Here is a 243,091-nt window from a genome sequence, read left to right on the forward strand (position 1 = left end):
AATTAATTGATCATGCCTGCATAATGAAGCCTCCACAAAACTCCAAAAGTATGGGGTTCAAAGAGCTTCCAGGTGGGTGAGCACTTCTATATATCGGAAGAGTGACGCACTCCAACCCTTGGGACCCTCTCAGACATTGCCCTATATGTCTCTTCATCTGTCTGTTCATCTGTATCCTTTATCATATCCTTTAATAGACTGGTAAATGTGTTTTCCTGAGTTTTGTGAGCTGTTCTAGCAAATAATTGAACCTAAGACACAGGAAGTAATAGGAACCTCCAATTTATAGCCAATTCAGATACAAGTTGTGGTTAACCTGGGGACCTACAACTTGTGATTGGTGTCTAAAGTGAGGGGAGGCAGTCTTGTGGGACTGAACTTTTAAACTGGGGGTTCTGACTCTATTTCCAAGTAGATAGTGTCAGAATTGAGTTAAATTGTAGGACACTCAACTGGTGTTGAAGAATTGCTTGGTGTGAGGAAAAAAAACACCACACATTGGATAACTAGAAGTATCTAAAGTGTTCTATATGAGTAGTAAAGGAGACACACAGAAGAAATGTAGGGTTTTTTTTTTTTTGTTTTACTTTAATGTTTTTATTTATTTTTGAAGGAGAGACAGAGCGAATGTGAGGGGGCAGAGAGAGAGAGGGGGACACAGAATCTGAAGCAGGCTCCAGGTTCTCAGCTGTCAGCACAGAGCCTGACGTGGGGCTTGAATTCCCAAGCCGTGAGATCATGACCTGAGCTGAAGTCAGACACTCAACTGATTGAGCCACTCGGGCCCCCAGAAATGTAGGTTGTTTTTTTTTTTTTTTTTTTTTTCCCCAACGTTTATTTATTTTTGGGACAGAGAGAGACAGAGCATGAACGGGGGAGGGGCAGAGAGAGAGGGAGACACAGAACCGGAAACAGGCTCCAGGCTCTGAGCCATCAGCCCAGAGCCTGACGCGGGGCTCGGGGCTCGAACTCACGGACTGCGAGATCGTGACCTGGCTGAAGTCGGACGCTTAACCGACTGCGCCACCCAGGCGCCCCAGAAATGTAGGTTTTTAAAAAAATATATGGTAATTGGCTTTCAGTAGTATCTCTTCTGTACTTAACTAACTCTATATTTTTATTGGTTCTCTCTAGAAATTTTAATACATGTTTTGTTTCCTTAGTCACATTTTCATCTTTCATTTATCTTGTTTTTGTGTACTTGTTTTACTGTACATGTGTTCTGGGGATTACTTTCTAGGGATATGGATTTAATGTAAGAAAAGGCTTTCTGGGTTTTTTTTGAACTGTTTTATTCTAGGTTGGGCTTTATTTTTACTTTTTAGTCATTTGCATGCTATTGCTGCACCCTCACCCCTTTCTGGACTGTGGTATCTATTCTATATTTAGTGTGTCATTTTTTGGTTTTGCTCAATTAGTGACAAAACAGTCAAATTGCTCTGACATAGTATGTATGTGTTGAGTTGATTATTGCACACCACCACCCCCCGCCCCCACCCCCGCACTATATCTGAGATCTATGACCACTAACACAACCTCTGAGGTCACCATCTCATGTCAAGGAACTCTTTAAGGACTGTTATTTTGTATTCTATCCTGTTTCTTAGCCTGAGTTATTGGCCAGGGGTGGACATCGACCTTTGCAGTTTCTGATAGGTAACTGGGCTGAAGTCTTTTTTTGGAACCTGCTGAATATTCTAGTCATTACACCAGTTAGTTGGTGTGTGTGTGTGTGTGTGTGGTTTTCTAAAGGAGAATATGTCAGGAGGCTTTGAATGGTTTCTCCCATTCGAGGTACTGTTGTATAAGCTCTACTTTCACTGTAGAGTCCACTTTATTGTTTACATTCCCATTTCTTTCCTACTACTCCTCCAATTAAGAAAAAAAGGAGAAAAATGACTCCTCTTCAAATCTTGGTATTCATTTCCTAGGGCTTCCATAAAATGTACCACAAATATGGTGGCCTACAACAACAAGAATTTATTGTCTCAAAGTTCTTCAGGCTATGAGTCTGAAGTCAATGTGTCAACATTCCCTTTTAAGGTTCCAGGGGAGAATCCTTCCTTGCTTCTTCCAACTTCTGGTGACTGCTGGCATTCCTTGGTTTGTGGGTACATCACTCCAATCTATGCCTCCATTTTCACATGGCTGCCTTTTTTGTGTGTCTGTGTGTCCCCTCCTCTCTCTCACTGGACTTAGGGCACACCCTCATCCAGTGTGATTTTTGTTTTGATACTTAATTACATCTACAAAGACCCTATTTCCAAATAACGTCACATGCTGAGGTTCTAGGTAGACATGAATTTTTGGTGGATACTAAAGGTATAACTACAGGTTATAAAGGTATAACCTGTATAACTACAGGTATATTAGGAAAAACTTTACTTTCAAATTTTTGTCAACCACAAACACAAATCTACAGGATCACTGAAGGTTAGCTGTATTTTCTCTCCTGAAGACTGCAGTTCATATCCTACAGATGCCTGATGTCCCCAGATCTGGTAAATTGCTCCTTTAGCCCAAGGCAATGAAGATTCTCTTCCCTGTTGCTAGCCTTGGAGGTATAGCATAGTTCCTGTTAGTTTCCCTTAACTCTGCCCATCACTTTGTAAATAACCACATTAGTAAACTATTCTCAGCTACCCAATATATTATCACATTTGCTGCTCAGTCCCTGCCTGATTCTGCATCCTTGCTTTATAACTGATTTTGCAGGGAGTATTTCTATTTTCCCATTTAAGACTGTATTTGTTCCAGGTTTCTCAGACATACGCTTTATCATATTTTTAAAAGTCCTTTACTCATGTAATGAGTTTTTAAAATTATTTTGCATACCAATTTTTTCTTCATGTATTCAGGTGATTGGATTTTCCACTTTAATCTGTTTAATGTGTGTGGTAACCTGCGTTCTCTAGGAAGCAGAACCTGAAGCAAGGATTAAAATGCTGATGCCTTCTTAACTTGGGAGGTGCAAACCCAGGGTAGTGAGAGAGAAGAAAAATGGAAGTGAGGCAAGGAAATATGGGAAACTTTGTGAAGGGATGGCTTACCATGCTGGCTTCTGCTTCATGGGTAGCCAAAAAGAGAGCAGTGCTCTTGGTAGTTGTATTCATTCAACACCAGAGACTTTCCTGAATGTGCTGCAAAGGGAACTGTCTCCAAGCAGTAGTACTTGGGAGGAGTGTGTCTGCCCAGGTCCACTGGTTCCTATTGATAGAAGTTTACCTCACAGGAAGTAAATTGCCCTGTATATCCAGGTTTCATCATCTAGCCCCTTTGATAGAAGCTTAAGATACCTGGTCCCATGCCCTGCAGTATAGTGTTTCATTCCACCCCAGAAGTAGGAGGTGTCAGACATCCAGGTATGTGGCTGACTGGCTCAGCTCTGCAGTGGTGAGTAAACGGGAGGGCCTACTGCTAATTAGGGCCAATTAATAATCCAAAGCTAACAGTGATGGTAAGGTCTGTGAAGCATTTGAGCCAAAGGAATCTGAAGAGGCACATAGATCTGGGTCTAACACATGTGGTAAGTCACATTTACAGATCTTACTAATTAATACTAAACCTTTGGATTCCTGAAGAAAACCCAACTTGGTCACTGTGGCAGCCATGAAAATGTAAAGCTCAGGATCTCCTGGGCAGAGTATGGTTGATTAACAGCCCCAGTTGCCACCCTCAGTATTAATCACCACCTTTGTGTTATGGCCATGTTCACCACAGGCCTTGATTAATCTCCCCCAATGCTCAGTTATTTACTTAGCTGATGACTCAGCATGGTGGTGAAACTAATGCAGGCTCATTTCTGAGGGCCATAAAATCCTCTCATGGGTGACAGGCTTAAGGACTCACCAGTGGCCTTGCTACAACTTTCTTAGAACTGCACTGCATTTGAGGGTCTTTTTAATTCACTTCCTCCTTTCACATGAGTCTGAAAGTTTTCTGCTTCCTCACCTTTATCCTTCTCAGGAATTTCCGTCAGTAAATTCCTTGCACATATTATACCAACTTGGTGTCTGCTTCTTGGAGGACAGGATTAGCATAGGTACAGTATATTATCTGTATAAACATTGCTAGATTTGGTTTACTAATATTTGTCTAGATTTCTATGTTTATTTTCCAGAGTAAAATTGGTTGATTATCTTTTGTCCTTATGCTGTCTTTGCCTGGTTTTAATACTGTGGTGATACTGTCCTAGAAGTTTGGTGGAGTTCATCTAAAAAACCATCTGGGGAGTGCCTGGATGGCTCAGTTGAGCGTCTGACTCTTGACTTTAGTTCAGGTCATGATTTCACAGTTTCCTGAGTTCAAGCCCCATGTTGGACTCTGTTGACAACGTGGAGCCTGCTTGGGATTCTTTCTCTCTCCCTCTCTTTCTGCCCCTCTCCTGCCCGCATGCTAGTATGCTCTCTCTCTCAAAATTGAAAAAATAAGATAAAAAATAAACTATCTGGGCCTGCTGAGTGTGTGTGTGTGTGTGTGTGTGTGTGTGTGTGTGTGTGTGTGTAGGAAGGTTTTTAAACTATTATCCAATTACTTTAATGAGTGTAAGATTCTTTATGCTTTCTATTTATGTGTGTGTGGCAGTTTTGTAAGGGAAAGATGCCTGGAAAAGGGTTTTCAAACCCATTTGCAGAAAGTTGCTGATACTCATTTTTCAAATCTCTGCTGTATTTATAGTTATGCCAACTTTTTCATCATACTTTCGTATTGAATTTTGCCAGAAATTTATCTATTGTCAATTTCATTAGTCTTGTTGATCAATTTTTGACTTTAACTTCTTCTATTGTATGTTTTCTATCTTATCTCCACTGTTATATTTTCATGCTATTTTATTTTTCTAACTTCGTAGATTTAACACTTCATAAATTTTAACGTTTATTCATATTTAATATAAGTATGGCTATAAATTTCCCTTAAAGGACTAATTTTACTGCATTGCATGTGTTTTCGTGTACGCTATTTTTTTCATTTGGTTGTAATTAAATTTTTTTTTTGTTTTGGAATAATTTTAGTTATAGAAAAGTCGCAAGAATACTAGAGAGTTCCTGATTACTTTCATCTAGTTTTCTCTCTGTCAACATTTTATATAACTGTAGTTCGTTTATCCAAACTAAGAAATTAATAATGGAAAAGTACTGTGAACTAAACTACAAATTTTATGTGAATACCACCAGTTTTTCCACTAATTTGTTTTCTGTTCCATTGAACCCAAATACCACATTGCTTTTAGTCCTTACATCCCCTTAGTCTTTTCTAATCTATGAGAGCTTCTTTCTTTTCTTGTTTCTTTGTGACCTTGACAGTTTTGAGATGTAATCATCAGATGTGTTGTTGACTATCTCTCAATTCAGCTTTGTCTGTTGTTTCTCTCGTGATTGATGAGGGAGCCAAAGGCAAGCTGAAGGCAAAGCAGAAGCTAACATCCGTGACCTGCTCCCCTTCCCCACCCCTCCACGTGGGATATGTGTGACACTCCTCAGGCACTCCTGGCTGCCCAAGAACAAAGGAAAAGGAAAAACAAATGGTTAACTGATAGAAATCATAGTCCTGCAAGACAAGAGTCTCCATCAGTTTGCAACTGTCTTAATGATTTACAAGAAAAAAGGCATCTCCAGAAACCTATAGACTCAATTTCCTGGAGCCCTAACATCACCCTCCCCTCCACAGAGATGTGGGGAACAAAAGCTAGAAGAAAATGTAGATAAAAGTAAATTTCTTTATAACCTGCAGCCCACTGACAAATACTGAGATAGGTAGAGTGAAACATACCTCCAATAAACTCCCACATGTCTTGTCTTAATGTTAATGCCTTACTAGAGGGCAAAATAACTTTAGCTCAGCAATAGCAAGGCCTCCAGTATTGTAGGAGTCCTCTTTAGCATATGAAAGTCCTTTTGGAAACCCTTCTTTTTCCTTACCCTACCCTAACTCCATAGTATATAATTAGTCACTTCTCACAACCCCAGTGCAGCTCTTTCTGCCCACCCGGGTCCTGTCCCTGTGCTTTAATAAAATCACCTTTTTGCACCAAAGACACCTCAAGAATTCTTCCTTGGCCATCAGCTCCAAAACAGCATCACTGATTAGACTGGGGTTGTGGGTTTTGTGGCAGAACACTGGACAAGCGAAGTGCTCTTGTTATCATATCAGGGGCACATGATATAATACTAACTTTGACCACTTAGTTAAGCTGATGTCTTTCCACTGTAAAGTTACTATTTTCCCCCTTTTCATAGTGTATTGTTGGAAGTGAGTGACTAAGTCCAGCTCATACACAAAGGAAGGTGAGAGGGTGATATGTCCTATGTATTCTTAGGAATGTTTTGGTAAGGAAAAAGCTCTTTATTCAACCATTAATAGATGTATAGATTTTTAAAAAAATAGGTTTCAAAATAGAGTTACTCTACAATCCAGGAATCGCACTACTATTTACCCAAAGACTGCAAAAACCCTAATTCAAACATATACATTCACCCCTATGCTTATTGTAGCATTATTTATAATAGCCAGACCATGGAAGCAGCCCAAGTGTTCATTGATAGATGAATGGATAAAGAATATGTGGTAAATGTATACAATGGGATATTATTCAGCCATAAAAAGAATGAAATCTTGCCATTTGCAATGAACTACATGGAACTAGGGAGTATAATGTTGACTGAAATAAGTTAGAGAAAGACAAATACCATATGATTTCACTCATATGTGGAATTTAAGAAACAAAACAAATGAGCAAAGGAAAAAAAATGGGGGGGGGGTAGGCAAACCAGGAAACCAAGTCTTACCTACTGAGAACAAACAGATGGCTACCAGAGGGGAGGTGGTGGGAAATGGGGGACATAAGGGGACAAGGATTAAAGAGCATACTTTCCATGATAAAAGAAAGTGATAAAAACAATATTTTGGGTTTTAATCTAACATTTATTTTGCTGCTTAAAGTTGCCAGTGTTGGCCATTAGGGACTCTTTGAAGTTGATGCCTGTGTGTGTGTATATATATATAAGTGTGTGTGTGTCTGTGTGTATATATATATATATATATATATATATATATATATATATATAATTTTAATTAAATTTTTTTTTAATTTTTAGAGAGCGTGCACAAGAAGGGGAGAGGGGCAGATGGTGGGGGGGGGGAGAGAGAAAAAGAGAGAGAGAATCTTAAGCAGGTTCTGTGCACAGTGTGGAGCCTGACATGGGGCTCCATCCCATGACCCTGGGATCATGACCTGACCCAAAACCAAGAGTCAGACACTCAACCAACCCCAAAAGCAATTACATATTTTTAAAATTGCTTTTAGGGGAAAAATATCTAAAGAATGCAAAACTTGTCAAAAGTGTCAGTTAATACACTTTTGTTATTTTCATCAATCATATTCTATCGGAGTTAATGGATTATTGTTCCCCTCTTGTTGGAAAAAATCAGCTAGCTTAATCATTAATTTTTTTTTTGAAATTTTTTGGCAAGTCAGAGTAATTCATTTGGATTATCAAGAGAAAGTTTATAGTATAATGGGCTGAATTCTCAAAAGTTGTTAATCGTTGAAACTTAACTGCATTCCAGATCCATACTGGCAGTGAGAATGAACTTACTTATGTGTTATGATTATGGATTTGATTTCTCATCTCAGCAGATAAAAAACTGAATGCCTCCCTGGTGCATCTCAAAACTGATCTGAAAGCTTACAAGACTATTTAAAATTTGAATATGAGGAAGATGTGAGTATTTGGTATATTCTAAATATTTGACTCAATGTCATTTGCCTGTGGTATATAAGTTCCTTGAAGGCAGAAATTTTTGTTTTAATACAACATTTAGCAGATATATTTAGTCATTTTTTTTAACCAATAAAGTTTGGGCAACTTTGTGCTAATATGTCCACACCTAAATACCATTTCTTCCATAAGATTTTACCATTCACCAAAATGCACCATGGATGTGGCAGCGGGTTATAGCTTTTACATCTTCTAGGTTGTTTTAAAGAAACATAGAGTTGAGAACACTTACAGATTGCTATTTATTGTCTTCAGTTTACTAAATAGAAATGGATGTGTGTGTCTACATGTGGTATATATACTTGAAAATTGTTGCACTCATAGCCAACCTGTATGTTTGTTTGATTCCCACCCCCCAACTATTTGATTTGCAAGTGGTAGAGAACAACACCTGAGAGGCTGGTCTCTGTTTCCTAATAAGCCTGTAATCACTTGGCTAATCCCCTAGGGGCAGCCATTGTGTAAACTGTCTCTTGAGTAGTCCCAAGTACTGATGCAAATTGACAAATAATTAAAAACATATGTAAATGTTCCCACTAAATTTGGACTTATGGTTAATGCTTAATTATGTTATTTTAGTGCATGGTGAAACATTTCAGGTGATGATTAACATTTTGAAAATATCAAGTAATAGTAAATACTAAGTATTTACTCAGACATGTGAAAGAAAAATGGAAATTCAAGCAAAGGGAAGTCCTGCCAAGTCACCCTATGCCAAAATTATTAATAGAATGGAGCTCAATTCTTTGTTTTTAATGTTTGTTTATTTTTGAGAGAAAAAAACAGAGCACAAGTGGGGGAGGGGCAGAGACAGAGAAGGAGACACAGAATCTGAAGCAGGCTCCAGGCTTTGAGCTGTCAGCACAGAGACCTATGAGGGGCTCAACTCATGAAGCCTGAGATTATGACCTGAGCCAAATACAGACGCTTAACTGGTTGCACCACTCAGGGGCAATCGGAGAATGGAGCTCAATTCTTTTTTTATTTTTTATTTTTTTTTAATGTTTATTTATTTTTGAGAGAGAGAGACAGAGTGCGAGCCAGGGAGGGGCAGAGAGAGAGGGAGACACAGAATCTGAAGCAGGCTCCAGGCTCTGAGCTGCCAGCACAGAGCCTGATGCGGGGCTTGAACCCACGAACTGTGAGATCATGACCTGAGCCGAGGTCGGATGCTTAACCGACTGAGCCACCCAGGTGCCCGGAATGGAGCTCAATTCTTAATGTTACTTTCAAAATCCTCCAACTTTTTTCTTTATCCCTTTGCTTAGATTTTATTGGGTCTGGGAATGGGCATCAGGGGGAGCGTAGCTTTTGATTTTGGTCTCTTCCATAGTTTGAAAACTAGGAACCAAGCTAAAACAGCAAACTGTGGTGTACATTTGATTGCATACACTGAGACCTGGCATAAGTTTCATTACTTCTCTTTTATTCTAAGGGAATGTCTGTGTCCCCTAAACTAGTTTATTATATATAATAGCAAAGAAAATGGATGACACACAGCTGCTTTGGTCAACGTGTATCTCACTTGGTATAAACAGAAGTGCTTACGTGTACTGTACCAGGGTCAGTCACCTGCCCATTGGCTCCTGTTCTCTTTCTGCCCTTCCCCTATTCTGCATCACAGGAAGCTACATTTCCATGGCCTCTTTCCTTCTGGCATCTTTATAGGTTTGGCCAAGAGGGGAGCACAGAAAGAAAGCTGGAAGGCTGGAGGTGAGAGAACGCAGCTTATACCCCTATCCTTATTTCCTGAGGTGTCCCTTCTGCATCCCCTCAGGGGTTCTATATCCCCTAGACAGCCCTGACTGCACCACCTTTCATTGTCCCTCAAACCCTAGGGGGTGATAGCAGCTTCTCGTTACTGCTACTTAGTGGATTTTCTTACCTCTATTGCTTTCCATCTGTCCCATCACCCATGTGACCAATTTCCTGTAATTACTTCTTTATTAAAGATCTATGGTTGTTGCTGCTTCCTGGCTGGACCTTGTAGACTCCTAGTTATGTCAATGAACAGGAGTCAGGATGAGAAGTAGCCCGTGTTGGTGTCCTGTGCAGATCCCATTTGCTGGTGAGATGTGCCCAACCCCCAGCTGCTGTGAATGTTGGCTATTAATGGCTTAGGATGCACTCTTTTCCAGAGATGTCTGGGGAACAGTGCCATCCCACCTGACCAACAACTGACTGATTTGCGATTACAAACCATCCATTCTTTGCCTTAAGGATAAACAAGTCTATGGTGCCATTCATGTCCCAGTGCTCCCTGTGCCATTCATCAGGGACCAGACTTCAGCCAGCCCACCTTTGCTTGGCTTCCTTGCCCTTCTTGGTTCTATTCCCTCACTTCCTTAACTTCTCTTGGAAGTGCACCCTCAGAATAATCAATTGTAGGAGAACCCCCATCTCTGGCTGCGCTTCTAGGGCACCTGACCTAAGTATATTTCACGGCTCATTTTATCCATTTCTTCTGTCTTATGAGGTGGTTAAATGGAAGTTGTGAACAGAGCTTCAATTACAGTTCCTAACAGAGTAGTAATGGTGAGAATATTAAAAAAAAAAAAAAAAAAAAGAGAGAGAGAGAAAAGCAACAGCTGAACATCTTAGAGGATCTACTGTTGTTGAACTCAAAGCTTTACTATATAGAGGAAGAGTGCCTTACAAAATTAAGGGTTAGAACACTATGTATTATGGCAAAAAAGATGATATTATGCTTTTTACTAGGTGAGTGTGGAGCCCCAAGAGTTTGAGTGAAAACACCTGGGGGTGATTAGAAATGCAAGTCAGATTTAAGACTAGAAATAGAAACTGAGACAATTATATGAAAGCAATTTTTCTCAGACTTGAATAATACATAACTCTCCTTTGGGGTGATAATTCTCTTGTATTCCTAGTATTGGCTTAAGTGTTTTTTAGTACAGAATTACTTGTTTTTTAAGTTACTGGTGACACCTTCCGTGTAGTATGTCACTTGATCTTCAGTTCATAAAAATATGTCTGCCCTGTCCTTATTTAAAAAAAAAAAAATGTTTAATTTTGAGAGAGAGAGCATGCAAGTGAGCACTAACGGGGGAGGGGCAGACACAGAATCTGAAGCAGGCTCCAGGCTCTGAGCTGTCAGCACAAAGCCCCACGTGGGTCTCAAACTCTTAAACTGTGAGATCATGACCTGAGCCAAAGTCAGATGCTTAACTGACTGAGCCGCCCAGGTGCCCTGTGTAGCAACTTTTTGAAGTGGTCATCCATGAGACTCAGAATATGGGTCACTTTATCACAAAAATGAAAATAAAGTTCCCAGTAACTTTTAGATCATGAAGAATACATCCTTGAATCATCTGGGGAGGGGAGGTGGGGGAGGGTGAGCCCTTGGGAGTGATGGTCTTAGGCTCTGCTTTCAGGGAAAGCCAGGCTACAACAAAGACTTAGGAAGGTGGCAGGACTGCAGTTCAGGGATAGTCAAACCAGGAATGAAAGAAGAAAGGCCAACACAGCGATGCATCGTTGATTAGGTCACCACCTCCAGTGACTGTGTTCCACCTTTGGGGACTTCTCAGAAACATTAGGAAATGTGTTTCAGAACTGTTTACATTTAACCATCCCCTCCAGTCCTCTCATGGGCATTACCTCCTTCAGATTTCTGGATTGTGCATGGATGCATGCATGCATGCATGGGAAGCACCTTGAGAGAATTCCTGTGTCTCTCTCATTTCTGCTTCAGAACTTTCTAGGCAGTGGTATAGTCTCAGGTGCTTCAAGCTACATCTGCAGTCAGCTGGTTGAAGCTTTGGTAGAGCTGGTTGCCGCAACATGGTTGGAGTAAGAGGTTTACTAAGTGGATTGAAGTCATGCCCAACAGGTGTCCATACAGGCTACTATGTGTAGGGTAAGGGACAACCACATGCTAGTGAAGACTGGATTGGGACTAAGGTCTGGCTCTTTGCCACATAGAAACTGATCTCTGTGACCTTAGGCAAGTCAGTCCTAAGGCACTTGTGTAAAAATTGAAGTTGAGGGGGTTTGGTTTTCATCATACCTCTTTTCAGGGTTAAAATGACTTCATGAAAGCCCCCTCCTTTTCTTCCCTGCCTGCCACTAAATCTTCCTTAATTGCAAGGCACAATTCAAATATTATCTTTTCAGGACCATGAATGGCTTTACAAAGGGGGTCTCATGTTCTCCCCTGAATGCCCACTCTTTCTGGCAGAAGTCTAGCATGTATCACGTTTAGTGTAACTGCATATGCCTTTATTTCTGCTGGACTGCACTGTGTGGGACACAGATGGATTTTTGCCTTGTGCTCATAACACTAGCAAGTTAGCAAAGTGCTGTACTAATGAGTACTAAGCACATTCCCTGGGTAAGTATCTGAAAATACTTGACATAAAGAAGGAGATTAAAGGAGAAAGAAGTTGGGGGTGGGGGCAGCCATGGAACCACATTCTATATTCTTGTGAGCACCTATTCTTTTGTTACCATAAGCAAAGTAAGTCCAAAGCCCTGTTTTCTTTGAAAGAAGAAATTTTCTCCATTTCCACATTCTTCAGCTTGCATTTAGCCATTTTGCAGATTCCTTCCCCTTTTGCCTTGCCTTGCCTTGCCTTTCCTTCCTTCCTTTTTTTTTTTTTTTTTTTTTTTAAGGTTTATTTATTTGAGAGAGAGCACAAGCTGGGGAGGGGAAGAGAGAGGGAGAGAGAATCCCAAGCATGCCCTGTGGGGGACTCAAGGAGGTGGGGCTCAACTTCATGAACCATGAGGCCATGACCTGAGCCAAAATGGAGAGAGATGAACGCTTAACCGACTAAACCACCCAGGCACCCCCAGATTCCTTCCTCTTTTGAATCTATTCTTACAAGTCCTTCTCAATTTGTAAATAGGAAAAGAATAGTGTTGACAGTGAGAGAAGTTGGCAGGAGAAGGGGAAGAATTTTCCCTGGCCCCAGATGTGATGGATCCAGATCTGGAACACCCACAGCTCCTTTCTCCAGGTCTCCTGTTAGGAGAAAGGCTAGAAAGACAATAGAAGGTAAGGAGAGGATGGTAGAATGTGGAAAAAATACATGTACCTACCAGCATAGAGCCAGGCATTTTATTTCATAAAGGTGTCGTAAAGATTAAGAAATTATTTGTATCCACCACTGCCCCCAACCGCCATTTTACGGGTGAGGAAACTGCTCCTAAACTGGCATATCATCAAAGTCCTGTAACTAGTACATTTCGGAGCTGGAAGTAAAAACCTAGGCCTGACTACAGAGCCCAGGCTCTCCCCTGCCTCCTGCCAGAACACCTACTGGTACAAGACTCAGGTGCCCCACTATAAAAGCCTGCCACTCTTACGTGGGGCCTTCCCCCTACTCATCTGAATACAAAGGTTGCTGTGCCTGCCAAGAAGGATGCAGGCTCTGTGCCCAAACTTCTTTTCGGCTCTTCAGAAGGACAAATGCCCCTATTTTCCCACATGGGGTTGAAAATGGTACCTTTGTACTCACATTAAGCCTTTCATCAGAGGCTCTTACCCTGTGAGATTAAGTTCAAGGTGGCTCACTGAGTGCATTCTCTTGCCTCCCTGCTCTTAGAAGAACCTGGTGTTCAGACTGAGCCCTGGGTGCACACCAAGTGTATTCTGTGGCTCCAGAGACCAAAACGGCAAATGGAGAATCCTCAGATGTGACAGAGAGAGCATGGCTTCCTATTACATAGTATGAGAGTAATAGTCTCTTGGAGCCTAAGCATGTGCCCAGGGTAAACACATGTGCTTCCTTAGAGCTGTTAACCTCTCCTTTGACACTTGACTCTTCTTCAGTGGATCCTCCCAGGTGGTTAGTTTTCCCTGCAGAGGCTGCGGGTGCAGAGGAAGCACATGGTCCCAACTGTGCTCATCCTCTATGTGGTTTTAGGCAGGTCTGTTAACTCCTACTACAGTGTATCTATCTCATGTGCCAGGAGGAGGCAGCCTAGCATTCCAAGAGACTTTCTACTTCCAAGATTCTAATCTGCTTTGGTAGGTGAGCTATCAGATAAATTAAGATGGTGTATCTTATGTCAGGAACTTTCTCTTCTGGAAACCCCAGGGGTGGGGAGGGGGCTTTCCTCTGAAATAACAAAGTGCTGCCAGAGACCACAGGTGATATATTTTTAATATGAGTAATTAAGCCAATTAGGGATTATTAGCCTATGCATATTTTGTGTTAAATCCTTTTTATTAGAATCTAATGCAGAATTAGAAGTTTAATTGATATGTGACCTAGTGTTAAGCACTGTTTATGAATCTATAGATAGTAAGTCTGATCATTCTAAATGTTAAGAGCAGACCTACATAAGCTTATTTTCATGGGAGAAAAGAGTCTTGATGCTTGATGGTTTTCTTAATTTTTTTTTTAGTTTTATTTATTTTGAGACAAAGCGTGCACACAAGTCGGGGGGAGAGAGAGAGAACGCCAAGCAGGTTCCCCACTGTCGGCGTGGAGTCCAATATTGGGCTCGAACTCATGAGCCATGAGATCATGACTTGAGATGAGATTGGATGTTTAACCAACTGAGCCACCCAGGTGCCCTGGCTTTTCTTAATATTTTAAAAGGACATATAGTAAGCATGAGTAAAAGTATATGTGGTAATTTTCTTAAGGTTTCTTGTTTGTTTTTAAACTAGAATGCTATACATTCTAATGCTTGCATTAGATCTAATTGCATTAGAAAATGCTTGCATTTTCTTTTCTTTTGATTTTCAAATATGTATCTGTCCTTTAAAACTTACCTCCACTCAGAAGCTTGATTTATTTGTGTGGTTTGTATGCGGTTGATGTTTATTTGGGTAATCTGAGGTAGCAGAAGAGGAATATATTTAATCATCTAACCTTTACAATAAGGAACATTTGAAATGTCAGCATTTTATTTCAGGAACAGGTGAGCTATTGCACTATGAGGCTTTTATTTATTTATTTATACCATGTGTCTTTCTGAAAAGGAATTTGAAATAGCTTAGAACAGCTTATAATAAGGGTAAAATAGTAAGAAAAAAATATGAAAGATGAAACAGAGTAAATATTCCAACCAGAAGAGTCAATATAGCTGCTATGATGGAATATAAGCCTGTGTCTCAGATTCTTGGAAGCAGGAAAAGGCAAGAAACAAATTACATACTTCTTAATATTCAAAAGCAGGGATCAAGTTCTTCTGGTTCAAAACTCACATCTCTAATAGAGTACATTATATAAAGGACATTAGTTTAATCCATTCAACAAATACCTAAGTACTTACTATGTAGTCAGATCTGGGTCAGGTGTTGGAGGCAAAGCTATGTAGGTATGAGTGCTCTTCTCACGAAGCTGTGTCTATGGGTACGATACAGATCAAACCTATTTATAACCAATTACACTTTTCTTTTATGTAGTTTAATGAAAGTAGCAATTCCTAAGCTCCTAAATTAGCTTAATTTCTTCTCTGACTCCCCAACTGAGACCTGAAAGCTGAGTAGGCGCAAACCCAGTTGAGGGAACAGAAGAAGTGGCTGGATAGGTTGGAGAAATGGCAGAAAGTTGTGTGTCTGGAGGAGGCGGTACAGACAGGAGAGGCCAGGAGAGGCAGGTGATGACAAGGTAAGCTTTACTTTATCAAAGTAAAAAATGTGGGTCTAAGTATACAGCATTTATTTTTCATTTTTATTTGTTTTGAGAGAGAGCATGTACATGCAAACGCAGGTAAAGGGCAGAGAGAGAGAGAGGGAGAGCCAGAATCCCAAGCAGGCTCCACACTGTTAGTGCACAGCCTGACGTGGGGCACAAACCCAGCACCCACAAGATCATGACCTGAGCTGAAGCCTAGAGTTGGATGCTCAACCAACTGAGCCAGTCTGGAGCTCACAAGTGGGGGAGAAATATTTATTTCTTGAGAAATATTGGCCTTTATTTTAAAATTACTATGCTCAAGAAATTACATGCTTTGTCTTACTTTTTTCAAGTAAAACTTGACAATCCTTTGTCAGTTCCCAAGAAAACTTTAAAAAAAATTTTTTAACTGGTCCATGAAACCCCAAAACCTGGGAAACATTGGTCTACATAGGACCCTCAACAATTATGGCTGGAGAGACATGAGAAGAGTAAAAATTTGGAGTTGAAGCATAGTGTAGTGGCAGGATTTCCTCATGGGACTGAGGAAAACATAAACCATGGCTACCCTGGACAGTTACTCGGACTGAACAGTGTACTGAGCACCTAGCTCATGAAATAAGTGGAAAATGAAATCTGATCCTCATTCCTCTTACTGAATAATGTATCCTGGTACAGGGCAGTGTCTTCTTGGAAGAAAGGAGGCTTTTTTTAGGAAGACACTGGCCAGTGGTAACACATATTGTCTTCCAGTGATCTAGCTTGATCCAAAGATAGAATTTAAACCTGTAGGAGTAGATACATGGCATGAAGCTAGAATACCTGTTACACTTTTTCTGCCAGGTATATTTTTTAATGTGTACAACTGTTCTTCATGACCCTCTAGTAGGGGTCTAAAGTGCTAGCTGTTGATGATTAAAGATGGATCTATGTGTTTTAGAAATTAAGTTGGCAAGTGGAAGCATGAGTAGCAGTGAGGGAAGAAGAAAATATTGTGTCCTAGTCATTGAGTTAGATACTTTAGTAATTTTACATGATTGTACGTAAGTTTGCCCATAGAATCCTGACGAGTCCTGTCCTTGAGAGGTAGCATATGATCCAAGGAGACTGCTTCTTGAGAAAAGTGGTAGCTTTAACTATTCTCAACTTTTAATTTAGACTTCACTGGAGCAATCTTTTTCTCAAGACCTCACAATAAAAGTAGAGATGGTTCTAGTCAAAAACTTTGCAGAGAGGGTATAGCCAGTTATTATCAACAGCCCTGAAAAGAAAAAAAATCTTAACCAAAAGGTCTACTTTGGCTAACATGGACTACTAAATATGCCTTCTAGGATGAATTAGCTGCAAAATGCATCCAGGGGTTATAGGGGAAACTGACCTGCTCTATGGAGTGTTTTTTTTTAATATTTAATAATTGACCAATTATGTTGGAGACTGTGCAGAAAACATGGACTTAGTTAATGTTTAGTAATTCTTGGAAATAACCAATTGCCAAAATTATTTTTTTCCAACATCTTTTTCTTTATATTATATCAATTCATTTTCATTGTAGAAAAATTAGAAAATACAGATTAAAAAAATCATAACTTTATCCTGTAAAGAAACAGTGGTAACATCTTAATCATGCTCTCAAATATTTTCTACCCACATATAGTTTGTGTATGTATATTTTTACCTAAGGTGTCAGTTGTGGTGACCCTGCCTTTTACAGCCTACCTCAGATCATCTGGTACCCCTCCTACCACTCCCCAAGTTAAGTGGGAAGTTTAGTGCATGACTAAGATTTCTGAAATTGCTCAGGGACTTTGTCAACCTTGATTATCATTTCTTTATTTTGTAGATGCTTCCCTAGGTTTACTTGGCCTGCAGCTGTTTTTCCTCATTCTTTCCAAAACACACAGAATATTACAGGGCAGCATCAAGTCCCTTTGGCATCTGAACACCTTGTTACTTCACTCTTTCTCTGTTCCTTACCTAGTTTGTTCTTTATGTCTTCGCACACCCCAAATTGCTGTTTATTATTTCTTATTCACAGTGGCTTAGGAAAAGGCCTCGATAAGGTGGTTGCATAGGGGATTTAGAGCCTCAGGGCCTGGGTAGGAAAGTGGCAAAATCCCTAAAGGAATTTTAGTGGTGCATAGGAAAATACTAAAAAAAAAAAAAAAAAAAATCCACCATAGACTGTATTTGACTTTAAAACAAAGAATGGGGCCATGCTACTGAACACAGCCCCTCCCCTGCTTAACTATATTGTTAAGAATAGATTTCAGCAAATTTGGACACTTAACAACCATCAGATTCTTTTTCTGTTATCTGTTTATGATAATTAGATTATCAGTGAGAGTACTCAAACTCTCTTGTAGGTGATTTGCAGTCTGAATTCTGCCATGCATACTATAGCAGCCATGAAAATACTCAGGTCTCCTGCTGTGGGGAGCATAACTGACTGCTAGTGCCAGCTGCTGCACCTCTGGACGCACAGCCTCATTCACTCTGACATCCTGCTTCCTATGGCTACTTCCAGCCAGTCACTGAGCACGGCTAGGAGTATAAATGCAAGTCCTTGGTTGCAACATGAGTGACTCCTGGATGAGTGACTTTAGTATAGGAACTCCCTATCAAATTGGCTAAAAGTTTCTTGGAACCCCATTGTAAACCAAAACCCTTCCCACCTAATCTTTCTCTCTCCTTCCTTGGCTCCTTCATAAATGTCAGAACTTCCTCATGGCCTCGAGGTCCTTCCTGCCTTCATCAGCCCTCTTCTCCTTTCCTTCATGGGTATGTCCCCCAATAAATCCGCAATAATCCTGTCTTGGCATCTGCTTCTCCAAAGTACCCCAAATATTCTGTTTAGTAAGCGACCATTAAGAGTCCTAAAACCTGTTCATGCAAGTTTGGGGAAGTACCAGAGTACTTGTCTCATAGGTACTCAAAGTTCCTTGCATGACAGGTTTACTTAGAAGGAGACACTGAAGTATTCTTGTGTTAACTGCTCTTGTAGGTATAAGCTTCTATTATACCCCTGTTCGTGCAAGAGCAGACGTGTCTGTAGTTTTCACCACTGAAAATCTATTTTGAGCACCTCTTATGCTAGTTAGCAAATCCTCCAATGCTGCTGGAGCTAGTTGTTATCATTGAAGCCCTTGCCGGTGTTGCTTCTACAGCAGGTCACCTGAAGGACACACACTGCACAGGGTTCTTCAAATATTAACTAGCCGCCCCTGGAGGTAGATTAAATCAGTGCATACACACACATCCTATGGTCTATGCCTAAGTATTTTAAAGTAAATTACAGAGTAATGTGAACTTTACCCATGTCAGCAAATGCACCATATCAAATGACTGCATAATTGTCAATGGCATGAATATCCCAGTTATTTTAATCAATTCTACAAGAGTGGGCATTTTGGGCTCCTAATTTTTAACTGTTAGTGTCTGATTTAGCAAAGCCTTTCAGTGTACTTTGGGCATTGTTCAACTTTTCACAGACTAATTTTTAGAGGTGGAAAAAAACATGCCCAATTTTAAGATTTTTTGATATTCATTGCCAAAAAGTCACCCAGGAAGTCTGTTTTAATTTACAGTCCAACCATTACAATATGAGTAGGCTTCTTTTTCCCTTATTTTCTGCATGTGAAGTTATGTGAAAAGTATAAATTTTTAATTAAAAAACCAACAATTTAAAAAAACCTTTAAATCCTTCACTCTAGTTATAAAATAGAACTAAAACTCTCCTGTGTTTGTTGCTTCTCAACATTCCTCTCCATGCCTTTCCTCCCATAGGGTGGCAAATACAAAGCTAGTTGTGTGAGCGGTTCCAGGACAAGATAAACCCAATAGTTGCTGGGTCTTAGGCTTCTGCTTCCTGGGAGTTTACAAGAGGACCTTCTGGTGTATTCAGTGGGGGAGGCCATGCATGTGTTCTAAGAAATCTGAGCTCACTACACTCTGTGAATTTGGAAGGATTGTAGTGTAAAACAGATACCAAACACGAGCAGTGGGAGTGAAGTGGACTGCCCTGGGTTTCTTGCTTCGAAGCTCACCATGGCCTTGTTCCAGCTTTCAGAACTAAATTGAAGCAGAATACTTTGGTGGGGTGAAATAAATGTCCACATCCATTTTAGGCAGCAAAACCTGGAGGAAAGAACAGAACATTTATGAGCAAATTGTCAAGATCACCACATTCTGATATGGGCCGGGCTCTCCAGGGCATTCATCTAGGTATTTAAAAAAAAAAAAAAAAAAAAAAAAAAGACTAAACCAAAGCAGTGGGGCTCATGGTCCTATGTCCTGCAGCATGTCTGTCTAGACTTGCATTACTGCAGTCTGGTCAAGTTTCCAGCTAGCATCTCAGGATGCCTGTTTGCTATCCTCCTAGGAATCCCTTCATCCTATTTGGAACTCATGCTGCCTGTATCCTGCCTTCCTTTTTCTTGGTTTATACTTTTATTTTGGTGGAACACATTTCTAGCAGCTTCTTGAGAAAGAGGATGGGTATTACATTGTGTGTGTGTGCGTGTGGGTGTGTGTGTGTATGCCTGTGAATGTCTGAAAATGTCATTCTACCCCCACAAAGTTTGGTAGTTTAACAATAATTATAGGTTACAAGTCATTTTCCTTTACATTTCTGTGTATTAGTTCATTATCTTTTTGCTTACAGTAATGTTGCTGCAAAATCTGAAGCCATTGTGATTCCTGATCCTTTCTGATCTGCTTTTTCTTCCTGGAAGTTGATAGAATCTTCTTTTCTGCCGGTGATCTGAAATTTCAAATGACTTTATGTAGCTATTTCCATCTACTACTTCTATTCAGAAAACTTTTTTCCTAGTAATAGCAGTTCGAGTCCTATTTTTCTGGGAAATTTTCTTGAACAATTTTGTTTTATGCTCTGTTTCCTCTTTTCTTTTTTTCCTAGATTTTCTGGGGCTGACATCCATTTTTTTTTTTTTATTTCTTTTTCTCCTATTTTCTGCCTCTTTGTACTTTTGCTCTACTTTCTAGGAGACTTCCACGACTTTATCTTCTAATCCTCTAATGACTACACTTCTGTTATGTTCTCAATTCCAAGATCTTTTCTGTTTTCTTAAATTTTTATGGCATCCTGCTCTTCTTATATGGATGCAGCATTTTCTTATTTCTCTCAGGATGATGATGATTTCATTTCATTTGATTATGTTGATTTCCTTCTTCTCCAACTCCTACGTTCTTTAGCTACTCCAAGATGCCTTTCTGTGAAGGAAATTAGTTTTTTTTTTTTTAATTTTTAATTTCTGTCTTCCATCATAGGAGCTCTCCTCAGATATTTGATAATATCTGAGTATCTGCTTAATATTTAGTATGGGGGATCTAGAAAGCTCTTTAGAAGCTCTGAGAGCTTAAAGTATGGGCCATGCTAATCAACTGAATTCACTAGAGTGTGATCAAGATTGGTGGTGGGGGAAGATCTTTTACTCAGCTTTAGGTGTACATTTTTTAAAAAATTTTTACTGCTTGTTTATTTTTGAGAGATAGAGACAGAGACAGAGTGTGAGCATGGGAGGGGCAGAGAGAGAAGGAGACAGAGAATCTCAAGCAGGCTCCGAGCTGTCAGCACAGAGCCCAATGTGAGGCTCAAACTCATGAACCACGAGATCATGACCTGAACTGAAGCCAGATGCTTAGAAGACTGAGCCACCCAGGTGCCCCAACGTTAGGTGTACATTTAATCACTTACTCCTGACTTTTACCCTAACTCTAATGAATGCCAGGATCATCGGTCCAGACATCTTGCTTTTAGTTTCTCCAGAGAACAAGCTTCTAGATTTTCCTCAGAATTGGGAGGGGCAGTTGCTCAGCAAAATGGAGTAAGAGAAGAAATCTGCAAGGTTTAACTTCTTAAATAGTATAATAGAGTCTGAGTCCATTTTTAAGAATCTTTGACAGCTGAGAGCTGTCAAGCCCCAGTTTATTCCTTCCCCACTGCCTTCTATTTAGGCAAGCTGATAAGAAATCCATGGCACTGCTTCCTTTGGCACTGGAGAGGAGTTCAAACAATTCTGGGAATGAATTCTTCTGTAGCTCCACCCCCTAACCATGATAAAAAACCGGGGCCACTTGCCCTCACTCTCAAGACACTCAAGCCAGTTCTAGACCATTTTGGGTACTGTACTGTTCTGCCCAGAAAGTTTCATGATCTAATACAATTTTTTCTACCTCTTAATGTGTGCATGGTGTCATCATCTGGACATCATCTTTTCACTGGGTGTCTTAGACTGCTTGGGCTGCTGTAACAAATTGCCATAGACTGGGTGATCTAAACAAACACACAAACAAACCAACAAAAGCAGTTATTTCTCATAGTTCTGGAGGTTGGGAAATCTAAGATAAGGTCCTGGCAGATTCAGTGTCTGGTGAAGGCACTCTTTCTGGTTTGCAGAAGGCCATTTTCTTATTGTATCCTCATACGGCGGAAGGTAGAAAGGGAGAAGTATGCTTTTTCCTTATGAAGGCACTAATCCTATCCTGAGGGTCCCATCTCCCAATACCTTACATTGGGTATTAGGGTTTCAGCATATGAAATGGTGGCCATGCAGGTGGGTAGAAATATGCAATCTACAACAGAGAGGGCCCAGACCATCCATATTGCATAGCTATAAGAAATAGCTTTCAGAAGCTTTTCTTTTCTTATTCTTCCTTTCATTACCAGTTCCAAAGACAATTCTATGTTTTCTGAGCACTCTGTAGTATAAATTGATTGGCTCTCACATTTCCCCAGTACTAGCTAGAGATTAGTTTTCTTGGGTCTACCAAATCAGTTCATATTTACCCACATTTCTCTAGCTTCCAAAATTTTACTATATTCACCCCCCTCCTGGTTTTCTGATTTGTATCTTTCTCTTTTTAAGAAAATCCTTTTCTAAATTTTTATTGACTTGAGGTAAGAAACAAAATTAAAAAACATGTGTTGAAGTGGCTATCTTAACCCGGAAGTCCTGGGTGGCTCATTTATTCACACCTTGTCAACAATGGTTGTTACCTTTTTATTTATTACTGAATTCCCTAAATATATTCTGCATTTAGTTCTAATCATTCTGGCAACTCAGATTATCCACATTATTGAAATCTGATCTGGTTCACTCTTCATATGACAGTTTACAGTACAATTTCATGATTTATGGCAGATTCTTAAATTCAGCCATTCAGTTTACTCTAAGTTTGCTTCTTCCTATTTTTAGTAGCACTCCATTGTAATGCAAATAGAGGCTTCTACCAATATTCTAGAAACAAGTTGAAATGAAAATGAATTAACTATACCTGTCTCCGTTGCATTTGTGTGAGGGCAATGGAAAGACAATCAATTCATGGGTGTCTGTTTAAAATAAAAGCCACTTTTCTTCCCTTCTAAGTTATGAAAATTTGAGCCATCTTTTGAACAAATTTAGCAATGATTTAAAATTCTTGGTTTTACATGCCAGGTTTAAATTAAAATTTCAAAATGCCATTGTTAATTTTAAAATAATGATTTGATCAAATAGTAACCCTATTTTTTCAAAATTGATTTATAGGTTGGTAAGATTTCTTTTAATTTTAAAAAAATAATTCAAGAGTTAATTTCACAGTAAAAAGCATTTGGATGAAAATTAGTCCCTTCTTTCCATAAAGAGCAGAGTCTTAGTCTCCCCTCTAAGAGGCAGGGGGTCAGATTAAATTTATTATGTAGGTTTTGAAAAATGATCTGTGTGAATGCAAGCATGTATATAAGTATGTAAGCTTTTTTTTATTACTAACAAGAGCATACTATTTCTGCTGTTCTGAACTTTATTTAACCATATATTTCTGATGATTATACTATATCAGCACATTTAGATCTCCCTTATACTTTTATTATTTTTTGTGGAAATCAAATAAATACAGGGAAAGGTACAAAATACATATAGTTAAATGAATCAGCACAAAACAAAAGCCCATCAGGTTAGCCAAGCAATAGAACATTCCTAACCCTTCATGTCCACTCCAAATCACCCCCATCTCTCTTTCCCTCGAAGGAAATCTCTTCTGAACTTTTATGATCATCCTTTCCCTGCTTTTCTTTAGTTGTACTACTTAAGTGTGTATCCTTAAAACTTATAGTTTAGTTTTGCCCATTTAGAATTCTTTGCCTCTGTTAGAATTTCAGACAAGTGGAGTTGTGCAGTATGAATTGTTCTTGTCTGACTTACCCAGTACTTTCTATTTGTCCCATCTATTTTATGTTCTATTTTATGTATTTTCCTCCAAATGTCCTTCTTTCTGGCCTTTACTTCAAATTTATTGATCTATTTTTTTTTTGTTTGTTTACTATCCTGGAGGTTACACATTCTTTTGCAGTTCTCCTGGTTAACCACGGATTATGATACACATTGTTGGTTCTTAAAGCCTCATATTAATTGTATTTTACTTTACTTGAACCTTCATGGACAATTCAAGGACCTTAGACTCCTTTTAGTTACTTCAGTTCCTTTAGCCACCTCCATACGTTCAAGTCATTATTATTATATTCTTTAATTCTGTCTGTACTTTTTTAATTGTTTTATTGTTTGTTATTTTTGAGAGAGAGACAGAGACAGAGAGACAGAGAGCAAGCAGGGAAGGGGCAGAGAGAGAGGGAGACACAGAATCAGAAACAGGCTCCAGGATCTGAGCCCTCAGGCCAGAGACTGACACAGGGCTCGAACTCACAGACTGCGAGATCATGACCTGAGCTGTAGTTGGCCGCCCAACTGACTGAGCCACCCAGGTACCCCTAATTCTGTCTGTATTTTAAACGTTATCATCATAAGTTCACCTACTTAAGTTTGCCCCATATTCCCCTTTTCATTGCTCGTCATTCCTTCCTGAATCTTAGCTTCTACCTGGTATCATTTTCCTTCTGCCTGCGAAAACTGCCTTTAGTATTTCTTTTAGTGCCGATCTACTGGTTGCAAATTCTATTTGTGTATCTTAAAATTAATTCACTTTATTTTTTATTCTTCATTCTTGAAATATATTTTTGCTAGACTAGTGATTCTAGGTTGGAAGTTATTTTCTTTTAGCACTTTGAAGATATTAATCTCTTTGGACTTCTAGTAACTCTGTTTAAAAGTTAGCTGTCTATGGGGCGCTGGGGTGGCTCAGTCGGTTAAGCGTCCGACTTCAACTCAGGTCACGATCTCACGGTCCGTGAATTCGAGCCCCGCGTCGGGCTCTGGGCTGACGGCTCAGAGCCTGGAGCCTGCTTCGGATTCTGTGTCTCCCTCTCTCTCTGCCCCTCCCCCGTTCGTGCTCTGTCTCTCTCTGTCTCAAAAATAAATAAACGTTAAAAAAAATTAAAAAAAAAATAAAAGTTAGCTGTCTGCTTGTTATTTTGAAGACAATATGCTTTTGTTGTTGCTGCTTTTACTTCTGACTACTTTAAGATTTTCTTTGGTTTTTAACCTTTCACTTTGAGGTACATGGTTGTTTTCTGTTTAAGGTTTGTTGGGTTTCTTGAATCTGTAAATTAATGTCTTTCAGTTTTGGAAAACTTGCATCCATTATTCAAATAATTCTTCTTACCCATTCTCTTTTTTCCCCCTATTATATTGCTTCTTCTCACTGTTTCCTCTGTTTCTTACCTTTCTTTGTAATGTTTCCACTCTTTTGTTTCTGTTGACTTCGTTCTAGGTAGATCTTTCTGACCAATCAATATTCCAGGATCCTAATGCTTTGACTACCTAAACAGCTGTTAAATCAATCTATTGAGTTGTTGCTAACTTTAGTTGTTATTTCCCAGTTCTTGTAGTTTGTTCCTTTATCATGGTTTTCAGTTTTCTGCCAAAATTCTCCTATCTTGTCTCCTTGAACAAAATAAGTGTGGTTATTTTAAAGTCTATATCTAAAAACTCCAACATCTGAAGTGCTCGTGAGTTTTATTTTCAGTTATTTCTGTTTGATTGTTACTTTGTCTCTGAGTGCCTGGTTATTTTTTATTGTGTGCCAGAATGTATTTGCAAAAATGTTACAGAAATAATTTTCAGCTTAGGATATCTTCTTGCAAAGAGGATTGATTGTTTTATTCTTTTAGTCATATGGGGTACTAATACTCTGGAATCACTTTAATTTCACCCACACAGTATAAGACTACTAATGCTATGCAAGATGTGATAGTGATGCTTCTTGATGAATGATACTAAAGTACCTTCTATGCTAAGTGGGGAGATATACAATCAGATTTCAACGAGATCTGTGCTGGCTATTTAATACTTTGTACCAGGTAGTATGTTAAATGCTTTCCAAATATCATTAAGGTAATTCTTACAACAATGATTCTGAGATGGATATTACTATTATCCCTATGTTACAGATGTAAAATTAATACAGAAGAGTTGGACAATTTGGCCAATGGTAAGGGTTTTAAATGCAAAAGCCAGCTTTTCAATTTGGTTTCAGAGTCTCTGATCATTGTTTTGTTTTTTTTTTTAATGGTTATTTATTTTTGAGAGAAACAGAGTGTGAGCAGGGGAGGAGCAGAGAGAGAGAGGGAGACACAGAATCTGAAGCAGGCTCCAGGCTCTGAGCTGTCAGCACAGAGCCGGATGTGGGGCTCAAACCCACAAACTGTGAGATTGGACCTGAACTGAAGTCGGTCACTCAACCAACTGAGCCACCCAGGAACCCCTCAGAGTCTCTGATCTTAACTTATGTGACAGAGTTGAGAATACTCTCTAAGGGGGCAAAATGCAGATTATTGTTTATGCCAGTTCCTCTTAGCTCCCTTAGCTCGGTCCCTGAATGCTTAGTGCGTTAAACCAAAGGACAAACACTATTAATAGGATTATGTAACTGAAATTTTTTCCAGGGGCAATTTCTGTGAATGGTCACCAGCTTAACTTAAATTGTCTTGGTGAGAAAGAATGATGTTGAGGTGAATTTAGACTTTAAGTACTGTATTATTCTGGGAAATGGCAAAATTTGGAATTATGTGGGCAAAGGCAATTAGGAGAGGCACTTATGACTTTGTCTAATGATTATAAAGTTTAAAATGCATTATCTGTCATTTTGGCAGTGGTGTTGGGTGTTTAGGAGAGAATCACAATAAGATTATCACATGGGTTAGGAGACTCCCTGAGAAAGATCCCGGTTTGTATAAACTGACTGCTGTCATTCAAAATTGGGAGGAAGCAGAATTGTGGGTTAAGTGTGGGGTCTCTACAGACTCTCTCGTGCTGAGAGCAGCAAGTATGGAAAAATGGCATCTCTTAGAACTCAGAATTTTTGCTCGATTTGTGTGTGGGATTTGTTTATTGTGTTTCTTTTCACAATGACTGCTAGGGCTGTTTCAGCATGAATAGTCAGCTCGGTACCCAGAGAGTTTGACTAGCTAAGTTAGGAAGCAAAATGCTACACACTACAGAGGAAATTTACCCTGGCATAAATGTAGATCATTTAGTCAAATTGCTATATTCTCAGCATGCTAAGGCTTCCCTGGGGAAGAAAAAAAAAATGTCATAGGAACTTTCTTGTAAACACAAGTAAATAGAACTTATTTTCCAGCAAATCTAAAAAGCATGACCTAGCATGTGATTCAGGACCAGCCAACATGACCTTGGAGGGAAAGATATCATAAAAAAAGTAATAATAAGAGTGAGGCATGAAACCAATACTACAGAGGCTTTTATGAGTCAGAACTCCTGGTTGCAAGTGACAGAAACCAGATTCAAATCAACTTAATCACAGCCATCAAGAGAGGGGAAAGAGAGACAAATTACTGAATTTGGCTGATTTGCATATACTGATTGCATATCATTATAAATTTATACTTGTTGGAGATGGAGGGAGGGTCAAAATGTTTTCAGCAGACCTAAATGTACTTTGGAAAGCTCTGAATTTAAAGGCCAAAAAAAAAAAAAAAAAAAAGAAAAGGGAATGTGTTGGCTCATGATACTGGAAACATCGGGCATGGCACTAAATCACACTAGGCTGGATCAGAGGCTGAAAAACACCCCTTTTGTCCTTGCATCAGCCAACCTGCCTTTGATCTCTGTTCCTCTCTTTGTGGGGTCCTTAACTCCTACAGAACATGCTTATCCACGTTGTTAGAGAAGGGAGACACCAGCATCTTTCACTCTAGATTTGTCAGGCCTAGGACAGGTGTTATATGAGTTAGCTACTGCTCCATGACAAATCATCCCCCACATCAGCAGTCCTTTATCATCTCACAGAGTTTTTGAGGGTCAGAAATCTGGGAGAAGCTTAGCTGGGGGGCTCTGGTTCAAGGTCTCTCATGGCATTGTGGTTAAGGTGTTGACCAAGGCTGCAGTCATCTGAAGGGACTAGAGAAACTGCCTCCAAGCTCATTGACGTGGTTGTAGGTAGGAAGCTTCAGTTGCTTGTCATGTGGACCTCTCCACAAGGCTGCTCACATGGCATGGCAGCTGGCTTCCCCCAGAGTGAGTGATCCAAGTGAGAGAAACCACATGGAAGCCACTATACCTTTTAAAACCCAATCTCAGAAGTAATGCGTTGTTTCTGCTTGTTCTATTGGTTACACAGATCAACCCTAGTAGAGTGTGTGAGAGCACCAGACAAGAGTTTGAATACCAGGAATGGAGTGATGGCTGAGGGCCATCAGAGAGGCTCGCTTCCACAGATGCTGCAATAGATAGGACTGTGAGATGGCCCCAGATTCTTGCTTCTTTCTATACACCTGTTGTGTAATTTCCTCCCCTAGAGTGTGGGCCATGCCTCTGAATATGATTGGGTAGTCAAGGCCTTGATTCAATTCATTATATAACAAAGGTGAAGGTATTGTGCAGATGTCCTTAAGGTCCCATACCAGTTGATTCTGAGTTAACTATAAAGGGGATTATTCTAGGTTAGTCTGACCTAAGCAGTGAGTACTTTGACAGAGGGTCAGAGACTTGAAGTAGTGGAGATAGTCTCCTATTGGCTTGAAGAAGCAAACTGCCATATCATGGAGAGGGCTATGTGCCAGGGAATGGAGGGTGGCCTCTACTTGCTGTAGGCCTCAGTGCTATAGCTATAAGAAACGAGATTTTGCCAATGGTTAGTGAGCTTGGAAGAGGACTCCAGGCCTTAGATGAGACAGTGGCTCTGGCTGATACCTTGATCACAGCCTGGTGAAACCATGAGCACAAGATATATTTAAGCTGTGCCTGGATGGGTGTTGTTTTAAGCTGTTAAATTTGTTAGTAATTTGCTATGCAGCATAGAAAATGAATACAAATGCCCACCTTTGAAAGGTAAAGGATATGCAGGTGTTCTGTCAGTCTCTCTCCATATTCTCCCCAAGGCAAGAAAGGTGCCAAGAAAGGAGGGGGATGGCAAGGACTGTAGGCAAACTGAACTTAGCTCTTGGAGTTTATTATAATCTTCCAAACTTGGAGATCTTCACCATTTCAAGGATGTGAATCATTGAGCAACAATGCTCCCCACTAATGTCTTAGACATTGTTCTTAATGTGGTCGGTATACCACTCATAAGGGAACTTTCTGGAGTGTTTGTTAAAATATAAACTCCTGGGCCTCGCTCTAGATGAAATGACTCAATTTCTATGGGGTATAGCTTAGAGATATGTATTATTTTTACTAATAATTACATAGTTTTTTATTTTGAAAATTAGAAAAAAATGTGAAGTACAGTGAATGCTTATATGCCTTTCACCAAGAATCCTCAATTGTTATTTTATCCAATTTTATTTCTCATATACATATTTATGTATAATTTTGTTGGTGAACCATTTGAAAGATACAAACATCATAACATTTTACCCCTAAGCACTTTAGTACAGATCTCCTACAAATGAAGTTATATAATCATTTACTCTTATCACATTGACGAAATGAAACATTGATGTATTATCTAATACAGCCAATATCTTCCAGTAATTCTCAAAATGCCCTTTAGATGATTACTTCTTAAGGTTTGATCCATAAACCTGTAGCTTAGGCATCACTGTATTTTGACAAGAATGCAGTGATTCATATGCACATCAGTTTGAGAAGCCCCGTAGCAATTTTTTGATGGAATGCCTAATCAAGGATCACATTGCCTTTTGGTTACCAATGTTGTCTTTACTCTCCCCAGTCTTTAAACTAGAATAGTCCATGTTTTTCTATTTTCAATTCTCTTTTTCTGCTACCTTCCACCTTCCCTCCCTTCCCTCCATCTACCCTGAATTTAGAACCTCTTCTATGATTTTGAAAGTAGCCATGGATAAACTGTGTAAAGGTTTAATGACTGCCACAAATAAGATGTAGAAAAGCAAGGTGGCAAGTGATATCACTAGGATTTGACTGAAGTTTCATGAAAGATGTGGTACTTCTGTGGATCTTGAAATCACAGATGCTGACTGCAAGGAAAATCACTTGTGGGGATAAGCATGGGGCATTTGGGAAACTAAGTAAGTCTATCAAGTCACTAAGTCAGGAAACAAAGAACATCCTTTGAAAGGTAAGTTGTAGCTTGATTCATAAACAATCAGAAATCTTCAGTAAAAAAATAATTTCCAGACTCACAGAAAAACGTGAGTAGGCTACTTAACTGTGGAAATGAAAATTATCTCTGTTTGGTGTAACTAGTGAGTTTTAGTTTTTAAGTGTACTTCCTACCAGTCTTTATAAAAAGGGATCATTGTAAAAGCCTGACTAGCATTATAAATTTCATACAATAACTTCCCATAACATTAAATATCAATCCAGCCCTCAAAGTCACCTCAAATAATGTACATTTCCATATCCTATTTTATTTCCCCATATTATTTTAATCTTCCCCCTATTATTGGACATTTAAGCTGCTTCCAGTTCTTCACTGTAACAAAAAGCCTTGTTCATACATCTATTATATTTCTGATTATTTTCTTGTAGTAGTCCTAACAGGGTTGCTGGGGCAGAACTTAAAATAGACTCAAACTGGGGTGTGTGCCCAGCTCACATCAATTCCCTTCGAGGCTCTGGCTGTGCTATCATTCTGTCTCTGTCCCTAAATCATCTGATCCAGGAATAGAGGACCTAGATTGAAGCTGACCACCACCACCTCCCTAAAAAAGTGAAGATTTGGAATCCTGACAGAGGCAGAAAAGATAGGACCATCTCAGGTAGGGACTTGGTGCAATGCCCTCAGGTGTCTGCAGCTGGGCTTTGACATTGCACTATTCCTATTTCTTCCAGAAGCTAGTTTGTGCAACCCTTGCTTGAGTCATAAGCAATCTTAGACTTCTTTCCCCAAATCTATGTTTTGCTTGTTATTCTGAGTTCCTCTCTGTTGCTACCAACAAAACAAAACAAAACAAAACATCCCAGCTGATACTGATGGTGGATTGCATAGAGTTACATGTAATATACAATGATACCTAGAGAACCATAGTATTTGGAATCAGTCATTCAACCTTACCAGCTTGAGAGGCAGTGAGACACCCTGCTGTGTTCTGGGACAGAAATGTAAAAGCTCATGATAAGTGGTTGCCAAATATCTCATCAACCTCTTACCCTCATGCAACTGGACCTCTCCTTAGAGTGAATCTCCAGATGTTTGGATAACTGTTTCTGAAATAAAAAGAACAGAGGCTGATGAGGCACCCTGGTGCCACAAATTATGTAGCTGGTTCTGGTCCAAGGTCACAGTCATTAAGTGGAGGTGATATGACTCAAACCTAGGCAATCTCACTCCATAGCCTTGGTTCTTAACCACTTCTTTACACTCCCTTGCCAAATTCAGCTAAGTCTCCTTTATATGAAAGAAACTAATGCCAAATGTCCCCCAACTATAGAGATCCAGAGTTAGCAAATAAAAACACAAGATTTCCAGTTAAATCTGAATTCCAGATAACCAACGAATGATTTGCTTTAGTATAAGTATGTCCCAAATAATGCATAGGACATGTTTATAATAAAAAAAAAAAGTATTAGCTTATCTGAATTCAGATTTAGCTAGACATCTTGTATTTTTTCTGGCAACCTGTACACGGTCCGATATCATATCTTTTTTCATTATTGCTCTCTCAGTAACAAAAATGAATTTAAATTCAGCACATACATGCCACAAAGGGTACAGTGCAGAAAACATTTCAGAGGAACTATCAGAAGTTCAGATCTGCTGAAATCATTACTACATCAATACTCCCCAGGCAGTCTCTATTCAATGAGCTAGCCTAGGCGGCCAGCTTTCATTTCAAGTTTGATGGCTTGGTTAAGTGTGAACCATTGCTGAATGCTGTCCTACACTAAGTGACATTGAATTTCAGCCCTTCCATCATTCTGGAGGCTTTCTTGCTTTCAAAGTCTGCAAGAACTAGGAACATTAGTTTGGATATATGTATGTGTCTGGCCCAACTACCTCCCATTCTGTTCTGTTACTGGGGCTCAGAAGCATCTTCTTTCCCATGAGAAAGATTACTGAGCCAGGTTGCAGAATTCTTTAAAAATGCACATTGCTATCTGTTTTTGTAGGCCAGAGGAGACTGCAGAAGAGAGAGATACAGTGAAAATGGGATCCCTAAACTCAGCATAGTTAGGAGGAGTCATGCTGAAAGCAACTGATTGCAGACTCCAAGCGGGTGTGGTCAGAAATCCAAAGGCGGTGCAGTATTCAAGGCTCAGGAGAAAGTCAGACAAGCAGACATCTTTGGCTCAAATTAAACATGGAGTCTTCAGGAATTAAATTGATGAGCCAGCCTTTTTTGTTTGTTTTTTACTTTTTTTGACATAAAAAACAAATTCCATTCTTTAATTGCCATCAATGTTGCAATGGCTAAAGGCTAAACCAAGGAACTAGATGAGAACAAGGTGTGGATATTCACATATACATCTTTCAAGCCCTTGAAAATATCCCAGGATATGGTATTACTTTTGATCAACTATTTGGAAGGCATGGGGGAGACAAAATACTGCCATTTGGTTTTCCTACTCTTAAGTAGACTTTACAGAAGAGGTCAGGGAGCTAGTTAATTTGGGGATTCCAAAAGTTGCCAAGGATAGACATTCCTGTTATGTACTCAGAGAAAAAAAAATGTGTCAATTATAGTCCCACAGAGACTAGTGTGAGTAAACTTAGCTGACCTACACGTAGAGTCTTTCCAGGAAAATAGTATCAACTTCAATTATTCACAACAGAGGGAATTTACTGCAGGCAGCCAGTTAAAAGAGGAATTGGGAAATCAAGAAGATGATAGTGAGAAACTGGGGCGCCTGCATGGCTCAGTTGGTTAAGCATCCAACTCTTGATTTTGGCTCTGGTCATGATCTCATGGTTCATAGGATTGAGCCCCATTTTGGCCTTGTGCTGAGAGTGCAGAGCCTGCTTAAGATTCTCTCTCTCCCCCTCTCTCTCTGCCCCTCCCCCATTCACATGTTTTCTCTCTCTCAAAATAAATAAATAAACTTAAAGAAGATAGTGAAAAACTCATGGTACAGTAGGAAGTTGCTTCTGTGAGGGGAGGAGTCGATACTATGGGGTCCCAGGGATGAGGGTGCCTCATGGAAGCTGGAATCCTGGCAACTTTGCCTGTCAGGAGCTTGAGCCACAGAAAAGATGGAACTGGTGCCAGAAAAGTTGCCTAACATATTATTTAATCAGGTGCTGATCTCCTTGTAACTTCTGTCCATATATTGTGTCCTCATTGGAAGAAATTTATGCAGTGACTGAGGCAGATCTGGATACTGAATGTGTATATAGCAAACCCTAACAGAATTGCAATAAAAGCTCCTAGACTTTGAGAAAGGCTTTGCTTTCTTTAGCAAAGGATATTCATTTCAGAAATTGTGTCTAGGTAGATCAGATAGCATAGAGTTTATGAAGAACATACTTGAGTTTTAGAGTCTATGATCAGAGATCCAGTATCTACACCAAGTTGTGCCTTCCAGTGTTCTATTAAGCAAATAAATTACATGAGAAAACTGCTTGTATACCATCAGAAGCCCATCAAGCAAGCAGTGAGAAGGAGGCTAAGCTGAACTGACTCCATCAATGCCTAGTCACGTGATTGAGAGCCTCTTGTGCAGTGAAGGCTTTCTGGTGAGCATTCACATGGAACATGAAAAAGGCAGCCATAAGAGTAGAGATGGAGGCTCTGTATAGACTCCACCACACAGTCTTTCCCTCATCAAAGCAAACCAGGCTATGCCACAGCTGAGCACTCACTTTGTTAGCCTTAGAGATCGGCCCACATCTCTGATGTGGCATCACACTTAACAAAGAGAAGTTGGCTCCTTGCTGGATTATATGTAATTGCTTCTGCTATAGAAGGGAATTCTATTTCCCTCTTCCACTCCCTCCTGGGCATGCCTTTGCCAGAACTACCAACTGCAGTCTTACTGAATGCTTCATACGCAATCATTATCCCACCCAAATTGGCTGTGAAGGGAGTTCCTTGATCAAAAGCAAAGAAAGAAAGGGGTTCCTGGGTAGCTCAGTCGGTTGAGCATCAGACTTCAGCCAAGGTCATGATCTTGCGGTTCACGAGTTCGAATGAGTTCGAGCCCTGCGACTGGCTCTGTGCTGACAGCTCAGATCCTGGAACCTGCTTCAGATTCTGTGTCTCCTAATCTCTCTGTCCTTCCCCAGCTCAGGCTCTGTCTCTCTATCTCTCAAAAATAAATAAAAACATTTTTAAAAAATTATAAAAAACAAAACAAAACAAAGAAAGCCATGGACTAATTCAAATGTAATTCATTATTTTTTTCTATCAATGAAGCTGCAATCCTTCTAATATGGTAGAATGGTCTCTAAAAACTTAACACTGAAATCTTCCAGGGCATCTTCTACCTGATGATATAGCTACTTCACAGAAGATTGTTTAGGCTCCAAACCAATGTTCTAAATAAGGAACTATTGGGGTGCCTGGGTGGTTCTGTTGGTTAAGCTTCTGACTCTTGGTTTCAGCTCAGGTCATGATCTCATAGTTTGTGAGTTTGAGCCCTGCATCGGGCTGTCCGCTGTCAGCACAGAGCCCGCTTTGGATCCTCTGTTCCCCTCTCTCTCTGTTCTTACCCCACTTGTGCTCTCTCTGCCTCTCTCGAAATAAATAAATTAATTAAATTAAAAAAAATAAATAAGGAATTATCTCTCCATAGTTAGAAGATGTGATCTAGGAACCATGGACTGAGGAGAGAGTGAGGTGTCTAATAATTATAACAAAGCTACTCTCAGTTTTTACTCACTGTGGCTTTTAGTGTCCTTCATCTTTGTACTTGAGGGCTCGATGCAGTGGTACTTCTGAATTAGAAACTAAGACTGGTCATTGGGTTCTTCATGCCAGGGGAAAATGGCAGAAATGTGGGATACTACATAGCTAGGGTGACTAACCATGCCTAGTAAGAATACTATGATTACTGCTGTGCAGTTAGGGATCCACTAAGTTCCTATCATATTCCTCCTTTCTTTTATGTTCTTGGTGGAAAAGGTTAGTGGGAGACCATTGTCCCTATGTAGGTAAGACCACTAAGAATGGAAGCCATTCAAGAATCAAGGTTCAGGCTACCCATCAGGGACATAGCTAAGGGACTAGCAGAAGGCAAGGAGATCACAGAATAGGCATAAATACCAGTTCTGGCTTCAGGAGAAGTGGCAGATAGAAAGAATATGGCCTGTTTCCTTGATTGTTGTGACATGACTTAGAAAAAAGCATCTTCTATCCATATTGTGTGTAAAGTGTGTTGTTGATGGTTAAGTATTCCTTTTGGACTATAGACTGAAGCAGAATTTGAGGGGGAATAAATATTATCCAAAGTAGAACTCCTCAAAGTGGGGAACTGCAGGCTGGTGCCAGTGTTTGAACTGTTTATTATTGGTTCATGATGCAAGAAGTATAGAAATAGAGTTTTTAAAATTACTCTGTTACATTGCTCTCAAGGTTTCTGTGCCTACTGTATATAATAATAAAAAAATCAAGTGCTTCATTTTATGTTTAATTTCATTTATCTAGCAATTCATCTTTATTGCATTTTCCCAGTGAATTTGTCCATGACAGATTAGAAACAAAAATTTACTGTTCCTTTACTATAGATGGTTTGAGAAATGCTGATCTTGTTGAGCAGTGTCCTTGTGAAATCTATTATTACTCCTGGATGCAGCAGCTTGTGTAACTTGGACTGCTTCCCACAGAGAAGGAGGTAAGTAAGCTTGCCATTATTCAGACAGTATTTGGGTGTTGGTACGTGAAGGCAGCTTTGGCTGTATGGAGATGTGTATGTGTGTTGGGCAGCCAAAGGTACATGTATAGAAATATACCAATGAGCTGACTGTACATCTTATATTCTGTTGCTCTCTCTCCCTACCATAGCTGGCTTTTCCAAGAGTAGAAGTATGTAACCAATTCTTGGTCACTGCAGTTTGGAAAGTAGAACTATCATATAGTTAGGTGGAAGTTGATTGGAACTGAGTCACTGTGTAACAGAACCCAAGAACCCAAGAACCGAACCCAGGCTTCCTGCTGTCAACTTTCCCAGCATTGTCTGGGCCTTTGGTCTTTTGAAGTTTGGAGATTAGTCCTTCAGTTCTGGAGTTCCCCAATGTCCTTCTATCACATTTCCTTCTTGCTTAAGTCTTAAATCTATTGCTTGTCACTACAGAAGGTCTTGCAGTTTTAAAGGCATTTTGATAAATATTGCCAAATTGCTTTCCAGAAAGTTAAGTTGTATATCAGTGTGTACCATCGCCAATGATATGTCTCTAAGCATCTTTTCCAGGACTGAATATTAAATGTGTGTGTGTGTGTGTGTGTGTGTGTGTGTGTGTGTGTGTGTGTTGTGTAGATATTCGTCTCTCTATCTAATCTTTGTCATTCTGCTTGGTTAGAAATGAAACCTTATTTAACATTTTTTTCATATCTTTGAATATTATTGAAGGTAAATTTTGGGGAGATTAGGTGTCAGGACACTTTTATATGCAAGATATAGAAACCAGATTCAGATTAACTCAGGCAAAAAAAGAGATTTGGTTAGCACACATGAAATGGAAAGATACTGGGGTAGTCTATAGACTTGGATTAAAAAGTGGCCATGAGGACATGCTTATTGGCTAGCACTTCTCTCTGCTCTGGTGTACTCACCTGCTTGTTATTATACTCTCACCCTCAGCCTCTCTATGCACCCGCCACCCCCACCCTCCCAGTCCATACCCCATCCCCCACATTGACTGATTTCTTTCTGTCAAATGGTTCTTTTCATGTGGCAGGAGTTTATTGCTGTCAGTAGTTCCACATTCTCCCAGTATGGAAGCAATAGTGGAAAAAGATCTCATTTAAATTTCAGAAGTGCTTTGACCTTTCTTGGATCCCTTGTCCCCTCTTTGGATGGGTCGCCAGGATTTGCCATGCCTGGATTATTAGCCTATCCTTGGTTGGAATGGTAGAGTAGGACATTGTGGCCAACACAGATTAGCAGCGCCGCTCCCCTCCAGAACAAAATGAAGTGGTGAAGAAGCGTTCCTCTGAAGGCAGGGTATAGCTGGGCAGACAGAAATGTTCCCTACACATTTAGCAGAAGCTCTTGATTTTGAGGAGATTGATTACATGTTGATATGTAATGTTTAATAAAGACTAAGACAGCAATGGTATATAATTTATTATCCAACGTGGGGTACTATGAAAGAAGCTACTACTAATCATTAACAGAATGCACAGTTAATCCTATTTGGAGAGCTGAGCAAGTGGAAGCAGAGAGGGCACTTGGAATTACTACACTAACTTCTTTCCTAAACTACACATGGTTTTTACAATCACTGTTGACCACTTGCTAAGAGAAAACAACTTCCTGCAATCAGGGCCAAGATTCAAATGGTCAAGATTCAAAAAGGCTAAAGCTACACTGGAGGGAACCATTTGCTCCTTGATAGCTCATTCTCTGGGGAATAACCTAGGGGTCGTGAATCACTGATGTCACTTGTAAAGTTTCATAGTAGAGTAGTGGTTAATGGAAGGCCTCAAAGTCATGAGCCTGATGTCATTTAAAGTCCTGGCTTTGCCATTCACTAACTGATGTTGAACAAGTTATTTAACCTCTCTAAACCTCAGTGTCTTCATCTTGAGATGGAAATTACAATACCTCATATGATTGTGTTTAGATTTACAATGTGTATAACATTACTATATGCTTACTAGCACTGTGAAGTTAGCTGCTAATATTACCAAAAGAAGTAACAAATGCAGAAGAGAGAAAACTATAGTTTATTTTGTCTTAGCAGATAGGACCTCCTAGTAAACTTTGGTCATAAGGGTTCTTTTATCCATCTTTATTTATTTACATAATCTTCTCTTCTGACTTGCCAATTCTCCTCACCCAAGATCCCCACAAATGTAGACATCCTATTTTATGGCAGGAGAGGAGTAGCTGAATGTCCCCATGTGGTTTAAGAATGTCTTTGGCTTTGTCACTTGTGTCACGGGGGTTTTTCAAAAATGATTTCAGTATTGGTAAGGGGAATCTGGTTCGCAGGATTTTTATTTTTTTTAAGTTTTTAAAAATATTTTATTTTATATTTGTGTGTGAGAGAGAGACAGAGAGAGAGCACAAGCAGGGGAGGGGCAGAGAGATGGAGACAGAATATGAAGCAGGCTCCGGGCTCGCTGTCAGCACAGAGCCTGATGCCGGGCTCAAACTCATGAGCAGTGAGCTCATGACCTGCACTGATGTTGTACCAACTGAGCTACCCATGTACCTCACAGGACTTTTAAAGTCAGTATGCAGTGAGAAGGAATAGCAGTAGATATCGTCCCAGATACAGATCATGAGGTAAATGTGTTGGGAATTAGGGTCACAAGTAGCGGTAACAACAGGGCCAAGGAATGCTGTTCAGTTTGTAGGCATGGGGAAGGAAAGAAGCAGAGCTGGGCTGGGTCAGGAGAAGGGTTAAGGTCTAGAGAAAGATAAGAGGGGACAGAATTGAGACAGGAATTACCAGAAGATAGGCTGATAGAGGGGAGAGCAGATGAGAGAATGCATATTTCTCAAAGAAGGTAGTGGCTTCTCATCCTTACTCTCCGAAGATCAGCTAATGCAAGGAGAAGCAGTCTACATTGCACAGTAAATTGTGCTGGGCCTGGATCTCACTGCCTTAGATGAGATCATGAACAAAGATGCCTCCTATCGGCACTGGTCTGTCTGTCTCCTGCCCCCTCCCCTCCCTCTCACACTTTCCCTTTCTCCCTCCTGGAATGTTTCAGTGTTTTTATTGAGCCTAGAAAACCCCCAGGAGAACCTCTAGCTATAGAAACAAGTAGAACTGAGCAGAGGCTGCCTTGCCAGGTGCATCTGGGCAGCTTGATCTGTGAGTGGCCCATTATACCCTGTGTATGAATGAGCCACTCATTTACTCTGCTCTTTAAAGGTCTACAGACCAACTTAAAACTTTTACATTGTCTCTTCTCTAGTCTTAACTTTATAAATTCAACATTAACCTTATGATGTTGAAGTATACATCATTGCATTATGACTTGTCAAATTCATTCATTCTACCAATATGCAAATCCTAGTTATATACTATGACATTACTTTACTACTTGATAGCTGTATTTTCAAAGGCCTTTTGAAAACAAGTGTTTACTCTTTTTTATTTTTCTTTGAAAGAAATAAGGACAAACAAGGACCCTGGAGAGTAAAAGCTAGCCAAACCCTTTTCTAGGTGTATAATAGAAAACCCCCATATGTGCAAGCTACTACTTCAGCTGAGCATCAGTATTTTCCATTTAATGTTGACACTAAAAAGAAAGAACTTTTAAGGTTAATGTGGTTCTGCTGTTAGAAACTTCTTCCTACAGAAAACTTAAAGCACACTAAACTTCCTACAAACGTCTAATAGCTCATCACTGATGCTTGCTTTAGCTTCAAGATTAAAAGTGGTTTTGCCACCATTAGCAAGCAAATGAATCTCTCTAACTCGACCCTGTTAAAATAGGACACCACTTCTGTCAATATTTTGTTGTAGTAGGAAGAGAGACTATTTTTTTTTTCATTGATTTATTTATGTAGACAAAAATGGCACCTACTTCCTGTGTTAGTAGCTCTTCATCAGGGGAAAGAAGATATTTTTATTTTGTGTCACCTTGGGACATTTGGAAACACGTGAAGGCCCAAGTCACAGCAGTTTAAATATATTACTTAATTAGCAGGAAGTCTAAAGGTACAGGATCCAGAACAGGCTGGACTCAACCGTGTCATTACAAACTCTATTTTTTTTTTCTGTCTTTCTGTCATCTCTGTGATCCTTGTTATGTTGACTTTTTAATCTTCTCATTTGTTTCTTCATGTCTGGGAGGTGGCTTCTGCAGATGCAGCATGAAATCAGTGCTCAGAAAGTAGAAGGAAGGGGTTGCCCTGAAATTCTGTTCTTGTAACTATCCCTCTTACACAGACACAAAAGTTGCCACAGAAGTCCTCCCAATAGACTCCTGTTTATGGTCCATTGTCCAAAACAGTGTGGGAAAAAATTTTTTCTGCAGTTGGATTTCAGTAGTTCCTTTTAGAGACAGAGAAGTACAAGGGGCTTGGCCATACTTTCCTATTTCCATTAGGCTCAGAGTTAGAAGGAGGGAAAGGCAGATGTACAGGCATTATAATTGGGTTTCCAGACTCAAGAGGTGTGGAAACATGGTTAGTTGCTGGGCTCTCCATTTCCAGGAAAGTTGGGAAGTTCTGATTGGGTTCCAGCTCTTTGCAGTGGTCACTACCCCAGCTTCTCCTTCCCCAAATGTGGAGGACTCCCCCTCCTGCACGGAGCCAGTGTGGCCATCTCATTTACCCTTTCTGGAACTTCTGTGTTCCGTTAGCTAGAGGTGGTCACGTCTTGCCCAGGGCTGGCCAGAGAAAGAGTTCTGCTAGCAAAGAAAAAGGGAAATGGTGCCAGTGTCTGTCACGGTGTCCCTTTCACATTTTCTCTATTTCACACTATTTAGTTTGTTTTTAAATGGTTTCCTGCCACATTTACTTCATTGATGCTTACAGGCTGGCTCCATTTATTTATCTGCTACAATTCCACTGGTGGGATCTTTCTGAAAGACAAATCTGACTTCATCATTAGGTTTCTATTTCCTTACTGTGGCTTACAAGAGTGGTTATGATCTGGCCTTTGCACACACCTTTCCAGCATTTTTCCTTCCACACGGCCTGCTTTGTTACTGTGTTCTCTTGTGGCTGTATCTTTGTTCTATTGTCTGCCTAGAAAATATCTTCCCTCCTCACTTCCCTCTACTCCTTCTCACAGGACAGCTTCTTCTTGCCCTTCAAAACTTAATGCTTTGGGAAGCTTTCCTTAACACCCTGCCCTCACTAAGCTCAAGAACTTTCTTCTGTCCTTCTGTAGCACCTCAGAGAGTTCTTATTGCTGCCTGTATCTCTGTATTATGATTTACTTGTTTATATAACCCATCTATCTTTGGTACCAGATTGAGCTTTGTGACATTAGGGACTGTCTGACTCATCCCTGAATAGCCTGTGACACATAGGAGATGCTCAAATTGTAGGTTTTCAATGGCAGAAAAGACAGTTAAGCTTGGTGGACAACAGAGTGGGGGGAACAGTACAAAGGATGATCTAATCCTGTTTCCTGGGAGGTCGGGATAAATTTGAGGTATTTCATTTTCTCTTGTTTCTCAGAGCTTTAACATTGTCAGACACTAGGAATGGATTGGGAGTAGAACATAGGGCTGGAGCAACGGAGTTTTACGAACAAGGGTTTATTTGGCAGAATGAACTCTGAACTATATAGAAAACTCACCGATAAAAAGCCAACTTCACAACCACTGTACTTTGCGAATGACCCACTAAACTGTGTATGTAGACCTAGGCCCTGGTCCTCCCTGTCTTGTGCACCAGCTAGTTGCGTTAGCTACATCTTTAAATTCTAAGGACTGATAGCCGGTAATTCAGGTGCACATAGGCAGTCCTTTATAAAGCATCACTTGATAAAAGCCCTAAGCAATCTACACAGCTAGGAATAAATCTTGTAAGGATTGTTTTGCCTAATCGTTTTTACACCAAATCCTTGATTCTAATATTCTGTTACAGGTCACTCAACCCCAGTACCTTGATATGTAGGGACAAGAAAGTTTCTTTACTTCTGGATTTGAAAGGAAAACATGGGGATTGAGTCAAAATGGCTAATCTCATACTGAGAATGATGAATATTGAATATGTCACTTACCATACAATAGACATTTAAATATAGCAACCGTGACCACTGTAGGATGGAATTATGATACCAGACTTGGGTGATAAACCTAAACCAACCTTAGGAAGGAGGGATCCTTTGACCCCCCACCCCCACCCCAACCCTCCTAGGTACTACTGCTGCCTCTGTGTTACAGATACTTTGTCTCACATTGTCTGTGGGGATTGGACACCACAGTCATGTCATTACTTTCCTTAAAATCCTTACATCTGACACAATCAGGCCCCATAGTTGGTCTAGTTAAAAAAACGAATAAACAAACAAAACCAAAAAAAAAAAAGTTCGGTATCCAAATGATATATTTTAAATGTTTTAAAAATTGGAATAACAGGTGTCCATCTACTTTCTAGTTTTGTTTCGTTTTGAGTGGAGGGGGTCAAGGCCTTGCTCTGCGTGTGGAGCACTGTGTGATTTTCTGTGTTACCTTTCTTCCACAAACTTAGTAGGGCACCATCTAGTATTTCCAATTATCATTTCTTGAAAATGGCCAAAGAACTTTGTACTCAGATTGTTACAGAAGAGTTCAGCTCCTTCTGGATCTTTACAGTTTGACTATTGTGTCTCCAGCACCTAATCTGATAGCAGAATTTTCTTCTCTCCTATTTTGTGACTTGCTTTTATTTAGCCTTTTCGCAGAGCGTTCATCTTCTTCAGTTTAGCTCGTGGAGAAACCCTGGGTTTGTCTTGTCCTTGCATTTAATCAATTAACATTTAAATTATTTAGTGATGATAATGCACTGAACTGGCAGGAGGAGAAGTGTCCAGAAACAGCAGACTGGCTTCTCTGGGGCATTTGGCATGCCACGGCCATCTATCTGTGTGTTTTATAGAGGGAGAGCTGACTGTTTTCAAGCAGTCCTTGGCCTTACATCTGCACATGTTCAAAACTCACTTCACTTAATGCAGTCTCATTCAACTGTTTACTACCTTTATGTGCTCAACAAAATGCCCGCCTGTCTGTCTTTTCAACCCTGGCATTTTCTTTTGTCTTGCGTGGCTTTGCAGCATTCTTGCTTTAAAAGAAAAAGAAAACAAAAACAACAACAACAAAAAACAACACTCTGTCCAGCTATATTCTTTCTTATATAGAGCACTATTGAGGAGGATTATATAATCAACCCTTTTGGCAGGAGGAAGCACTTTGTGATAGGAGTCTGAAGTGGAGAATGGCCCTTGGAGGCATAGCACTGCCCTTCCCATTCACGTTCTTTGTCTTGGGCTCTGCTTCCAGGGGACCAACCCCGCCAAAGATGGGGATTTGTGGAGTGTTTCCAGGAGGAAAGTGTGAAGAAGTGTGGGAGCAGGATGGGGCAGGAAAAGATGCTGAGCAGGGATGTGGCTTCAGGTGAAATCTCAGCCTCATTTGCTGGGAGGCTCTGGACCACAGAATGTTTCTTGACTTGAAGCCACCACTGGGGCAGGGAGTAAGGGAAAGAATGTAACTCCCAGAACCACAGATTTCATCACCTGACGGCAATCCTCTGAAGAAGGTGGCAGTAGCTGAGCAATGTGTGTGCATGAAACCTGAACTAGTAGAAGTGATCATAGGGGATCTGGGCAGGAGATTAATGGTCTGCTAATATACAAAATATCCGATATTAAATGTGTGGCATTTCTAAAATAGTGACTTAAAAAAATTTTTTTTAATGTTTATTTATTTTTGAGAGAGGGAGACACAGAGAGCGTGAGTGAGGGAGGAGCAGAGGGAGACACAGAATCTGAAGCGGACTCCAGGCTCCGAGCTGTCAGCACAGAGCTGGACACAGGGCTCTAACTCACGAACAGTGAGATCATGACCTGAGCCGAAGTCAGATGCCCGACAGACTGAGCCACCCAGGTGCCCCCTAATAGCAACTTTTATTGGACCCGAATTATGAGCCTTCCTAGGTTTTCTTGGCTTTACCTATTTTCTGGGCTATCCACTCGTTGCACAAAGAGAGCCCCCGCTCTAACATCACTGCCCCATTTCTAAATGTCAGCAGCTGTATCTGTCTTCCCGGGGGAAGGCTAACTTCTGTATGCCCACCACTGTACCCACCACAGTGTGAGTTTCAACAACCACAGTCCAGACGTGAGTCTCCAGGGGAAACTCACAGAAGCTGTGGTTTCCCCTGCCCTGTGTTCCCAGACTCAGTGAGGTATGACGTCTGGCTTCCTTAGTGGCTGTCCTGAGGGACCAGGTGCACAACCAGAAGGAACATGGGAGTGAAAACCTCATGGGAAAACCCATAAGTGAGTTCCTTTTCTTCTTCTTCTCTGATGGATTGTCCTGAGGTGCTGTGATTCTGTAGAGGATGCCTGGAGATTGTCCCTTGTGACTGAGCAAGTGGCTCTGTTTTCTGTTCTCAAGCTGTGGTCAGCAAGACAAGACAAGCAAGACAACTGTCACCCCCTATCTACCTTCCCTTCTTCCTAGTTTCACCTCCCTTTTCTTTCAGTCTTCCTGGCCTGCCACTGCCCCTCCACACCTCCCCCCCAAATGTACTAGTGTGCACCTTAACCCAGTTACAAAGACCTACTCCTCCATCCACAAAAACAACAAAACAGAAACCTAAACAGAGCCTGAAACCAAGCACCCCTAGAGATTCAAAGTTTCAACCCAAAGTATCCTCAAGGGGTGGATTTTCATTGTACAACATCAGGGGAGGTTTTTTTGAGTAAAGAGTGGGTAATACTAAAATTGTTCTTTTGTTCTTGGTTCCATCTTAACAAAGTCAATCCTATTAAAATCTAAGTGGATGCTAAGGAGAAATCCCTAGGATGCTACAAAGAGTTTCCTTTTGTTATGACTTTCATGAATTGGCTCAGAGCCAAGAGCACTTCGAAGAGACATTGAATTTAAAACCAATGCTGAGGAGTCTGTAGCACCCTGGAAGCAGCTTTTCCTGAAGGAATTCGTGAAGGGAACTGGCACAATGCAAGGGATGTAAAACATTTCTGTTTTTCAAAAAAAAAAAAAAAAAAAAAGAGCATTGGCTTGCGATGTGGCTCAGGTCCTATTTAGGCCAGCAGTTATGAGGCCAGGACTGGTCTTGAGTGTTACTGATGTGCAGGCTAGAGAGTCTGGCCTGAACACAAGTGAAGTTTGTCATTGTTGTCACAGTTAGTGCTGATGGCTGCAGTCAGTGTGGTCTGTAGCTGTCAAGATGGGCACAGGGGTAGTCATTCTGTTCTCTTTGTTTTATGCTTGTAGAATGGCTTCAGTCTTCTCTTCTGTCTGATTAGTCTTAGCATCTGGATTTCTTTTTGCCATGTTCCATTACAGAGGCTGCCTCTTTTTGCCATTCTCCCCCACATCTGGAATCCAGCCAAAATGTACCAGAACAAGATGCTTCTAACATTTGAGCCCTTTTGTAAGGATGCTGATTGCAACTTGGGTGACTTCAGTTTAATCCAAGGTGGAAGATTTCTGCTGCTTTTGGGGAAGGAAATAAATGTCTAAAAATAAAACTTGGGCATAAAAATAGGGCCAGATACTCATTAACTCCCTCACTTAGCTGAATGCTGAAATTATTTCAACAGAGCTAAATCAAGCATTTGTGTAGAAGGGGTTGAGTATGTTTTCTTTTTTTATTCATAGTACTTTATCTTAATGATAAATGGGTTACTGTCATTGTCATTTTATGCAAAAAGCATGAATTTAATAATTTTCAAGAGCCTAATTCTCAGCTCATGCTGACCCTTGAAGTGGAGGATTAGTGTTCACAGGGTTTTGAGAATGTATGTTGTGGGCTCTTATGGAAGAGGCTGGAGGGGCAGGCAGGGCTAGGAGCCAGAGTACACAAGGCTTGGTGGGCTAGGGTTAAAAATTTGGATCCAAGTATGGCGGGAAGCCACTGGAGAGATTTAATTAGGAGGATATCATAGAATGATTTATATTTTAAAAATATGACTCTTGGCTGCTGAATTGACAGTGGATTGTAAGGAGTAACCAGGCAGATATTTTAGATATCCAGGTAAGAGAGGATAGTGACTTTGGAAGAGATAGTAATAGCAGAGTTGGGTAAGTGCACAGATAATGGAGATTTATCGACTCCAATAGCAAAACAACAACAACAACAACAACAACAACAAAAACCAAAAAACAAAAAACAAACAAAAAAACAAGACTGGCAGCACTTTTGGGTAATTTTGTTGCTTGTTTGGGCTGAGGCAGGGAGCAATGGTAAAGGGAATGAGGCAAAAGTCAAGGGCTCATGTTGATTCTGTGCTGCCTATAAGGCATCTGTCAAATGGGCAGCTGAATATATGACCTTGATTCAGTAGATGTGTTTGAAAATCCTTCACATACAGATGACATTCAGAGCCATGGAATAGAAGAACTCACCTAGGGAGAGAGTGTAGAGAAAGTATAAGACTTGAGAACTTTCCATATTTTCACATAAATTGGGAAAGCAGAGGAGGAGGAGCAGTGAGGAAGGAAGAACCAGGAAAAAGAGTTGGGCTGGAAACAAGCAAAGAATCTTCCAGGAGGGAGGTAACTGCTAATTATGTTGAATGCTGCTCTAAGATTAGATAAGATGAGGACAAATTATATCCACTGTTTTTGGCAACATGGAAGCCTTTGGAGACACTGGTAGGGGCAGTTTATGGCATGTCACACAGACAGAGGCCAGAGTGGATTGAGGAGAGACAGTAAAGGGGAAATGAGGGTGGCTCTTTAAACAATTATTTCAAGAAGTTAATAAGAGCTAAGAAATAGGTAGGTAGCTAATCAAGAGCCAGAGGAGAATACAATGGTCTTTTTAAATGTTCTTACGATAGAGCTTATTGGGGTATTTATACTCATGGTATTGATCTAATGAAGAGAGAGAACCTAATGATACAGTAAAGGAGGGGATATAATTGTAGGGTCAAATTTCTTGAATGTAAAAAAATATGAGATACAGAGCAAAAGTGAAGGCTTTGGCTTTGTGTAAGAGGAGAAGGGGGGACAGAAAGAGAAGACACAGCTCTTAATGGGTTGGTTGAATTGATGTAGGGGGTGAGGGAGTATCCATAATAAATTATAATTCACGAAGCCAGAGCATCAGCTGAAAGAGACATGGGAAAAAGGGATGTTGGAAATTTCCAGAAAAGGTAGCAAATATTGGAGTCATTATAAAGAATGAGAAAGTGAATCCAAAGAGAGTGGGCATAGAATGTCCCAAAGTTACATTAAGCAAGGTGGATTTGAGTTAATTATTACTTGGAAAGCAATAATTCTTAATTCTTTTTTTTTAAGTAGCCTATAAAGGTAAAAAATATTATTACATATTTACATATGCTCATGCAGGAAATGAGTTTAGTGATTACTTGTAATCTTAGTATTCGGAAATAATCATTGTGCTACATCTTTTCATACATTATACATGCAAATACATCTACAGGAAAAATATACAAAGGCCTTATTTTCTTTTTTATTTAATGTTTATTTATTTTGAGAGAGACAGATAGACAGCGGGAGAGGGCCAGAGAGAGAGAGATAATACCAAGTAGGCTCTGTACTGTCAGCGCAGAGCCCCACCTGGGGCTTCATGCAGGGCTTGAACTCATGAACTGTGAGATCATGAGCTGGGGAAATCAAGAATCAGACGCTTAACCGACTGACCCACCCAGGTGCCCTAAAGGTCTTATTTTCATAACTAATACTATTTTACAAGTTTTTGCTTTGCCAAACATCTTATCTATTGCTCTAAGCTATTGGAGTGATAACTTTGTCATATAGTAAATATATTGTTTATTTGTATCTTAATATGTTCTTGTTGCTTTTCCAATTTTTATTTAGATCTATCTATATAAAAATTGTATAGTCCTGTTAAAAAAAGGCCCACATCTTAGTCTGTATATATGATTATTTTATTCTAGAATTTAAAATGCAAAGATGAAACTATAAATTATTCTATCAGGTTTTATTTTGATGTGATAAAGGAGTCAAATTATATTTTTTTAATTTATTTTGAGAGAGAGACTGAGAGAACACACACAAGCAGGGGAGGGGCAGAGAGGAGAGACAGAATCCCAAGCAGGCTCTGTGCCATCAGCACACAGCGCCATGCAGGGCTCAAACCCACAAATCTGTAAGATCATGACCTGAGCTGAGATCAAGAGTTGGACACCCAACCGACTGTACCACCCAGGTACCCCTGAATTGTATTTTTTAGAATAGTTTTAATGATTCTTTTTTTAAAACAAAGTTTACTTATTTTTGAGAGAGAGGGAGAGAGAAAGCAGGGGAGGGGCAGAGAGAGGGAGACACAGAATCTGAAGCAGGCTCCAGGCTTTGAGCTTTCAGCACAGAGTCCAAAGCGGGGTGAGTCCAACTCACCAGCGGTCATCATGACCTGGGCTGAAGTCGGACACCTAACTGAGTGAGCCACCCAGGTTCCCCTAGAATAGTTTTAATTATTCTTAAAGCTCATATCCTACAACAAATTTATGACACAGCTTTTTTAATAGTATGACTCCCAAATGATTTCTTTAAAATTTTCCTTTAGAGGTTTTTTAAAACTAATTATATGCTATTCTTTAAACAAGCTATTTTTTTAAAGAGTAAAAATGATCTATAATCCTATCACCAGAGAAAATCAGTTACATTTTACTTACTTGAATTATATTGTATGTATACACTTTGCCATCTATATTTTCTTGTGTTTTGTGCTTTTTGAAACATTCATTGTAAACCATGATTTTAATGACTGCCTTATGATCTATACTATTATTATAAGAATGTTTCTAGATTTTGTTTTGTTTTCATGTGTTATTATATTTTATTTTCTTATTTTTTATTTTTTTTAAGGTTATTTTTGAAAGAGAGAGAGGGAGGCACAGAATCTGAAGCAGGCTCCAGGCTCTGAGCTGTTAGTGTGGTGAGATCATGACCTGAGCCAAAGTCAGACCCTTAACCAACTGAGCCACACAGGCACCCCTGTTTTTGTGTGTGATTATAAACAATACCATAGTTAACATCATTGGCATTAATGCTTAACTGGATTTGTTTTTAGTGTTTTTACTGTAAAAGCAATGCATATCCATTGTAGAAAGCTTTAAACATAACAAAAACTGTTATCCAGAGAACCACTGTTGACCCTATACCAAATCTTTATTCACTCAACGGCCATTTCTCAGTGCCTACTATATGGTAGGCATTGCTTTAGATGTGATATCTGCTCTGCAGAGTTAACATCCTAGTGTGTATTTAGTGACAAGTCTGTCTCCTATGTGCAGAAATGGGTGTGCTTTTAAAAAGGGATTATGCTACTTACAAGTTACATTGTAATCTGATTTTTCTCCTATAAAATTAGGAACTTCTTTCCACACCATTGAACCAACTATTACAATATTATCTTTAATGGCTGCAGAAGAATGATTTGTATGGATGTACCGTAGTTTATTTAACTGATCTCCGATAGACGCTTTCTTTTCCTATTCCTGCTGGCATTTGAAATCCCTAACATGCATATTTTGCTTGTCTTTGATAGTGTAATTAGTATGACCTCCACACGACATGAAGGCACAGGCAGTGCTATCTGTCATCCTCATCCTTGTACCACCTCTAAGTGGATTTCACGGTGAGTTCCTTTATAATGTAACCAAGTGTTAGTTATTTGTACAACTAGATAGGGACGTGAGCACACAATGCAAGGTGATGGTTTCCTCTGTTGCCATAGCATTGTGAACCTTTCTAAAAGATCACTTAAAGAGAAATAGGAAACAGACTGGAGATCCTGGATGAAGATTAAAAATGATATTTTCTCCTGTCTACTCTAAGGCTTTTTTCTGTTATCTGCTACCAGATATAAAATCACTAGAAAGGCAAGTTTGATTGACTGATGATTGATTTTTTTTTTCAAGGGTAAGCTTGGTACTTAGCACTTAACATCAGGCATTATCCACTTTTCTTGGTCCTGTCATGGGCATTTTTAAATTATCCAGTGAAATATTAGAGGTGTTTAGTAGAACAATTTGGGAGGTTGACATAAACCACTCCTTTTCTTTCCCATCTTTCCATGTCTTTCTCTCAGCATAATACCACCACATCCCTCTAGCTCTTTGAACAGAAATAAACTAAATCTGAGGGAGAGAAGTGGGACATAGAGGAGTAGAAGGAGCCCCAGAGAAGGCAGAGGAAAAAGACTGTGACAAGGCCACATGAGCACTCAATTCTCCTGTCTTGGGTAGTCTTGGCCAAGGTCCAAAGGAGTTTACTCCATTGTCTTTACAGCCCTAATTTCCTAAAATCCATAGATAGGGTACACGATCTACCTACAATGTTTTGTGAATTAGTCAAAGAAGCTGGATGCTACCTTCAAGGATTATGAAATGGCTAAATATATTTTCTTTATGAAAACCTTGCTTGTTTTTCTGAATCCATCTGCTTTTCAAAGTCAACTTCTGAAAATAATAGTAAAAAACTATATGCATAAATATATAGCTCAGGATGATTGGACTTCCACATTTATATCTAGGACGCTATTCCTTAGGTACATTTCATTTGACACATATGACATCCTGAGAGGTGCCCTAAAGCCAAAATAAATGAGTCCCTTCATTTCCCCTTTTGGACCCCTCCTGCCCATGTGCTCCCTTGCTTGAGATTAAGGTCTGCATATTCCTAACAGATTTCCAAATCCAGCATTGTCTTCTACACACTCCAAATATTTCCTAATGAAACCAAGTTAAGTTTGTTCTATTTGTTTAGGGCCTGCTGACTCTAGCTAGCTGAATAAATGGTTTTGTTGTTATTGTAGTAGGTATTAGAAGTAAATGGGTTCATGAAATAAAAGTCAACAGGACTCTTGCATATATAATATACAATTGCAGAAACTCTAACACTAGCTTTGTGACTCGTTTCTAGTCATCAGACTAGCAAGGTTTTTGATGGTATTGTCTTAATTGGCAGGCTGCTGACCTAGGATATTTCTTCTAGGTGGTTCTGATATAGCCCTTGATAAGCACCCATTGCTAATTCTCCTCATAACTGCTCTTGATTTTTAGTTATATTGCTTTTGTCTTCCTCAAATCTTGATAATATTGAGGAGAAGCAAATTGCCATTGGAGGACTTGGTGAAGATGTAATTCTCCCTTGCTTATTTAAGAGTGCGCCTGAAGTAGTAGTTCATTGGAAGAATCAAGAGAGCTATGTGCACTCATACTACAAAGACCATGACTGGAAAGGCAAGATCACAGATACACAAACAGGACATCCCTCTTTCATAGTGAAATGGAAATGCCTCCTTATCATTTAGAAGATTAAGCCTTCCGGATGAAGGAATTTACATATGCTATGTGGGAACAGCATCTAGAAACATCATAAACAAAGTGGTACTAAAGGTGGGAGGTAAGTATGCATGGAAGGTTTTATAAAACATAGCAATAATATCATTCCATGTTTTTCTAAAATATCTCTTTCTTAATTGAATATGCTATGGACTACCTCGCAAGTCAATACAAATCTACCTCATGTTTTAAATGCATGGTATCTCATAGTATAGACATGCTATAACTGATACATCCATTCCTCTACTGGTAGATATTCCAGTGTTTTACATGACAGGTGTTGTGATGAGCATTCTTGTATTTAATAGTGGGAAATGATTTGAAAGAAAAAGTATCAGAAAATTTTAATATATTACTTTGACCCGTTAGTCTTATTAGCATTTAATAGTTATCAATCTTAATTTCTGCCCATATGCTATCTTTTAAAATGTTGAATTACTGGCTTAATTTTTGTTTTTTAAGTTTAATATTGTATGCTTTCCTCCTGTCTATATTAACTATATTTATTTATTGGGGGGAGGGGCATTTTCTAGCAGGTTGTTTTATCCAGCGCTTGTTTCTTTTCCCTCTGTCTCATTTAGCTGCTTGAGATCTTGACTCAGAAATCTAAGAATCATGTATAAACAAAGAATCAAACAGGCTCTGGGTTATTACCTGAAGAGGGCATAGTGCTGCATGAGCTCTAGTTTATATTGGTTGCTCACTGAGGTCATTAGATTTCTATCTAGAATTCTGGCGAGAGAACGAAGATTGCTAGTTGCTAAGTATCTGCACATGCTTTTTTCTTTCACTTGTAGATAACCAGACTGTATCTTAAGTTTCTACAGAGTTTTTGTTTTGTTTTTCCTTTCATAACTGCCAAGTTTTTCTCATAAAGCTTAGCTTTTCATTTTATGGGTATTAAAATAATAAGTGTTCTGCACAGATGACTTAAAAAGAAACTAATGCCAGTCCCTCACATGCCCTTCTTTCTCCCTCCTAGCTTTCATCACACCTGTGATAAAGTATGAAAAGAGGAACAGAGATAGCTTCTTAATATGCAGTGTGTGAAGTGTTTATCTTCATCCACTTATCACATGGAAAATGGACAATACACCCACCTCTGAAAGCAATATGGAAGAAACGGAGTCTTTGGGTTTTTATATAAATAGTATGATAAATATTACAGGATCAAATTTATCTTATGAATGTGCTACTGAAAACTTATTGCCGAAACAAACATGGACTGGGGATTGACAATGAAAGGTAGGCTCCATGGGGCTTTCTGTGTGCATGTGCTATGTCCGAGGTTGGGAGGGAATTAGGATTGATTTACAGGGAAAGAAGAGAGCACAAAAGAAAGAAAATGTATCTGCACCAGTTAGAGGACCAAAACAACAGTCCCAGGTCTGATATATACTGGCTTTGTTATCTTAAGCAACCATTTTTAGCTCTAACCACTAGCTCCACATTGGTAAAACAGAAGTAATTCTACCTGTTAGGTGTTTGTGTTGAAGGAAAACATTTTTAAAATGGAAAGTAGCAAATATACTCATGAATATTATATTTCTCTATGATTTGTCCTCTAAATAGGATTTCCTACCTGCATTGCACTTCAAAAGATGAGAGGATACTTGCCTATTAAGTTACAATCTGTGATGTTTGCCATTCTTTCCACTAAACAGAAATTAATTAGTATTGCCTCTGTTTATTCTCTTTACATAGTATTATCCTATTAAGCTTTATCAACAGCACTATCATAGCGTGAACAGTTCTTGATACTCTTTCCTCTTATTTATTTGAAAAAATCTAAATTTTGACCAATCTCTAAATCTACTATAATCTACTCTAATAACCTACTATTTAAGAGAAAGAGAAATTAATTTGATATTTCTTATCCAATTCTAAGGAAAAATGTCTTATATTTTAGAAGCAAAGCAAAATTTCTTTAGTAAACCTCCATTATATGGAGAAGGTAGAGGTTAGCTGCTCTCCTTTTTGGGCTTCTTTCCTGATTCTTGTATTCTCAAAGTGCTTGCCAAGAAGACCCTGAATTATGAGTGAGTCACCAACTTTACATAATTTCAGCATTGAAGGCAGGGACACCCAGTATTCACTTTTCCAGGCAGTAATGGGAATATGGAAAAGTGTTGAAAATGTTGATGTTAAATTGTAAATACTTTCTATGGAAAATTGTATTTTCTCACATTTATTCAGAATTGAGTATGCAGAAGCATCTACAGTTTCTTAAGCTCAGTGCTATTTCCTCTTGTTGAGGATTTTTTTATCTGCCAAGTTTGTTGCTCTCAGACTGTGAACTTAAGAATGGGGGCTTCTGGGTGGCTCAGTCGGTTAAGCATCTGACTTCGGCTCAGGTCACGATCTCATGGTTTGTGGGTTTGAGCCCTGCATCAGGCTCTGTACTGAATGCTTGCTCAGAGCCTGGAGCCTGCTTCAGATTCTGTGTCCCCTCTCTCTGCCCCTCCCTGCTAGCACTCTGTCTTACTCTCTCAAAAATAAATAAATGTAATTTAAAAAAATTAAAAAAAAAAAGAATGTGGACTCTTACACATTTCTGGATCCACAGCATCTAGTAAAAACATGTAAAAATTAAACTAGGAAGACAGCATAGCAAAGGGAGCAATTAATTCTGTTTACTATGATTGGATATAAATGGCGTTGTTAGAGAATATATGCTTAAGAGGTTTGCATAGGGCAGAAGTTTAAAAGAAAATTAGGAATTTCCAGAGGACATAGGCATTCCAGGTTAAAAACCACAAAAGCACAAAGGAGTAAATATTGCCTGAATTTGTAGAAGTATAAGTGGTTGAGGGTAAAGCTAAAGTAGCAAGAGATAAGCCTGGAGAGGGAGGCAAAAATCAGATGAAAGGCCTTGGTCTCGCTAAGTAGCTTGACCAGGTTCCCGGAGGAAGGAAGTGTGGAGCCAAAGAAAGATTTGAGGCATCAAAGAGACCCAGATTTGCATTTTAGATGGCTCACTTTGGCATCAGTCTCTTGCAGGTGGAGTGTGAAGTAAGTCTAGAGCCTAGGGAGAGAATTGATGGTAATCCACAGAGGTCAGCTACCAAACTGCAGAATAGGAAGGACAAGACGCAGCTAGATTGGAGGGCAAGCCGAGCACACCTAGCATAGTCTCTGCTCTAACAGAGCTCAGTCCAGTGGGGGCTTACCTCCACATAGCTGGAAATATACTATTAATGTGCAGGAAAAGGGACTTTGTGCAGAAAGAGCAATTAAGAAGTGGTTGAGACCACACAAGTAACAGAGACTACTAGGGAGTAGATAGTGACAAGAGGGGAGTTCTGGGGAATACCAGCATTTTAGGTATCAACAGAAGAACATTGAGTTTGAAAGGCTGGTGGCAACATTCTTGAGTGCTCACTATAGGGCTATAGGAGTTGGAAACAAGGAGTGAAACCTGGCTAGCTGGCCCAGGTTTAGGTCTCCTCAAAAGTCTAAACTTAACCTTGGCAAGTGTTAAAATGATGGTAGTACAGCTTTTCTTCCAAGAAATGCATTTCCAAAGATATTTCTCAAAGCATTTCTAAGTGTAACTTAGAAAATTCATTTGAAAATTGTATTTTCATTGATGTTTCCTTTTCTATCCTGTTATTAGATAACCTTCATAAAATGCAGGGTGAAAATGTTGCACTCTCATGTAAACTTGTGAACAGTATTTTCTTTTTTTTTTTTTACTGAACCAAGATTTCTTTTTTTTTTTTATTAAAAAAAAATTTTTTTTAACGTTTATTTATTTTTGAGACATAGAGAGACAGAGCATGAACGGGGGAGGGTCAGAGAGAGAGAGGGAGACACACAATTGGAAACAGGCTCCAGGTTCTGGGCTGTCAGCACAGAGCCCGATGCGGGGCTTGAACTCACGAACTGCGAGATCATGACCTGAGCCAAAGTCGGACGCTTAACCGACTGAGCCACCCAGGCGCCCCTGAACCAAAATTTGATAGTCACTTGGTCCAAAGTGGAAAAGGAGATCTCCTCCATCCTGGCTCACTTTCTGAGCTCCTCACAAGATAACAACTATCAGTGAACCCTGACTTTCATGGAACAAAGACCTAAAAAAACAAAGTGACTTCTCTTTGACTTTGAAGGATCTTAGTCTTTCAGACAGTGAGGAATACTTAGACAATATTTCTTCAAGCAAATATAGCTTACTCACCATCCAAATGCTGCATGTTGTAGGTAAGTTACAAGTAGGATTGGGTAACAGATTTTGGCTATAGCAATAGAGATTGTGAATATCAAACAGGGAAATTAGGTTGGCATTTAAAGAATAATTTTGATAAGTATTCTTGAAAATGTTATCTATAGGGATACTTCTGGCCAAGATACTTCTTTAAAACTCACAAAGTCCTGCATTGAAAAAAAATTTTTTTTCTCCCAGAAGATTCCTCTTCATGGTTTCAGGGCTTCAGAAATGTAGAGGGAATTTACATGATTTGGTGAGTTTGTGGTCTTAACATCCTCAATTTCTGCTTACTACTGTGCTTAACCTGTGCTTTAGGGCCTGGAATTTGGGGAGTTGAGGCTTCAGGCACAGTAAGAAGTTAGAACTGGGGCTCTGGTAGATGCAGGGGAAGCATGATCTGTGAACCTGGTGGAAACAGTCACCAAGGGACGTTGGAAGCAATAAGTGATGCCCAATTCAGCTTTTTTTTTTTTTTAACCTCTACTGATAGTTAACTGCCAAAAATATTTATGGAGAGTGGACTAGAGATATTTTAGAGTCATGGCATATGCACTCATGAAGTTGACTTTCTAGGTGGATTGGTTGATCCCCTTACCCTTAAGCTATCAACGTGATGTCGCAGGAAACCATGGCAGCTCTGTATTATGTATTAAAGATACTTGAATCAGTTGAATATTTGTTTTAAAAACATTTATATCATTCTAGTTGTGAAAATTAGGAGGAATAACAGATTTGGAGATAAGAACACAGAGTTGTCCTTAGGTCAAGTAGTCTTCAAACAGAAGCTTCTAGACACTGAGGGACAATACTCCCTTTGTGCAGAGCTGTCATTTTGAGAATGCTGAAAAGTGGAGTGCATTTGAAGCTCCTATTTTTCTCCAAAGTAAGAATGTTAGTTTTATGTAAAATACAGTTAAGCTTTCATTCTGTTTTTAAAATGTTGCCTCATTTTGGAGTGTGGGGGAAAAAACAGGAAGATATGGTCTGAAGACCATGTATGACCCATCTTTCTAATCAGAGGTCTAATCTTTAGTTTACACAAAGCAAAGCATCAGGACCATTCCATTTCTGACAAAAGAAGCTTTTCAGAACCTCTCATTCCCACCCAGGAAGAGGTGTGTAATGGGAGCTACCCCCACAGGGCAAACACCACTCATATCCTCAACATCACTCTTTCAAGGCAACTTGGTTTTCTGTTCTCAATTGCAATTATCTTGCCCAGGAGATGCTGCAACATTTGAAAAGGAAGCCCAGATTTGGGGGCAGAAGGGTTATGGATCTACTCCATAAAAGTTGCATGGAATTGAATGGAATTTAATAATTCTTGCTAAATTTTGTGGAATCACTATGTGATGTTAGGCAAATTTCTTTACAGATGGGAGAAGCGAGGGTCATGAGTAAAGTAAGGAAATTCTATACCTTGCAAGATTTTCTTCAGGAGGAAAAGTGTGCATACGGAAACACTTTTGAAAGTCAACATTTCTACTTAATTGCTCACCCTCTATATGGGTATAGAATTTCAGAATGACACAAATATATAGAGAGATTAATGTTTTAGTGATTGCAGGACATTACTTTATTAATAAAGAGTATATTAATAAAAATAGGCATCTGTTATATAGAGCTATTCATTTTAAAGAATAGCTATAAACATTTTTTTCCACCTTGAATTGGCCTTTGTGCTCTAATGCTGCCCCCACTCTGTGGCAGAACATAGATCACAAGATTAGCAGGTAACTTAAGGCCTCCAAGTTTCTGCCTTCTGGGTCCTACTTCTTTTAATACTAATTACAATTATAGTTCCAACAACAATGCTGAAAAAACTCTGGCTACTCCAATGATTCTGAGGGGCATCAAGCACTCTCTTGGTCACCTCTCACTCAAGACCATGGCTCCCACACCACTCTGCTCATCACCTCTGTACTTACCCCTGTTCCTCTATGCCCCTGTCTTCTCCAAGCCAAGGGTGAACTCTGCCCTCCCTTCATCCTCCAAGGAGAATGCTGGGCTGAGGTTAGTCTGTAGTCATAATTATCCCTTTGTTAATTCTCTTCACAATAGAAAAAATAGAAACTCACAGTGCATAATAGACTCACTGCCTTTTAAGTTTGCAGACTTTTTCTCCTCTGACACCCACTCCCTACTAAGCCCCAAATTGGTTAATATTCCTGCTTATGCAGGTTTCCCACAGTAAAGCCATTGAGACTGTGAGGTATTTATGCTCATGAATGCAGAAATAACTAGTTTTTAACATAGTATATGTTTCCTTTGGTAATTTTTCTTCCAGTTTATAGACTTTTTGTTTTATTTAGAACAGAGTCAAAAAGGAATTACCTGGATAATTATCCTGTCTCTGGTGCCTTTGGTTTTGCATGTTCCTTATTAAGTCAATAAGTTGCATCCATTTCAGTGGAGATAGGTGTCTCATGGGGAATTTGGGCTTTGTTCCCTGGGTGTTGAGTAGAGGTGTATCAAGCAGCTAACCCCACACAGCTGCTGGGCTTGTAAACAGACTTGAATCTTCTGGATATTCATTTGCAAAATTTATCAGCAACCTTTCTAAATGCTCCCACATTTCCATCTAACTATCCTACTTTTAACAAGTTTATCCTGAGTTAAATGGTCAACAATATAACAAGCTATATACACGCACATGCATTGTAGCACACTGAAAAAATTTAAATCTGGCACTAATACACAAAATGATCAAATTTATCTTGCATTGAAAAATAGCTGGATGAAATAAACCTAGACTTTAAAATGGATGCCTTTGGAGAGAGTTTGTCCCCTCTGTCTGGACTTGCTTTAGTCCTTGTACTGTTTTCTTTTTCCTTGAGCTTTGTCTATGGTGCTACTTCTTTGTTCTTTATAGGCCATTTTATTTTAATCCTTGTTAAATTTGTAAAAAAAACTTTTTCTAGATTTTCTGGGACAAACCTGTGTTACTTACAGTACTTTTATTACTTATGGTAATTTAAAATTATACATTAAGATGCCATGGTCACAGGACTTCTTAGAAGACTTTGCTTTTATTGACAGAATTAGATCCAGGAAAAATTTAGATGTAGTTATTTCCACATTTTATAGACCAGAAAACTGGAATCCAAGTAGTTAGGGACATGAAACAGTTTCATGTATACCACTTACGATGACACAGCTAACTAGTGGCAGAGGTAGGTCTAGGCTCCAAGTAGCTCTCTTACTCCATAACCTTTCTGAGAAGACCGAGTGTCCTGGGAGGCTGAGATATAGCTCATGTCCCTTCCTCTGGTTGATAATTGCCTTTTGCCCCTGATGAAGTTAGGGGATTTGGTCATAGCAGACACCATTATTGAAGGTAAGGTTTTTAAGGGTGATACTGAGCAAGAGTTTCACCAAATCTACACCTTTGATTGTTTGTACTACTCCGCAGACTAGTCCTGCTTATCATTTGTTCCTCCTGTCCCTCAGCTGGCCGGAAGTAAACAAAATCGGAAATTCTGGGCAAGTCTAGTTTGTCCCCCAGAAGCAACCTCTGACCTGATACAATGACGGTTGTGACTAAATTAGGGTTCAAATTATAGAACAGAGGAACACTACATACTGCTCAAGAATGACATTTTAGTTTCTATTTTGGAAATGTGCAAAAGTCAAGTCCCAACAGAAAACACCTGGCATACCCAAAACTGTACAAAGGGGAACACAAAAGATAGTGCATTTCCCCAGAACTGGGAGCAGCTGATTTGATAGCAAATATAAGCTTGAAGGGACAAGGAGAGGGTGCAGTTCCCAAAACCCAGAAGCAGAGAGTCATGTAAAATCTGATGCCTTATAGGGAGAATGACTTTTAGTTGAAGGACACAGACCAAGAAGACCTTACAAGGAAAGAGCTGGAAGAATAAATACGTGCATTTGCCCTTTCCTCTCTCTGGTCTCCACCTCAACTGGAGGCCAGAGGGAAGACTTTAGAAGGAACCTTCTCAGGTAAGCATCCCAGGGCAGAGACAGGAGGCTGGGTTCTGATTCTGGAGGAGCAGTCAGGAGGCAAGAGCAAAAACAATGTCAGGGTATTGGCTACTTAAAAAAATAATGTTCTACAGTTCTGTAGTTAGGTAGGCTGAAAATATATTTCAAGCTGTTGCACTAATGGCCCCTAAACCTTGGTTGTAGTTTCATAGGACCATGGTTCATGTTTTTCTTCTTTAAATTCCCTTTTCTAGTACTGTTTTAAAATGTCCTTAGTCTAGGATAAGTATAAATTATCCCAGATTTTAGCGAGGCACTACAATGTTGTTGTATCCCTTTTCCTTTGCCATCGCTCTGGGTTTAACCATCATCTCTTTGGCTGTTATTTTCCATTGTTAACAGTTAGTAGGAATCAGGCCAACAATCCTAAAGAGCGAGGAATTCCTGGCCTGGTTGAACAGCCTTTATCCCTGCTTTGGAGCACCTGAATCGGCCATAAGAATTTATTGCTATTTGTAGATGAAGAAGTATTTCTACACTGAATGCATTTTTAATGCTGTTTGTTGGAAGAAAGATATGAAAGGGGGAGTGACTAAGGTGAATCTAATAACGTAATCGTACTGAGGTAGGAATAAGAAAGAAGCTGAGCATTTGCAAAGAGATTTTTTTTTAATTTCTCTTTTTTCCTGTAGAAAGGTATTCTGTCTCTACTGATGAGAGAGCCAACACTGCTAATGACACAGAAGAAAACAAGGTAAAATCTTTCCTTTATCAAACCTTATAGTATAAGAATGCTACTGTGAAAAACTGATTGGTTGACGTATCATCAGAGGGGAAAAAAGGGTGAGAGGGATCATAGGATAACTCAACAGGAAAAAAATAAAATTAGGACTTTTTCCAATGTCTATAATTAAACAGGCGCTACTTAAATAAGTGGCTGCTCTTCTCACTTCCTACTGTTATTTATAGAGATCTCCAATGGCACTATGCATATGATGATGCACCAATGTATTTATTCTTCCAATGGAAGTATGGGACTGAATAGAAGCCGAAAGAAATACAAAGTAGAGAAAAGCAGATTACAGTTTCTGCCCAGATTCAGGTGGCTGGGAATCCATACTTTTCCAGCCACTTCTAGGCTCCTTGGGGACTGAATTTACTTACAAATTATAGTTTGATTGCAAATTCAGTTGTTTAAAGTGGAGTTTAAATTTTTTGCTGCTGCACACCTTTTAGGAGTCCATTAATCATAATATAAATGAGAGCAAAGAGTGAGGTAAACTCGCTTTTCTACTGGTTAAAAACTCAGGAACTAATCTAGGAGGGAGATTGAAATTGAGACTTCATAACTACTTACAACTGTCTCATGGATCCCTCATTACAGATGCAAACAATAGCTCTAGAGCTCCCCTCTCCCAACAATCAAGACAAAACAGTACCATCATTAAATGCTCAAGATAAAAATGGTTATTCTGACATGAACAATGGCCACATAAAGTCCCATTTTTCTTGGTTCTAGGCCCTTTCAAAACACCCAGACAGTATAGGAAATGAAGCAGAACTGTGGTAACACATGATGAGCATCCTTAATATCCAGTGACTTCACTTACTCTTTCTTTACTGTAATTCCAGCTATGGCTCATCATGGCCCAGTAATTCTACCATTGAAAAGACTTTCCAACTACCATTGGAAAGACTGGCAAGACTTGTCTTTGACAAGATTACATTTACTCTTCAAGTCCTAACCATCACTCACTGACTCCCTACCTGCATCAAGATTATGAATGCCTGGACGCCAAGGATTCCAATTCAAACTTAGAACTTTCCCATTCATTGACATCCCTGCTGCAATTAGCCACAGTGAGACTCACATCAAGATCTTGGAAGAAATTATCACTAAGTGTTGATTCAAAATCTGATCAACTAATGATCTGATCAACATAGAAGCAGAAATTACCTTAGTGAAAAGGTGAAAAACCAGGGCAATTGATATGCTAAGGTATTGTACTCCAGTTTTCTATGAATAGTTAATATCAGTTTAACCAACTGAATTTAGTATGATGAGTCTTAGGGACTCCAAAGTCTAAAAATGTCACTATCTTCAAGATTGCCGAGAGCAAAGGGCCCTATCAACTCAAGAATTGACATCTCTGAGGCTGGGTTATACCTTCCAACACCAGGTTTGCATAGCCGAGTGACATTAGCTATGAAGATAATTTGATTCACTCTTCTGGCTCAGTTGTCATATTGTTAATCAGCCTTATAATAAATGTATATTTCCACATAAATTTTTACACAAAGACAGAATGGATAGTGCAGTTGACTTGATCGCTTCCTTTTAATTTTAATCAGTTTATAAGAAAGAAAAAATCTAATCAGGATTTTTGTTACTTAATCAAGTTTTGACCCTATAGTTTATAGAAGAAAATCAACCTCGAATTGTATGTTAATGCTACCTGGTCCAATTTTCTCTAAGTGTTTGCTCCAATGTTATGACAGGTATTCATCATAAACTATAAAGTATTGACATCATTATAAACAAAAACTTTGTCAGTAGAAAATGCTCAGAACTACTGTCGTCTCCTTACAGTGATGAGGAGGGACAGATTGAAAGACTAAAGTCAACAAATTCAGGGTGGCAGACAACAATGAACTTGGGTCCTTCAATGCTGGTGAGCCTCTAAATTAATCTTGGAGCCACCTGTATGAGTCAGAGAGGCACACTGCTGAGAATGCTAGAATAAAGATTTATTATATAGAATCAACCTTACACAAGTCTGGGCATTTGTAAAGAAGTCCATGTCAGGCTGTCCCCTCCGCATCTGGGGATGTACCTTAGGTAGCTGTAGGTCAGCTGTGCTAGTGGTCAGCAAGGAGAGCTGGTTGTGGAGTGACGATGAACTGAAATCCATAAGAAGAAACTGGAATTCATGCCTCTCAGGGCCTCCAAAGGCAATGACAGGGGTGACCTGCAAGAGAAGCTGGTGCCCAGTACCATGGAGCCACACACACACCTAGCTAGGACTCTGAAGCTGAAGGAGGGAGTTTCAATGCCAGCTCACTCTTTTGGCCTGGGGTAGTATTTGCCAGCTATCACAGTGCCTGGGGCCATACCATGAGCTTAACAGCATAAAATGAACAGCCGCATCTCTACCGCTCCCTCTCAAATGTGGTGAAAATTTCTCTTGTGACCAACTCCAGTCCAGAACAAACAGAGAAAGGAAATCCAGGAAATGTACCTCTCGCTTAGCTACATTGGCACAATACAAAGCCAGCATTCCCCCTAACACTAAACTGATCATCTTATATGAGAAGCTGTTTCAGTGTTGAAAAATGCACAGGCATGTAGTCCACCTAGGCATAGATTAGGAGGATTCTTATCTACAAGTTCTAAGTACCTGTGACTATATGTAAATTACAGTGTTAAGAGAAAAGTTGATCAACTCCCACCATTAGTGGCTAAAAATATACGTATTGTTGGAGGAGTCCAGCAAAACTCATTAACTTCAGTAATAACAATTTACTAACATACCCTAGGCCTCATCGTCCATGTCTCCCATAAATATTATGCATTAAAAGGCAATAGGTATTTTTTTAACTTGAGAATTTAAAAGACTCTTTTATCTTTTATGTAAAATGTTTACTTGTATTTGAGGACCAAAAAAATCCCCATTAACCTGGGAAGCAAGGATACTCTATTACATTTTCTAATCACCTTGTTTAAACTGCTTTTCACACCACATAAACATGCTTTTTTTAATGCTTGTTTCAAATGCAACTTAAGTTTTCAGCAATCAAATGGTACCATCCTTGGACTTGTCCAACTTCTGTTTTTCATAAGCAAGGACTGCTTATTCTTCATGAGCCTGAAAAACAATATGAGTGTGTTCTGTGAATTCCTGTGACTTTCATCAGTGGCACACACACCCAGAACCAAGCCCAGTCCCTTCCAGAGTAAGCATACCTCAGCCAACTCCTCATTAGCTTCAAAGGGATACGGGGAATTGAGGCAATTATGTGCATTACACAAAGCAGACACAGGTAATTCATCTGAAGGACGTGCTTGGGTACTCTCAATTTTCTGCCTGCCAAGCCTTGCCAGTGAAGGCAGCGCCCTCTACAAAAGAAAAGGAAAGGCTGTGGCCATATTACCACTGGCTCCATAGCTGGGACACACAATTCTATCAGAAAACGTTTTCACTTGGTTTATGACAGTTGAGAGATTTTCAGGCTTTCCTTCTATAAATGGGAAACAATTAGTCATTGCACTGCCAAGGATGGTTTTCCTATTCATCTTGGGCCTCTCAGAAGCAATTTCTGCTTCACTCATTTTATTCTTTGTTGGAAACAACTGTGACAAAGTCGAATACATTACATCTGTTTTGCAGCCCTTTTGACCTCCTACAGCTGAGTGCAAATGTAGCCTGTGTGAGGCATTTCCCCAAACAAAACTATTATGTGCAGTTGAGGGGCAGGCATATTGGTTTATATGCACCCAAAACCAATGCCATGACCCTCTCAAATTGTGGCCAGAGTTCAAACCACTCAAGTTGACCTTTGCACATAGGCCTTATCCCTAAGACAACTATTCAAGCATCAATAAGAAATTTCTGGAGTGTGCCAATGACCCATGCTTCTCATATTTAGATCTAAACCTATTCAGTACAACCAACTTTTAGATTCTCCTTCAAAAGAGATTGTTTTGACCTCCTTCCAGGTAGTATTTATTATGGACAACCCTATTTACTTATCCTGCAGAGTTATTAGTAATTCATTTATAAGAAGACCAGGCAGGTACCAAATTTTTAAAAATGAAATGGTGGCTCTCTGTGCTAGAGACTGCTAAGTATTTTATAGTCATTCCATAAAGGACAGCTAATGTCTTATCTAATGTTCTTTAGTTCATTTCTCCTAAAGCTAGACCTTATTTAAACACCCTGTGTTCCTGGAAACTCTAATAAGAAAGCTGAGCTTCCTATGGTCTCAATGTTAGTATAACCCCAAAATTCATATGTTGAAATCTCAATCCCCATAGTGACGGTGTTAGGAGGTGGGGCTTTAAGTGTGAGGGTGGAGTTCTCATGAATGGAATCAGTGCCTTATAAAAAAAAATCCCCAGAGAGCTCCCCCCCCCCACCCCCACTCTTTCACTATGTGAGGACACATTGAGAAAAGGACTATGAGGAAGTGGCCCTCACCAGATATTGAATCTGCCAGCACCATGATCCTGGACTTCCCAGCCTAAAGAACTGTGAGAAATGTTTGTTGTTTATAAGCCACCCAGGTTCTGGCATTCTGTTATAGTAACCTGAACACACCCGGACAAGCCCACTGTTCAATGGTCTTTGTCATGCTGCCACTTTGCTGGTAAAGTTAGGGTAGTGCCCGTACCATGGGATCAGAATAGTAGTGTCATAACCCACAGATATGGAAATATCCTTTCTCCTTGCTTTAGGACAGAACCAGGAATAAAGCTAGAAAAGACAAGTGCATTTATTCTCCACTGCCTCAACTTTAAACCTCACCCCCCAGGTCTCCATACTGATTCAGTATAAAGTCATGTACTTGTCTACCTAGAAAGACTTCTCTTGGAGTTTCAAGCATATCCATCTTTCAAACTTTTTAAATTATCTTTGTTCTCTGGACTTCTGACTGTTCTATAAAAGTGAATCTAGGACCTGGAATTCAGAGTCTACAAGTTCACCTGGAATTAAGAATTTGAGAAGTATAAATACAATGTGCATTCCACCCAAATGCTTAGCACTTCATATTACCTGGACAAGGAGAATTTAGTAAATAGGGAAGACTTTAAAGGGAAGGGGATGGGAAACAAAGAGATTTCTTGTTCTACTCGTTGTATGACATGAACCCTAAACACACACACTTTAAGAATTAGAGTTGAATATCTGACATACCTTTTTTGTAAACTCTTTTGCTTTCAACTTGAGTTTATTGACTTGAGATTCTGCTATCTCTGCCCTTTCCTTAGCTTCATTCAACTCGTGTTGCTGCTTCTTATACTTGGAAAAATATTGATTGGCTTGTGCTTCCTATAAAAATAAAAAAAAAATGAAAAAAATATCCCTGTGCTTACATAGTCATTTTCTCTGCTTTGACATGAGAAAGTTGAAAAATGTGTGAAAGGAATATAAACTTCTGAGTGTTGAATATATTTTGGTATGATATGATATATAAGGATTCAGACTTTCTAGCAGGCATGATATCCATTTTTATAAGCATTGTTTTCTGGAAATTTAGAACCTGCTCAGCACATTCCACTAATTGGATGTAGTATGGTTTTCACGGGCATCTTACGTGTTAGAAAAACCACAATTGCTTTGCAAACAGCTAAACATCCTAGTTTACCTCTGAGTGAAGGGGGCTTATCTTTAAAATTATATGTCAACAAGTAATTATTACATATAGCAGTTTTAGGCAAAATTATTGAAATAATTCAAAACCCCTGAAGAGATATTATTAGATATATATTATTAGATATAAGCCAATATATACATTACTTATGAATTACATTCTATGTAGCTATGAGTTGGCAACCAGCATTGGCAAATACATTTCAAATGATGACAGTTTTGGCCAGAGTTATGTCGAGGCTGTGAAACCACTCACCCAAGGATTTTTAGGGTGAGGAAGGCCCCAGGGTGACTATCTGGCCAAAAATTTGCCATCCCTATACGACATCATGTTTTTACTTGACTCATTTTTTTGCAATGCACATATCTGAGCGTAACCACAAGGTTGATGGTGAAAGCTCTGGCTCCCCGAAGGAAAAAGTAACAATTTTTTGAGCATGGGTGATAATTCTAGTCTGAGAAAAACTAGAAAATGAACAGACTTTAAGCTGAGCTGGTCCTCTCTGACAAAGTGCTTACCTATCTCCATAAATCAAAAACAATGGCTGGGAAATCCATGAGGCTGTAATGGCTGCCAGGTACTTACTGCTGCCTCCATTTGCTGCTTGTAACTTTGTACTTTTAGCTGAAGTTTATCCATCAGAGTCTGCATCCTACTCAGATTTTTCTTGTCATCCTCTGCCTGAAATGCATAGATAGGTATATGAAAGTGATTTGAATGATCCAGCAGTCTGCATTGGGAGTAGCCTCATGTGAGAAAATAAAAGGAAATTTATTATTTTAATTTTGGAGAGGGAGAGGGAGAGAGGGAGACAGAGAATCTGAAGCAGACTGCACTGTCAGCACAGAGCCTGACATGGGGCTCAAACCCACAGACTGTGAGATCATGACCTGAGCCCAAGTCAGGCACTCAACTGACTGAGCTACCCATGTGTCTTGGTTAGGAACTTTACTAAATAACTTGTTTGAGTTGTGATTTGAGAAATGGGTCTTACTTTACTTATTGTAAGTTCTGAGAAATTAGCAATGACAGTCACTTCTTTTTTTAAAAAAAAATTTTTTTTTTCAACGTTTATTTTTGGGACAGAGAGAGACAGAGCCTGAACGGAGGAGGGGCAGAGAGAGAGGGAGACACAGAATCAGAAACAGGCTCCAGGCTCTGAGTCATCAGCCCAGAGCCCGATGCGGGGCTCGAACTCACGGACCGCAAGATCGTGACCTGGCTGAAGTTGGACGCCCAACCGACTGCGCCACCCAGGCACCCCACAATGACAGTCACTTCTAACAGTCCTCCCATCCTAACCAAGCTACACCAGCCTGTGGTTTCTCAGTAGGAATGAAGTACCATTATAACAGAAGCTGTGTGTACAAAACTAAAAACCAATCCTCTCCTGCCACTAATCAAACCAACTCTTCCCCCTTGAACTTTCTAATTGACTCTTGGTTTTGGATAATGGAATTATAAAAGGTAAGTCTTCTGGAATTGTGGTGTTGGCATCAGCAGAGAGTGAGGAAAATTCTATGAACTGTGGGGACCTTGGTGTGTACATTCTCACTGCTTCCATTGCAATCCAGGCTTGGGATGGACAAAAGAAATCTAGTAGGATAGTGTTTCTTAGCTGTGCTCTACAGAGCCCAGGGTGTTCTGAGGGAATAGGAGGGGAGAGGCACACAGGTAGGAAAGTCTCTGCATATCCCCCACTTTCTCATGCCCTTTTAAGTAGAGTATCTCCACTTTGGAGCTGTTGAACTTTCCAAAATAAGACCATCTCAGTTGGCTTGTGGTTGAGATACTGATTTTTTTTTTAAGTTTTTTTTATTGTGAGAGAGACAGAGACAGTGTAAATGGGGGAGGGCAGAGAAAGAGGGAGGGAGAGAATCCCTAGCTGCCAGCACAGAGCCCAATGTGGGGCTTGAACTCATGAAACTAGGGGATCATAACGTGAGCCAAAATCAAGAGTCAGAAACTTAACCAACTGAGCCACCCAGGTGCCCCAAGATACTGATTTAATCAAGGTCTGCCTCCTGCTACTCAAGTGATTTTCCTGTTTTCATATTACTTGTTTCATCAAATGTCAACTCCTTTGGTGACTTTCATAGTCTTTCTACTGCCCTTCCACTGCCTTCCACAAACTTCCTCCACTCCAATTAAACTCATCTCCTATTACCTCATAGTTCTCTTATTCCCTCTTCTGTAAGTTTAGTCAATATCTCCCCTTGGACACAGTAGCGAGGAAAGAGAAATGTCAAGTCTTTCCACAAAAGAGGACTATTTGCTTATCTTAGTACCTGCAGCCTAAGGAAGGCTTCTAATTTAACACACATCAAGGGGCTGACTGCAATGCTCTCCAGAGACATGAAAGGCTGGTAGGCATCATATTCACACTTGCCCTCTGCCTCACTTCAGGTTGCTTTCTCTCAGAAAGGAGGCTTGTGCATGTTTAGTGCCTTGGTTTGTGGATGCTCCCCAGAAAATACCCCATGAAGGCATGACTCTGGTGGCCAGTGGTACTTATGTTCATGGGTCCCATAGGGCTGCAACAAATAGTGCTTAGCCAGCTAACCCCTCCCCTGCCATGTCACAATACAGAAGCAGAATACTGAAATGCCGTCTTTCTGTCAAAGAGACTAATTCATATATCTTAGTAGCTGTCACTACGAAGCTGGCTTCTAATTTAACATACATCAAGGGGCTGACTGCAATACTCAGAGACTGGGCAGGCTATCTTCCCCACTCCAGTTTACCAGTACTTCTAAGAAAGGAGTTTGTACACAGGTCTGGTGTCCTGGATTTTGTAGCTGCTGCCCAGAGGACACATCCCTTGATAGCCGGGCTCTGGTGACCAGCAGGGCTTGTGTTCACAGGTCCAATGGTATGGCACAAAGAAACAGTTAAGTGGCTATCACCCCAAGGCTCAGCAGAAATAAAACAGAAATGGCCATCTCCCAGTCTTCGCCTAGAAGAGGTATATATGCATATTTTAAAAGCTCCTACCTGAGGATCCAGATTCCAATCAGCCTGCATCTAGGTACTGAGATCTGCCCCTTTTGGATACCAATAGGCTAGGACACCCTAAACTATTGGGAGCCACTACGAACAAAGAAGAGGGCTTGGACAATGACAAAGGTTTTAGAAACAACCAAGAGCTAGAGCATTGTTGAACAATAAGGATCATGTCCTACATGAGACCACTCATTCAAGACTGGGAGAGGTAGCTGTTTTACCTAATGCATAGAAATCAATGCAGAAAATCAAAGAAAATGAAGAAACAGAGGAATGGGCTTCAAACAGAAGAGCAAAATAAAATCTCAGAAAAAGAGGTAAGTGATTTACCTGATAAAGAGTTCAAAACAATGGTCATAAAGATGCTCACCAAGCTCAGGAGAACAATGCATGAATGAAGTGAAAATTTCAACAAAGAGAAAATATAAGAAAGTACCAAACAGAATCACGGTAATGAAAAATAAGTGGACGGGGGTGCCTGGGTGGTTCAGTCGGTTAGGCGTCCAACTTTGGCTCAGGTCATGATCTCATGGTTCATGGGTTTTGAGCCCTGCATCGGACTCTGTGCTGACAGCTCAAAGCCTGGAGCCTGCTTCAGATTCTGTGTCTCCCTCTCTCTCTGCCCCTCCCCGGCTCACACACTCTCTCTCTCTCTCTCTCTCTCTCAAAAAGAAAATAAACATTAAAAAAAATTAGAAAAAAAAGAAAAAGTAGTGGACTGAAAAGTACAACAGAGAGTTCAATATCAAACTAGATGAAGCAGAAGAAAGGATAGTGAACTTGAAGACAGGGCAGTGGAATTCATCTCATCAGAGCAGCAAAAAGATAAAGAATGAAAGAGTGATGGCTTAAGAGACTTATAGAACATCAAGCAGACCAACATTTGCACTCTAAGGGTCCTAGAAGGAGAATAAAGAGAGAAAGGGGCAAAAATTTGAAAAAATAATGGCTGAAAACTTCCCTAACCTGAGAAAAGAAAGAGACATCCAGATCCAGGAAGTTCAGAGACTTCAAATGAAATAAACCCAAAGAGACCCACACCAAAACACATAATACTAAATTGTCAAAGACAAGGAGAGAATCTTAAAAGTAGCAAGAGAAAAACAACTTGTTAACCCCATAGGACTCTATAAACAGATTTTTCAGCAAAAACTTTCCAGGCCAGAAGGGAAAGGTACAATACATTCAAAGTATTGAAAGAAGAAAAAAAATAAAAACCTGCTAATTAAGAATACTCTACCTGGCAAAGATGTCCTTCAAAACTGAAAAAGAGATAAACAGTGTTCCAGGCAAGCAAAAGCTAAAGGTGTTCAGACCGTTAGACTGGCCTTATAAGAAACATTAAAGAAACTTCTATAAACTGAAATGAAAGGGCACTAATTAGTAACAGGAAAATGACTATACATATATATATATATGTATATATATGTATGTATATATATTTATATACATACATATATATACATATATATTTATATGCATACACATATATATATTTATGTATTTATGCATACATATACATATACATGTATATGTTTATATGTATATATATGTATATTTTCAGAATAATATAATGTTTGGTGGTGGATAAATCACTTATGTATCTAGTATGAAGGTTAAAAGACAAAAATAGGGGCGCCTGGGTGGCGCAGTCGGTTAAGCGTCCGACTTCAGCCAGGTCACGATCTCGCGGTCCGGGAGTTCGAGCCCCGCGTCAGGCTCTGGGCTGATGGCTCAGAGCCTGGAGCCTGTTTCCGATTCTGTGTCTCCCTCTCTCTCTGCCCCTCCCCCGTTCATGCTCTGTCTCTCTCTGTCCCAAAAATAAATAAACGCTGAAAAAAAAAAAAAAAAAAAAAAAAAAAAAAAAAGACAAAAATAGTAAAAAATAACTTCCAATATCTGTTAATGAATACACAGGATAAAAATATGTAAATTGTGACATCAACAAACATAAAATGTTGCCAGGGAGGACAGTAAAAATATAGAGCTTTAGAGTGCATCCCAATTGAAGTTTAAAATAGACTATCATAAATACAGTTTGCTTCATGTAAGCTTCATGGTAACCACAAAGCAGAAACCTATAGACACACAAAAGATAAACAGAAAAGAATCTAACCATACTACAGAAAATCACCAAATCAACAAGGAGCAAGAGAAGAATAACAAAGGAATTACAAAACAGCGAGAAAACTAACAAAATGGCAATTACGTGCATACCTATCAATAATTACTTTAAATATAAGTGGACCAAATTTTCCAATCAAAAGACAGAGTGGTTGAATGGATACAGAAAGGAAACTCATCTAGCTGCTGCCTACAAGACACTTCAGACCTAAAGACACACAGACTAAAAGTTTTAAAGAATGCAACAAGATATTACATGCAAACATTAACCAAATGAAGATGGGGTACCTATACTTATATCAGACAAAATAGATGTTAAGACAAAGATCTAAATAAGAGGCAAAGGTTATTATATAATGATAAAGGGGTCAATATAACAAGAGGATATAGCAGTTGTGAATATCTATACACCAATATAGGAATATCTACATATATAAAGCAAATGTTAACAGACCTAAAGGGAAAAATAAACAGCAATACAATAAAAGTAGGGAACTTTAATACCCAATTTTTATTAATAGATAGATCAGACTGACAGAAAATCATTCAGGAAACATAATCCTTAAATAAAACATTAGACCAGATGGACTTAACAGACTGTATACATTCCGACCAAAAGGAACAGAATACACATTATTCTCAAGCATGCATATAATATTCCTCAGGATAGATCATATGTTAGGCCACAAAACAAGTTTTAATAAATTTAAAAGGATTGAAGTCACATCAAGTATCTTTTCTGACCACAACTGTATGAAACTAGAAATTATAAGAAAAAAAAACCTGGAAAATCCTCAAATGTAGGAAGATGAAACAATATCACTAAACAACCAATGAGTCAAAGAAGAAATCAAAAGAGAAATAAAAAAATACCTTGAGACAAATGAAAATGGAAATACAACATACCAAAACTTTTGAGATGCAGCAAAGGTGGTTCTGAGAAGGAAATTAGTAGTAATAAATTTCTACATTAAGAAATGAATAAAGGTCTCAAATAAACAATCAGACTTTAGGCCTTAAGAAACTAGAAGAGAGAAAAATACCAAAGTTAGCAGAAGGAAGGAGATAACAAAGATCAGAATGAAGATAAATGAAAATAGACTAAAAAGACAATAGAAAAAAACCAATGAAACTAAGAGCTATTTTTTTTTAAAGATAAACAAAATTGATAAACGTTTAGCTGGTCTCACCAAGAAAAAAAAGAGAAAGGATGCATACAAAAATAGAAATGAAAGAGGGGACATTACAACTGATACCACAGAAATACAAAGGATCATAGAAACCACTAAAAACAATATGCCAAAAAATTGATAACCTAGAAGAAATGAGGAAATAAATTCAGTAAAGTTGCCAGATTCAAAGTTAATTTACATAAATCTGTTGTTTTTCTAGACACTAGTAATGAAGTATCAGAAAAAGAAATTAAGAAAACAATTCTAGTTACAAGTGCACCAAAAGAATAAAATAACTAAGAATAAACTCAACCAAGGAGGTAAAAGACCTGTACTCTGAGCTATAAAATGTTGATGAAAGTAAATGAAAATAACACAAATGGAAGGATATTCCATGCTCATGGATTGGAAGAATGAATATTGTTAAAATATCCATACTATAGGGGTGCCTGGGTGGCTCAGTTGGTTAAGAGTCCAACTTCGGCTCACATCATGATCTCATGGTTTGTGGGTTCGAGCCCTGCATTGGGCTCTGCCCTGACAGCTCAGAGACTGGAGCCTGCTTCAGATTCTGTGTCTCCCTCTCTCTCTGTCCCTCCCTGGCTTGTACTCTGTTTCTCTTTTCCTCTCCCCCTCTCCCTCTCTCTGTCTCTGTCTCTCATAAATAAACATCAAAAAAATTTTTAAATATCCATACTGCCCAAAGTAATCTACAGATTTATTCAATAATACTCCTTATTAAAACACCAATAGTATTTTTCACAGATCTAGAACAAATAATTCTAAAATTTGTAGAACCACAAAAGACACCAATTAGTCAAATCAATCTTGAGAAAGAATAAAGCTGGAGGTATAATAGTCTCAGATTTCAAGATGTACTACAAAGCTATAATAATCAAAATAGCATGGTACTGGCATGAAAATAAACACATAGATCAAAAGAATAGACTAGGGAGCCCAATAATAAGCTTACATTTATATGGTCAGTTAGTCTATGACAAAAGCAACAAGAACATACAAAGAAGAAAGACAGTCTCTTCAGTAAATAGTGCTGGGAAATCTGGGCCACTACATGCAAAAGAATGAAACTGGACCACTTTCTTCTTAAAGCATACAAATAAATATACTCCAAATGTATTAAAGACTTAAATGTGAGACCTAAAACAATAAAACTCCTAGAAGAAAACATAGGAAATAGTCTCTTGAATGTTGCCTTAGCAACATATTTATGGATGTGTCTCCTTAGGCAAGGGAAACAAAAGCAAAAAGAAACTATTAGGATTATGCCAAACTAAAAGGCATTTGCACAGCAAAGGAAACCATCAACAAAACAAAAAGGCAACCTACTGAGTAGGAGAATATATTTGCAAGTGATATACCTGGTTAAAGGGTTAATATCCAAAATATATAAAGAACTTACATAACTCAATACCCAAAAAAATCCAAATAATCTGATGTACAATGGGCAGAGGACCTGAATACAATAATAATACAAATAATACAAATACTAATTTGCAAAGATATAGGCATGTCTATGTTTACCGCAGCATTATTTACCGAGCAAGATATAGAAATAGCCTAAGTGTCCATCCACAGATGAAGGAATAAAGAAGATATAGTATATATATATAATGGAATATTACTCAGCCATAAAAAAGATGCAGTCTTACCATTTGCAGCAATATGAATGGACCTAGAGGGTATAATGCTAAGTGAAATAAGAGAAAGACAAACACCATATGGTTTCACTTATAGGTGGAATCTAAAAAACAAAATGAACAAACTAACAAAAATAGCAAAAACAGAATCTTAAGTACAGAGAACTGTGGTTCTGAGTGTGTGTGTGTGTGTGTGTGTGTGTGTGTGAAATGAACAAAATGGGAGGTACAGGCTTCCAGTTTTGCAATGAATAAGTCATGGGATGAAGACATATACAGATTATAGATAATATAGTCAGTGGTATTGCAATGGCATGATATGGTGGCAGATGGTAGCTACACTTGTGGAGAACATAGCATTACATCTATAGTTGTCAAATCACTATGTTGTACACGTGAAATGAATATAACATCGTATGTCACTTATATTGCAACAAAAATATTTTAAATAAACAAAATTGATAAACTTTTGGCTAGACTCACCAAGAAAAGAGAGAGAAGACTCAAACAAATAAAATTAGAAATGGAAGAGGAGACATTACAAGTGATACCACAGAAATACAAAGAATCATGAGACTATTATAAACAATTATATGCCCCAAATTTGGATAACCTAAAAGAAATAGATAAATTCTTAGAACATACAACCTACCAAGACTGAATCACGAGTAAAAGGAAATTTGAGGATATCAAAAATACAAGAAACAACAGATGTTGTCAAGGATGTGGGAAAAAGGAAACCTCTTGCACTGTTGGTGGGAATGCAAATTGGTGTAGCCATTGTGGAAAATAGTATGGAAGTTGCTAAAAAAATTGAAAATAGAAATATCCTACATTCCAAGAATTGCACTACTTGGTATTTACTCCAAAATACAAGAACACTAATTCAGAGGGATACATGCACCCCTATGTTTACTGCAGCATTATTTACAATAGCCAAACTATGGGAGCAGCTCAAGTGTCCTTTGATAGATGAATGGATAAAGAAAATGTGGTGTGTAAAGAAAAAGAAAGGGAGAGAGAAAAAAAAGAAACAGACTCTTAACTATAGAGAACAGTGGTTGCCGGAGGGAGGTGAGTGGAGGGATGGAACTAGGGGATAGGGATTAAAGAGTATAATTATTATGATAAAAAATAAAAATGATAAAAATAAATCAAGTACAACATAAAAAAATCGTAACAGACAAATTACTAGTGAGGAGATAGGATTAGTAATCAAAAATCTCCCAACAAATAAAAGTCCAAGACCAGGTGGCTTCACTGGTAAATTCTATCAAATGTTTAATGAATAATTAATACCAATCCTTCCCAAATTCTTTTTAAAAAATTGAAGAAGAGGGAACACTTCCAAACTTCTTTTATGAGGCAAGCATTACCTTGATATCAAAACTGAGAGAGAGAGAGAGAGAAGGAAGAAAGGAAGCAAGCAAGCAAGGAAACTGAAAACTACAGGTCAATATCCCTGATGCACATAAATGCAAAAATCTTCAACAAAATATTAGCAAACTGAATTCAGCAATACATCAATAAATCCAATAATCAAATTGGATTTATTCCAAGGATGCAAGGATAGTTTGATACCTGCAAATCAATGTGATATACCGCATTAACAAAATGAAAGATAGAAATCATATGAACTTCTGAATACATGAAGAAAAATCATTTGACAAAACTCAACATCCATTCATGATAAAACCTCTCAATAATGTGAATATAGAGGGTTGTATCTCAACATAATAAAGACCATATATGAAAAACACACAGCTAACATCATACTCAATGGAGAAAAGTGGAGAGATTTTCCTCTGAGATTAGGAATATAACAAAGATGCCTACTGTCACCACTTTTATTCAACATATTACTGGAAGTCCCAGCAGCACAATTAGGCAAGAAAAAGAAATAAAAGCCATCCAAATCAGAAAGGAAGTAAATGGTCTTGATTTGGAGATAATAGTATATGTAACAAAACAAAACAAAAAAACCCTAAAGACTCAATCAAAAACTGTTATAAATAATAAACCAATTCAGTAAAATTGCAGATGTAAAAGCAACATACAAAACTCGGTTGTGTCTCTGTACACTAATAACAAACTATTCTAAAGAGAATTTGAGAAAACAATCCCATTTACAAATGCATCAAAAAGAATAAAATAGTTAGTAATAAATTTAACCAAAGAAGTGAAAGATCTGTGCTCTGAAAACTGTAAGACATTGATGAAATAAATTTTAGGAGACACAAATAAAATGGAAAGTTATTTTATGCTCAGGGGTTGGAAGAATTAATATTGTTAAAATATCCATATTACCCATAGCAATTTATAGATTCAGCACAGTCCTTATCATAATTTCAATTGTATTTTTCACAGAACAATTTGAAAATTTGTATGGAATCACAAAAGACCTCTCATAGCCAAAAGAATCTTGAGAAGGAAGAAGAACACTCAAGTCATCATGCTTCCTGATTTCAAACTATAAAACTATAGTAATCAAAGTATTGACATAAAAACAGACACATAGATCAATGAAACAAAATATAGTGTGCAGAAATAAACTCATACATATATGGTCAATTAATTTATGACAAAGGAGCTAAGAATATACAAGGGTAGCCTCCTCAATAAATGGTGCTGGGAAAATTGGACACCCACATGCAAAAGAATGAAAGTAGACCACTTTCTTATACTATACACAAAATTAGCTCAAAATGGCTTAAAGCCTTAAATGTAAGATGTGAAACCATGAAACCATAAAACTCCTAGAAGAAAACAGAGGGTAAGCTCCTTGAAATTAGTCTTGGCCATGAAGTTTGGATTTGACATAAAAAAAACAATGGCAACAGATACAAAAATAAATAAGTGGGACTGCAGCAAACTAAAAAACCTCTATACAGCAAAGGGAACCTTCAAAAAAATGAAAAGGCAACCTATGGAATAGGAGGAAATATTTTTAAATCACATACCTGAGAAGGGATTAATATCTCAAATACATAAAGAACTCATACAACTGAATAACCAAACAGAACAGGAAACAAAAAATATGCTTTAAAAATGGGCAGAGGAACAGAAACATGCAAAGATGCTCAACATCATTAATTATCAGGGAAATGCAAATCAAAGCAACTATGGAATATCACTTCACACTGTCAGAATCACTATAATCAAAAACTCAAGAAACAAGGGTTGACAAAGATGTGGAGAAAAAGGAACCCTCGTGCACTGTTGGTGGGAATGCAAACTAGTACAGACACTGTGGAAAACAGTAGAGAGGTTCTTGAACAAATTAAAGAATAGAGGACTGAATCCAGTAATGCCACTACTGGGTATTTATCCAAAGAATATGAAAACACTAATTTGCAAAGATAAATGCAGCTCTATGTTTATTGCAGCATTATTTTTAATAGAAAAAATATGGAAGCAATCCAAGTGTCCAAATGAAGTGTGGATAAAGATGTATATATACATGACAGAATATTACTCAGCCATAAAAAGAATGAAATCTTGCCATTTGCAACAACGTGGATGGATCTAAAGGGTATAATGCTAAGTGAAATAAGTCAGAGAGAGACAAATACCATATTATTTCATTCATATGTAGAATTTCAGAAACAGAACAAACAATAAAGAGACAAATAAAAAAAACCAGACTCTTAACTATAGAGAACAAACTGATAGTGACCAGATGGGAGATGGGTAGGGAAAATGGGTGAAATAGGTGAAGGGGATTATTAAGAGTATGCTTATCTCAATGAGCAGTGAGTAATGTATAGAATTGCTGAATCACTATACTGCACACCAGAGACTAATATAACACTATACATTAATTACACTGGAATTTTATTTTTAATTTTTTTTATATTTTATTTAAATCCAAGCTAGTTAACATATAGTGTAGTAATGATTTCAGGAGTAGAATTTAGTGATTCATCACTTACATATAACACTCAGTGCTCATCCCAACAAGTGCCCTCCTTAATGCCCATCATCCATTTAGTTCCCCCCCAGCATCCTCCAGCAACACTCAGTTTGTTCTCTGTATTTAAGAGTCTCTTATGGTTTGTGTCCCTCTCAGTTTTTTAGCTTTTCTTTTCCTTCCCCTATGTTCATGTGTTTTGTTTCAAATGAACAGAGGATCTGAAGAGATCTTTTTTCCAAGAAGATATACAAATGGCCAATAGGTACATGGAAAGGTGCTCAACATCACTTAGCATCAGGGAAATGCAAATCAAAATCATAATGATATATCAAAAAGACAAGAAATAACAAGTGTTGATGAGAATGTGGAGAAAAGGGAACCCTTGTGCACTACTGTTGGGGATACAAATTGGTGCAGCCATGGTGGAAAACAGTATGGAGCTTCCTCAAAAAATTGAAAGCAGAACTACCATATGATTCAGTAATTCCACTTCTGGTTACTGATCTGAAGGGAACAAAATCACTATCTTGAAATACCCCATGTTCATGCCAGCATTATTTACAATGCCAAGACATGGAAATAACCCTAGTGTTCATCAACAAATGAATGACTAAAGAAAATGTGCTATATGTACAATGGAATATTATTATTCAGCCAAAAAAAGAAGGAGGTCCTGCCATTTGCAATCCTTAAGGGCATTATACTAGTGAAAGAAGTCAGGAAAAAACAAATAATGTATGATCTCACCCATATGTAAAATCTAAAAAACCAAACTCACATAAACAAACAAACAAAAAAAGAATTGGTGGTTGCCAAAGGCAAGGGTCTATGGGAGTGGGGAAAATGGGTCAAGGTGGTCAAGAAGTACAAAATTCCAGTTATAGGATGAGTAAGTCCTCGGAATGCAATGTTGAACATGGTGACTGTAGTTAACAATATGATGCTGTATATTTGTAAGTTGGTAAGAGAGTAAGTCTTAAAGAGTTCTTAGCACAAGGAAAAAAATTGTAGTTATGTGTGGTGCTGGATGTTAACCAAATTTGTGATAATCATTTCACAATGTAAACAAACATCAAATTATTACATTGTACACACAACACTAATGCAATGTTATGTGTCAAGTTTATCTCAATATAAGTAAATATATAAATACATAAGTAAATAAATAAAGCTTTAACCAAGCCATTTCTATGGCCTAGAATACTCCCCCACCCCACCTGAAAGTACAATCTGCCAGTAGATAATTACTCATTTTAAGCTTACTAAGGCAGGGACCAAGATATAAGAGAATGAGATAGGTCTATCTCTTCAATAAAATCTACTGTTTTCATCTGTCTGTTCCTTTCCCTCCCAGGTTTAAGAAATTTGAAGATTCATAGAATTATCCATGTGTAGAAGTTCCAAAACTAACAGAAGTTTAATTGCTTAAAACCAATTTACTAAGGCAAGTCAATTTTCTGTGTGGTAAAGGAAGCCACAAGGAAGAAAACTGAAGCCTGGAAATGGTTGCTGATGTTAATGAGCTCCTCCCACTTGAGAAGGCAGAGCCTTTGTTAGGCTCAGGCTCACATCTCAGCCCTGAGGCATTACATCACTGTGGTAGCCATGGTTGCGAGTGGCTCAGATTTCCCTTCAAGAAAAGAACTTGCCATTCAGCAGTGAGGAGGGCACTTACCTGAAAACCTCCAACTGCAGTGCCTTCGGGATCTGCTGTAGAATTTACACTGAGATCACCGCTCCCCAGGCAGCCCCCGGTCAGTAACGGCCCAGTGATTACCAGGGTCCAGCCATTTCTGCCCAACATGGGGCTCCTTTCCAGGCAACCTTTGTGCTGGAGACTGCTCAGAGGAGATGGGCTGCAATGTGAAGCTCATATCCCATCCTCCTTCCTTCACCTTTTCCTTTCATGGATATCAGATTCACATTGTGGTCTAAAGGCTTTCTCTGCCCTGATCCTGCTTGCTCTCCCCTTTGTCTTTCCCAGGTGTTATGTCAGATAAATCTCTTATGCTTCTCAGACTCCATCCTGGCATCTGGTTCCTGGAGAAGCTACCCCAAACTACATTTTGTTTCCTTATCTCTAAAAATGAAGATACTATATCTGTAATTATATTTGTAAGGATTAAATAACATCTATACATAGATCCTTGAATATAGAAAGCAGTGGAAGATAAAATGGAGCAGGTGGATGGGAGGGGGCAGAGAGACTGTCTGTACCTGTTATAACAGTTGCCAGTCCCTAGTCCTACGTCCTGCTTTATAGCACATTATTCTAGGTACTGGAGAGAGAAAATAGGATGAGTTTTCAAATGCTAGAGGGACATACAGGGGAAGATAAATGCTCAATGGGGACTGGCTATAGAACTATTGTGGCTGGGGTCACACTTGATTCCCTTTCCAATGTAGTAGGATCTTCCCAGAGGATGTTTCCTAGGAAATGAAAACCATATTTATGCCCCTTTCAAAATGACATTTTCAATTGGCACCAATGACGTACTATCACAAAACACCCTGCCTCATAGTCCTGGTGGTTATTTTGATGTTAAAGGAGAACAGATTGGATTGGGCCAGCATCTATCTTGAATATTTCAAAAACAGGTACTGATATCAAGAAATGTGGAGAGCTCTCTAATGTCTCTTTAGAGTCACAGGGCCTAGCTTCATATCTTGTGTTAAATAGGTGCTCAGTAGGTGTTATCTGATTTAACAGCAGAAAAGCATTGCATAATTGAACAGATATACTGTGAGCATTGTGCAGACGCCTGGAAGAAATTAAGAACTGTACTTCCGTACTAGTACAAGGGGAAACAATAAGGCTAGCTCTATGAAGAAACAAAGATAAAACACAACAGAACAAGAATACAGTCTTTGGGGCAATGAAAACCAAAAAAGTATAGCCTTTGGTGTTTTGTTCTATAATGGACTTGTCTTCAGAGGGGGAAAAATGTCAGTATAATCCACAGGAAACTAAAAAGAAGAAAAACCCAGACATCATTAACAAGCAGCATGTGACTCCCTCAGCGTAGGTGGCTTCCTCACCCCCCTCAAAAGAAGGGTAGAATACCACACCTTTCATGCTCCCAAGGTGTTTACTTCCTTAGCCACACATCCCAGAGGCCCACTCCCGAATGGTATTGTTATAACTAGCATACTCTAAAGAAGTGTCAGGCTAACTCTTAGAAAAGTCTCAGAAAAGAACCACTTCCTCAGTAAAGAAGAGCTGTGCAAGGAGCTCATTTCATCTTAATTAGCCCAAGATGATGCTTCTGAAGTGCACCGCGTTCTTATCAACACTATCCTTCTCGCTGCAAGGAGGGAAGACATTGGCATCTCTAACAACAACTCAGCCTCAGGAACCAGAACCAGGACTGGCAGATCTTGCATTCGTACTGCCAACGTTGCTGTGAAAGCGGGTGCCCGGGAGGAATTTGCCTTTTCACTGGCATAAGCTGTACGGTGCAGCAGGAGAGGGCCAGGGAGTGACCTCTGGCATCCGTGTTCAACAACTGGAACGTGGGCACCTAGTCTGTGCCAGGAAGATGCTGGGCCGCAGAACAGCACACAGCACAGTGCCTCTGCACTCGTGGATTCAACGGTCCCCTCCGTTTGAAGAAAAGGGAAGAAAGGTTAGAAAATGAAAATGAAGGTGAAGGATTGTATTGTTGCTTTAGAAATGCGTTAACTACTGGTAAGAAGTCTTTCCATCTCTTTTCACTTATTTGCTTGAGACCAACGTTCGCTCACGGGAAAAGAATCTGCGAGCTCCACACGGCCGTATTTAGCAGCTACCACCTGGCACAGGCACCGAACAGAGTCCTCAGTGGCCTGGAGTGTCTGGGCCACCAGAAAATAGGAGCGAGCATGTCCCCTGCTTCGATGTAGCCAGTGTCCCGTGTAACACGCTGGCTGAGGAGCCACCCCGACTCTCTGTCAGCCACTTCATTTACACATTGTTCTCACTCAGCCTCTCACAGGAAGGCATCTTTCTGAGAGCACCCCAGACGTTATGTGTGAAAAAATAAGCACGGTATAAATAGCTTTTCCCTTCTAATTGCAACTTGCGCTCACATTTTGCTTCCTGAGAGCTCTGAAAAGGGACCGACCCAAAGCACTAAGAGCACAGGAGCCCTGGGCCTGTCAGTCCATGTCTCCCACTGAATGTGAGCACAAAGGTGGGGGAAAGAACAGCAGGAGACCTAGGAGGCCTCCCCAGGCTTGAAGGAGCGCGTTGCTCCGGCACACAAACAGGCAGTGGTTTCCCGGAGTACCTGATAGGTCAGCTCTTTGAGGCAGCGCTCCAGCCTGCGGGCTCCCCTCTGGGCCTCCGCGCTGCGACGGATTTCGTCCTCCAGTTCACCTTCCAGTTGTCTCACCTGCAACAAAACCCTGACCTCAGATCGCAGGCTGGCAGCCAGCAAGACGGGATGCCAGCGAATTTGCCAACTGGCGCGATCATTTGAAAGAGAGCAAAGTCATCAAGAGGGGGGGGCCGCTCTCTTTCTGGCAGTGGTTAAACAGGGTAGCCTCTAGGGGAACACTGCCTCGCCAAAAGTGAGTTGGTGGGATTATGTGAGTTTATAAAAGGACCGTTTAAACCCTCATCCATGCAGAAGTGGTAAGTTTCCTGTGAGATTACAAAATTGCACACACCCCTGTGTATGATCATAGGTAAGTATACAGAGAATAAGCTATACGGGGCACACTTTTGGGATTAGGACAATGTACTACCTGATCTTAAGTTTCTTCCTCCATGTTCAGCCCTGACTCCCTGAAATCTGACCTTGAGTCTATGTGGCAGATATGTCCCACCCTGCCCGACAGCCCTGTTTTGTGGGAGGGCAGTAGTACGGATGGACAATCTGCCTGTAGCCTCACAGAGTCATACAGGCAAAGTTAGCATAACGTTCATTCGACAAACATTTTATGCCAACCACACACCGGACCCCAAGGCTAGGGAGACAGCAGTGAAAAGAACAAACAAAAATTTCTCCCGTATGTAAGCATATGTTTTAACGAGAGGAAACACACAAAGTAAGATAGAGAATATGTTTGATGGTGAGATGTGATTTGGAGAAATAAAACAATTAGCAATAACTGTGCCTTGGATAAACCTCATTGGTGACAATACTGCCATTGTGCAGAGCTGGAGAAATAAAGCAGAAAGGGGTGTAGAGAGTTGATGGAGGAAGAGTGTCGGCTGTTCCTTCTCTTCCTTTAGATGTCCAAGGCTCTGTGGCTGCCTTTTTAAAATATATTTGTTAATTTTTTTAAGTTATTTTTTGAAGGAGAGAGAGATAGACCATGAGCAGGGGAGGCGCAGAGAGGGGTGGGGGGGCACAGAATCTGAGCAGACTCCAGGTTCTGAGCTGTCAGCACAGAGCCCAATGCAGGGCTCAAACTCACAAACGGTGAGATCGTGACCTGAGCTGAAGTCGGAGGCTTAACCTACTGAGCCACCAGGAGCCCCTGCCTTCTTCTTGACACAGATGCCACCTTCTCAATGTGGCCTTTTTGACTACTCTTTGAAAATAGCAAAGTCCAATGCCCCAGGGCATGAATGTGCTTGGAATGTCTGACCCCATCTCTTACTCCCCCCCCCCTCCCCACTCCAGACACACTGCCCTTGTTTTTCCTCAGAGAGGGCAAGTCAGCAGGTGTGCAAGTTCCTTGTGGACAAAGCCCGTTAAAAAATCTTCTAAGCCCCTATTTTCTAGGAGCTTAATACATAGTTCTATCAGTTGGGACATGAGACTATGAGGCGACCCTTTAAGGTTTTCTCATGTGTTCATGTATGTGTTTAAGTCGATTAAAAAACCTCAGGGAAAATCGCTTTAATATATCAAATCCTAGACATCATATAATTTCACCAGTAAATATTCCGTTATGTAATCCTAACAGATTGGTATGATGATTATGGTTTTAAGAAAATTAATCATAATTCCTTAGTATCAGCTGATATTTGGAAGCTTATTGCTACTGAGTTAGCATGGGTTCTAGGCTTTATGGTGGACAAACAGCAATTGGAAGCAAAATTAAAATCTTAAATTCAAATTGGAAACACCATTATCATTCATGTATTTTTTTTTAAATTAGGGAAAAAAGACATATTCTAAGTTCTTTAATTTTATGCCTATATGTTTTTTTTCTCCTACTAAAAATCTTGGTTCTTATACAATCAAGATTAAATAATTATTGGTTAAAGAATTATATTAACCTTACTGATAGTGTTAATGATAAGATACTATTATTTGAGGGGTGCCTGGGTGGCTCAGTGGGTCAGCATCCCGCTATGGCTCAGGTCATGATCTCATTGTGTTCAAGCCCCACATTGGGCTTTGTGCTGACAGTGTGGAGCCTGCTTTGGATTCTCTGTCTCCCTCTCTTTCTGCTCCTCCCTCTTTCTCAAAAATAAATAAACATTAAAAACATTTTGTTAAAGATATAGTTATTTGGAACTACAAGTGCAGTTTGCTTTGATTTTTTTTTCTTTTGTCCTTAGATATATTCCATGAGGGATGTACAAAGCACTATGTTTAAAAGTCACTAGGAATAATTCTTCTGTGTATGTTTTATGCCCCTCAACTTGATATACAGTTAGCTTCAGTTGTTTCCATTTGTCTTAACATTTTACAGATTGATTTGTTTTATTCTGCTCTTTGATTTAAACGTGTTTTCTTTTAAGTTATGAAGCATGTAAATGTTTTATATGATTTTGCAATCAAAACAACTAAGCAAGGTTCATTCAGAAGGTCTAAGTTTCATCTCTGTGTTCTCCTCCTATGGCAGCTATTTTTATTAGTTTTTGTTTTATTCTGTCACCACTTCTTTTTGAAAATGTAAGCAAATGTGTATGTGCCCCTGTCTTCTATATTAACCCCCTCTTGCACGAAAGGGTGTAGACTCTACCTTTTCTCTGTGCCTTTTATCATCATCATACTGCTAGATGAGATCTCCAGAACATATTACAGAGCGCTCCCTCATTCCTTTTTAATCAGCATGATTATAAGGAGGCACCATAGATGTGCATTAGAATTCTATTGTATGGATATAACATAAATGTACAAAAGCAATTTTAAGAGGCCCTTCTGAACCATCAAGTCCCAAATATTCTTCCTATCCTTCTAGCATTTGTCATCCAACCTGTACATAGTCATTGAAATTGATCCAATAATTTAAAAAATCCTATTTTCAAGATAGATCTTCCTATTTATTGTCAAGCTCCCTGAAGGCAGGTGCTACATCATTTCTGTCAGCCCCTCCTATATCTTCACTAAGCATTTCTTGATCCTTGATTTAGTTGTCCCCCTTCCCCCTTTCTCTGGATGTTAAAAAATGGGCATTCTCTGCAGAGGAAATAACAGGAACAGAGGCACAGAAGCAAGACTGCGAGGGTGTATCTGGACATAGCAGGAAACCCTGGCTGTGGGGAGCCTAGAGTTGGTGTGGCTGAATGGGAAGAGATGGATTCTCACTTAACAGGAAGAGGGAGGCAGAGTGTATCCAGCCGAAGGAAAGTCTTAGTTGATGGCCCAAGGTCAAGCGAGAATGAATGAATATATTGAGATCTGACACTATCAGTGATCTAGAAGTACTAACAAGAGAAGTGATGAGAGAGCTCCAAAACATTTGGAATGATATCCCAGGACTATAAGGCCTTGAATCAGAAGTTGTCATGACCCCATGATTATCCAGACAAATGCCTACCCTAGATTCTAGCTTCTGGATTTGCTTTCTACTCCCCATCAGGGCAGTCTGGTCAGCTTCATTCAGTCTTTTTTGTAAGTCTTTAATTGTCTGCTCCATATTCTTTCTCATCTTCTGCAAGTGGGCATTGGTGTCCTGCTCTTTCTTCAGTTCTTCTGTTACGTTTGCTGCCTAAAACAGAAAGAAAGGGACTGTGATAAGCTGGCAGCCAGTTGACCTTCACATTTCTGCCCACAATCTTCAGGTCCTTATCTGACTAGTTATCATGCCTTCCTCTGTGTCTCAATCTCCTCCCACTGCTCTATCCCTAACCTGGGCCACCCTCAAGTTTGTTAATGATATGGCAATCCAGATGACATCAGCTACCAGGGAGACTGGGGCGAGGGGTAACAGAAACAGACCAGAGATGAACACTGCACAACACCTGTGTTGAAAGAAAGGTGACCAACTAAAGCAACAGCTTCGAACTGAATAAAGCCCAGGACACATCCGATAACATCACACACCAGGAAAAGTATGGAAGGAGGCCCATGAAGATCTTTCACATCTCTCTTTTATAATTCTGTGATTCACAACAGCAAACAAGTTTAGGCTCCAGGAATTTGGCAGCTACAGATGCTCTCGGTGCCAATAATCTGGCACAAGGAAGGTTAATTCTTGTTTGTGAAGGCTGCTCTTGGCTTTGGCTATGTGTACAAGGGCTTGATGTCTCGATGAAATTATTAAGAACCGGTTCATGAATCTCTCAGCGCATTTAATGTAGGAACACTGTCCTCCCAGCCAAAGATTCTCTGTCTATCAGGTTACCAACCATCTGTATAATTTAAGTGTGAGACGTCTGTGCAGATGGTAAGGGCAAAGAATGAATTATGGAGGCAACTCTGGGTTCTGCTATGTGGGGCTGGGACTCAGAGATGAACTATGTGAGAATTAGAAGGTGGGGGAAGAAGTAGTGAGTTCATTTTTCAATGTTGTCAAAAATCTTATGAAGGCACAGTAAAGCAGATAGTCTCCATAATGTGTGACTGCATACATTTCCCAAGCTGGAGTAGACACTCTTTTTATTCCTTTTTCTCTATGTGGATTTTCATAAATGTGAAACATTATTTTTCTCTTGGCCATCAAACATGTTCAAGCTTTCACACACCTCTTTTCCATCAGAGAGCAGAAGTGTCTGCCTCAATACGAAACAGCTGAGTGACAGGCATGCTTCTCTATTCTTAGAGAGGGCTGGATTCTACAGTGACCTGGTACCCAGGATTTAGTGCAAAGGTTTTGTTTCGTTCCTCAACTGCCAAATAACTCAGGCAAATAGAGACACAAGCTCTTCCCCTCCTCTGAATTTTAAAATGACTAATATAAAATCTAATCGAGTATCTTGTCGTCCCAGTTCTGATATCCCCTTCATCATGAGGATCAGCTTCCATTCACATAGCAAAGGCAGGCTGCTGCACACAGTTGGGCATTTGCTGGACCACACGCACAGAGTCACAAGACGGGGATGGGGTGAGTGGAGGCTGCAATTAAGTCCCTGCTCTGCTCAGCAAGACTGGGACCTTCCAGGCCTTCCATCTCCCTCTGCTAATATTTGTGTTGAGTGTTGCCTTCTGGTCACTGTGCCCTTTGAGAGAAGTGCTACAGCTGTCCGCAGGGGGTGCCTGGCAGTGGGTCTTCTCCCGTTCCCATAAACTTTCAGTCAAGGCTGGCTGCCAATGCGGAGCTTAGTGCCGTTTAGGAAAAGCACTCTCATCAACAATGTTAAACTTGCAAATAAAGAAACCCTGAAACCAGCCCTGAAACCCTTCTTTACCAACCTGATGGTGCTACTCAAGCAATAATATGGGTTGGGGAAAATAAGTGACATAAGCTTTCTTTCCAGATCATCATGATAAAGCCATCACAGGCTCTAAGAAAATAGCGATTTGTAAGGACTCACAGAAGAATTGTTTTAGACTCTAGATATATTGATTCACAAGTGGAAAGTGGCTTAACTTAAAAAAAAATCTCTTTCTTTCATGAGGTTTTGCTCATAGCAGTTCAACTGCTCCTTTTTATTGTCTGAGCCATTTGGAAAGGAGGAGCTAATTGGCCTAATTTTTCAAAATGGAAACAGAGAGAGGCAGAGGGGTCAGTTACTCTCCTCCTGGCTATATGGAGAATCAATAGAATTCTTTTTGGCTGCAGATCTGCCTCTGCCCCTTGGCTGCTGCCCCAGTCAACTCTGCAAGATAGGAACGAGCAGTCAGTCAATGAACCCACCTCAGTGGCTGCCTTCTTGGCCTTCTCTTCTGCATTTTGACACCTCTGCACTGCCTCTTCAGCTTCTTTCTGCATCCTGGTAACATCAACTTCCAGCTTCTTCTTCTGGTTGAGGAGGCTCGTGTTCTAAAGCAAAGCAGCACTCTCATTAGGCAAGTTGAGACCAGCGATGCAAAAGCAAGCTGGCAGGTCGAGGACATGCAACAGGAATGGGCTCTGGCCGGGTGTGAATTCTGTTCTAAGCAGCCATAGTCAGTGAAGCAATATTTCCAACCCCAGGAAGCCACACTAGAAAACTCTCCTTTGCCATCAAAGGCATATTTGAATGGAAGGGATTTCATCCGTTAGACGTTCAATATTAAAGACCTAGCAGTTTGTCTGAATAAGAAAATAGAAATGAATCCAGGTAATCTACAAGCCCCAAACATGTGTTTGGTTTTCAACTTGCTGAGGAATATGATTTTCTGCCGTTTGTTCTTTGATGTTGTAGAAGCAAGTGTTCCAGAGCACAAGTCGGGGTCAGTTGCAGATATGCGGGGAGCAGGAAGTTGGGGAATAAAAATCGGTTTCCAGCATGTTGCTCCAGGAAAAATAAAAACAAAAACAAAAATCCAATTTCCTCTTTATCTACCTCCCTTTCTATCTGACTTTGCAATGAGGAGGAGGGAAGTGTAGCTCAAATAAGCCTCAACCCCCAGGTCTTAGGAAGCCCCCCACCCCACGGGAGGATTATTGCTGTTCTGTGGCTGGTACTGTCCTAATTCTTTCTTTCCTGGGTTGTGACACTAGAGGCTGAGGCTCCTTTTGCTGCTATTTGGTCCACGTTTGAAGCACAGCTTTTCTGAGGGTGTGAAACCTTAGCACAGAGAATGTATATAAAAAGCACAGGCTTCCTATTTTTGATTTCTCTTCATTGTCCTTTCACTTTTCTCTAGCTAGTGCCTTTCGCAGTTGCAGGATTGTACCTTAGAAATAGAAAGAAAGATATTCCGGCCTCACAGGTTCTGTCCTGCTTCTTCAATGGCATGAAGCATCTTCATCAAGGCTTCCATGCTCTGTCCTCACAGACAGCTAGGTTCTGTGTTCCCGCCCCTGCCCCAGGATTCTCCCTGGTAGTGGTCGTGGTGGTGGGGATAAGTGTACCTTACTGGAATGTTTTCTGGATCCTCACTGCACGTAACTCCATAGAAACTCTTTCTTTGTAAAGGAAAGTACAAATATAAATGCCGACTTGTTTGTACATAGAATCATTTAAAATCTGCTAAGGAGATAATGGCCAAAATCTTTTTAAGCTGAATGACTCTTTATTTGGTTCTTTTTGGGAGGAAGGGGGTTAGGTGGTATTGTGCGAAAGAGCAATCCAGATTGTCACAGTTCAGGTTTGAAAAAGAACACATGTAATCAGCCAAGGATAAGTTTGGCCTCGTATGTTTATTCTAGGCTTAGAGGTCTGGGAATGCAGAAGGAACTAAGAAGGTTCCATAAAAGATTCATTATTCTATCAAAAGATTGACAGCAGTCTATTAATTGCAAGGTGTCCCCACATGATTAAGGTTGGGGAGAGGTTCTTGTGAGCAATGTAGTATCACCTAGATATGCTGGTCACAGGGTAGCTTCTGGACCACCAGCATCATCTGAGTATTTGTTTGATTCTTGGGTCCCACTGCAGAGATTCTGATTCAGTAGGTCTGAAATGAGATCTGAGAATTTGCACTTTTGTGTTAATTTCTGTTATACACCTAAATTTTTCAGAAATTACACTCTAGAGATCAGGTCTCCATGGCCTAATTTTCTTTTTTTTTCTTTTTTTTTTTTTTTTTTTTTTTTTTTGAAATTCATCTCCTCCTCTCTATGTCTGTTTTTGCTCTGGTTGATGTCCTCATCTCTCTCTCTCTAGGCTAGTGGTTTTTCATCATATTGGGACCCACTGGTGCATTATCAGTTATAATATGCATGGCAAATGATTTATTACCAATAGCTATTAAGTACTACAGATAGATGATTACTTTTTAAAAATTCAATATCCTACTTTATAAGAATCCTGCTCATTGTATTTACATAAGCTTTCTTGAGAGAGAAAGAAAATGTTGAAGCGAGTTAGCTTTCCGGGAATTATGCAAAACATACAGCCTATTTGTTCCATATCACATGATATCTAAATAGGGTTGTGTCATGCACAATGTTTTGACGGACACAAAAGTCAAACTGTAAGCAAAAACTAATTGCAATGCTTCCCAGCTGGTACATCACTGGCTGATCCTTCCTTTTTCTAGCATTTCTCGGTGGTGGCACAATTGGCATTCTGGGAAGGGCAATTCTTTGTGAAGTGGGATTATCCTGTACCTAACACAGATATTAGTATCTCTGAACCCTGCCCACTAAATGTCAGAGGCACTTTCCAGTCACTGTGGCAACCAAAATGACGTTTCTAAATACTCCACGGTATGGCAGTTCTGTCTATAGTTGTTTTAATCCACCATTCACAGCAATCACCAGAGTAAACTTCCTAAAATGAAAATCTGATCATTTCACTCTCAGCTACTCAAAATTCTTCAGTGGATCCCCATTTGCTGCAAGGAGGAATTCAAACTGCATTAGCTTCAGACTCAAGGTTCCTGGGGACCTGGCTCTCCCTGCCTCTTAGCATCATTTCTCTGATCTCTCCTACCCCTACCCCACTATGCTCTGTGAGTACAGCAATTTCCCTCAGCAGCCCACATCTCCTCCTCCCCCATGCTTCTGTCCTCGGCTTTTCTCTCTACCTGACAGGTTGCTTATGTGTCCTTTATGACTCTGATTGAGCACATTGTGTATCTAGCTATGCCTAGGACTGTCAGGGAAGGCTTTCTGTAGGGATGTGCTTGCTCTGACACTATACTCCAGCAGCGCATTGAGTTCCTTACTTGGCTCTTCACTTTTTTAGGACAATGGAGACATTCTGCATGTACACCTCATACAACTGCTCAGGTTATGGTGGGTGCCCTATAAATGTTGAACGATCCATTTAGTATACACGTTTATCCTAGACGCTGTGGTTTCCCCTGATTCTACGAGAATGGCAAACGATCTAAGAATCCTTGCTTCATGTCACTTATATAACCTTCCATGGGGAGCCAGAGTCCTGACAGCTCATATCTGTCAGCAGTCACTTAGAATTGTTAGAAATCTCCTGGCTCTGAGGCAGGAGAATTTTTTTTTTTTTAATCCTTGGAGAACATGTGACTTGGAGGGAACAGAAGAAACAGGCAAATGGTTCTGGTACACTAGGGAATGTTCAGCTCTCCCCAGCTTACTGGCTGTCAATGTCCTGAGAGTCCATTCTTTTGGACTTAGTGTTATGGATAATATTGTGTCCCCTCCAAAGGAGATAGGCTGAAGTCTCTAAATGTGATCTTATTTGGAAATAGGGTCTTTACAGAGGTAATCAAGTTGAAACAAGGTCATTCGGAGGTGTCCAAATCCAATATGACTGATGTCCTTATAAAAAAGGGAAATTTAGACACAAATACTAACAGAGAAAAGATGATGCTAAGACATATAGAGAGATTTCCACGTGAGGACAGAGGATTGAAGTGATCATCTATAAGCAAACACCAAAGATTGCCAAAAATCACCAAAAGCTAGAAAAACGCAAGGAAGGATTGACCTATGAGAGTCAGAGGGAGCATGGCCCAGCCAACAACTTGGTTTCCATCTAGTGTTGAATACTGTAAGAGAATAAATTTCTGATGTTTTAAGCCACCCAGTTTGTGGTCCCGAGTGATAGCAACCCTAGGAACTTAATACATTTGGGAATGAATGAAGAGTGTGCCCACTGCTGCCAAAGTCTCTCTTTATGCCTCATATGCCACATCCATTGCCTGACATGGCAACTGTTATCGTCCAAGGCTGAACAATGTGTGGAAACCATTGCCTTCATCCAGCTAATACAGCTCATAGGGAGAGTTTATAGGCCTCACCTGGATGTGGAAAAGATTGATTTTCTCTGTGGCCTGCAGGAGCTCTTCCTCCGCCAACTTGCGCCCACATTCCGTCTGTTCATACAAGGACCTCAGCTCCTCTAGCTCAGACTGGACAAGAGAGTTGTGCCTCTCAGCCACAGCCACCTGCTCCTTCAGCTCACTGTTCAGGCGTATGCTGTCATCTAGCTGCGTCCGAAGGTCCTGTGAGAGAAAACACAGGCCTGGGGCACAGATTGCTGAATTCAATGGGATATGCACCTGCATGCATGCTCTAAGCAAAGCTCACCAATTTAAGTGTGTTCCTGCTTTCTTGAAGGATTAGATTTGTTGTCCTTACTTTTATTTCTCAGCACAATCTGTCTCTTGGTTTGCTTATTCCCTGCCCTTATATTGCAATTTGTACCTGGATTTGAATCTGAAGCTGGCCCAGGGATTTGGTTGTCTCTGACACCTGTCGGTTGGCACAGCTAAGCTGGAGCTCCATCTCACTGAGGTTCCCTTCCACATTCTTCTTCAGCCGTGTTGCTTCAATTCTGCTCCTAGTTTCAGAATCCAGACTAGACTGCAGGGAGTCAATAGCGCATTGCTGATTCCTCCTAATTTTAGAATAACATTTAAGAGAAAAAAAAATCATGCACCCAAATTAAGAAAGGTTACCTGCTGTGCACATAATAGTTTAGGAAACATAAAAAATTAAAATTCAAGAAAAATTCTGGGTAATTAGCAAAATGAGTCTAAGGGGTTGTCATTTTAAAAAACATAGAGGTTGAAGGGTTAGGTTAGTGAGAATAATAGATTATGATTCCCAGGCCAGCTTTTCTCAAGAATCAAGGAAAGTATCAGAATCTTTGTGAGGCCCTTATGTCCAGTGGGACAGCCTTAGCCTTACCTAAGACCCCTTAAGGGAAGGCATAGAGCAAACATCTAGATTTCCTGCAGTGGCTAAGGATGAAGGAAGGATGCTCTTCCAGACAGCTATAATATTTAAACTACTTTCAATGGTAAAACATATCTGAACAAGGCAAGAAAGAGCCACCCAGGCTTAAATCCCAAGGACAAGCAATATTGCTCTAATGGCCTATTGTTGCTTAGCCCTTCTAGAATAGCATGGTTATCTTTCTGTAGGAGTTGGAGTACAGTCAAGGGTAGGCTGAGAAGACCAACTGCTGTGTGAGGATTGAGTTGCTTCAATATTCCTCATGACAACAAAAACCCTACACTGAAACTATATTTGCCAAGTGATAGAAGCTTAGACAATAGATGTGTGTTGAGGGAAACAGTGAAAAAATCTAGGGAACCCATGGCAATCATTTCCCAGCCTTCCTGCAGTCAGTTTGGAATTATGTGACTGAATGCTGACCACTGGATCATGGGCAGAAACGTTTGTAGGCCTTGCCCACACAACATTTTTACTTGTATAATCCAGTACTCCCCTCTTCCTCATCTATGGCAAACTTGGTGGCCACTTTTGGAAGACTGTGGCACCACAAGATGGAAGGAAACTGGGCTCTTGAATGACTTTGAAGAATAGTGGCTCACTCTATAGCCTAACCTACACTGGACTCAGACACAAAACAAAGATGAACTTTGATAGTTTTTAACAAAATGTTTTTTAATTTATTTTTGAAGGAGAGAGAGAGAGACAGAGCATGAGATGGGGGAAGAGCAGAGAGAGAGGGAGACACAGAATTTGAAGCAGACTCCAGGCTCTATGCTGTCAGCACAGAGCCTGATACGGGGCTCGAACTCACAAACCATGAGATGATGACCTGAGCCGAAGTCAGATGCTCAGCCGACTGAGCCACCCAGGTGCCCCGAACTTTGATAGTTTTGAGTCAAGATTTGGTGTTTGTGAGCCAGGATGGTTTAACTGCTATAACTAACACCCCCCACCCCCGGATTAAGCTCACCCTGTGAAATAGGACTTAGTGCTGGACAGACAAAACAGACATGGGAAGAGCCTTCCTATTCTTCATCATAGAGCCCATTATCAGAAATAGCAAAAATGTACTCATCTTGGATCATAATTATGTTCTGCATTGAAATAGCATTGAATATGTGTCCTGAACTCTGAGGCCAATCAGGAAGGCATATAGCCCACATGGGATAGTTGTGTGGCTCAGGTTTCTAATTGGGTAACAGGTGGAGGGGCTGCTTTTCATGACCAGTTGTCTCCCCATTGGTAGGTGAAAATCTCACAAGTACTTATGGAAATGTATGGGAGAATGTAAAGCCCAGAGTTAGCACCTCTTCTGTGCTAAGCTTATGTCCCTGGCCCCCACAAATTGAGATCAGCCTCTCATGACTAACCTTGGTTGTGGGCTTTTGTTCAGCTTCCAGGTCATAATCCTACAGGAATACCAGTCCATAAAGTTAACCCAGACTGTTATAGCTGAATATGTACTTCCCCATTTATATATTGAAGCCCTAAACCCAAGTACCTCAGAATGTGACTATCTCAGAGACACGGCCTCTACAAGAGGTGATTAAGGTAAAATGAGGCTATTGGGTGAGGCCTAATTTAATCTGATTAAGAGAAAATTTGGACACACACAAACACATCAGGGATTCACATGCACAAAAGAAAGATCATGTGAGGACATGACAGGAGGGCGGCCATCTGAAAGCCAAGGAGAAGCCTCAGGAGAAACCAAACTTGCTAACACCTTATTTTGGACTTCCAACTTCCATAATAGTGAAAAAATAAATTTATGTTGTTTAAGCCACCCAGTCTGCATTTCATTATGGCAGCCCAAGCAGACTTATACAGTGACTCATACTATCAACATCACTAAAAGCTTTAAGACACTTTTTTGTTTTATATTGGGGAAACTCACTTTTGCCACAGCTGACTCTCCTTATACAGGAACACTAAAGCATCCCTAGCTTGGTATCAAAATCCTTTATACAGACATACATTCTACTTAAGCAGACAATGTTTCAAACTGTACTTTTACACAGTTGTTTATGAATCTTCATGAGTGCCTGCAGACAGTAGAAAGTGCTGTGGTTTGAGAGGCTTGGATATGATACAGGCCTAAAGAATGGCCTCTAGACAATCAACACATTTCATGCATAGTCAATAAATCTTTAAAATGAAAACTCTTCCAAGTACATTTAAAAAAAAAATGAAGCACTCAAGACCAGAACCATATAGTAAGAAGTTCTTTCATTCCTCCCGCCGCCATCCTGACATGAAATGCAGTTTGAAAAAGAAAACCAGATACAAAAAAAAAAAAAAAAAAGAAAAGAAAGAAAGAGAGAAGTCAGTAAAAAAAACTTACAACTTAAGGGAAACCAGTGACAAAACAAAAAGGCAACCTACTGAATGGGAAAAGATATTTGCAAATAATATATCCAGTAAGTGATTAATATCCAAAATATATAAAGAACATATACAACTCAACACAAAAAATAATAGTAATGCTAATAATATGATTAAAAATGGGCAGAGGACCTGAATAGACTTCTTGCCAAAAAAGACACAGATGGACAACAAACACATGAAAAGATGCTCAATATCACCATCAGGGAGATGCAAATCAAAACCACAATGAGATGTCACCTCACACCTGTCAGAATGGCTAAAATCAAAAACAAAAAATAATGAGCATTGGTGAGAATGTGGAGAAAAAGGAACCCTCAGGCACTGTTGGTGGGAATGCAAATTTGTGCAGTCCCTATGAGAAACAGTATGTATGTTCCTTAAAAAATCAAAAATAGAATTACCATATGATCTAGTAATTATACTACTGGATATTTACTCAACAAAAACAAAAACACGAATTCAAAAACATACGTGCACCCCTATATTTACTGTAGCATTATTTACAATAGCCACGTCATGGAAGCAACCTCAGTGTCCATCGATAGATGAATAAAGATGTGATATAGACTTCCAGAGGAGATGGCAGAATAGGAGGACCCTAAGCCCATCTCATCCCCTGGATACAATTAGATAATACCTATATCAGTGTAAATAAACCAGAAAATATCACAAAGAGTGGCAGAGCCAACTCTCCACAGCTAAAATTAGAGAAGAAACAACAATGAAGGTAGTAAGAAGGGTGGAGACGGGGACATGGTCAAGAGCTAAATGGACCAATGGGATCGTCCATAGGAGTGAGACACATAGAGTTGAGGGAAACAGCTCTTCACACCAAGCACCCCAGGCACTAGGAACCCATACAGGGAAGGCAAACCCTATAACCTCTGGCTATGAAAATAAGAAGGGCCTGGCCTCACAAGTTCCTACAATCAGGCTTAATACCTGGAACTTTAAAAGTCAACGGGATGGCCTCTGAGAGAGCAATAGGAAACTGAACCCCATCCTTAAAGAGATAGCATGACAAACAGTCCCTCCGAGATACAGCATAGAGGTAGCATTTTGAAAAATTCCTAGGATATATGGGAAGATTTATTTACTAATCTTCATAAGGCCACTACTTTCAAGAGTAGGAGATGTAACTGACTTTCTTAACACATAGAAACAAATACAGAGAGTTAGACAAAATGAGGAAAAAGAAAAATGTGTCCCAAATGAAAGAGCAGGATAAAAATCACAGCAAAAGAGCTAAATGAAGCCAAGATAACAAATGCCTGAAAGAGAATTTAAAGCAATGGTCATAAAAATACTCACTGGACTTGAGAAAAGAATGTAGGAGCTCAGTGAGGCCCTCAACAAAAATATAGAAAACATACAAAAGAACCAGAGATGAAGAACTCATAACTGAAATTTAAAATACACTAGATGAAAGCGTAGAGGAAGCAGAAGAACATATCATCAACCTGGAAGACAGAGTAATGCAAAGCAATCAAGCTGAATAGGAGAGAAAAAATAATAAAAACTGAAATTAGACTTAGGGAACCCAATGATACCATCAAACATAATAAGATTTGCATTGTAGGGACTCCAGAAGGAGAAGAGAGATAAAATGGGGCATAAAGATTATTTGAAGAAATAATAGCAGAAAATTTCCTAAATCTGGGGAAGGAAACAGAAATCCAGATCCAGGAGGCAATGGGAGTCCCCAGAAGAATCAACCCAAGGAGGTCCATACCAAAACTCATTGTAATTAAAATGGTAAAAAGAAATTATAAACCATTTTAAAAGCAGAAAGAGAAAAGAAAACAGTTATATACAAGGGAAACCCCATAAGGCTATCAGCTACATTTTTAGCAGAAACTTTGTAGGCCAGAAGGGAGTGGCATAATACATTCAGTGTGCTGAAAGAAAAAACCTGTAACCAAGAATATTCGATCCAGCAAGGATATCATTCATAAGAGAAGGAAACTTAAAAAGTTCCCAAACAAAAGTTACAGGAATTCAGGACAATTAAACCAGCCCTACAAGAAATGTTAGAGACTTTTTTTTTTAAAGTTTATTTATTTGAGAAAGAGAGCCCAAGCAGGGAAGGGGCAGAGAGAGAGAGAGAGAGAGAGAGAGAAACAGATCCCAAGCAGGGGGAGCCTGACACAGGGCTCAAACTCACGAACAGTGAGATCATGATCTGAGCCAAGATCAAGAGTCAGAACCTCAACCAACTGAGCCATCCAGTTGCCCCAGAAATATCAGAGACTTTATGAGTAGAAAGACTTTAAGTAGGAAAAGAAAAGTAGGGAGCAGAAAAGCAGTAAAATTAAGTATATTTATAAAAATCAGTTAAAGGACTCACAAAATAAAAGGATGTAAATTATGACACCATATACCTAAAATATGGAGGGGAGAAGAGTAAAGAATGGGTTCCAACTTATGGGACTGCTAAATGCATGCTATATATAAACCTGATGGTAATCACAAATCAAAAACAAGTAATAGATATGCAAAGAGAGAGAGAGAGAGAGAGAAAGGAATCCAGGTATATCACTAAAGAAAGCCCACAAACCTTGAGAGAAAAGAGCAAGAGAAGAAATGAACAAAAGAACTACAAAAACACCATAAAACAAGTAACAAAATGGCAATAAGTATATACCTATCAATAATTACTTTGAATATAAATGGTGTAAATGCTCCAAACAAAAGACATAGGGTGACCAAATGGATAAAAAAGCAAGACCCACCTATTTGCTGCCTGCTGGAGACTCATTTCAGACTGAAAGACTGAAAGATAACATCCCTATGTTTATTGAGACATTATTTACAATAGCCCAATTATGGAAGCAGCCCAAGTGTTCATCAATAGAGAAATGGATAAAGAAGATGTAGTATATACGTACGTATATACGTGACACATTTTATGTATTTATATATGAATATTACTCAGCCATAAAAAAGAGTGGAATTTTGGATGGATCTAGCAGGTATACTGCTAAATGAAATAAGTCAGAGAAAGATAAATACCACATGATTTTATTCAAATGTGGAATTTAAGAAACAAAACACACCAGCAAAGAAAAAAAGAGACAAACCAAAAACCAGACACTTAACCATAGAAGACAAACTAATAGTTACCAGACAGGAGGTGGGTAGGGGAACGGGTGAACTAGGTGAAGGGAATTAAGAGTACACTTATCATAGTGAGCCCTGAGTTGTGTATAGAATTATTGAATCACTATATTGTACACCTGAGATGAAGATAACACTGTATGTTAGACTTTTTTTCAAATTTAGAATTAAAAAAAAAAACAACAACATTAAAACTTGCAAAAGTTATAATGACTTTAAATGGACAGTCAATTCATTAGGTCACTTTTTTTCTCCTGCAATATTATTTATCTGTATCAGAGAAATGTGAGATTTTCCTTAATTCTAATACATATAATTTTGATTTAAAATGATTAGCAAGGTATTTTCCTAACCAAATACCATGCCTGAGTGTGAAATCCTATTTCTTGAAGACATGCTAAAATATTTTACTCAGAAATGAGAAGAGACTTAAACACATTCTTCTGGCAGAGACTCAGACAATAACTGAAATTTAGTTTGATGGTGCTTATAAATTAAGACCATGTGTGAAATTTGACATCACTGAGTTTTGAGGAACAGGCCAAATGGAAGGAAAACATGATGGAACGTTAAAAATAATGTGTAGACCCCTAAGGCTATAGAGGCCAGGGTTGGGCAAACTAGAAGTTATAGGCCAAGTCCAGCCATGACCACTTGATTTCCTATTGTGTACAACTGCTTTCAAGCTACACTGCAAAGTTGAGTAGAGATAGAGACCCTATGGCCTACCTGCAAAACCAAAAATATTTGCCATTGATGCTGCTCCAATGCTACCCCAAAATACGGCACCTTGGCATATTAAATATCTTAAGCTCAAGGAATTTGAGAAAACAATGGAAGCAGGAAGATCAATCTAAATTCTGCCCTTTTTCCCTGCATGAAGGAGATAAACCTCCCTCCTGAAAGATACCCTCCCCTGTACAGAAGGAAGGGAGACATCCTTGTTACCAAAGAGTGAATTTAGGGCCAAGAAGGCTGTCTAAACAAACCTTGTTAATTCTTCAGCATTTAAACTACCACAAGCCCAAATCCCTATGCCTTATCAATTCTTCACAAGTTTATTGTTTGTCTAAAAGGTATAAAACTTCCTGCTCTGGTTGTGTCCCCCCAGTCTTCATTCTTTTGTGAAAGCTCCCATGGAGATTAAAAATTCCATAAAACATGTAGACTTTACTCCTTTTAAACTGTCTTAAGTCAGTTTAATTATTAGGATCAGTCACAGACCCAAAGAAGGTAAGGAGAATTTTTTTTTCCCTACACTATCTCATCCTCTACAGAAAATTTGTTTAACCCTTCCAGAGGCAATCAAACCAAACCAAGCTTTGGACTGCAGGACTTTCAGTCCCTCCTTCCCAAGACCGTCAGCAGCACCTCTCTGGCTGTGCCTGAGAGAACACAGGCTGGGTCCATCCTGGCCCTCGGCCAGTGACAAGACACTCCCATACTTCAGCATGTCCCTGAACACCCTGAGTTGGAGGAGGTGGCCTCTGTGAACACCTGTGGACATCTGTGGCCTCTGAAAATTCAGGACCCACCTGACCGACTTGTTTTCAACCCAGTTCTGAGTCTTGTGGTCAAACTGGGTGCAGGTGACAGGTAGGGCCACCAGTTGGCCTTCATGCTAACTGCCATTATGCCTCCTTTTCTGTATCCAGGATGGAGAGGGCCAAAGCCAGCCACCACACCTCCTCCTCTCCTTCCATTAGTGACTGCATTATCACCTCCCTACCTCTACCTATGTCAGTTAGAACACTGTAGGAAAAAAAAAATGTTTTTGAAAGAAAGAAAGCCCCATCAATCCATAAAAGTTTAGGAAGCCCCGACAAGAATAGCAGGCCCAGTGTCTGGCCAACATGAAGTGCTCAAATATGTATTTAACAAGCAAAACATATGACACATATCCCAGCTGCTCATACTTTCACCACTAACAGGCCTGGGGCTCACTGAGGATAAATACGTCCTCCCAGGATGATGGCTGGAGCTCGGCGGAGGGGGAGTTGAATGAATCACCCCTCTGCAGAACCCTCAGGGCTCTTATCTTTGCCTCTGAGTCTCTTTGGCTTCTCTGGTCCCTTCCTCACACGCTTCCTTCAGTCTCTGTGGCCTTTCCCAAGGTTTATGTGGACGCAGGACCTAGAACCTCATCTTGCCTTCAGGCCATATTTTCCTCGAGTTCTAGAATTTACCTGGCTTATCTTGATTGCTCAGAATCCTCTGCTTTCCTAGTGCTTCTCCCTGCCATTCTGTGCAGACTCCTCAGGGCCCCTTCCTCTCCCAGCCCCTGAGGCCAGACCAAATAATCAGATTAAACAGAGGCTTCTGATACATTCTGCACTGGCACAGAAATGTTCTGCAAGGGCACTTGTGATATTTTGTAAGATATGCTCATCTCTCCTTTCCGGATGTACCTATTATAGCTATTATGGATCATTAACTAAAACTCCTGACTAGCTCGCCCCACCCTCTAGCCCGCCTCTTCTTTTTTCAGCCCCTCCACAGCCCCAGCCTAGAGTTCAGCTCTTTCTTCTCCCAGCCCTGGCTGTTTGGATCTCCAGCTTCCTTTGCACTAAGATTATTATAATTGGTGAACTGCTCTAAGACATTCAGATGTACCTGATGAGAGGCAGACTCTCTGAGGATTCATTTTTCCCTAAGCCAGGTCTATTAATAGATGCAGGGTTGACATTACCTAAAATGAGCTTTTATCTTTTAACTGCACAAAGAAACGTTCATTTTTGTTCCTCATGGAAGGAAGTAGGGCAAATATCAAGGCCTGATGTTTTGCCCTTCATCAAAAAAAATTCTTTTAGACACTGAGTCAGGGCCTCTTAAGTAGACCGAAATTCATCCTCACAGTCAGTCCTAGAGAGGCAAGTGTCCATGAGTGAGAGCGAGCAAGGATAACTCAAAGCACACAGAGGGCCAAATTTGGCTTGATGTCCTCATTAAAAAAAAATGACCCCCATGGGAGTTTTGTCTGAATTGGGGCTATGGGAAAGAAGCCAGTTCAACTGACTATATTAACATTTTTTAAAAATTGTTTTAACAAACATGTTGAAAGCAAGTTGCCCATGGAAACTCAGACTCCAGTGATTTTCCTTGCTGACATACGGCACTGACTTAATGGAACAGATCAGATAAATGATATAATCACAGTGAATTCCATGTGTTTATAATTGTGCCTTTGATCTATACAGTGTGAAGTGCTTTGCCAACATCAGCTCACTGATCTTCCTCACCACCTTCTGCGACATGTATGGGGCTGCTTTTATCCCCTCACTTCACTGAGACGCTAAGAAGTGGAATGTCTAAAGTCATCAGCTTGTTATGATGAGGCTAAGAAAAGATCCTGCAACCCATGAGTCCTGTCTAATTCAGTTTCCTGACCATTAAGACTCAGCCTCTTCAACAGGGATTCAATAAGCAGCTTAGCTCCTGGCTCCCGCCCCTCTCCAAACAAATGGCTACAGGTGCAGGCAGGGGGTGTGTGAAAATTTCACTCTGATCTGGCATTAATTTCAATGTACGGCATCACATTTAGTTCCTTTCTTCCACTCTTCAGCATTATCAGTCAACTTCTTGGATGCCCAAGAGACTTGTTATGGGGAGACCGGGTAGTGCCCACAGCCCTTGTACATATAATTATGCTTTTTTGGTGTGTTCTCTTGAGTCTCTATGAGAACAGAAGCTGCTCAACCATAAGAAAATCCTAAAAACAGACAGTAATTGCATAGAGGTGTTCCTTTAGATTAATAGTGGTGAGCTTACTAGAAAGATCTGGCATAGGGTTAGACTGGCTAAGTTTCTTTGGTAATGTTCCAGCAGAGGCCATAAAGGCAGCCAAACACAGCACGTTCTGTTCAGTCAAGAATTCTGGAATATGCAAATGTGGCTCATCAAAATAATCTCAGATACCTAAAATTTTCTATTTCTTCATCTTTCTCTGAAAGCTTTCTTTCAAGTTCTGCTTTAGCTTCCAAGAGTTCAAGCTGGAAGCGAAGAATCTTGCTTTCGTTACGTTCCAGAGCTCCCTGAAACACATAAATTAAAAGTACTAAGTTAAGTCTACTTTATGGATACAGAATTTTTTTTCCTCAAAATGTGTGTCACTATTGCAGCTCTCTTTGGAGTTGCTGGGAGGCCTCTAAGTTCAAATCAGTTCCCTGAAGACTGGAACAGGATGAGAGACAAGTGACTGCTTTTGTTTGTCACATCACTTGCAGCTTTGACATTCTTAGGGCTCTTGGCTGTGGTTCAAGAACTAGAATTCTAAAGCATTTTTTTTTTTAAATAGAAAGATTCAATCTTGTCTGTGACTATATTTAAATTTTTTAATTCATTACTCTGGACTTTTCTTAATATAGTTGATCCTCAGGATGAATCAATAAAAGGATCAAAGCTAGAACAAGGAAAGTGATAACTCCTACCTGCAATCTTTTATTCAATTCTGGACATCACGGAGGAACAGAGAAAAAGGTGAAAGCAGCCAGAGAACAGGAAACAGGATAGTGTCCAAATAGTGTCAAAGGAAGAACAATAAAGGAATTTAGGATGTGCCTGACACAAAACACTCAGTGTGAGCCGTCACCGCCATGATTATTAATACTACTTCAAATGGATTGCTTTGACAGCTGGGGAAATCTCCTGCCCCTTTGAGTATTTAAATATAGGCAAGGCAATTACCGCCAGGGATGTTATAAAGGTGATTCAAGTTTAAAAGTGGAGCTTTGATCAAATCGTTAAAGTCTATTCCAAAGATACAATTTACATTGCAGTAGAAACAAACAAAATATTTGGAGGATACTGAGGAAGATGTTTATTAGAGACACAGGTGTGACAACAATCTATTGGTCAGTTAACAATTGGCAGGTAGTCCTGAGGGCCAGAGTAATTTTTATGGCCTCTTCTGAGGTATGCTTACCACATGCAACCAAAAGGAGAAAATAAAACTGAGTAGCAATTTCAAGATAACAAGAAGAAAGATGTTAGGAATTTTAATATGCCTTAAGCCCTTGCTGCTGTTCCCTCAACACTACCTTCAATATCAGAGACAATAAATCAAAAACCAATGCTTGGATAGCAATTTTCCTGCAAGGAAATGCTGCCCTTCCTTCAGGGGAAACTGTCACCTCTCAACCTCTAGAATCCACAGAGAAAGTGAATCTTTGGAGAAGGTGACCTGGGATAATTTGAGTTTTGTGGCTTCAGAAATAATCTGATAAAGATTCTCATAAAGGCTCACCCAGGAAAACAAATAACCCAATTTTACAAATACATGTCCAAGTTGATGAAGTATTTATGGATGCTGCCGAAGATGCAAACTTGAGAAAATGCAAATAGAATATAATGCCATCTAGTGGCAGTAAGTGGTATGAGCGCCACGGCCTTCTCACCTAGGAGGTGCTAGTCAATTCAATACACAGGAAAGCCTACATGTTATATGAGACTAAAACTGTCCCTGCCCAATCATACCTCTCACAGACCTGTCATAGTGCTTGAAAGTTTGGCTATAAAAATTACTTCTTTAGGTTAAGGTGGTGGCTTTAGGAAATCCCTGCCTAGGATGGCCAGTAGACCAAAGGGAGCAAGTAAATGAAACATTTCACCAACTTTTTCACCAACCAGCCTTGTTAGGTGACATGACACCACACTAGCAAATAAAAGGATTCTGTATGAAATGTAGAAGACCTGAGGGAAACAGTTATTCACAAAATGGCAACAGCTGCGTCAAAAGCCATCCACTTGACAACTCTGTATGTGGGGTATATATATGGACATGTCTTCTGCCTTCCTTACAGAAATGTAGTGATAAGATAAATTTAACAGAGATTGCTTGGCATGGAGCAGTCCTTTGGGGTCTAATTTCCCCTTATCATACCTTCCAAAAGGCTCTGTTTAAAACTGACTGCTTTGCCTTTTAAAGTCATTTTCTCAGTTGGAGGGTGAGTGGTGGGGGCTGTGTTTTAAGTACTGGGTGCTTAGTCTAAGGGAGGGCCAAGAAGATGAAATTCAGCTATGAGCAAAAAGGCTTTGCAGGGCGTGTTAACTGTTTAGTGACCACGACAGATGACTCTTTTTATAGGTCACTCTCTTTGGCATAAAGTCTTCTCAGTGGTCCTTTCACTCACTAGCACACCCCGAGGGATAAAGGCAGAGGCTGCTCTTGAACTTATAATCCAGAACACTCAAAACACTCCTGTCACACAATCTGTACAAAGACGAGCTTTCCGGGCAAATGTTTGAGAACATCACTTTGAATCCCATTTTTAAAACTAAAGTTTTTTAGGGGGGGGGGGAAAGGGTTTTAGCTGACTCTTTTTAAAGAGAGGAGGAGGTGTGAGGATATTTATTCATTGTTGAATGAATAAATAGATTCAACAGATATTTGTTGAACCTCTAGTACACACCAAGCCAATGTTCCAGGCCAGTGCTTCTCAAATATTAGTGGAAATATGAACACTACAGGATCTTGTTAAAATGCAGATTCTGATTCAACAGATGTGGGGAGAAGGCTGGGAGTCTGAATTTCTAACAAGCTCCAGGGCAATACAGCTCCAAGCAGCTGATCCTTGGGCCACATTTTGAACAGTAAAGGTCCAGGCACTGAGGATAAATTGATGAATGAGAGAGACATGGTTGCTCTTTTCGTTGCAATTGGTAGATTTGCATCCGCTACTGCTTATCCTGCCCTCTGAGCCTCTATGCCTTCATTTGTGAAATGGGGACACTAGTTTGCTAGGGTGATTGCATAAAATAAGGCCTATCTAGCACTGGGCATAGTCCCTAGCAGGTAGTAGTTAACACTCGAAGAAGAAGTGTCATTTTGTTGTTGCTGCTGCTATTATTACTAGAAAGCAGGTCTCCTGTTTTGTCACATTGACACAAACCGCCGTTGCTCCCTGGACGTAATACCTCTGCTTCTTCCAGTGCCACCTGGACTTCAGTCTTCTCTTGTTCAATCCGTTTCTTGACCTTCTCCATTTCACTTAAGTTTTTCTTTCCTTCCCTCACCTGATTTGTCAGATTAGAAATCTCTTCTGGAGAGGAAAGAAAGGCAAAGTTAGTGAATGGAACCTGTCTCAGACCCATAATATCAGGTACAGCAGACCGTTTCCCTGGGACCGTAGTCATGCCATCCTTGGAAGCTTGACGGCAAGGCCACTACCGGCACAGATGGGACCCTTGTTTGAATTAGAAAAAGTCACTCTTTATTCAGTACATTCTTTTGCCACCTGCCAGAAAGTTGCCCACTACAACTAGAGAGGATGGTGCTTCTCAGAGTATTGCACCATGAACAACCTGTACAACTTCACATGGTGGTCCTTTTGTCAAAGCCATGTCAGATTCTGCCTAGTGGTGCTCTAAGACACAGACCTGAATCTTTACACACCCAGTGTAAGTGCTCAGCGCCTGACATCAGTGGCTGCCATTTTGTCCGCCGCCATTCAATACCAGGATGGGAACTTAAAGCATAAGCTGGGTCATTGCCTGCCAGAAGCCAACATAGGAGCCCGGATAGACCCAAGAATCCAAAGGAGGTCAAGCACTTGAAGGTTTGTGTCTAGTCTCTCATGAACACAAGTCTTTTGACAAAATAAGGAGGCATCCAGGAGTGACAAAACCTCTCCCACTCAATATTGTTATTGTCATTTCTGCGTCTTCATAAAGGAAGCCTTTAGTAACTAAGAGGTGTGGAGTAGGGCCAAGTAGCTCTGGGAATTACCCACAGTCCAGAGATGGTGAGAGGAGCTCAAGAGCATGCCTGCTGCTCTGGTTTTGAGATCCCTGGTTGTGATGTGATGTGATGTGATGTGACAAGAGTTTTGAAAAGTCACAAAACCAAGGGGCACCTGGACCTCAGCTTAGGTCATGATCTCACAGTTCGTGGGTTTGAGCCCCATTGCAGGCTCTGTGCTGACAGCTCAGAGCCTGCAGCCTGCTTCAGATTCTGTGTCTCCCTCTCTCTCTCTGCCCCTTCCCTGCTCTTGCTCTCTCTCTCTCTCTCTCTCTCTCAAAAAATAAATAAACATTACAAAAAAATTTTTTTAAGTTACAAAACCAAACCCTTTAGATGGCAATTCTTACATAATAAATCCTTCTCTTATAAGCCCTCTCCAGAAGAGAGGTTCCCAAAAGAAAACTCAAGGGCAGTGGCTCTCCACTCTGATCATACCTCAGAATCACTTGGAGAGCTTTTGAAAAAGACTTCTGCCCAAGCCCCACCCCAGACCAAGTGTGGTCCCCAGACCAGCAGCACTTGCCTCACTGGCAATTTGTTAGAAATGCAAATTCTCAGACCCCACCCAAGACCCAGTGAATCAGAAACTCTGTGGGGAGGGCCCAGCCAACCATTCTAACAAGCCCTCCAGGTGATTTGGATGCTGCTAAAGATTCCTAACCACTGTTCCAGCACCTCCCACATGTCCAGTCAGTGACCTCATCATGGACTATGTGGGCCAACAGGGAGGCAGGATTCATTTATGTCTCCAATAGTAATGAACTTGCTCCCAGGGCATCTCAGGGTTTTAATGCACATCACTGATGGTGCTGGTGTAAGTTGGCCACCTCTTTGAAGGGCTGCTTGGCAGTATCTCAAAATTGAGAAGTTCATTCCTTTAACCCAGCGGTTCTGTTTCTAGGAATCCACCCCTACTGAATTATTATTACATGTCCACAAATATATGTGCAGCATGTACAGTATAGTATTACTTATAATTGTGAAACATCATATCTAAGCTGAATAAGGTCTCGTTAAAAAAACGTTAACCATCCTTATTATAAAACACTACCTAGCTATCAACAATCACGCAGTAGGTCTCCTTGTACAGACATGCAAAGAGAGTAACAAGGCATGTGGAAGGTGGCACAGCTGGTCCTTAAGTGTGTATATGCTGGAGTCAAGCTGGCTGGGCTCCAATCTCAGATCTGCTTTTGATCAACTGTGAATTTGGACAATTTTTTAATCTTACATGATTTAACATAATCTGCATTTTACAGACAAAGAAATTAACACATAGGACTGTTTTGAGAATTCAATAACGAATGGTTACATACACCACAGAGCCCGGCACATAGCGTAGCCTATGGAAATATTTGTTAAATTAGAAAATATACTGACGAATGTAAAAAAGAAAAGAATAGAAAAGAAAAGAAAAGAAAAGAAAAGAAACAGGGTCAAATACTGTATAATTTGAGTAATACGCACATGAATATATGCATGGAAAATCTTGGTAAGACTATGGGTGATAAAGAAATTCTTAAAAGTGGCTTTCTTGACAGAGGGAACCTAGGGCTAAGGTCAGAAAGTAGTCCTTTTTCAGGGCACCTGAGTGGCTCAGTCAGTGAAGTCTCTGACTTAGGCTCAGGTCATGATCCCGCAGTTTGTGGGTTCGAGCCCCACATCGGGCCCTGTGCTGACAGCTCAGAGCCTGGAGCCTGCTTTGGATTCTGTGTCTTCCTCACTCTCTGCCCCTCCCCCAATCACACTCTGTCCCTGTCTCCCAAAAATAAATAAACATTTTTAAAAAATAAAAGAAAGTAGTCTTATTTTTAGAATTTAATAAAACTAACAACTGTAATTTTAAAAAGGTTTCCAAAAAGAGTATTAAAAGTAGAAAAGCAAAGGGGTGCCTGGGTAGCTCAGTTGGTTTAGCAACCGACTTTGGCTCAGGTCATGATCTTACAGTTTGTGAGTTTGAGCCCCGCGTCGGACTCTGTGCTGACAGCTCAGAGCCTGGAGCCTGTTTCAGATTCTGTGTTTCCCTCTCTTTCTGCCCCTCTCCCACTCATGCTGTGTCTCTCTCTGTCTCAGAAATAAATAAACATAAAAAATTTAAAAAAAAAAATAGAAAAGTGAAAACCTGAGCGGGACCACAACAATGCCGAGGCTTCTGCCCATGAAGGACAGCCCTGCCCTGGCAGCCAGGGCACCCCCACACGACGTTGTCCTGCTCTGGCTCCAAGCCCAGCTCAGAGTACCTTGGAGATTCTTGTTCACCCTCTGAAGCGTCTCCTGGCTCACAGTGCTCTCCTCGCAGGCGTGCCTGAGCTTAAGGAGCTCCATGCTAAGGGCACGGGCCTCCTCCTGAGAGGCCTCCAGCACGGCCTGTGACTCCTCCTGCTTCTGCCTCCAGTCATCAAAGCACTTGTCAAAGTGCTGCTGCTTCCGGTCCAGTACCGCTGCTGAGGAACGGGCCTTCCCAAGGTCCCACAGGGTGTCCCCGAGCTCGAGCTGCAGTCTGTGCCTGGCCCTCTCCAGGGAGGCATTTCTGGCATTTGCTACCCCCACGGCTTCAGCCGCCTCCTGCAATCTAATTGCCAACTTCTTCCTGCAAAGGGGAGACCCAAACAAATGGCAGGTGAGCTTCAGCCCTCAGAGAGCTCACCCGGTTTGTCCTGGATTAAAACAGTGCTTCGGTACAAAATAGGGTGGCCCTTGAGGTTGGCTTAATGGTACCAAGCAAAAGCAGCTCACGCCAGAAAATGACTTCCTTGTGCCTATAGAGCCCAGATGTCGGCTGGCCACCATCCTCTGGCTCCTGTGTACATGTGTGCTTTATTTTCCCCTACCCTTTGTCACCCTGGTCTTGGAACTCAGGATCTCTGAATCCTGGAAGTATTTGCTTACCCTAAACCTCCTATAAGTAATACAGACTTTATTGATGACTTAAGAAATGGGAGAAAGAAGAAGATCGTACTGAACACCCCACCAACAGTAAGCAGTTGTTGAAAGTTTGTAGGCACATTGGGACACCTGGGTGACTCAGTCGGTTAAGCATCCGACTCTTGATTTCAGCTCAGGTCATGAGCTCACAGTTTGTGAGTTCGAGCCCGGAGTCGGACTCTGCACTGCTGATACGGAGTTTGCTTGGGATTTTTTTTCTCTCTCTCTCTCTCTCTGCCCCTCCCCTGCTCTCTCTCTTTTTCAGATAAATAAATAAACATTAAAAAACAAAGTTCTTAGGCGCATCTAATCTTTAAAGATCTCCTTGCTACATTGCTCCCAAGGAACATTCTTTGGTTCTCTCCTGCTCATTCTCTCTCCCTCTTATCACATGGCTCTTAAACAGGCCAAAGTTCTGTCTTTTGTCTGAATTTTTTCTCCACCCCAGATTATCTGCTCAAATTTATATACTCAAATCCATGCCATTGTTATGCTCACTTAACAGGTCCCACTGCTCTCAGGAGGGACTCTAGCCCCCACTGTTGTCCCTCCAGCATCCCCTGAGACGGAGTGGCTTATTAAAGTGCTTCCTCCACCACCCCCACAATGCAGTGCTCTGAGACTTTCTAATGGATGAAATGTGTTTTCTTGCTCACATCTCCCGCAGGGACACTGGCAGCCCTATTCTTACCCATTCATTACACTTCTTAGATGAAAGGTACTGTGCATACCAAAGCTCTTTCTGATCTACTATTATTAAACAGAAAAAGACCCTCCGGAATGAACATGTGCCACACAACTAGCCCATCAGAGCAATGTGATCATACAGCCCCTTTTGGGTGGAAGCCTTCAAAAACCAATCTGTGTTCAGCATCCTTGCTTCATTTTTCCTAAATATTAAGAGGAGATTCTGATGGATCGCATGGTGACCATAGTTAACAATTCTGTCTTATATACTTGAAAGCTGCTGTGAGAGTAGAGCTTTAATGGTCTCACCATAACGACAACAAATGGTAATTACATAGGGCAGGGGATGTGTTAACTAACCACATTGTGATAAAGACTTTGCAATATGTACATATATGAAATCATCACATTGTATTCCTTAAACATATTCAATAGTATACAAGAGTTTGGGGCCCAGGTGAAACTAGAGTTGGTACCAGCATGTCAATATCAGTATGGATACATGAATGTCAATTACATCTCAATAAAGCTGGAGAAAAAAGGAGATTCCGATGCTTTAACCCATCTAAAACAAGGATCTTGTAATAACTACTTTAGAAATACCCAACTGGTACCAGAAAATAGGGATTTTACTTTGGGTGACCAACTATACTAAGGGGTTTCACCACGATGTGGGGCTATCAGTGCTAAAATCAGGCAAGCCCACAAACCCATGGGGCAAAATAGACAAGTTGGTCACCCTCATTTCACTGATAACATTGTCCACATTTCATACCAACTACCCTTTGTTCTTCAACTTGCAACCATAAGTTCTTACTTAGTACTTAGCACTAGAATCTGCAAGCAGAGGTAGAAGATTAAGAAACCAAATCCCTGTCCTTAGGGAATGTGGGATTTGGAAGTAGTCAACTGGGTCTCAGATGAGCTTGATTCAGCTAGACACAGTCATGCTGTGAAGACAAGACTGGAAATCAAAGCAGGTGGACCCTGAACTTGCCAATTAAAAAAAAGGGGGGGGGGGAATCCTAGAGGGTTTTTTTTGTACCTCTGCCTCCCCGGGGTGATTTAGAAAGAAAACATAATATAGACAATGTTTTATTTATTTGATATTCAACTAAGTTTAAAGCAGAAGAGGGATTCGGATATTACCACATTGTCCGTTATTTCTCTTTAGTTGTCATGTGCTGCAGGACAATTTGTTAGCTCAACAAAATCACATGGTTATATGTGGTCTATATACTTTCCCTCTTTTCTGCCCCTCCCAAGAAAACCTTCAAACACTGTGACTGCTAGGCACTTGCACCAGAAATTTTCCATCACTGAAGAAAAAAAAATCTTACTTTAGAAGCAAATGCCATATTTCAGGTATGAGGAGCCATTTCAGTTCAAAGCTCCACTTTTCTGTGGTGCAGAGTTTTTCAAACATGTACGGCAGATATTTTTAGTACCTGTCATCCCAAAGCCCTTTTTAAGTTACTGTGGCTTCAGAGACAGATTACTTGATACCCCTTTAGGGACAGGACACGGCGACTGTTAAGCAAGTGCCCAGCCACGTCTCTCAAATATTCAGGTAAAGAACTGAAAAACAATATTTTTGGTTGAAACTAAAGAGAACTGTAATGATCTGCTCCGAATTTTTGCTAAGCTACCAAGCCAGAGACACATTCTTTTGAGTAAACCTTTAATGACTATAAAGCTGGGGTTGGTTTGACACTTTCTCTCAAATTTACACGGTCCTTTGACCTCTGAGCAAAATGTTTCAGTTCTACACCCCGGTACCAAGTCTTGATTCATCTAGGCCCCAAGCTCCCGTAGTTTCTGAGAAGGACTTCTAACACCTTTATGTAGTGTTGGCTATAAAACCGACATTCTAACCTTAGAGGTGGTCTGAGGGTGATTTCCTTTCAAAGAAACGTTTGTCCCTTAAGGCATGACGACAGATCCTGATATGTTTCCAGCCATCCCTGTCCATCTTCACAGACCACTTTGTAGTCTACAGGTTGTAGACCAGAGACATAATGACTTGAATGTATGGAGACGTGTACACACACGGACTCGATTATTTTGATGTTCCAAATGAAGTCTAGGATTTCAAGTGCTTAGCCCATTTTCAAACCATAGCTCAAAGTCACATCTTCTGTGAAGACTTGCCTTGGGCCCTAGAAAGAGCCTCCTTTCTTTCACCAGGATCTCTTTATAGTCTTTCCTACTTTGTATTATAATTTTTAGTTTGTAGCCTCACTGGAGCACGTGTTCCTTGCCAGCAGTGGCTGTTTCAGCTCTGGTCTCGGGCTTATTCACACACTTGGTAAGGAGTTGTTAAGTGTATACATGAGGTCTTTAAGACACAGTCACTACCCCCATCCCCCGCTGTGTAACTGCCTCCAGGTTCAGGTGCACCTGGCTCTACTCACTTGGCTTCCTCCAAGTCTTCAGTTCTCTGAGTGGTGTCATCTGCATACTTCATCCTCCACTGCACCATTTCGGCATTGCCTTTGGATAGAGCCCGGAGCAGCTCAGCCTTGGCCTCTTGTTCTTCCTCGTATTGCTCTTGGAGAAGGTCACGGTCATGCTTGGCTGACTGCAGGGCCTGGGCCAGGGCACTCTGTGACTTAAAGGACACAACACACGTTAAAAAAAAAAAAAAGAAAGAAAAGAAAAGGCATCACTACCATTAACAACGAAACGCTTGGAGGTGACATCATTTTTTTTTTTTTAGATAAGGTTAATAACAACCTGTCACAAATGCAAGCTGAACCTGAACCTAGTAAGATAATACCAGGGAAAGAATTGGGGACAAGAAAGGATAGAGTATCTAATTGCTGCCGGTATAACAGGGAAGAGAGTTCTATTTAGGGAAATGCCTGCCTGACTATGTGGGCTTCAGCAATAGGCAGCCCTGGAGTTCAGGAAATAGTGGGGAGGCAAAGGTAGTAAGAATATTCCCTACTATTTAGGTAATATGATTTATATTTAGCCCTATATAAGGTTCAGATGTTATTTGGACTAAAAAGGATCACTGAGATTTGGTCCAGCTTTATATTCACTAATGAAAAAACAAAATCTTTTCTTTCACATGTAAATCTCTGAAAACTATCTCATCATTTTAAAACAGCACTATCTGGGGCGCCTGGGTGGCGCAGTCGGTTAAGCGTCCGACTTCAGCCAGGTCACCATCTCGCAGTCCGTGGGTTCGAGCCCCGCGTCGGGCTCTGGGCTGATGGCTCAGAGCCTGGAGCCTGTTTCCGATTCTGTGTCTCCCTCTCTCTCTGCCCCTCCCCCGTTCATGCTCTGTCTCTCTCTGTCCCAAAAATAAATAAACGTTAAAACAGCACTACCCAATGGAATTTTTTTTAAAAAAATCTTAAATAGAAAGAGAGAGAGTGAGTGGAAGAGAGGGGCAGACAGAGAGAGGGAGAGAATCTCATGCAGGCTCCATGGAGCTCCACGTGGGGTTCAATCCCACAACCCTGGGATCATGACCTGAGCCAACATCAAGGGTCAGACATTCAACGGACGGAGTCACCCAGGTGCCCCTCCAATAGAACTTTCTGTAGTGATGAAAACACTTTATATGTGTACCATCCAATATGGTAACCATAGCCACATGTGGCTATTAAGCACTCAAAATGTGCTTGGTACAATGTGTGGTCAAAACTGAATTTTAATTTTAATTAATGTAAATTTTAATTTAGATAGCCACCAGTAGTGCCGTAGTGGCTACCATACTTTTTGGACAGCAGAACTCAGTTTAGTGAAAATTTCTGCCAATTATATAGTGGTCTAGTTAACCTAGAGGCATCATTCCCAAGAGATAATCTAGTCGAGTGGAAAGAACCTAGTCTAACGGAGTCTCTGCCAGTCCTCATGGGTCCTTTCTGCACATTAGAAAAAAAAGCATCTTCTCAGGTGGAAGCAGCTCTGAGAGCAAAGGCTTAGTTAAAGGCAGCCTCAGCCAGAGGGAAGGGAAGGAAGAGCAACAATACACATCTACCCTGAGAAGGACAGAGGTTTTGAAATCCAATAAAATTGGCTTTAAATTGCCTACCTCTTATATATTTATTGAGCACCTGTTCAAGATATTAGTGTTTACGGAAATGAGTGAAATGCAGACAAAGTCTTTCCCCTATGGAACCATAAAGGAGTGAGTGGATACACAAAACAAACATATAAACAAATTAATTTTTTAAAAAAATGCTGACAGCAGAAAGAAACTAAAACAGAGTGACACAATGTAGAATGTTTGGCTTCTTCTCATCATTGCCCAAAGCCCTTGAGCATGGACCTGTACACAGTGGAAACAGCAGCTAAGAAAGTCCTATGGCAGGAATAACGGTGGTTTGTTTAAGAGGCAGAGAAGCGGCCTGGGCGGCCGGAGGGGAGGAAATGAGAGAAGCAGATGTACGACGCGAGGTCACAGGAGGAAGCTGGAACCAATGCAAAGGGGCCTCACAGGCCAGCTGGAAGCCACTGGGAAGTCAGCCAGAGATCTTCCAAAATATAAATTAAATCATCTCACTACCTGCGTCAATTCCTTTACTGTCTACTACTAGCTGTATGACCTTGGGCATGTTATTTTTCTTCTCAAAACCTTGGTTTCTTCATATAAAAAGATATAAGTCTACCGGTTTCATAGGACTTACACGAAGATTGAAATAACACGAGTGAAGTATCTAGCAGAATGTCTGATGTACAAACCATGGTGGTCATTTAAAAATGTACATATATTAGGGCGTCTGGGTGGCTCAGTAGGTTAAGCAACCAACTCTTGATTTGGGGTCAGGTTATGATCTCATGGTTCGTGAGTTCGAACCCTGCGTTGGGCTCTGCACTGATGACATGGAGCCTGCTTGGGATTCTCTCTCTCCCTCTCTGCCCCTCCCCCACTCACTCACCTGAGCGTGTGTGCTCCCCCCCCCTCTCTCTCTCAAAATAAACAAACATATAAAAAATAAAAATGTATACATAATATAGAAAACAAGGAGAGTGGAGGGAATAAAATAAAATATTTAAGAATAGAAGTCTATAGTCTCAATGACCTTCACCTCAGAGTAGATGCCTTTGTAGTGAGATTACTAATAAGCGAGGCACTTTGGGGTGTTAGCAACAAGGTGCCTTGAATATGAATGAAGAATTAACTTGAAATAACCAGAGCTCAAAGAATTTCTCTCTCATAGGCTTTCACCTTAAAGAGCCACTTTCACTGGGGTCACCTGCTAGCAACAGTATATATCCTCTTAGGAAGAAATGACCACTATGTATCATTTATTGACAACTTAAAAGTAATATTGAACTAAGTCAGCCTCATTTATTTCATTCTGGTCCTTTATTTAATTTAACCTCTTGGTGCAATTCAGAATCAAAAATCCATAAAGAGCCTTGCTGACTTACTGTTCAAATAATAGTGCAAAATGGAAATACACAGTTTGCTTGCTCTAAATCTGACAAACTAGACAAGTAATTTGAATCACTGAGGAAGATCCTTCAGTGATCAAGGCCCTTCCCAGCACATACAAGGTCCACCATGTTCTTTTTCCCACAACTTCTGAGGCACTTTCCTCTCTTCTTTTGTATGGGAAGATATTGAAACTGCCCCATTAAGTACTAGCATTTTTTTACACATACAGTCAAGCTACTGGTGAGAAATAATAGATGCATTACTTTGGACTCCTCTTCCAGTTGCCCTTTTAGTTCTTCTATCTGTCGAGTGAGGCTGCTCTTCTCCCTGGAAAGTTGGTTTATCAGAGCCTCCTTTTCTTCCAGCCTCCTTAGGAGCTCTCCTATAGAAAGATTTCACAAAGCAAGTTAATCATGGCCTTCCTCCTCATCCACTATCTCTTCACTTAACTTGTTCACTTGAAGGGAAACCACAATGACTCCTACAACATATTTATAATACTTAAAAAGGTCTGAGAGTTCGGTTATCAGCAGCACCATAGCAATGTTCCATTCCAGGACTCACAAAAGAGCCCTGACAAAGAACTGATTTTTAGCAGTGAGTCTGAGTCAATAACAGGTAATATTAGCTACCATATATTGAGAATCTTCTATGCAGTAGGTACTACTATCTAGTTAAATTCTCGTAACTCCTTGATTATTTCGGTACTTTATTACCCACATTACAGAAGGGAAACCAGGGAGACTTACTTGAATATGATGGAGACACAAACATGCACAGACAGTAGTTGGTGAAGGTAGATTCAAATTAAGCTTTTAACCCTGAAGAACACATTCTTTTAGGCTATGCTCCCTTCTTCATTTCATGTGGCACTACCAATTTCTGGCTATATAATTTCTAGATAATTACAACTTCTTTGCCTCACTTTTAAAATGAGGACAATAAAAAATTGTTAATGGAAATTAAATGAGTATGAATGTGTTTTGTAGACTAATTGCTAAATAAATATTAGAAATAGTCATTAAATAGTAGAGGCTATGACCACGGTGGGGGGGGGGGGATTCCATTATACTGTAGTCTACCCTCTCTGATAGATAGACTGATGATAAGACAGAAATGCCTTGGTGATTAGCAATAGTACCAGATGCTGAGCCAATCATGGGCAGAGGCAGTTGCTCCCATAGTGTCATTAGTATAACACTAAAAGCTCCAAATATTTATGACCCCCATATCTCTTGCTATAAACAAGTTCTAAACCTCTCAGCATCCTAAGGAAGCATCTATTTGGGCTAAAGTAGCAGTTCTCAACCTTTCTGGTCTCAGGAACACTCTATATGCTTAGAATTTATTAGGTACCCCAAAGAGATTTTGTTTACATGGATTTTATTTTTAATAGTTGGTGTATTTGAAATTAAAAGAAAAAACTTAAATATGTATTAATTCATTTTCAAATAATAATGAAAATCTTAGTGATGTGTTAATATGTTAACATAAACAACAATTTTTTAAAGAAAAAAATTTTTTTCTGTGGTTTTCCAAAACCACAGAAAAGTTAGTGATAAAAATGACATTATTTTACATTTTTAAAAATATCTGCCTTAATAAAAACTAGATTTTCATATTCGCCTCTGAAGTCAATCTATTGTAATACACGGGTTTTATTGAAGTATATGAAGAAAATCCAGCCTGGAAAAGGGAGATGGAGAAGGGAGATGTATTTTACAGTCTTCAGTCTTTTCATTTTTAAAAAAATTTTTCATTGTCTTTTCAGATAATTGTGACTATTATTTGATACAACACCAAAACTCAACAAATAGAAATTTCTCAAGGATTAGTTGCAATGTGTTACTCTGTTACATTAAACTTTATGAGTCCATTTTAAATTTTTTTTTTTAACATTTATTTATTTTTGAGACAGAGAGAGACAGAGCATAAATGGGGGAGGGGCAGAGAGAGAGGGAGACACAGAATCGGAAACAGGCTCCAGGCTCCGAGCCATCAGCCCAGAGCCCGACGCGGGGCTCGAACTCACGGACCGCGAGATCGTGACCTTATGAGTCCATTTTAAACTTTGAATGGATCTTTCACCCACACATGATTGTATAACATCATGCAGGGGTGATTTGAAAAATATGTGTTCACTGAATTATGCAGATCTTCAAAATGTTGACACATTCCCTTATACAATATTTAAAAAAGCATGTTTGTTAACATCACTAGTGATCTCATCAGAAAAGTCTTTGAGAATTGAAAGCATCAAGCTCATGATGGCATATACAGGCTTTCAGAATCTGATTTTTGCCTAAAACTCCAATTTTATTATTGGCAACAAATAATATCAGTTGTTTTCTTTGAAGCGACAGGCTCGCTTTGTTCATTTTTGAGAAAATATCTGCCAAATATTTAAGTCAGAACATAGTTTGTCCTTTCAAATAAATAAGATACTCCCTGAAAACACCTGCTAGCTCAACACAGAACTTAATCACACATCATACTTCAGAGGGGTAAGGCGGTGATGGGTGAACAAGGTGAAGGGAATTCAGAGCACACATTGTGACGAGCACTGAGAAATGTATAGAATTGTTCAATCACTGTATTATACAGCTGAAACTAACATAACACTATGTTAACTGTACTGGAATTAAAATTTTTAAAACTTCTTTAAAAAAAACAAAATGGAAGTGCTTTAAGCATACTTCTTTTGTTATCAGAGAGAATATTAAAAAGATATATACTTGGGGTCAGGATGTAATAAGATTGATTTTTATTGCTTTATTAAGGACATTCTTACCTAAAACTGACTCTCTTCCCCAAAATAACTGTATGTATCACTGAATATAATGATTAATAGTACAGTGCGGTACCATTGTCTTGATGAGTGTCTTGATGAGGCTCAAGTAGTTTTAATTGTCACTGCTTTTGCAGCATCAATATAAATGTCAAAAGAACTAAAAAAAAGCAATCATTTTAACCTCATAAGCCCCCTTCAAGGGTCTTGATGATTGCTGGTGTTCTGTGGACCAAACTGAAAATCTGTGGGTGACAACATCATATTGAAAAGGAGCCTGAACAAATGCCAATCCACTAGGAGGTTGAGACTAATATATCACGTATCTTATAGAACATGTACCCACTTCACATGGCTTAATTGATCACATTTACCACTGACTGGCTTTAAAAGCGGAGTTTGATATGTTGACAGGGCAGGGCATGAGACTAGTGGGTAATGGCAAAAAAGCAACAAAAAATCTAGAGCATAGACCCAGTGAAGGGAAAGGAGGTTTGGATAGGTATGTACTTAAAATTTAATTCACACAAAGCCAAAAGGTGAAAATAAGAATTAAAGGAAGGAAAAAAAAGGTCCTTCATCCTGAGCCAAATTATCGCTTCACACCCACTTTCACTCCACTCACTTACCTAGTAATTTCCTCATCAAAAAAGTGAGTAGAAAATTAATGCCAATAACCTAGGGGGAGGTAGGCAGTGCCTATCACAACAATTTTATATAGCACATCATTTAGGGCCAGACATATAAGTATTCTCCAGTCTTGTCACTGGACTGTAGAGTCCACAGACTATGTCCTAAATAGCAGAGAGCAACTTGGGGATTTTATAACAAGGCTAAGTGTCATATACCCTGCTCCCACTATAAGAATCCTAGTCAGTGTCCCTGCTAGAACCAAAAACACTATCTTCTGGGCTTCTAGGTTTATAGTTTTGCCAGCCCATTATAATTTAGCTTTAATTCTAGATTTACTATCTAGAAACAGGTGTCCACTAGCAGAAGGATGTGATACAGTCCAAATGGTCTTTATTCTTTTTGTTAAGTATGTGCCTCTGGGCAAGAATATTGTTTGTTTTCATTGACCTAGGAATTTGAACTCTGGAAATATATTCCTAAAAATAATTCTAATTACAGAGAAACAGCTAGTCACATGCTGTTCACAGCAGAGAAACAAGTCAAGTTCCGAGTCAAGGTTAAGTAAACTATAGTCCCTCTACTTGACGGGTTAGAAGTAGCCATTATAAATGACTAAGTATGAAAGATACAAAAAAAAACCTTGTGAAAATTGAAAAAAAGAAAAAACAAACAAAAAAAATTGCCACAATGTAAAAGATTGGGGGGAAGAAACCATGAAACACAAAAAACTATCAATAGTAGCTGAAAGTACAGAGTAAACCTTGGTACATTTTTCTACTTTTTATTTATCAAGTGTTTGTGCAGCACCAATAAGTGGCAGGCATTATTCTAGATGACTGACATATATCAGTGAATAAAACAAAGCTTACATGAAGCTTACATTCTCACAGATGGAGACAGACAAATAAGCACATTTATCATGTCAAGTATGTCGTTTGTTTGAAGGTATTAAATACTCTAAAAAAAGAAGCAGAGAGTGGTTGAGAGCACTCAAATGTTGCCTTCTCAACAAGGCCTATCCTGACGTCCCCAGATATCTGTTTGATTAACCTTCATCTTCAAGTCTCTGGAGAATTAGCAGAGTATTCTGGGCAGAGGAAGAGGCTAGAGCAAGACCCTAGGACGCGAGTGTGCCTGGTGTGTTAAAAACTCAGCCAAGGCAGAATGAGAGAAAGGGAAAGTAGTAGAAGAGGTCAGAGAGATAATGAGGGGTCCAATTATGTGGCCTTTGTAGGCTATTGCATAGACTATAGCTTTTACTAAGTATAAAAAAAAAAAAAGTATGGGTTTATTATTGAAAATTAGAAAAAATGTCTGTTTCAATGAGGTTGACACTATAAAAATTCATGCCTTACAGGCTGTGTGGACAGCCCCTGTCATCTTTTGATCTTGAGAGTTGCTTCCTCCAACTGCGTAGTGCTTTTCTCCTTCCCGAAGGAGAGCTGGGTGGAGCCTCCCAAAGCAGCACGGGGGAGGAGGGGGACCTTTACCAGACAAGAGCATGTCCGTGGACAAGGTTAACCCAGAGACTGCATTCCTCCCCTAGAATCTTTAAATACTCACTCAGTTTCAGTAACTGATTCATCATCTCAGGAGTCCCTCCACCAGGCTGCTGGGACCGAGGCTGGCTCAGAAATGAAGCAGCACATTTACTTACCATTCTCATTCCGTAGCTTTGTCTTCTGTGCTTTTAGGTCATTTGCCAACTGACTCACTTCATCTAGTTTCACATTTGCTTCATTCAAGCGCTCTTCATACAGACTACAGAGCTTCTCAGAGTTAGCCTAGGGTTGAGAATGAAGAGTTGAACATGGCTCATGGAGTTCCTGCTGAATTAGCTGCATAAGAAAGGGAAAGGGTGGTTCCTGGGACCCTTGTGCTCTCTTCTGCTCTGACGACCACAGCTAACATTTGGAAAACTGTATCTTCTAATTTCATCACACACAGTAAACTTAAGGTCTGGTACTTTAAGGAGCCCAAACTTCTTAGGCTGTAGGTGTCATGGAGAAACCAAATTCCCTGGGTATTGGGACACTCTCTAGAATTCTTTGCTTTTTTGGAGAAGGAAACATACCAAACACTGATGAAGTACACAGCCGCTTTCTGACATTATGTTATATATTTAACTATCTTTCTCTCCCACTAGAATAGGCTTCATGAGAATAGAGATTCTGTTGGATCACAGATAGCACCCCCCCCCCCAGTGCCTAGAATAGTATGTAGTACATACAAGAAGTTCAATAAACAACTGGGAACATGCAAAGGAGAGGGAGGGAACAGGGGAAGCAGGAAAGAAATCCAAAGCGCTGACTAAGCAGTAGAGGAGAAAGTAGGTAGATCTGAGCGGCAATGGCTTAATGGAAGTTTGAACTGTCAAAGCAACCGCACCCTCTGGATCGCTAAGGCTGAAGGCTCAAGGTAACCCTGTTGGGTTAACACTCAATTCTAAACTCCAGCTTCTCAGAATGGGTATTTTGTGCTTGGAGAAAGGGATATGCCATTTGGCCATTGTACCTCCACCTATTTAAATAACCAACCTAACCATCAGATTTTTGCCACACTCTGAAAGGGAATGATAGGACTTTGAGACTCAAGATTCTAAAATAGGACCAAGAACTGTCAGATGTATAATGGTCGTGTCCCTTTACCTAGCTTTAATTTGCATCCTTGCTATTAATATGGTCAGAAAGGACATTGGTGGTTCTAGAGATCCATAGTTCCATAGGTAGCTGTTTTTGTGTTTTGCTCTTTACATGTATTAAATCTCGTTCAATACAACAGTCCCGTGAGATCTTTGTTTTTACAATGAGTTCTATGGAAAAGGAAGAATTAAGACAACAAAGAAGGGATCACACCAATGGCATTCCAAGAAAATGGTGACACATGTGAAATCTGGTGGTAAGCCTAATATTCTGAATATTAACATAATTTGTATGATGTAGCAATGGCCAAAGATGAGGAACATTTTTAAGATGTCAGGTTTAGTCCTCTGGGAAACTCCTGAATCTACAAAAACCTTGGAGACCTCCAGCTAGAGCCAACTCTGTGTTGAAGATTGTTCTCTTCAAGCTTACACTAGTGACTATTCTAAACCCCCAGTGAAAAACTACTAGATTACATCTTCTTATATTCCCAAGGTAGTGTGTGGTGCTGGACACAAAACAGGTACTTAACATATGTCTAAGACAATCAAATTACTGCCTTAGTGAGAGATTGGCCAACATGCCCACTAAAGTTTACTTAGAGGTCACATTCAAGCTTTCCTTATAATCCCCAACCCCCAAATTTATTTTTTAGCTTGGTGAAGATATTATCCACTGATTAGGAAACCAGTGAAGAGCCAAATCAGGTGCATGTCCATTTGGAGGCTTATAAGGAATGTCATGTAGTTCAAGCTCAAAGATGTTCCATAGCACACCCAGGCTTGCTGGTGAGTATGCAGCCAAACTTGGCAGAGATTCAATGACCAGCTTCTCATACAATGCCATCAGCATCATGTAGGATAGAGCACTGATGTTAAATGTCAGGCACATTCAGTTATCCATACTCTCCACTTACTACTTTAAAAAGGTTGTAGTATTGATAAATCTAACAGTCTTTAGATGGTCGGAAATGTCTACTTATATTTCATATGTTGAATAGGTTTGCTCTCACTCCTAAAAGCAATTTTACAAAGTTGGCACACTGATTTTTTTCAACAAAATATCCCTTAAAGGCTCAGATTGACTCTTTTCTATAAACGAGAAGACAGAATCAGAAAGGCTAAACATCTTGTCCAAATTCACAGAGCTAGTGAGTATTAGAATTAAGATTTGAACTGATAACTGCCTGTACAGAGGCAAAAAAAAAAAAAAAAAAAAAGCCAAAACTAGACTCCTAAGTATCTGTTATATGAAGTAGTAATAACAAAGGGAATGTTACATTGACATCCAGTTGGCTCATATTGTCATGAGTCCTGAGTGCCAGAGGAAACAGGATAAAAATATGGTAACTATGTAAACCATCTTTATTTTATGTTGTCTCCAATAATAAATGACCCATTAACTGGGCCAGGAAGAAGACATCCAGGTGTGAGAAATAGCACTTCTGTTTATGGCCCTGAATATTCTATGCTATGCATCTGTTTGCTGAGGGTGAAAGAACACAGAGCTCTATAAGACAACTTAGTCAATGGTGTGTGGAAATGGCTAGCAAAGGAGCCAGAGAATCCCTAGTTTTTAAGAGACTCCTGTGTAGTAAAGCCCAGCTGGGCTGTGCATATCTGCAGAGCATGCAGCCACCTGGGCAGACAGAAAAGGCATGCGCTCTGAGGCATAGCTTCAAATGGTAGGTATTGATGGGCCATGTTAACCATTGGCATAGCGTTTTCTACTTACAATGTATTTTTATAAGCAGGATCTGCGAAAGACAATGAAATTATTTATCTAAAGGTAGTCTTTACAGGGTATATCATTCAAATGGTTGTACCTTCAAAAGAATGCATAAATATAGGCATTAATTTTGATACTAGGAAAGAAAAGGTTAATGGAATAATGCTGAAAAATGCTATCTCCCAGAAATGCAGGAACCAATGGGAATTCAAAATAATCAAGATAATTGTGAGATTGACTATAACTTCTAAATTTCCCTGGGCTTCTCTGTCAGCATAATATGCTTTTTGAAAATGTTTCAGTTTCCACTGTACCACTGAGTATTGGCATTCCTGGCATTATAATTCAGAAAAAGATGAAATAAACAATTCAAGAAAAATTTCAGTATAATATATATGCCTATGAGAATGAACATAATCAATTTATCCCACCAGGAAATATTTAAGGTAGCAGCACAATGTGGCCACACACCAACATAAACAGAATTTGGAGTCAAGGCCCATCTCTGCCATAATTGTATGACCTTGGATAGTCACTGAATCTATGTGCCACAGAATTCCCAAAAGGCATATATAAAAGTTAATGCTAGTACTTGAGTATACAGGTTATGCATATCATGTAGTAAACATAAGTAAAATAAGACCTAGTTTCTGCCCTAGAGATGCTTTCTATTTAAGCAAAGTTGAAAGACTATATAATGCAGCAATACAAGAGGGATCCCAAAAGTGCTATAGTAATTCTGAAATAGATAAAGTTTTAATATGGGAAGTTGAACTTGAGCATTCCAGGGAGAGGGCTTAGTTTGGAAAAGGCACATTGGTGGGAAAAGATATTTGGTGAAAGGCAAGCATGTTAGCTTGGCTGAAATGGAAGGTCCATGAAGCAGTAATGGAATCTAAAATTGGCAGGGCAGATTGGGTCAGATCACAGGCCATAGGGTACCTTGAAAAGCAGCAATTTGGAGTTCACTGTTAAGCAGGGACATGACTCTATAAAGCCATGTCTAGAAATATTCATATGGATACTATATGGGATAGATTGAGAAAAGAAAAACTAGAAGCGAAAAAACAATAATAATTTAGGAAACCACATTAATAGTCAGTTAAAAGGTAATGAAAGTCCTACCTGTGTGTGGGTATGGAATGGAAAACTGTAAGACAGTGAAGAATTGACCTGCTGCAAGAATTGATTGGAAAGCAAAGAACAAGGGAGGAAACACATAATCAATTACAGGCTTTAAGCCTGGGTGATGGGAAGAAATAGGGTGTCAGTGACAGAAATGTCCAGAAGAAACACTAGATTCAGAAGAAGGTGATAAGTTTGGTTTTAGACATGCTAATCTGAGTAAAGGAAGACATTACTGATCTTTGAAAAAACAACTTAAGAGAATACTTTTAAGTAATGTAGGGGAAAGAAAAGACACTGAGGAGTTATAGGAGTGAGGAGGTAGTGAGTGCTAGTGGGTGGTGGGTACTAGTCTCCAAAGATGACTCCCCAGTGAGCCATACCCTCTGGTATTCATACCTTTGTGTAGACCCCTACCTGTGACTTATAACTGAATCACTCCACTGCATTGTAAGTCTGCCTCACAAGAATTGTTGTAGCTTCTGCCTTGGTCTCTTGTAATACTTGCCTTTGTTCCCTAAATTACCTTGTAAGAAGTCCAAGTCCTCTGTGGCTGCCATGCTGTGAGGAAACCCAAACTAGGCACATGGTGAGAGAGATTTCCATCTAGCCTCCAGCTGTTCTGGTTGTCCCGGCTCAGGAGCCAGACATGGGAATGAATAAACCTTCAGATGACTCCAGTCTCAACTGCCATCTGAGCTAAGCCAGTCAACCCCAGAACCAAGGGAGATGATAATAAATTGCTATTTCAAGCTACAAGGTTTAGGGATGATTTGTTATACAGCAATAGATAAATAGAACAATACTCTTTGGTCAAGGAGACAGATTAAGGCAGATATAGATAGACCTTGCTTTCCTTCTCCTAGTGTCTAAGGAAAAGTCTTTTTTATTTTGGTTTGTTTTGCAATGGGTGAGTAATGGTTATGTGGAAAAATATTTTATTCTTTGGGACAAGAAGGAAAGAAATGGATGAGTGTAAGAAAAATATAAGGTGAAGAGAGAAGTTATACTGAATGGTCTTGATTTTATCAGTTAGGTCTTACCATTTATTGAAAAGGATTTAGAAAGTCAGGGTTAGAATCTGAGGGAGGATTTTGTTTAAAATAAAACAGAAGGTGAATTAGAAGAATAAAGAACTTCTGAGCAGCAATGAAATTCTAGAGGAAATTGGAAAGTATGAAATTCATACCTAATTAGTATGGATTTATGGTGAACCTATCAACAGTTTTATGACTATGACTTCCTACTAAGATATGCAGAAACAGAAGAATTCCTGAGGATAAACAAGAGGCAGAGAAAATTATAAAGAGTAAGGACTTCTAGAGTCTCATTTGGGCTGAGGAAAGCAAATGAAGCCTACAGGGCATGGAGAAAGCATGCTTTCATTGCTGAGAGAAAGATGAGTCCATATAAAAGGCAGAATACAGATGAGATAGAGGAGAGAGGACTTAAATCCTTACTAGAATTATATTCTAAATTAATTGGCAGGAAGAGTGGAGAGAAAGAGAAGGAAAAGCAGGATGTTTGTGTTTCTACCTAATGTGGTTTTTTAAAGGGAATTAAGGCTAAATATTTTAGGAGTCACTCAGTATCTCTGAAGAAATGCTGCATTTTTCTGGCCATGGTCCATGAAAATTGAGCTTTATTGTTGGTTTGTCTCTTTCCCAGATAACTTCCCAAATTCTGCTCACAAGGAGAATGTGACACTGGCTATAGTCATACCTTGGAGATGTTGTGGGGTCAGTTCCAGACAAGTGAAATAAAGGTAGTATCACAATAAAGTGAGTCAGTGAAGTTTTTGGTTTCCCAGTGCACACAAAAGTTATATTTACCCTATACTGTAGTCTATTAACTGCACATTAGCATTATGTCTTTAAAAAAGCAATGTGTATGCCATAATTTAAAATACTTTATTGTTAAAAAATGCTAACCATCATCCGAGCTTTCAATGAGTCATAATCTTTTTGTTGGTGGAGGGTCTTGGCCTCAACGTTGATGGCTGCTGACTGACCAGGCTGCTAGTTGCTGAAGGCTAGGGTGGCTGTGGCAATTTCTGAGAATAAGGCAACAATGAGTTTTGACACATCATTTGACTCTTCCTTTCATAAATGATTTCTGTGTAGCATGTGATGCTGCTTGATAGCATTTTTACCCACAGAACCTCCTTCAGAATTGGAGTCAATCCTCTCAAACCCTGCTGCTGCTTGATCAACTAAGTTTACATCATATTCTAAATACTTTGTTGTCATTTCAATAACCTTCACAACATCTTCACCAGGAGTAGGTTCCATCTCAAGAAACCACTTTCTTTGCTCATCCATAGGAAGAAACTCCTCATCTGTTAAAGTTGTATCATGAGATTGCAGCAATTCAGGCGCATCTTCAGGCTCCACTTCTAATTCCAGTTCTCTTGCTTTTTCTACCACATCTTCAGTTACTTCCTCCAGTGGAAACTTGAACCTTTCAAAGTTATCCGGAAGGATTGGAACCAACTTCTTCGAAACTCCTGCTAATGTTTGGCCTCTTCCTGTGAATCATGAATGTTTTTAATCTAGAATGGTGAATGCTTTCCAGAAGGTTTTCAATATACTTTGCCCAGATCGATCAGAAGAATCACTATCTGTGGCAGCTATAGACCTACAAAATGTATTTCTTAAATCATGAGATTTGAAAGTCAAAATGACTCTTTGATCCATGGGCTGTAGGATGGATGTTGTGTTAGCAGGCATGAAGACAACATGAATCTTCTTGTATATCTTCATCAGAGTTTTTCAGTGACCAGGTGCATTGTCAACGAGTAGTACTACTTTAAAAGGAATCTTCTTTTCTGAGCAGATCTCAACAGTGGACTTTAAATATGTGTCGTCATCCAGACTTTGTTGTTCCATTTCTAAAGCACAGGCAAAGTACATTTAGCATGATTCTTAAGGGCCCTAGCGTTTTCACAATGGTAAGTGGGCACCGGCTTCAATTTTAGCTTCTAACAGGAGTTAGCCTGTCCTTTGAAGCCAGGCATTGCCTTCTCCTCCCTAGTTATGAAAGTCCTAGATGGAATCTTCTTCCAACAGAAGATTGTCTGCATTGAAAATCTGTATTTAGTGTAGCCACCTTCATGAAGTATCTTAGCTAGATCTGCTAGTAAATTTGCTGCAGTTTCTACACCAGCACTTGCTGTTTCACCTTACACTTTTATTTTATAGGGACTGCTTCTTTCCTTAAACATCATGAACCAATCTCTGCTAGTTTCAGACATGTCCTGCAGCTTCCTCACCTCTCTCAGCCTTCACAGAATTAAAGAGAGTTAGGCTTTTGCTCTGGATTAGGCTTTGGCTTAAGGGAATGCTGTAGCTGGCTTGATCTCCTATCCAGACCACTCAAACTTTCTCCATTATCAGCAATAAGGCTGTTTCACTTGCTTATAATTCATGTGCTCACTGAAGTAGCACTTTTAATTTCCTTCAAGAATTTTTCCTGTGCATTCACAACTTGGCTAGCCATTTAGCACAAGAGGCCTAGCTAGCTCTCAGCCAGTCTTGGCTTCCAACATGCCTTCCTCACTAAGCTTAATCATTTCTAGCTTTTGATTTAAAGTGAGAGATGTACAACTCTTCCCGTCACTTGAACACTTAGAAGACATTGTAGGGTTATTAATTGGCCTAATTTCAATATTGTCGTGTTTCAGGGAATAGAGAGGCCTAAGGAGAGGGGGAGAGAGATAGGAGAATAGCCAGCTGGTGGAACAGTCAGAACACACACACTTATCAAGTAAGTCTGCTGTCTTATATGGACATGGTTCTTGGCACTCCCAAATAATTATAATAGTCACATCACAGATGACTGATCACAGATCACCATAATAAATATGATAATAATGAAAAAGTTTTAAATGTTGTGAGAATTACTAAACGGTGACACAGAGGCATGGAGTGAACATATCCTGTTGCATCAATGGCACCAATAGACTTCCTCAGGGTTGCCACAAACCTTCAATTGTAAAAACCACAATATCTGTGAAGCACAATAGAGCAAAGCTCAGTACAATGAGGGAGGCCTCTATTTGTTCTGCTTAACCTAAACTAAGCCTCCTCTCAACTACCAGAAGATAGGATGGCCATTACCTGTGATCTGATACTAGTCATTTGATATGAGAGCTTATACTATATGGATTAGTGGTCTAGGTGAAGAAAGAATACATGGTGAAATTTCCTTCTCATGCTGGCTGGTTAAAGAGATGCCAGAGAACATGAAGGGGAAAAAAGTCTCTCCCCTTAGCAAAGTTCTTTGCGTCCACCATTCATCGAGACAGACCCTAGAGTATCTGAGCCACCCCCGACGTGTGCTCCCAACGCAAAGCCATTCTTCAAGAGAGACACACGACTCACATAGCTAGTGGCTTCACTTTCTAGCCTACTTACATATGTCATCATCAGAAAGACCCACAAGAAACATGGCCTGGAACTCCAATTAAACCAGAAGCTACTGTCAGGCTACAGTCAGGTAATAGCCATGTGACCTTAACAACGCGCATGAGCTTAAGCCTGATCTAGTCAATCTAAAGAAATATAGCCTCCGTTAGCAAACACCTCAAGTCACCAGTCAAGTTTATTTTTCTTTTCCTTTGCCTCCCCTACCTACTTCCATGTCTTGAAGTCCATAAGGTAGACTTGAGGATGCTTACCTTAGCTCTGGTCATCTGCTCAACATTGGTCAGGAGGTCACCCACTTCTAGCTGTAAGTCACTCTTGTCTTTTTCCAATTTCTGCTTGACCTGTTGTAGATTTTCTAGCCGGCCCTGGAGCTCAGACAAGCTGTCTGCATGTCTCTTCTTCAAAGAGGCAGAAGTTGCCTCAAAGTGCAGTGTGGCCTCTTCCATGTCTTGGCGAAGCTTCTGGAATTTTGTTTCCTGTTTTTTCATTATGTCTAGCTGAGCCAAACGGGTGCCTCCTGCCTCCTCCAGCCTTTCATTCAAGTCTTCCAGTTCTTGTGTGAGGTCAGCTCTCTCCCTCTCCATCTTGGCTCGAGTGGTCCTTTCAGTTTCCAGTTCCCTTTTCAAATCCTGTGTCTGATTCTGCAGCAGTAAATAATTTTGACTTTTACTAAGCGCTTGTAGCATATTTTATATTCAAGAGCTTTACTGTATTTTTTAAAACTGTATCAAAACTAAGAAAAGTCATGTAATGCCTTTGGTTTCATTCTATAAAGAAGATAGAATACATAGAAATTAAATGATTTTCCCCAAATCACTACAAAGACCAGAGTTCAAATGTGCCCTTCCTCCAGATCTTCCAGCCCTTGTTGATGAGCAACTTCATTAAATTCTATACGTGAAGGAGAAACTACAGTAAAGAGGACTTTCCAAAAGAAGAGGAAACACCTTTCATAGAACAAGAAAAAAAAAATTTCAAGAGCTTAATAAAAACTAATATGATGAATTTTATACACAATACCTCATGCATCTGGGATTCATTTACCAATCTCAATTATTGGGATCTTGGGCAAATATCTGATGAATCAAATAAATATCTGAGTTCAAGCAACTTACTCATAAGAGACAGCATCAATTTAATTTCACACACAATTCTGCCAAACTTGGTTACTTGGTTTCTTGGTCTGCAGGTGATTTCAAGTACCAGGAGATCCGAAGTAATGAATTAAAATGGGTGGAGGAATGGGGAGTGCTATGGTGAGTGGTAATCTGATACCATTAGAGGCAGAATTATTAGATAAAGGAAATTAGTGACAAGAACTCTCAGAGCCCCAAACTCTTGTAGTGTAAGGGCAAATAGCTCTACAAATCTTGATAGCATCATTATAGTACAGCACAGGAAAGCCACTGATGTTCAATAACATTACCTTAAATAATTAGGCATAGGTTAGGACGGGAGTGAAAAAGGATAGTATCTATTTTAGAGCATGTTTCCTTTCCTTTAAATTAGAGTACCATGGCTTCGAGGATGCCGATTTCTAGATCATGCCAATATGTAGGCTACCAGATCTGTAGATGAGTTGGGACAGAGAAGGCGCTAAAAAATTTGTGATTTCCACATCCAAGTAAATGTGATCCCCTTCCAACTAGTTATTCTGGGATCCAATACCTTTGTCCCAAACAATACTATCATTAAAACAAACATTTCTAGAACATTTCTTCAGAAATAATCTTTAGAGCATTAAAAAAAATTGTTTTAATGTTTATTCATTTTTTGAGAGACAGAGCATGAGTGGGGGAGGGACAAGGAGAGAGGGAGACAGAATCCAAACAAACTCCAGGCTCTGAACTGACAGCACAGAGCCTGATGTAGGGCTTGAACCCACAAACCAGGAGATCATGACCTGAGCCAAAGTTGGACACTTAACCGACTAAGCCACCCAGGCACCCTAGAGCACCCTAGAGCCACCCTAGAGCATTTTTTTTAAATCATGAAGGTAAGAGAATTTGTCTTTTGGATAAATTGAAATTTTTGAGTCTTTTTATTTTGGATAAAGTCAAGTATCACTTGAAGACAAGCCTGGTGAATATGATAGATAATCGCTTGGAGATTAATATTGTGCTTGAAATCATGCCTATAAATCAGTGAGACTGTTTTTCTTATTTGGTTTAAAATGTCTCAGAAAATAATTATCAGAAAGAGGCTCAAAATTATTTTGAGTAATGGTTACATTACTGAGATAAATATTTAGCTCCAAAGGAAAAACATCTATCATACAGATGTATATGCATACAGCATATGTGAGGAGTTACATATATGTGTGTATGTGTATATATCCATTCATACTTATTTTATAACATGGTCAAATAGTGTAAAACAGCCACATGGTCTAAAACTTATAAATAGCATCCCATTACCAAATAATGTTTTGAGACTACAAGTAGGTACAAAACAGATTTTCAGCACAGAAATAGAATTGTTTTCTAATCACAAAGACTAATCATCATAAAAAATTAAATTGCTAACACTGAATGCTCACCACAGATCAAGCACTATGCTTACCACTTAAATGTACTATTGCATTTAATAATATTAGCTCAAAGGCTGTCAGGAAGATTAATAACTGAAAAAAATACGTATCTAGGATTTTAGCACAATGTTTGGTTCACCACAAATATTCGACAAATTACCTGTTTTTATTATGGTAAGAAAATCTAAGCTTAAGAGGTAATTTTTCCAAGTCACTTATCTGTGGAATGTGGCAGTTTTCCTTCTTAACCACTGCTCTTTTCTGCTTCTGTCCATGGTTGCCTCAGGGTATGGATACCTTGGCAAAGCATTTGTCATGAAAGTGCCAATTATTACCCATGAATCTACATATAGCTACATGAGAAATGATTACCTGAAGCTCTTTAACCATGTTCTGAAGCTGAGCCACCAGGCCTTTCTCCTTCTCCACCTTTGAACTCATCTGATTCATTTCTAGTTCTTTCCTGTAAGGGAAAAATGCATCAAATAGAATTTCTTAGGTGATAACATTTGACTTAAATATTTTAAAAATTATAGTAATAACACATGAAATTATTCTCTTATAAAAATTCAACTACTACATCTATATCTGAAGTCTCCTTGGCTCTCACACCCAATCTTTGTTCCTTCCCAAGAGGTAACCACCATTATCAATTTGGTATGAATCCTTCCAGACATTTTTTCTAAGTATTGACATGCATTTGTGTTTACATATAGGTAGAAATAGTTTCATTTTCTCTACTGTGAAAGGTATAATATGTAATATTAAGTATAAATATAATTAAATATATAAGTAATTAAATAAAATAATATAAATAATTAATAATATAGTATATTATTATATATAATTAATATATTATAATATTATAATATAACATATTATAATATATAATTAATAATATAAATAAATATATAATTAAATATAAATGTAAATATAAATAGTTTGTATTTATAGTTCCATAACTTATTTTTAACCCAATAACACATTTTAGTTTTTTTTCATGTTGGCCCATACATAAATTACTTCATTTTATTTTTTTATTATTTTTTTTTTAATTTTTTTTTAACGTTTATTTATTTTTGAGACAGAGAGAGACAGAGCATGAACGGGGAAGGGGCAGAGAGAGAGGGAGACACAGAATCGGAAGCAGGCTCCAGGCTCTGAGCCATCAGCCCAGAGCCGACGCGGGGCTCGAACTCACGGACCATGAGATCATGACCTGAGCTGAAGTCGGACGCTTAACCGACTGAGCCACCCAGGCGCCCCTAAATTACTTCATTTTAAAAATTAACTGTGACATACTATTCCATAATTTAGACATCCTGTAGTTGATTTATCCACTTCCCCATTAATAAGCCCTTAGGTTTTCCCCAATATTTTCCTTCTGTAAATACCACTGTTTATAACCATGCCCCCTTGTGCACATGTGAGTGTTTCCTTAGAGTGGATACAGAGTAGGGAATTCCCTGGGTCAGGTATAAGTGTGTGCTTAAAAATACATAATCCTGCCCTTTGCCCTTCAATAGCAGTGTGAGATTATTTCTCTATATTTACGCCTAATATTAGCATACTTCTAAATTATTCCTAATCTGACAGAAATTGGAAAATTAGAATGCCTTAGTTTTTAATGTCCCTGTTTAACAATGAGGCAGCATCTTGTCATTTAAAAATGGCCAATAAACCAAACGAACTACCTGGTGGTATCCTTTGATCATTTGTCTACTAGATTGTTCATATAATTAATGAATTATAGATTTTCTTTTAGTATTCTTATTTTCTGGTATCTCCTGAAAATATTTCTCACACCTTGTATAACTTGTTCCAATTTTACTTATGTTGGCTTTTGCCACATAAATGTTTAGACATGTGATATCGCTAAGTATCAAGATATTCTTTTTCTGTCTTTGGCTTTTGTCACTTATTCAAGAAAATTTAACCTGCCAATTTTCTTTTTTTTTTTTAATTTTTTTTTAACGTTTATTTACTATTGAAAGACAGAGAGTGTCAGAGAGTGAGCAGGGGAGGGGCAGAGGGAGAGGGAGACACAGAATCTGAAGCAGGCTCCAGGCTCTGAGCTGTCAGCACAGAGCCCGACACAGGGCTCGAACTCACAAACCGTGAGATCATGACCTGAGCTGAAGTCGGACACTTAACCGACTGAGCCACCCAGGTGCCCCTAACCTGCCAATTTTCTAAGATTTATTACCTAAATTTTCTTGCAAAGATTTGTATTGTTTTTATCGTGGTAAGAACATTTAACATGAGATGTACCCTCTTAACAAATATGTAAGTGCATAATACAGTAATGTTAACTATAGGGACAATGTTGTATAGCAGATTTTTAGAACTCAGTCCTCTTTCATAACTGAAACTTTATACCCATTGAATAACAACTCCCTATTTTCCACTCCCTCCAGCCCTAAGCAACTACCATTCTACTCTGTTTCTGTAAGTTTGACTATTTTAGATGCCTCACATAAATGATTCATGAAGTACTTGTTCTTCTATGACCGCTTTATTTCACTCAGTATCGTATCCCCAAGATTCATCTATGGTGTCACATATAGCAGGATTACCTTGTTTTTAAAGGCTGAATAAGAGGGGTGCCTGGATGGCTCTATCAGGTGAGCTTCCAGGTCTTTATTTTGTCTCAGGCCATGATATCATAGTTCTGAGATTGAGCCCACACTGGGCTCCATGCTGACAGTGCTGAGTCTGCTTGGGATTCTTTCTCCCCCTCTCTCTCTGCCCCTCCTTCATGTACTCTCTCTCTCTCAAAAATAAAATAATATAAATAAAATAAAATAAAATAAAATAAAATAAAATAAAATAAGAGGCTAAATAAAATTTCATTGTGTGTAAACACCATATTTTCTTTATCCATTTATCCATCAATGGGTGTTTGGGTTGTTTCCATATCTTAGCTACTGTGAATAATGCTGAATCTTCTAACCGTTTTATAGCCTTGTCTTTACCTTTAATTCTTTAATGCAACTGGATTTTGTGTGTATGAGTAGTGTGTTAACTTTCATCTCAGAAAATGAATAGCTAATATTCTCAGCACCGTTTATTAAGTACTCTAGTCATCACTAATTTGAAATGCCACCTTTATCACATATTATGTTTCTATATATACATAGGTCCATTTAGAGAAAAAGTTTCACAGTTAACGTTATATCTTTCCAAAAACATGGATTTCTAAAATGCCAGAGCTCTTTGACCTGTGGCCTACAAGGACATGGAACATCATTTTCACTTTGCTGAGCTGAAACATGATCTTAAAATGGAATGCTAAGAGACCTCTATCATCATTTCAATGTTCCATACATTTATAGGATTACTTCTTTTCTAAACACCTATCAAGTTCAGTAACTCATCAGAATATGAACAAAACCTGAACATGAGCATGTATCATGGCAACTCATGTAGACAAACAGAAAAACCAGAAGCTCAGTGATGCTCACTTGACTGTGTTCTTTCCTGTGGCTCCAGTGATGGACCTGTTCCCAGCTTTACCCTGGCCTTACCTCACTCTTGGGCCTCACTGTTTCTCTCTCCTATTTTATCTTTTCGCAATAACTTGAAAATCCCTAATGGTGAGAAGAAAGTCTAGCTCAGCAGGGGATGACAAGAGACAAGATGAGAAAGTCCATTTCACTAAGCAGTAAAACTAAACTGAGAAGCCACCTTGCCTTGAGTTCATGTGAGCTGAAAGTTTTGCTAATTTTGATTGTTATGTTTTGCTTTCAATTTTAAGGTTTAATATTTAGATTGTAAATTACTTGATAGAAAAGCTATATACATATTAATGAAGTTATATCTGGCAAACTTTTTTCAAAGAGATCAAAGGCTATATTGAACTTCATATTAAAGGGTTTGGGGTTTTTTGTTTAGTTTAGTTTTTTTTTTTTGTTTTACTTTTTATGCCATTGGTCTCATCATGAGTAAAAGAAGGGAGCCATTTTTATTTTTGGACTTGTAGCCTCAAATTTCAATAATTCACAAGTCATAGGTTTTACACCTTTCTTTCCAATCTGCTAGTCAGATGCTTCCTCAGTCATATTCTACTAGATTATGCATTTACTCTCTTTTCACAACCATATAATAAAGTCCAGCAAAAAAAAAAAAAAAATTCATTTCCTAGGCTTGTTATCTTCCCAGTCAGGTGTTGAGACATCTGGCCCTGAAGTCATGAGGATAAGTGCCATGAGAAAGCGATTCCTTCCAATATAAGGTCTCCCCGAATCTCGCGTCCACAGCGAGGTGACTTACTTCCTCAGCTTTTCTGTCAGCTGCAGCTGGCCGCTCTCCAGGTGCTCCACACTCATGAGGTTCAGCTTCAGATCGCCCTCCAGTTTGCTCTTTTCCCTTTCACAGTTCATTCTCGCTTTCCTCTCCTGCTCAAGGGCACCCTCAAGCTGACAAAAGGAGTAATTATTTAGCCAAATAAATACGTAAAGTTTATACTTCACTAGATGTGTTCACTAACACTTACCTTCTGGAAAAAAAGAAAAATACATGCACAGATTATGTAAATGACGCCCAGTTATGTAGATATTTAAAAATATATATTGCATGCATCGCTAGGACAACAAAAAATCTAGAAATTACGGTGATGAAAGACAACTTTAGAGATTAAAGAATATGAGACTGGGTCTTAAGGAAGGAACCAATAATAAATAACCAGTGAGGCCTTGTTTGATTATTTCCCACTGATGGGAAGCCCACTTCTTCACACAGCAGTTCATTTCATGGGTGGGTAAGTCCATTTACTCAGGAGTGCTTCTTCATAAGAAGCCAAAAATGTTCTCAGTAAATTCTTCTCATGAGTCTAAACTCTGCTCCCTGGAGCAGCACCTAGCAAATATGTCTCCACACGATCATCTATGAATGTTAGGCAGCTCTCCTGAGTCTCCCAACTTAGTATCACAGACCCTTTCGAACACATCTCACATGACATGATTTCTATACCTTCTTTACCACCTCAGTATCCTCTTCTAGTCCATAAGATTATGTCATATTCTCGTTTCCCACCGAGGTGGTCAGAACATTCCAGTTTTGTCTGGATTAGTGTTGTCAACAATACCAAGGTTGGTTTAGCAGGAGGCTAGATAACAATTACACTATGTCTATTTGATCATTGATATGATTACTTTTCAGCAGTAGAAGCTATTTCCTGTAACCAGCAAAATATACGAAGTTCAAATGGGAGGAGGTGGGAGAATTTCTGGAAGGAGTATGTAAAAACCTGAAAGTAGATAAACTCCAGGAGAAAACAAGTAATTGTGTGCATGTGTATGAGCGAGAGAGTGCACGCACACACAATAAATCCTTATACTGAGGCTTTGTGAGACACACCAGCAGTGGAAATGGGAAGAGAATTGAAACAACGAACAGGTAATAGAGGAAATTGATAGAAAAGCATGAGGAAAAAGAAGCAAATAATGCAAATAAAACCAGACCACCCTTGTTAGCAATTTTATAAAGGCTAAGCTTTTGGGACAAATAAGAGAATGAATGCATATGCTATGTCAGTGGGGCAGGGGGCAGGGGGTAGGAGGAATGGTGAGGCAACCATTAAGAGTGGTTTGAAATATCTTCATCTCACAGGGTGTTTGGAGGCAGAACACGGACACCATCTTTAGAATCTCACAAGTATTTTACCAAAGTGTAGGTAGAACACAGCTTGTGATTTACATATCTTTCAATTATAAATAAATCTCAGCACACCACTGGAGACACAACAGGGCCTTGAAACTAATCTTTCAACCTCATGTCAAACAGAGAACCAGCATATCGTCAGGCAAAACACCAGTTTCCGTGGGAGCTATGAGGAAAACTCAGTCACTTACAGGGATAACCTTTTATAATTCATCTCAGTGCTCTCCCACTGCCCAGGGTTGTATGAAGGTTGCATTTAAAAACTGACAGATTACATGCTGGGGCTTCTCTTCTACTGTAGTGGTTCAGTGTACATTAAGAAAAACTAAACCTCTGTTTCCAAATATTAAGGAAACAAGCCATGCCACAAAGTTTTTCCGAAACTGTCAAGTAAATTGAGTAAAACTCAGAGGTTTGTATGCATGTGGGGAGCAAACTAGCTAGATAGTACACTACCTACCTCATCTACTTGCTGTTCCACCTTCACCTTGGCTTTGCTCAGGCTGCTGAGTTTTTCCTCCTCTGTGCGTAGGTCATCCAGGGTCTGCTGATGGGTCTCCTGCATGACCTTGGCTGCTCTGTTAAGTTTGTCGATATCCTCACTTAGAGACTCGACTTCCTCAGTCAGGTTCTTGACCTATGGGAAGACAACAATGATAGCAGCATTAGAGTTTCCACTGGGAAGGTGGACATAATGCTAATGGCCATCTTCTCTCTTTTCTAGTATAGTCTCAGGAGGTATCCAATGTCATAAAGAACCAAATTCCCAATATACTGTTAAAAACTCTAAATTCACTTTTTCTTACACACACACACACACACACACACACACACACAGTTAGGGAATGAGGTATTCAGGTTAATCAGATATTATCAGGATAGCTCATTTGATGCCATTTTTAGAGTGTCATATTATTATATAACAAGAACACCACTAAAGGTAGTTTTGTGAGTATTCATGGGGCACGTAGGAATCTTGTGGTATCTCACATCCCGACAGTGGCAATGAAAGAAGCATTCCAGCTGTTGAAATACATAAAAATGGAAGCTGGCTGTATCAGGCCCACGTGCTTTTTATGAAAGGGAACCAATGGCACAAGAGTTGCTATTTAATCATCTGCCAAAATTACAGTGTCATTTTAGAGACCAGTTGTTTATCAGAGGTTTGGTACAGAGTCCTCAGCTAGTTTCAATCCATACACAGATGCACAAGTTAAAACCCTCAACTGAAGCGGACAGCACGTTAAAAGTCTTTAACTGGAATTAAAGTGACATCTTCAAGGTCAAAGTTTAAATTAATGGCAGAGCTAGGGGTTCAGACATACCCCCGAGTCACCTTTCAGTAAACGGTATCATGTTAGCTCTCTTTCCCAAAAAGGATACTTAGAGGCCCAATGAAACCCTTCTGCTCTTTCTATTAGATTTCAGATGTAATAAGATTGAAACAAGTGAAAATGTATCATTTGGAAAATTAAGTGGGGCTCCATAAGTGTGAATTGGAAATTTGAATGGGGACAGTACAGTTCATCAGATACTTCATTTTATGCCAGTCTGACTCCCACTGCTGCAAAGTTGGAGGCCATCGTGTTAATTAATTTGAGCCGAGCAAGTCTGGTGCCGGAACCCGACAGGGAGTAGGATTGGGGCATCCAGGCCTCCCTAACATTATAGAAAAAGTACCTTGTGCTCTGTAGCACGCTTCTCCTTCTGTGACTTCGCCAATAGTGTTTCCAGGTCATCGATTTCTTTCTTCAACTCGGAACATTCATCTTCGAGCTTCCGCCCCCTGGCAGTCAGCTCGGAATTTATCTCCTCTTCTTCCTCCACCCGCACCGACAGCACCTTGACTCTGGCCTCCAGCTGGATCTTGGATTTAATCAGCGACTCGCACTGCTCTTCAACATTTGCCAGGGTCTCTTGCTCCTGCCATGATGAGGAGAAAATTGTTGCCAACAGCTGGAAATAATTTATCAGCTAGGCGAAAATGCTGCTTAACGCATAGCAAAGAGATAATTGCCTGCCCTGTGACCAGCACTTTCACCCGCCTTTCCTCAGCAGGTGAAATAATATTCCCAGTTCCCTGATCCTATTGTTGAGAAGTGGAGGAGTTGCTGGTGCTTGGAGGTGCTTTTGATCTTTCGGGCCATTCAGTAGATTAGATTACCTCTTCTAAAGCACTTAATAGAATCCTGGTGGCCTAAAGGAGATAACATGCCTCCAAAAATCAGTGGTGTACTGCTTAAATCACAGCTTCTGGAAGCATCCACATGGGCATAGAGGTTGAGGTTGATACCTGCTCAGAATACAGTCTTTTAAGAAAGCAGTGTTCCCTCAGACACTAGAAGATTTATATTATTATAAGTGCCCTGATGCACTTGTTTAATACATATAGGTATCCTCTAACAAGTAGTTGTGTATTTTTTATTTATAGGCTGAATTTAGAATTCATAAATTTTATTTCCAAGTCACTAACTAGATTTCACAATTGCTTCCAGTGAAAATCTTTTCCTCAATGTTCTACCAGAGTAAATTCTAAAAGTCACACATAGCAAGTGTAAAATAGCCTTTCCTTTTGTTCTTTCAAATGTGTTGTCTCCAATTCTCATGGAGTGACCCATTCTTCCTGTGTTATGGGTCAAGCAAAAAAAAAAAAAAAAAAAAAAAAAAATGAAGGGGTCAATTGTCTTTTTGCTACAAAACTTGTTTTATAACTTTTAACCTCTCTAATTTGTCTCTGTTTGAGGCAAAATAAAACCTTTTCTTTGGGAGCAAGTTCTTAATTACCATGGTGTCATTGCAACATAACTTCACATACATCTCTGTCTTCCATCTCTAGACCTCATTCATCCTTTACAATACACCACTTTGGACAACTTATTAACCATCCATGTGCCTTGCATAAGTTGTTTCATTAACTCAGATCAAGAAAAAAAGACAAAATTCTAGACCATTGGTTTCTGGCTAACTTTTGGTGAGAGAATGGCCATCTGCCCAACAAATGGTGCCCAAAGAGGCACAGATGGGGAAGGCATAGAATAGTAAATCTCCAACATCACTGAGGAGCAAAGAGAAGGGACAAATTAAAAACAAAACAAAAATGTCAAAGCAGGAAGAGTCCATGCAGATCAGAGAAGCTTCCAATGTTTGGGAAATAATGGGAACATTTGATCTTAGTTCATACCAGGTCGACAAGCAGAAAGCTATTCACTCTATTCCATCCGGTATGTGTACTGGATCTGTCATCATCACTGAATGAAGAAGACAGTCCAATCGACCATCATTGATCCCTTCATTAAACATGACGGCAGGATTTGGGGGCCGACTGAGCAATGGTATGTCAGGCTAACAGTAGGAACATCCTCTCCCTGATGGCAGTTCTTCTCTCACATATTCAGGATGTTGATTGGAATGGGTTCACTCACTTCTGCTGGTATTTTGAGTAAGTAAATGATTTTATAAGAATCTTTCTTTCTTTGATCCCTACTGTGTTCAGCTGTGTCCCTTAAAAGTGAATAATAAAATATTTCATAGCTCTGTCAACTCTTAAAATCTCAGTTACAATTTGAACTCATCTTAGCCTTCCTGGGTTTTCCCAGGAACTGGCTTGAATGTGTTTCCCATGCTCCCCACGCTGATCCTTTATCATGTATCTAAGGCTTTTACCTACCACCCCCTGCATGAGTGGGGTCCATTTCTATCTTCCGTACCAGCCTAGGTAGCACTGGCCATGCTCTCTGTTCATAGGAAGAATGATGAAGACTGGAAGGCCAGATCTCATCCAAAGCTGCCTCTCCCCTGAGCCACACAAAACATGATCTTACAAACTGTAATTTTCACAGTATGAATTTAAAGTAGGTTTGGAGTGGGGCCCAGGAATTTGTATTTCAAACAAGCATCCCAGGTGAGGCTGAAATGCACTAAGGTTCTGGAACTACTGCTATGTTAAATATGTATCAAAAATATAGGTCTGGGTGAAATTCTTATGTAAAATATGGCCTATCAGAACACTGATGAATAGCATAGCCCCAAAATAAAAGAATAACTTGGGTCTGTCTAAAATTACTAAATTTTCCCTACTTTCCACTTAAGTTAAAAAAAGCAGGAAAAAAAGTTTTGTAATTGTATTGTACGAATTGTATTATAAATTGTATATAATTGTAGTGGAACCTGGTATCTTTTAACTTAGCACTGTGCTAAGTGGGGTGGAAAATATAATAAAGGTGGATAAAATCTCATCCCTGCCTTTGGGATGTTTGAGGATAACAGCAGTCCCAGTGGCCAGAGAAGAGGAATGTGAAAGGCAGCGAGTAAGGGCACACTGGCATCAGATTGGAGATGTAGGCTCAAAGGAGTCTGGAGTCTACAACACACATCTTGCAGTATCTGAAGCTTATTCATCAGAAAAGCAACATATTGTTTGTTTAAGACAGAGCTACGGTTCTCAATCCTAACTGGATATCAGAATCACCCATATAGATTATTTGGACTCATGCAGGGCCTGCTTAATCAAAATATCTGAGAGTGGGGTCTAGGCATCTTTCTTTTTATTTTTTTAATGCTCCACCAATAAGTTTGATGCAAAGCCAATGTCGAGAGCTGATGTTTTTAAGAATTGGACTGATGAGTAAAGTTGATTTAGACTGGGAAGGGGAAGTAGAGAAACCAAAATCAGGAAAACCGATTAGAAACATACTGCAATAATCCTGAAGATCTCAGTAAAGCTTTTCTTGGGATCTACTAAATCCTGTCTTTTGATTTGCTAATGGAGCAAATTCGATTTGTATGGAGCTACATACAAAACTTAAATTAAGACCCAGAGCTTCCTGGCTCCTGTGATAGATTATGGTGCTTTAATGTAGTTAAAACCCATCTAATAGTTTGTCCCCTTTTCAAAGACATCCTGCCAACGAAATCATTTCACTATGAAACAGGGTGTCTCTTTAAGTATTTCCATTGTGTTTGGTGAAATGCTATAGTTTTTGAAAAGCACATGCTTCATTTTTCTCAAGTGAACACTGCCTGCAAAACAAGAGACTCTAATTAAAAACTTGATTTGAAGAACAAATGGTGGGGCCACTCACAGCTTGCAGCTGAAGAAGCAGGTCATTCTTTTCCCTGATGAAGCAGACTTGTTCTGCTTTCAATTCTTCCCTCTCAGATTCTGATTTCTCCAAGGCTTTTTGCAGTTGCACATGCTCTTCCTTCAGAGCAGCCATCTCCTTTCCCATTCCAGCAGATTTAACGAGAGGCTTGATCTTGAAGAAGAGCCTCATCCAGGGCCAGTTCTTCACAGCCATGAACACTCTTATGTTCCACTGGATCAAAAGAAGTGCATCCCTAAATCAAAAGAGAAAGAATAAAAGCAAGTCAACCCAGGCTATATGAGAGTTATTTTCCCAATTAAGATCCTTAAGAAGCATATCTTTTTAGGAGTCATTAAAAATTCTCATTAGTCTTCAAAGCACTTCTACATCTGGGCTCTCATTTGATTCTGGCAAAAGCCTTATGAGGACTTCTGGGGCTAGCAATATTGTGGGCTAGGTGTCCCCCAAATACTCCCATTACATCCTTTCAATGAGCACTGAGCCTAAAGGAGGAAAGAAAGAAAGAGGGATCAAAAAAACCTTAACAAAAAGTGAATGTGTGTATACCTTGGCCATCTTCATGGAATGAGGGATCTAGTTTTGATATTGTAGGGATTTATACTTTTATACCCATATGGATAAAGAGACAGGCTGAGACTTTCAACGAATGTCACCCTTAATGAAAAGAAAAATTTAAAAATTCACCACTGGCACAAAGTGATGTCAAAGAGAAATACATCTGATTTGCTCTGGGCTCAGGATGAAGAAAAAATTCTACTCTGGGAATTTTTTTTAAGTTTATTTTCATTTATTTTGAAAGAGAGAGAGAGAGAGCAGGGGAAAGGGAAGAGAGAGAGGGAGACAATACCAAGCACTCTCCATGCTGTCAGCGTGGAGCCCAATGGAGGGCTCAAACTTATGGAACAGCGAGATCATGACATGAGTCAAAACCAAGAGTTGAACACTTAACCAACAAACCACCCAGGCACTCTGAAATGTACTTTTTATTTTTTATTTTTTTATTATTTTTTTTTTTATTAAAAATTTTTTTTTCAACGTTTATTTATTTTTGGGACAGAGAGAGACAGAGCATGAACGGGGGAGGGGCAGAGAGAGAGGGAGACACAGAATCGGAAACAGGCTCCAGGCTCTGAGCCATCAGCCCAGAGCCCGACGCGGGGCTCGAACTCACGGACCGCGAGATCGTGACCTGGCTGAAGTCGGACGCTTAACCGACTGCGCCACCCAGGCGCCCCATGTACTTTTATTTTTTTAAAGAAACTCATCTAAACTGGCTCAAGAAGATAGAAAATCTCAATGACCTATGTTGTTAAATAAATGGAATCAAAATTATAAAAATATATCAAAAAAAACCCATCACCAGATCTACATGGCTTTATAGGCAATTTTACCAACCATTCAGGGAATAGACAATCAAAATAAATTGTTTCATGTTTTACAAAGAGGAAACATTCTCTACTTATTTTACACGGTTAAGGTAATCTTGATCCAAAGTCAGATAACACAGAAGGAGAAAATAAAATTACAGACCAAACTTATTCATGAACATTGTTGCAAAAATCTTTATGATTATACTACAACCAAACCCATCAATATATGAAAAAGGTATTTCAGAAATAAAGCTCTCTTAACATTTAAAAAATCTATTAATATAATTTAATACACTTATAGGTTAATGGACAAAAAAAACCATGGGATTATTTCATTAGATACAGAAAAAATTTAACCATTTTACTGTTGAAATCACTTAATGAAATAGGATGGAATGAATGTCCTCCACACAATATATCATACCTACAAAAAGAAAAAATCTACAGTAAACATCATCTTAAAAGGGAAATGATAGCTTTCCCCAAAGCAAGAAATATGACAAAGATTGGTAAAAGTTTTGAAGTCCAAAATACTGCAAGTTAGTAGCAATACACAGCAATGAGACTTTCATACACTTCTGGTGAAGAGTAAATTGGAAAGCATTTTGACAATATCTCATGAAGATGGAGTTGTGTGTAAGCTAAAGTCTAATAATTCATACCCTAGAGAAAGCTATTCAAAGTGTGAACTTCACCAGCTGCTATCAACAAACTCTCACTGCATGAACCAGCATTTTGAGTAATACTGCACTCAAGAAACTCTTGCATACATGCAGGAGTGGATATTTATAAAAACGACACTACAGAGCAGTTCCTAATAGCAAAAATTACAAATGAGTTAAATTTACTTGGGCTAGAAAATGGATAAATAAATCATGATATATTTGTACAATGGAATACTATAGAGCATTTAAACTCCATAGTCTAGCACTAGATTTATAAACATTAATAAATTTCAGGGGTGCCTGGGTGACTCACTCAGTTGGTTAAGTGTCTGAATCTTGGTTTCTACTCAGGTCAGATCTCATGGTCCTGAGACTGAGCCCTGAGTTAGGCTCTGGTGGGCATGGAGCCTGCTTGATTCTCTCTCTCTCTCTCTTTCTTGGCCCACCCCTGCTCATGCTTGTGCACACTCTCATAAATAAATAAATAAATAAATAAATAAATAAATAAATAAATAAAGTTTCAAAAATAGTTCCAAATATAAAGAACAAATTTAAGGATAATATATGGAATATTATTTATGTGAATACTGAAAACATGTAAAATCATAATTTTTTAAGGATATCTATATATCCCTGTAGGATTTGGATCAAGGCAGAAATCCACAAGGGGTTTCAACTGTATCTGTTAATTTATTTTTTTAAATGTTTTGAGCAACTATAGAAAAATAGGTTAAAGATAAGAAAACATACCTTTATATATTTTATATATTAAACATTAATGAAACATGGAATCATAAAACAAATTCAGGATCTGGGAAACTAGGTATAGGACCTCGATCAAGGGAGAAATACACAAGGGGTTTTAATTTTGTAAATATTTTAATTGTGAGCAATTGTAGATGAAATGTTAGGAATTGAAATACTTTGATGATAAGCTCCATGAGTATGCATTAGAATATTTTCTGTATTTTTTGTGTATTTGAAACATTTTATAATAATTTTTTAAAAGCCATCCAATGATTTAGAAGGAATGAATAGTAAAGACCTCATTTTATAGATGAAGGAAGTAAACTATATAGAAATTAAGAGTTTTACCCATGTTCACAAAACTACTCCTAGAAGCCATGTCTTCTAATCCCCAAACTCCCATACCATACCAAGCACTGAGTCACAAAAGACTCTGAGGAGAGGTCTCTCTAATATCTTTGGTATCACCATGTAATGATATTTTTCTTCTTAGGAAAAACAGAAGGAATTAAAACACTGACAATTAAACAAGTTATACCAAGACCTGTGGACCTGTCTTCAGAAGGTAAACTACACCATGGAAAAAATAAATGCAACAATTGTAGAATCTGTTTTTCAGAATCCCTTTGTTTGGAGATTTTACAAGCTTGCTTTCCATGGTTCTATTAGACAAAACCTATACCTTAGTGTCCAAATGTGATAAATGTCCCTAGTGAGGCTGCTTGAAATGAAGTAACAGAGTTAGGATTACATATCACCAACAGCCATAGTTTCTGACCCAGGGGAGGTTGGAAAGGGGTCAGGACACCTCCCCACTCTGCAGCAAACTTCCTGAGAGTTGACTGTGGGAGGCATGCAAACTTTTCCAGGTCTGCTTCTATTACGAAATGTGAGTCACACCATCCTCAGAGATCCAGACTTCCTTGATTATAAAGAATCCCTCCAAAGGGAAGGCTGGAAACAATACAAGAAATACCTGAATTATGTTTATACTTGGTTGGATAAGGCAATAAAAGCCCTTTGTGCTCTGTTTGGTGTTCCATGATTTAAAATTTTTAAGTGATGTCCCCACATAAGCAGAGGTTGCAGTTCTTTACCTTGACCTATTATAAGACAATGAGATAAGGTCACATTGATTTAGGTACATCACTACTCTAGCAGTGGGGGTGAAGGGTAGTGATATCATACCTCTCTTCCAGAATCCTCTGGTACTTGATTCGCATCAATTTGCCCCGTACTTTGGCTTGGAACATTGTGAAGACTTTAGAAAGTCTCTCATCTCTCATTGCTTCCAGTTGTTCCAGAAAACCAGCTTTTAAAAACACCTAAAAGAAATAAGTCAGATATTACTTCCACTCACAATGGGTATTTATTAAATGTCTAATGAATGACTGTATAAACTAATATACTCATTGATTAGTTGTATTTCTTGTCAAGTTTTACTCAGTGGGTAAAATGCACATTCTAGAAAGTTTGATTTTATAAATTCAAAGTTTGCAGAAAATATTTTATTTAATCTTGTGGTTATTTTGGTTCCTTAAGAATATGGACTATTCTTGGGGTGCCTGGGTGGCTCAATCAGTTAAACATCTGACTCTCAGCTTCGGCTCAGGTCGTGATCTCACAACTTCATGGGTTTAAGCCCCATCAGTCTCTGCACTGCAGAGCCTGCTTGGGATTCTCTCTCTCTCTCTCTCTCTCTCTCTGCCACTCTCCAATTCACTGTCTCTCAAAAATAAATAAACAAACTTAAAGTAAAAAGAACATAGACTATTCTCCTTATCTGTTAATAATGTGTAGGTTGTCAAGGGAACCTGGTTTAAGTTTTAAGTTAGACTCAGCCAGGCAGTGTTCAGAAGTGCCAGGCAGGGGTCTGCAAACTTTTCTGTAAAAGGCCAGATAGAAAATATTTTGGACTTTATAGATCACATAGAATTTTCATAGATCTAAAGAATCTTCTTCATCTCCTCCTCCTCCTCTTCTTCCTTCCTTCCTCACCTCTTACTCTGCCCCCTTCTTTTTAAAAAACAACCATTTAAAATGTCAAACCATTTTTAATTAATTTATTATTTTTATTTTTTAATTTACATCCAAGTTAGTTAGCATACAATGCAGTGCAACAATGACTTCAGGATAGATTCCTTAATGCCCCTTACCCATTTAGCCCATCCCCCCCCCCCACAACCCCTTCAGCAACCTTCTGTTTGCTCTCTTTTAAGAGTCTTTTATGTTTTATCACCCTCCTTGTTTTTATATTGTTTTTGCTTCCCTTCCTTTCTGTTCCTCTGTTTGTATCTTAAATTCTTCATATGAGTGAAGTCATATGATATTTTTCTTTCTCTGACTAATTTCACTTAGCATAATACCCTCCAGTTCCATCTACATAGTCGCAAACAGCAAGATTTCATTCTTTTTGATTGCCAGGTAATATTCCATTGTATCCCATTTGGGCTCTTTCCATACTTTGGCTATTGTCAATAGCACTGCTATAAACATTGGGGTGCATGTGCCCCTTCAAAACAGCACACCTGTATCCCTTGGATAAATACCTGGTAGTGCAATTGCTGGGTCATAGGGTAGTTCTATTTTTAATTTTTGGAGGAACCTCCATACTGTTTTCCAGAGTGGCTGTACCAGCTTGCATTCCCATCAGCAGTGCAAAAGAGATCCTCTTTCTCCACATGCTTGCCAACATCGGTTGTTGCCTGAGTTGTTAATGTTAGCCATTCTGACAGGTGTCAGGTGGTATCTCATTGTGGTTTTGGTTTGTATTTCCCTGATGATGAGTGATGTTGAGCATTTTTTCATGGGTCAGTTGGCCATCTGGATGTCTTCTTTGGAGAAGTGTCTATTCAGGTCTTTTGCCTATTTCTTCATTGGATTATTTGTTTTTTTGGGTGTTGAGTTTGATAAGTTCTTTATAGATTTTGTTTGCTAACCCTTTATCTGATATGTCATTTGCAAATATGTTCTCCCATTCTGTTTGGTTGCCTTTTAGTTTTGCTGATTGTTTTATTCACTGTGCAGAAGCTTTTTATTTTGATGAGATCCCAACAGTTCATTTTTGCTTTTGTTTCCTTTGCCTCCAGAGATGTGTTGAGTAAGAAGTTGCTGCGGCCGAGATCAAAGAGGTTTTTGCCTGCTTTCTCCTCGAGGATTTTGATGGATTCCTGTTTTACATTTAGGTCTTTCATCCTTTTTGAGTTTATTTTTGTGTATGGTGTAAGAAAATGATCCAGGTTCATTTTTCTGCATGTTGTTGTCCAGTTTTCCCAGCACCATTTGCTGAAGAGACTGTCTTTATTCCATTGGATATTCTTTCCTGCTTGTCAAAGATTAGCTGGCCGTACGTTTGTGGGTCTATTTCTGGGTTCTCTGTTCTGTTCCATTGATCTGAGTGTCTGTTTTTGTGTCAGTACCATACTGTCTTGATGATTACAGCTTTGTAATACAGCTTGAAGTCTGGAATTGTGATGCCTCCAGCTTTGGTTTTCTTTTTCAAGATTACTTTGGCTATTCAGGGTCTTTTCTGGTTCTTTTCTGGTTCCATACAAATTTTAGGATTGTTTGTTCTAGCTCTGTGAAGAATGCTGGTGTTATTTTGATAGGGATTGCTCAAACCATTTTAACATATAAAAAATAGTCCATGTAGATGGACCTTATACCAAAGTTTTTGATCTCTACTCCAGAGAATTCACTTTGTCTTCGATATTAATGAGTCCACATACACTTTTTCAAGAATTATTAGTAATGGTCAAGATGAGGTGAGTGAGGTGTCAGACACAATTTTAAGGAAGCTCTCACTTTTAAGGTTGTATAAGTCAGTACTTACATAACCTTAATAGTGAGTGCTTCTCAAATTTTGTGCTTTAGGAGGCTCTTTTTACTCATGCTAGTCCTAGTCCAGATGAGTAGTATACAGCAAAAATAACTAAGCACACAAGGAAGCAAGAGGCCAGTAGTGGAAATCAGCAGAAACAATGAACACCAGAAACAGACTCTCAAGAACTCAAAAGATGGGAGTCGACTAACATTTTATAATCATGTCCTAATGGAGTTCTTTTTCTGTGAGCTCTTTACCCTAGACCTTCCAATTCTCCTTCTAACAATTTGGTCCTTCTGTGGATGTCATTAGGAACAACTTGATGTTGACCATCAACTAAAACCAAATCTATTAGAAGTTTCCCATAATATGTGGATTATTCCAAAATCATCTAACATCAGACAGAATTTAGCAAACTACATTTAAGGGACTTAATTTTGGATTAATTTTTTTTAGATAGTGGGGTTGATCTTAACATTATTTTATTTTATTTTTTTAGAGAGAGAGGGAGAGAAAGTGAGTTGTGGAGGGGTAGAGAGAGAGAGAGGGAGAGGGAGATTCTTAAGCAGGCTCCACACTCAGCACAGAGCCCAGCGTGGGGCTCCATCTCACAATCCTGAGACCAAGACCTGAGCCGAAATCAAGAGTCAAACGCTTAGCTGACTGGACCACCCAGGGACTTAAACATTTTTAATTACTCATATAGTCTCCTAGAATTAATTCCCTAAAAGAGTACTTGTGAATAAACCAATTCACACACATACAAGCAGTTCATTCCAATAAGCTGATTTACCTTCTTCTAGCTCTGATGTCGATGCACATTTTCTAGCACAGCAAGGTTAATTCAATATTTTATATCTTGGCCCAAACTTACTTAAATGAATAATTATAAAAATGCAAATGTACTCAAGACTGAGGTTTAAGAAACATTGAGTTTTCTCCCAAATAGCGTTGAAGTTTCCACTTTCAACCAAGCTCTATTTGTGTTATTTGCGGTCACAAGAACTGTAGAATGCCTTATCATTGCACTTTCATGGGTATTTTATTTTAAGATACACACTCTTTCCTCCCACTCTTCTCCAAATGCATTCTTCCTAGTTTTCTGTTACCTTAGTGATTCCAAAGCGATACTGGATATGGTCTATCTCCAATGAGCCAAGTAATTCTTCAGTGGCTTTTCTGCTGCTCACAAACCTACTCTTTGGAAAGGCTCTGGGGTTCAGGATGCAGTACCTAATTTAAAATAGATAACGAATAAGTCCTGGGATCAGAGAGGTCATATGATTCAAACGAAGAATAATTTGGACAAGTGAGGTAAAGAAGGTACAGACTTGTACCTCTCCTATCAATATGTTCAATTTTTGCAAAACTCCTGGAAAAAATAATGAGGATACAAGCAATAAAACCTTACTTTGGCATAATAGTGTGTATTTTTATAGTACTTTAGAGACAACATCATTTGATTCTCTGCTCAGTTACAGACGGAAGGAGAGATTGAGAGTCAAAGGGAGAGAAAGAGCCAGGCTTAAGTATCTCTATTGTACAGGTAAGAAAACTGAAAAGCAGAGACATTAAATGTCTCTTCCAAGATTTCTTCACCCTAATGGTGAGCTGGCAGAGAACTAGAAATATGCCTCTTAATTCTGAGACAGGTACTCTTTCTACTCTACCATACTTGGCTCAAATTTGCTTGATGACCTATAATTTACACTTTTGGAATTTAGGAAGTAGCAAAAATGCCTCTCCTGCGGCCTGCCACACACCCTGCTGGCTTCCTTTCTTTCACAGGCTTGCTAGTAAAGCAACAGCCTACTTGGAAGCCAGCTACGATTAAGTACATACAACATTTCAGAAATTCAATTCAGCCTCCATGTCTTTCTTCTGTATATATTTCTTCTATATGTAGGTCTATTATCCGTTAATAGAGATTTAAGGATATTACAGCTACATGGATGTTGGATTTAAGGGGAAGTAATAATGGAACTCTGTCGTCATATATCTCACCACCACCAAAACACATCGATCTGTAGTCTGGAGGACATCAACCAAACAAACAATGCATGCCTAAACACTCAGGAAGAGAGGAAAGCAGAATGCCTTAGGTTCCTTGGGTCCTAGGATGTATATGTTTACCTTTGTTTAAAATCAGCATACAACAGTTGGTTCGGAAAACCTTCACAGCATATCTTGATCCCTTCTAAGACACCATTACAACGCAGCTGCTGCAGAACCAAGTAAGGGTCCAATATACCTGAAGAAGAAGGGCCGTGCTTAGTCTGTGTCCAAAAAAGATTATTACTCAAGATTTTGTCCTAATTGCTGCATCTTGAGATTTTAAAAATGTTTGAATTTTGTGCTCTTTGCATAATAGGTAGTAGGCATTCACTCACTCCCCAGCCTGAGGACACTCACAGTACACATCCTTTCATGCAAGAGTCTCCAAATAGGATTTACTCAAAATAGGATTTACTCAAAATTCCTTTAACACAGAATGAACCTTTTAACTCACAGTTTGTCAACTTTTATAAGCAAATACACCTAGAAGGCAAAAAAGAATACATTTTTGCTAGAATTGTAAATAGCTGGCATTATATCCATTCTCTGGCCAGAACCAGCCAGAAAGGAGCATAAGAACACAAAAGGCAACTGCCACCTCCAAGTAGGAAGGAAAAGGGATTACAAGAAGGGGGAATACAAAGAAAGGAGAAGATGAGCACAGCCACAAAATTGTTTACTATTTACGAAAGACTTGAGCACATGCCAGCCTACATTCTCTCCTCACTATCTTGAGAGCACCTAAGTTTTATTCTATAGCATAAGCATCTTCCTATCACTTCCACGTTTATCAGATGAAACCCTACTAGAGCTGCAGCAGCAATCTCTGAGAGAAGCCTTAGATAAACCTTCCAAGGAGCCTTCCAAGGAGTCTTCAGGAAGAAGCCAAGTAGTGTTCCTCTTAACACAAAGGGCTATGAAAGTATTGTCAGAAAAATGGAAACCAGATGATTCTCTGTTTATGTCCAAAGTCACAGAAATAAACTCTAAGCCATATATTCATCTTCCTGTACTCTAATTCCTTTCATAGATAGAAACAGATGATCTGTAAGAAGGGGAACAAGTGGACCTCTATGACCCCAAAAGGTCAATCATGCTATTCTCTTTAAGCACATATGAAAAACTGTCTTGATTAGATCACAAAGCTTTTCTTATGACTTTGTCTTATAACTTAAAAAAAAAAGAAAATAACTGCTAAAATCAGAGTTGACTCTATGGGAGACAACTCTAATAGGTAACAGAATTGCTCCAAAATAGAGGCAGCTAATTAGATTTCTTGCCAAATGGAAGCAGTGTCCCTAGATGCATTCAGAAACCCAGCTGATAAGAAACAATGAGACAAAAACATACAGAGTCAATGAACATGAAGTGTTTGTGTTGCAAAAACCCAAACTGCAGTATCATTGTTTAGTATCACACTTTCCCAAAATAGGTCACAGGCTGTCAAGATTAGGGTCTTAATTACAGGAGGTTAATAAAAATGCAAGATACTACAGAACCTCAGAAATTAGAATCAGCAGCATCTGGCTGGCTACATATTCCAAAGGTGATTAGTGCTCTGAAGACTTAAGTGTGTATCACACATATAACTTTGAGCTGACAGCCTCTGACCAAGTTATATAGGAGCCTGTAATTCCAAAAAGAAGTCTGAGAATCTTCAAACTCATTATGTAAGGAAAGCAATCCATGTAGTTAATAATGGTAAAAACTTTGTTTGGGCAATTAAATACACAAACAAATAATTTACCACCACCCACCTACTGCTGTCCTTTCATCAAAAAGCATCCACTACAATAGCCAAGATATGGAAACAACCTAAGTGTTCAGAGATGGAAGAATGGATAAAGAAGGTGAGGGGTGTGTGTGTGTGTGTGTGTGTGTGTGTATGTGTGTGTGCGTGCGCATACATACATATATACATGTATACACAATGGAGTATTATTCAGCCATAAAAAAGGAGAAGGTCCTGCCATATGCAACAACATAGAAGGACACTGAAGGCATTATACTAAGTGAAATAAGTCAGGCAAAGAAATATAAATACTGTGTGATCTCACTTATATGTGAAATCTAAAAGCAAACAAACCCAAACTCATAGGAAAAGAGATTAGATGTGTGGTTGCCAGAAACAGGGGGTGGGTGAGGAAGGGGAAATTGGACGAAGGTGGTCATAAGGCACTAACTTCCAGTCATAAGATAAATAAGTACTAGGGATATAACATACAACATGATGAATACAATTAACACTGCTATATGGTATATTTGAAAAGTTAAGCGTCAACAGAGTAAAGTTAACAGAATCAATTCTAAGAATTTTTATCACAAGGAAAAAAAATCTATATGAGGTGACGAATGTTAACTAAACTTGGTAATCATTTCACAATATATGTAAGCCAAATCATTGTGCTGTACACCTTAAATTTATACTGTAGTCCTATATTTCAATTATATCTCAATAAAACTGGGGTGGGGGAAGAAACATTAAAAAAAAAAAAAACTGCCCATGCCTCAGAAGACATAGCTAAAGAGATGGGTGCTGTAGAGAGAAGGAAGATATTATTATTGGCAAGGAAGACTGGAGGGAGTTCTTAACAATTAGAAATGGATTTAGGAACTGTCTTTATGGTCAATTTAGATAATTCAGATCAAATAATCTCCTTTATGCCTAAATATCTACCTTAATTCCTCCAGTGATTATCTAATTCCTTTTATTACACTTTGCCCTCATAGACAATGGCATAGAAGCTCATCCAGGTTTTAGTGTGAAATTCAAGGAGGAATTTCAATGCTAATATCAAGCATTCTAATGTTACCCAGTTGGGTCGGATTCGTGAAATCCTTCTGTATGTCCACTTGAACCTCAATTCAAAAGCAATCTTAAGGAAGTTCTGAAGATCTCGCTTTTAACTTACTTTCATTTTACTATCAGAAATCTACTCTTATATAAAAGGGACCAGTAATTTTTTTAAAAAAGACATTCAACATAGCTTGAATCAAATGTATTCCCCAGTACGGATTACAAAGAAGTCTAGTTCTTACCTGGCATTTTGTTCACATTGGGATTTATGCATCTCACAAAATGAGGTGCTGTTGATTTCAGCTTAGTCATCAATTTATTTAGGTTTTCCTTAAATAGAGACCATAACAAACACAAAATCACTTTGCAAATCACTAAAAACACCAATCTACCTCACAATTGTCTCCAAGTCCATCAACTTAATCGTAAAGCCAAGATGCATATCAACAATAAAATAATGAATTCAACATTTTCCCTGCTTACCAAACCATACATTATTTCTTTCCTATGACAAGCCAATATTTACCTGACAGATACAGTTCTGTTGTGAATCAGATCTACCTGTTTTGAATTTGATAGCAATAATTTATGACTGGGCAATAAAATGAGTTGAACACATAAACTGTTTTTCAAGTTTTCGGTATGCAAATTCTTCTTAGGTCAGATTCTCTGGAAGTAGATTCTGAGTTGGGAATTCTGGTTTGAGGGGTTTATTTGAGAACTAGGGTAGGATAGGGGAAGAAAAAAGCAATGATATGGATTCAAAGTCTAAAGTGATCCCTGAATAAGCTCTGAGCATAAATGCACCAATTGTACCACACTCAGTCCCTACCTTGAGGCAAGAAAGGGGCCAGAGTCTACAGGGGTGAGTAAGGACATAGCTTAGCTTCTCATTTGACAGTGGCAATCCTGGCACCTGTAAGTTGTTATGAGCTGACATTCTTATCAGCTGGAAGATGGGTGCAGGGCTGATAAAGGGGTCCTAGGTGGGGCACCAACAGTGTCCATGGAAAAACCATTTATATCAAGATAGACTTCAACTTTTCCAACTCGGCTAACTTCAAATGCTTTGCCCTCATTTGAAGATGTGAAATTTCAAATAAATAATAATATATGCAGATTGTGAAGTAGTTAATATATGAATAGATGCAATTAAAAATTACTTTATGCAGAGATGCAACCATTTGGAATGAAACTCCTTTCTTGCGTTTCTTCTCCCCAAACTGTAGAGCTAAAAAAAGAAGAAGAAAGCATTTAAAAAGCTCTTTTCTTGTCACATTACCATACCCTGTTGATGAAAGTATAAATTCGTCAAGTTCTAGAAGCAATATGGCAACATCTATCAAAAGCTTTAGAAATATTTGTCTCAACACAAATGTCTATTTCTAGTGCTCTTCCTTAAGGAAATAGGCAACTGTTTGAAGAAACTTGCTGCAGCATTGTTTAGTTACTGCAAAAAAACAAAGCAGAAAATTAAATTATCAACAAATGTCTATCAATGGATTGACTGATTAAATTATGAGAGAGAGAGTGTATGTGTGTGTGTGTGTGTGTGTGTGTGTATACAATGAAACACTGTGACCTTTTAAAATGATGATGTGGATCCATATTACTGGCATAGAAGGATTTCTAGGAGTTATTTTAAGAGAAAAAGTAGGTTACAGTTTGCGTGTTATGATCCTCGATATCTATACATGGTTTTCAGTGTAGTTGTATTATTAGTGACTATATACATAAAAAATATTGGGAGGAGTGTAGGCCAAAATGTTAGCAATTGCTACCACTCTAGATGAAATTATAGGTAACTTTTACATTTCTCTTTTTATTTTTCCATATAGTCTGTGTTTTTGGCAACACCATGCATCACTTTTATAATTTATAAAAAACCATCTATTTCCATTTTCTTGTAGCAAAAGAATCTATGCTAAGCCAAATTGTTTTACAAACATTTGTGTAGTGCTAACTCACAAAGATGTACAGCAACAACAAGCGCAAAATCCCTAGGCAATCTGGAAAAAATGGGCCAGCTGCCAACATGAAAAACAAAATCTTCCCTGTGCCTGAGTAGTACCTGTGCTGGAGCAGATGTCCTAAAACCTAATCACTAATGTCCTACTGACATGTCCCAGGCCCTCCAAATGAATCACTTGACTTCTTTGTACATTAGTTTCTCCATCTATGAAAAGAGAATACTACTACCTTCCATTATTAATATATTTTTTTAAATTACAACTTTGATTTAAAGTACTTGGAGTCCCCAGAAGAAAGTATGGTTATTATGGGTAATTTAATGTTTGGATGAATAAGAAACATGCAGGCAAGTATTTTCAGGAGGTTCTTGAAAAATCACCCCAAAAAAGACATTCTAGACAGTTCTTCTTTTCTACTTCCAAAGGACACAGCGCATGCTCTGAAGAGTTAGAAGATGATTTCCTCTCTGATTCTCTGCCTGAACCGCTGCCTGATCTCTTATGTTCAGAGAATGACCCATTTGGGAGCTGTAAGCTTAGGAGTCACTAACTGACTGCTCAGGGGCACTTTAGAAACCATTAGAATCAGGCAAATGTGCTGCCTGAAGATTATCAGGGTCCAAATACAATAGCTTTCATTTCTCAACCTCTTCTCAAGGCAGGCCAACAGGATTTCAGGCTCGCTCCTGAATTATGTCATCATGTGCTGATGAAGCCAGGAAGTGCCAAATTCTCTCTCCATTTCTTGACCATGTCAATTAGGAGTCCCAAATCAGCCTGATGGGGCCAGGAATTAACTTGAAGCTGGGTGTGAGACAGCAGGGCAGTGAGAAGGTTAGGGAATGAGAGCACACATCCCTTAAAGAAGAGCTGATACACCTCACCCATTGCCACAAGGGTATCTGAATCTAGGCTGGCCAGTTTTTCTCTTTTCCCATGTTTTCCACTTTTTGAAGACAAAAGGAAACCCAACTGTGTACATGGCAACTTCTGATTTTTTTTTTTTTTTAACCCGTGTGGACCAAACAAACCATGTGAAAGCAAGGCTCTGCTCGGGGCCTTCCAATCTGTGACTTTTGCTATGAATCATGGAGAGCTTCCCTCTGTAGCTAGCATTAATCCAGTTGTGTGGCTGATGTTAGCAATGTGGGCTCAGTATCTTCAAATCCTTTGTATCATTGTGCAAAAGTCTGAATTAGGTCCTAAATACATGTAGCCTGTACATCTCTCTGTTTTGTTTCTGGAAGACAGTGAGAGTGGTATAGGCACCAGGCCAGGAAGCAGAAGTTCTGCTTCCTACCTTGGCTTTGAATTTACTAGTGTTAAGTTAACTAAACAAGGGGCCATTAGACTGATGTGGCTCAGACTCCGTAGTGGCCTATATTAGCAAGCCATAATCTAAGCTTGTACATGCCCTAAAATCAAACTGCTAAGGACAACGAATCACGGTCAACTAGGCTTTAAACTACAACCAATCAATAACTTCCTTACTTTGCTTCTATGTTTTCTCTATAAAATATCTCCCTGAGCTCCTGCTGGTGGAAAAGTCTTAAACACTGAGGGTTTGACACACCCCATTTGAATTAATTTGTGTTCAAATAAATGCTCAAAAATTTTAACATGCTTTAGTTTATCTTTTAACAGTAGATTTGTGAAATTGGGGATTCTCCTTGACTCTTCTGTACTTGTTTCTGTAAGGTAAGAAGACATTTTCCTCTCTCTGTATCTGAAAGTGTCATGGCATGGACTGAGTAAGATAATATATATAAAAGTGCTTTGTAAATTACAAAGTACTAAACAAGATTAGTTATTTGTTGACCAATAAATATTTATGGAGTGTCTGCTAAACAGGCATTTGCTACACGCTTGAGGCTACAATTAAATAAATCAGACCTAATCCCTGTCCTCATGAAGCTTATAATAATCCCAAATTACTATAATATAAAAGCACTGTGAAGGAGAAATCCAAGATATTTGGGGAATATAGATTAATGAGGTTTGTTATTTCCCCAAAATCATTTATCAAAATATGGTTTGCTGCTCCCTCTTTGCAGCTGGGTTGAGTAGAAGATAAAAGCAGAGTAGAGCAGCTTCCTTGAAATACATCCTTCTTAAAGCACCATTTCCCTGAAGAACCACCAGCCTGAGGACAGAAAGGCTAATAAGAGGGGATGACTCAGACCACAGGGAGCAGACACAGATATCACAGGAAAGAAGCAAGGATTTTTATAAGTGCTGAGGCAGCTATGGTTTCCATTCTAAAGCTAAAAAATTAGGGAAGATTGTTCAACTCACCACTGTCAGTACTCATGTGATTTTCAAAAAGGTTTGCCAGCAGTCTATTTGATGACTTTTGAAATACAGCCACCACTGTTTCATTAAGAAGGTCTTTGTTCTTTTCAAGCCAGCCACTAATGTTATAAGGCACCTTTGGAAAGGCATGCAGTTCAGGTAACAAAAGAAGAGAGTGCATAAATTAACATAGCAACCTGTGCATTCCTTTAAAAAAAAATCATAAATTGTATGGGTCCTTTAACTTTAAATTAGTTTGAGGTAACAGTACTGAATAATACTCCAGGAGTTCCATTGTGCAACCCAAAGAGATTCTTAGGCTTTACCATTTACATTGTAGAAAGAAAGGAAGCGAAGGGGAGGGAAGGGAGAGAGACAGCTAGGGAAGGAGAGGGAGAAAGAATTAAATTGTATTTCCAGTAGAAACAATTCATATCAGCTCTCCTTCCTAGGCAAGAATAGATGAAAAAAATCTAATTGTCTCTGACACACACTGAACATTCAAAAAAATTAGCAATTATAATGATATTTTACTGTAAATATCATTATAATTAATATTCAAGGATTTGAAAGAAGACAATTACAAGCACATTTATGTACACTTGGCAGGTCACTTTCAGGCTGAAGTATTATTTTATCCTTCATCAATTATCTTTCTGTTCCATCCGGAATCACTGACCATAAGCAGAAAAGCAGAAAAAAAGGGGCAACACACACCAGTAGGGAAATGAGGAGAGGCAGCGAGAGTCATTGGAAACCTTTGTTGGCCATAGTTTGGAGGCCATTACTTTACAGTGAATATGTCTCTATGAGAGAATAAAAAAATTAAAAAACTTCAATAAAAAGATCAGTTGAAATCACTCATTCACACAATGTTAAGTTAAAAGGAAGGACAAATATGAAAAAACCCATGACTTTGATGATCGCCATGACTTTCTGAAGCTGTCTTACTTTGAGCTGGGATGACAGGGTCTATTTTGAAATTTCTAACCTTTGTGCACATGGAATACTATTATAGTATGGGTATTTCATTTCCTAAATGCTAAAAGGCTACACCAACTTTTTTTCTGGAACGGAGATTTTTTTGTTGTTGTTGTTCATCTCTTCATTTAATCTAAATTTTACTTATATATTATCTAGGGATTTTGACTGAATGCATTTGAGCCTGAGTCAGGAAAATTCAGGGCTGAGGGTCTAGAAGTAACTTACCACTCCTGCATAATGGACAAGTTCAAAGTGAGCTTCATATCTCTTATTATCAGGCTTGGGCTTCTGAAAATGAACCGACTTCCCAAAATGGTTGTCAAAAAGTTTGGTCTTGAAAGTCACATCTGTAGCCTGAGGAAACATACATTCCTCTTCAAGGATGGAAAAGATGCCCATTGGCTGTTGGAGATACATATGAACAGCAGATGTAGAAAACACCAGGAAACAGTATCTTCAAAGGGGGTGGGAACTCATGTAAATTCTTATTCCAGGAACCTAATCACTTGACAAAGGGAAAGAATATTCACTATACATAACTAGTCAATCATCCATTCAACAAATATTTATTAAATACCTACCAAGTGCTGGGTACCAGTAGGAGCTGGCAATGTAGCCATTAGCCACATACACAAAGTGCCTGTCCTCAGAGTGATTACATTCTAATGGAGTAGAAAGATACTAGTCAAGTAAACAAAGAATAAATAATTTAGTTTCCCATTAGTGTTCTGAAGAAATCATGCAAAGTAAAGAAATCAACAATGACTAGGGGACTGACTGGGAGCTATTTTAGTGGGATAGTCAAGTAAAACCCTCTGACCTAAATGAGAAAAGCAAACTCTAAGATCTGTGTATAAGTATTCTTGGCAGACAAATGATGAGTGCAAAGGCCCTGAGGCAGGAGCACACTTGGCAAGTTTGAGGTCCTGCCAGAGGCAAGAGTGGACAGAACTAAGGTAGTGAGATGGAGCATATGGTATGAGATAAAGCCAGAGAGGTAAGCAGTATTGGATCCCAAGGGCTGTCCAGGCCATACTAAGACATTTGGATTTTAAGTGTAATGGGAGGTCTTTGTAGATTTTTAACAGAAAGTCATGTGATTTGGTGTTTGCTTTAAAAAGATCATTTGTTTAGAACAGCATTGGCAAAGTAGAGCCTATTGCCCAAATCCTGCTCATGGCCTGTACTGGAGACCCAGTGAGCTAATAAGAGTTTCTACATTTTTAAAGGGTTGCAAAAACAAAAACAACAAAAAAAAGAATATGTGGTAGAAAACCCGATGACCCCTGTCAGCAAACTTTTTCTTTAAAAGGCCAGGTATTAAGTATGTTAGACTTCGTGGGCCACGTGGTCCCCATTACACTTCTGCCGTCCACTCAGCAACTTTAGCCCTGAAAGAGGCAAGTGGCAACATGTAAATAAAATGGGTGTGACGATGTTTTATTAAAACTTTATTTACAAAAACAGGCCACAGGCTAGATTTGGCCCACAAGGCCACAGTTTACTGACCCCTGTCCAGATTAGTGATAGTGTTAGAGGTGGTCAGAAGTCATTGAAATATGACATAGCTCAAAAGCAGAGCAAGGTCTGCTGCTGGTGGATAGAACGTGGGGTTTGATAGAAAGAGAACGATGACCAGGTTTTTGGCTTGAGAAAATGGGCAATGGATGCTGCCATGAACCAAAATAAGGTACATACATATAGAGAAAAGCAGGTTTTGGAAGGAAAATCAAGGATTCTCATATTTGCATATCTATTAGTGTATTTGTATATTCGTTAGTCTACTCCAAAAATATTTTTGCAGTGCCTTCTATGAATAACTCACTGTACCAGACGTTTTGGGTTATTCGTGGGTTGTGGCTCCAGAGCATCTCACCAAGAAGACAAAATATATGCATGTGAGTACAAGAAAGCAGACAAAACAAAGGTATGCAGAAGATGTCATAAGAATGCTGAGACAGAACGTGACCCCGGGGCCCAACAGGCATAGATTGCATGATTTCCTACCAATACTTTGTACCTAAGAAGCATAGACTCTCAGGTTTGGGAAAGACATTAAAAGTCTGGTCTAACCCACCTAAAAGTTCCTTGAATTCCCTTCATAATTTCTTTCTAAACAGCTGGTTAGCTTATGCTTAAATGTTTTCATGGAGAGAGAACACACCAACTCCGAGACAAGGTTCTGGATGGGTGACATATTAAAAGGAAATTTGTTTGTAGTTTAGAATTTGTTCTAAATTGCTCTCCCTGAGCCATACAAATGCTTGTAGGTAGTGGATCATCAGATATTTAAAGATCGTATTTTTGATCCACCTGAGTCTACCGTTGTAATATACAGATTATGGTTTTCTACATCTTGTGTATGTTTTCATAGACTTGAAACCTGCACTTTACAGGAAACGTAATTAACAATTTCACTACTAATTCTTGTACTGAAGAGTTCTGGGACATCTTGGTTCCTCCCAAACATCTAAGTGGGGAATGATGCAGTGAGTAACTATGTGAAGTGTTCTAAGTGACAGCAAACTAGTCTAATAGAAACTGACACCCATTTTGCTCCTGGCTCCACTGACCTTGTGGGTTCTTGGCAAAGTACGTAACATGGAGGAGGTGGAGGAGGAGGGGGAGGAGGGGGAGGGAGAATCTGATAAACTAAATAGTCAATTCACTGGTGTGAGCTTTTGGAGGCATGGATTCTATCTTGCACACAGATTTTCCTACCACGCACGTGGTCAACCCTCAGTGAAAACTGGACTGAATCATTTAAAAATTTAAGCATCTCCTGCAATGGTGTCTGTTAACAGCAGGGTTGTGGCAATGCCTCACAAGGCGGGACAGTCCCCATCTCAAACAGTCACCTTCTGTCCATGAGGACTGCCATTCTGCCGGGAATCTAATAAAGCCAACTTCCATTTTTGGATGAATGGAAGCTTTATGTTAAGCAAGTACATGTCATAGCTCAAAATATAACAGCCTAACCACTGAGGGGTAAAAACACTGTTTCGTCAGGGTCTTCTCCATTTTCCAGTGCTCAGGAGGTGTAAAACTTCTAATAAATATGAGGCCCTCCGGTAAATTAATTTCCAAATAGGTCAGGGAAAAAAGTAATTATGTGCTGCCCTGTGGCATCACATGTCCTATATTGCACACTAAATGGTTTGAGTCAGTTGCCCTGACTCCGAACATTAGTGTACTCGCCTCTCCCTCTTCAAATATTATCAATCCGGTCTTCCTTCCTTTTATGTCTGTCACTTACTTGCTATTTGCATTTCTGTTGTCCTGATTCAGGACCTCTTTACTTCTCACCTGTGTTGCTGTCCCCAACTGCCTTAACCTTAGCCTTTCCTCCGATTCCAGACATCAAACACAAACCCACAGAACAAACATGAGCAGCTCTGACTGCTCTGTTCCCAGCGCAGAAGCCCTCTCTGGCTCCCCGCTGCCAAAAAATAAGGTATAAATTACTTCAAGTCTCTTCACAAGCTGACCCTCCTTTTTTTTCTTCCAGCTACTTCCTTCTGTGTGTTCTGTGCTCTACTAGACTACTGAAAATTTCAGAATGTGGCCTTTGTTTAGTTACCTCTCTACCTTTGGTCTTGCTAGTCCCTTACCTGCTCACTGTCCTCCTCTCTTCACCTGCTAAAATCATAATCATTTCTTTTTTTTTATTAAAAAATTTTTTTAATGTTTACTTATTTTTGAGAGAGGGAGAGAGACAGAGTGTGAGCAGGGGAGCAGAGAGAAAGGGAGACACAGAATCGGAAGCAAGCTCCAGGCTCTGAGCTGTCAGCACGAAGCCCAATGCGGGGCTCGAACCCACGAACCGTGAGATCATGACCTGAGCCGAAGTCAGATGCTCAACAGACTGAGCCACCCAGGTGCCCCAAATCACAATCATTTCTTAAGATTCAGCTGAGATTTTATACCCTTTCCTACCTGGCCTTCCAAGATTCCCACAGGCAGAGGGGACTCCTGTGCTTCGGAGTTCTGTGGGCCTTTGTGCCTTTCCTGCATTTATACTGAGACATATTTTCACACTGATTAGACTTACAAATCTCCTGCTTGACTGCACACTTCCTAAGGGCAAGTGCTACTTATAACAAGTGCTTAAGTTTTCCACAGCACTTACTTCAAAGTCTTCTCTACAGTAGTGTGGTATTGGGCCTGAAATTAAGGACCAACATCATGTGTGCCCTGATATGTGTGCCTGGGAGGGCCTCAGATGACTTAATCGCAAGTTCCCCTCTCCATTTTGCTCTGTGAGTGAGGTCCACTAGCCAAACTACTGTCCTAATCATGGGACTAGACACAGTGCCTACTTATCCTTGAGTGGTGGGTTTCAGATCCCTGCCAGCCCTTGGAATTATTCAAACAAGCCAATTGCATCCTCCCTTGAGAAGTGATAGTCACCGCACCCTATTATTACTATAAAGCCTGCCTCCCACAGCCCCTCTTATTCACTCTGTCAATAGTGCAACCACTGTGTAACCCTGCCTGGCATGCAGTGTCCTTCCCCTTCAGGCTGAGTGTATGTGATCAGTAAGCTATTGTCAAACTCACCTGTCCAGGGTCAGGTGTCCTATGTTCAGCCATCTCTATAACCCAGGGCAGCAATCCCTCCCTCACCAGCAAGGTAACAAGGAAGTGATCAAAACAAGTAGTTGTTAAATAAATTTACTTGTTTAATTAAAACAAAAAAGTAAAAGTTTTAGTCTTAGGAAGATGCCTTTCCAATGATGATACCCTAAGTTCCTTCAGTGACAGGATGATGCCTCTGGTTTGCATTTCTCACAACCCTTAGTATAGTAGGTTCCAAGGTGACTAAATGTAGGTCCCCAGCAAATTTCTGTTACATAATTGACTGACAGGTAAACACTAAAACATCCAGATTTGAGCTCTGGGATCTGGACTGCTTTGCTGTGGGCAGTAGCCAGGCAGAAAGAGTTGTAACAGAGAGCTTAGAGTTACGTGTTTCAAGGAAATACTCATGGGTGTACAAAAGATAGCTAGATATTAATGTGATTCATTCTATAATAATAAAATCAGACTTAGCATACCCAAAGAATCCCACTTGGGAGGCAACAACACATATTGCCAAGATGCAACCAGGATTTAAAATACTTTAGAGGGGCGCCTGGGTGGCGCAGTCGGTTAAGCGTCCGACTTCAGCCAGGTCACGATCTCGCGGTCCGTGAGTTCGAGCCCCGCGTCGGGCTCTGGGCTGATGGCTCAGAGCCTGGAGCCTGTTTCCGATTCTGTGTCTCCCTCTCTCTCTGCCCCTCCCCCGTTCATGCTCTGTCTCTCTCTGTCCCAAAAATAAATAAACGTTGAAAAAAAAATACTTTAGAAACTGTATCACTGTAATCACTGTAGAGAAACAACAAAAATTTATTCAGGCCCAGTGAAACAAATAAGATTAAAAAAAGAAAAAAACAAGAAAAACAAAAACAAACATGACCAAGCTAGGTAATACAGCTTGGACTTACAAACAGGTACAATGATCAGTACTGCAGCTAATTTTCTCTCACAGCTGGTTATATTCTAAAACCTTATTCAAATCCCAATCCTATGAGGAACTTTTTGCAAAAGGGCTGAATTATTGGAAAATGGATGTAGTCTCTCAAGGTGACTACAATCTAGGGGCAAGAAGATTTTAAATGTATAATTTTGGATGTATTTGTCTTAAAAATAATAGAATCTGTTTACCAATACCTATGCAAAACCATAAATAATATGTAGTCATATATGTTAATACTTTAATATGAAAATTATTGATGTTTTAGTTCTAAACACACTAGAATATTTCAGGTAATAAAAGAAATGTGAGCTAATCCTATAATAGATTTGTTCACTGTATATATTTGTTCACTGCATACACACACACACACACACACACACACACAGAGGAGGTCACTGTATGCTTGGTGACCAAGTTAACAATTAAAGATGGGGTTGAAATACATTCTTTTTAGTTTGACAAACTTTTTGGTAAACACAAAAATTTGAAACTTTTAAGTCTGAAAATCCCCCTTCCTTTTATGCACACACAGATGCATGCTGTAAGATATTTTGTACATGTTGATTTATCTCAGTTCTCTTGAATTTTGAAAACTTCTCACGATTTATTCTATTTCAAGAAGTTTGGTAAAACATTAATATTTACAACAAATTTTCTTCACGTAGCCTGAACCAGCTCAATGGGTCTTTTCAAAACATAGAATAATTTCAAGAAAGATTTTCGTATTCCTCATTTGCCTGACCTGAATACCTTTGAAATCATTCGTAGGAAGCCAAAGACTTATCTTTTCCTTCTATCATCCGGTCAGGGTTTGTTTTTTTTTTTTCTCATCTTATTGTATCAGTAGAAAATGCAACAGGAAATTACATCCATGTTGCTAGTGTGTTATTTAGAATAACTGAGACCGGAATAAATGAGACAATGAGCTTCATATCAACTAAAAAATCAGTAATGTTCACAGACCTAACCAGACCTGAATAATGTCTATGTCCCGCATTCCTGCCTGAAAGTGGTTATCTCGCCATAATCAGAGTAAGTAGATATTACAGGTGACAATTGCCAAAAGCTGAATCTATCCCTCTGAGGAGGTCCAGTTCTTTAGTTTCATTTCTCATCAGAAGTGAAATCAGAAAACAGCTTTAATAGCGCCAGCAAACATTTACTACATCATGGGTGGGCTATTATTATTATTATTATTATTATTATTTTGATCAGCTCAGAGGTCGGGTCATTATCATTGTTATTATTTTTTTAATCAGCCTGTCCTCCCCTGACGAAGTTCACTGGTTATAAAATAAACAAAATCAATGTGACATCCATTCCTGTTAGGAATAATGGTTATTTTCAAGGAAGATGTAGTTTCATCTAAAGCCTAATAAATAAGGTTGATGGGACACTGGTCGATAAAACCTGAGGCCCACAAAGACAGTGAGAGGTCAGTCACCCTATCTCCTTCCTGACAGGGTCGTTGAGAATCAGATGCCAACAGCTTAGCTAAAGAGAGCGTGCAGAACACTGAAAGCAGTAGGCCTTGGCCTTCCCAGACCTGGCTCCAGAACTCACTGCAATCCACGGTCATAGCAAGACATGCCGCCACGCATGCTGCCACGGACAAAGCCACCGAAAACTTTATACTTAATTCCCCAGGCAAACTCAGTTAATCTTTCCCAGAGCACATGGAAAGATTTCAGAGTATGGGAACATCACTGAATTCAGAAACCATACACTGCAGCTAATTTACTAATAAGCCATGAAGTATTGTCATAAATTACTTAAACTAACTGGTACTTGTCCAATTAAATGAACAAACTACATCCTGCAAGGTAGTGGCCTTGAGGATTTATGACAGTTGTTTGTTTGCATGCTAATTTGCCAAATTTCGTTAAGCTGCTTTGGGTTTACTCATTCACCTTATATTAATCAGCCAGGCCCTACAGTGCTCATATTTTCAGCTCTGTGTTTTTCCAGTCAAGAGCATGACCATTTTTAATCTCGACAAGTTTGCTCACGCATTAACAGTGGAGGCCATGCATAAGCAGCAAATGCGTCCCGACAATCTGCGCGGGAGATGATGGAGGAGGGCAACTGACACGAGGGTTGAGTTAGGTTGCCACGGGTGCTGCACACAAAGCCCATTAAGAGAAACTGCGCAGAGCTCTCCTGCCCTTCTTCCCATCCTCTGACAGAGCCCGAGTCCTGATATGGATCGATACGGCAAACAGGGACCATTCTCCTTAAATGAAAATGAACGAGGAGAAAAACATGCATTACCTTCTCAACGAGATCTATGCAGGCTTGTAAATCCAGACCGAAGTCGAAGGACACCCAGCCAATGCCTTCTTTCCTGTATTCCTCTTGCTCCAGAACAAACATGTGCTGATTAAAGAGCTGTTGTAATTTTTCATTGGTAAAATTAATGCAAAGTTGCTCCAGGCTGTTATACTTCGAAGATGTGATTAGGTGAGAAGAAGAGATAAAAGAAAAATTGAACAAATGGTAACTATCCCAGGTGATGGCTATGTTAATTAACTTGACTTTATTTCACAATGCACATGTGTGCCGCATCACCACGTTGTATGCCTTAAACATATGTTTTTTAATTGTCTAATATACCTCAATAAAAAAATAAAATAAAGGGGCGCCTGGGTGGCGCAGTCGGTTAAGCGTCCGACTTCAGCCAGGTCACGATCTCGCGGTCCGTGAGTCTGAGCCCCGCGTCAGGCTCTGGGCTGATGGCTCAGAGCCTGGAGCCTGTTTCCGATTCTGTGTCTCCCTCTCTCTCTGCCCCTCCCCCGTTCATGCTCTGTCTCTCTCTGTCCCAAAAATAAATAAAAAACGTTGAAAAAAAATAAATAAATAAAATAAAATAAAATAAAATAAAATAAAATAAAATAAAATAAAATAAAATAAAATTGAGGTCCACTTGGAAAAATGTACAGAGAATATCATAACCGCAATCAGATGATGGCAATAGACCCAGTAAGTAACAAATCCTCAATTAAATCCTTACCTCCTTAAAATACACCTGCAAACTAAACATTATGACAATAAGATGACACACAATGATATCAAAATTTAAAATCGTAAAAGGCTCTTCTATTTCTAGTTACCTTTATTTAAGGCTGAATTTTTAATACTACTAATTATAACCATTGTTATTTATTAATATTAAAAATAGCTCTTCTCCAACCAGAGTGGCTCTCAAGTTTTCAGAGAATGAAACTCATCATGCTTTGACTCCATTTTCTGATGTTCAATTCACATTTTCTAACCTCCTCATAAATACGCATTGGCTTCATTTTAACCAGATATACTTACATCAAGGATTTCAAAACCAGTGATGTCAAGAATGCCAATGAAGAATTGCCTTGACAGCCTGGCATCCAGCACCCTGTTGATCCGTGCCACCAGCCACTTAAACATCCTTTCATATATTGACTTGGACAGGGCACCAACAGCATAGATCACCTGGAAAGCACATTGAAAGAACTCCACATCTGCCAGCAGTGTCCATTTTAATCCTGGGCATTTTCTATCAGCAGCCACCTTCTAGCAAAATTGGGATCTATTTATTGACTTTCTGTGGTTCTAGCGTGCCGCTGAGATGACACAGGAGGAGAAATTTAATACAATGAGAAGAAAGGGAGAAGGAAGCAAGGGGGAGGAAACAGAGGCAAGCCAGCCTAGTGCCTCCTTACCAGGCATTCCTGTGAGAGAAATGTTTCTATTAGCAAAGGACCAACTCCCCAGGGGGTAGAGTGGTAATGCATTTGAAAGCCTTGCTATTTGAAGTGTGGCCCTAAGACCTGCAGCATCAGCACCACCCGGAAGCATGTTAAAGATGCCAGCTCTCAGCAACTCTGCATCTGGTCTCAGACCTATGAATCTGAACTGGTACTCTAACGCAATCCTCCACTGACCCCTGTGCACCATAAAGTTTGGAAAACACTGGTAGAGTAGGTTAGGAGTCTGGAATGCCTAGCCCTTACCTGCTGCTGCTGTTAAGAAATTTTGTAGCCTTTGGCAAGTGACCTACTCTCTCTGAACTCCAGTATCTTCCCCTGAATAATGTTCTTGAAGGTTCTTTCTAGGCTCAGCTTCCACATTCTTTATTCTATCAGTTCCCAGGGTTGCTCTCAACTCCCTGTAGGGAGAATGGCGATTTAGCGCGTCAATCTGACTCAGGCTCTCCTACTGGAAAACTCAGGCTGCATTTCCCCTCCCTGGAGGTGTGTGGCAAAGGCTCTAACGTAACCTACTGGGGAGAGCTCCAACCTCAGTGCAGACTGATGGTGTGTAAATGCAGATCCTACTTCCATGATGCAAAGGTGCTGCGATAGTAACAGGTTTCTGATAGACCCCAGGTAGGAGTGAATTTCAGCCGGACGGTCTCCAGGCCTGGAAGCAGAATGGGCTCCGAGCACTTAACATTTAAAATAGGCCTAGCCCATCCATCCTTCAGCTGCCCAGGAGAGAGCACGCAGCAGGAGCCTGTTGGTGTCTTGTGGTGATTTAGTTATGAGCCACCCACTCTCTGATCAGTTATCTTGGGTCATTTCCACAGTGATCCATAAGCCGGATGGCATCACTGTTTTTTATTATTGGCGTCAAGAGCACACCCGCACAGATAAAGCACCAAGAAGGGTTTTATCCTCTGGAGCACTGAGGAAATCACTCTCTGTCTACAGCAGTCGCATTGAAACTTTAAAAAGAACATGACGAACTTGCTCACCCCTTTTTAATTCCCTAAATGTTCAGAAATGGGAGTGGGAGAGAAACTGGCCAGGGTGGAGAGTAGTGAAGAAACAGGAAGAAAGCCTGAAGATGTAGTCGAGGGAGGAATTAGACGATATGGCGTCTGCTCAATGAAACCAATAAGCCAAGATACTGCTCAATAATTAATCATTTTCATCCTTTTCTATCCAATAAAGAGGAATTACACAGCAGGACCTACACTTCCACTTTTCAGGGACTACATGAACTCATTCCTTAGCTCTTTTTCAAATAACCTCGCAGAAGACTTTGATCACTGAGGAGCAGTATCACAGGATAGAACAAAAACTACCAAAAAGAAATGGAGTCAAATAGCCACATTTGTGGCCACTTTGATCCCTGCCTTTTTAAATATTAAAATATGATTTTTATTAATTTATTAATTTAACATTAACTTATTAATATTAAAATACGCATCTGCCAGAGTTGTTGGGAGAGACTCAATGAGACGGAGAATGTAAATGTATGTAACACAACATTTGGCATTTGCTATCCAATAAATGTTGGTTCCCACTCTCCTGTTTCCTTTCCACTCTTACTACTTCCTCATCTTCACTCCAGGATTTACTAGCTATATTACCTTGAAGAGTTAATTTTGGTAAGGTTCACCATCTTTGACTATAAAAAGGGAAATATAAATAAGATCAATTTTGCAGGCTTGCTGTTCAATTGAATGGGATATCCATACAAAGCACTCAGCACATAGTCAGTAGTTACTGATTATTGTGATTTTTAAATCATTATTAAACTCTTAAAAATTAAAACAATTGCAGTGCCTGCGTGGCTCACTCGGTTAAGTGTCCGACTTCAGCTCAGGTCATGATCTTACAGTCTGTGAGTTCGAGCCCTGTGTGGGGCTCTGTGCTGACAGCTCAGAGCCTGGAGCCTGCTTGCGATTCTGTGTCTTTTCCTCTCTGCCCCTCCCCCACTCGTGCTCTGTCTCTCTGTCTCTCTCTCAAAAATAAATGTTAAAAAAATTGTTTAATAAATTAAAATATAAAATCAAAACAACTTATTTCTAAGAGGTATAGTTAGAACTCTCATGGAATCATAAAATACTAGATCTGAAGGACCTTAGTTCTGAATAATCATGTGTGGTGGCTCTCGATTTGGGATGGTACCTGCCCCTGAAGAAAGAACGCATTTGAAACTTGAGAGGGCATTTTTCAGCTGCCGTCATGACTGTGCTACTGGCATTCAGCACCTGGAAGCCGGAATGCAAAACCCCTACCATGTGTCAGACATGCTCACATCTGAAGGACCATCCCATTCAGATGCCAGTCACCCCTCCCCTGAGACACAGAGGGATTCAGCCTCTTTTCTGGGTGCGCAGAGAGGTGAAGATATTTGACCAAGGTCCCAGAGTTAGTCAGCATCAGAGCTGGAAGCAAATTTTGTAAGTGTTAACACTGCAAGAATTTTTGCCATCTTTTGCAATTGTCATCAACAGAACATATACATCTCTATTCTTAGCAGTGGCAATTGTCTCTATAAAGTCAGTAAAATCCCTAAGAAAAGAAAAGCCTTACAGGGTGCTTTCTCTACTCTCTCTCCAGGAGCAAGAGAAAGAGAAACAGAGAGAGGACGGAAGATGAGGAGTGTTTTTTTTTTTTTTCTTTTAATGTTGGATAATAATACATTAGCTTGCTTCACTGGTTCTATTATAGTGAAGGCTGGTGGTAACTCAGTTCCTGAGAACACGGTATTAAAGAGCAGAAGGTTTGATTTCAGTGCTCCTCTGGGCTCATTAGTTTTATACAGAGCGAGTCCCTGTTCTATAATCATAGCACATCATGCATGCATGTTGTGGTAAATGTGTTAAAAAGCAAGAAACTGCCAAACACCCTTAACTTCACTATGACAAAGAGTTCAACTACTTGTCCTGCTGATCATGGTTCAAGTTCAGCTCAATATTTAGTTTATCTTAATGTGTACAGAGCACCTACTGCTTGGAGAGCACTGTGCTAGATGCCAAGGGTACTAAAATGAATTCATCGCAGTCCATGGCCTCAAGGAGCTCCAGTGATGGGGGAGAACAAAAATGGAGACTAATTGTTTCAGTATAGTATTATAATAGAATTAGTAGAATATTATAGTAGATATAATAGTACTATAGTATTATAGTAGAATTATTGATTTATAGAGTAAGCTAAGCAAGGAAATTGTGGAAAGGTTTTAGATAACATAGTCACACCGGATGCTTTAATATACCAAAAATAGAGTTTATTGTCATCAGATTACCTGTCTTCTATCACAAATTTGTACATTTGTCTATCTCATTTTCAGATTCAAAATGTATGCAAAGTAAGACAGTCTAAATGTCACCTGGATATGATCTGTGTGTCCTTTGCAGTGTTACTTATGTTCCCTAAGCCTCAGATTCTCCAACCGGGAAAACCTAAGTATTCCTCTATTTACCTCCGAGTATTGTTGCCAGAAGAGAAGGAATCAATGCCTGCGAGTGCTTTATCCATACTATGTGTGATCATACCATTCTCTCTTTCCAGGAAGCTACCATACCTGTAGCGAAGGGGATAATTTGTCTCATTTTCACCTAGGGACGATTAGTGAAAGCGTGATCACTGCCCCAAGCAGTTAAGGTGGGTGCACTCTCTCCACAAACCGTCTTTCCCCCCTGCGTGGCAACTCTGGAGGCCAGGTGTTCCAGGTGGCCTAACTACAATGCGGAAGAAGGCCATCCAATCTGTACTGGACTTGGTGTCAGAAATAAATGTTTATTTTGCTGTCACTGAGATTTCAGTGCATATGTGTTACTGCAGCATGGTATCGCATATTGACTAACAGGCGTTATAGATGTAAATTTTTATTTTAAAATGCACTAGCATACTTAGATGGTCTCATTACCCGGCAGCCCTGGGAACACTTACTGCATTCTGACAAAGCCTCCGGATCAGCAGTCCTGAGAGTACTTGTTATTCTATCATTAAAAGATTCTCCTGGATGCACAACAAAACCTACATGACCTTCCATCTCTCATTTCTGCTCTCAACACCCCTCCTTCAAGTACTAACTTCAGCCTATATTTTAAAACCCTTTCTCAACTAATGTGTCTGTTACTCTAAAGAGTCAATATTCCAAATAGGTGAGGGGTGCCAATTTACCAGTTTTGTTCATATTGGAAATTAATGGCTTTGAAAGCTTCTTGAGCTGGACAAGAAAGACGTTGATCACAAGTAAAGGGCTTGCCTACTTCTACCAAGAGACTTGTTACCTACAGGAAAACTGTCAAACAGTATATTAAGAATCTGGAAAGATTCTTAACACAAGACCATTTACTGTGGTATGCATCACAAGTGAAAACATCCCGAATACTCATCACAGTAGCTCTTACTTGCTTTTTTATAGAAGCTCTTGTTGCAGACAATATCAGAAGCTGAAAAATAACAAGTACAATATGTATACAATTATTACAAGATCATAGAGTCATAATGCTCTGGAAATGTCACCTTACCTGTTCTACAGTTTGACCTCTAGTAACATATTCATTACCAACTTTGATTCTAGGATGGATCAAGCCCTTCACCAACTCAGAAGAGTTAATGCCCATGAGGAAAGCAGCTTTGTCAGCATCTGGTCAGAAGAAAGGAAGGAAGGAAGGGTTGGATGGAAAGGGGGAGAGAAGAAGGTGGGAGGAAGAGGGGGGGGAGAGGGAAGAGAAAACACTATTTAAATTCATTCAATTATAGCCAAACAAACTCCCCAGAGGACAAAAGGAAGGTATGTTCAGACCTGTATAGCAAGGTAGACTATAGTTTTGAAATAAAATGCTTGAATCTGAAATGTTTAGAAGACTTTACTTCTTGGAAGTGCAAATCAAACCACAATGAAATGCTACCTCACACCCACTAGCCTTGCTATAATCAAAAAGACAGATAATAACAAGAGTTGGTGAAAGTGTAGAGAGATTGGAACCCTCATACATTGTTGGTTGGAATGTAACATGGTAGAGCCACTATGGAAAACAGTTTGAGAGCTACTGAAAAATTCAATAGAGTTAATCTAGGAACCAGAAATTCTACTGGTGGGTATATACCTAATAGAAGTGAAGACATATGTTCACACCAAAAATTGCACACAAATCTTTCTAGCAATATTATTCATAACGGTCAAAAGTGGAAAAAACCTAAATGTCCATCAACCAATGAATAAACAAAATTCTGTATATAAATACAATGGAAACTTTTTCTGCTATAAAAAAGGAATGAAGTATTGAAGCATGCTTCAATATGGCAAACTTGAAAACGTTATGCTAAGTGAAAGAAGCCAGAAACAAAAGGCCACGCATTGTGTGATTCCAATCATATGAACTGTCCAGAACAGGCAAATCCAAAGAACAGAAGTAGCCCCTGTGGTTGCTAGGGGGAGAAGGGAATAGGGAGTAAGTACCAATGGGTACAGGATTCTTTTTCTGTTTTTTTTCCTCACATTTTTATTTAAATTCCAGTTAGTTAACACACAGTGTAATATTAGTTTCAGGTGTAGAATAGGGCTCTTTGAAGTAATTGAATGCTCTGGAATTAGATAGTGGTAATAATTACACAATCTTGTGAGTATGATAAAACTCACTGAGCTGTATACTTTAAATGAGTGAATTTTATGGTATGTGAATTACACCTCAGTTGTAAAAAGAAATCTATTTCTTCATCCTGGCCCTCTTCTAAAACAAAATACTTGACACACAGGAAAAATCTCATCTTTATTATTTGCCTATTTTCCCCATCTACATATGCATGTGTAGGTTCTTTCAATGAAACAGGGACTTGGGCATGTAATTTGATAATTCAAGACAACCACCAATAATCAACATAAGCCAGGATACTTGAATTTATCAAAAACATTTCTTTTTGGGCCGCCTGGGTGGCTCAGCGGGTTAAGCATCCGACTTTGGCTCAGGTCATGATCTTATTGTTTATGTGTTTGAGCCCCGTGTGCTGTGCTGACAGATCAGAGCCTGGAGGCTGCTTCAGATTCTGTGTCTCCATCTCTCTCTGTCCCTCCCCCCACTCGCGCTCTGTCTCTCTCTCTCTCGAAAATAAATAAACATTAAAAAGAATTAAAAACAAAACAAAACCTTTCTTTTCCTACCGTCTCTGTTTGCTCTATAGTGCCCTCTGCTGCCCAACAAATATACTTACAACCCACACAATTGGCATTGTTCTAAATCAGTGCTTCCATTTTCTAAGGAAAGTGGGGAAGAAAGAAAGAACGTGTATCACATCATGTGTTAAAAAATGACAATACAAAAGAATGCCACAGGCAAAAAGTTATAAGCACACTCCAATTATAGATTTCTTTAGTTGTCAAGCCAAAGGAATATTTTGCTCATCTAACCCCTCTGCTATACCTTACATTTTTATATGAATTCTGAGATATGCTAGTATATCTGATGTAGTCACTTTATGAAATAATGTCTTACAAGAGGTGAAAATGCAGTTTTTCATTACTTCACTAAGGAGTAAAAAAATTTCCTGAGCAATAACCACAAATAGGGAGTAAAGTAAAAACAAAAAACAATTAGAGAACTGTATGTCACTTGTATTAACTATATCCATTTCCTTTTGTGGGCCTTTGAAACTTTCACAAAGGATTAAAAAGCTTGAAATACTTATTTTCTTGTTAACTAAGATCAATATATATTATACATACATTTCTACAGGCTACACACCTACTCTATGTCAGAGATAATGGCCCAGGTACTCAGTTGCTATGAAACCTTTCAAAATGCAAAGCCTATTTGGGGAAATAAATGGGAAATCAAAAGTAGAGCAGACGTGCTCATCCTATGCTGAGATATCCCTGCTAAGAGTACCATATTTGGAGACAAAAGCATGATTATTTCAAGTTGAGAATCCGATGGATCAGAATCATAGCCTTTTTGCACTGGAAGAAACTTTAAAGAGCACATGACCTAGAATTAAAAAATATTTTAAAAAAGAGAAATGTAATGTGCCTGATGAATCTGAGTGGAAATGAATCCTAACTGACAATGTGAAAAATGAACAGCTCCTACAATATCTGTTCAAAAAAAAAAAAAAAGATAGGAGTTCAGTTTTCTGAGCTTTGGAAGCATTCAGATGGACAATACAGGTAATAATAGTCTCAAACTCATACCTCCTTTTTCCAGTGTTAAGGACAGTCTTTTGAGTCTATTTTTATCCATGAACAAAGGAAACTCAAATTCTCTGTACAGTATCCCACCTTAAGCTCTAACAGAAATAGCATCCAACATTACAGAATTATTTGCCACCCACCCCAGAGACAGTCAAGTGTCTACAGACAGAGAAGTGGTATACCTTGCATTTATCCTACAGGTGGATATTACACATTCTTCAGTTTTTTGTTGTGTTCTGTTTTGTTTAGACAGAAAACAGTACTTGTCATCTTGCTCTAAAAAATAAATGACTTCATTTGCACTAAAAGTTTCACAACCAAGATGAAAATAGTTTAAATCTATGAATAAATATCCATCAGACAGTCAGGAAATGATATTATGAACAAAGCAAGGTCTGTAAACACATTTTCATCATGTAAACTGATATGTTCTGAAAAGAGGCTTTATGAAATTCCCACCATCATGCCCCAGGACCTTGTGAATAAACCCAGGGATTTTTAATTAGGCTGTCTGGTCTTACCTGGGAGAGGCAATGTTTAGCTAGAGCAGGTGTTCTCACACATTGGCATGAATCAAAATACCCCGGAGAGCTCATAAAGGTACAAAGGACTGAGCTTGCTGAAGGTGGTTGGGTCTGGACCTGTTTTTATCATGTTCCCCAGGTGCTTCTGACATACATGAAGATTTGAGGACACAGTCCATATTATAGTGGTCCTCAAACTTGGCTGCACAGTGGGGTCACCTGGTAAGTTGTAAAAAAGACAATGATGCCTGTCCTTATACCCATGATTAGTATTCTTTGGTCTGGGTGAGGGCTGAGCTTCAGAAATTTCAAAGCTCGCCGGTGAGTCCAATGTGCAGCCAAATTGGAAAACTATTCTCTGAAGAATGGTAACCAGGTTTAGTAAGTAAGTTTTGAAGTCAAGAAGGTAGCACAAAGTCTGGCTTTACCTGAAAACAAGTAAGGGGGTAGAGAAAAACCAAAGGCAATCTTTTCCAACTTTACAATTTCATCCCAGTTCAGTCCCATATGTAAACAACCATATATAAAGAAAGGAACAAAATCCAGTTTTGTCAATCCTGGCTGACGTAAAGAGGGGTTAGAAGAATGACATTTAATTGTTAGCCTTTCAAGTAGGGTTCTAATATGATTTCTGAGCTGTTCACATTTCGCAATTATTATTGAATAAAGTTTACTAAGCACTTACTATGTGCAAGGCCTAAGTGCTAGATGCTGTAGCAAGAGAGATAAACAAGACAAAAAATTTTGGGCATCAAGGAGTTTATAATCCATGAAAGTAAATAAGACAGAAAAAAATAACAAGTCAGTAAAACAACTTCTTATCAAAGACAAAGAAATCGATTATTAGGAAAGTTTGAAAGAGGAAGGAATCCCTTAGGACTGTCTGACCAAGGAAGATTTCAAAAAGAAATAGTATTTGATCTGAGCCTTGAAAGATGAGAATGGTTTAATAGGCAAATACAGGAGGAGCACCTGGGTGGCTCAGTTGGTTAAGTGTCCAACTTTGGTTCAGGTCATAATCTCACGGTTCATGAGTTCAAGGCCTGCATTGGGCTCTGTGCTGACAGCCTGAAGCCTGCTTTGGATTTTGTGTTTCTCTCTCTGTCTGCCCCTCACTCACTTGTGCTCTGTTTCTCTCTCAAAAATAAATAAACATTAAAAAATTTTTTTTAATAATAATAGGCAAATACAGGTGAACAAGAATACCTGAGACAGATCAGCATGACTTACAGGCACTGCAGCAGGCCAGAGCATGCCTGGTCAAACTGGACCACAAAGTCAGGGAGTGAGCAATAAACAGAAAAGCGGGTGATTTCTGGTCACAGAAGACATCTGATGCCACTCACTATAAGGTATTCATTAAATAATGGAGAAACAGTAAAGGGACTTTTAGCAAAGCAATGGCATAGAGTCAGGCTTCACAATGATTAATTTTGTGCAGGTGTGCAAGACAGACCAGAGCAGGAAGAGTAGAAAGAAAGTGAACCCACCGCAAGATGCCAACATGCAAAGTGCTGATGGTCTAAACTGGTAATAAGAAAGGGAAAAAAAGACTGAGAAACTTGACTAAGAGGTTCTGACCTGAGAAGTGAGAGAAGAGCAGAGCATGAATACAAATAGAGAAGTCAATAGAAAGACGTCTCGTCTTGTGGGAGGAGACGAGAATACAATGAGTTTTAGCCACACAGTTTAGGATACCAGGTGATTATGCCATAGGAAGTTAGGAATGTGGGGTTGGCACTCAAGAAAGATGCAAAGGCAAGAATGCCCCCTTCAGTTTAGGTGCCTTCTCTCTTTCCACCCTCTTGTCCATCTGTCCAGCTCCTTCAATCCTCCCTCTATGGTTAATTGGGGAAAAAAATCACCAACGCTTAATAGATTAAGAGCCCTAAGAAATCAGTGAGAAAGTCGATTGTTTCCAACAAAAATGTTCAGTTTTTTTTAATGTTTATCTTTTATGTTGAGAGAGAGAGAGCATGAGCTGGGGAGGGGAAGAGAGAAAGAGAGACGGAGAGAAAGACAGAGAAAGAGAGCATCCCAAGCAGGTTCCATGCTGTCAGGGCAGAGCCTGACATGGGGCTCCATGTCACAAATTGGGAGATCACAACCTGAGCTGAAATCAAGAGTTGTAGGGGTGCCTGGGTGGCTCGGTCGGTTGAGCGTCTGACTTCGGCTCAGGTCATGATCTCACAGTCTGTGAGTTCGAGCCCCGCGTCGGGCTCTGTGCTGACAGCTCAGAGCCTGGAGCTTGCTTCCGATTCTGTATCTCCCTCTCTCTTTGCCCCTCCCCCGCTCATGCTCTGTCTCCATCTCGCCTCTGTCAAAAAGAAAAATAAACATTAAAAAAAAAAAAAGAGTTGGATGCCCAACTGACAGAACCACCCACATACCCCCAAAATGTGCTCAATTTAAAAGTGGGCTAAGGATGGAAATAAAAATCTGAAAAAGAAATGATGCAAATGCGTCAGAACACACAAAAATTAACTTTATTAATATTTAAATAAAAAACAAAACTTGGCTATTTGGCAAGAGAAAGAACTGTTAATGTTAGTGAACACAGTGAGAAAGTTACTCTCAAAGCTGCTAATAGGAATATAAATGGCAACACATAGGGCAGCTTGAGAGAAAAATTTACTTTTAGAAGTTTATTCTAAGAAAATTATATATATCTTTGAATTTGTAAGGGTGTTCACCAAAATTTTGTTCATGATGGTAAAAATCTGGAAATAAATTATTCAATAAGAATTATTTAAACTAATTATCCATACATGGGACACTTCATAACCATCTAAAAAGTTATTGCAGAAAACACGGAAGATGTTCACATATAATTTAGTGAAAAACTCTAGAATGAAACATGAAAAGCATGAACATATATATTTTGTTTAAAAAAGTTCTCTGTGCATATTCAACTATAAAAACACAGGAAAGATGTGTCCTCTGGCATTAGCAGTGATTGTCCCTGAGTAAGTAGGATTTTTTAAACAAATAATCATGTGCCAGGCACTTTTTTAAAACCCAGAAACACAGCACTGAACACACCAAATTAAGTCCCTGTTGGTCAATAAAAAATAGCTGTATGAATGACATGAAGAAAAATATTCAGGTTAAGGAGTAAGAGAGTGATCAGGAGGCGGCGGGAGTGGTCAGGGAAGTCACCACTGAAGAAGACACCTTAATAAAATGAGGGAGTAAGCCATGAGGATGCCTAGGAAAAAAGAGCTCCCGATGGAAGGAGAAGTCGTGAAAAAGTCCTGAAACAAGGAGCTCCTAGGCTCTAAGAAGAGCCAACAGACCAGTAGGGCTGAATGAAGGGAATGACAGAAGGGGAAATGGTAGATGAAGTTTCTGTACCCTATTTCGGGGACATAGGTTGGTAGTGGGGGTGGTGATGATTCCACACCAAGCAATTCTGTGACACCAGCTGGGTGTTCTATGCTGGGTGTCCTACAATTCAACTCAATTCTACCTGAAGATAGCATCAGATTGCATGGGTTCAGTTCCATGAGACTATTCTCCCTCTCCTCCACTTCAGATGACAATGACAAATCCAGGTTGTCTCTTGGGCTACCGACTCAGGCTGTAGATCCGTGGTTCCAATGACCCTCTCCTCAGGTTCCATTAATTTGCTAGGGGTTCACAGAATTCAAGGAAATATACTACTTACTATATCAATAATTCATTATAAAAACAAATCACTCAGGAATAGCCAGATGGAATAGATGGCATAGGGCAAGGTATAGAAAAAGAGTGCAAAGCTTCCATGCCCTAAACACACACTGTCTTCCCAAATCTCCATATGTTCACCAACCCAGAAGCTCTCTAAACCTGTCCTTTTGGGTTTTTATGGAGGCTTCACTACACGGACATGACTAATTAAATCATTGGTCATTGTGATGGAACTAAATCTTTAGCCTCTCTCCTCTCCCCTGTTGGAGGTGGGACTGAAAGTTCCATCTCTCTAACCACCTGGTTAGTTCCAATGGTGACCAGCTCCCATCCTTAGTTACAGTCCAAAAGTCGACTCATTAACATAACAAAAGCACTTTTATTGCTCTCATCACTTAGAAAATTCCAAAAGTTTTAAGAACTCTGTGCCAGAAACTTGAGTTTAATAAAAAGTTAATAAAAAATGTAATTTTTTATTAAAAATCACAATATCAAAAAAAGTCACAGTATCACAGTAGGAGGTGGGATTAGAGAGATTTAGAGGTATCACAGAGGATGAGGCTATGAAGGGAACTTGGGGCTTATTTTAAGTAACATGGGAGCTATTAGTGAGTCTAGAGCAAGGAGATGGCATGAATGGACTTACACTATGAAAGAGTCACCATTGGCTGTTCTGTCAAGACCTATCAGTCATGAGACAAGAGTGAAGACAGGGAGACCAATAAAGAAGCTTTTTCAATAATCTTGTAAGAAATGATGCCTCGGGCTAGATGATAACAGTAGACATGGTCATGGTGTGTAAGTAGTTATGAGTTTTATACATATTTAACGGTAGATACAGCAAGGCAGAGACAAAGGAGTTCACGATGATGCTAAGTGTTAGGGCAACTGAGAGAATCCAGTTGACATTTACTAAAAACTGAGAAATGAAGAGAAATGAAGAGCAGGGGTGGGGTGAGATGAAGAATTTAATTCTACACAGGTTGAATTTGAGATGACCACCTAAGAAATCAGAAAAGATTCAAGGATCAAGCCCAGCATCTCTATAGCATTTACAAGTGGGAAAGATGAGGACAGTCCAGCAAAGACTTTGAGAAGGAACCACTGGGGAGATTGGAGGATATTATGTACATCATTTTCTTGTATGTATTTTATGATAAATAAGTATGCCTAGCTTTCATAATGAGAACAATTCTTCAAAAAACCCGTTTCAAAGAGTGTAAAAAGCAAAAACAAAACAAAACCAAAAAACAAAAACACAACAACAAAAAAAGCAACAAAATAAGATGTCACAAAACCACATTTTAATATGTTAATATAAGATGTTTACACAAGCATCAGGTCACCTTCCTTCACTTCATTCTCATCTGTGCTCAAGTGTTCTCTTTCCTGAGGGGATTTTCTGACTATCTACAAGAACCTTCAAATCCCAATTATGCTTTATTCTTCTACTCTGCTTTATTTTTTTCATTACGACTTCATGTGTGTTTGTCTGCTTATGTATAATGGTCTATCTCCCACACTAGGTAGTCAGGACAGGGATGATCTCATGTGCACAGGTATATCCTGAGCACCAAAACAGCCCCTGGCACAGACTGGCCTCAAAAATTATTCATTAAACAATTAAAAAACAAACAACACAATTCAAAAATGGGCAAAGTACTTGAATTAATATTTTTCCAGAGAAGATATCCAAATGGCCAATAAACACATGACAAAATACTCAACATGCCTAATCATCAGGAAATGCAAATCAAAACCACAAGAAGATACTACTTTATACCCATTAGGATAGCTATTATAATTTTTTTTTTTTTTTTTAAGAATTGAAACCAGGGACTTGAATGGATATTTAAACACCAATGTTCGCAGTAGCATTAATCATAGTAGTGAAAGGTAGAAGCAACTCAAGTGTCTGTAAATGGATAAATGGATAAACAAAATGTGAAATATATATACAACGGAATATTATTCATTTCTTAAAAAGGAATGAAATTCTGACATATACTATAACATGAATCTTGAAGACATTATACTAAGTGAAATAAGCCAGATATAGAAAGACAAATACCGTATGATTTCACTTACCTAAATACCTAGAGTAGGCAAATTCATAGAGACAGAAAATAGATTAATGGTTGACAGGGGTTCAGAAAATGGGGTAACAGGGAATTATTAATAGGTACAGAATTTCAGTTTCAGATGATGAAAAAAGTTCTGGAGATAAAGCGTGGTGATGGTTGTACAACAATGTGAATGCACTTAACGTCACTGAACTATATACTTAAAAACAGTTAAAATGGTAAATTTTATGTCATGGATATTTTAGCACAATTGAAAACAAAAAAATTTTAAGAAATTACTTGTTGAAAGATTTGAATGAATGGGTTTTCTCTTTTTTGCTTTAGCAGCCAGGAATTTTAGTATTAAATGAAATAATTATAATAACTATGCTTCCTTCCCTTTTTTTTTTTAAAGCTTATTCATTTATTTTGAGAGAGAATGTGAATGAGTGGGGGAAGGGCAGAGAGAGAGAGAGGGAAAGAGAGGGAGAGAGAGAATCCCAAGCAGGCTCCATGCAGTCAGGTCAGAGCCCCATACAGGGCTCAGTCTCACTGATTGTGAGATCACGACCTGAACTGAAATCAAGAGTTGGACGTGTAACTGAGCCACCCAGGTGCCCTGCTTCCTTCTTTACATAAGGAGGATGCCTCAAATTTTTTTGGTAAGCAGGCAAGACTATAAAGTTTTTTAAAAAATATTTATTTTTGAGAGTGGGGGGAGAGGGGCAGAGAGAGAAAATCCGAATCTGAAGCTGGCTCCAGGCTCCAAGCTATCAGCACAGAACCTGATGTGGGTCTCGAACTCATGAACCGCAAGATCATGACCTGAGCTGAAGTCAGACGGGACGCTTAACCAACTGAGCCACCCAGGTGCCCCAAGAATATAGATGTTTTAATGTGAATATAAAACAAAGGGAAATGAAGCCATTGTACTCTCAACCCAATGGAAACTCTACTTTGGGAATTCTAAAGATCTTTGTTCACACCTCCATTATGTCATTTAATACATCTTCTGGTAATTTCCTCCTTTCTCTGTTTTTCTCAGCAGACTATGTGCTGACAGAAGGGCTTTCTCCTAGTTAATCCTATAGTACCCAAGTTTAGCAAATTTACTAGCGTTGTCAATAATTAAAGAAAGCTTCTCATTCTGAAATATTGGAATTATACATCAGAATGATGGTTAAGAGAAGAATTTTGAGGAGAAACAATTGAGGGAGATTGCTGATCAGTTTCAATGTTTTCAAAATCTAAGAGGCAAGGTAACTGCAAGGAGAAGGGAGCAGGGCTGGGCTCAGGGATTTGAACAGAATATATGCCATGGCCTCAAAGCAATTCTTACTTTCTGTGCCATCTGCTTCCACTTGCTCTTCTCTGGGTTTCTGTTTAAATTTCATGTTTCCAAAGTGCAGGATGGCTCCAATGAGTTTATAAGATCCATACTTCTCGTCAGGAAGGAAGCCCAAGATGTCCATGGCCCGCTGTAAAAAGAGAAACAGATGGCCATATCTTCATTTGCCTAATGGCTGCAGTAAGCACCTCACCCCTGCTGTGTGTCACACATCCCTACACTCCATAGGCTGTCAAAGGGAATGAAACAGATCGCCACAGCCCGAGGTGTGACAGCTCTGTTCAAAGCAATGCAAATCGGGCCTGTTGGCACTTGGTCACCCGCAGTCTGCTTATCCCTTTAAAAGAGAATTAGGAAGGCTTGTTTAATTTCCAGTAGCTTTAGAACTTTCCTTGGATGCCCTGCTCCTCTCTTCTCCCTTCTAGCCATCGATCATTAACTGGCTATATAAGGTAAATGGTTTTGTCTTCTATTGTAATGGCAGAAAGTAACACTATATCTGGTGGGTTGCTTATTTTGGGGGCTCCTATACATTTCCCCCACACATACTTTATTCAAAGACTGGCAAAAGGAAGTGTTTCAGAAAAGAAAAAGCCATGTCACTGAAGACCTAAATCTTAAGAAGCCACTGCATGTGGTAAGATGTGTGTTCTCACACACTCCAATAGGGTAGAAATCGGTACAATCTTTCTAGTAGTTAATTTAGAATATGTATCAAGAGACTATAAAGAATTCATAATCCTTACCTAGTAAGTTCACTTTTGGGAATCTAGCAGAAGGTGAATCTAATATACAGAAAAAGCATTTGCCTATAAACATTTACCACAGTAGAAAACAAATCAAAAAAACTTTGAGTCTAACGATAGGAGAATAGCTAAACACAGTACAGGACAAATGTATGATAAAATATTAAATATTCATTTAAATGTTTATGAAGAGTTCGTAATAACACTGAAAATGTTTATAAGATTAATCAAAAAAGCAAACTCTGTATACCAAGTAGTGTATACAGTGTGATTATGATCTTTTATTTAAAAAAAAAAAAAATCTTCCCAAACCAACTACATAGTAGCAACCCCAAATAGAAAAAAAAAAAAAAAAAAAAAAAAAGAACAAAGACTATAAAGATATACCAAATAAAAACAGTGGCTGTCACTGAGTTGAAACATCTACCCATGTTGCCACATGTTCCAAAGTTACCATACTGACCAATGTGCACTTTTACAGTTAGTAGACTTTGAACAGCCACAGATCTAAAGGGGCTTCTTTCACCCTCCACCCCCAGAGGAAGGAAAGTCACTTCTCCTGGACCCTTCAGAAGGAAGATCTGAAATGCTTTCATTTCTCATTGTTATTACCAGACTTTGGTAACTAACAAGCCTTACATCTGTGGCCAGCAATTCTTCAGCATCATCCCAGCTGTCCATAGCAACTACTCCATGAGAGCAAAAGGGAAAGTCAGAGGGATTTCCAGACACCAGGAGCATGTCTGCAGTGGGAAAACCATCAGTTAAACAGTCAGAGAAATACACAAGGCTTTAGAAAATAATTGACCTATATTCACAGTTTATTCTTACAGCTGATAGCACACTTGTAAACAAGCCAAAATAAAATCCATATTCTTCAGCCAAACCTCTGCAATCAAATTTTGCTCTCTATTAACTTGTCAGTCATGTGTTAATGCCTCCCAAGAGAAGACCAGACAGACCAAATCCAAAAGCATATTCAATTGCAGCAGCTTGAATTGGTGTGAAAACAAAAACAAAAACAAAACAAACAAACAACAAAAAACCCAGATAATGTGGGTTGGCAAAACTTTGAAAACAGAAATTTGGCCTAGATACATGGTTGAGGGCAGAGGCCAAAGAAATGTTTTGTAAAATTATAAGTGTAAGAGGCCTGAACTTCAAAGGCTGGGAAACAGGCAGACCCTGGGGTTAGCACCCAGGAAACATTAGCAATGTAATCCTGTCATATCATGTCCTTCCTATTGGGAGACTGAGTCTGTCTTTCAAGGGATCCATAAATCAGCCTCTGTGTTCAGCATTGCACCTCTGATATGTCTAAGACTCCTGACATGATTCACTTAGGAAACATAATGCAGGCAGAAACCAAGGCAGGCTGTCAGCAGCACATCAGCGACTGACTTGGCCAAATCACATTCACTGCTTAATGCCTAACATTTGCTTCCAACGAAGTTTCTTTGAGCTGATCTGATTTTCGTATTTGTCACTCAGCAAAGTGAAGCTGCTATCCTGAACCCCAAATCTCAGAAACAAATTGCACTTTGCGAATGTTCATGGCAGCTTTATTTGGAAACAACCCAACTGTCCATCAAGAGTTAATAAACTGTTGGATATCCATACAACAGATTATTACTCAGCAAACAAAGGAATGAACTATGAACTATGTATGCTATGGCATGAAAGAATCTCCAAATAATTATGCTGAGTGAAAGCCAGACAGCGAAAGAGTATATACTGTGTGATTCCAAATTATAAAATTCAAGAAAATGTAATCTAATCTATAGTGACAGAAAGCATATTAGTACTTGCCAAGGGACTGGGTGGGAAGGGAGAAACTCAGAGGAGTGAGAACAGGTTGGGGGGGATTATAAAAGATCATGAGAAAACTTTTGAATGGATACGTGAATTATCTGGATTACGGTGATGGTTGCACGCATATATACATATGTCAACACTTACATTTATGTCGATAATGCTTCAAAGAAGCTATTTTATAAAAGTTAAAAAGTAAAAAGAAATTGAACCAGCCCAAAGGAAATCATGCCGAAGGCAAGTACTGTATTTATAGTATTTAATGTATATTTAATAGAAATATAATCCTTAAATTCTTACTTGAATGATTCAAAGATCCTTTAAATGTTAATACTTCCCAAGAATCTCTTTATATTCTTTCTCATGCCTCACTTTATATCAACAAATATTTGCTGAGTTCAAACTATGTACCAGGCATTGTAAGTTTTAGAGATACATCAGTGAGAAGAAAAAAAAAAAAAATCCTGCCCTCATGAAGTTTATATCTTAATAGGAGGAGACAAGAGACAGAAATGTTAAGAATAAGTAAAATGCATGAAAACATATGGGATGTAAGATGGTGATAAGTGCCATGGAGAAAAATAGCAGGGAAAGGAAATAAAAAGTATTGGCAATATGGGGGCACCTGGCTGGCTCAGTCAGGTGGAGCATGCAACTTTTGCTCTCCGGGTTGTAAATTTAAGCCCCACGTTGGGTGTAGAGAGTACTTAAAAATAAAATCTTAAAAACAAAAAAAAGTATTGGTGATACAGAGTTACAATTTTCAAGAAAGTGATGAGGGAAGGCCTCTATAAGGTGACATTTCAGTAAAGACCTGCAAGAGTTGAGGGAGAGAACCGTGGAGATAAATGAGGGAGAATGTTCTAGATAGAGAAGAGCAAATGCAAAGGCCCTGAGGGGGAAGTTTGCCTGGCATTTTGAGTGGCTAAGGTGGGTCAGGAACGGGCAAATGAAGGAAGTGGGAAACAGTAGGTTTGAGGTCCGAGAGGCATCAAGAGGACAGATGATAGCTCCTTACAGGCCAGAGTGAGGATTTGGGCATTTATGCTCGGTATGAGACAGGAAGCCCCTGAAGCTTTTTGAGCAGAGGAGTAACATCATCTGATTTATTATTATTATTATTATTATTATTATTATCATATTTACCATGGCTGTTGGGTTGAAGACAGAGGAAGCAGGAATATCAGGCAGGAGATGGTTAACTAATCCAGGAGAGAGGTGATGGTATTTGATCAGGGCAGTACCAACAAAGATGGTAAGAAGGCTTTTGAAAGTAGATGGAACAAGTGAGAATAAGGTGGAGAAACAGATAATCAAAGGTAATTCCAAAGGTTTGTGGTGAGTCAAGCGGAAGGGTGGAGCTGCCTTCAATAGCCCTGGGAAACACTGTGGTAGCAGCAGGTGTGGGAGGGTGGTTCAGGAACAGGTCTCAGGCACATTAAATTTGAGATGCCTATGCATGAACTATGAATACATGCTATAGCATGGAAGATTCTCAAAATACTTACACAGAGTGAAAGAAGCCAGACAATAAAAGAGTAGATAGCATGTAATTTCATCTTATAAATTTCCAGAAAATATTTTTTCACTTAAAGTGCTTTATACTTGTGTAAGCTAAACGGAAATGTACACACTGAAATCTCAAAAACCCTGAGGCATGCCCATTAACCTTGTTATGGGTTCTTCTACATGTCTTTCTTTTTTCCATAGGAATTTCCCTCAAACATCTAAAACCCATAGTTTTTACTATATACACAGCCTAAACCACAGCAATCTATGATTCTGTCATTTTACACTGTGAAAAATCCTCAAAAACTAGTGGTACAACAGAAAAAAAAATCACAAGTAAATTTCATTATATGTCAGTCATATAGTGTGGTCCTTCTCCAAACCAAGTAGAGAAATAAGGGTCAGTTAGTGAGGAGTCTAAAATACTGGAGATAAGTCTGAACTCCAAACTGTGGAAATCATCCAATAGAAATGATCTTTATAACTGTCAGCTTATTGTGCAGCCATTATGGAAAACAGAATGGAGGTTCCTCAAACCTTACACTAGTAGGTATTTATCCAAAGGATACAAAAATACTGATTTGAAGGGTCACATGCACCCCAATGTTTATAGAAACACTATCAACAATAGCCAAATTATAGAAAGAGCCCAAATGTCCATCAACTGTTGATACACTAACACACACACACACACACACACACACACACACGCAATGAACTATTACTCAGCCATTGAAAAGAACGAAATCTTGCCATTTGCAATGGTGTGGGTGGAACTAGTGTATTATGCTAAATGAAATAAATCAATCAGAAAGACAAATACCATATGATTTCACTCATTTGTGGAATTTAAGAAGCAAAACAGATGAATGTAGGGGAAGGGAAATAAAAATTAAAATAAAAACAGAGAGGGAGGCAAACCATAAGAGACTCTTAACCATAGAGAACAAACTGAGCGTTGCTGGAGGGGAGAAGGGTGGGGGAATGGGTTAAATGAATGAGGGGCATTAAGAAGGGCACTTGTTGGGATGAGAACTAGGTTTCATATATAAGTGATGGATCACTGGGTCCTACCCCTGAACTCAATACTATACTGTATGTTAACTAACTCGAATTTAAATAAAATCTTGAAAGAAAAAAAAAACAGTCTACAGGAGGAGGTCACCACAAGATAGATAGATGCAAGAACTGAGCCCCAGGGCACTCTAAAGTCACAGGCCAGATGAAAAAGAGAGACCCACAAAGAAATACCCAGAGATTTAGGAGAGGAACAAGGGAGAGTGGTGTACTAGAAGCCAAGAGGAGAGATTTTCAAGGAGGAATGGGTAATCAGTGGTGTCAAATATTGAAATAACTCTAAAGGTCAAAAAATCTCTATATATTCTTCTTGCAAGGCTCATTTGTGGTTTTAGTGATGACTCGAACCTATGTTTTCTGAGTTCCAGACCTAGAATTCCAACTTCCTACTAGACATTTCAGTGCAGATGGCCATAAGTAGCTCAAACCCAACCCTATGAAAACCGAATCCAGAGTATTTACCATGTCTGCCCTAAAGCTATGCCTCTTCTGTGGTTCCTTATGCTGGTGAATGCAAGGCCATAGCCAGGCCAGACACCAAGCGGCCTTAAAATCTTGTCCTTTCACCTCCTTTACAGTCAAATACAGACATCATTTCCATGTCTTTCCAATCAAAGTATCTACTTAAACTTCTTTCTCTAGAATAGGTGTATGATATGGGAGGAGGTAAGGATACAAAAATAACATGGTCCTCTCCCTGTAGGAGGCTACAGGAATCACACACCTAACCAGTGCTATCACACACCCACTTTTTAGGGTGGGGGATGTTTCAGTTGGATGTTTCAATTTACACCAAAAAAACAAAACAAAAAACAAAAAGAACCTACCTTCTAAAATTGTTTTGCCAAGAATTACCTTTTAGAACATTCTGAATTGTAACAATTCATATACTTTTCATTTTACACTCATACTGATTAAATTTTTTTAATGTTTATTTATTTTTGAGAGAGACAGAGACAGAATGTGAGTGGGTTGGGGGCAGAAGAGAGAGGGAGACACAGAATCCGAAGCATGCTCCAGGCTCTGAGCTATCAGCACAGAGCCCGACGTGGGGCTCGAACTCAGGAACTGTGAGATCATGACCTGAGCCAAAGTCAGACGCTCAACCGACTGAACTACCCAGGCGCCCCTACACTAATACTTATTAGGTCATTTTTGATCATTTTCATTTTGGTTGTGATGACCAAAGGTGCTATATTTGACATTATTTTCTCTATGTTGAATATAGGAAAATAGAAACCTGGAAAGCCCCATGACTTGCCCAGGACACAATTAATAGTATATTGAATTTAAAACACAGTCTCTAGTATTTTTTTTAATTTTATTTGAGAGAAAGAGAGAGAGCTGGGGGAGGGGCAGAGAGGGAGGAAGACAGAGAATCCTAAGCATGCTCCCTGCTCAGCACAGAGCCTGATGTGGGGCTCTATCCCACGACCCTGGGATTATGACCTGAGCTGAAATCAAGAGTCAGATGCTCAACCAACTGAGCCACCCAAGTGCCCCTAGTCTCTAGTATTTCTGTTAGACTAAGCCACCTACCTACTCGAACCTGTGTTTGTAACTATAATCATAATTCCTTTCCTCTTTTGCATAGACAGAAGGAGGGTCTTGCTTCCAGATACACTTCTGGAAGTTATAAAGGATACTTAATGGGCTTTTGCTTTATCTCACTAACCAGAAATATGGCTGATGCATTGGCCTAATCATCTGGAGCAGATATAGTCACAATGAAGTGGTGGCTCTAAAAAATGTACAAACTAAATTCGTGAGTGTTTGAGGAACTCTGAAAGACCTTTAGCTCAAAACATCTTCCCCCCTGGGCCTTATCAAAATTTGTTTTCAAGGAGCAATTAATTTTAATTGGGGTGAGGCTTGAAGTTACCTTGGAATATCATGTTAACAGAGATTCCTTTATTTAATTAATTTCATTTCTACCAAGAGAAATGGCCAAGAGAGAATGGAAACAAAGCAAACAGTGAATACATTTTTGTGAGGCACTTATTAGGGCCAGGAAGACTATCTAGGCCACTAAAGCCCCCCACACAAGATTGTTGACCAGGCTGTGGGCATGTGGAGAATGGGGGAGATTTTCAGGAGGGCTGGAGAAAGCACAGACAGGGGGCACGAGAGGGTGCTAAAAGTCAACTGCTTCACAACCACAAAATGTGCCGGTGTCATTTCTAGATCTCTCTCTTCAATAGCAGATTCAGGGAGCCCTTTAAGAGTGAGTATTTTATCATTCAAGGCTGTTTTCCATGTCATCTTGATATTAAATTTTACTTTTTGCATGGCTGAATGGTCTCCAAGATTTAGCTGAGTTCACTATGAAAAGGAGCAAAACTAACCACTGGACAAAAAAACAAAAACAAAAAACAAAAACACCTTAAACTCGCAAAGTTCTATAGCTAGTCCCTCTATGCCACATAAGTCATCATTACCAATTTCTCACACTGCCATGTACCTCTGAAGAGGTTGTACATTGCCCAGCTCCAGAAAGAATCATTCACATAGTCTACAGCTTGAATAGCATTCTCTAGAGTTAGGCCAGGCACCACCACCACACACACATCTTGTTCCTCCTAACAACCAGTGGGGAGAAAAGGGAGTAAAGATATGAGACTAGTTCAAGAGAGACATAATGGGTAAAAGGAGTACAACTTAATATGCTCCGGACTGGGAGGTCCAGATGCTGACACTTTCTTCCCCCAGATGCATTCAGGCCACTAGTAGACGGATCAGGCGCACCTCCTGGCAACTTCCACACTGCCTTACTGCCACATACTAAAGTGAGCACTTAGAGCAGTAAACAAAATGTTAGGGATTCCAAGAGACAAGGTCATGTTTCTGACCTTTCACCCTAGAGTTTCTACACTAGTTGAATAGCAAGAATGGGTACGATAAATGAATAGAAAAAAGTAGTAAAGGAGAGAAGAAAAAATAGGAAGGTATATGCAGCACCAATCTATACAGTTGGTATTAAGAATTAAGGAATTTCAAGAGGCCGTGTCTAAAGGCACTAAGAAAGTGAGTTTTAGCCATGGCTTGAACAAGGGTCAGCCTAAACTGAAAGGGAGTAAAGGCATGTTCTAGACCATGTAGAGACTAATTGGGGCCTGACTTTGGGGTAACACATCACCCCATTTCCTAGGCTTCTTCAGTGGGTGGCCAACCTCTTGACTGATTTTCCATACCCAGTTCTTTTGTAGTACTGACAAATACTTCTATTTTAGGAAATTTGGACATTATCCTTATGTTGCTTAGATGTGTTCTCCTGTATCAATTCTCGGGAGATCTTTCTGAAGATCTCCTTTGGCAAACATGAATAAAAAGAGTTCAAATTTTAAAATGTCCCAAAGAATGACCAGTGGTGAGAACAAGTGGACTGACAATACCCAATTTGGACCACCAGATGTCAGCCTTTGTACAGTAATCAATCTCTGCAGCCCCCAAAGACTCCACAAGATCAATGAATTCAAGATAAGCATGCTTTTTCCGTAGCAGCCCAGAGCCCTCAGATGGTTCTATTAGTAAACAGCTCCCCCAAGCCTTGCAGTCACTGCTGGTACCTACATTGGACCCTCTGTGTCACATACCCTGTAGAGCATAGAAATTTGTGCCAAGAATGTTAGATTTGGCAGGGCTAATCAAAGGGAGATTAAAAAAAAAAATCTGTTCAAGGTTAGGTGGAGGGAAAGTGAGAAGAATAGTTGCTGCTTTCATATCACCAATTGCGCCTGTGGCAAATTTTCCAGTTTGCAGATATTTCCCCATTCAGTAAGAGCTCTTTGAAGTTGAAGGCCATGTGGTCAAAACACAGCCAAGTGTATGATTGGTATACTTAATCTAGGATAACAGGCTGGGGGGATTGTTCTCCATTAATTTGCTCGCCTGGATCTTCTATCTCATCCCACATCCATTCCTGTGGGAGCATCATTGTCCTCAGTGGTTTACCTCATATGCAAGACCTTTGCAATCCAATCAATTTGTCATTCTCCCCATCCAATGACTTCCCATAGCACCTAAAATTCACTATAAACTCTGCCAAAGCCTGTAAGACGCCGCTTGATCTGGCCTTGCCCATCTCCCCCTTCGTTACCTTCTCTCCACCACCTGCAATGGACATTTTGCTATTTCAAGAGTAAACCAAATGCATTCCTGCCTCAGCGTCTTTGCATTTACTGTTCCCTCTTCCTGGAACTTTATTCCTGGACATCTAGCCTACTTGCTTGCTTATTCATACTATGGTCTGTGAAAATATTGCCTTCTCAGAGAGATCTTGCCTGACCATTCTATCTAAAATATAACCACATACCCCCACCAAGCCCAAATTCACTCTGTCCCCTCACCCTATGTTTTTTGTAGACCTACCATTCTCTAAAATTATATATTTCTTTGTTTACTTTCTTATTACTTGTCTTCCATACTAGAATGTAAGCTCACAAGGGCAGAGACCAGTCTTATATCTTCTCCAACACCCATGCTTAAGCAACAGTGCCTGGTGCACACACAGCAGTCCTACAATAACTATTTGTTGAATGAATACATGAAGTTCATTCTCTTACCACACAAGTTACTTCTTCATTTCTGTTCATGGCACTACCTTTATCCTTGTCAAATTATAAAACTTGGGGGGATTTTTGACTCCTCACTTTCCCTCATTCCTATAGTCATTGCTAAGACCTGTCTATTCCTCTATGAATCCACTTCCTTTTCTCTCATTCCCACTGACACTGCCTTCAACAATACCTTGTCATCTCACAGCAGGGCTGCTATAGTCACTTCCGTCTAGGATCTCCACCTTCCATCCCTCTTGCCCACCACACCAGCTTCATTGTCCTTGCCTTCAACAAATCATGACCTCCTATTACCCTCCTCCTATAACACACATGTAGATGCATGCACATACACACGCCCTCCCAACTCCTTGAGTTCAGAAACCATCAGAATAAAATCTCCACTATTCCTATATCAGATCTTTTCCTTCAGTCAACCGGGTCTCTCTGCTGCATGATCTTGCCCTACCCTTTCCTGTCACTGTACCCACTGTTCCTCCCATAGGAAATATCCTCCACTCACTCTGGTTAAATCCCCTTCCCATCCTTTATATCCCAACCCAAAGCCTCCTTTCTTTATAAAACTCCCATTGTCCACTACGCACCATAGTGGTGACTCCCACTTCTGGCCTCCTGTCTATACCACTCATGTGGTTCTAATCTTCTAATCATTGAAGGCCTTAAATTATTTAATATTTTTACACACATCTCTCTCTCTCTCTCTCTCTCTCTCTCTCTCTCATGCACGTGTGTGTACACACACACACACACACACACACACACACACGCACACATTCATTTATGCCTGCTGGGCATCCTACCCACTTCCAAACACTACTAAATAGGGGGGAAAGGGCTAAAATTTACTCTCTAGCCATATAAAAGTATAGAACATTGGTTTTATGATTGGCTTAATAGTTGTTTACCTTATAGGATGAATAAACTGAGTTCTAAAGAGGCTAAGAGACTTATTAAGCAATCCTTTCCCAGGTCTGTAATCTGACTTCTGTCTTTTGTTTTAGTATGTCCCTAAGCTCCAGAATAATGCACTCACCATGAAGTTCTTTTTTTCCAGACAGAATTTGATAGAATATGTGGTAGTTTCTCTCTCCAGGCTGCTGGAAAATCACTCGGGATTTTTCGAACAAATCTGCAGGATGAGAAAAGGATAAAGATTCATACTTAGGTGTTCTTGCAAAACTTAGAAGAAAAGTAATCAAATAGTATAGTGGCTACTCACAAATATCGATGTCTGCAGATGACAGCTTGCCTCTGGCACAAAAGTGCATCCTGATGAATTTGCCCTAGGTGGACACAAAACACGGTCTCCTACTGAAACATTCCAAACAGTTGCAATGGCTTTATTACACACATTCCTCTCAAACTGACTACTTCCCCAAAGTTAAAAGAAAAATGCAACATGGGTCTGAGATGACACCAGTTAATGCTAGGAGCAAGCCAGAATGACACCAGGATTGGCAGTGGTCCTGGATTCTAGTCTCAGATCTGCCGACTTCTAGCTGTGTATTTTTGTGGGTGTTCTTGAATCATCTCTGGGCCTCAGTGTTCTTATCTGAAAATGAGAAAACTATTCTCCATGCAGCAAACTCTTTCATTTATTCAGCAAACATTTGTTGAGCACCTACTATGACCCAGGAGACCTGCTAGGCCATGGACATACCATGTTAGAAAAATAGGTGTGGTCCTTACTCTTCTAGATTCTAAGTGTAAGCAGCTAATGCAATGGCATTAACACAGGAACATTTGGTGAGTCTTGAATCAAGAAGAAAAGTCAGTTGCGCAGGAGTTCAGTGAGTAAAAGGAGTCTGAGAGGTAGACAGTCACCAGGCACCATATCAGTAAGCCATGTGGGCCAGAGGAAGGAGTAAGATTTAATTTTATGTGTGCTCAGAAGATACTGGGAGATGTTAAGCAGAAAAATGATGTGATCACATTTATGTTTTAAAAATACTACTTTGGCATAAATAACAGTTGGGGCTCCTTCCTTTCTTCTCATGAAAAGCCATAGGACAGGATCCAATGGGACAGAAAGGCTGCCCAGAGGTGACAGATCCGATGTCAGAAGCCACAAGCAGCTAAGGAGACACTCAGTGGGGGATGCCTGGGTGGCTCAGTCAGTTAGGTATCCTACTTCGGCTCAGGTCACGATCTCACTGCTCATGGGTTGGAGTCTGCGTCGGGCTCTGTGGAGCCCAGAGCCTGGAGCCCGCTTCAGATTCTGTGTCTCCCTCTCTCTTTGCCCCTCTCCCCCTCGTGCGCTGTCTCTATCTCCCCCAAATAAACATTAAAAATAATAATAAAAAAAATAAGATGAAGCATCAGTGGCAGCTAGATCTTGCAGGATGGGGATGATAGTGCTGGGCAGAAGGCCAGCTGGTGGAGGTCATCCATTTAAAGAGGGAGTCAGAGCAGGATAGCAGCTGGGCAAGGGAAGGAGAGTGGCTACAAGCACTGGGATTGAGCCACTAAGTTAACAAATGTAGGGCAATGGGAACCACACACACACACACACAAAAGTACACACATATATGTGGATTTATACACATACATTTATGTATACATACATATATACACAGTATTAATTGAAATCATTTAACCTGAGTTTCTTGATTTTTGGACCCCTTTTTCTCTTTCCTTTTTCCTTCTCCCTTCCTTTCCTTCTACCTTCCATTCATCCATCTTTGTAGATTTTGCTTCTCTATTTTTTCTTCTATCCTTCCAACTTTTTTCTCACTCTTGTTCCTTTTCTTTCTTTTTTTTCCCTTAAATGTTTATTTATTTTGAGAGATAGAGAGAGCAAGCACCAGCATGGGGAGAGAGGGAGAGAGAGACAGAGAAGAGAGAGACCACACTATCAGTGCAGAGCCTGACTCAGGGCTTGATCTCACAACAGTGAGATCATGACCTGAGCCAAAATCAAGAGTCAGATGCTTAACCAAGTGAACCACCCAGGCACCCCTCTTGTTCTTTTTCAATTGCTTTCTTTCCTTCTCATTTATCCTTATTTCTACTTGTTGTTTTTTCCTTTCTTCCTTTTCTTTTACTTTTTCCTGTCTTATGTTCTTTTATCTTCTTTTCCTTTCCCTCTGTTTCCCTCTGTTCCTTCCTTTTCCCCTCTTCTTTTCCAGCTTTTTTTTTCACATTTCAGCAGAAAACACTTTCACATTCTAATCAATCCCAAATCTAGCAGTTGTTTTATGGGCCGATATTAGCACCTGCTATGCAGCCAGACATTACAAGCAGATGTAAGCACAGGCAGGGCAGTGCTAAGGCCCTGGATGGAAACTAGCCAAATCAGCATGAGGTGTTATGTAATTGTGCCCAAAGATTCAAACAGGAAGCCTTCTGCAAACTTCCTTGTAAATTATGGAGTGGCTCCCTGCCACTCATTTTTGGCATAAAATGGATTTGTGAAACTAGGATTGGAAATCCAAATTCTTTCTCTATCCTGGGGCTGCAAGCTATCAAAAGCTATTTTAAAAAATGTTGTCTCCCAACAAAAAAATTCCCCACGGAAAATATACAGAGGTAGGGGAGCCATAGGCAAGAGTAGAAACAATAATTATACTAAGTGAATTAGGAAGTGCTTACTAAATCGATTTGTTATAAGGAGTATAGGAAATTATGAAAGAGAAAGTACTTTCAAATCTGTAAAATGTAATAAAATATAAAGCGTCATTGGAATTTGCTGGGTAAGCTTCCCTACTGGGAGTGGAAAGGAATTTGAAATTATTAAATATTTTCTTCCTGAAACTGACCAAATAGAAGCTCCTCAGGTTACACATTTGTATGTAGTTTTAATTTCTTAATGATGAAACTGATCTCTTTCTTTTTTGAAGGCTTTAACAATATTATAAACTTTAATCAAAGACCTCTTTGGTGTTCCAGAAATTTTTTTACACCTATGTGCTAAGACATGAATTTTATCATTTGTTTCAAAATTAAAGACTCTGATATGATGCTTAATCATGCTACTTACAAAACGGGAGGAGTTGTCATTTCTAAGGGTTTTGGCATTTCCAAATGCTTCCAAGATAGGATTCACTTCACGGATTTGATCTCCTAAAGTCCTCTGAGATGCAGGTATGAGAAATAAAACAGATAAAATTTTCAGCAAAATTCTGTAATGTGATAAACCCTCCATTCCCAGGCCAGACCCAATTCTTGTTTTGATAACCAGTAGCTAAAAGCCATTTCCAGATTTGGTAATACAATGTTACTTTGGGATGGGAACTCAGGAAAATAGATGTATGAGAAAATGTCTTAATATGCAATGCCTCTGTGAATATATGTGGGAGCTCATTTATTTGAAATGCTTCTCTTTTGGTTGGCATTGGCTTAAGTGGGAAAAGAACATAGAGATCTATATCCTATTTCCAAGCAAGTTTCATTCCTTATATTTTCCCCATTGTTAATCTCCATCTCTTCCCATCTAATTCTCACACCTGGGAATTTATCCTAAGATAACAGAACAGAATCTTGGCATTATTAAATTAATTTTTACCTTGCTACTATTCCTAAGTAATCTCCATGCCAAGCAGTGACTTGTGACATAAAGAGATATAGATATTTAATTGGTTAGGAGAAGGGGAAGGACTATCTTAGGCTAGAAATAACAGCATGAACAAAAATCAAAACTCAGTACAGAAAGATTAAAGATTTTATAAAAACCAGAAACCTATTTCTTATGGTCCTGTTAACAATGTATATTAACTATGTAACCAACCATGTAGTTTATAGTATTTAGGCATTTATAAATTTATAAATACTATGTCCCTTCTAAGTATTATGGGTCTACTATCCTTTAAATAAGTAAGGGGCTATTTAAGCAAAGATTTTCATAGAAGTGTTATGTATTATGTAATGTGTTATATATTATCATAAGGCTCAATGGCTCCACCAAACAAACTCACACCAAACAATCTAAAATGCACACAAAAATGAAGTAATATCTAGTGAATAACAGAGTTCAATGACAACTAAAGAAATCAATCAAATTCAGAAATGTGGGGGTTGGTAAAGAAACTTTTTATGGTTTGAAAATTGGACCAGTTTGTTATTTTGATATACTTCTTATTTGCAAAACAGCAGGAAGGATCCAGGATTGAATTGAAAAGGCAAAATAACAATGCCAGACATAGAAAGATAAGAGGCTCTAACAGCTCAATAACTCATTGATTTTGAGTCCCACTCAGAATTATCTAATTTTATTTTGCATACTGATTCTCATGGTCTAGTTACTCTCAAGTTATTATGAAACTCATCAACATGTTAATGGAGCTTAACAAAATAAGCTAAATTAAAAACCACCAAAGATAAAATTAATTAAATAGAGAGGGAAGGTAAATAGAACCTGGGATATGATTAAAGTTGAGGGTATGTCCACAAGGCATTTGAGATCTGATCCAGGGGATAGTGGTGAAGGAAGCAGACTTTTACTGGTGCATATCTGTGGGAGTTTGACATTTCATGATAGCTAAAGGAATTCAGAAATATCAAAAGTAGCCATTCAAGGCACTGATGACCCTAGCCTTTAGGGAAGATGGCTTAGATCTTAAAAATAATTCTGAGGGTTCAATCAACAAAGACTAAACCCTTGAAGCAAGTCTAAAACAAATTATGTATTTTTATATTTGGGAGTTATTGGTTTGAAGCACTTAATAATCCTCTCAAGAGGCAAAGATGGGGGAAAAAAGACTTTTCTAAAATTTTCTAATTGTTCTGTGGTTCTTGTCTCCTCTTTTCTCCCCAAAAGTAATCAAGGCAGAGCTTCCATGATCAGCAGATAGGACCACTTCATCTTTCCTGCCAAGATATATGAACACTTACCAGCTTTTCCCTAGATTCACCCATGGTTCCTATGGTGGCAAAATACTGGATAATATGTTTGGTGTTCACAGTCTTTCCAGCACCAGATTCTCCTCTGTGATTGAAAATTCAATGACACAGTTAACTGGTTCAGAATACAAATGCAGTGAAAGTTAAATAAATTTTTCCCAAGAAGGGAAATTTCTATGGAAAAAAATGGAACTTAAGAGAAAACTTTAAAGAGATGTAGATATTTAATTGGTTGGAAGAAGGGGAAGGACTATCTCAGGCTCTAAAAACAGCACGAACAAAAATCAAAACTCAGTACAGAAAGATTAAAGATTTTATAAAAACCAGAAGCCTGTTCCTCATGGTCCTGTTAACAAAGAGCTGAAGAGCACCTCTATGAATTAAAGACTGGTCTCCTCATTACCAACTGTTCAAGGGATTTTTACATATTGAGGCTATCAGATGGCTAGGTCCAACCCCCTCCCTAAGAAGAGGGCCTACCAATCATTCCACCTGGCAGTTGGGTTTTAGACTTCCCTTTTACCTTTGATAACCAGTTAACTTTGTAATGTGGGAAGAAAACACAGTGGTGATAGCTTCATCACTCAAAGCACCATAGGATCAAGGCCTGCCTTTATCTGTATGAAACTCCAGGAAATAGTCTATCTTCTCTGCAAAAGGCTGAACACTACCCATCTAGCTGCAAGATTCTGAGACTGTTATTCTTCTCAGGATGACTAGAGCCAATGGAGAGCCCAACACACGAGGTGACAACATTATTGCATAGGAAGACTAACAACTTTAGCATTTCACTGCCTCTTAGGTCTTAGCCTCTTCCCTCAGCCACCATGCTGATAGTTTACCTGGCCAATCCATGCTCTTCTCATCAAAATTAACATACAATGTGGTATCACTGAAGTGTTTTTCCTTCCATTTTTCCTCCAAGTTTCACCATCTCGTAGTTCCTACTACTTAATATACCTTGGTCTGCTCAATCTGACTGCCCAGATAATAGCAGATTATATGTTCTGTGGTCATACCCATTGGACTTTCATTCTCTCTGTCCAATTAGCCAGTCCAAAGACCTTTGAAAATGATTATATGGACAGGGAGTTCTCCAACAAGAAGATGACTAAAATCAGCTTGTGCACTAGGAGTTCTAAAAGATCTACTAAAATGGTGGAAGCAGTCTAGCTAGTACCAAATTTAGAGTAATCACTGACTAAAGTGTTATGACAATTTCCTGAGTATCTTATTCTTGCCTAGAATGTATTCTGTATCTAAAGAGCAAACAATTCAAATACAGTGAATTTATGTTTTATTCCCAGTGAAAGGTAGGTGTCTGTTTCCATTGAAACTCTCACGGCTGGCCAAAAAGAAGAGGCAAGGCAAACACTTACGTCAAAAGTACAGACTGATTCTCTCGAGCTACAAAAGAAAAGAAAATGTCAGAACGTTCTTTTGCCAGAGCTTCTACGTATTGGCAAACTTATTCAAAATTTCCTTGGTTGCAGTTTGAAGTCAGACACAAGGGAAAGGATTTGCTCTCAGTTGGAAAAAAAATACCATTTAAATAGTACAGAGTAAAATAGATTTTTCCCTTGCCCCTATATATGCCAGTCATAAGAACATACAAATCTCAGGCCTATTCTCTTGCTCCAAATACAAATGATAACTGACTAATGGTTGACATTTTTGCCATTTTAAGCCTTTTAAGAAGCATGGTCCTACAATAGCTACAGAGAAACTTCTTTGTGCCAGAAAGTCTAGCAGGAGCTTTATGTAATAAAAGCTGCCATCTACAGGGGGCTTACTCTGGGCCAGCCACTGGGATGAGCACTTTCAATGCATTATCTCACTTAATTTGACGTGTGAGCTAATCGTCTCCAGAACCCTAGGAGGCAGGCTCTATTTTGCCCATGTTTTATCCAAAAGAAACAGAGGTTTCAAGTGATTAGGTAACTGTAAAGGCCACGCTCTGTTCACAATGCCTACGTGACTCTGAGTGACACGGAGAAAAAGTAGATCAGATATTTTTACCTTTCATTTTGTAGGGCAGCCACTTACTGTGAAGCATATCCTGAAAGGCATTATTGGCAACAGCGAAGATGTGAGGGGGAGCTTCTGATCGCCTCTTCCCTTTGTAGGCAGCCATGACTTCTTTCTGATACACTGGGAGCCACTTGTAAGGGTTTATGCTCACACAGAAGAGACCTGAATATGTCTGAGGAAAAATCAGAGAAGATTTCAGAAAACAGGGTAGAAATACTTCCAGGTTTGTCAGCTCTCTCACTGCCAGATAACATTTGCTGAAATATTTACTCATAAAGGAACTAAAAGGAGGAGAGCTTTTAGATTCTTACAGAGAGGGGACTATAACAGGAGGAGATAGAATCAGGTTAGAGTGGCAGCAGGACCTGGGGTTACCTCTTCCCAGGGAGATGCACTAACTACTAACATGTCTGACACACACACCTTTTGAAGACAGAGAGCACGCCATCAGCAGGCTGAGAAGCCATCAGGCATTTGAGGCCAGAAGGTGGCTTGTGTTTCAATAAGATCTGGAACCTGGTTTTTAAGGCACTGAGGGGGAGTAGTTCATTTGGGTCACTGAGTGACTATAATGGTTGAATTGTGACCTCTAAAAAGATACATTCGGATCCTAATCCCCACAACCTGTGAATGCGATCTTATTTGGAAAAAGGATCTTTGCAGGTATAATGAAGTTAGGGATCTTAAGATGATATGTGGGTGGGCCTTAAATCCAATGGCTGGTGTCTTTATAAGACACACAGAGAGTAGATATGGACACACAGAAGAGACAGTGATGTGAAGACAGAGGCAGAGACTGGAGTGGTATGGCCACAAGGAATGCCAGCAGCCACTAGAAGCTGGAAGGGGTAAGGAATGATTCTCCCTTAGAGACTCCAAAGGGAGTATGACCCTGCTGGTTTGATTTGATTTTGGACTTCTTGTCTCTAGAACTGTGACATAATAAACTTCTGTTGTTTTAAGCCAACTGGTTTATAATAATTTTGTTACAGCATCCAAGGAAACTAATATAGTCATGTAGTTACAGCTTCCGAGGGGAACTAATATAGTCATGTAGTAAACCAAAGTGCCAAGGAGCAAGTTGACTACATTTCATGGCTTCTATAGCAATGGATCCCAAATGCCACCATTTTGGCCCAATCTACTCAGTGCTGCTTCTGTTGAAAGGGTTCTGAGTAAATCAAAGAATTTGAGCAACCATCGCCAATTTAATGATGATGAAAAAATCATTCCACTTACTGAGCCCAAACTAGGTGACAGGCACTGCACTGTCTGGTTTACATTCTCTTATTTAATCCTCCAGGCTACCTTGGAGAGTCAAGCATTCTTATCCCATTTTACAGATAAGGTGACCTCAAGAAGTTAAGAAACTTAAAGACTAGTAAGTGACAAAACTAGCATTCGGACAAAACTAGCATTTGGCTCTAAGCCTTATGCCTTTACTCTAGCTTGACAACCTAGGGAAAGGGATATGAATGTTGACAAATTAAAATTGGGGAAATGTTAAGATAAGATCCCTTTCCAGTGGGCATTCCTCAAGAATTATTCCCATGTGAGTCACCTGGGTGGCCCAGTCAGTTAAGCGTCTGACTTCGACTCAGGTCATGATCTCTTAGTTCTTCAGTTCGAGTCCTACCTCTCTCTGCTGTCAGTGCAGAGCCTGTTTCAGATTCTCTGTCTCCCTCTCTCTCTGCCCCTCCCCTGCATACATGTTCTGTCTCTCAAAAATAAATAAAAACATTTAAAAAATTATCCCCATGTGAGTATGCTTAATTTCAAGGTAAGCGCTTATCCAAAAGAGGGCTGGGACATTGCCAATATGAGTGCCAACATATTTCACAGTAAAGCGTATATACATACATAGATCATCCAATGGTCATAGCGCCTCTTCAGGGTATGCAGCACAGATGCTTCATTGAGATGCATCAGCATTGCCACATCTTCAATCATTTCAAACTTTGGGGGATTCATCTGCTGAACTTCGTCCTCCTTGACACTCAGATTCTGCAGAGAAGAGAAAAATAAATATGTATTTTCCTATTTTATGTTCCTTCATTTTGCCATGCATTGCCAAGAATCTTCAAAGAGTCGAGAAAAAGATGCCTCATGAGAGGATGGGGCCATAAGTTTAACCCACCCTAATGAAAGAAACAGGAGTTTCTCCTGTCCACGATCACTCCTTGCCTGAAGATGAAGTTTAACAAAGTTTTTGTTGAATCAAAATATTCTATCTTGCAGAGCTCTAATCCTATGGCTCCTTACTGACTGGTTGCCTCTGAGAGCACACACATCATATTGCATATGATTTGGCACCTCTCTTAATGTTTAGGTTTAGAAGAAGGAATTTGGATAGAAGGATTGAGGAGGCAGATGAATCCTTCCAGACTTTGTTCAAGACCTATCCTCTTCCTCAAACCTTTCCCCACTCCCTTAGCTCATTTTTAAAAAAATCTTTTACCATATAAACAACCTGTACTATACTGACACTAACTCTTGTGTATGTTTTAATAATTAACTATGTTAGACTATTTCTCATCTAGATTATAAACACTTGAAGAAGGAGTTTTGATGTTGTTTTCTTTTATAATTACTAAAGCATCTATTATAATGTGATGTATAATGTGATGTGACATGGTAGGTACTCAATAAATATTGATCTCCTGATGAAAATGGATGTATTGCAACCAAATAGTTGTCTAGAGTTGCTCTCAAAGTTTTCTAACACCATCTCTTATAGCCCTTTTCTTTGCTTAAAAAACATTGGTATCAACTGATGACTCCATTTAATCCCAGTTGGTGATGGCTTCTTCTCACATTCTCCATAATCTTGATCAAATTCCTACCCAAAGTCTGCTTCAGCATTGTTCCAATAGTAATCCCTTTTGTTCTGAATCCTTTTAATTTCCATATTTCAAGGACTCCTTTTCTGTAGAACATAACCAGGTTCTCTTGCATCTTTAAATATCTCCCCTTAGCTCCGATTCTATTATTCTCTCTTCTTTCATTGCCAACTTTCTTCCATAAGTGTTATTCTACATTCACCGGCTTTGTTGCCTCTGTTAATAGTACAAAGACTGTTCATATGGTTATGAAAAGTGTGGTTACTTCTAACATCAGGAGGAAGAAGGCTGGAGCTAGGGAGATAGAGTAGGAATGGGCGAATGGTACCATCATCACATGGTGGAAGGACAAACAGGACAAAGCAAACCCCTTTAGACTCTTCTCTCTACATCATTAACTTATTGCTTTCATGCTCTTCTTCCTACGATTTCTTTTGAAAATCATAATTATAGCCATATTATATTTACAAATCACCTTAAATACTGTGGAAAGGCCACAGTTTTGGAACATATGCTCAGACTAGAAAGCCTCTCATTTGGAAGCCTAATAAAATAGGGTTGGACTCCATCAAGAAAGTGAAAAGACAACACTGGGAGAAAATCTTTGCAAATCATATATCTGATAAGGGACTTGTATCCAGAATATATAAAGAACTCTTAAAATGCAACAAAAAAAGCAACAAACCAATTAAAAATGGGCAAAAGATTTGATTAGACATTTCTCCAAGGATACACAAATGGCCAATCAGCACGTGAAAAGATGCTCAATATCATTTAGTGATTAGGGAAATACAAATAAAATCACACTCAAATACCACTTCACACCCATTAGAATGGCTATAATCTAAAAGATAATAATATGTGTCAGTGAGAATGTATAGAAGTTACAACCCTTGCGTATTGCTGCAGGAATATAAAATGATGCAGCCACTTTGGAAGACATTTTGGAAGTTGTTCAAAATGTCAAATATAGGAGGTACCATATCACCCAGCAATTCTCGTAGGTATATACACAAGAGAAATTAATACATCCACATAAAAACTTGCACGTGTGTGTTCATGGTGGCATTATTCTTAATAGCCAAAACATGTAAACAACCTAAATGTCTATCAACTGGTGAATGAACAAATGTGGTGTGTCCACACTATGGAATATTATTCAACTATAAGAAGGAATAAAATATTGATATATCTTACAACATGAATGAACTCCAAAAACTATTATACTAAGTGAAAGAAGCCAGACACAAAAGATCATATGTTGTATGATACCATTTATCTGAAATTCCAGAATAGGCATATCTGTAGAGAAATAACATAGATCAGAGGGGACAAAAGGGAGTGACTGCTAATGGGTACAAGATTTCTTTTGGGGATAATGAAAATATTCTAAAATGAGATTACAGTGATTGTTGCATAATTCTTTAAATATACTAAAAACTGAATTGCACACTTTAAAGAGGTGAACTATATGATATGTAAATTATATCTCAATTAAGTTGTTTTTAAAAAATTGTCATAAACAATGATGGAAAAGAGACATTCAAATCTACTTTCTCTCTTTTTTTTTTTTTTAATTTTTTTTTCAACGTTTATTTATTTTTGGGACAGAGAGAGACAGAGCACAAACGGGGGAGGGGCAGAGAGAGAGGGAGACACAGAATCCGAAGCAGGCTCCAGGCTCTGAGCCATCAGCCCAGAGCCCGACGCGGGGCTTGAACTCATGGACCGCGAGATCGTGACCTGGCTGAAGTCTGACGCTTAACCGACTGCGCCACCCAGGCGCCCCTACTTTCTCTCTTTTAATAAGAGATAGTCCCAAGGCTGAAGGACCCCTCTGTTTTCTTATTTAGGACATTCTCAATTTTTTCCTGGCCACCAATGTATGTTCTTGCTGATAATGCCCAAGTTTTTCCCTTAATTACATTAATCATATAAAATCTAGCTATTCTGGGATTTTTAAGGTCCAGATACTGCCAAAAAGACCTATTAAGACACCATACATAGTAATTTATAAGTAGCCTCCAGAATTTTACAACTCAAATGGCAATGCTTTAGATTATAAATTGCCCAGATGCAAAGATAAGGGCGCAAAAAAGGAGGAACTTTCTTGGTAATGGTTACATCTGTTTGTTATGGAATTGAGCCAGAATTGGAAGGAGATTGGAGACGATATGGGCAAGGAATCATCTATAAAATCTACCAGGAATTGTTCATTCGAGTCAGACCAATAATAGGGCCCAGTTCACCACCATGGGAATGGCAGGTAACCTGAGTTCAGTAATGTGGGTGAAGGTCCTGAGAATGGTCTGCTGCCCTGGTGACAGGGAGAAGGGTTTGAAGGCCATTACACATTTACTTCACATGCCCTCCATGACACCTTACAGACTAGCTTATGCCCAACACTTGCTCTACTAACCTCTTTCAAAGGTCATAAGTGACCTCCTAATTCTGAAACTCTTTTCCCAAGGCCTTAATTGCCTTCTCTAATATTTGGCATTATTGACCATGCCTCATTTCTTGGCTTCTCTGGCATTGTGCTATTCTTGGTCAAATTATCCCTCTCTTTCTCAATCCTATGAACAAAACTTGCTTCAGAGTTCTTTAGGTCATTATTCACTGCAAGGGGCACCTTTTGAAAACAACAAAACTTGAAATATTGATGAAAGAAGTGGAATTGTGAATTCTAGGGTCCATGATCTTTACCACCTGGCAATTGTTTTACTCTGATTTACTCAGTGTTTGTCATTGAATCTTTGATAGGAAGTGGAGCAGCTTCTCAAAGATGTATGAAATTTCCAAACGTGTATCTGGGGCATCTCCTACCCCAGGTTTTTTGTTTTGTTTCGTTTGTTTTGCTTTGTTTTGTTTGGTTTGAGAGAGCACACGTGCACAAGTGGGGGAGGGACAGAAAGAGAGAGAGAATCCCAAGAAAGCTCCATGCTCAGTGCAGAGCCCAACTCGGGGCTCAATCCCAAGACCCTGGGATCATGACATGAGTCGAAACCAAAAGATGCTCAACCAACTGAGCCACCAAGGCACCCCTCCTATACTAGGTTTCTAATTAAACTATTAGAGAAAGGACATATTTAATTACTTGATTAAATGGAGAACTTAGTTATCCCTGAGATGAAAGAAAGATCCCTTTACCTTTCCATCTGTCGTCTCAACGATTATTTTGCCATCGTTTTCGCTCCCTTTAACCTCAGCCTCAACATATGCATTTCTGCCATCACGAATCCAGCATTTCTTTTTTCCTACAGAGGAAGAAAAAAGATTATAACCATAGTATTTGTACAAAATATACATTGGGCACTTTTGTACTGATAGATATGATCTCATTTCTGCTAGTTCTGCTCGGTGACTTGGAATCACCAATACAGGAAATTGCAGAGTTAGATAAAATCATCAAAGCGCATCCTGAAGATAGCCCCGCACACTGACTCTGTAGGAACAAGAAACATTTGAGCAAGCTGAGGCTGGAACATCACAGACCATTTTGCTACAAGACAATTACTGGCCAACACCTTATAAGCCATTCTTCCCAACACTAACGCTTACCTCTCACTCATAGTCTCAGGTCCTGAGTGGTTGTCTTGGTGCCTTACCCTTCCCAGCTCCCCTCCAAAACACTTCACTTAGAAAGGTCTGGTTACAACTAAGTGAAAATTAGGTTAGTGGCCATTTCTGTCTTTCTGGCTTTCTTTAGACCTTATTTTTAATATTGGAATAAAAGCCTGCTATGAAAATTACATGGTAGAATTAGAGATGTGGGATTAAGAGAAGAGAATATGGGTTATTTTTGCCATACAGCATAGCAGCTTCATATTATTTCCCACTATATATTGTTTTTCTCTCCTTGGCCTCCTCACTTCCATGCCCCACTCCTAAGTAAAGCAGCCCTCCACAATGCGATTAACCAATAAGAAGCTTCGGGTAAAATGAAACACTCTTATCACACCTGAGACAGCTTCTTTGGGCCTCACTTAGATGCTTCTCAGGTTCTCTCCCACCTGAGACAGATAGCCAGGGAAGATGAATAAGAAAATTACTTTTAAGGGAAAGCGAGTCTTACCAGAAGCTCATGGAAGTCCCAAGTCACAGATCCTCAAGTAGATAGGGGGGAAGGGAGAGGAGAGCATATGGCTGAAAGAGGGAAAATCCGAACTCATGAATAGGGGGAGCCCCATTACAACCATGGCATGGGTGGGTCTTGCCAACTCCAACACTACCACCACCCCAACACATGAAACAAAAGTTAGGAGGCCTCATTGGTGCTGGACAGGCAGCCCTCACCAGAGGCTCTCCCCAGAGGTGGACAGTAGGACTTGGGGACAGTGTGAGGTGAGGTGAGGGAGCATTCGCCCTTCCTTCCACCGTGTTTGTCTCTACAAAGAATTTTCTTGCACACTTTATTGCTGTCCCAGTCTTCACTGTTCTCCCTTCCCTGTTTCCTTAATTACAACCAATTCACCACTAGAATTGCTGGGCGAGATTTCTATATTCCTATCAAACTGATTTTGCATTTGCTTCTACTTGTCATTTGCATTTTAAATGCTGGTTTTGCATTATATTTATTATTTTGGTCTCTTTTTTACAAAAATGGATTTTGCTTTGTGTTATGTCTATGAAAAGAGGCATGTTTTCAAAAAGTACCTATTTTGCATAAATTTTGTGTGTTTAAGGTAAATAAATGCACTGCATTTTACACCAAATGTTATCACTTGAAAGAAACATGGATATACCTGGCAGGATTTCCACTTTTTTTTTTTTTTAATTTTAGAAAAAAACCTGAGAAAAGAGATCAAGAGAGTTGTCCATAGTCACATAGCTAATTAGTGGCAGTCATTAGAATAATGACTCTAGAAATTAAATCGATCACCCACCTCCTAAATCAGAGCTCTTCCATTACAGCATGCTTCCTGTCTCTTATATGCTTAGCTTTTTTCCTTCAATTTTTCTCTCAGGATTAGGTTCATCACCTGCCTCATGGTTAACCCTTTCTTTTATCATTCCTGGAAATGGTGAGGGAGAATTTCTGGAAACCCTTACCTATGTGAGGGCCAGTCCCTAACAGGGATGTTTTTGAAGATAAAGTAAAAGAACTCAATTTTTAAGTTTTAAGTTTTTTGCATTCATGAATAATTGCAGAGATGGAAATGCAAACAGCAATGGTTTTGAGTCAGGCCACCTGGATTTTAGTCTTGGCTTTGCTAGTAACAACTCTTTGGGCCTTAGTTTTCCCATCTGTAAACTCAGGAGGTTTGCCTATATGGTTTCATATTTTTAGGTGACTAAATATCTTTTCTAATATAAAGGCAATGTGCGTTTAATGGAGAAAACTGAAAAAGTAGAGAAACATAAAGAATTTTTTTAATCACCCATGGGGCACCATGGGTTCGGTCAGAAGAACATGTGAGTCTTGATCTTGGATCATGAGTTCAAGTCCCACGTTGGGTGTAGAGATTACCAAAATAAATAAATAAATAAATAAATAAATAAATAAATAAATAAAACTGAAAAAAATATCACCTATAATGGAACAACTCAGGGATAGTCACTATCATCTATCTGAAGCATTTCTTTCCAGTCTTTTCTCTAAACTATTGATTAAGATTGTGGTAATACTATTTCAGTTTGGTAGCCATTCAAAATAGATTGTTTATGGGTTCTAACATAAAAATCATCTACATTTAGCTTTGGAATGGTGTTTGTGTTTATCTCTAAAAGCACACTTTCTCCCTGACACCCAGAAATTCTAGTTTTCCTTCCCAGGTCAGATAACAATGTATTGTGTTTGTTTTTCATGTTTATTGTCACAGTAGGTCCCCATGGAGGAAGGTAGGCAGGGCAAGTATCCAAGTATCATCATCCTATTTGACAGATGAGGAAACAGAGGCTTAGTAAAGTGAAGTGATTTGCTCTAATTACATAGCTGGAGAGGGTCGAGGCCAGGGAATGTGAACCCAAGACTACTTGCCAAATACTCTGATCACACTGCTTCCATTTGGCCTGAGTTCAAAAAAGCAAACTCCATTGTCTACTCCCCCAGAAGGATGAAAATCTTTTGCTTACTGTCATCTTTTTTGCTGCTACTGCATTTCTATGAGGAAAACCATTTGGCCAATGAAAAATTAATGAAAAATTACTGCTATTTTTAAGTGATTATTTACAGTGCTAATTCTATTAAATGCATCATCCAATTATCTCTAATGTTTTGGCTTAATTTTTATTTTCTCACTTGGCACCTCTGCGATCTTGTCCTTCATTATCTGACTACCTGTGATAAGCTTCCGCATGACCAGTTCTGACCTCAGGGATAGTTCTGTTACTGTATTTGATTTGATGGATTATAATTAGCTACTCTAAAATCCAATCATCGTAATGAAATCCAATGACTGGAAACTGGGAGCTGATCCAGGACTGGTCTATGATGGAAATATAATGTCCTACATAACTGGTTTGAATTGTAATTGGTCATCTTAAAGTCTAATGTTGACTAATTGTGGGTACTAGAACAACACTCAGTCAGTATTTATATTACATTGTTGAATAATTTTGGAATTAAGATATGTAGGTGGCTTGATGCTAGATCACACTGTGAATCTGACTTGAAATCTCTAATTAGCTGAAATTCAGAAGATGACTATGCAGCCCAGCCACGTAAAAAAGGAGGGCGAAATGTGACATTTATTTAGAGATTTTAATGTAGAACTCAGCCTTTATCTTGAGGGTAAATCCTCATTAACCTTTGTCCTTGCCTGTAACTACCAAGAGATTATTCATCAGGGTGAGCAAGTCTCCCAATTATCTCTTATTGAGTGTTGGTTGAGTGACCTTGCTGACCTGGAAGACAAGCAGAGGGCAAAGTTCCAAGATTAGAAAAGTCTGAGGAGGGCCAGGGAAAACTTCCATTTCCCCTGCCTTCCCCAAAGCTTTTCCTTCCTTCTTCCTTGGAATGTATCAACCCTACCCATGGTCAAAGTCCCAGGCCCCGGTCTGTTTTCACCCATACTAAGGGGTTTCTGAGAAAGGCTTTATCTGGCCAACTCCCAGGAGTGTTTGTGCTATCACAAAGAGAAAGGGAGTAAGCAGGGCTTGGGCTTGATCTGCCTCCCAGCTGTCCTCCTCTTCCTTGCAGACTCATCCCTACCCAGGCCACTTGGCTCCTTGCTTACTCATTCGAAGGTCCATAGAGGTGAATGCATCCCAAGCAAATAAGTTAGGTTCCAGGATGGATGACTCTTCTCAACCAATCAAGTATCTCAGCTGCCACCCAGAAGCAGTAAAATAAAGTGAAGACAGAGGCCACCACAAGTCTTACCATCAAAAGCCATGGCCTGTAGCAAAAGCAGCTCAGCCTGGCTGCTTCTAAGGAAGGCTGCAGCCTCTCCAAGCTCCGACAGATCCATCCTTCTTCAAGTGATCCACCAAAACAGGCTTGGGCCTGAAAGAGAGCTACAAGGATTCACTCTGTAGAGAGGATAGGTGCAGGAAGAAATTGGTAGACATGGGGCACCAGGCACTAATCCAAGACACTATTCACTATAGACAGACTAAGAAGGGTTAAATCTTTTTAACTATGTCCACACCTCCTCTCTCTCTGCATGTCTCAAGTGTATGACAAAGCTGGACTCAAGAACATCTCACTGTAGTGAGGCCAACTTACCTGCCAGGCACAGGAAGCACAGTGCCTATCGTCCATGATGCTTTCAGGGACCCACAAAGGTAGCTGAATAATAATTTTGTTTAAAAGCAGAATGAAGGAGCACCTGGGTGGCTCAGTCAGTTAAGCGTCCGACTTCAGCTCAGGTCACGATCTCATGGTTCCTTAGTTCAGGCCCCATGTTGGGCTCTGTGCTGACAGCTCAGAGCCTGGAGCCTGCTTCAGATGTCTCCCTCTTTCTCTGCCCCTCCCCTAGTCATGCTCTCTCTCTCAAAAATAAATAAACATTAACAAATTTTTAAAAATCAGAATGAAAACATAAATATAATATTAATGATATACAATAATGAATCCATCCTGGGTTATATTAATTAGTCTTTATGCCAATGCAGTTGCAAAACCCTATTTTTAATACTTTTTGTGAAGGAAGACACCCACAAAGACAAAAGTGCCTGGGGCCCATGAAAGTCCATAATGCACCCCTGAACCACAAAGTCCTGATTGTGGCAGGTGGTAGAATGGGTCAGACTGAGAAACATCCAGTTGTGAACACTAGATGCCTTGACAGGAGCGGAGGAAGGGTTTCCAGTCTTCTAGGGGCATCCAGGAAGAGGGAGCACTGTAACCAGATTACGGTGACAAAGGGGAAAAGTCATCCAGACTAGTGTTCAGCATTAGAGAGTACAGGAGTACCAATGTGAGTATCCCACAGAGATGAGTGTCTGGGAGCAGAGGGGACACAAAACTATATATGATAGGAAAAAATAGGATTGAGTAGGCAGAGAGGGAAAGAATAGGACCTGAGGTCCCTGGGTAGGGAAACACACATATTTTGGAACAATGTTAGGAGTGTCTGACCACGGCAAATCCCCTCAGGTGTAAGGTTCCCCTTAAGAATGTAACAGACACCACCCACTCCCCCTCAGGTTCCCCTCAGGAATTTGACAAAGGCCTAAATACGGCCATGGGCCACCCCTCATACAATGTAAATGAGCCAATAAGGAATGGACCACCCAGAGCTATCAGGCCAATAAAGGTGGGACCTGAGAGGGAACAGGGAGGAAAGGAGGGCTATCCAAAACCTTATAAAACAAGGACCCTTGCCTATAGTCTTGGGTATTCTCTTTCAAATTCCCCCTCTCTGTAAAGAAAGCTTTCCTACTATTCTTCTCTGGTCTTATACTCTAATGAACTTTTGCCTGTTGCTCATTTTGTGTCTATCTGTTTATTCTTCAAAGCAGTGAGACAACAAACCCTGGGTTTTGAGGCAAAGAATCCTGCAACACTACTGGCCAACAGACATTTGGGAAGCAGCAGGGAAGCACAGGTTGGAGGTGGGAAGCAGGTTGCATGCTGAAGGCAATGAGTGGGTGTGGGTGGACCAGTTCATCAGCTCAGGTGAGGCAAGTGCTAGTCTTGGAAGGGCTGGTGGCTGGGCAAATTATCAGGGTTAATTTCAGTATGTGTTCACTCTGTACCAAACACTTTACTTATTTTATCTTTAATCTTCACACTTTACATTTGATAACAAGGAGAAGAAATGAAATCTGGGCTATCATGATCCAAAATAAGAGGTCATTCCTTCTAATTGGACAAAAGAGTCTTAGGCTTTTCCTCTCCACTCAAGGTTGCACAGCAACTGTTATTTGCCCCATTTTACAGACAAGTAGGTAGAGCAGGACTTGCCACAGTTACTTAGCTCTGGTGCTGCTTTTGAGGACTGATCAGCACCATGGTCTACACCCTCCAGAAGAAACTAATCACTTTCTATTTCACACATGGGTGACAATGAACAAACCCAATAAAATAATGCATTGCTGAACTTGATCTACTCTTTTTTGTGTGGTGGTTTGGGTGTGACCAGCAATAACACCTCTGGGATCTAAGGAATGTGATTTAAAGCTAAGACTAGTGGTCCAGGCTAGAGTCCATTTTATGTCTGCCAGAAAACAGGCATGTGACTTGTGGGAAATCACTTAACTTCCTCTAGGTTCAGTTTCCTCCCCTGCACAAGGCAAGGACTAGTCATAATCTGTGGATACATTTCTCGAGGTAGAGAGAAGAGACCTATGCAAGGGAAGCAATGAGCAAAAGCCCAGACATGGGACTGAGGGTGAAATCTCCCAGGAGAAAAAGCTGAAACTGACCTTTCCACAGGTGAGCACTCAGACTAAGGATATGTAATGATAATAATAATAAACATTTGAATAGGTAGAAGGGAGCAAGAAAAAGGAAAGCTTAGAAAGCTAGGCAGAGAAATTTAGGAATAAACACTACAGGAAACATTGCAGACAGGGTGAGAATATGAAGGAAGCAGTATTTTAGGAAAATGGCTCTGGCAGCATATTCAGGGAGGGTTGGAACAGGGAGAAGCCGTAGTCAGGGAGACAAATTGCGGCTCCATATTTGTGAGGGGATTGGACTGAATCCTCCCCACTCACTCTGTGTGGCTTCCTGATGACTTGCACCCCATAGATAGAAGAGCTCAGGAAGTATATTGTGGCTATAGAAGATCTCCATAAATGTGTGTGTGTGTGTGTGTGTGCGCGCACTTCTGGAAAAGATACCTAAGGAACAGGCAGGAATGGGAACAGGATATGGGTGGGGGAAGGAGGCAGTTACCTTTCACTTCCTACTTTTCTGGTCTATTTTAGTTTGTGGCATGTTCATGCATTTTCATAACAGATTTTTAAAAGTAGTTCTTATTATAACATCCAAGGATAAAAGATCACATCAAGACAGAGCACACAGCTGTGTAAATCTCTTTCCTAGTCTGGACCACTTTGCATATTTAGAGGTATACAAAGAACAGAAAGTGTCAAAAGCAGTACCGGATAGGAGAAAACTGCATGTGCCGAGAGCAGAGAGGCCCTGGCAACTCTTTGGAGGCAGGAAACTGAGATCAAGACATGACCCACCTGAGCAAAGGAAGGATAGACTCTTCCTTCCCTCTTGGCCTCCTGTATACATCCGTTAACCCAATCTCCAACTGTCCCCTGGACCCATTTACTATCAAGTTGCACACATGGCTTTAGAATTTGACAGAATAACAGACTTATCACAGCCCGGTCAACCAACGTCTTAAAATAGAAAATGAAAGAGCCCAAACTCCCAAGAGAAGTAAACAAATTAACCTTGCCAGCAAAATACACAAAAGGTGTATTTTAATCATGATAGAGAAACATAGATGAGTGTAGAACTAAAGGTGCTTTTTTCAGAAGGAAAATTTAATCTACATCTATTGAGAGGAAATTAAATTTGAGACTGGCATTTTGGTTCATTTTTGTCAAAAGATGCTGAGACCTACTATAACATTTATTTGCTAGTATGTAAGAGGCAGAGAGAGAAAAGGGATGCCTGAGAGAAGGGAAGGGATAAGGCACAAGGGTCGTCTGCACATTACTGTGAATTCTTCACATGTGGGCTTCCTTTGAACGTTCCAGAGTTTGGTTTGTCAACTCGCTTGTGGAGAGATTGGACTCTGGGAGCCACCTGGCTATGCTCATACATACGGTGACCATATTACTGATCATCCAAACCCACATATATTTTTTATACCAGGACATAGTAGTAAATAGTAATAATAAATATTAGAAAGTAATAATAAAATTATTAATTTAATAATTGAACTTGGGCAGCAGATATAATCTAAGACTGTCCCAAGCAAATAAGGACATATGGATACCCCATTTATAAGGAAAACAAAGACTTGGAGTGACCATTTATAGATCAGCAATAATGGTACACCTTTTCAATAACTACCAGGTCCTGATTGCCTGTGTCCATTATTCCCAGGATTCTCAGAGAATATTACCATCAGAAAGCTTCACCCAGAGAGAGGCTTTAAATACTCATGTTTGTTTTCATTCAGTTTGCCTTATAGCTAAATAATTCCTCCTATTCTCTCCTGGTGTTTACTTTTTCAGGAACTGAGTGCTATGTAAACCACCACACTCACATTTGCATTAAATGGTACAATTTCCAGAATTAAATGTATCTCAGTTACTTACTTAACAAGGTAAAGACAAGGAGTGGGAAGGCCTTAAGTGAAAGGGAGAGTTGAGATATGATTTTTCACCTTGGCCTAGTGAAAGGGCGGGCCTACGCCGGCCGACTCCATCTTGTTCTGTGCCCTTCACCTTGACCACACCTCCTCCCCTTGAGTAACCCCACCGCTCACCTGCCTAACAGGACTCGGACCCTTCCCCAGACAATCGGCTGAGGCCACAGCCATTACCTCACCAACTGTCCCTAGGCCCCAATAAAACCTTTGTCCTTTTGAAACTCGCTCTCTCTCCCCGGTATCTCACCGTTGCGTTGGTGCAGGTAGGGGATTGAGCTCGAGCTAGCTCGAATAAAGGCTCTTTTGCTTTTACATCAGACTCGGCTCCCTGGCGGTATTTGGGGATCACGAATTCTGGGCATAACACTAGAAAGAATCATGGTCAAATCGTGGTCAAATCGTGGTCAAAACTTAGCTTCTACTTGATAGGAAATAATTTAATGCCTGCCTGCCATGTGAGAAATAATACCTGCCTGGGTGACCAACCATCCTCGTTGGCCAGAAATTGAAGCATTTCCCAGGACTTGGGTCTTTTAGTGCTCAAACCAGAAGAGTCCCAGGCAACCTTGGACAAGTTGGCCACCCGCTTTTAAGTCTAGAGCATTTAATTATTTTAAGAATAAAACTCTTGTTTGGGAATTAGCTATTTTATGCTAGTTGTAATTTCTGTAGTCCTCTCTCCCCCCCCAGGTATTTTATAAATAGCTTTTTGAAAATGTTTATATATTCTCATTCAATCTACATTTATTAACCATCTATAATTGTCCATGCTAGGCTTGGGGGTACAATGATGGACAGAATAAACACTCTTTGTCCTCTTAGAATAATTGATTGGGACCTGGTTTCTTCTATCTTGTATTATGGCAATACTTCAGGCAAATTTGTAGAGAAAAATGTTCGCACTCCCTGGGGTGGATGATACTGGTCAGACAGCAGAAGTCAGAATGAGGGAGCCCAGGGGGATTGTGGAAGCCAGGAGAAGAGGGGAGCTTGGGCCGCCATGACTCTCAGCTCCCCACTGAGCTAAAACCTTCAATGGGTTATGTTATTCTCAACATAAGAGGCCTTGTTCTCACACTGTTCTTTCACAGGCTCTCTCTCATCATCCTCTGCTTGGGGGGTTCCCAATGGGAGGGATGAGGGTTTCCCATCTCTGATCCTTGTCATCCCCCAATGTAAAATCCTGGGAGTCATCTACAATTTCTCCAATTTCTCCTCCTCTCTCATGCACACAATTGACCACCAATTTCTATTGATTCTATAATTATAAAATCTTATCAACTTTTATGTATGTATGTGTGTGTATGTATTTTTAGAGAAAGAGAGAGAAAGAGAGTGCAAGCAGGGGAGGGGCAGAGGGAGAGGAAGAAAGAGAATCTTAATCAGGCGCTACGCCCAGTGCAGAACCCCACATAGGGCTGGATCTCACCAACGTGAGATCATGACCTGAGCCGAAATCAAGAATCATAGGCTTAACTGACTGAGCCACCCAGGCGCCCCAAGTCTTATCCATTTTTAGCAGACAGTTTGGAGTGTCTAATGAGCCCACACCCTACTCTGTGAAGTGCCTGCTTTCATCCACAAGCATGAACCACAAGCTGCCATGTCTGTAAGGTGACACCGGTGTCCTGGCCTACCTGATTAGACCAAGTGTGAGCATCTGATTCAATCAGGGACAATCACGGTATCTTTCCTATCTGGAATACAGATTAGATTTGGGCCCAAGGTGACACTCTCAGTCTGTGCTTTTTGCTTGAATGGAGTGATGTGAACTTGGGAGGTGAGGTTGGCACTGTGGTGTGGTCATGTGGTGCCACATGCATGCTAATCAGTGGAACTATCCATAGAGAGGGAATCACAGGAATGAAGAGAGGCAGCAATAAGGGAACAAGGGCAGGGAGAGAGATTGCTTGTGTTTCAAATAGCGTTCCTGTTAACAGTACCTCTTGAGACCTAGATTCAATTCCTGCCTTTGGTTTTCATAGGATCTTTCAATAACCTTCTAATAAATTCCCATTTCTCTCCTCCCCCAACTTTAAATTATCCTGAATTTCTGTTTTTCCCATCAGAATATCTTTAACTAAGACATTACGTCTGATTCTTCATCCTAATACAGGTTCTTATTTCGTCTCCTAAGATCATGTGACTATTGTATGTAAATGAAAGTCAGCACAGCACCGTGGATGCTAACATTTCAACCCACGTTAACTACTTTTATTACTATTCAACAAGCATTTGTGCAGTCTTTGAATGCTGTGCTAAAGATGCAGGAGGGTAGCTTTGCTTTCTAAATCGCTTAGTGGATTTGAGATGTGAAAAACCATGCTAGAAAATAGTACCACAGGAAGTAGAGTAGGAAAATTGAAAAGTGGCAGCTTTGGCTGCGTAGTTGGAAGTGAGACAAGTATTGTTTACTTGGGTGCTACTCTGTCCTGGAAGATCACACTGACCCCCGTCGTCCACTGCTGACCACAGTGACTCTATCATTGGCAGTCTTCTCCCTTTTAATCAGGGCTAGACATTTCTGAGGGGAGGAAACACAGAGACTCTCCTTTGAAATCCATACTGCCTTGGCATTTTAGTGCCTTAAGTGTAAGCAGAAACTCAATCGATGCCTATTAAGTACATTGTTGAAAGAGTTAAATTTTTCTCAGATTAGCAACCCAACAGTTTTCGAGTTGGTTTCATCATAATTGATTAGATTCACTTGAGTTCTTCATCGGGTTAGGTTATTATGCATGTTTACTTTCAAAGGCTTCCACTGCTGGGAAACCATAATGCGAGTAATAAGAAGAAATATTAATATGCTTCTAAGTAAACAAACACTAAGGCTCTCTTGACAAAGCCTCTTCCATTATTAAAATTTGAGACAAAGTGCCTGAAAATGAGAATGGATTTATCCAGATGTCAACAGAGGAAGGAAGAATTATCAAGCCCTTAAATGATTCCCAACAAGCCGGAACATGTGTCTCAAGGCAGTAAGTGAAATACATTTAGCTACAAGGCCCAGTGAACACCACAAATCTGGGGAAATGCTGCAAGATGCTCTTAATTAGGGGCACTACTGGGTAGACAAATGATGCTGATGTCTCCCTAATATTCATGCTTCTGGGATAGTGTGTTATGTGCTTCAACTTGGCCAGGTTTATTCAGTAGAAAATTGCTAATTGCTTAGTCTTCATGCATAAATCTACCATCCCTTAACCAGCTATAATACTTGAATTTTATTTATTTATATGCAATTTAGCTTTCTACAAAAGCAGGGGCTTTAAGCAGGTTTATCTCCTTGAAAGAGAAATGTTAAAACATTGAGTTGAATTACAAATCAAGAGTGCTGCACAAATTATTGATTATTTGAAGCTCTCATTTCAAAGGGTGATTATGATCATGACTACAGGTATCTGGGCAATTGAGCTTGCATTCCCAGGCTCTGCTCCCCTCCTCGCGGTCTAACCACAGCCCACTGTCGCTTGAATTTTCCTCCCATCACTCCACAGAAACTCTTCTTTCCATTGATCTCTTAAAGACAAATCCAAATGGTACTTTTCAGTCTCTAATGCTTTCCCTTGTTCTGGGACACTTCCCTCTTTTTGTTCTCCCCCCACCGACCCGCTCACCGTGTTCATTAACTAATCAAAGATCCATCCTCAATCAACATAGTGAGTATCAGAGACATGTCTCTTCAGCTCCCTCCTTCCACGGGTTCTCCTTTCTCAGCTCCCTTTCATCCTGCCCAGGACTATCTCATCTTAGTCCTTCCTTTTTCCCAATGTTGGATCAAAACTCCAGTTCTCTGCACTCACCTAATTGCTATTTACTCACAGGAAAAAGTTCTGATTAAATTTTGTCATGCATTCATTTTTAAGTATGTCCTCTTAAATATGCTGTGGGTTAAAAGAGAAATAAGACCTCAAGAGGTTCCCACTCTAGTGAGTGCTGGGCCACATAGATATGTCTTAGCTCTTACAGTTAGAGATGAGAAATGTTGGGATAGAGCTATGTACAGGACAGGTCATGGAGGTATGACCCTCTCATCTGTAATTATATTTTTGTTTATTTATTTTTAAATGGTTTAATTTTTTATTTTTTAAAAATGTTTATTTATTTACGAGAGAAAGAGAGACAGACAGACAGACAGAGTGTGAGCAAGGGAGGGGCAGAGAGAGAGGGAGACACAGAATCTGAAGCAGGCTCCAGGCTCTGAGCCATCAGCACAGAGCCCGAAGCAGGGCTCGAACTCACAATCCGTGAGATGACCTGAGCTGAAGTCAGACGCTTAAGCCACTGAGTCACCCAGGCGCCCCTGTAATTATATTTTTAAAATAATGTTTGGGTGCACGTGGGTGGCTCAGTCGGTTAAGCATCCGACTTCGGCTCGGGTCCGGATCTCACGGTTTGGGAGTTCAAGCCCTGCGTTGGGCTCTGTGATGATGGCTCAGAGCCTGGAGCCTACTTCACTTCTGTATCTCCATCTGCCCCTCCCCCACTTGCACTCTGTCTCTCTGTCTCTCAAAAATAAATAAACATTAAAAAAAATTTTTTTAAATATCAGTTTGTAACTCAAAGGAAGGAATCTTAAATGTCCCTGAAATGCTACCTGTACATTCACTACCAACACTATCTTATAAGAGCAAATGATAGTTAACCATTTCTGAGGGCTTATTGTACACCAGGCACTGGGTTAATGCTTTACATGTAATAACTCTCATTAACCTCACAGCAGCCTTTGAGGGACATATATAATAACTCACATTATATAAAGACGTTGAGGCTTGGAGAAGTAGCTAGTGATATCTCTGCTTTGGAATCCCAATACATTAAGTACATCCTTCACCTTCACATTCAATCATTTGCCAAGTTCTGCTGACTCCTTGTCTAAAGATCACTCAGTTCTATCCACATCTTTCCATTCCCCTACCAGCACCCTGATCAAGGACACCACCATTTCTCTCCTGGTTTATTGCTTTACTCTTTTAATTGGTCTCTTGACTGCAGTCAATCCAGAGTGAGGCTGTATATACAGGAGCACAATCATATTACTATCTTATTTAAAACCTTTTCTTGTTTTTACTTAAGATGAAGTCCAACACATTAACAGGGCCTGCAAAGCTTTCACCCTGTGGCCTGCCCTATGTCCCTACCCATCTCCCTTGCTCTCTCATCCCAGGCATGACCTGGCCAGTGCATTACTAGTGAGCGCCAATAGCTCTCTTTGACCTCTGGATGTTCACACATGATGTGACCTCCTTTGCTTGGAACATTCAGCCCTGTCCTTTTCCCTCTGGCTAGCTCCTAGTCATCCTTTGGGTCTCTGCTAAGCAACATTTTACAGGAAGGTATTCTCTAGGCTGTGTCTTTCTTAGATGTGGTCTTAGATGCCTTTACTATTTGTATCATGGTAATCTTTCTATATAATTATTATTTGTCTAACTGCCTATCTTCCTAACTAAATGTAAGCAGTCATAGGGCAGGGATTAAGTCTACTACATTCAGAGTGAACTCGAGTCCTTTGCAGAGTAGGAACTTAAACACCCAGGGAGTGAACTAACAAATCAGACACATCAGTCTGACTCCTGGGTTCATGTTTCTAAGCATGATGCTTTACTGTCTCCTGGCTGAGCTCCAGCTGTGGAGGGATCATGTCCTTGGTTAGAAAGGAATATAATCAAAATGCAACATGTCCTTACAGATAACATATCTTTGGTTAAGAAAGCATCATCACCTCATTTTTTATGTTGAATGTGAAATAAAAGTAGAGTTGACTCTTGAACAATATGTGTTTGAACTGTGTGGGTCCAATTATCCTTGTATGTTTTTCAATAAATACAATACAGTACTGTAAATGTATTTTCTCTTCCTTATGGTTTTCTTAATAACACTTTATTTTCTCTAGATTACTTTTTTTTGTAAGAATACAGCATATAATGCATATGCATTCAAAATATGTCTCAATTTACTATTTATGTTATCATAAATCATATTATGATTTATGGTTCATATTATGAGTAATGGTTCTAGGCAAAGTAGGCTATCAGTAATTAAATTTTGGAGGAGTTGAAAGTTATACATGGATTTGTGTGTGTGTGTGTGTGTTGTGGGGGGAGATTGATGCGTTTAACCCTCGTGTTATTCAAGTGTCCACTGTATTGGTTAAGAAATTTGAATTGTATTAGCCCAAGATTTTTTAACCCTTGGAATCTTAGAACTAAAAGCTCATTAATATCAACTACCTCAGTGCTCCATAACTTATAGGTGAGTGTAAAAAAGACCAGCAAAATAAGTGACGGGCCCAAGTTCACTAGTAGAGCCAGGCTGAAAGTATGAACAATTTTGAACAGAATTTAGAAAAAAATACTCAGATCTATGAAGAAAACTAAAGAAAATTATGATTCAGGGTTGTATCTTTGTGCTTCAGAGTCGAAGGCAAAGATACTCTCCCATAAAATACTGATAAACACCACAGCCAGAGAGTGAATATTAGATAAAATGGAACATCATTATGGTCTAGTAACATATTCCTTAGGATCAGTGACCCATGATCTGCATCATAGTTTAACATCTAATTTAGAATTGCTGATGCTATTATTCAGCACAAATGATATGCATTAAATACATTCAGTGATTCTGAAAGGTGATGTTTAATATAAATCCAAGGTATTGTTCTCATTGTTTTTGTATTTTTCTGGTTGATATGACCTTAACTCAGGATAATTCTGAGTTTTAAGTAAGTACAATTATAATCAACATCTTCATGTGATATTCAAAGATATACTTACCTAAAATAAAATTAAAGTATTATATATTCTACTTTAATTAAATTCAACAAATGCTTTTGAATACCTAGTAAGTACCAAAAATTGGCAAAATCCTTGGGATGCCAGAATAATTAATACATAGCTTCTGCTCTCAAGATTTAACTCTAGTAGGCGACAAGACTCATCAACAAATCATTTTTAGGATGATAAATGTAATAATGGACATACATTCTCCAAGAGGCTGTAATGAAAATAAAATGAATTGTGGTTAAAATTCTTACCTCAGAATGATTCCGTTGTACAAACACATTGGGCTTTTTTTTTTTCTTAAACTATTTAACTTCATATAATGGATAACACCCGAGGGAAAAATATCAGTAAAAATAGCAAAGCATCTTTTTACCTGTCATTCAATGTACTAGCGGAAGAAGGAGAGAGACAAACCTACCTTGGAAAGAGCAAAAGAAATGAGTAGACCAGTGCTGGGCAAGACTTTATACACGTTTGTCAAGGTCAATGGTGACAACCTCAGTTAATTTTGCCATTGTTTCTAAATTTGTCTGCTGGTTTTTAAGAAGTTGAACCCATGGACCTGGATTTGGCACCCAAAATGTCTCTGAAGCAAGGGTGTAAGATGCCAGAAAACTATTCCGTTTCTACAACCAAAATCCACAGACTAATTTGACTCATTCTCTAAATGCTTGCTGTATAATAGGATTAGACAAGATTAATAAGAGAAGCAGCCAACACCCCCTCTGGCGGCATCAGTTTTGGAGTCTTGGGCTCTAGGGCTATCTCCCCTAGTGATTTTGAACAATTAAGTTAAGGGTCTCAACATTTTTCACAGTGCCAAGGAAACAGTTAATAACAGTTGTCTACTATTTAGGCCATTCTAAGACTCCTTAAAAGAGCACATATTAATGATTTACTATGTTCCAAGCACTGTTCTAAGCACTTTGCATATATGAATTCATTTAAGCTTCATAATAACCCTATAAGGTAGGACTTTTATTATTCCTATTTTACAAATGAGGAAATAAATAGAGGCAGAGATGATAAGATAGCAATTTTTGGAGACAAGATTTGAGCCTAGAAGTTTGGGCTTCAAAATTTATTCTTGTAACCATTGTAATGTACAATTATTAGCTCATAATTCTGATAATGTTCTTTAATATCTTCCCTCAAAAAGTGTAATTTAAAAAAATTTCCTTTCTCTATAAGGAAATACGTTACTATTTGTTTCTTCTAACAGCCAGGAAATTTTCTTTTGCTGCAGTCTCTAGGTGAAGCAAATAGCTAACTGACTGCTATAAAAGGGGAAACAGCCAGACAATGCCTTTGGCTTTGAATCACTTTTCCAGGACTTGAAAGTCTTTTTCAAAACCTGCAAATGTCTCCCTGGAGCAAGAGACTTTCTGAACTACATTTAAAATAGCTTGGGAAGCGATATAAAAAAGTGGAACTCTTTTGGGTTATAGGAAACAGCTCATGCAATCAGTTCTCAGTACTGATGGGCCAGCTCTGCATAACTCTTCCCCAAACCAATTAATTCATCATTTCCCATTGGAGAAAAAGAGAAGAGAATAGAAAGACACCTATACTGAAGCTTATTGCAGCAGTGTTATGGATAGAAGTGGGCTAGTAGTAAATACTGAAGTAAGTACTGCATAATTATAACTAATCAGTTATGCTAAAATGAGCCAATATGGCAGGGTAATTGGGATGATCCTTGTTTCTTCTTACAGGAATGCAATTTAATTAGAATGGGTAAACTGACAGTCAGCAGTAACCTCGCAGAATCCTAGGCAATATGAGATGAAGCAAGAAAAATAACACCCTGGCTGGCTTTCAGTGTGTAGGAAATGGACATTAGAGCTGTCCATTTGGCCTTTGGGAGGCTGAAAGTCATTTTTCATGTGTGCTTAGGGCTTGAGAAAAAGGGTGTGTTGTTGTGTTTGGGCTTTTAAAAAAGAATCAATCTAGATAAAGCAGACAAAACAGTTTAACTTGCATTTCAAGGAGCTCTGAGGATTCCAAATATTCAAATGTAGAGGAAACTAACCAGATTGGGTTTTCAGAGGGGTCTAATTTGTATTAAATAGAGGCAGCTGTTAAAAGCAATAAACCTGTTACCACTTTGAACGGTCAGGATTGAGGCATGTTCCAGTAGATTCTGAGGGCAAGTGGTTGAGAGCAAGAGGTGTATAAGGAAGTAGGGCATGTTTTGACTCTATTAAAAAAAAAATTCCAAGAAAGGACAGGATCAGGGAGTTGCTTATGTGGCTTGGTTGGCATTTGGTAGTTCTCAAATCTACAAGGTGAATAGGCATGGCAGCCCTGAAGATTCAAACTTGGCCTGTGATATCATTCTTATAACCCCAGGAGTATGAGGCAGAGTTATTTATTCTCTGGGTTGAATAGAGAATGGGATCAAAACAAGGGCCTTAATGTAAAGTAAGTCATGTCTTAAAAAAATGAAGCACAGGAGAGCTAAATTATGTCAACAACTTTTACATTCAAATGATCAAATCGTATAGATAATTGCCTGAACAATAAAATTAAAGTAACTGTTCCCAACATAGAGACCCCCTTGAAAATTTGTTGTATATGATGATCATAAAGTGGTCTACTGAAAGTAGTTGGCCGAGGACTCTAATATGCAGAAGTAAATGTCAAATCTCAAGTCTTACTATAATAGTTGCTAAAGACCAAATATTTTGCAGCATTGATTACACAGATGTTACTGAACCATTTGAGGGCTAAATAAGTCATGTGATGTTACTAATGAATTATTCTGTCCCATTCTTAACCTAGACAGAAGTTTCAATATCATGAAATATGTTAGAGTATGTTGGCTTGTGGAGGAAGGGAAAGAGGAAGTTTTCCATATGGGCTTGCCACAGATTTAAAGGAAGGAAAAAACAGGGATGCCTGGGTGGCTCAGTCAGTTAAGTGTCCGACTTTGGCTCAGGTCATGATATCACAGTTTGTAGGTTCAAGCCCTGTGTTGGGCTCTGTGCTGACAGTTCAGAGCCTGAAGCCTGCTTTGGATTCTTTGTCTCCCTCTCTCTCTGCCCCTCCCCCACTCACACTCTGTCCCTTTCTCTTAATAATAAATAAACATTTTTAAAAAATTTTTTAAAGAAGAAAAAAAACAAAATTCTCAAATCCTCTTTCTTCCAGGCTGCCCAGCTTCTTCCCTTCCCAAGTCCGTGTGTGGTTTGAGGATGACCACATTTGTCAAAGGACTTGATGTGTGGATGTAAATTGATGGCTTCATGTTTGTTAGAAAACAAGATCGTAAACTTATGAGAAGAATTAATTATTAAAGAAATTTGTGGTATTTGAAGAAGAATGATTTATAAAACAGTATCATGGTATATTTAAAAGTCATATGCCTTTAAAAGTAGTCCTAGGGGCGCCTGGGTGGCTCAGTCGGTTAAGTGGCCGACTTCGGCTCAGGTCACGATCTCGCGGTCCGTGAGTTCCAGCCCCGCATCGGGCTGTGGGCTGATGGCTCAGAGCCTGGAGCCTGCTTCGGATTCTGTGTCTCCCTCTCTCTGACCCTCCCCCGTTCATGCTCTGTCTCTCCCTGTCTCAAAAATAAATAAAACGTTAAAAAAAATTAAAAAAAAAAAAAAAAAAAAGTAGTCCTAAAGTGGCTATATCTGAGTAGAGGAATTCTGGATTCTGCAAAAAATTATTTTTCATCGCTGTATTTTATAATTTTCCTATAATGCCTTTTTGTAATAAAAATTATCTTAAGATGGTGGTCAGTATTTCTGAGTATAAATTAGAGTCACAATTCAGTATATATATGTATATATATGTGTATATACATACACACACATATGCATATATAATACATACCTATACATACATATACACATATATAATTAATTTAACATATAAGTAAGTCAAGCATACCAGACACTTTTTTGGGGGTTTTTTGGCTTGCCTTTGTCTTCTTGTCATAACCCATATCAGATTGTGCATTTTTTAACCCTTCCACTCACATCATTTCTTTTGCTTCTGCTCAGTGCATAGATTAACAATTTAGAATTCATCCTTTGGTATTTTCCTCCATGTTTATATGCTCATGTAGATATGCAAACTCATCACACATTGCTATTGGTTGTTTAACAAAATAAGGCGAATTATATATAGGTCTATATGTCTTCCTTTTCTCACTCAGTAATATTTATTCAAGACTCGCCAAACCAGCTTCCAGAACCCTAATTCATCACTTTAATGGCTGTATGATATTCCATGGTGTAGATATACCACAGTGTATTCAGCAATTCACCTATTGAAGTTTCTAGCTTTTTTGTGTTTTGTTTTTTTACTATTATGAAAAATGTTATAATCAATATTGTTGTACATGTGTCATTACTTATGATTTTATTTCTTTGGGAAAGTTCCCAAGGGTGGGCATGTCAAGTCAGAGAAAATGCATTCAAAATTGTAATAGATATTGCCAACTGCTTTCCAAAAAGGCAGTAACACTTAATTACACTAGCCAGGTATGAAAGTACTCTTTTTTTGACTACTGACAGTAATTGGCAGTCATTCTCTTTAATTTTTGACAATCCAATAGGCATAAAGTAATATATCATTTGATGTTAATTTCATTTCTGTATTACAGAATTTGAGCATCTTTTCAAATGCTTATTAGTCATTTGTATTGATCCTTGTCTGAATTGTTTATTGTCCTTGTTTATTTTGCCTGTTTTCCTGTGGGGGTATTTACTTTTCTTTTTGATTTGCAATTGCTTCTTGCACATTTTTGTATCCTGATCCTTTGTCATCTATCTTACTAATTTTATTTACCATATCATTTGTCTCCTGAATTTGTATATGGTAACATTTGTCTTGTATTTTGACATAGTTAGATATAAATATATTTTCTTTTTATAACTAACTTTTTTTTTTTTTGGTCTAGCTTCGGAGGATTATAAATGGTTATATTTAGTCAGTATTTCTTGGCAGCCCTAGTATTAGTTGCCAAGGGGAACAACAACAATAACAAAATTGCCCTTTGCAAATAGACAAATAGGAACAGAAAACTCCAAAATAATGATGACTTAAATAAGATAGACATTTATTTCTGTCATTGAGTCTGGAAAGAGTTAATCCAGGGCTTGTATGTATACCCCAGTATAAAGGATCAGGTTTCTTCTTTCTGGATGATCTGTTTACTGTGCAAGGCATCCATTCCCCAGGTCAACTAATGATTCAAAATTCTGTTAGCGATCCAGCCATTTTGTCTATTTCCAGTCCAAAGGAAAGAAGGAAAATAAATGGGCCATGTCTTTTAAAGAATTTCCCAGAAATTGTCCACCACTTCCATTTATATCACGTTAACAAGAATGTAATTACACATAGTTCCAAAGGATGCTTACATTTCCCTGAATACTAGTGAAGACTATGAAACAGTCTTCATTCCAAGTGGCTTTGTGCTCAGCTAAAAAATTAGTGGTTCCAATACTTTGGAAGATGGGGAAAAACTAACCACAAGAGAGCTTCAAAACAATAATCTGCTGAGATACTTTGAAATTAATGATTTGGGGGAAAGTATACCTTTTATGAAGTCTTTATACTACTCTAAATAAATAAATGATGAATGAATAAATTAATGGATGAACTTGTAATATATTTACACAGAATCATCATTTTCTTCTCTAGCCAGGTGTCACAGATGTTTTTAGCAGATGATGCCTATTTACTTGGAAAATTGCTATCAACCAGAAGTGACCCTGCACCACTACATAAAGAGAATTTTTCCCCCTATCCATTGCTCAGGTTCATCAATTGCCCAATGTTTTCAACAATTTTAAAACATCCTTTGTGAACCTAGTAAAAGGAGCAAAGAAAGAATGCATTGGGGAAAAAAATAACAACACGTTTTTCAGCTAGAAGGGTTAATGCTGCTGGGTGTTTTTTAATGAGTGGCTACATTCAAAGGAGTAACTTCTGTTTAGATGCTGTCATGTCTAGCCTATTTTTAATGAGATTACACATTGCAAAAGAATGTAATAAATTTTATCTTAAAATGTAAAGATGATGTCAAAGCAGATGCTGTGGTTTATAATGTGGGTCTGTTAGTGGGCTGCCTTTTGAATCTAAGAGATAAATTTCAAAATATATTTCACCAATGCTTGCTGTATATTGGAAATAATGCAGACTTTTTGAGCAAGCCAGGTTTCTAATTTTGGAATAAAATATTTGTATTATTAGAGAAATGGTCAGGAATTAGAATTAGGGGCATGCAATAGGCACACATGCGTCTTTTGATTTTATTCTTTGATCAAATTGAATATTCATTTCTTAAAAAAGAAGAAGTCTTGAGCTGTCATTTACAATTTCACTCTCTCTAAAATCTTCTGGGGATGTCATTCAGCAGCATAACTTTTTCCTTCGTGATTGAAACTGAACTCAAGTGCATGAAATGGGCCAATAAAGTTAGACTCTTAGGCAGTTCTGATGCTTCGATAAATAAACTCTCTGTGCAGCACTTTTATAATCAATTCATGCCACCAACAAGCATGTTAAAATTATGAATCATGGAAACCAGAGCTACCTGATTTTGCAGCTGCGAGGCATATATATCTACATAGAGCTTCTATTAGGCCTCACTGAACAGGAGATGGTAGAGTTGTCAAGTCAAATTTATTCCCCCTGTTCTGCTTCCTTTTCCTACCTCTGTTCTCTTCCTTAGGAGGTGAATGCTCTCTGATCTTTACACTCATTTCCAGTCATTCCAGTTCATGATCTGTTTGTTGGGTAGCTGGGAACCAGACTCTATGCCAGTCTTGACATGAACACCAGTGAATAAGGCAAGTCGCTGCCCTCCAGGAACTCACACTCTAGAGCAGAACTTCTAAGTGCTGTGTTGCGACTCATTACAAGTTATTTGAGGAGAGCCTGGGTGGCTCAGTCAGTTAAACTCCGACTTCAGCTCAGGCATGATTTTGCAGTTCATGAGTTCGAGCCCCACATTGGGCTCTTTGCTGTCAGCATGGAGCCTGGAGTCTGCTTCAGATTCTGTGTTTCCTTCTCTCTCTGCCCCTCATCCACTCTCTCTCTCAAAAATAGAATAAATGTTAAAAATTAAAAAAAATTATTTGAAACAGAATAACAACAGTTGTAATGCTTATTTTTTCCCAGTGATTTTTATTTAAAAAATATAAGTTACAACAGTTTTTAAAATATCCACATATTAATACGTATTACTTGTACTCACATACATTTTCCCAAGTGGAAGAATTTAGCTGATACCAAGTCATAAACTGCAGTCCATTTGATCTATGCCACAGCCCTAAGCCTTGATTTTATGAACCTTTGTCATATAAGAGGAAAAGAAGCGAGGACTAGACTTATCTGTGCACTTATCTTGGTCAAAAAGACTTTGAAAATAGATCAATGCAGTGGGTCAAAATCATTTTACATTTATCTGTAACTAATTCATCTTGAAGAGCTCACAATGATCTTCCCACGTTTTAATACTCTTAATATTCTGATTTCTAATTGTGTAGTTCAAAAAGTATCCTGCTAGCAGTGGTTCTTAAAATTTAGTGTCTAGGGACGCCTGAGTGGCTGAATCAGTTAAGCATCCGACTTTGGCTCAGGTCATGATCTCACAGTTCATGAGTTTGAGCCCTGGGTCAGGCTAGGTGCTGTCGGCTCAGAATGGGCTTTGGATACTCCATCTCCCATGCTCTCTGCCCCTCCCCCACACTCTCTCCCTCTCAAAAATAAATACACATTAAAAAAAATAATTTAGTGTCTACTGAGGATGATCTAGAGGGTTTGTTAAGACACAGATTGTTGTGTGTCACCAGTTTCTTGTTCAGTATGTTTGGGACAAGACTTGAGAATTTGCAGTTTTAGCAAACTCCTGATTGACATTGATGCTGCTGGTCTGGGGATCTCACTTTAAGAACTAGTGTACTAAACAATAGCAAGAGTGGGGAGATTCTATTAAGCCATTAGGGTCTACTTTATTCTACCTCCTAGCCAGCCCTAAAGACCAGCCTCAATGCCCTTTCTCTGGTGCCTTATACACTGGCACACTTAGTACTTCTCCATATTCTAAGAGAGGCCAACCCTTCTCCTCAAGAGCACCTTGCCCCACACACAGGTCTACCTGGAAACATGCTTTACCACCTCTCACTGCAAAGGAGTTTCAGCTCTAGAGTCTATGTTTCAGAAGAAAATGTATGTTATTCTAGATAACCTCTAATGTTTTTAAAAAATCATTACCCCTCCCACCCCCTGGTAATGCCTGGGATGCATTTCCATGACTCCTATTTCATGTTGACCACATCTTAGAACTGCACTAGTGAGGCTAATTTCGGATTTGACAAATGTCACCATAGATAAAAATCTCATCTTGGCTTATCAGAAAAACAGAGAGGGTAAGTGGTAGGCTTTGAAGTCGGGCTGCCTGAGTGTAAATTCTGACTCTGCTCTTATCTAACCAAGTAATGTTGAGAACGATCTTTATTCTCTCTGTGCCTTAGCCTTTTCATCCATATTATGCTTACATCATAAAGTTTTCATTTTAGATAAAATAACACCTATAAAATCATCAGAACAATAATAAAATTATATCTATAAAGTTCAGAACAAACTTGGAAAAGAGAAGGTGTTTAAAAAATGGCAGCAATTACTATTATCACAAAAGAACTCTAATTATATTGGGGCATATATGAGTAGAGTTTATTCAATTTCTCACTAATTGAGAATGGCCATATCCTGGCAAGACTAATAGATAGGCATAAAGTATAATTAATTTCCTTGGATCCTAAACTTCTTACAATAGTCTTCTTAGTGAAACAGTTTGAGCTCATGGACACACTAAAATAGGAAATAATGGCTGTGTCTTTCTGTTCTCGGTCATTGCTGTGGGTTTCAAACAATTTGGTAAGGAATTTTGTCCTTAAAAAGCAATGACCCAATTTAGGAGTATGAACATATATCTCAATTCAATTCAAGAGCACTAAACTCCCACAGAGTGTTGTAGGCAGATCTAAGTTCTACAGGACTCTGCATGGTGGGTACTGTTATCATCTCCTGTTTATAAGGAAGGAATTGGGGCTTGGGAGGAGAAACGACAGAGCAAGGTCACAGTGCTTATATCCAGCAAAACCACTACTCAAAGTCAGGCAGTCTCACACCAGAGGTCATGCTCTTAACCATTCTGACTTCTTGCCTCTGGGTTGGTCCCTGATACAGCTACTCTCAGGAAATAATTAGGATTCATGTAGCTTTGGTGTCAGTGAAAATAGAGAAGGTGACATTACATACTCTGTCCTACCAGGTCCAGAGAAAAGACTGGTAGAGTGGAAAATTTCAGCACCATGACCCTTGGTGTCTGAGAAAAGGGAAGTGAGAAGATGTGAGCCATTGAATTGGACACAGAACACGCAGAATAAAATCACGTGGAATGTTTTACCATCTGTCTGGAGTTTTTAAAACTAGGCTGTCTGCATTTATAATGTCATATCATGATTACTCAGAAATTACCTCATAGTCTATTTTTATTCTGTCATACAGTAATTTGTGTAATGCTGCTTAAGACTAGCAAGAATAAAATTCCAGGTTACTACAGTCAGGCTATTCTACATTCTGCATAGACAAATTATAAACCCAGGTTGAGTGTTCCCTCACTGCCCAATCTTTGTGCTATGCTTTTGGGAAAAATATAAAAATATCAGACATAGTTCCTACCTTAAAAGAGCGTATGATATTGTTGATAAGGTGAGGTAAACATAATTACACTAATCAGACAAAGTAGAAAAGACTGGAAGAGATAATCAGATAAGAAGACATCAGCCAGGAAGACAATGTCACATTGACAGCATGGGAAACCTGTTCATAAAGAGGTGGCAACATGTAAGCTGAGTTCAGTCATGCTGCTTGCAACAGGACAATAAATTTGAAATTAAGACTGAGGGAAGATTGTGGAAGGCTTTGGTTAGCTGGCTAGGTTTTATTATAGATTTTTAAAAATATTCATTTAGGGCCAAATACATTTTTTAAGTTTATTTACTTATTTATTTTTTGAGAGAGATAGAGAGCAACAGGGGGAGGGACAGAGAGAGAGGGAGACAGAATCCCAAGCAGGCTCCATGCTGTCAGCATAGAGCCCAGTGTAGGGCTCAAGCTCACGAACCGAGAGATCATGACCTGAGCTGAAATCAAGAGTTGGACACTTAACTGAGTCACCCAGGCACCAATTTTTAAACATTTAAAAATTTTTAAATACATTTTTAAAACAAACTATAATATATGTCTCTTGACTGAAACTTCTGCTTCCACCAAGATTGAGAAACAGGGAGTAGACTTACCCTCTCACATACAACAACCAAATAAATTCACAGAATCCATGACACAATGGTTTTCTAGTCATCGGTCAATAAACAATGAAGGGCAATGATCCTTTAGAGACTGAAACAGACAAGGTGAGTCCCAGGACTGACTCTGATTACTGCTTAGGGAATTTCCAGGCCAGGGCACAGGAGGTTTTCAGATCATACCTAGGAATCTCTTTGAATTTACAAGATGAAGATGGGAGTCTGAGGTGGGCCAAGGTGGCTAGAGTTTGTAGAACAGAGTACTGGAAAGGAGAGGGCTACTCAGAGAGGAGGCTCTGGAGATCTACAGAGGATCTCCACAAATCCAACTGAGTAGTGATGAGTGCATACGTATGAAGAAAGGACCACACAAAGGATTGGAGGAAAATTTCTGAGAGCTCACCAGAAATAGTTCCTATTCCCCCAAGCCAGATTGGAAAACTTCATCCCTCATGGGAAATCAGGAAGAGTATTCATAGGAGTGTTACCTCTATGGTGGGGAAAAGTCACCCTAGACTTAGCACAGCGCTGGTTCTTCCTAACGAAGCTTAAGAATCTGAGTTGAAAGATTTCCAAGTAACTTAATTGCATCCCAGAACAAAGCTCAAAAAAATTTATAGGATGGGGTGCCTGGGTGGCTCAGTGGATGAAGCAACTGAATCTTGATTTCAGCTCAGGTCAAGATTTCACAGTTTGTGAGATCGAGTCCTACATTGGACTCTATGTTGACTACACAGAGCCTGCTTGGGATTCTATCTCTCCCTCTCTCTCTGCTCCTCCCCTGCTGACACACATGTTCTCTCTCTCTCTCTCTCTCTCTCTCTCTGTATCTCTCTCTCTCAATAAATAAATAAACATTAAAAAATATTTATAGGAATACAAATATGTCCAGCACCCAACAAGCTAAACTTCACAATGTCTGGCATCCAATTAAAAATTACCAAGCATTCAAAGAAACAGGAAAATACAGCTTAAAATGAGAAATATCAATCAATCAAAACTGACCTAGAAAGGACATGGATGATAGAATTAGTAGGTAAGAACATTATAACAGTTATTATAACTATATTCCATATGTTCAAGAAATCAGAAGAGAGACAGAAAAATAGAATATAGAATAGCTATTCTGGTTCAAGAAATGTTAATCCCAAGATGATCAAAATCATGTGGTCCAGTGAAGCTTGGTTTGAGAATTATTGCTCTAGGCTATTGGAAGCCACTGAAGATTTTTCAGCAAAATTTGACATGAAAATTGTGATATTTTTGGAAGATTGAATGGATAATGGGATTCAGGATGGAATTGATAGGGACACCAGGAGTCAAAGATTCCAGGTAACTATAACAATACAAGAGGGAAGTTAGATTTTGGCCTGAAAGAAGGTAGTGGAAATAGAGGCAAGAATTTTTTTTCTTTTTAAATTTACATTTGGTTACTAAGAATGCCTAGTGTACCTGGTAGTCTGTCTACTTGACGGGAAGGGTTAGTTCGACTGTCACTTAGGATAACGATAAGTCTGCAAGATAAACAGCCAAGCCCATTTCAACAAACTATTAGAGCTACACTAGGTGTCTTAGAACAATGTAAAAAGAAGTATTATATTTGAAATTTCATGGACGCTGGGCCTTCATTTTAGAAATAAAAAATAGAATAATTCGTAATAATTGTGGGTGAAAGTATTGTAATGGTGCTTGGTGTGAAGTATAAGCTGATAACTGGTTGGGGTCTAACTGTGTGACAAACCAAGTTATGAAGGAAGAAACATAGATTTAAGTAGAAGAAGTTATATGAGAAAAGATACCAAGAAGGAAACAAGCAATTTAGGAAATGGAAGGTGGTGAATCAATGCCCGAGAGCAGTGCTGTCCAATAGAAATCGAATGTAAGTCACATGTGTAATTTTTAATTTTTAGAAGTCACTTTAAAAAAGGTAAAGAGAAATAGATAAAATTAATTTATTAATAAAATAAACAGGTAATATATCTTATTTAAACCAATATATTCAAAACAGGGAATCAATCCAAAAATTATTAGTGAGGAATTCTACTTGTTTTAATATTAAGATACACATATATTAATCTGGTATGTATTTTATCCTTATAACACATCTGAATTTGAACTAGCTACATTTCAAGAGTTCAGTAGCCGCTGGTAGCTCTTGTAATAAGCAGTGGAACCAATGAGCATCAGGCAGCCAGTCTTTCTTTATTCTCCAATTCTATTTTTTTTTTTTCCCACCTCTAATTCTTTCGAGCATCTATGAAGCGCAAGATGCTTGCCCTACCCAGGTAGATTTTGGTATCTTAATGTACCATGTACTATGTATAATTAGACACATTGAGTAGGAGAATACAGACCCATAACAAGTATTTTTGAAATAGTCTCTAGGTATTGCTTGTAGAAACAAAGGAGGGAATGAATGGAGCAATCCAGGGTCAAGGTACTAGCAAACATGTGTGTATGGAAAGAGCCAAAATAAGAATACAGACAATTTGGCTCCAGTCTCTAATTTTGCACCCTTGGGGTAAGTACTAAACCTCTCTAAATATCAAGTTTCTAAGGGAAAAAAGATGCAAAAACACTTGGAAAATGTAAAGTATGTAAAAACAAAGTAATAATATATTAATAACCTATTAAGAGTCTCAATTGTAGGGCATTTTATCTACAAAAACTTTTAAGTGAGTCTCAGCTGGAAGGAATGTAAGGAAAGTATTATCTCCATTTTATTCAGAAGAGGGTGAGATGGGACTTGTTCCTGGGCCTGAACTGCTTCAGTATAAGAGCCAGTCTGCTCTCCAGATGCCAGTACCCCTGGCCATCCCCATCCTGCAGAGAGATTAGGCAACTTCCTTCAAGGAACAAGCTGGTGACAGTTTTTGTATTTAGATATCTGCTTCCCAGTACCCACCTCAGTTCTTTCCACTCTTCCTCATTCCTTCCCCAAGGATGTGGACTTGAGATATTGCCAAAGAAACAAAAGGGACTGCATCACAGAGCAGGAATTTGGGAAGTAACAGAGGTGAAGAGTGGAAATTGAAAAATAACTCTGATTTGATAGGGAGCTCTTCCCTCAACTTAGAATAAGCAATTTCAGGAATGTGAGTAGCCAACAAGAAGGGAACTTTGCTTATGAGATAAAATGATGTTTTGGATGATATATTATTCCTACTGACAAGTTATGTATCTTTTGTGACTATAATTCCATTCAGAGCAAATCAATAAAATCTTTTAGAGAGACTGATTTATTGACCCTTCTCATGAGTTTTGAGCAGGATAGGTGAAATGGGCAAGACTACATTTGATCTGGAGATCATACTGCCCTAGAGAAGTTCCCAATGGCAAGCAGTAGAAAGAAGTTCAGGCAAAAGTGCCAGGATTTCAAAGAGGTCTGGCACACAGGGAGGGTTAGGAAAAATAGTACTGAATTTATGTTCGGCAATCTGATCTCATATAATTGGTGACTATTTACTAGCTCAGGGACCCTGGGCAGTTTATTTAACCCTTCTGAGCCTCAGATTGCCTGTAATTAAATTAAAATTAAACTGAGGTAATACCACCATGCTTACCTGATTGTTTTTGGTGATCGAAGAAGAGAATATATAAAAAGATAAGAGGGTGGTTTGTCAAAGGTAAAGTCTTACACAAGTATTGTTTATGACCATAATCCAGATGGCAGATGCACTTGAACCTTCATAGCACAGGACAGGGAGTCACATATTAGGAGAGGGTCAGGTTGTATTTCTTGAAAACCTGGGGACTAGACAAGGCCCCAGTTATGGAGGAATTAGGATTTTATACAGGAAACTAGAACACACATGTGGCAGGTCAGAAGTCCATTTATTTGGACTTGTGTGTTAAGGTAGGACTTAGTTCAAAGACAAAAGCCTAACTAGTGGAATCTGGAAACCCTATTAAAGCTGGATCATCATAGATCCACCAGGTGAAATCACCACCTTGCCTCCCTCTGTAGGCCTTTTTAAATGACTCCTGATCAAAGGTAGGACTGACCTTAGATCGTTGTGTGGGGATGAATCTACAGAAGGAGAAAGACCATGCATTCTTAGATTTGGTGGTAAAGAGAGATACTAAGTAGAGAGCCAAGTAGATCTTTACTACAAGGATTAAAAGAAACAAAATAAAACAAAACAAAAACCAACTAACTCTAAAAAGATAGGCTTGTAAATTTGAAGATATTTTAGCAATATTCCTGCTTGCTAATCATGGGTCACTACCAGAGCATTTCTTATCTTTAATTCAAAGAATTCTGTGAAATATATGATCCCTCTCCAGCTGCTGCACACAGGATTACCCAGCTCAGTAACAGAATACTAATGAGATGCCAAGGTTCTTTAAGAAGGCTGAATGATAGTAATCAGCAAAGCACACATCAGAAAACTCCAATTGCATATGATGATAAAACACAATGTCAACCATATTAATTCATTTAACTTGCAAATAGAAAATTACACCAGTCTATTTGATAATACATTATCTTTCAGTAGGTTTATCCTTAGAAAGATGCCTGATAAAAACTCTACCAAACTAATGACATCCAAAGCTAAATTAAAATCATTTGGTCTTCCATCAGCTAAAAAAAGTGAGGTATTCAATTATGATTAAACTGGACACTGGTTTAATTTTCCCTTATTTTTTATTAAAAAGTCATGTGGTAAGAAAAACTGATTATTATCTTCTTACAAATTGCTTCTAAAATTTATAGACATTGGTACAATAAATCATTAACCAAGGTGAGAGGGAAAGGTTACTATTTTTTTTTTAATATTTTATTTTTAAGTAATCTCTACACCCAACATAGGATTCAAATTCACAACCCCGAGATCAAGAGTCCCATGCTTTACTGACTGAGACATCCAGGCATGTCACTATTTTCTTTTTGACAAGACAACTTTTGATGATGTGCTTCTGGCATTTGAGTCACTTCACCATTCCTACTTTATCAAAATTTAACATAGTATGGCTCCTCATAGCATCTAACATCAACTGGGATCTATTATCTCAAAATAGGTATAGAAGACCACAGCAATGATATTGTAAAACAGTAAATTTCAAAGTGTGGTTCCCAGATCAGTACCATTAGCAACATCTGAGAACATGTCAGAAACACAAATTATTAGACCCATCTCAGACCTTCTGAATCAGAAACTTGGTATGAGTCTTGTGGGTCCTAGCAATCTGTATTTTAATGGCTCTCTTGATGATTTTGATGGACACTCAAATTTGAGAACCACCGTCTAAGGTACTAACAATGTAAGAACCTAGTAAAAAGATATTAGGTTTTTTTTCTGTTTTTTTTTGTAAATAAGGTAAGTATATTGAGAAAAATATTAACAATTGAAACTTATTAGATAGCCTTAATGAATAAGATAGGCAAAATGCATCCAAATCCAACATAAGTATCTGGTAACCAAGTTCCCCTCCTAATTCAGAATAATTGGTAAGGATTATTTATATCCATAATTACATTCCCTTTGACATTTTAGTTGCTTCAACAAATAGTACTAAAAGACACATGTGCAAGACAGGAAGAAGAAACGAAAGGGTTGATGACACCTGTGTCTATCCACTTTTATTAGAAAAACAGAAGCTTTTCGAGTACAACACTCCACTTAGCAGATTTCTATGGCTCACTAGCCACAACAATGGCTCAGGACAATCTCCTACCATCAAGAAATGATGGGAAGGCAAGTATAGAATTTTGTTTTCTCACACTGTAGAGTGTACTGTTCTTTAAGAAAGAACTCATATAGGCAAGGAGGTCTTGACATGGATGATGGGTCAATCTACAAGAATATAAATAGAAGAGCACATACAAAGAGAGAAATGACGGGAGCGGTGGGGAGGGGGAGGAGAAAAAATAAACATTGACTAGGCAGAGAGACCAAAAGGCTTAATCCAGAGAGAGAGAGAAAGGAAAATAAGGAGGAGGGGAAAATGAAACGAAGATCAAGTTACCTGGACAGAGAAACTATATGGCTTGATTATTCCAGAGAGAGAGAAAGGAGTATAAAGAAGGAGGTGTAGAACATGTATTAAGACAATTGATTAAATATGTCTGTTTAGACAAACCAATAACCAGAGTAACCAGCCTAGGGCAGGGAAGAGATAAGGAGGAGAAAGGGGGAGGGAGAATATATCTATATATCCAGAGTTGACCTAGAGTTAATCCAGGCAATGCTGCAGCGCTTGTCGGGAATAGCTGTCCGCAGGGTCTGTGCCGCTCTGGTGGATACGCAGTTAACCAGTGCGAAGGTGCGTGGTTTGGTGTGGTCTGGACTCACCTCCACTATGACAACAAAATGAAATCAAAGGCATCAAAATTGGCAAAGATAAAGTCAAGCTTTCACTTTTTGCAGATGACATGATACTCTATATGGAAAAACCTAATAGATTCCACCAAAAGTCTGCTAGAACTGGTACATGAATTCAGCAAAGTGGCAGGATACAAAATTAATGTACAGAAATCAGTTGCATTTTTATACACCAATAATGAAACAATAGAGAAATAAGAAACTGATCCCGTTCACAATTGCACCAAGAATCATAAAATACCTAGGAATAAACCTAACCAAAGATGTAAAAGATCTGTATGCTAAAAACTATAGAATGCTTATGAAGGAAATTGAAGAAGATACAAAGAAATGGAAAAACATTCTATGCTCATGGATTGGAAGAATAAATATTGTTAAAATGTCAATACTACCCAAAGCAATATACACATTCAATGCAATACAAATCAAAATTGCACCAGCATTCTTCTCAAAGCTAGAACAAGCAATCCTAAAATTTGTATGGAACCACAAAAGACCCCAAATAGCTAAAGTAATATTGACGAAGAAAACCAAAGTGGGAGGCATCACAATCCCAGACTTTAGCATCTACTACAAAGCTGTAATCATCAAGACAGCATGGTATTGGCACAAAAACAGATACATAGACCAATGGAATAGAGACTCCAGAATTGGACCTACAAATGTATGGCCAACTAATCTTTGACAAAGCAGGAAAGAATATCCAGTGGAAAAAAGACAGTCTCTTTAACAAATGGTGCTGGGAGAACTGAACAGTGACATGCAGAAGAATGAAACTAGACCACCTTCTTACACAATTCACAAAAATAAACTCAAAATGGATGAAGGACCTGAATACAAGACAGGAAACCATTAAAACCCTAGAGGAGAAAGCAGGAAAAAAACCTCTCTGACCTCAGCTGCAGCAATTTCTTACAGGACACATCTCCAAAGGCAAGGGAATTAAAAGCAAAAATGAACTATTGGGACTTCATCAAGATAAAATGCTTCTGCACTGCAAAGGAAACAATCAACAAAACTAAAAGGCAACCGATGGAATGGGAAAAAAATATCTGCAAATGACATATCGGATAAAGGGCTAGTATCCAAAGTCTATAAAGAGCTCACCAAACTCCACACCCGAAAAATAAATAATCCAGTGAAGAAATGGGCAGAAGACATGAATACACTGGGCAGAAGACACTTTTCTAAAGAAGACATCCGGATGGCCAACAGGCACATGAAAAGATGCTCAATGTCGCTCCTCATCAGGGAAATACAAATCAAAACCACACTGAGATACCACCTCACTCCAGTCAGCGTGGCTAAAATGAACAAATAAGGAGACTATATAGGTGCTGGAGAGGATGTGGAGAAATGGGAACCCTCTTGCATTGTTGGTGGGAATGCAAACTGGTGCAGCCGCTCTGGAAAACGGTGTGGAAGTTCCTCAAAAATTAAAAATAGATCTACCCTATGACCCAGAAATAGCACTGCTAGGAATTTACCCAAGGGATACAGGAATGCTGATGCATAGGGGCACTTGTACCCCAATGTTTATAGCAGTACTTTCCACAATAGCCAAATTATGGAAAGAGCCTAAATGTCCATCAACTGACAAATGGATAAAGAAGATATGTTTTATATACACAATGGAATACTACTTGGCAATGAGAAAGAATGAAATCTGGCCATGTGTAGCAACGTGGATGGAACTGGAGAGTGTGATGCTAAGTGAAATAAGTCATACAGAGAAAGACAGATACCATATGTTTTCACTCCTATGTGGATCCTGAGAAACTTAACAGAAGACCATGGGGGAGGGGAAAGGGGAAATAAAGTTACAGAGAGGGAAGGAGGCAAACCATAAGAGACTCTTAAATACTGAGAACAAACTGAGGGTTGATGGGGGGTGGGGGAGAGGGGAAAGTGGGTGATGGGCATTGAGGAGGGCACCTGTTGGGATGAGCACTGGGTGTTGTATGGAAACCAATTTGATAATAAATTATTAAAAAAAGAATATAAATAGGAGATGTCAGTCCAGGTAGTCACAACTAAAGTATTTACAAAAAGGATCTCTTAAGCTGCTGTGATCCAAGGGCAAGTACAGTATATCAGAACCCTGAGCCCCATGTCCCCAAGTTTCCAATGTGGGGTCTTTCCCTACACCCAAAGAAGAGACCATATTAGAATGTACACTTGTGGGGTCTTTTGGCGTGAGTGACTTTAAACTGCTTGCTGAAATTTGAGAGAGCCTGACATTCATGACACCATTCTGGAGGCAGTTTACTGTTTAAAAACATAGACAGCGCACGTCTGTCTCTCTTTCTCTTGGAACTGTGTGTCCACAAGTGAAGTATATTTTCCTCCTCAGTTACTCTCCCTTGTGGTAAACACACTGGACAGGCCCCTCTGAGTGGAGAGAGATTTAATGCTTTCTCTCTGATGGCTCAATGGATAATTTTTAATTGGGATAGGAGGGAGGCTGGCTTGTGAATTTCTGAAATTCAGCTTTTCCATTATTAAACTAAATCTGTTTAATTTTGACTCCTGCTTGGTGTTTTTGTTTGTTTTTAATTAAATATAACTCAGAAGTGAGGATGCATGACAACTCCTCCGAACCTCTAACAAAAGAGAATAAGATTACAAGGAGACCTTTCTCTGCAACCCACAGCCAATGAGGAATACATGAATAAATTCTAATAAAATGAAAATGTTGGCGGGATCAGAAACAATAACTTTTGGAAGTAGAAAGGAATATGAGTGTAAGAGTCAGGATTCCCTCAGGAAGGCAGAACCACTGAGTATCATGGAATAAGGGATTTATTGTAGGAATTCATGGAACAATTGTGGAAGATTATCCTCTCAAAGGGGAAACTGAAGGATCAGAGACAAACTACCAGCCAACTTCCTGAAGCACTGAAGCAAGTTGGGAGCTTGAAAGAGAATACAGGCAGCTGCCAGAGGGATACCGTGAAGGAAAGGTAGTGATGTCCAAAGAAAGCTGCTGCCTCCATGTTTGGAGGTGAGCCTGGGCTGCTGTGGGGGTAGGACTAACAGGTGGGAAGAAGAGCCTCCAGAGCAGAGAGAGTGAAGTTAATTTGGAATCCCCTAGTTTCTCTGCATTTTTCTTTCACCACACCTAACCAATGAAGCCTTCAAACCCTAACGAGTACCTAACTTCCAAACAAAGACAATAGGAAAACCACGCCTCTACTCCATCCTTGTACAACCAAAACATACTCTTCCTCTGTCAGAGGACACAGTTCCACGTGTTACCTTAGTCACAGGTGATGTTCATTCTTCTTTGGGCTGAATCACACTCCCCTGTGGATGTCTTGTAACCTGAATACTAGGCTATCAGGTTAACCACTATTAACACATCTTATGTTAACAGAGGAATGGAAGATGCAAGAAAAGCAAAGAAAAAGAACTGAGATTGAAAGAAAAGAATACATCTTTTTCACAGTTGGGATGAAATACCCAGAACTACAGTTCCTGTTTTTGAAACTGGATATAGAGTGATTACTGGTATTTCTAACTTTCTTCTTACACTACCCATTCCATATCCCTTTGACCTTACTAAAAACTTCAACTGTCAGTTTGTTGCTTGCTGAGATGACACAAACGGTCGTGCCTGAATCATGAGCAGTTACTGTAGTTTTCCATTAATTTTCATCACAGATATAGGAGTACTTAGATGCACCTCAGTAGTTCTCCTGTGTTCCAGACATTCTTGTCCATGCTTTCATTGTGTATGGTACAGAATCATCACCGGAGGTAGTATAGTTAGCCCCTTCTTTTCCTCTTGGTTCACTGGCATTTAGAAGTTCAGGGTGGCCAGGTGCCGTCTCAACTTCCAGTCTAACAGAACATTTACTGTATCCCTTGATGAAAGGATTTTACTCTGGGAACCAAACACTTCAATCCAGCAGAGCCTAAGATTGCAGGAATACGAAGCTCAAATTCTGTCGGCTCAATGGGAACAGAGAGCCCATCCTACTTATATCCCTTGCAGAGAAAACATTTAATAAAAATTTTAAATTCTTTTGAACTAAAAGGAGAAACTTCTTTAATCTCATAAAGCATTTCTAATAACAACAGTTACATCAATTATACTTAATGGTGAAATGTTAACCTCATACCCTTCAAGATTGGGAAAGACATTAAAATGTCCATTCAAAGTGACATTTTATTAGAGGTCTTAAAAATAAATATGTTGAGAGCACCTGGCTGGCTCTGTTGGTAAAAATGTGACTCTTGATCTTGGAGTCCTGAGTTCAAGCCCCACATTGGGGCTACAGTGTACTTAAAAAAATAAATAAAAATTAATAGGTTGACAAAGTACAATAAGATGATAAAGAGAAATGAAAAGTATAAAGATTGGAAAGAAAGAAAATTGTCATTCTTTTCAAGACGATTGGAAGTATATATAAAAATTCAAAAGAGTAGATGAATAACTTGTAAGTAATCTTAGCAAGTTGGCTGGATACAGGTTAACACACAAAAGTCAACTATATTTAAATATCATAGGGACAGATTTGGGATGAAAAAATTTTTTAAAATCTCACAATGTTGAATGAAAGAAGAAAGATACAAATGAATACATATTTGATGACTCTTTTTATATGAAGTTTAAAAACAGGTAAAACAACTGTGTTGTTAGCCCTACAGTAGTTACCTTTGAGGAGGAGGGAAGACAGAGATTGAGAAGGCGCATGAGGGACTTTCAACTTTGGTAGTCGTTTACCGGTGTTTTGCTTTGTTATATATCATGAATAGCATGTAATGTTTTGTATACTCTTCTACATGTATATATTTTTCACAATTAAAAATTTTTAATAAAATGAGAAATTGTATATTAATAAAAAGAAAAATGAGGAGCGCCTGGGTGGCTCAGTAGGTTAAGCATCTTACTTCAGCTCAGATTATGACCTCACAGTTTGTGAGTTTGAGCCCCGCATCGGGCTCTGTGCTGTCAGTTCAGAGCCTGGAGCTTGCTTGGGATTCTGTGTCTCCCTCTCTCTCTGCCCCTCCCCCACTCACGCTGTCTCTCTCTGTGTCTCTCAAAAAATGAATAAACATTAAAAAACATTTTATTAGCAAAAAGAAAAGTTATAGAAATAATAAACACATCCAAGAGCTGGCTCTTTGAAATGGATTAATAAACTTTTGGTTGATCTAAAGCAGAATAAAAAGTGAAAGATTAAATATATCAGAAAATATAGTGGATAAAAAGATGACAAAAGTCAAAACTTAAAAGTATACAAAAACTATACACAAATAAAATATTATTGAAGGTCATAACAAACTTAAACCCATAGAGAGGTATATTATGCTTTAGAAAAGATGATTTAACAATATAGAAATGTCAATTCTCCCTAAAGTAATCTATAAATCTAATATTAATCAAATGAAAATGTCAACCATTTTTTTAACTAGACAAGATGATCCTAAATTAATATGGAAAAAAATTAATGAACAAGCACATTCAGGAAGTTTCTCAAATAAAAAACAAGGAGAGACCAGTTCTGTGAAATTTAAAACATTATCAAGATACAATAACAAAAATTATGGAAGATAAAAAACTGGAAAAAAATTCTTCATACAAAAAAAGTACCGGTGGTCCTCAACTTACAAAGGTTCAACTTAGAGCTATTTTTTGACTTTATGATGGTGCAAAAGAGATATACACTCAGTAAAACTCGTTCAAATTTTGAATTTTGGCCTTCACCCAGGAGAGCGATGTGAGGTACAACACTGTCGTGATGCCGGCAGCAGCAGTGAGCCAAAGCCCCTAGTCAGCCACGGCATCACAAAGGTAACAACCCATCCACATACAACCGTTCTG

The 243,091-nt window shown here is 39.3% G+C and overlaps 2 protein-coding genes and 1 long non-coding RNA gene across 3 annotated transcripts; 2 read left to right on the forward strand and 1 right to left on the reverse strand.

Annotated features, from left to right (window-relative positions):
- Nucleotides 1–35,372: 35,372 nt before the first annotated feature.
- On the forward strand, nt 35,373–61,482 carry HHLA2 (HERV-H LTR-associating 2). The gene is given in 8 exon segments (XM_045501923.1): nt 35,373–35,475; nt 48,988–49,077; nt 50,504–50,673; nt 50,676–50,724; nt 50,727–50,846; nt 51,768–52,030; nt 59,630–59,691; nt 60,457–61,482. Coding segments are annotated over 5 exon segments (657 nt in total). The 5' UTR covers nt 35,373–35,475; nt 48,988–49,013; the 3' UTR covers nt 52,022–52,030; nt 59,630–59,691; nt 60,457–61,482.
- Nucleotides 61,483–61,670: 188 nt separating this feature from the next.
- On the reverse strand, nt 61,671–209,623 carry MYH15 (myosin heavy chain 15). Its single transcript, XM_045501924.1, has 41 exons — nt 209,418–209,623; nt 205,244–205,350; nt 201,114–201,257; nt 199,269–199,425; nt 198,602–198,629; nt 197,214–197,307; nt 195,364–195,456; nt 192,604–192,667; nt 192,418–192,513; nt 183,052–183,155; nt 181,658–181,796; nt 171,403–171,521; nt 166,476–166,625; nt 165,429–165,599; nt 157,865–158,041; nt 156,659–156,791; nt 153,557–153,624; nt 152,636–152,723; nt 149,675–149,792; nt 148,651–148,774; nt 144,907–145,043; nt 140,913–141,168; nt 137,512–137,754; nt 136,292–136,468; nt 134,443–134,588; nt 130,543–130,633; nt 127,892–128,281; nt 119,376–119,502; nt 114,561–114,679; nt 111,314–111,510; nt 107,528–107,877; nt 104,462–104,586; nt 101,465–101,580; nt 91,508–91,700; nt 91,102–91,305; nt 87,143–87,268; nt 84,884–85,054; nt 81,448–81,552; nt 65,895–65,990; nt 64,853–64,987; nt 61,671–62,803 (listed from the first exon to the last, which is right to left on the reverse strand). The coding sequence occupies exons 1-41, from the start codon at nt 209,503–209,505 to the stop codon at nt 62,789–62,791; spliced, it is 5,781 nt and encodes a 1,926-aa protein (XP_045357880.1). The 5' UTR covers nt 209,506–209,623; the 3' UTR covers nt 61,671–62,788.
- A 2,180-nt stretch (nt 209,624–211,803) lies between these two features.
- Nucleotides 211,804–223,840, forward strand: LOC123576101. Its single transcript, XR_006701163.1, has 2 exons — nt 211,804–211,916; nt 223,761–223,840. It is a non-coding gene; the product is annotated as an uncharacterized LOC123576101 (long non-coding RNA).
- The last annotated feature ends 19,251 nt before the right edge of the window (nt 223,841–243,091 follow it).

Source organism: Leopardus geoffroyi, chromosome C2, assembly GCF_018350155.1.
Source record: "Leopardus geoffroyi isolate Oge1 chromosome C2, O.geoffroyi_Oge1_pat1.0, whole genome shotgun sequence".
In the NCBI taxonomy this organism is placed as follows: Eukaryota; Metazoa; Chordata; class Mammalia; order Carnivora; family Felidae; genus Leopardus; species Leopardus geoffroyi.

Coding starts and splice junctions, on each gene's coding strand:
- MYH15 (XM_045501924.1), bottom strand. CDS start 209,505: ATGGATCTGTCGGAGCTTGGAGAGGCTGCAGCCTTCCTTAGAAGCAGC. Junction 192,668..195,363: donor ATGACAACTCCTCCCGTTTT/GTAAGTAGCATG, acceptor GTGTCCACCTAG/GGCAAATTCATCAGGATGCA. Junction 171,522..181,657: donor GGAAGCAGATGGCACAGAAA/GTAAGAATTGCT, acceptor TCTTCTGACCAG/ATGCTGACAAAGCTGCTTTC.